At 44.0% G+C, this 288,358-nt stretch overlaps 2 protein-coding genes across 2 annotated transcripts; one reads left to right on the top strand and one right to left on the bottom strand.

Moving 5' to 3' along the window:
* The first annotated feature begins 51,490 nt into the window (after window positions 1-51,490).
* SLC7A1 (solute carrier family 7 member 1) lies at window positions 51,491-71,837 on the top strand. The gene is made up of 11 exons (XM_009809519.2): window positions 51,491-51,860; window positions 56,014-56,172; window positions 58,422-58,596; window positions 60,492-60,616; window positions 62,214-62,436; window positions 63,291-63,430; window positions 65,716-65,818; window positions 67,614-67,825; window positions 68,339-68,487; window positions 70,868-70,976; window positions 71,728-71,837. The coding sequence occupies exons 1-11, from the start codon at window positions 51,491-51,493 to the stop codon at window positions 71,835-71,837; spliced, it is 1,875 nt and encodes a 624-aa protein (XP_009807821.1).
* A 10,072-nt stretch (window positions 71,838-81,909) lies between these two features.
* MTUS2 (microtubule associated scaffold protein 2) lies at window positions 81,910-282,834 on the bottom strand. The gene is made up of 14 exons (XM_059835946.1): window positions 280,540-282,834; window positions 275,140-275,380; window positions 262,975-263,181; window positions 163,384-163,545; window positions 147,024-147,122; window positions 141,651-141,859; window positions 110,104-110,170; window positions 103,214-103,428; window positions 97,356-97,461; window positions 95,436-95,509; window positions 93,718-93,816; window positions 92,186-92,305; window positions 89,442-89,539; window positions 81,910-83,678 (listed from the first exon to the last, which is right to left on the bottom strand). The coding sequence occupies exons 1-14, from the start codon at window positions 282,832-282,834 to the stop codon at window positions 83,462-83,464; spliced, it is 4,209 nt and encodes a 1,402-aa protein (XP_059691929.1). The 3' UTR covers window positions 81,910-83,461.
* Between the last annotated feature and the right edge of the window lie 5,524 nt (window positions 282,835-288,358).

The following is a 288,358-nucleotide window of genomic DNA, read 5'->3' as shown; positions in this document are numbered from 1 at the left end:
CAGCTCTTCTCCAGGTTTAAAAAGTTAAACAGAGGCTAGATGATCAGTTCTGAGCTCTGAAAAACCTGCTTACATGAATCATTGATGAAGAGAAGATGTGAACCTTGCTTAATGTATCCGTTCTTGGAATGGGACTTCAGGCTTTTCACTATGGAAAAACTTTCCTTGAAAGTAACTGCTTTATCGGTGGGATTAGCACCATCCAGACTTCACTCCCTACTGAAATCAATATTCCCTCGTGAGATGTCCAGGACAGTACTTGGCTCTTGTGAGCGGTTGTCCTTCCTCGTGCAGAGGTGCTTAAAACAGGGAGAACGTAGCTGGATCACATGGCTATAGTTCATGGGACTGGATTTATCTGTATGCTGGCGAATGAGCTGATTGCTCTACTTTTGCATGAGCTGATTTATTTTGTGTTCCTATTATGAATGTTATTCCTTAAGCAGAAAGACTTCCTGACTGCAGTTATATTTTTTCTTATTACAGAGCCATTGCCCAACTCTTTGTCCTTAATTTATTTTCCTAATGTTGTCAAGTTGCTCTCGAAATTAGAATCCAAGTTTTGATATACCAAAAATACCAAGCAGGACTAAGTACAAGTAGTCTGAAGCCTGTGCAGAATCACCACCCTGGAGACGGGTGAATTACTGGAGAGAATTTTTTAGAAAAAGATAACAAATAGAGCTATTTTTGGATGTTCTTTTAAAATCAGTGGCTGTATAAGAAGGGTGACTTCTAGCACAGGCTTCATTGTAACTCGAAAATGGATCCAGCCACGGAGCTCAATCACACATATATCACACAGGTTGATAGCTCACATTCTATTGCTTTCTTTAATCCTGCATTTCTAAGTGGTAATTATTTTAATGGGTGATTATTCTAGTTTTGAGCAGTTCAAGGAATTTCTGATATGGGTAAGTAGGTGTAACTTTTAAAAACCTTTGCTTCATATAAATTTTCCCTATAATTGATCATATCAGTCTCTGTGATACAATCCCTAGAAAATTATCTGAGTAAGACTTATCATTTTATCTCCTTTGAGATACTTAGATCCATTAGACAAGGTTCTCCATTCTCTCTTTAATTATTTGTTCTGGCAATAAAACCTTTGGTGTCTGTTTAACAAATAAACCTGGAGTTCAAAAACTCCCAGTAGGAACTGTGGTGAATATAATTTCATTATACATAGCACAGAAAACATATTATTCTATTTGCTGAACCCTTTGTTGTCTATTGGGAGAGTCCTGAAACAGAGAGATGAAAATACCTCCTTCTATGGGTTGCAAATTGGATCATATCTAAGTTTTAATTTTGAGCTCTGAAATGCCAGTGCCCAAGGAGTCACTGGCCAGATGAAGAAGAAATACAATAGACTCCAATTTTCCTCTCTGTTTGTCAGTCTTGCCCTGGCCCTGTTTTGGATACGGGACAGACAGATGCTTGTATAAACCTCCTCCATTCTGCAGGGAACCACGGAAAACAACTGCCTGGACGCAGGAGCTGCTATGTTGGTGGTCATTAGCTGAGAAAGAAAGGCATAACCAGGAAAGCTGTTCACACCATGTCTGTCAGCAGACAGATTCCCCGAAGGGGAAACATCACTGCCAAGCAAACTGCAGCAAGGAAAGAGAACATCTGCTTTTCAAGAACCACTATCGCATGGGAAGGCTCTGGGGCTACTGGTGCCTCTGCTTCTCATGGTGAAGACTTGCGGGGGGTGGATATATGTGTGTTGGATGTTTTCTCACTTACTGCCATTACAAGGTAGGGGATAACCCAAGGAATTTCCCTATTCTGAATGGTCAGAAAGGCAGGTGTGCGAGTCTATGATGAACACGTTGGGGAAGGGGAGCTTCTGCAAACCACTGTGTTCCCTCCTTATGGTCATGGGGGAGGAGGGAAGATGGGTCAGGATCTGGTCTTGTCCTGTTTCTTGCGACCCAGAGAGGGTGGCTGGGAGGAGGCAAGTCAAGGCAAGGCAAGGTGTGGCAAGGCGAGGAGAGGAGTATATGGTTTCCAGGTAGAAAATAAGACACATGGGATCTTGACATTTTCTTTGAATTGTCCCTGAATGTGCATATTGGCACCAAAGTCTGAATTGGCCCATTTGGTATTCAGGACACCTGCGGTGTCCAAAATATCCATCATATTTTTCCTATTCTGGTTACTTTCTTATTCATAATGAAAAAATATATATCACAAATTTGTGATAAACTGGAATAATTGTATTGGTAAGAAAGGACAGCCTTCCCTGTCACAGTAGGACATGATAAGTCAATAATATCTTGTATGTGTTATCAGGTCCTGCTAGACAGACTCTCATAGCCTTCATTACTGTCTCAATGTGCTCTGTGAACAGAGAGGTCTCCAAATGATGTGTCTAAAGCTGCAGCTTTTGTGAAAAGTCAGCTCTCTTCTGGCATGCTGTGTCTTGCAAAGGTGGACTTTATGTGATTAAAACCAGTATTAGGAAAAATCCCACCGAGTGTGACTGGCTCAGAACAGTGTGATATCAGTCAGACATGAAAAGACATCACTGACTGGTCAGATGAAACAGGTCAGCTCCTCTTCATTGACAAGGACGTTTGGAGGGGGCTGATTGCCTGAATGGTTTGGGCTCCTCTGTTGTTCCCAGACACCTGACACACAAATCTGGATAAAGCTCAGAGAAGAGGTCTGGCCCTAATGCAGTGCATGGTTACAGACCAAGTACTCTGCGGTGCATCGACATCCCACATGCAGCCCTGGGAATGTTTCAGCCTGCACGGTTCTTGGATGAGCAAAAAGTACGTCTTTGTCAGCTCTCCAGGAGAACAGGTGATCTCTTCTCTGCATTCCTAGCTGAGACTCATTCAGTGTCCTGAAGGGCAGAGCTCCTTTGATCATGTTTCATCAGCTTGCTTTGCCAAGCAGGTTTCAGTCAACTTTTGATCTGTGGCTGGTAATGCAGTCCTAATTAGCCAGTAGCCAATTCTGCAATCAGATGTCAGCCTCTGGCTTCAGGCATTGGGATTCTTGAGAGGGCACTTGGTGTGGCAAGAGTCTTACCCTGGGCTGCCAGGACCACAAGCTACTGCCTCGTCATACACATCTGTATTCACTGCACTCCCAGTGCGAGCAAGTTGGGACATCCTGACACGAAGAACTGCTTGTGGTCAGCTGTGAGAGCTACACAGAAGCCCGTGGTGAAATCTCAAAAGCAGTTAAAACACCCAGTCAAATGCCAGAATTGCTTTTTTTATTGGCAGATGTATTTTCTCTCTGTGGGATAGCATTCCTGAGTCATATGCTATCAGGCCAGTCTCACCATGTCTTTCTTTCACAGTAGAAGACCTCATCTTCCATGTCATGACAACGGCACATTTGCGCTGGCAGAAAAACAGGTGAGCTTTAAGTAGAGCTAATGATCTCCTTGTAACATAATTCCTCCTATGCCCAACCTCACTTCCATTTCTGCACTTCAGTCAAAGCACAGCAATTCAAAGATTGCAAGGTGCCAACCATTTTGGGATACCTTTTTTTTCCAATAAGTTGTTCACACCCAGATAAGAGTTCAGCTCCAAGGCGCTGACAGATCCACCTGCTCTGCAGATGGCCTCAGCTGGCTTTTGCCAGGGGACTACTAGACTTGGAAGTGAGTGCTTTCTCTTGTGAATCCACATCTGCACGTGTTCTGGTGAGTCCAGCTTCTTGAAACAATCATGGCATGACTATGAAGCATCTAGACAATAAAGCCATGGACTAGGATGCGGTGAAGGCCAGACTTGATGAAGATTACAGTGGGTGGCTAATTGTCTTTCCAAAGGTCTTGGATGAAAAAGAGATTTCAAAGAATAAATATCTGAGTCTGCACCTTTGAATGCAGCTAGTAAGTGTTTAGAGAACAGCTCAGACATGAGAGGGGAACACCCACAAAATGACATTGAGTTTGGTTGGCACCAAGTTTACTAGGCCAAGTGCATGTCCGGCTGCTAGCCTGGGCTAGAGGTTGTGTTCCAGCTTTTTGTGATCTCGAAGTTGTCAGACATACCCAGAGGGCTCTGCCACTGGGATGAGAGCACCCACCATCCAGGAGGCACATAATCAATCCACCAGCTGGGACCATGCCATGGACCACTCTCCTTTTCTGAGCTTTATTGTGCAGGGTTCATTTTGAGGAATATCAGACAGGCTTCAGCAGTAAATAGCCTGAAAAGAAAGAGGATAATTTTCCTAATTGTTGCCAAATCTCCTGGGTGGGGAGTCAGCGAAGGAGCAGAGAGGAGAATCTGGGTGTCACTGAGCCTTCCAGGCATGACTGTTTGCGTTGGTATCACTGTTTTAAGTCTTGTGACAACAAAACATCACATTACAGCTCTGAATAGGGCTGTGTGCTGTAAGGCAGCTCTTCTGCAGGAACTGAAGCTGTGCAGGGTCTGTTGGCCAACCATGGCTTGCCTTTAGCTTCTCAGCTTGAGGTGGGATTCTCATTAAGCCTCTGTCATGCCTAGTTCTTCACTTAAATTACAGCTCAGCAGCGGTATTTAAAAGGTTTTAACTTAACAGATGTCTTCCCGTGTGGACACCAGCTCAAACCATGCTGGTGCCCTGGATAGTGATCCTGGCTGCAAGGGCCTCTTTGGTAGATACCATTGCCTGCCAACAGGGCAGGGCTTGTACTGAGCCAGAAGAGATTTGTACATCTTCTCAGGAGTATCTGTCCCTATTGCAGTCTTGGAACAGACTGTCCTGTCTCAGTATGAAATCTCTCTTTTCCAGTGATTTATCCCCTCTCCTCCCAAGAGGCAGATGTGTGTCTAATGGCCCTTGTGCCCTTTATCACCTGAGCCGTTGGAATAAGGCAGCTACCGCTGCACCAGATGCATACAAAAGTTGTTTGGTTTTGCCTTACTGCCAGTGCAGACTGCTTTTAGCTTGTTTGGAAAAGGTGCTGCAGATGCAGGTCAATGCTGACATTTCTTTAACTGTTGGCATCAAGTAATAACATGGTTGATGTTGCCTGGGGGATTAACTGGACCCTGCAATGTCTCCTGCAGCTTCTTGGTGCTCTTGGCTTGTGTATCTGCTGTAATTGCTTTCCCTGGCATCAAATCAGTGTCAAGCTATGGCCTCTCTGACGCCCAGTGATCTCTCTCACAGCAAAAAATAAAAATAATTCCTGTAACATTTAATCATGAAACCTGCTGCTGAATTCTCCGCACTGTGCTGGGGTGTGCAGGGCTGCAAAAGCTTCTTGAACAGAATCGACCTTGCACTGAGAAAAAAAATAATCCTGTCTCTCATGAAATATTAATTCAAGTTGCCAGCATCAGCATTCTAGGATTTTGCTTTTTCAAAGTCGTCAGGTTGAAGGAAAACATATTTTCAGCCCTTGGCCCACCAAATACAGAACAGAGTTGTTCTGAGAGTTGTTTGTCAGCCTGATCCTTGCCTAAACTGCGTGAATCTTATTTTCCATTTGGTCTAATCATCCCCAGCCTTGAAATGAATTGTTCTGGAGCCAGTATCTGGCAACGGGAGCACCTGGACCTTGCAGGCATAGTTAGAGCTGGGTTCCTGCGGAGACCCTTCAGAGAACTCTCTCATTCTCTTCCCAAGTTTGTTTCCCCACTGTCACCATATAGCGTTTTCTCGTTTAAATAAAAGCTGCCCATCTGGTCTGGTCTCTGTAGTGTGCTTCTAGTCAGCTTTTAGCAAACCAGCCTGAGGAAGTGCAGCACTTTCTGGGAAAAATCCCAGCAAACCCCCCTCTCCACTAGCCAATAAAGCAAAGTTCGCACTCCAGCACCCTCTAGCAGGAGGGTACAAAAATGGTATTACTGCAAAGGGGGAAGGAATCCCAGGAACACACAGAGAATAGTAAGAGGAGACTTGTGATTAGGCATTCATCAGCAATAACAGTGCTCTTGCCAGAGCTACTTAGGGCATGCTGCAGTGCTGTGCAGAGGCTCCTGCTACGCAGTGCTAAAAAGCTAATCATCAGCTAACGCTGAAGGGAGCAGCCTCTGCCAGCTGTCTTAGCTCTGCATGGTTACTGAAAACCACGTGTTACCACATGTGAAATAAGATGGAAAATACCCCCAGTGAAAGAGGGAAGCCATTCAAGGAAAAGACACAGCACAAGGGGCTGCAGGCTCTGTGGCAAACACCACAAACAGAGACAACGCTTGTCATTTGGAAGGAGATGCAAAACCTGCAGCAGCTCCATCACTTTGCAGCATTGACGGAGGTTGCCAACAGGTCCAGAGGACACATGGGTGATCAGCTCCAATCCAGACTGGATATTTGTTTATTTTAAATTGGATACAGATGCTCAAATCAGCATGGTGGCAGAAACAGTTTTATTAACACTGGAAGAGACACCGTAGATAACACAAGACATGCAGTAAACCCTAGAGACGTCATGAACTAATCTTTACCAAGGAAGGGTGTGAAATGCAAGCTCAGATAAGTACCAAAGTTAATGTAAATTTGTTACACTCAGGAATGTGTATGTGCAGGAAACTGAATCTCTTTATTATTTGGGAAATCTTACGTGTTGGATTTCAACAGAAAGGATGGGCACCAAAGAGAGAGGAGACTGAAAGAAATGAGAGATCAGAACTGGGGAACAGAAAAACCTCTGCTGATGGAGAGATTTCAAAGGATTCCTGTAAACATGTTGGAAGGGAGGCCTTTCACTGCATGCAAAGGGAATGTTTTCTTAAGGGTATACTTGATGCCAGATATTTTTCTGAACTTGATGCTTGAGCATCAGCAGGTCTCTGGCAAGGCCATAAAAACCCAACACATGTTTGTTCACATTCAGCGCTCCGTTTGGAAGATATTATTTTCTCCAACTACCACTGAATTTGCATTCAGCAGCTTAGATGTTTCATCAGGCCAATCTCTTACTGCGGGGAGGGATGGGGACTGCCCTCATAGGTCTTTTAAAGGGCATATCAAGCAAACAGCTATCAGGTGTAACACTGGTAAAGCCGATGCTGCATTTGGGCTAAGAACTTGATGCAAAGCCCCTTCATTCTGCATTTTTTTCCTATACTAAGACCTGGGAAAACATAGTAGCAGAGGTCGTGCCAACACACCATGTGGCTCTGACACCAGCTGGAGCACTTAGGCTAAAGCAAAGTGATGGCAATGGAAGGCAGCTGCAATATGCTTGTCCTACCGGATTTACAGAAATCCATGTGCCGCATCTCCCTCAAGCAACACCTGGAAGCTGCACAGTGCAGAGACTGAAAAAATGGGATGCAAATCTTATTCAGGTGGAGGAACTGAAGGAATCACTTGAAGTCCTGCTGTAAGGGCAACAGCAGGTTGGCTGAGGTAGCTGTGGGCAGAGCCAGAGGATAGGTTTGTCCAGGGTGCAGATATTTCAGCACAAGCGCCAACACACACACCTCAGAAATGAATAGGACATTTTAAATCAGTAAGATTGTTTATTTATGCTGGAAGCTATGCATTATGATCATCTCGATTTTTACTTGCTATTACATTTGGCTTGGAGATAAAAAAGGTGTGGGGAGCTGCCTTTTTAAGGGAGCCTGGCAAGAGCCTGGCAGAAAGAGCTGTGCTTGCAGAGATGTGTCACGCAGCTTGGAGTGGCTGGACATCAAGCTTTGAAAGGAGCGTGTCCCTGTCAGTGTCCTTTGCTAGGACTGATTGCAGAACATATTTAGCTTTCTACCATTTAAATGTACAGATGACTGCTCTGTGACTCAATTAATAGCTCCAGTGCTCCTGGCCAGGCTCTCTCCCTTGAAGGGCAAAAGGCATCTCTCTGTGACTATTAATGCTCCTATAATACTGCAGACTTGTTCTGATTTTTGTGATGTGGCACTCCAGACCCAGAGCTGATGCTGGCCTCCCAGCTGGCCCTCCTGGACCTGCCTACCCACCATGATCCCTCTGCCAGGGCAGCACGTCATACATCCCCTTCCTCATGGACAGACAAAGGGCCAAACTCTTCTCTTTGTTTTGGAGGAAAATTGCTACCATTTCTGATAAAACTGAAGTTACTAAGAATTAATTAATTACCTCTGAGAAAAGGGTGTCCAAGTGGGCACCCATCTCTTCTCCAGGCAGTGGGACCCACTCTTGACTTCTACGAGCAATTCTCTTGCCACCCCACCAAGTGACTGCAGGGAAGGGTCAGAGCCTGTGTTCCTCCTGTCCCTGCAGTCCATGGTCACCAACGTGCACTCTTCTGAACTGTGTCACAAGCCCTTACAGTCCCAGCACATCCACAGTCATTGTGCCATTGGGTGGGAATGCAGTGGCTCCATGGTGTCACAGGACCAGCACTGGCTGAGGGACAGTGATGGTCTTGTCAGGCTCAGTGAACCCTGCTCAAGGTCAAGGCCATGGGCCAGGTGGTGGGTCCTGACAGGCATGGGCTTTCCCAGTGACAGAGACATGTTTTCATATAACATTTCTTTGGCTTCTAAAGACTGGGAGAACCAGACTTGTTTGGGGTGAAAACATTGCATATGGTGATTAGGCATTTTCTGTCTGAATTTCACTTTGCCAGAACCCAAGAAAGGAAATGTAATGGGGGAAGTTAGAGACCGTGAACACCAAGCTGCTACATTTCAGAGATACTGAGGGTCCGAGAGGACAGGGCAAAGATCAGAGCAGCTTCTGCTGTCAGAAAGACAAATGTTTATTGAGAGACTGGCAGATGATATTGTGCTCTGGAGAAAAGTATTAAACACTATCAATGGGAGGGGAAGGCTGGGGGATTTCTAGATGGCACCATAACTGCGGTGGAACATAGTAACTTCTCTGGAAAAAATCAGAAACAACAGCCAATCACCATGACGTTTCAGGGGACTGCATCCAAGATCTGTGCATTAGAATAAAGCCATATTACAAACCTAGAAGTGGGACACAAATGACTAAGAATGCCCAAAGTCTCCTAACGCTGCAGAGGAAAGGTTAGATATGTAAAAATACTGGGTTACATTAGGAAAGCATAAAGAGAAATCACCACATGTACATAATTCCATGCTGCGTTTCCACTGTCAAACTCGAGTTTCCTGCAGGGGTAGGAGAGGGAGACAGAGGAGAGGGTTTGGGGAAAACCCATAAGCAAGTAGAAGGCACAAATTTCACAGGAAGGACGGTGAGCAGAGATACTGGAAACATAGAATCATAGAATCGTTTAGGTTGGAAAAGACCTTTAAGATCATCAAGTCCAACTGTTAACCTTACACTGCTAAGTCCACCACTAAACCATGTCCCTAAGTGCCTCATCCACACATCTTTTAAATACCTCCAGGAATGGTGATTCAACCACCTCCCGGGGCAGCCTGTTCCAGTGTCTGACAACCCTTTCAGTGAAGAAGTTTTTCCTAATATCCAATCTAAACCTCCCCTGGTGCAACTTGAGGCCATTTCCTCTTGTCCTATCACTTGTCACTTGGGAGAAGAGACCAACACCCACCTCTCTGCAACCCCCTTTCAGGTAATTGTAGAGAGTGATAAGGTCTCCCCTCAGCCTCCTCTTCTCCAGACTGAACAACCCTCAGCCGCTCCTCATAAGACTTGTGCTCCAGACCCCTCACCAGCTTCATTGCCCTTCTCCGGACACGTTCCAGCACCTCAGTGTCTTTCTTGTAGTGAGGGGCCCAAAACTGAACACAGGATTCGAGGTGCGGCCTCACCAGTGCCGAGTACGGGGCACGATCACTTCCCTACTCCTGCTGGCCACACTGTTTCTGATACAGGCCAGGATGCTGTTGGCCTTCTTGGCCACCTGGGCACACTGCTGGCTCATATTCAGCCAGCTGTCAATCAACACCCCCGGGTCCTTTTCCACCAGGCAGCTTTCCAGCCACTCCTCCCCAAGCCTGTAGCATTGCATGGGGTTGTTGAAACCAAAGTGTAGGACCCGGCACTTGGCCTTGTTGAACATCATACAATTGGCCTCAGCCCGTTGATCCAGCCTGCCCAGATCCCTCTGAAGAGCCCTTCTGTCTGGGAAAGATGTCCATATCTGCTTCTCACTGCTTTGGTATGGCGCAGCCTTGGCAATGGAGGGAACAGAAGGAAGCAATCTCAAAGATGCTAGCTTGGGAGAGACTGGTTTCAGGCCACAGCTGATCTAGGCCAGTTTACCCTGCACCAGAAGGGCTGTGAGACTCTAAACAGAGGAGAAGATACAGGCCTGAACTGTCTCATCGTGGCAGGGTTATTGAATACAGAAGAAGAACGATTAGGTCTGAAGGGCTGGAAAAGGCTAAACAAGCCACCTGAAGGAGAGGATCTGCTCTCAAGCTTTTGAGCTTATCTTTAAAGAATCAAGAAGGAACAGGACCAGGGTCCTTGCAGGGCCACCCCCAGCAATGCTGAAGGCACCCCTACTCACTGCTGGTGGCTGTACCTAGGAAAATGTAGGACCTTGTGCAGCAACAAGCAGCAAAGACAGACCCCTGCTTTTTGACCCCGGAAAGAGGTGTGGGCAGTCAACCAAAACTGAGGGACTCCCAGCATCCAGCCTATGGACTAGCTGCAGAAATAGAAAGCGATGTAGAGTGTCTGGAAGCTCGGACCACCACAGACACTGAACAGGAAGGAAGGGTGATGCTCCTTCAGTGATGGGGACTGCAATGGCATATACAAGGTGGCTTTGCCCAGGTACGGGCTAAGATGACAATGAGGACTGGGAAGGTCCAGGATGCTGAAGGTTGTGAGCTGGTAACACCAGCTGACATGTTTTTTGACCGAGAACAGAAGGTGCCTGGTTCAAGGCATGGCAGATCTGTAGACACAGGGAAAGGTACTGTCTGCGTAAGGCTATTTGAGAGAGGGATTTTAATCATGGAAATGCCTTAGTGTGCAAAAGGTGATGCTAGAAGGAAGGATGAAGCAAGGAAGAAAGCAATCAGATTTGAGATCCCAGGGAGAAGGTTTGCTGGAGGTGTTAGAGGAGATAATCTGACACCTCTTAGGGTAGGGGAGGTGGCATAGGTCTTCTGTGAGAGGTAGGCCAGACCACGGACCTGGAAGGGTCTACTTTTCCAGAAAATGGAAACAGTTTTCTGAAGACAGCAGGATCTAGGTAGGGGAATGCAGACAAAGAGCAGTTAGCTCAGAGGAACAAAGATCTGAGAATGAAGAGTAGACTGCAAATTTGTAAGCCCTATTAATACATGGCTTACGTGTGTGAGGTCCAGCTGCAACGGGCAAGAATCTGGGCTGTGGAGGGCACTGACCCCACTCCTCATGGACCACTGGGAAGAGCAAAAGAATATTTCTGGTGGTGTGTAATTTTTGTGGGGGAGAGGACTGATACATGTCAAATTTCGAAGTCCATGTGTCCTCTGGTATAATCAAGAATGTTCAAGTAAATGCTGCAGTAATGGCTTCTTTTGCAGGCAATATGTCGTATTTAGGAATCTTTGAATATGGAGGAGGATGCTCTTCACTCAGGAGCATTCTTCAAGGCCACGTCCAGAGAGACTGCTCTCATGACACCAAAAGACAACCTTGGGACAGTTTGATTTCAGCAGGTGCCCCGCTGTGTTGTCCAGGCTGGAGGTGTTAGGAGGGCTTGGCAGTCTCCCTGCTCAGCATCTGACCTGGACAAGACTTGAGAGACTGCATTAGAGCCACCCGCACCTTTCAAACTGTTTGCATCTTGTTTAAGCCAACCAAAACACCCAGTCTCACCAGAGTACAGGCTTTGGGTGGGAATGGTTTTCCCCTTACATGTTTACTGCATTGCGTCATGGGTGTGACGTAATTGCTGGTTGAGAAATACAACCACCACCTCTAAAGAATGCAAGTGCGCAACAGTTACAGGGGTTGGGGTTTTCTCTTTGCTTTATTTTCATGTCAATAAGGGGGAGTTTCTCCGGGTTTTGTCGGGGAGTTTCTCCATCAGCCCAGTGGGAAATTCCACCTTGGCTTGAGAATGTGGAAAGACATTAAGCTCTACAGAGATATTTAGGCACCAACATCCCACTGAAATCATGGGATTTAGGTCCTCAAATGTCCTTGTGGGTTGGTTCTTCCTTGCGGAAGTGGAAGATTTTGGCAGCAGTGACTCCTGTTACAGGAGCCCCCATAACCCCTGGGGATGTCAGGAGAGGGGAGACATGGGGTCTGGCTCATGGGGTTGTCTGAGGAGAAGGTGAAGTCCCCGCAACACCCACCGCTAGCCAAAGCCTGAGCCCCGCGGAGCAGCCGCACTTCCCGGGGTCAGGGTGGGGGCTGGAGGCGTCTCCCCCCCGTTCCTGGCCGGCACAGCTGCCCGGCCCTCCCCGCCGCGGGGAAGGAGGGAGGCCGCGGAGCCAAGGCCGCGCCGCGGGCCCGTCCCGCCCCGCGCAGGCGGCAAGGCCCCGGCCGGCCGCACGGGGGCGCCGCAGGACGGCGCCTGTGCCCGGGAACTGCTGCCGCGGTCTCTGCCGGCGGGAGGCAGCGCGGTGCGCCGCGCTGCGGGCGGGAGGGCCGCGGCCAGGCGGGGCCTGCGGGGGGCTGCTGCCGCTCCCTGCCTCACGGGTGCCTGGGGGTGCGGGCTGGAAGGAAGCACGTCCTTGGTCGCGACGTGGTCCAGTCGGGACCCAATTCATGGCTTTCTAGTAATTTGCAATGTACTCAGCACAGCAACGGTGGTCACAGTCACAGTCTCCTTGCTTGCACGGGGGCTTTCACAGAATCACAGAATCACAGGATCACTACGGTTGGAAAAGACCTGTAAGATCATCAAGTCCAACCTGAAAAGAAAAAAAAAACAAAAACCAACCACTACACAACAACAACAAGCCACAACACACCAAAAACCAACCCACCCAACACCACACAGCACCATGTCCATCAAGCTACATCCCACAATGCCACATCCACACGCTCCTTGAATACCTCCAGGGAGGGTGACTCTACCACCTCCCTGGGCAGTCTATTCCAATGTTTCACTACTCTCTCAGTAAAGAACTTTTTCCTAATATCCAGCCTGAACCTCCCCTGGCGCAACTTGAGGCCATTTCCTCTAGTCCTGTCACTCGTCACTTGGGAGAAGAGACCAACACCCACCTCTCTGCAACCCCCTTTCAGGTAGTTGTAGAGAGGCTTTTTCCTGGCTTTTTTCCGGCTTTTTTTCACAGACCTCAGTCACGTACCCAGAAACCATCATATAGACCTGGTCGCAGCGGGGCAGTAAGAATTTGGCTTATCATGGGTCGCCTGGGTTATCAGGAGACATGTGGAAATTAAGCAAGGCCACTAGTTCCTCCCATACAGAGGATGCACGTGGAGCCCCACCATCAAAGTGCGGTCCTGTTCAAGAAGGGACTGTATCTAATTGAGGTGGGAAGACAGAAATAACGAACTCCATGTATTACTGCAAGGATAGAGCTGGGAAAAAAGAGACACAGCAGACCAGGATGCAGGGCAAGAGCAAGATGACGGGACCATAGGTACTAGATTTGAGTATGGAAGAATACGCCACGTAAAAACATCTGTGGTGGCTCAGACTGAGGATTTGTCTTCTGAAGTACCCTGCTTCCAGCAGCGGCTATGAGGAGGTGCAGAGTGAAAAGTAAGAGCAGTGCAAGTATATATATATAAACATTTGCTGTACTCCCCTGGGAGTACTCTCCCAATTCCCATGTCTTTTCAGTTCAGGAGATTTCCCAAGCCCAACATAGTTTATCTGTAGTTCTGACAGATCCCTCTGCCAAGCACTTGTCCTGTGCCCCTGCACATGTTTTGCATCTTGAGCACCGTTTGCTGAAGGGCTCCACAGACCCACCAGGCACCATGAGAAGGGCCGCTCCTTCTTCTTAATTTTGAAACTGTCTTGGTGTCATTCGACAGCTCCTGGTTCTTCTTCTGGAAGAGAAGCGAACACCTTCTCTATTGACTCTCAGGATCCACCTTTCCCACTCATAATTTTGCAGCTCTGTTAGCATATCTTCTGAAGTCAGTCATCTCTTTCTGAAGCTGAACAATTCAAGCCTACTCAGCCACTCTTTACATGTAAATTATTCCGTATCTTTAATGTTCATCCTGCTTTTCTCTGAACCTTTCAGGTTCTGGTATCTGCTTTTGGAAATGTAAGCACAGTTCTCAAGATGTGAGCAAACAGAGCTGTAGCAATGCTTTCTGTACTGTTCTCTCTTCCTTTCCTAATGATCCCCTACATTGGATTTGTCTTCTTGATCATTACTGAATGATGGTACCAGACAATAAAGAAAACTTAGACAAAGCAGGAAGAAAACAGAATGAGTTGAGTCAAAATCCTCTGTGAAAGGATGGTAAAGGGGAAAAACAAGATGGTGTTAGAGGCCTGTTTTATAAAACCATAGATCTTTAATGACTCTTTAATATCGAGAATAAATATTACTGTGAATTGTCAATATGCAAAAATTTAATGTTCCAGCTGCAAACTCAAGAATAAAGGGATGTGATATTACAGTTGCTTATCCCCACAAGCAAAAGGGGATGTATTTTGGATGTAGTTTTAGTAGTGAACATATTATTAAGAACTAGTTGCAGTAAATAATTTTCTATCAGTGTTGATAGCATTAAAATGGAATGGGAAAAAGGATATAAAATATCTTTCTGCTTTGTTTTGTTTTTCACAGGGAAAATTCGAAGAAATTTAAGAAAAACTGTGAGTGGAATTAACTGGTTTGACAAGCTCAGGGGTTGCATATGAAGGAGTATAAGAGTTTACATTGGAGGTAGAAAATCTTTCTGGAATTTGCATGCTAAACAAGGGAAAAACTAATGAGGAAGTTCTCCAGAGTTACCTGGATGAATGACTGCCCAAGGAAGGATGCTAGGTGTAAACAGTCTATGGGAATGGATAAAGAGGTCAGCCGGTCTAGGCAGCTATGTTTTGAAGGTCAGAAAATGTAGGAATTCAGTAACAAGTGCCAAAAGTCAAGCTGAGTTAGACCTTGCAAAGATCTGTGAAGATAAATGCTGAAAGGTTTGGTAACTGTATAAATAGAAACAAAATTTAAAAAGGAGGAAGTAGGGCTGCTGTGTACAGAGTAGAAGGCTGAGATCAAACACAGTATTTGGATCACACTTAGATCAAGGGACAGACCCAAGAGGGTACGCAGGGCTGTAATGCCAGGAAGTTATTTGGCTCTGGGAACAAAATTCACAATGCTGAGGAAGATGTCTTAAGTCCTTTGTATAGTAAATGAGAGAAATTTACATTCCCAGGACTTGAATCTACCACAACCAGTGTGGTGCCTGAGCCGCTCATGAGGAAATGCCAAAGACACCTGTCTGAAACTCTGTCTCGTCTGGTTTTAGGTGTGTAACAAAGCTTCGGCCTCTCTGGCTACACCTAAGTTAGTAAATAAAACGTGGTGAGAGTCCAGGATGGCGTGCCAGTCCGTGATCTCCCATTCTGTTTAATAATTCCTGCTACAGGTACAGTCTGTGCAAGACAGCCCTCTCCCAGACAATGCCTGGGCACAGTTCATGGGACAGCATGGGATTGCTCTTCCCAGTGAGGAGTTTGGAGGCGGCCACCTTGCTTTGGACTTGTTTTGGAGAAGAAGAGGGTTTTGCTGTGTGGATGCAAGCTGTGCTGTGTAGCTTGCCCTCAAGGACAGAGAACAGACACAGCCCATTTCATTTAGTAACATAAGTCTAGCCTCTGAGATGGGGATGATCTCAATGACTGAGATGTTACCGAGATACTTTGGGTGACGTCAGTCATGTACTGTCAGGGGCCATTAACAACTGGGTAACTTTTCTTTTCTTAAATTGGTAGGGAACTCCTGCATAGTATATTTGAGGTTTCCTAATCCTAATCTTAAACCCTTCTTAACTTAATGTGCTCTTGTTTGACTTGCTGGGAGAGTTCTCTAGATGGCAGGATGCATGGCACTTTATATCCACTCATTTAAGCAGAGCCCCTAGGTTCAGAGGAGTGCAAGATTCTTGTGCAAAAAAGGAGAGCAATAAAGAGGCAATATGGCACTTGCTCTGTGATAAGGGCATTCAGATTGACAGAGGGATTCGTGGGGTTCAGCTGCTGCTTTAAAAAGCCTTGCCAGCACTACCTGAACTCAGTGGTCACACTTTGTGTTAGTTCTCCAAGTGCTCCTGGTGTAACTAGGTCCTTGGTACTAACAGGAAGGTGAGGGTCATTTGATCAAATAGCATCTAAGCTAATAAACCTCCCTAAGTCTGGAAGAGGATTAGGACCACTGCTCTGAATGCAGAGGCCTTTACTTAACTGAAGTTGTATGTTAGGCTGCCAAGTCCTTCTTTAGATTTTATTGTAATTGGCCAAAGTTTCCGGCAAGGATATTGAGAAGGGCAAATCAGCATTGCTGTTGGGAGCAGAGATGTGCACAACTGATGATGAAACTGTTAGAAAAGAAACCACAGATTTTAATGTACACTAGCTGAAAAGCAGATCATCTCCATCCCAGAACTGCGAAAAGATGTGAGCATGTAATTGAAAATCTGATAGTAAAGATTTTTGTTACCTTTTTTTTTAAATTAGATGTGGTCCCACATGACTGGATGAGTAGCAGCCATGGAAATCTGATTTTAGTAGTACAGAAGATATTAAGACACACTTTGAAGTAAAGCTATACAAAGGTATGGATTTAAATGAAAAATGGAACACAAAGGCAAGCGAGTTCTCAAAAGGAGATAATTTGGTCTATTTGATCAAAGCAAATAACATTCTAGAAAAGAGAAATGCAGTGTATCTAATCTAGCTGGACTGCAGTAAAGTAAATGATACAGTGCTATCTTGGAAACTGGCTGAACTGAAGAAAGGGTTAGCACATGAACTAGGTGGTAAGGAAGGTGAGAGGTGGTAAGGAACTAATGAGAAGGGAGATGATGTTGACTGTGTTGAAAGAAGACTACCAACCTGGAGGAAAGTTACTAATGGATTTCCTTCAGGATCCATCTTGGGATCAGTTTTACTTTGGTATTTGTTTTAATGGATTTAGCACCAAAAAGATATTTTGGGTTGATAAAATTTGCTTAGATCAAAGTTGGGACATATTAGAAAGTGAACAGCTTGGAGTTTCTGATGACAGTTCTATTGATTTGACTGGCATCCCTCAGTTCTATTGATTTGACTTCATCCTATGAAGAAAGGGACTTACTAGCTGGAACAGTGCTTGTTATTTTTATTGCTATAGCACCAAGAGACTTACCCACAGTTGTGTGACATTGTGGTGGATTGGAGGTGGAAATCAATCTGTAAATACTAAAGGGGATATGAGGATCTGCAAAGCCTTGTGCAGTACAGACCAGCAGATGCTGTTTGGAACAAGTTACAAAGAGAGATAGTGAAGGGCTGCAAGGAGAGAATCATGAGGTGAATACACCAGACTAGGAAGGGGGATATTTTTGCAGCATTTTGGTTGGGTATGAGCAGGGCATGCCAGAGTTTGTCAAGGTACAAGAAAAAGGTGTTACAACTATCAAGGAACAAGACAGGAAACTAAAGTGTGAGAAATCACGTGTTACCTGCTTCAGTCCCTCCCAGTCATAAGAAAAAAATTCCTCAATCAGCATTTGGTCCAGGAATGCAAAGAACACCCAGTCAACACCTTCCACCTTCACACACACGCACACACACACGGTAAACACTGGTGCATACTGTAAACCACAAAGGACCCTTTCTGCCTGCTTCTAGTTTCCCAGCTGAGAGTTTCACCTGTGGAGAGCAAGTGGGAAAACCAGCGGACTTGGATGTAGCCTGTGAGCTGAGAGCAAGGGAATTAAACTGTTTCTTCTCCAAATTCAGTTGAAATTTGTCAGGATATGACTATAGATGAGGAGGCAAACAGGAACTGGAAGGACTTTCAGTGGTTTAAATAATTTAGTTCATCCTAAACCACAGTTTTGGCTAACTTAAAATTCTTCCTATACATAATTCTGGGCTGAAATTGATTCGGGTCTTGAGATGTACAGAAACAAAAAAATATTTAGAGACTCCCTTTCACGTGTAATTCACCCATTAACACATTTTTTTGATATACTGAAGACCCATAGATATACCTGAGGAGTGACTTGAACCAATATTTTCAATCTTAGGGCTGACCCTCACTGGAGGAATGCTTTATCTCTGAGGCTGAACTTTGGGATGCTTCTTGCCTGGCCCAACTATTCTTGCCTGGCCCTACTATGCTTTACAAGGAGAAAAAAAAAAAAAAAAAAAAAAAACCAAAAAACAAACAGACAGCTTTTGGCTCCCCTTGAATCCTAACTTTAAATAAATCATAGGAATTATATCTGCTCTTGTTTGCTTAGGAAAAGATATTATAGGATTTAATTCTTCCCCAACCCTGGGGAAGAGGTTTTCTACTAACTAGGAGGAGGACAAAGGCCTGGCCAAGTAGAATGGACAAATCTCAGCATATAGTTTGTGGTGGAAATTGAGATTGAAAACCACTCAAAGGCTACTTTACATTGAGTTCAGCAGAGTCAGAGGGTGTCTCTTCAGATGGTAAAATGAATGTTTTATCCACTTACCCATAAATCAAGACTCTGACATGTTCCCGGGAAAGGTTACATGGCCCTTCTCAGGTGTCTTTGTCTTCACACACGGAAGAGTGTGACAAGGCGAGTCCTACAACAGACTGTGATGAGGGTCCTTCTGGGGTGAGGCTTCTTCTCCCATGGGGCATGGCTTGTCAGGAACCATCTGTACTTGGTGCAGGGGGAAAAAATGTCTAGTCCTGTCCTGCCAATGAGTGAGCTATGTACAGTCTCAGCTACAGAAGTATGGGGTCAGCTGGAGTTTCTTGCTGTGCATATGAGATGTGATGAATCTGCTAAGCGTAACACGATTTATAGGATGTCAACAGTAAGACTGTGGTCAACTATGGTAAGACTATATAGCTGTATGGTTTGTAGGTCTTGAATACTTTATTTCCGAGGATTTATTTTTCACTGGTTTTAAATATGCAATTCAAGTTTCACTAAAAAAACCACCAAAATTCCCTGAAAATGAAAATTAAACCACCTGTTCCGCAACACATGGCAAGTCCATTTGAATCCAGCTTATTCCTCAACTTTTTAATAAATGTGTAAAGCCAAAAGGACAACATATGTCACAGACACTGTGGTTTTCCCTAGAAAATTGTCTTAGCATTTCTCAGTATCCTCTGGCATGCCTAGATATAGGCTTTTCTGTGCTTCGCCTGTGAGTGATATCATTTCACAGCTTGCAAAATGCTAAACGACTTTGCCAGAAACAATGATCTTTCAAAAGCAGAAAGTACAAAAGTCTTTTTCATCTTTGGTGCTTTCAGAGAACACAAACCACATGAATTATACTATTAATTTCCAATAAAATCATGGCCTGCTTCCCCCCAAATAAACACAAGATTCTGAAGGAAGTCCGCTACACCCATTAAATCCTAATGGGAAAAATAAAAAAAAAAGAGGGAGAAGATGAATGAGAAAACTAGCCCAAGCCTGTTAGCAGGTGAAGGAACAACTTTATTAAGAATGGGACTAACCCAAAGCGGTAACAGGATGTTAGCTCCAGTTATTTTAAGAAAAGATTACAGAGAAAAGGGTGGGATTGAGGGTGGTGACGTCAGATAAAAATCATCTGTAAATGAGTACAAAAAGCATTACGTTACACCACCACCTCCCACAGTTTTGGCCGAGCGCATTCCAGGGTATCTCTTTAGATTTATAATAAAATTATGAAAATGCATAGAGCACACTTCTCCTTGCCATTTCACTGTTGTAAGTCTGGAGAGACTCCATTCTTGTTAGTGACATCTCTCCTTGTTTTCAGCATTGCAGGAATAAAATTTGGTCAAGAGGACTTTAAAATCCAGTGTCTGATTCAAAGGTGACCTCCTGGCCCAGCTGTTATTGCATCAGTTTTGTTTGATGCATCTCCTTTGATTCCTGGATCTCCGAACTAGTACCGATTTCATCAATGCACAAGCAGAGAAAAAAAGAAATGGAATAAACCAGAAAGGATGAAACGTGAGAGCATCACTCTGGCCAAAGCAGGAAAGAAGATCCTCCCACTGAAATGGAAATACCTGTTCGTAATTATCCTTCAATAGTTTTATTTGCCAGCAGTTATTATTGCAAGGCTGAACAACTTGGAAAGAAGCAAGTCACTTCCACAATCAAGCAAGAGAAGGAAAAGAGATAGATAAACAGATCATCAAGGGCAACAAAGCTGGTGAGGGGTCTGGAGCACAAGTCTGATGAGGAGCGGCTGAGGGAACTGGGGTTGTTCAGTCTGCAGAAGAGGAGGCTGAGAGGAGACTTTATCGCTCTCTGCAGCTACCTGAAAGGGGGTTGCAGGGAGGTGGGTGTTGGTCTCTTCTCCCAAGTGACTAGCAACAGGACAAAAGGAAATGGCCTCAAGTTGCGCCAGGGGAGGTTTAGGCTGGATATTAGGAAAAATTTCTTTACTGAGAGAGAGGTGAAGCATTGGAACAGGCTGCCCAGGGAGGTGGTGGAGTCACCATCACTGGAAGTGTTCAAAAAACATGTAGATGTGGCATTGTGGGTCATGGTTTAGCGGGCATGGTGGTGTTGGGTTGATGGTTGGACTTGATCTTACAGATCTTTTCCAGCCTTAATGATTCTGTGATTCTGTGTTGTTTGATTTATTCTGTATATTGCAGTAAGGTGCATTTTAAAACTGCTTTAGAGTCTTGCCTTGTCACTAGGATACACCAGTGAACATGCTGTTGATTACAAATGTAAGGGTGACTAAAATATCTAGGTTGAGTATCACTTTTCCCAAATACAACATACGTCCCCAGATGGGACTGGGAGGTCCAAGGGTGGAATTCCACCCTCCAGGCCATGGACTCTCGTGATGGGCTGCAGCATAGCATCTCTGCAGCCAACATTGTGGAGCCTTCAGGACAGAGGCTTCTGCTATAGGTGGCAAATACTCACCTTATGCCGACTGAGGGGCACCTCGCAGGACTGCTGCCAGACTGTATCAAGAAAGGTGTTTATGAGAGAGCATCTGCCAGCTCCCAGTAAGAATGAAATGCTGTAGGAATTGGGAGGAACCACCTCACCCAGAGTAAAGATACCACCAGCATTTTGGCTCTTTGAAATGCAGTGTCTCTTTGTTCCAACACTTTCTTCTGACACACTTAGCTCTAATTTGGAATAAGGAAAATCCAACCTAGCACACTGTTCTTGAAGAGTGGGAGAGCTCTGTTTCAGGCCCTGAGCATGGCAAATGGGTGCAACTTCCAGACCCTCCCCTCTTGCGCTGATGTTTTACCTCTGGGGCACACACTGTACGCAACTTTGGAGGTTGTGGTGCCTTCTGCTGGAGAGCAGGACCTAGCTCCTTGCTCTGGCGCCATGCAGTTGGCTCGTTTTGTGTGCTCATGGAAGGGAAGGTATTCAGTTGTTGCTGTAGCCATGGGGGTTTCCCACCCACATGATGCTGAGAGAGCCCAGACTGAGGTGGTGCCTGGCCTTTGCGAAACCAAAGCTTTGAAAAGCCTATTCACCTCTGAGTTCTTCCCATTTTCCCTGGTACACATTCTCTTACACCTTCACATTTGGCTAGATAAATTCTCCAGGGAATGTCCAACTGCGTAGTCACAGTAGGTCTGCTGACCCCATTGCCTTTTCTATCATGCTTTTGTGGTAGACAAAGTGCAAGTATTCATCTTGCACTTAATTTCACACTTCTAGGCCACTTCTGTGCTCCTTAGTTAAACAGGACTAGGGCACATCCCTAAGCACTATTCCACGAGCAGCCGTATTGACTGCTTTTATATTAGACTACTAAGCTTGCCCAAGACAGAAAATCCTTATGGAACAGAATGGTTAATGTCCACACTCTTAAATCCTCTTTCCCTCCAAAACAGGGTGGTTGTATGTAAACAGGGAATGGCCATAGGTTTGTGCTAACAGCTCTTCTGTCTAAGGATTATCTGGGACACTGTTAGTTGGCATGGATGAAAACTGTGCCGTGGGACTTTTGAAATATTTAGCAAAAGGGGAATTAAGTTCCATGAATATTCCTTAGCTTTGTTTAACTTACAAATATAGATGGTGTCCATGTCACGCTGTTTGTGTGGTCCCTGGCACAGTTTTGGCCTGGGGCAACTAGCCCTGTCTTGAAAAATACATAGGCATGGTTTGGAGGATGGTATGGGCCAGGGACTGTTCCCAGTAGGTGGCTGGGATGCAGCCAGGTATTTCTAGATTACCATCTGGTGTACTTTAGGCATCTTCCTCAGAATGAGATGAGAAAAGGTTCAGAGAGGGCGCTGAGGATGACCAAAAGTATAAAATGGCTTCCATGGAAAGGATGACTAAATTGGCTGGGACTTCCCAGACTAGAAAGGAAGATCTTGTTAAATATGTATTTGATAAAGACATATATAAGCCTGCAAAACACAGAGGTAGAAATAGGAATCAATTGTTCACCGTCTTTTCCAGTGCTAGAAAAAGAAAGCTAGCAAGTAGCAGGTTCAGAAGAAACAAAATGGTGTAGTATTTGAAGCTACCTGTAGTAAAGCAGTCGAATTTTGTGTCACAGGATGTTGTAAATGCTGACATTTTATATGGGATCAGGGGAATCTGGAGAATTTAATGGAAAATGAAGGACATCAAGGGGTACTACATACAAAGATACCATTTCTGTCCTGGTTGCAAATTGCTGGAGATGAAGACAGTGTTCTAAGGAAGCATCTTTATGTGTTTGCTTTATCATAGTTTCCCAACAGATCTGCTTGGACTGTTCTCAGGAACAGCACATTGGTCTAGATGGACTATTGGTCTGGTCCAGTCAGCCGTTCTTAAGATTTATGAGTTGTGCTCCACAAATGCCTGCTTTTGTTCACTGATTTTAAGAGAAGCTATTATGATGTGCTTATGTGGAGATAACTGCACTGTAGATGCCTAAGGTTAGAGGAGATGGATCTCTTATATCTATGACTGCCATTGTGTCCGAATGTCCCTCAGGGTCTTTCATCTCCCCTGCAGCATAGCCTGGATGAACCTAAATTGTACACAATCGAAATACTGGAGGCGATGTTAATATCACCTCTCAATTAAACAATAGCAGGTGGTACTGGAGCAATCAGCAGTGGTATTTCATTCATATAGCTTGTTTTATTTCATGGTGGCCTTCTGTCAGAAATCTCAGCCTTAGAGCTAATGCCAGAAAAAGGCTGAGCTCCAGGAGTGAACTCTAGAAAGTAGTTCTGGAATGGGACTCATTTTAATTAATTGTGGATGTCTATAATACACATATTTCCATCTAAGTTCACTGGTGCAGGCATACTCTAGTGTTGGGAAGTTAACTAGAGACTCCTAGGGTGATACTCAGCTGACCTGTTCTAGGCTTTTCCTTGTCTGATATCTATGAAGTCTGCTTGGGGGAACTAGCTTGGATGTGGACAACTCCACTTGCTCAGTTCTTGATGTTGCCACATCTTCTCCCAGGAACCTGAAATGCAGAATGAACAAACTTTCCCTTCCTCCCTTCCTTCCTTCCAGTCCATTCCTTTTGTACTGTACCAAGTTCATGTAACCAGAAAGAGAGTACCATGAAAACTGCCACCCGTCACCTCCCACCACCAAGCTCTGAGCACACAGTTTTGTTCGGGTTTGTTCGGTTTTGTTCAGGTGCTACCTTTGCAGCCCCATTGGCAGACAGAACTTCCTCTATAAGGAGGCCAGGATGCCTACATACAGCCTGACTGTGAGACATGACCAGTCCGTGCCAGGTCTGCAGCCTGTCCTTTGGCTGGATGTTTGCATCCATGAGGTTCAGGATAGCAGAGAAGACAGTGAATAATGCAATTCCTGGGTTCCCCAAATTAAAACGAACTAGGACAGGCTGACCAGCTGCTTAATAAAAAAGCAATGAATGATTAAGGTGCAACAAATGGTTTTTAAATACAGAATTTCTTAATTCTAGTGAAAAGAAGAGAAAACCCAGAATAATTGTTTGGTTGGTTTTGGGCCTGTTATTTGTATCTGGTGTTCTTGGGTACCTCAGCTTGGCATAAAAGAGGTTTTCTTTCTTCTGAACAATTTTAGGAGCCATAATCTCAGACCACCATTCCCCTTATTTATGCAACCACACCTATTAATATGGAGATGAACCAGAACTCTATGGCAGTGGCAGGCAGAAGTGGACTGCAACATGACAGGTATAGCTGCTTCTCTCATGTGGAGCAGCTGTTGAAGAAACACTGCAGCGAAACATCATTCAAAAGCTTTCCATGAATACTTATCCTAAGATGTGCTCCAGCCTTCCCCAGCATTTCCAGTGGGTAATCGTTACAGAGCATGGTGCGGTTGTAACTGGTATTAGGCAATTTCTTTATTGTTTACACCTTTGCCTGCTTATTCACTGAAGGACTTTTCTACTCTTCTGCCTTTGTTCTGGAAAAGAAAAACAGTTCCTTCAGCTTTTCATTAATGATAGTGTTTCTTATCAGCCTTTTTTCAGGATTCCCCCAAGTAGGTGTATTTCTTTACTGTTAAATGTCAAAGTAAGTGCAGTACTCCAGCTGAGGTTTCAGCACTATTGATTACAGCTTCATAATTACTTGCTACATCCTACATACATTTCCATTAAGATGCTCTAGAAGAAAGATACAGTTGTTTTTGTTTTTGTTTGCATTAATACCACGCAGTAGTCTCACACCACCTTTGGGGACTCACTGTAATCTCCAGATCTTTTTCTAAGCTGCTGCTCAGCTAGCTGTTCCCCACTGATTATTTGTTTTTCTTTCCTAAACTTACCACTCTACTCAGTTCCAGAATTCCACCTTAGTTTGGACACTTTCTTCAAGATGCTGGCTTCTTCACTGCCGGTTGTATATGAGCCAGCAGTGTGCCCAGGTGGCCAAGAAGGCCAACAGCATCCTGGCCTGTATCAGAAATATTGTGGCCAGCAGGAGTAGGGAGGTGATCATGCCTCTGTACTCGGCACTGGTGAGGCCGCACCTTGAATCCTGTGTTCAGTTTTGGGCCCCTCACTACCAGAAGGACATTGAGGTGCTGGAGCGTGTCCAGAGAAGGGCGACGGAGGTGGTGAGGGGTCTGGAGCACAAGTCTGATGAGGAGCGGCTGAGGGAACTGGGGTTGTTCAGTCTGCAGAAGAGGAGGCTGAGGGGAGACCTCATCGCTCTCTACAACTACCTGAAAAGGGGTTGCAGAGAGGTGGGTGTTGGTCTCTTCTCCCAAGTGACTAGCGACAGGACAAAAGGAAATGGCCTCAAGTTGCGCCAGGGGAGGTTCAGGCTGGATATTAGGAAACATTTCTTTAGTGAGAGAGTGGTGAAGCATTGGGACAGGCTGCCCAGGGAGGTGGTGGAGCCACCATTGCTGGAGGTGTTCAAGGAATGTGTGGACATGGCATTGTGGGACATGGTTTAGCGGGCATGGTGGTGTTGGGTTGATGGTTGGACTTGATGATCTTAAAGGTCTTTTCCAACCTTAATGATTCTGTGATTCTGTGGAGATCCATGTCCATAGGCTGTCCTGTCCCTCAGCACACTTGAAACTTTTCTCATAGTGGTCTCACCATGGGTCTTATGGATGGTAACAGCAGTGGGATTTAACCAAGCCCAGGAGAGACCTCCTGCTGTTCCCCTTCCAACATCTACAGCTTTTTTTGGCTGTTTGGCCTAGTTTTGGGGGCAGCCATGGCAATTTCATCAAATGTGTACTTCCTTGGTCAGGGGCATGGTGCTTCATGGGAGGCAATGTCAAAAGCCTAATCCGAGTCCACCGGTGTCCACCTTTATCTACTGCATCCGTTTCATCCTGGCATCACTTGGTCAGCCTTGTTCTGCAGGGGTTCATCAGCTGCCAGAGCACGGCGAGCAGTACAACTGAATGGACGGTTCAGTCCAACCCAGCCCCTCAGTTCTCATTCCCATATAGTCTGAGGAGAAAAAAATGTCTAGGTTTTCAGTCCAAGCTGAACTAATGGGATGAACTGTTTGCCTGTAACCTGCCTTTGAGGAACAAGCCCCTTCTTGCTCTGCGGAGGTGACCTCCTCCCTGTCCCTTGGCCACGCGTGGCCATGCCCAGCCACGCGGTTCTCTCCAGTTACGTGCTTAAACCTGGATGTTCCGGAGCTCTCCTCCCATGCTCCATGTGGTGATGCGCTCCTTCCCAGCCCAGCCCAGCCCAGCCCAGCCCAGCCCGCGAAGCCGCGCCCGGCCGCCGGAAGGGCCTCGCCGCGGCCGCCTCGCTCGCCGCCCGCCTCCCCATTCATTGGGGTGGCGGAGGCGGGGCCGGGCGGCCCGCGCCGGAGGTGTAGGGCGGCGGCGGGGAGCGCGGGACTGCTGTGGCCCGTGGTGCCGCCTCGCCTGCCGCCTGAGCCTGCCGGCGCCGGGCTGCCCCTCGGCGGGGCGCGGGTGAGTGCGGGGCCGGGGCCGCCACCCCGACCGCGGCGGGCAGAGCGGGCCGGGCCGGGCCGGGCTGGGCGGGTGGCGGCGGCGGCGGCGGCCCCGGCCCCGCGCGGGGCGTCCATTTTGCATGATGCAACCGGGGCGGCGCGGAGGGCTCCCGGGGCCGGACCGTCTCCCCTCCCGTCAAAACAGGCACCCCTCCATTTTCTCTCCGTGGCTTCCCTGCGCCCGCGGTCCCTGGCAGGTCCCTCCCGGAGCGCTGCCGGCAGCCATCCCTCGCCTCCCCCCAGCCCCCCCGCGCTGGCGGCGCCGTGTCCCAGCCTCTCTGCTGAGGGGGAGAACCCCCAAAATGCCGGGGCCGCCCGCCCGGCGTGAGGGGCTTTTGCTTGGTGCGGGGATGGGACCTGCCATCCTCGGCTCCCGGAGCGTGTGCCCCAGCGCCAGCGGAGGTGGGCATTGCCGCCTCCAGCCACGCTGTCCCTCTTCGAGAGCAAGCAGCAAGCCAGGGCAGGGTTGGGAAGCTCGTATATAAGTGCATGCGTGTTTCCCAGCTAACCCTTTTTCTTGCTTATCTTTGCTTTGCAAAACGAGCAGTGCCATAGAGAGCGTGCTTTGCTGGGAGGTGAAGGCCCAGGTGTCAAGGAGAAACCCTGGGCCGTTTCCCTGACCGTCTTTCCGTGTCCAAGATAGCTGCTGAGCGACAGCCGTGCTGTGCTTCGCTTTCTCTTTCAAACTGCAAAAGAGGCTGAGAATTTAGTGAAAATGCAGGTATCATTCGCAGCGCTCGAGTCAGCCCCGTACCCTGTCAGTTGCTGCTGTCTGCTGTTCCTGAACCTGTTCCTGTGTGAGGACAGGGACTTGTTTCCATTTTGTTTGTTGTCAGCATTTTACAGGCAGCGGCCTGACTAACAGATGGATTTCTTCTTTTTTGCTTATGTATGTGTGAATGTTTGTGGCAGACAGGGCAGAGCGGGGGGAAAACACTAAAAAACCTCAAGAGGGATTTTATATATAGCTAAGGCTGGACAGAAAGGTTGGGACTACGTACAGAAATGTTAGTTAGTTGTGGTTTTGGCTGCTAGAAGCCTTAGTTTTGGAGCAGGGTGTTGTTGTAGGTGCTGTACAGACTCAGGACAAAAAGGCAGTTGCAGCTCTGAAGAGTTCACGGGCTGCAGATCCGGGCAGAAGAGCTGAGGTGATCACAGTGCTGCAGCTTTATGAGTTAACTGTCTCTTAAATGAGTGGTTTTGCCACCTGCGTGTGGCACGGGTGGTCATTTACAACCGCTAACTTTGCACTTGAGCAGCAACCTCGTGGTGATGTTCAACACCGGGCGAACCAGTGGACACCCTACCTCCCTCTGCCCACCTCTGTGGGGTCCGCTAAGCTGTGGGGGCAAGTGGGAAAGATGTGGTCACGCGTGTAGGTGTTCCACAGGACCCTCTGCAGAGGGACAGCTCTGCCTCTTGAAGCTATTCACTCAGTGATGCTTGGCTGTCTCTGTCGTCTCCAAGTCAGATGCAAATACAATGAACACTTGGAGAGAACAGGCAGAAATTTACCGTTCTGGTCAGGTACTCTGTGAACTTCTGTTGCCTTCAGCAGTCAACTGAAATGTCTTTTAGACAGGATTTCCATATAATGCAAAAGAGGAGGGACTATGTAATTGCACAGCTGCAAGTGCCTGGCACAAAGAAGGAGCAAGCTTGTTAAGTGCCACAGCTCTCGAAAGTTATTTTGCTTTCAAGTATTTTGCATTTTGAGCAATCTGAAGAGGACAGACCTTGACTGTGCTCCACTGCAGTGCATGCTTTAGGTAGTCAAATTGGCTTTGAAATAAACCCATTTCCTGAGCAGGAGGACTGCTGGGTGTTTAGTCCCCAATTTGTGCTGTTTTCCTGGGTTGTGTAAAGTTTTGAGCCTCGCTGCTCGTAGGCTTGAGCTTATCAGTGAGGAGAGGTGTTCAGAAGGCACTCCTTGTTTTGGGTGGGCTATAACGGAAACCTGAGGCCAGCTAGGCTTCTAATTCAAGCAATTCAGTTGTGAGACGTGTGAGTGCGCATATGCAATATGGTCTTGATGCCACGTGGAGAGAGAAGGATTTGCTATACAGAAGGAATTAGCTTAGACAAAAGAGGGAACCCGTAACCCTTTCTCTAATCTAACGAGTTACCGGCATAACTAGCTCCAGGTTGTATTTTTGTTGAAACCTTTGTCACTCCCTTTTTTTTTTTTCGTTTCTCCTTTTTCCTGTGTAGGTTACTGCCAGATTTCAGGTAGGGTTCATCCCTCTATGGTGTTGTGCCAGAGCTCAGTGTCTCTGCTTTCGGTTGTGGGACAACATGAATGAGGGTTGATGTGTGCCAGTCTAGCTGGCATTGAGCACAGTTGATGGTCCAATCTGTGCAAGACGGAGGGCAAAAAGGTGTGGTGGTCATTCTTTAGTCTCAGATGGGAAAGAAGACAGGGAGAAATATGGTTTGAGTGAAGGAGAGCAGGGATCTTGTTGCAATTACTGCCTCTACTACCTTTTGTTCACCCTTGATCTATCAAGTTCCTTGACCTTGATCCACCACGACAGGTTAATGAGACTTCAGTGGCCTTGCAGAAATGTCACTTCCAGTTGTATCCCAGCTTTCAGAGAGTAGAAAACAAAGTGGTGACTTTAATTCTCTTCTCTTAGCCTGTATCTGTGATGCCAAAAGCTCAACTGCATGCTGTAGGGGAGCAGGAGGAAGAGAGGGTGATGTACTTTGGCTGCAGATGTGCCCGGTGCCTGCTGGCTTGATCCTGGTGAGGTTTATTGGCTGAGCCACCGTGGTGCCAAAGGGTGGATGGGGATGTGGCAGAGCCCCTCTGCCTCTCCTGAAGGATGAGCTAAGAAGTCCTACTGACTTAACCAAGTATGTGTAAAAACTAGTGGCATTGACCAGCAGAACTGGGAGGCTGGGTGGCGTGGAGAACTAGTTCAGCAGTTCTGGGCAGAGTTGTTTGGGGTCAACTCCAGTCAATACTGACCCAGAGTTAGTAACCCAGGGTGGATCTTCTCTGCTTTCTACATTAGTGTGTTTGGCAGCATCCTAGGTTTTTTTCCATTATCTGCTATATCCTCATCCTTCGTTATCCTAGGGCCGAAATCCTTGCAGATGTGTCATGTGCTGAATGGTGTTGAAGGTGGCATTAATCTGGCCAAATGTAGTCATCTATGCCCAAGGTAGTCAGCCCCGGCTCCTGTTACGGTCATCCCGGGGAGGGGGGAACGTTCCTGGGGTGTGATTCATCTCAGCGCAAGTACGCCAAAGCGGATGAGTTGTAACCTGAAAGCTGCTTTGCACTGACTATAAAAGGAGGCATTGGGGGATTACCTCGGATGTAAAAGTCTGCACTATAAATGTCTAAATGTTTATCTCAATGAGCTTGTGAGGTTCTCAGATTCCTCAGTGACTTTGGGAAGAGTCGTGGCAGTTTGCACTATGCGTGGGTTTGTTCTGGTATTTGAGCACTCCCTCTTTAGTGCTGTTGTTGCAATGTCACTGGCTACTTAAACCTACAAAAAAAAAAAAAAGGAGAGAAAAAGGCATGGCTGAAGCTCGTGGTCAAACAAAACGTGGGGGCTATCACTTGCCCTGTGACAGGCCCACCAGTTGCAGCATTCCTGAGAACTGCCTGTAGTTCGTGGGCAGTGTGGGGGTGTCAGGGATCAGGAGTTGGGGCTTCCACCTTCCTGCTGTGGTTTGTAGAAACCTCGGGACCCCGCTCGCCCTGGCAGCGCTGGCTGGAGCCGCCTTCCCTCGATGGTGGGTCAGCAGCTGCTGCCCTTGCCAGGGTCCCTGACTCCGCTGGAGACTACCAAGGTGGCAGGTTATAAATCCCGTGAATGGTATCTGGTACAGAATAGAGTTTCCAAAATAAAATACTCTGAGATTTTTGGTTCCAGGTACATTTTTGAGTTTCTGGGGTTTTTTTAACTCAAGTGAAAAACAGTTCAGAAAACTTTATTTCACAGAGGTACAGTTCTTGTGTGTTCAGCAGTTGCAGTAACTGCTATAGGAAAAAATGTGCTACTAGCTTCTTTGCTGAGCAGGATGCCTCATTAAATTTTACTGTTAATCTAACCTGTTCCTCAGTGCCTACCATGCCATGTTTTGACCCCTTTTCTGAGAAATCCACGTGATTGCTGTTTTTACTAAAATACTAAATTTATTACTGTCTACTTAATGGTAGTATTTAGCTTCATATTTTCTTACACCTCTTTCTCCTGCCTTTTTCTGAGATGAGGAATAACTCTTGGGTTCCCTTTTACCAGACTTCCAGACAAATATCCCAGCTGCCTTTTCTGAGCTGTACAGATTTCGCAATTCACTTTTGCCTCATTATTTTCCGCATCCTTGTAATTTGTTTGCATGTTTCCTTGTAGATCGTATTTGCCCATTTAATTTTTAAATTACAAGGATGAGCATTTTACTTAGTATCCTGGTTTTGAGGACTTGCGATTAATTACTGTCCTTATTTACTGAGCGAGCTATGCTTTTCTTGAAATTTAATGGCTATTTGACAGTCATCCACTTCTGAAAGTTATTAGGAGCCACCCTGGAGTTACAAAAAAACCTGAACAATGAGCTTTTTATTTAACTGGGGTTTGTCCCTGGTACTGATTCAGGCAGACAGTTAAAATCTCCCGTACCAGATCATTTATTTATTCCTGGAACCTGTTCTGTCAAATGAGAAGGTGTTCTGAAAATAAATAGCTATGTGTGCTGTGACCCATATTATTCCTGGCTGTGTGTAAGCCTGACTGTCTTACATTGCCAGGTATATTAACATAGGTGAGAAGAACCGAGTTGTAGGGTAGATGCACATCATCTCTGGCTGCAGTTGTGCCTACTGAGAAGTTTGCTGCTGGCAGCTGCTCACTGGCATCCCAGCGGCAGAGGCAATTGCTGCTCCAGTTTTCTTGCTCATAGGCTTGACAGAGCTCTCCTCTGACAGCTCAGATGAGGCTGGGTAGTAGCACAGGCTGCTTCAGTGGCAGGTCTTTGCGAACTTGAGTTAGCAGCTAGGTTACATCCTTTCAGCTAGCAAAGTAAATAGTATGGTGTGTCTCTAGAAAATATTTGCTAACTTGAGTTAGGAGTGTTTGAGTGAAGCGATCTGGGATGCCACACAGATAGCTCAGTGCACAGAGCAGAGAGGATGGTGACGTCTGGGAGGTAGAAGGCAGTGGTGGTGCCAAGCATTTGGGGACATTTACCTCTGCAGCTGGTGCACTTGGAGCCGTAAGAAAACCTGTGTCTACATTGATACGGTGGTGCTCTGCGCGTCTGCAGTGGACCACGTCACTTCAGTGTTTTGAGTAAAGCAAAGGTGAGTTTGCTTTGACTATGGGGTATTTGTGGGGTGTGGTTTAGTGCCACTTCCTATTGCTATAAAAGAAATACCATGCAAAATCATCTTTTAATTTTATGAGTAAAGCATGCTGACATCAGGGCTTCGGACAACTTGCTTCCAAAGGATCTGCTTCCCCATACTGCCTCTGCAGTGGGGTTGGGAGGTGGTGTAGCTCTGTGGATAGCAGGGGAACAGAAGGCCCTGCTGTGAAATCTGGAGTCAGTAAGCAAAACCATTTCTGCAAAATAAGAAAGGAAGGGGAAAAAAAAGTACAAGCTACAAAGCATAACAAAATCAGACCACTGGTAATGCTAGTAGTAGTTTCATTTGGGAATGCTGATGTGGGAGGTTTATTTGGATGTGTAAATGGCAGGAGCAAACTGACTGTGCAAGAAATTACTGTGATTTGATAAATGAACTGTTTCCTTAAGCTGAAGAAGAGCTTGCCTTCCTCAGGTGAAAGGTTCTTAAATAAACTAGTCGGAAAAACTGCGTTGTTGAATTTGTAGAACTGGGTTATTTTGTTGAAGTGACTCTTATAAAGCAGTTTCAGCTAGCAAGGTAAATAATGAGGTGTATCTTTAGAAAATACTCCAGAGAGGATTAGTTGGCTCAGGTAGCCAGAATATAGTCTTTCATCCCTAGGTTGCTGATTAAACTCCACTTGGGTTTACATACTGCCTGACAGCTCTTTGATTCATGTGAGATAACTCCCAAGCAAAGGATGCTGCTGCATGCTGTGCTATTGGGTTTTTTTCCTTCCAAAAAGTTCACAAAACAGGGTGACCTGTAACATATGTAACATGTTCTTTGTTTCACTTTGCAGTGACAGTCTATGCATCAGGCTGGTTTGTGTGCTTACAGCTTCTGAAAGCTGAGAGCAGGCCATTGAGAAAAATACAGCAAAATCAACCCCTCCTCTTTTTTGCTTTACCTAGAGCAGCAACAGAAGTTTTCTTGCAAGTTATTTGCCGTAGGAATCATGTAGCTATTAAGAGATATTGACACAGAATGTATAATCTAATTGTCACTGTAGAAAAAAAATGTCAGGTAATTGGGGACCTGACTAACTTGTCTACCGCTGCTTTAGCAACCCGCTGAATAATGGCATGTGGATGCTGTATAGAAAGGAAGTGATCAAAACAGGTATTTGAAAGTCTCTTCCAATCCCTACTTGAACTTGGCTGATACAATTTTGAAGTGCAAAGGTGCCGTACCATTGTATATCTGCCCATGCTGACTACAGGTACATTAGGCAGGACCTTTCTGGCTGTGCAATCTGCTAGAAGAATGAAGCAAAATGTTCTGGCCCCATGAGTGAGAAGAAAGGGCAACACCCAGAATTCAGCAGCTGAATGATGGATTAGGGTGGAGGTGCCGCATCTTGGAGGAAAAAAAAAAATAGGTGTTTGTTGGGATTTTGGAAATGAGAACTTTTGTGAGCTTAGAGAATTTGGGAATTTGGCCTCTAGCATCTTTTCAGTTCCAGAAAGGTACCAACACCAGCAATAGAGTGAAAAGCATAACAGTTAAGCAACTGGAGAAGAGCAGAAGCAAAATATTTCTGCTTTGCTCTGGAGGCGCTAAGATCAGTGCTTGGACAGTCCTGAAATTCAAAGCTTTGTCCAGAAAACACTCTTATTTTTGAGGAACGCAAGTGTAAGGAGGAGTCATTGTTCTTGTGAGGGAAGTGGACTTCTGAGTTGCTAAAGTCCCGAAGACCATTCAGAGACTTCCACATCTTTCTATTAGCTGTCCACAGCAAGACAGGTCAAAATTCATCGAGGTGTTTTTGCTGCTGTTGGCTCTAGGTTCAGTCCGTTTTCTGTCTTGAGGAGCAGTCTGGTGGAATTTTCATAGATGTCTGTTAGAGCCCTGTAGTATGTCTGCTAGAGCCCTGGGGCATCTCTGGAGGGTTGTTCCTCCCACCTCTTCTCCGAAGGGATAAATTTATACCTGGAGGTGCCTGTCTTTGCCTGTTGGTTACAGAGGGGGGTGAGATGATACTCTAAGCCCATATGTCTGCGTTGGAGTTGCCTAAAGCTAGTCAAGAGGAATCCTACCCCTCATAACCTGGTTGGCATGTGAAGAAAGACAAGGATGTCCCCCAAGGAAACTTGTGTTTGAGTGATGAAGCCACACTGTTGCGCTTTGGTTGTTCCAGATAAACCATCACAGATGTTAGAGTACTTTTGAACCTGCTTTTTCCTTCGAAGGAAATACCTGGAGAGCAGAACAGCATGGTGCAGAGCACCATCAAAAGCAGAACAGCAGCCCTTTGCTTTTCATGCTGCTGTTCAGATCCTTGGGGGAAGATGCTAATCATAATTTGTTGCAGCTATTTTGCTTTAAAACCACCAATATTTTTTTTTCCAAGTCCCAGTACAGTGGAGCTAAGCAGAATATTTACAGCCAGTAGTTTGTTTCCTTCCTGCTGTCACTTAAAGAGCCTAGCAGCAGCAGAGCTTATTATACTTCAAAGTTTCTTGTTCTAGATAAGTGACATAGGGAGAGATGGCACTGTACGTGCTCAGAGAAGTATGTTGAAATGTATAATGCAACACCTCTCAGACACTGTCGTATTTAGGCCTCTCTGCGTATCCCCCAGCCCTGTAAATATAATTAAGAGTGATTTCCTTTGATGCCAGAATGATGATGCGGAAAAATATAATAAGGTTTTTAAAAGGTATTAGCAGGCTGGATGATATTAGCCATTTTTCTACCAATAAAAAGCACATACTTACTTACTCCAAACACTATGCTTTTGCTGATAGGGACACGGTTATTTTTAAGGATAGCCATGTAACTTCCCTTGACAGGACTGTGTGCTGGGTGGCTTCACTTATCTCACTAGGTTCCAGGTGCAGGTTTTGGGGCAGACTAGGCTTCTGCCTGAGGGGCAGGGAGGTGCAGGTGGCAATTCCAATAAAACCAGAAATCCAAGTAAGATTTTAGCCTACAAATTGGACAACTACTAGGCTGATGGGATTGAGTAACAAGTATATGGCAAATCTTTTTATTGCTCGTGGGAGTTAATATCTTCTGTAAGTTGACTTGTGCTTCCGAGGGAGCCAGAACAAGCTCCCTCCGTGGAGACATGCGGGTTGCGAGAGCTGGCTTTCTGCTGCACGGATGGTAAAATAAACTGTAAGGCCGGCTACAAGGTAATGCCTCTCCTTTTGCAATATAGGGGGCTGAGGCTGCACTTTATTTTGCAGTGGCCTTGTGGCTGGGCTCCGGCCAAATCTACCAACCTTTTGCATTTCTTACGTGCTGGTACCTCTGCGTCATCCCTGCTCTCGCCTCTCCCCCAGCTTCATGTGAGAGCTGTGCCTTTCTCTGCGTCCCTTAGTGATGGTTATGAGCTTTCTGCCCAAATCCCTCTTTGAGCTGGCCAGTGTGGAGCCCCCACCTTGAGGGGGTGCAGGGTCCCTCTGTGTGGCATCGTCAGCAGTCAGACCTGAAATGCATGGCTTGCGGTCTGGCTCTCGGTTCGTCTGGTGGGTGTCATCTTTGCTTTTTGGAAAAAAACCCACCAAGTCTTGATTCAGTCCCAGACAGGAGTGTGAAGCCTTTTGTTGTACCTTGAGAAAGGGTCTGAGATAAATATGAAATGGGCTGTGTCTGGATGTATCTTTTTTGCAGCCCTTCGCCACCAGCAGCCATGCAGCCTTGAATGTTTGGGTTAGATGGAGGCAAAACTCCCCTTAGACAACAGCTGTCCTGTCAGGGAGCAGGGGAGAGCTGAATGGTGAGCCTGTGGCTAAAAAAAGAGCGTTTACGCAAAGCAAACAAACTCCACACCTTCCTTGCTATGAAATGTATTTCTGCTTCAGTGTTGTAACTCCTTTCTGTTAAGATTTATTTAGGTAGAATATACCAAAACTGGGCACTGATATCTCTGTGTGAAAACAGGAGCAGTTGGTTACCCTGTAGTCAGACCGGTCAAACATCACGCTTGTATCATTTACCATGCTCTTATGTACTTATTTTAGGCTTAAATGCCTAAAATGGATGCAGTTTTCGGAGGCATTTTGTTGTAAATCCATCAGTGTTACGAGCGGCAAAGTCTGTACACTGACAGCTTGTGGGATTATTTGCAAAACACTTCTGAGACTGAATTTTTTTTCCCCACAGTCAGACCCATAATCCCATTTCGTATGCCTTTTTTGTTATTATTAATTGGGTGCTCCTGTTCTGTTGAATAGGGTATTTTACTGACTCAGGCAGTGTATGGGACTGAAGGGCTGCAGAGCCGGGCAGGATTGGGTCAAACACGGAAATGAAAGCGGGTGACTTGCGCAGTGTGAAGTTTTAACAGCAAGCGGGCAAGTGCGGGGGTGAAGCTGCCATGGAAACTGCTTGTAGTGTTTGCAAAAAAAGACCAAACTTTGCATTGCTGCTATTCCTAAATATTAGTCTGTTTTTAGCTGCCCTCTCTGCTTGTGGTGGCCGGGAATATTGCGGAGGGGAGCTGCCTGGGAAGGGGAGTAAGGTGGGAAGATGATGCAATGTGAGCAGCTTGTTGCAAGCCTGAAGGCAGCACAGGTAGTGGTGCTGGCTGGGCTGGGAGAGCCAGGGTGGGCAGTCGTGGCTGGGATGGTTTGATCTCAGGCGAGAAGTGTGTGCCCACCGCCCTGCCACGGTGAGGGACACCCGAAAAAGCGGTGCTTTCTCAGTGGCCGGGAGGTGAGTCTGGTGTCCATCATGTCTGGGTGTGCTGGCTGCACTCCTGGAGGTGGGTTACCCCGCCTCAAATGTGGGGTGGCAGGTGGCTTTTATCACCTCCCCTCTCTTTCTCCTTCACATAGCCCCATGCTTTACCTCCTCTGCTCCACCTCTTTGCACCATCCTTGGCTCCCGTTTTGCTGTGGGTGTCTGTCTAGACTACACTGATGTGGTCACATCCTGTGGTCCTGGCAGCCGGGCTCCGCGGCTGCCCTGCCCAGCCCTATTCCCATCCCAAAACAACGGGCCCTGGTGAGGCATGTGTCATGGACTGGTGGGTGGTGGGTCATTAACCATCAGGCAGTTGGGACATCGCCATATCCCAGTTACGCTGGAAGTGCAGCCACACCATTGGCACTCGGCGTCCCCCTCTGCCTTGGTTTGGGCTGCCTGGGCTGCCTCAGTTAGGGCTTCCTCCTGCGAGATGCTCCACTCCTCATGCTGTTCCCAGGCAGCTGGGGCATCGGCAGCCCCTCCCGAGTCGTGCGCTGTTGGCTCCTTTGGCACTGAGTGACCCTGATCAGTGGGGCATGTCTGGTGAAAGGGCAATACTGGTTTGATCGAACAGTAGCATTCAGTCATTGCTTTTAATCCAGTGTGCATCAGGGCACCGTCTCTCAGGGGAGGGTCTTTCTGAAGAGCTCTGCGGTAGGAATTACTTGTCTGCTGGGCAGATGTCAAGAGCCACCCCTGAAACTGCAGACACGCGGCATCCTCTCGGCTGCAGGAGAGTATGTGGCTGCATACACCATCTGAGGGGGGTGTGAAGTGCTTGTTTGTGCCTGCAAAGACGAACATGTGGGGCTTGGAAGGAGCTGATCCCTCCCCAGCCCTTGAATTATGGCTGGAATGCGGGAATACTGGGTCTAAAAGCAAACATTATAGCTCCTTTCACACTGGGCTTCTCTTTGGTATGGCATAAATCATATTTGCAGAAAGCTTTAGCATTAGGTCCTTAGTCATGCATATGCCCTCAGAAGGTTGTAATATATTTTTGAATGCAGCTGGCTTGCTTAATGAAAAATGAACTTCGGTTTCTTCAGAAAAGGGAAGTTTTTCTTAATTCTTCCGCTATGTCAAGTCACTGTCCAACAGTCGCATACTGGTGTAGGACTTGGCAGATCTGACTCAGAGGTCTGTGTGGGGCAAGCCCTTGAGAATGGCCTCCAAATCAACAGAAAAACTCCTGGGTGAATGAAAGCATATTCTTATTACTTTCTTCAGGTTGTGTAAGACTTAAGGAGTGATGTAGCATAACTTGAAATTTCGTAAACTTGTGGAATAGGATGGTTTGGGTTGGAAGGGATCTTTAAATATCATAGTCCAGCCCCCTTGCCACGGGCAGGGACATCTTTCACTAGGTCAGGTTGCTCAAAGCTCCATCCAACCTGAGTTTGAACACTTAATTTGCAGACGCAGTTACCCAAGGATAGCAAATCCTTTCTCAGAAGCCTGGAATCATCTTGGTGTGAGGCAGAGGGGCCCCCTTGACTCTGCCATGTACGATTTCTGCTCCCCTTCCTCCCTGAATGAGTGTGTGTCTAGCGCAGGCTGAGCTCTCCCTTGTGCGAGCAATTACTCCAAAATTTGTTACAGAACATTCCCTCTAAAATAGCTCTTCAAACACCTTCACTTCTCAGACAGAAGCACTGCCCCTGCTCTCCAGTAAAGGAAAGGGTTCTTTTGCTTTGAGTCAGTACTCGTTATGGTATCAGAGGAAGTTTTTAATTGGGACAGCAGCGTGGTGATAAGCCACACACTGGTGCTGGGAATGTGCCTGTTTGAGAAACGTCTGACCTGTAGACATGCTGGTCCACAGGGGTGGCCAAATCCTGGTCCATGGTCCCGGTCCAGGATGCCCACAGGCCACTGGGCAGGGCTGACCAGGGTCTGCTTCCACAGCGTGGTACTGCCTCCAGCTGGAGCTGCCACCGCTCACCACGAGATACCTGCTGACCTCCACCTGCTCCCCGCCATTCAGGAACGTAGCAAAATCCACTGATTTATACCCACTTTGACGTGGCCCTTGTCCATACCTGAAAATCCCCATTTGGTTGTGCCCTTTCTCCTGGTGAAATGATGGTGTTTGGGGAAGTCTTCTCTTTCCTTCTGTCTGTCTGTCTCATCAGATGTGTCCCACATCTGTGCAGGATGGTGTTTGTTGTTCTGCATGAAGGTTGGGGCTCATAATTTTTTATTGGTTTGTTTCCTCCCTGCTGTTTTAATAACAAACCAACTTCTTTCTCAGTCTAACTTGCTTCCTTATCTGCTAAGGGACATTTCCTACCTTCTTCCAAGGACTGTTGTCCAAGGGCCATGACTGGAGCATGCTGAATGGCACAGCCAGGCGTTTTGGCTAAGCAAAGCTTTGTCTTCATTTTATCTGGGTTTAAGAAGACAGAAGCTTACTTATTTAATATTGTTTCCCAAAGCATAAATTTTTTTTCTGCTCAATACCAAGGCTGAATCCCTGGCAGATTATGGGTGATGGGTCACTTCAAGCAGATCCCTGGCCATCTGTTTCAGGCTTTCATTTGGCAAGTCTAATTATCAGTGGAGATCCCCTTGGGTTTTATGACAAATTGAGGAAGTTAAATCAAGCAATTTTCTTGTGAAGTGTAATTAGAAGCCATGCTGAGGAACTATTTGAGGAGATATGCTAGAGCTGGTGGGAGACTTTTCAATTAGATATTTTTTTCATCAGAAAATAGTGCTTCATGTAATGAGAGCTGTGACACCCTTTATCGGCTGGGCAGGAAGACACCTCCTTAACTTTTTGATCCCTGTGGAGCTGTGGATGGCAAATGCAGCACTGCCCTCCTCCTCCTAACAAACATGTTGGCTGCCTGCACCCGAGTCTGCTCTGAGGCAGGATGCGCTAAGAGGTGTTTTCTCTAACCTGTTCTTGCAATGCTTGGGTAGTGGAGACTTTCATCTTGTATCCTATCCCAGCCTTTCATTGTGTCTGCAGCTGGAAAACAATCATAACATCAAATTGTGTGTTTCTGCAGTAGCCAAGGAGGGGAATTAATGTCTATCCAACCTTTTACCTGTTGAATGGCTTACCTTGTGCCATCTTTGCTCTTAATCACGGCTGAAGCTTTGTGGAGAAGAATGGGTGTCACTGAACTTCCATTTTGGAGAATTTGAAGCTTAAATTCTGGGGGATTGAAGCATTCCCCTCAGGACTTTCAGAGCAGGAACCTCCCTCCTTTAATTTGTCCAAAATCACTGCTCGTTTCAAAATGGATTTCATGTATCATCACAGATAACAATCAAGTTTTCTGCAGGTATTGAGACAAAACATTGAAGTTTGCCGGCTTTGAAATTTTGGGGAAGTTGAGACTTTTTGTCTGGACTTGGGGAAAAGGACAGTCTTTGCCATCTCAGAAGTTGTCCTGGGATGGGAGAGGGATTCCTGATCTTGGTACAGCCAGTAGCTATGACAGTTTTGAAAGCAGGCGGGTGAGCTGCAGCATCCTGCCATTCTCCTGAGGCAATACTGAGGCACCAGCACCTTCTTCATGTCCAGCGGGACTTGGTGTTCCCCTTGCAGTAACTGATTGCATAGGGATTAGAGAGAGCACCTCACCGCTCCTTTTCTGATGGAAGAAATTCTCCAGGGCTATGAGACATCTGGAGAAGAGTGGAAGATGCTGCCTTGGAAATGTCCTTAACACTTGGGAGCTTGAGGAACAGAAACCTGCACCATCCCCAGCCATCCATGGCAGTGGGCTGGTCCCCCAGCAACACCTCCCTCGTGCCCTTATAGCAGCTGCCTTCAACAGAGGAAAGTGATATGGTCTCCTTCTTACAGGCAGTATGTCATTAAGCAGGTGATTAAGGTTGTGTTTTGTATACACTACACACCCAGGTGTGTGTTGTGTTTGTGTACTGTTACCTCTGTTTAGTGCATAGTTTATATTTAACTAGTTGGCTTCCTTATTTTGAGTTGCAAATGCCATGCTAGTGTCTGATCCTGGTTTTAATGACAGAATTGGCAAAGAATATAACATTTAGTATCCATATATAGATACGTACTGATATAATCTACATTTCTGTAATGTATATTGAGATATATGCATACATATGCACACACATGAAGAATAAAAAATAAAATAATGACAATCAAGAAGGGAACAATTTAACAGCATACAGGCAAGGCACTCCTTGCCTGGTTAAAATACTTCGTTAGGACAGCATCCCTTTACACACAGTGAAAACAATGCAAAGAATTGCAGTTACTTTGTTGGCTTTTGGCTTGGACTCCTTGCCGTTACTGCTGCTGTGGTGGGATATCTTCCAGCTTCACGTAATGCTAACGCTTGGTCATGCCTTTATTTTCATCAGCTTTTCCCTGGCAGCAGGCATCTGCCAATGGCTATGACCACAGCCTCTGAGTCGGTTCTCAGCACTTCGGGGGCACAGTGAGATGCACCTTAGGGTCTGATGCCATGTCATTTAATTCTGTTTCTAAAAGTCTTGAGATGGGTGTTCAAATGTTTGTGGGGAAAGCTCAGCATCTGCTGTAGCTGTCTTGTCTCTGCTCCATCACTTGTGGCAGAGTAATGTAACAAAACACTGGAGATTTTCCAAAGCAAGACAGTTTGGAAGGACATATCTGACACAATTCCTGCTTTATACTGTAATGGATTGCACCCAGGGCTGACATGCCTCGGTGAGTGTTGACTTCCCTCATTGTATTTCTGAATGATGCTTCAAAAAGCATTCAGTGGTTCAGGTTTGGTCCCTTGCAACATAACCTCTTTGCATCTGGGAGTCTACAGTCAAATCTGACACCCCCAAAATATCTGTAATGCTAATGGCAGTAGTAGGAATTGAGGTTTTCCACCTCTTCTTTTTCTGTGTAGGACTTATCTTGTGAACGATACTGCCTTGGGCATGGTAGTAGCAAAATCAGCCTTTTGAAAAGGGGTCCCAAATGAGTTTGTTACCTGTATATTCATCAAAAAGTTGGCATCATCACTACATGCTTTTGTTCAGGGAGCTGACCTGCGTTTAAACTAAAAATAGAGGGCCAAACCCATTCCACATTGTTTGGCAAACATACCAACATGGCATAAGCACAAGCTTTTTGCTCTGCAGAGTAGTAGCAGTGGTGGTACAGCTGTACGGTGGATACATTTGTTGAGGACCAAAAGGATGCTGAGGAAAAATAAGACTGTCGACAGGACATCACTTTGCTGTGAGAGAAGGGTACTGATGGCAGTAGAAGTTTCCACTTGTTTCAAAATGGGTATAAGCGTATGTGGGACATTGTTGAGTGGGGATTTCTGCTTGCGCTTCTTCCGAGGAGGTGCCTGGGGAGTTCACTGGATGTACAGCAGGGTCAGGCTTGGGTTTCATCTTTCCTTAGTAGAAAACTCCTTGTTCTGCATAATTGGCTTTAATTTTATGCTCTTCGGCGAATTGGAGAAGAAAATTCTCAGGAGCAGCAAGGCCTTGAAATAGATAAGGAGTAGTTTTTCAGAAGCTGAAACAAATTGTAATTGTTTAGGAAGTGATAGTGCTGCTTATGTAAAATGGTGCCCTGTCAGCTTATTTTTACACAAGATGTTTTATGTTTAGCTGGACAGATGTTTGTTATGGTTTACTTTTTGCTGTTAACCAGATGCAAGATTGCTTATTTTCTTACGGGATTGTTTTGAAGAATGTCCCTTTTTAAAATGTTGTTAATGGGGAAGGAAATCTATCAACCTGATATAATAGGTATGTTAACCATTAGATAAGAAGAGGAAGAATATCTTATTTTATTTGAAAATACAATACAGTCAAGGCACAAGAATTTGGACAGGGAACAAAAGTAACGAACATAAAATGCACTGTAAATAAAAGGCAAGGACCAGTAGCAGTGGGTGGAATTTGGCCCCTATTGAAGTCGGTGGGAGCTTTGCCATCGACTTCAGTGGGACAGGATTTCACCGGAGGATGTGGCCCCTGCCCCAGGGACCGCCCTGCTAGGTTATCGAGGTGTGTCATAGCTTCCCGCCGCTCTGAAAGCCCTCTGCTCCTGCTGAAACATGAAGGTGCCCAGAGCCTTGGGGTGAAGCCATTTCCTACCCAGGGTCTGAGCGGCTGGGGCTTGCAGCTCGGTGTTTCTCATCGGAGAAAATGGAGCTAAAGCAGGGGTGAGCTAGGTGTGTGCAGAACAAAGCTAATCTACGTTCATTCAGATCAAGTTTCCTCAACTTGAAGGTGGTTATGTACCATCTGGTAACATTTCTGGAATAATTTATATTGTTTTATGTGATTAGGACTGAGTTATGCCACAGGAGTGCTGACGGTACATTCAAAAAAAGGCTCATCGTTTCAAGTATGGTTGGGAATGGGAGTGAGAGGAACCAGCCCAGAACACATTTCCTCACTTCAAAGGCAAGAGTGGCTGTTTCAGAAAGCAAGATCACAGCCAGATCCAACTTCTAAGAAGGGAAAAATCATAATCTCCGCCAAAATCACCCTTTGATACAATTGCGAAGATAACAAATGATATCAGAGGAAAGGTTTTGGGCAGAGGTGTAATGGCCCCTGTACTGCATCCTGCTAAACCAGAAGATTTTTCTCCTGAAAAAATATCCCACTTGTCTTTATTGATGGTCTCTTTGCCAAGCTACAGTGGATGTAATTGAAAGTGCAAGGTTGATTTGGTACCTGCTGTTTCAAAAGCAACAAAAACGTGTAGGAGATGCTTAGGATGGTGATCAGTTATCTGTGAGATGAAGGAGAGCGCTGTGTGCAAGGGATGCAGGACACGGCTGCAGCATGGGTACTGTGCCCTGCACCCAGCTCCCTCTCTGTTATCTGCAGGCCATAGGAGGTATTTTAGTCACAAGAGAGACACTCAGACATTCTGATGCTTTTGGGGCAGGACCAAGTTGATACCTTGATCTTGAGATCAGCCAGAAGAGGACTGTCTGCTGGCATTAAGCCAATTGCAGGATGTTGGCCTTAATTTCTAGGTCTGTCATAATTAAATTGCCCTTCTTCTAAACAAATTATTCACAAAAAGCAGTTCTGCTTTATTCTTGATAGCTGTAGTATGGCTGTGAACACCTGTAGGTATGTCTAAGGGAGCTTCAACCTGAAATCGTTTTGAAATAGGTTTATTGTGGGATACTCTTGAGTTACATATAAGCTTGAAATAATTAATGAGATTTATTGGGTTTTGATGAATAAATCCTATGTTCCCCTGCTGCCAAAAACCTTGCCAAGCTGGTGCCCTGATCCTCCATCCCTGCAGCTAGGGGCTGTTTCTTTTCTTGGGATGTTGCCCCTTCCCAGCCCCATTCTTGCCCAAGAACTGATTTGTTGTGACGTGTGTGGCAAGGGAGGGCATCCGGTACCAGATCTGCCTTCATTTTCAATGCAGAGATAAAACTCCTGTTGGTTTGGGAACACCAAGTCATGTTCATTTTGCAAGACACCAGGTTTAGTTAAATTTAAGTTAAATGGCTAGGTAGGAAGTAAAAGGTCTACCGTTATAATTAGGCAGTATGTTTTTGAAGCAGAGGCCTTGAGCCAAATCCTGGAAGAGGCTTAGCATCTGCAGCTCCTTGGGTGTCAGTGGTGGTCAGAGGAAGAAGGAGAGCAGCTCTCACCTGTGGGCAACCTTGGTCCACCTGCACCTGGAGGCACTTCTTAGGCAAAGGTAATATCAGGCTGCCCAGCCTGACCTCTGCCTTTTGCTTTTGTTCACCACGGAGCACGTCCTCCTTGCAGCTTTGTGCAGTGTGTGGGGACAGTATGTTACTTACACACTGCAAGGAAGTGTATCGCTAGTGCCTCCTAGCTCTTAGAGTTAGCTCCATTCCCATTGTGTGGGCATTGTAGAAACCCACGTGTTGATGAGTGAGTGCACATCACAAACCTTTTCCTTCTGCACATTAGGCGGTCCAAATCTGCAAGATAGCCTCCTCCCTCACCATGATTTTCCATGTAAGAAATGTTCAGCACCTTGTAGGATGAAACTCAGTATGCTCAGCAAGGTTGATGTCAACTCAGAGGTGCAAACCCTGAGGAACACAAAACAATGCTTAAGTCAATTGGGGTTTGGGGACGCCTGGACCTGTAGCCTCACACAGGGTGAAATGTCTCAGGAAGAACTCCTCCAAGCTTCTCCAGTATTCCGCTGTGGTTGGTCAAGCTCAATCTCAGGAGTCCATCCGGGCCTGCCCAGGGGCTCTGTGCAAAGGGCAGGTGAGCCCTGCCCAGCTGCACTGCATCTCTGCAGACCTCCCTGGCTCATTGCTCAGCTTCTCCCTGAGCTGGGCCATCTTTCCACCTCCTTTCCATTTTCTGTCTTTATTAATAGCCTCAGCTGGGACTCTCCCATATTCTTCTGTGTTGTGTCTAACTCCTCTGTTCAGGCCATTGAATGTCTAAACCTTGCCATAAATATTGACTTAACAAGAAGTAAACTGTTTTTTACCAGTACTTTGACATTTCTTGATGTTTCTGTGCCACAGAATAAACCTGTGTTTGTCCTGAAATCCAGAGTTTGGTTTTGAGTCAAAACTAGTTTTCACACTAGCTTTGGAAAATAAATCGATTAACACATCTCCTGTGGGTATCTTGCTCATAGTAGGCTGCAGTTTATGGCAGGGATTTCTTTGGGGTTTTTTTGAGGGCTTTTTTTGTATCTTCTGTAGTGCTTTTTTTCTTGGTGCACAGCACTGGGATCCTCCCCATTTCCTGGAACTCTAGACAGAGTGTCAGCCAGCATCGTCACCACCGCTGGGCAGGGTGGATGAGTTAGCCTCATTGCTGTGGTCTTCATAGGATGTAGACATCAATAGGATCTCTGCATCACTCTGATGGGAGTTAAGCAAAGCCTAGGACTTGTGTTGTCCTAGAAAGCAACGAAATTCATAGGGGATGCTCCAGTGCAGTGCTCCTGTTGTCATCTTACCCCAGTTCAAAGTTCAGGACTGCCCTGTCCCTGCTTTTGGGGAGGTGGGTAAGTGTCCAGCTGAAAGCAATCCTGGCTGACATGGATTTGGGTAAGGTTCAAGTGGGAAGGAGACTGTATGAGTGAATTGACATAAGAATACACTTGGGTAAACAGGTCTGTCTTCCTTCTGAAGGGAGAAAATAGTTTTCCCTCTGTGTGTTTTGGGAATTCCCACAGTTCACCAAATGAGATTTTTGTAAGATTGGCCTGAAACCTGCCTTTCTTCATTAGCCTGAATCAGTGTCTCTCGGGAGTGTGTTTGAGAGCTGTTCGTGGAGGAGACGATTCCTGGCACGGTGGGACTTGTAAATCCTCAGCCTTGTTCCTGCAGTTATAATTACTTTCTCATAGTAGGGGAGTTAGTGTAAGGCCAAGAGAAAGGGGTTTAAGCCAGAGTTTATGACTGGTGTCTTGGGAAAATGAAGAGGATTTTTGATTTTAGATGATGCTGTGGCAACAAAATTGAAACATTGGATTTAATAGCTGACTCAATTAAGTTTCTTAGCATGTATCTTCCCACCTTTTACACTAGGTTTTAGCTGGAGCTGATGAAGTACCAATCTCACTTGACCATACTGTAAATTGCATTTAGCAATATTTTTGCCTCCACATTATTCTCAGCATCCTATTGATGTTAGTGTGCAATGTATACTGCTGTTCCATTATTTGTATACAAGGTACTGTTCATTGGAAAGTTAATGCCTCAGTCCAGCATTGTATCTAAATAAAAGAACCTTTCTCCTTTTCCATAATTAATGAAGCAGCATTTGAAAGCCCTGCTGCTGACGTTGGGCTTAATGGTGCAATGTGAATATCAGGCTGGGTTCTCTTGAAGCTACAGGATGCAGTCTGAGATGGAAGATGCCCTTCGTCCTCCTAGGCTGTGTCCAGGCAGCCTGTAGATTTGCAGAGCAAAACAGTTGCTGCTGAGAATCTGATGTCTGCATGACACATCTTACAGGGGAGGTTATCCTGGAGTAGCTGTTCCTGCGGGCTGAGCACCCATCAGGTGTTGCGGTGCATTACGTATGCCCCTGCAGCGTCCTCAGGCTTAGGTTCATCCCGGTAGCATCAGGTTTGTGCACTCCACGAGCTCTCTGCAGTGTGAACCAAAGCATGGTAAATGGGGACAACTGGGACATTCACTTTTAAAGTACTCATGCTTAGAACAGAAACGCTAATGGGCATTAAATAGTTGAATGCAGGTCTTATAGTAGTGGTTTTGGTGCCTGGAGCCATCTGTTTGTAAAAGCATGGTAGGTTGTTGTCAGTGCCAGCTCTGTTACTCTAGCTTAGGTTGCCTGTAGTCTTTGGTGTGGCTCTGTGAGGACGTTCAAAGCTTGTTGGTGCTTGCCACAAGTGTTGGACTTCCTCCACTGGAGGCCCATTCAAGGTGAAGAACATGCCTTGTTACAGCTCCCCCAACACTGCTTTATTTTAGTATGTGTTTTTCTGTGTATATGAATTAGGAGTAATCCAGCAGGTCCTACGGAAACATCCTAGCTGTGGAGAGCATCATATTATCCAACTGCCAAATTCTGAATGAGGACGATGATGCTGGAATGAAGGCAGGATCACAGAGTGTGGGCTGAGGAAAATGGGTACAGCCAGTGGGAGCAACACTCAGAAGAGGAGGGTCAGGATGGGTAATGCAGAAAGAACCAGGTCATGAAAACAGCAGTGAACCAGCAAAGTGAAACCTCTGTCAAAGTAGGGGTTGGTGCCCATTGACTGCAGAAAGGTGAAAAGATCAGTTTACCTATGAGAGACTGGCAGATTCATCTGGCAGTTTTACTTGATAAGAGGCACAGGGAAGGTGGGGGACTGTTGGTTTTTTTACTTTTAAGGTTTGGGGTGGGTTGACCCTGGCTGGACGCCAGGTCCCCACCAAAGCCACTCTATCACTCCCCTTCCTCAGCTGGACAGGGGAGAGAAAATGTAACGAAAGGCTTACGGGTCGAGATAAGGACAGGGAGATCCATCACCACTACCGCCATGGGCAAAACAGACTCGATTTGGGGAAATTAGTTTAATTTATTACCAATCAAAATCAGAGTAGGATAATGAGAAATAAAACCAAATCTTGAAAACACCTTCCCCCCACCCCTCCCTTCTTCCCAGACTCAACTTCACTCCTAATTTTCCTCTACTTCCTCCCCCTGAGCAGCACAGGGGGACGGGGAATGGGGGTTGCGGTCAGTTCATCACACGTTGTTTCTGCCGCTCCTTCCTCCTCACACTCTTCCCCTGCTCCAGCGTGGGGTCCCTCCCACGGGAGACAGTTCTCCATGAACTTCTCCAATGTAAGTCCTTCCCATAGGCTACAGTTCTTCATGAACTGCTCCAGCATGGGTCCTTTCCACGGGGTGCAGTCCTTCAGGAACAGATTACTTCAGCGTGGGTCCCCCGCGGAGTCACAAGCCCTGCCAGCAAACCTGCTCCAGCGTGGGCTCCTCTCTCCACAGATCCACAGGTCCTGCCAGGAGCCTGCTCCAGCGTGGGCTTCCCATGGGGTCACAGCCTCCTTCGGGCATCCACCTGCTCTGGCGTGGCGTCCTCCATGGGCTGCAGGTGGATATCTGCTCCACCGTGGACCTCCATGGGCTGCAAGGGCACAACCTGCCTCACCATGGTCTTCACCAGGGGCTGCCGGGGAATCTCTGCTCCGGCACCTGGAGCATCTCCTCCCCCTCCTTCTTCACTGACCTTGGTGTCTGCAGAGTTGTTTCTCTCCCATATTCTCACTTCTCTCTTCTCCATCTGCTGTTGCGCAGTTGTTTTTCTCCCCCTTCTTAAATATGTTATCCCAGAGGCGCTACCACCATCGCTGATGGGCTCAGCCTTGGTCATCTTGGAGCCGGCTGGCATTGGCTCTGTTGAACATAGGGGAAGCTTCTGGCAGCTTCTCACAGAAGCCACCTCTGTATCCCCCCCTGCTACCAAAACCTTGCCGTGCAAACCCAATACAAGGTCAAAGAGAAGAATGATAACTCTCCTTTATCTTGACTTGAGTAAAGCTTTTGATGGGGTGCCACACAGGAAGCCATTTAAGAAGATGAGGACTAGTAGGAAACTGGCATGGTGCAAAAGGGACTTTTTAGTGACAAGTCGGGGACTGGGAGAGGAAAATAGACGCTGGTAGAGGAGATACCCACTGGAGTTCTTAGTGGTTGCTCTTGGGATGCTTTTGTTGCTTCTTCTGATGGTTCCTCTTGAAACAACATGTAGAAGAGTGCTAATGGGATATACTGCTGCTCAGAGGGTGATTCAGAGGTGAACAGTTGCAGACAGGGCAAGGGACTGTCCATGTCTTTGTGGCTTGGATTGCTTACATTTGCAAAATGAAGGCTGATAGGTTATGACTGATCTCTAAAGGTACACTGGGGTAACCACCCGAGCAGGGAAAGGCCATTCGTGGCGCAAGAGCATGTGAGTAAACGCTGCCTACTAAAGCATTCTGGCTGGAAAGTAGAGGTGTGTTGGTGGAGTTTTCCAACAGTGGAGATAAGGCACCTCACCGTGGTTGCCTGTGACAACTGGGGCTAGACTTGGCAGTGTAAAAAGCAAGAAATCCTTTCCAATGCTGTGCTTGTGCATTCAGGTAGTGCTGTGAGGAGGAGCTCTCTAGCTGCTCTCTAAAGGCAAGAACAATTTTGAAGCAACACTTAATTTTTTTCAGAAAGAGTAAGACAAAACTTCCATACCTGGGCTGTGTCCAAGGACATAAATCTTGAAGGGACAGACTCCCTAATGGCACTGGTTCCACAGATGTCTTCAAGGAGCTGACCCCACTGTTGGCCATGCTGGTTTGACCGATGGTAGCTTTTAATGAGTGCTGTTACTGTCTGTTAGGTGGACGCCTACACAGATGGTCGAATTTGTAGGCTTGATGAGTTGCATAGCAAAACTTCCCATGGTGTAGCACTGCACCATACATGTCTCTCATGGGAAGAGAAACTCCACAAGGATTATCCTAAGGGATCCCTCCACAGTGAGGGGTTTGCTCTACCCTGCTGCTAATCCCATCATGAAGTCCCAAGCGGGGGAGCTGCACCTGAGCTGCTCGCACGCTGAAGCTGCTGCACGCTGCTGTTTAGCTGTGCCAGCAGGTCCATACACAAGAGTAGTGCAGTTCCTGAAGTGGGACCATGGCTGGAAACCCTGCCCCACGGTTTCACTAAACACTCCTGTCCTGCAGTGCTTCTGTCCTGGGTAGGACAGGGAAGTTCAGGGAGCCCCACTGTGCTCTAACTTCTGTCATTGGAAATGCAAAGTAGCTTAAGCCTTAGTCTCAGTGTAACAAAGTTAAATAAAACTTGATTCTGCATGTACTTTTTCCTAAATTGTATCTGTTTCAGCCTGCACAGTTGTAGGTAACAGCAGCCTGTGCTGCTGTGTGTGGCTGGAGCTGGAGGGCAAATGTCCCAGCGGGTCTGTTTGACTGCAAATGGTGTCACTGACTGCGGCACATGGTTGTGTTGTGTTCTAGGGAGAGTAGCACGTGTGGTGCCTTATTCTGGGATGTAATGCTCACTTCTTACTTCACCCCGAGACTTAAAAAATATATGTAAGTACATATATTTCAGAGCAGTTTTCCCAGCCCAGGAAAACTGCTCTAAAATCTGAAAGACAGGCTTTGTGTTTTTGGCTTGACCACTTGTCTGTGGACTGGGTGGCTGTGGAGTGGGGTGGGAGCTGGGGTTGAGTGCCGCATCTCTCCCGGGATCACGACAGCTTAGCAGCGTGAGTGGGAAGCAGACAATGCTTTAGTTTTGTTGGTTTTAATTGCCTGTGCTAAGCTTAGGTAAAATGCCGAAGGAGACATTTTGCTGTGTAAAAAGGTGGAAAGTGGGAAGATTTGTTTGTTACAGAATCACAGAATCACTAAGGTTGGAAAAGACCTTTAAGATCACCAAGTCCAACCATCAACCCAACACCACCATGCCCACTAAACCATGACCCAAAATGCCACGTCCACACATTCCTTGAACACCTCCAGTGATGGTGAATCCACCACCTCCCTGGGCAGCTTATTCCAGTGTCTCACCACTCCCTCAGTAAAGAAATGTTTCCTAATATCCAGTCTAAACCTCCCCTGGTGCAACTTGAGGCCATTTCCTCTTGTCCTGTCGCTAGTCACTTGGGAGAAGAGACCAACACCCACCTCTCTGCAACCCCCTTTCAGGTAGTTGTAGAGAGCGATAAGGTCTCCCCTCAGCCTCCTCTTCTCCAGACTGAACAACCCCAGTTCCCTCAGCCGCTCCTCATAAGACTTGTGCTCCAGACCCCTCACCAGCTTCGTCGCCCTTCTCTGGACACGCTCCAGCACCTCAATGTCCTTCTTGTAGTGAGGGGCCCAAAACGGAACACAGGATTTGAGGTGCAGCCTCACCAGAGCTGAGTACAGAGGCATGATCACTTCCCTGCTCCTGCTGGCCACACCATTTCTGATACAGGCCAGGATGCCATTGGCCTTTTTGGCCACCTGGGCACACTGCTGGCTCATCTTCAGCCGGCTGTCAATCAACACCCCCAGGTCCTTTTCTGCGGGGGAGCTTTCCAGCCACTCGTCCCCAAGCCTGTAGCGTTGCATGGGGTTGTTGTGGCCAAAGTGTAGGACTTGGCACTTGGCCTTGTTGAACCTCATATAATTGGCCTCAGCCCAATGATCCAGCCTGTCCAGATTCCTCTCTAGAGCCTTCCTACCCTCGAGCAGATCAACACTCCCGCCCAACTTGGTGTCTGCAAACTCGCTGAGGGACCACTCAATCCCTTGATCCAGATCATCGATAAATATATTAAGCAAGACCGGCCCCAAAACTGAGCCCTGGGGGACTCCGCTTGTGACCGGCCGCTAGCTGGATTTCACTCCATTCACCGTGACTCCCTGGGCTCAGTCATCCAGCCAGTTTTTTACCCAGCGAAGAGTGCACCTGTCTAAGCCACGAAATATATGTTGAAATATAACAGGGCTGTAGCAGTGTATCTGTGCAGTGATGCTGTTTCGGGGGGTATCCTAGTCCACTTAATGATGGCAGCATCTTTCTTGCAGGCCCAAACACAAGGATGGAGTGTCAGAAAATTATCAATTTTGGAAACCAACTTCTTCGTCGGAAAAATGTGGACTGCAGTCGAGAAGACAGTCGGCTCTCGCGATGCCTCAACACGTTTGACTTAGTGGCTCTGGGTGTAGGCAGCACTTTGGGTGCAGGTGTCTATGTACTGGCTGGAGCTGTGGCACGGGAAAACGCAGGACCTGCCATCGTTATCTCCTTCTTGATTGCTGCCTTGGCTTCAGTGCTGGCTGGACTCTGCTACGGAGAATTTGGAGCTCGAGTTCCTAAGACGGGATCAGCTTATCTCTACAGCTACGTGACCGTGGGCGAGTTGTGGGCCTTCATCACAGGGTGGAATTTAATCCTCTCCTATGTTATCGGTAAGTATGGTGGGTGTGCTGCGAGACCCTAGCTTTAGTCCAGGATGGCAGCCTAGTTTCTAAGATCAGCCTTGTTTGGTGCCTGCATTACTGTTACACTGCACTCTTGCACTCACCGAGGAGTTCAGGACTTGTCTGTGGGTATGTTGTTGGTGGCTTCTGTCAGTCAGCAAGGTGAGTGGCGTGCTGTGGGCTGAGGGTTTGTCCTGAAGCCATACTATTGCTGCTGCAACTTCCTCTTAATCTCCACGTCATCCCTTTGGCATCCCCTGGCTGCTGCACGCTTGCCAGGGAGCAAAAGTGTGTCCCCTCTGCCGAGAAAGAAGCCGCTCATGGAAGGATGCTTTTACACAGCAGCATCTCTACTCCCAGCTGATCAAGGATTAATTCCTGGTCCCTTTGAGACTTGTTTGAAGTATCTGGAGATCAGAGTTTTGTCTCGTGAATGGCTGCAAGATTAAGCTTAGGGTGATCTGCAGGATCACCATCTCTGAAACGTCCAAACCAAATCCCTTCTAAGCCCTTGACTCGCACTAGGAGAGGCCTTGGATCAAGCTCCGAGCATGCAGTGTACAACTCAGCTGATACATTAAAGCAAAGCCACACTTTGCTAATTAAGGATTTGTGTCTTTTCAAGCACATTCTGGGCACGCTGCTTGTCATCATGCCTGTAATTAAGGCTGCAACCAACTTGCCGGTTGAGAGTGAAGACTTTACTAGTTAAAATGAAAACTGATGTTATGCTAAATTATTAAAGGGAAGGGTTTTTTTAAAATGCGTTTTATGGGATGTGTAAGTGTTACCTTGGAGATTAGTTCCCATGGTGCTGGGGAGGGTAAGATCATATCAAGAATGACATAGTGACGTACCAGCTGCTTGTCTGAGATTGTGCTGGCTCTGCTGTGTGCTACCTGAAGCCTTTTCCTTCTCTCTCTCTCTCTTTTTTTTTTTTTAATAAGAAATGAGAGGATGAAAAGCCAGAGTCAATTAAACTCATCTCCTTAGGAAATCTGAGTCCTGCTGTCCTTTTATGAATCAGGTTCACTGCAAGGAGGGGAGAAAAATAATTTTTAAAAGAAGTAAGCATATAATTTCCTCCAGACTTCTAAAATGGGCTCTGCTTAGGTTACACATAATAAAATTGAACAGACTTCTTGGTGATTTATCTTCTGTTCCAGAAAAGTATTGATAAATCGTCTCCTCCATGCTCCTCTTCTAGTTAGTTATGTGGCCCTTCCCACCATGATACTGGACCAGCAAAATGACTGACATAGCCGTGGGTGCTGTCCCAAAACTTGATTCTGCAAATGCACGATGAAAAGATTTACATACTGAACGTTACACTCCCAGGATCTGGGCTGAGGCTGGTATTTCTGAGATTAATATTTTTTTTTGTCCTCTCATAATGGCTTTTGAACCACTGCCTCAGTTTTTATTTCAGAGCTGGCTGCTTAGTGTATTATCACATGGCAGAAAATTCAGTGAAAAGTAAGTAGATATTATCCATGAATGTGTTCAAACACAACTGTTACTTTTAATTCAGTCCTGTAACAAAAATGCATGTTTGCAACTGGCTTCCTCATAATTTGTGAGGAAGGGTGGCTAAGCAGGAAAAACAACCGGGGGAGGATGTGAGCTATAGCAGGTCTCTTTTCTTTATCTTACCCAGCCTTTCTCCTCATGCTAATTGCCCCTCTTGTGAGCAACGACAACTCCCAGCAGCTTTGGGGGTGTGGAGGAGAAAGATATGTTGGCAGGCACATGCTGCAGTTCAGAGCCGGGGGTTGAGAGGGGCAGTAAGCCAATTTTTTTTCTCAGTTGTGCTGCAGAAAATGCCAAGCAGTGCCACCAAAACCAGGCAGGGTGGTGGGAGCTTGCATCTGTAAGGGGCTCGGCCAACTTGGTGTTTTCACGCTGAGGTTCTCAGACATCTGTTCAGAAAGTGTTGTGGGGGTGGAAAAAGAAATCCTGGGGTCCCAGGGTGGGTGGCCAATAGCTTGTAATTAATTGAAGTGACTTGGCTTGGGGGAAGACTGGTGTGGGTCCTTGGAGGTGGGCGACGAGCAAAAATGGGTGTGCAACTGATTGGTCGTGGTCTAGACAGAAGAAAGAAGGTATCCAGGACCAGGATCTGGTGTGAACTTTCTTCTGGGATCATGTGGGATTGGGAAGCGGTGCCAGACTGTGGGAAGCATTTCAGCAACTGGTGGGAGCTGGTAGTACAATGAGTAACAGCATCCCTGGTGAGTAGCTGCTGCTGGGGTTTCCTGGGGCAGGTGGTGATGTCCTAGCTTGTGCCTGTTCCTGCAGTGAGCCCTGCACTTGAGCTTAGCAGCTTTCCTGGGAGCCGTGTGCTGCGGGGAGGAGCCAGCTCGATCTGGCGAGGTTATGCTGACCCAGAACTAGTAAATCCTCCTGGATACAAGCCAAATGTCTTTGCACTGTGCTCTCTAGAAACAGTAAGATATTATCCACGTGTCTGTGATGTTGGAAGAATGTCAGATTCCCCCTGCTCCCTTAAGGCTGTTGGTTACAGAGAGTTCGGGATAAACGGCTGATAGTTACATGGAACTGGCATCCAAGCAACTGGCATCTAATGTAACGCATGCAGGAGCTGGTTGTTCCTGTCCCAGAACATGAAATACTAGAGCCAGGACAAAAAAATAGCACTAAAGAAATAGCGTCTTCCCTCAAATTGTGCCAAAGTTAAGCTGAAAAATTGTAATGTGGTATACAATAACTTTGGGAGTTTTTCAAGATTAAATTGATGGCACTGATGTCCCACCTCTTCAAAAGCATTCGCACTGTGCACTTTGCTGTCTCAGTGAACAGAATAGTCTCCAAACAGGTCTGTTCTGCAGCTTATTTTTATACTGGTGGAAAGCTGGATTGGGGTGGTGAGTGTTCCCTGCTTTGCCGCAGGTGCTGCCCACCACTGCTGCAGAGGGTTTAGCTGCAGGTGAGTATGGACATTGTTCGACATGATTGCAGGTGCCAGAGTTGGGACCTGGACACCCGCCCGCAGGTGAGTGTCAGGACAAAATGTTCCTGATAGAAGGGGGCCCCTGATGGCGTCCTCTGAGGAACCGCTCTGCAAACCGAAACCAGACCAACCTCTTTTTTTAACTAGGTAATTATGTACAGCAGTAATTATTTCATGCCATTAGATGCTGTTATATATAGTGTACTGTATAAGATAGCCACTTCAACGCAGGAGAGTGATAAGTTGGCTATTACCCAAACCTACTTATTTTACGCAATGCTGTCACTGTCTGGTGGTAGCTCTTCATTGTTACTATTTCAGTTCTCTGAAATTACTTTTCTGGCCCAGAGAGTGTCCCAGACTTGGTCATCCTGAGACCCCAGGTTCAGTCCTCACCCCAGCAAGCTGTGTGTGGTTTGGTGCCCTCAGGAACCGCAGCAAACAGCGGCCCCGAAGGGGGATGTCTAAGCACTTGCGGCAGGCAGGAGTCGTGCTGCTTGCTGGGATCATCACCAGTGTCCTGCAATAGGCTGACTTACACTCAGATAACCTGTAAATTATATCTGAGTCTTTATCCCAGTCGGATGCTCTAACACCGGAGGTCAGAGCAGACCTGCATGTTGCTGGAGTGCAGAGCTTACAGAGCAGGGCGAGTGTTGCGGTCCAGGCTCTGGTGCTCCAGCACCGTGCTGCCAGAGGCCAGCTGGGACTTCTGTAAGGTCCCTCTGCCTGGGCTGCAGTCATTTGGCCAGGGCTGCCAGGGATTTCTGCTGGTATAGGAAGAGACTCAGACCCCTCTGGTAGCAGAAATTACCAGGTTTGGGGGAAGCTCAGGCTGGTAGGGGCATAAGGAGAAAGTCAGTCTAGGCTTTATCTTAAGGCAAAGTCGAGATTTACTAAGAAGCCAAACCACTATAAGGATTTTTTTATCTTGTCGGCTGAGTAGGAGTCTGAGATCCACCACCTCTGTGTGTTACCATCAAAGCAGATGCCAGGCATGAATACAGGCTGCGGGCTAGATCTGCAGAGGAAAGGCTGCTCCCAGCACCTGGGAAGCGCATGTAAAGTTGCTTTGAGGCCCTCCATGGCGAAAAGCTGTGCAAGGTGCCCCGTGTTTGGAATGTGTGCCAGCCACGAAAGGTGATCTGCATCCTTTCTGTCCTCTGGCAGGAACCTCGAGTGTGGCCAGAGCCTGGAGCGCAACGTTTGATGAAATCATAGGCCAGCACATTGAAGAATTTTGTAAAAAATACATGACAATGGATGCTCCTGGAGTGCTAGCAAAATACCCGGACATCTTCGCCGTGGTGATAATCATCATCCTAACAGGTAAAACCTTGGAGGGGTTTGTGAGTCTTGAACCTCCTTCTTCTGTAGTTTCATTGTTTGCTTTTGGAATAGGCACGAAGTCGTGATTTATTTTGGACAACGTATTAAGGACTCTTTCTTTGCTACAAGTGTTGGATTGACCTATATAGCTGCTGTGGAGTTAGCACAGGGCATAGCCTGTTTACAAGGCTTTTAATTAGAGGGGAGCACTCTCGATACTTTTTGAGCCACTTAATCAAATTTTACGTAAAGAAGAAAAGGTGACTTGTTATCCTCAATCAGGTAGGGAAGTTTAATCCTTCCCTCCACAAATCCTATTACACAAGAATTTCATTCTGTTGCTCTATCAACCATATTCCCCCTTTGATAATCTGCCAATTTTCAGTGCCTTGAGCCAGGAAAGTGAGAAGAAAAATATGGGACTCGGTAACAACCTTGTGTCCTACAGTTTTGGGGTTTTTTTTAAATATATAGGCTTCAGTTTGCAGCAGTGAATGCAAGACTCCAGAGAAATAAATGTGTGATAAACAGTCAGGTCCTCTTTTTTCCTAGAAATGTGCCAAGGCTTTGATCAGAATTTGCAAAAGTTTTGAAAATTTGTAAAATTAAAATCCTGAACTTTTACCTCTGCTCCAAGTGGATCTTGCAAAGCATTGCCAAATTTAGGCAAATTTTAAAAATGACACTTCTCATGTACCCCTCTGTGTTTTCCAGAACGCAGAAGCTGCAGTATCACCTCAACAAGGTTATCCCAATATTTCCCGCTCTGATCAGGATGGCGGTCTCACAGCGTGAGCTGTGCTCACGGGGACAGGCTTCATAAGCAAGGGATGCTTTGGCATCTGGGTTTGCATTTGGATCTAGAACTATATCGAGGACTGCTGAAGTCAATAGCAGCCCTCTGTTTTCAGGACTATATTTGAGTGGAAGAGAAGATTTTCCTCTTTGTTCATTTGTATATAATAGGAGTTGCTCTAGTTTCAAATTAGAATCTGGTCTTTCACCTCAGATACAATTTAAAAAAATTTAGGACTCCTCACTTCAGCACTACTGAGGCATAAAATCATACAGATTGCCGATGGCTTTATGCCCCTGAATGGGGCAAATTCCCTGGATTTTAATAAAAAATGCAAACCATTCTTTTCTACAAAAAGCTGCTGAATGAGCAGCTTTAGTCCCAAATATAAGCACAACAAGTTTATTTCTGCTTGCGCCCTCTTGAGCTTCAGATTTCTACAAGGTACCTTGCAAGTTTTCCTGGGCAGGTATGCAGTTTTATCAAACACTTACCTGATGTGGCTGTCTCAGCTTATTTCTTATTTTAAAAGAAGGAAAGGTGAGTGTACAGGGTGCTCCCCTCTCCTTGAAGTGCCTTGGAGTAGCAGTAAGGACACACTGTCCTGCTTCTCTTCTCCCTCAGGCCCATGTGAAGTTTTCTACCTTTTCCCTCAGCTGCTGCCTTAGATTTGGGTTAAAGGTTTGGGTTCTGGAAAATCAGGCACCTGAAGAGCAAATGCAAGTTACCAGAGCTTGTCATTCTGAGAAGCCAAGCTATGCCTCAGTGAGATGCTGGTTGCCAAAGCCTGTAAATGTGCTCTTCCTCAGATGGATGCTCTTAAGACCACAGGCTGAAATCCTCCTCTTGCTGAACTCACTGGCAAAGCTCCCACTGATTTAAATGGGAGCAGGATTCCCAAGATGCCACCTTCTTCTGTGTCTTCAGCACTAAAAGTAGCTGTCCTCCTGGATTCGGTCCCTGCTTATATTTTCCCCTGCTTCTAAGAAAAGTTGCATGTTGTTCATAACTTCTGCATGTGGCCAAGGCCTCTAAGACAACGTTCCTTCATGAAAAAACACCTGGGGTGCTTTCTCCATGTCTCTGGGTGGAGTTTGAGGCTGTGTCTGTGTGGCACAGGGTAGCACCATGAGGTGACCAGAGCTGGCATTGAAAGCACTGGAAGCAGCTTAGCTGTGTTAGCAAAGCACTTTACCAGGGGCACGTGCCAAATGGGCATGCTGGGTGGGAAGGTGTGTCACGTGCCGCAATAGTAATGTCTGGGCTGGAGTCCCTGTCCTCCTTCTGGGTGAGTTAATCCGGACCTACCTGAGCTACTTGGCTTTGTGGAGAAATGAGGTGTGATAAGTTGGGCAGAGCACAGCATGAACACAGCTGAGCTACCTATGCAAGTCCCCAGCGCCTGCTGATGGTGGCAAAATACCTGACTGCCTATCTGCCATTTTTTCCCCAGGGCTGTTAATTTTTGGCGTGAAGGAATCTGCCCTGGTGAATAAAGTGTTCACCTGCATCAACATCCTTGTCCTCGGCTTCGTCATGGTCTCTGGCTTCGTGAAAGGGTCTGTTAAAAACTGGCAGCTGACTGAACAGGACATTTACAACACCAGCCACGGCATTTACGGAGACAAGTAGGTTGGATCTTTTATTTTCAGCTCTGAAATTGATGCATTTTCAATGACAAGTTTATAGGGGGTTGAAAACCAGTGAATAGGATGGCTCCCTCCTTTGCCAAACACCTTGGAGGCAAAGCTGGTTTCGGTGGGTGTTTGCTGAAAGCACGCTGGTCTGATGGGCTGAAATTGATAGGAGGTAGGCTGTGTCAACGTGGGCCCTGCTGCAGAACTGACCTTTCCAGCCTCATGACCAATACGACATCCAAATTGGAGAAAAAAGAGCTTTTTAGACAACCTCATACTCAAGGCTGCACTAGGCTGGCTCTGGTGCCTGTATGAAGCCATGACCAAGTGTAGCTCTGGAGTTTCTTGGGACATTTGGGCAATATCCTTGAGGCCCCATCCCAAATGCCTCAGTAAAGTGAGGGCAAGTTGTAGATTATTTTAATGCATTGCAGCAAGCATATCACAAATCCATTTAAAATGACATTTTGCTACTTGGCCAAAATCCTCTCTTCCTATACAAGATCAAAATTAAGGAGCTTACAAGTGTTGCCAGTGATACAAGGCTGTTCGTTTTCGCTTGAGACTGTGCAACACAGAATGAGGGCCTTTAAATATCTCCACATACATCAACTCAGTCCTGGCTTGCTATCTAAAGCGTTTATGCTCGTCTGCAAGGAAGCACAGTTTGGCAAAAACTAGGGAGATTCATAAATGTTTCAGGGGTCGAGTTTGGCTTGTGTACAAGCCGCTTATTGAGCTGCTCTGCAAAATTCAGCCTGCTGCGAACAAATTGCTTCCATAGGAAAGGTCCCCCCTCCTTTCCTACTTCTATTCCTATGCAAGGAGCAATTAGTGCAATAGCTTCAAAGTGTAACTGTAGCTCTTTGTCCCGTAGCACTTACTATTTTTGTAAAAAAACAGATTTTATAAAAGCTGGGGTTTACTTTACTTCATCATTATTTCCAGAATAATCCACATTTGGGTTGTGCTATTTCTGCAAATAACAGACCAGTTTTTATCTAAGTCTCAACAGAGCTTCTACGGGAGCGTTCAGATGCTTGCACCTGATAAGACTTACAGATTTGGGATTTACTTTAATTTAATTGCCTTAATTCATCTTTACAAAGGCTTTTCCCTGAAAAAGTGACCTAAGTCACTTGAACTGAGGGGTATGTTATACATGACTCGACAGAGGCACATGGATCTGGGGTCCTGATCCAGAGTGCACTGGGATCAGCAGGTGTCTGTCTGTTGACTTCAATGATCTTTGGACAAGGCTCAGCAAAGCATTTGGTGTGTCAGGAATGCAGGCTGCTCTCCTCCTTCAGGGTCGCAAGCACGGTTTAGGTATGAACTTGTCACAGGGAATTTTGAAGTTGAGAATGGAGGATTGGGTGGATTTTAGACACTCATGGCACCCTGCATTGCTGTCTGATGTCTGCTCACCTATGCTTTACCTGAGCCCATCTTAGGTGAAAAGTGGATGGTTTACATTTTTCTCAGTCTTCAGTTTTCAGAATTACATGTTGTGCTTTTTCAAAAGCTTATGTTTAAATTAATACGTGTATCTGCACACATGCACTAATACTAGGAGAGGAATTTTAATATTCATGCTATTTTCTCCCTGTCTTAGCCAAGACATTTTTATCCACCCCAAAAAACAGTTGGTGGGAACAAGCCATGAACCATTTTTATTCCATGCATTCCCCAGGCTGTTGCAGGCCAGTCCAAAGCTCAGCAGTGGGTAGGGCTTAGCATTTTTGCCTGGCATTTGTATGCTAGCATGTGAAAGGGAGAGTGTGTTCCTTTGAACTCCAGCTTTGGATTTTGTTATGAGCTGTATGAGTAGTTTTCTTACTCCCACCGAGGCAGGATGACTTCTAACACAGTGCCATGCCTTTTAGTCAAACACAGGAAGAAAAGCTCTATGGTGTTGGAGGGTTTATGCCCTATGGATGGAAAGGAGTCCTCTCAGGGGCAGCCACGTGTTTTTATGCTTTCGTGGGATTTGACTGTATTGCCACTACAGGTAAGCATGAAGTTATGAACCTGGTTGCTGGTAGATTGGCTTTCAGTAACGTTGCACAGCACAGGTAATGAATAATTCATGGCACTGCATTCATCATCCCTCTGAACCTCAGCCCAAAATATACTTTTGGCTCAGCTGCTCCTCATACTGAAAGTGCTGAGTATGTTCAAGTCTCTGGGTGCTTGAGTGTTGAATTCTAGCTGCTGTGGCAGGCAGCTAGACCATATAACCCACAAAAAGAGCTTTCTCCCTTCGTTGCCTGCAGGGCCCAGTCCCATGGTTGGTCACTGATGACACTAACCAGGTCAGACTCCACAGAAAACACTCCAGCTTTACCAATTAGGCAAACAGGGAAGGCCCAGGTTCAGATGCTTTGTATGACTGGTGAAGTTTGAACCTCTAACACCAGATGATGCTTTAATCAACAGATCATTCTGGAGTAGGGTTCTTCAGTGCCTTCAGCTGAAGATGCTCCACTGGCTTGGAGTATTTAAAGAGCCAGAGAAAGAGGGAGCCTCTGGGGAGTGATCTGCAGCCTAAAACTGTGCCTCAAAATAAGTGGGAGTTTTTATCTCCAAAGGTTCAGACATCTTCTTCTGAGAGAGAAACCATCAGCATTGTCATATTTCTCCTGGCTAAGAAGAATCTCAGTTCCCTGGAGAAAGGAAGGATTATCCTTAATTTCACATTTGGCAAGAACTGAGTTGCTTCAAAGCTGGAGCAGAGGGAGGAGAAGCTCATCACAAAGACAGATAAAGCAGTACTGTTCCTGTTCCATGGAGTTTGAGAAGTGCTGGCTCCATTAGTCCAGCCAGCCCTAGGGTCTCTCCTTGGAGGAGGAACACATTCCTCTGCCTTTCACTTAAAGGTGTATTGGTCTCTGCTTATCAGTTCATCATCCTGAAATGCCAAACCTCAGGAGCTCTTTCTGTCAGAGAAGAGCAGCTCTGGAGGACAGGGAAGGCTTAAAGCTGTTTCTTAATTAATCAGTGCCTGAATTTTGAGGATATTTTTGTCTTACACATTTGTCCCAACTTGGTTGTCAAAAATTTTCCATAAAAACTAGACAGAGTCCTTTTTTTAAGAAGTATTTTCAAAGATCTGTATGATTTCCAGGTGCTGTGCAAAGCTGCCTTTCCCTGGAACTGGGCACTTTTGGTGCTGTGTTCACTGTGTAGTAGTTCTAGTGGAGATGCTAACTGGTCACCCAAGGATTTGCCCTACAACAGCACAATAATTTCTTGTCCCATCATTTGTGATCATTGAACTTTTCTTGGGGCTGCACCATCAGTGGGATAGCAGGAGTAATTGAAGGTAAAAATAATCCTTTTTGGGGAAAGGATTATTTTTAATCCAGATTGTTTCTGTGCCTGAGTATACAAGGCCTCCACAAACGTTTGTCAGAAGGAGTGACAGGAGCAGCAGAAGTGGGAGCAAACTGTGGTCTGCCAAGTGGATGGGGCAGGCCACTGGCAGCATCATGGCCAAACAGCGCCTCACTGCCCACGAAGCCTTTGAAAGCCCCAGCCAGCATGCCCTAGGTTGGGATAAAGTTCTTGCTTGTCATTTAGCTGATATTTCAATTTATTTCTTCTAGGTGAGGAGGTAAAAAACCCTCAGAAGGCCATTCCTATTGGCATCGTGGCATCTCTGCTCATCTGCTTCGTGGCTTATTTTGGTGTGTCAGCTGCCCTGACGCTCATGATGCCTTACTACCAGCTGGATACCAATAGCCCTTTACCCAATGCCTTTAAATATGTGGGTTGGGATGGAGCCAATTACGCCGTGGCTGTTGGTTCCTTGTGTGCACTTTCTACAAGGTGAGACACTGCTCTTCCTTTGTGTATCTCTCAAGGCAAACATGTATCTCCGGCTCCTTTAAAAACAGGTGCATGTCAGGGCTTTACCTTCACTGTGTTCCCCTCGGTCAAAGGAACAGAGACCAGCGATGAAGTTCAGAGCTATTGACCTCTAAAGGACCAGGATTTCACCCTGTGATAGGTTTCAGAGATGCACATGACCAGTATCACTTCAGAAACTCCCATCTTAGCAGCAGACCCAGCAGGTGCATCTCCAGAATATAAATGGATTCAGTGACTAAGTCATGGAGGCAACTCTGCAGTGCAAGCATGGTTTGCCCACAAGACATCCTGGCCTGCTGGGTGGAGAGCAGACTTGTGTTAGGTAGTGCAGGATGCATCTTCTGGAGCATATGGGGCTTACCCTATCCAGGGCTGTCTGTCTGCAGGTTGCCTGCAGGACAGCCATCTGGATGGGAGGCAGGGCAGGTTGGAAGAAAACTACGTCATGTTCTTCTGTACTCTAGAGACCTATTGTTTCAGATCAACTTAGACATATTCAGTTAGGTGAGCAACTCATAGAGGCTCATAGAAGTTACGGCTGTTTTGCTACCTGGAAGTCAGGCTGTTTTCATGCCCCATGGCTAAGTTTAGGGACCCAAAATCTCAGAGCTGCATCTCAATTGCCAGCTATCAGCAACATAAGTGTGTGGAGGGAGCCTTTGAAGGAGAAGCTGAAGTGAATGAAAGCCACCTTTTCTGTGTTTGTACTGCCATAAACTTGCTTTCGTTTGTGTGCCGGTGCTCAGCAGGAGGGGATATAGATTATAGATTATTTAGATTATTTAGATTATTTCCCCTTTCTGTGTCTTTAGTCTCCTTGGCTCCATGTTTCCAATGCCTCGAATAATTTATGCTATGGCAGAAGATGGACTTCTCTTTAAATTTTTGGCTAAAGTCAATGAGAAGAGAAAAACTCCAATAATTGCAACAGTGACATCAGGGGCCGTTGCAGGTAAGATCCAAAGACTTACATGAATGAGTGGATGTCATGGTTTAACCCCAGCTGGCAACTAGGCACCACACAGCTGCTCGCTCACTCCCCTCACAGCAGGATGGGGGGGAGAATCAGAAGAGTAAAAGTGAGAAAACTTGTGGGCTGAGATAAAGACAGTTTAACAAGTAAAGCAAAAGCCGCGCATGCAAGCAAAGCAAAATAAGGAATTCATTCAGCACTTCCCATCAGCAGGCAGGTGTTCAGCCATCTCCAGGAAGGTAGGGCTCCATCACACGTAACGGTTACTTCGGAAGATAAACGCCGTAACTCTGAATGTCCTCCCCCTTCCTCCTTCTTTCCCCAGCTTTATATTGCTGAGCATGACGTCATATGGTATGGGATATCCCTTTGGTCTGTCGGGGTCAGCTGTCCCGGCTGTGTCCCCTCCCAACTTCTTGTGCGCCCCCAGCCTACTCACTGGTGGGGTGGTGTGAGGAGCAGAAAAGGCCTTGACTCTGTGTAAGCACTGCTCAGCAACAACTAAAACAGCCCTGTATTATCAACACTTTCTTCATCACAAATCCAAAACATAGCCCTACTATGAAAAAACCTAACTCTATCCCAGCCAAAACCAGCACAGTGGAAAGGAGACATAAGCTCATCCTAGGGGCAGATAAGTCCATCTGACTCTAGCCCACTTATTAATCGGATGTATTGCACAGCACGACTTCCCAGAGCATGTCCTGGTTTTCTGGGGCATGCCCTGGAGGGGCTGGGTGAGTGCGAATAGCTCGCTGTGTGCCTGTCCCTCTTTCTCAGAGCTCATTGCTGACATCCTCTCTCATGCCAAGACTTGCCTTCATCTGCTCCCTGGGTGCTCTGCCGGCCCTAGAAATAATTAACCCCCTGCAAGGTGGCAGCCAGCGGTTCCCCAGCATCCTTGTGGCTGTTGGCCTGGCTTAGCTGAAGACACTGCACCGCCTGCTGATAGCAGCTTGGCAGAAGATGCCAGAGCAGCTGGAGACAGGCAGATGGCCCCTGTGGCACAGGTGTTTGTTAATCAGTTAGCCACAGCTGGCAGCCGTCCCATCCTCCCCTTCCTTCTCCCAGCCCCCAGGAACGTGGGAATTAAAACTCCCAGACGGCAAGGGCGAGTGGCTTACCCTCTTCTCACAGCCTCCCCCTTCCTCGTGACGTGTAGCAAAGAGGAGAGCCTTGCTGCTTCCTCTGTACCTTCTGCTGCAAATGTGGGATGAGCCATTGGTACAAGAACTTGTCATGTTTGGTGGGGAGCTGCTGCCAGACTGCTGCCGTGGGCTCTGAGCTCCTGTGAAAGGGCTCAGCTACTGCTGCTGGGACCTGCGGAGCATCCTTGCAGCTGCTTCTCTTGCACCTTCCTCTTCAGGTGGCCTCAGGTCCAGACTGGGGAAAAAAGAGTGAGATAAAGTAAAAAAGTATGCTTTGTGGTCCCTTCAGGTCTCCTCAGAGTGGTCTGTAGCACCGGTCCCAAAGCACACATGAAGCTGCAGGGGCAGCACTTGCCGGTTGAGTTTGAATGTTGGGTTGGTTGTTGGGCTCCAGGTGGTATGTTGAGGACAGACTGGGCCAGGCTCAGCTGTGAGGTCCCTGTGCTCTCATACGACCAGTGGCGTCACCTGAGTGTCTGACTATGGCATCTGTCCTCTGCTTACTTGCTTCTCCTTCTGAAGGCCTTTATACAAAGGTCTGTGCAACCAGGGGTTGCCTTGTGAGGGTGTGTAAGCAGGGTAATCCCTAAGGGATAGCAGTCTATACCTTTTTCTGGAAACCCCCATGATGAGGCATGCTAACTCAAGACGCTGTCCTTGATGCTTGGTCCCATTGAATGCCCCAGCTGAGCTGAGACACCAGAGTGAGGTGCTGCCCATCCTCCATGCCCTCTAGCTACTTCCAGGAGATAATTGTGACCTTAGGGGTGCTGCAGCTGCACTGGGGGACTCTGGCAACGAGGCTATGGCTTAAATGCCTGCTCATTGCTGCTAGTTCGGTGAACATACCCATATGAGACAAACAAGCTGGTGTTTACTGTATTAAATGTTTCCTCTGGTTCCAGCTAGTGAGGCTGTGCTGGGACAGCCTGCAAGGCTCGGTGTTGTCATGCACCAAGTCCTCCCTATCCCCATCTCAGGACAGCTCGAGCTCCCCTGCCAAGTCCTGAGCAACAGTCACACGTGTGTTGCATCGTTGTTAACGCTCCTGAGGTATGCATGTTCTGCCATGTTACTGATTTTTCTTCCCTCTCTCACCTTCCTCTCCTCCTACAGCTGTTATGGCCTTTCTCTTCGATTTGAAAGATCTTGTGGATCTCATGTCCATTGGAACCCTCCTGGCTTACTCCTTGGTGGCAGCCTGCGTGTTGGTACTGAGGTATGGATGTAGAAACAGCCTCTGTTGTACCACACAGACAGAAGTCCACACAATGCCCTCATAGTTTCCATGGACCCAGATGCCCTCATAGTTTTCCATGGACCCAGTAAAACTGTGAACAACTCCAGCTATAAGCATGTGAAGAACCTGTTTATTTAAGCTCATGGGGGATTGTGCTAGTTGGGTCTGCAAGAGGGTCCTCTGAACTTGGTTAACCCTTCGTTCATGCCACTCCTGCTGTGGTCAACCCTGAATGCCCTGGGAGATATGCCAACGAGTAGGGATGAGAGATGGATGGTTCTGGATGCCTGCATCATCATCACTCTTGTTCCCACTCTGGATACAGTTTCAGGTCATCTTAATTTTGAAAGGGGATTCAAGATAAAGTCTAGCAGCAGCAAAAAAGCTGAGCATGTGTTTGCAGGATCAGTGCCTTATAGCATGTCTTTTAGAAGTGCTGAGGTCCCATAGCTTCCCTAACCTAAGCTGAAAATTGAGTATCTTCATTGCCTGGCACCTCACGGACAACAGTATGAGGACTGTATTTTGAAGATCGTGTTACTGAAAAATACCTTTGTGTTCAATGACTTATTCAAAGTCTGGTGGAGGCTTTTTACCTGCTCACAGCAAATACATTGAAGTAAGAACTGTCTTGCAGCAGGTGAAGGGCCAACGCTGTACTATAATACCATTGCTCTGTGCCTGTCCCGTCCACCCTGCCCCTTGAAAATCCTTGATGATTTTCCTTGCCCTTCTTACTTTCCCTCTGATTTCCCAGTCCCCTCTTCTCCATACACCTCTAAATGTCTTCTTAATTTATTTTTGTAAGCTGCTGTACACATCATATGGCATTTTCCCCATGGTAGATTTGCAGAGCTGACAGCCTGTCTTGTAGCAGCCTGGGCAGTGATTTGGCTGCCCCTTTGGCTGCCTAACGAAGTAGCAGCTGAATTGTTTCCAAAGCTGTAAGGTCCAGCCACTAATATCCTGCTGTGGCTGGAGCCAAGGATTTCACCACATCTCTCAATTTGCAGTGTTTCACAAATGCCCTCGTTGCAATCACATCTCCACAGGAGCGATTTTAAGGTGTCTTTCAAAATGGCCCTTTCATTTGGTCAGGCTTGCGGCTGAGAGTCAAGGGCAAAACTTCCTGTAAAAGAGAGCTGAGGCTGGAAGAGTGTTTTTTCTTTATAGATCCACATGGTTGTGCATCAGGGCCCTGTTGAATGAAGTGCTGTCCACACATGCAACAAAAAAAATTACCGTTCTTTGTTCACCTCTTCCTTCCCTGTATGGCAGCAGACAAACTAGCAGAAGAGACGGGGATGGAGGAGGATGGGGCCCCAGGAATGTTGCCGTGGGGCGCGATGTCTGCTGAGCTGTTAGCTCAGCCACCTTCATGCCAAAATGCAAGAGCTGAACTGCCACAGATAACCTGATGGCCCAGTTATGACCGTCTGTCTGTCCCCCTGCTGCTTCCTTCTCTGGTCCTCACTACTGTCACTCGATCATGTTTTGGTGACACAGGTGACAGGGTTTATGAAAGAGCACTGTTCAGTTTAAAACACTGACGTTACAACCAAGCTCTAGGTGATAATAGCTGACCGCATTTGCTCATGTTATGACAACATTATTCCTTGGATTTGCCCCTGAAACAGAAGGTTGTAGATGTTGTGTGTGCCTGTTCTGGTGCTATAGTGATCTGGGGTGCAGCCATGGCTATCTATGCGGTTTTTAAATGAACAGTACCCTGCACCAACCCAATATGCTCTTTGTTTCACTTCCCTTTTCCTAGGTATCAGCCAGAGCAGCCTAATTTGGCATACCAGATGGCGAGGACAACAGAGGAGACAGATAACAATGAGTCTGTAAGCACCAGTGAGTCGCAGGCTGGATTTCTGCCAGAGGAAGAGGAGAAGTGTTCCCTCAAAGCCATACTGTGTCCCCCAAATTCAGACCCTTCCAAATTCTCTGGCTCAGTGGTGAACATTTCAACCTTCATCATTGGTAAGCACTGGGCAGTGAGCCAGCTGGTAGGTCCTTATACTCACCATGGTGGGAAAGCTCATCTCCTGGCTGTAATTTTGATGAGCTGTTGTAATGGCCAAAATAACTGAAGATCTACAGATTAATTTTATGACTTGAAAAGAAATCCACAGATGGGGGCTCATGTGTTTAGGAGGAAGGGCGTATCTCTGTCGTGAAACACTGGAATAAGCTGCCCAGGGAAGTGGTGGAGTCACCGTTACTGGAGGTGTTCAAGGAACGTGTGGATGAGGCACTGTGGGACATGGTTTAATGGGCATGGTGGTATTAGTTGGTGGTTGGACTTGATGATCTTACAGGTCTTTTCCAACCTTAGTGATTCGGTGATTCTGTGATTCTTACAGTTAGCTTTTTCATGTGTTGCTGGTTTTTTTTCTGAGCTTTCAGATTCTGCTTTGCCTGCTTGTGGTTTTGGGGTTTTTTTTTTCCTGTTGCTAAAAAAAGAATCAGTAAGCTTTTGGTGTCTCTTCACAGGTTTTCTTATCGTGGGTAGCTGTATCCTCACTGCCCTTGAGCCAAGCATTGTGATAAAGGCTGTATGGATTATTGCTGCCATCCTTGTTCTTGTTGTCAGCTTCATTATATGGAAACAGCCTGAAAGCAAAACCAAGCTCTCCTTTAAGGTGAGTGTCCTGCGAGGTGTAGCTAGAAAAGAGCTGTTTGGGAGCTGGGTGGAGGAGGAAGTGCATGTTAGCCTGTATCAGAAGGGGGAACTTGGCCAAATAGACATGCAGAGAATATAGGCATGATGTGAACTTTTCCATGCAGGGCTGCCAATAGAGCTGATGATTTGAGCTCTTTAGCTAGCATGGCTGTAGCCTCTTGTAGTCTGCGCTTATTGCATGAAGGGATGTCTTAGCAGAGCCGAGCTCAGCCTCCGAGTGTGGTTTCCTCTTGGGGTCTAACCTCAAATGTCAGTATAGGTGCTTTGCTGCAGAATGCAGCATGGCTGAAGAAGCATTGTGGCAAGCCAGCTGCCCTGCAGTGCCCCATGGACAGAAGCAGATTCGGCATAGAAAGAAGAACTGAAGGGGTTAGCTGAGAGGTGGGAGGAGGGAATCACGAGGGGAAGCCATGCATGGTCAGGTCAGAGGCAACAACAGAGGACCTGGAAGGAAATGTAAATGGTGCTGGAGTCCAGGAGAAGCTGGAAGGGCAGAACCTGGTGCAGAAATGTGGCCAGAAGGGAAGGGCAAGACAGTGCTTTTGAAAGAAGGTGGTTACAGGATATGGAAGAGACAGAGACCAGAGGAAAAGGGGATGGTTTTGAAGGGCCACGTCATATTGTGGATACAGGAGGAGAGAAAACCCAAGAAGTAAGGTTGTATGTGAGGATCAAAGGGGTACTTGCTAAAAGGCAAAGAAAATGTACTTTCGTGTCCTACTTAGTCTCCATGGAGACTAAGGGATGACCATTCTCTCTTTAACAGCCTTAAGTATGAGGAACTCTGTCATTTTCCTGCCCTGTCCAAGCACACCATCCTTTCTATCTTAAAGAAACTCTGGGATTTTTTTTTTCCCCAGTATAATCTTGCAAGTCATGTTTCATCACATTGATTTCAGGCTATTTCCCCAATTTATATAATTAGTTTTGGATTCTAATCCCATCTTCCAGACTGCTCTCGTTTTGACTGCTCTTCAATTACAGTTTTTCAGTAAATTCTCTGGTTTTAATAATTTAATCCAACCAGAGTTGCCCAAGTTAGTGTTTGCAGCTCATCTTGGGGATATGGTCCCAAAAGTGGAAACAGAAATGGGCAGGAGCAGAAAACTTAGGAACTGTCATCTAGATTGTATTTTCTGAACTTGCTTCTGAGGAAATCTCTTTGCCTTACACTCAGGGTGTCTTACTTCCTTTTTTTTCCCTCAGCCACTACCCTGTCCGAGAGAAAAAAATGGACCTGTCACTGCTAAATCTGTAATGGCTGTTTCTTATCTCCTTGTCGTCCTTTAGACATTTGCAACCTGACTGTCTAGTGATTTTTCTCCAAAGCCTCTCTGGGAATTCAAGGCTGACTGGTTTGTTCCCCAGTTGTTTTTCTGTATTTCTTTTTAATAGGTAATTTGTCTCCCTTCTCCAGTCTTTAGAGACCTTACCGGTCTACCAAAGAGCTCTCAGAGATGCCTATTAATAGTTCAGAAATCACTTCTGCAATCTCTGGGTACATAACTCGCTCCCCTAGGGAAATCTCATTTGTCCCCACTGACGTGACAAAGCCTAATCTAGAAAAATACTTTTCTTCCGTTTTCTGATTTGTGTGCCCATCCCCTTTCTCTAATGATGTGAACAGCTGCTCACTGTAATTATTTTTTTTGTGAAGCTTAAATCAAGAAAAGCCTACAACATTTCAGCCTGTTTCTTTTTGTCAATCTCCTTTTTCCCTAGGAGTGAAGTTCACTTTCCTTTTAGTTTCACCATATTTGCAAACCTTTCTATTGTTATAATTTGTCCTTTCTGATTTTGTCTTTACATGCCTGTACTATTTTTTTATATTGTGATTTTTGCATTTTGGCTTTACTGTCTCATTCTTCTTTGATTCTCAGATCACTAAGGCATTCTTGGTACAGCTGCACTCGCCTCTTATAATATTTGCTGTTTTTCTTCTACTCTGGGATAATTTGCTCTGTATTGCTTAATTACCTTGGTACCTGCTGGATGAAGTTGCTCAGGTCCCTCCTCTGACATTCCCCTTACCTTCTTCTTTTGGTCTTCAGTAGGTGCCTGTCATGATGCAGTCCTTGGTATGCCTCTTCTCTCCTTCCCCCGACAAGTATTCAGTATTCCTGCCAAAATTTGCCTCTTGCCTCCTTCCAGACCACAAAACAAGGACAACAGCATTGTTCACATCCCTCTCTCGTGGTTCATTGATGTCCTCCATTTTGCCAGATCTGGCAGTTGAAGAGTTGGTAACAGACATCACTTCCCATTTACAAGGGATGCAATGTTCCTGACTGCCCATTGGTCTGGCCTGGGGATGTAATATATCCCTCTTTCTTTTTCAGGTACCTCTTTTGCCTCTTCTTCCTGTTGTGAGCATTTTTGTGAATGTTTACCTCATGATGCAGCTAGACCTAGGCACATGGATCCGGTTTGCAGTCTGGATGCTCATAGGTGAGTTTGAGGGAGTAAAAAATTGTATATCTTCAAAGTAACTAGATTTTGTTAACCATAAATTTATTGTAGCATTCCAGGGAGGGATTCTGCACTCTTATTGTCCTTGGGCAAGCTCGGTGACTTAACTGAAGCCATTTAGGCAGTGTGTCTCAAGCCTTGTTTTAAATTCAAGGGTCATGAAGCCTTTGTGAGGACAAAACAACAAACCATGAACCATCTTGTGTGTCTTGTTGCCAACAAGAAACCATGCAACGTTTCTTGTTGGCTGGCCTTGAACTGCAGTCCAGGTGGTGGGGCTTGTGCTTCTGGAGCTGAAGGAGCTGAGCTGCATCCCACGGTGCTCCCGATAGCCATGTGGAGAAGGCTGAATTGCCTGAAAGGCCCAAGGAATTTGTTATGATGAAAACAAGTAAGGTTAGCATCAGTTGCAGATGTACTTTACTGAGATGGAGGATGTAGGCACACAAATGGAGAGAGAAAGCTCTCTGCAGAATGAACTGCAATGAACTCACTGAAAAGCATGAGAAGTTTATTGTATAATCAGCCCCCCGTTTGGGGCCTGGATTGTCTTTTAAGGACTGGTGCCTGTGTTAATGGTTTTTTTCTGAGGAAGGTAGTGGCTGTCCGCTAGAAGCTAGCTATCAGGATGGCTGGACTTAACCCTGGTGTAACCTGTGTCGGTCAGCGTTCGTAGTGGTTTCTGTTTCCTTACAGAGCTAATGGTGCCCTCTCCCCTTGGCTTCTGCAGGCTTTATCATCTACTTTACCTACGGAATATGGCACAGCGTGGAAGCCACCTACGCGGCCTCAGCAGACGCAGAGAGAAACACGGACGCTGGTTCAGACAGCTGTAAATGACTGCATGTTTGGCTTACGGGCAGCTGGGGAATGGCTGCAGTGAAGGCAGCTTTGTGGTGGGGATCCTGAACCAGGCTACATCTGGTTAATCAGTAATGCAGGAATAAGGAAGAATGTGGGACTCCCCAGCCCTGTTGCTGCAGCTTGCAGTTTGCTTAGTAGCACAGTTAAAAGGGATCACAAGGAAAAAAGCCACACCTCTGGCATACTCCCGGCGACACTATCAGCTAATCTGGGGCTATGCGCTGCCCTTCCTCCCTCTCCTGTGTTTTTTTTTCCCAGTGTGTAGAAAGAAAACTGCTTCTGTGTGCCAGTTAACCTTAAATGCTGCTATGAAACCAGGCCTCACAAAGGTCTTTCTTTCAGTAGCCCCAGGAATTACCTCCCCACAGATACTCTACCTGATTATACATGGAGCAGATTTTGCAGTGCTACTGTCAGGCTTAGACCAGATCCGTCCTTCACCCAATGTCAGCTGTACCCCACGTGTGCGCACAAATGCGCACAAAAAAAGGCTCTCGCCAAACACCAGCTTTCACTTGGTTCAGAAAGCACCTGCAAGACTTGCATTCTTTAAAGTATCAGGTCTCATAGGTTTTCTTGTATTTAAATTTTTTTTGACTACGTACTCATATGCTTTAAAGCGCTGCTGTGAAATGTTGGGAGGGTTTGTGGTTGCTGCTTGTCGGGTGAATGGTCATTTGCCAGCGCGCAGGTAACACCAGCAGATGTTTCTGCTGACGGTATGCTCAGCGGAGGGATTGCCAGGTTTGGCCATAAAACTATTTTGTGCAAGTACTTGAATGGCTTGAAAAGAACGGGTGTCTCCAAAGAGCCGTCCTACCTCTTTGCCTCGGAAATCACCAGCGGTGTGGCTGCAGTGGTGGGGTGGCTAGCAGAAGTGAGCCCAGCTCTGACAACAAGCAGGGCCCTATTTTCCTCTCCCTGCATCAGTTTTGTGTGCCGGCCGCGTGGCGTTAGCAAAGGATTTGGCTGTCAGACTTTGGTTTGGCATCAGCGGTTGGAGCGCATTTCTGCCCCAGGAAGGGGAAGCACAGGAAGATCCTCGGGGATTTGAACTTCACCCGTGAGCAGTGCCTGGTGTCCGCCCCCCACCCAGGGGAGGGCCATGGGGGTGTGCAGGGACTCCTTGGTCCCAGTGGTCCCAGTAGAGTGTGCAGCCCGGAAAACACCTCTAAGCTTTAGGGTCCAGCTTGCTGAGAGGAGCTTTTCCTTTGGGGCTGGAGATCATCTCCAGAGCCTGGCCATCGTGAAAGGTGGGAAATTTGGAGTTGAGACCGGGTTCTGTGTTTGGTTGGCAATGCCTTGGTTTTGCTGAAAGATGAAAATCTTTTTTAGTTCTCTCTAATAGCTTTCCCCAGCCAAATTCACTGCCCTAAAAAAGGCTTGTTAAAGCATCAGGAAGGTTGGACCATGCCCACGTAATGCCACCGATGTAAATTTGTGCTTCAGCTTGTACTGAAAAACACATCATAGAATCAGAGTGGTTTGGGTTGGAAGGGGCCTTTGAAGATCATCTAGTCCAATCCCCTGCTGTGGGCAGGGACATCTTCCACTAGATCAGGTTGCTCAAAGCCCCGTCCAACCTGACCTCAAACACTTCCAGGCATGGGGCATCCCAAATAGATACTGCAGAAATCCCTTCTCCCAGCCTGAGTGGATGCCATCCTAGGTGTCCTCCACACTGCTGCCTCTGAACACTAGACGATCTTTAATCTGTTTGTCAGCATGACTCTCACTGACGAAGGGATGGGCTCTTGTCCCTGTCGTTCAGTTGACCAGAGTCGCAGCGGGCATCTGGTGCAGCAGAAAGGGGAACCAGACCATCTCCTGGATTACGCAGCCAAACCATGGACCATCTCTCACAGGTTTCCAAGAGAGACTTCATGGCCTTTCTGCCCACTGAGGAGTTTTAATCTTGGCCTCCTTCTAGTACACTGGGAAGCTTTTCTTGCCAGGGCTGGAATTGAAGGGAGTGAAGGCGAAGTGTGCATTGCCTCCTGGGTGCATTTCAGGGTGCGTTTTGAGTGCAGTTCCCCCCACTAGATTAAGTCAGAGCCTGCTCCAGTTGTTGGGTCTTGACCATCTGCCAAGCCTTTGCTCCTTGTGCACATACAAAGCCTTACTCAAGCAAGGAGAGAAGAATAAAGAAATTAAAAGCCAGCAGGTTGAGGTCTATTTTGTTTAAACACAGGCAAGGTCGACACACTCCACAGCCTCCCAAAAAGCACTTAAGATGTGGTGGGAGGGGAAGATGATGAAAACTCAGAGGGGAGCGAAGTTTCCCGTTGTACCAAAAATGTAAGGATGTTTTTCCCTACCTTGGGTGTACCAGCTTCTGAGCAATTAAGACATTCAGCAGTGACCATTTGGGGGTGAATTCTGACTGGAAGTATGTTTCCAAAGAAAATTATTTAAAAATATGCAGATTTCTTGCTGTACATAATTTTTTTTTATAAATGTTAACTTATTTTTCTTGTCTACTTAGGGATCTGTTCTGGTATTTATATTGCATAACCTCGTTTCAGCTTTTGTGGCATATAATAGCAGCATGCAGAAGAAAGAAATTCCTGATGGGGGAAATTTTTCTTCAGTTGCCTTTTCTCTGAGAAGGTTCATAGGAAAACCGTTCTGTTTCACCAGAATTGGTATTTAAATGTGCCATTACCTGTACTAGCCCCAGAGCCACCTGCTGCAAATTTGCTAGTGGAGGTGAGGATCCTTAGCCCCGTCTCCCACTCCTCCATCATGACTTCCTCAACCCATCAGTTCCCTGATGGCAGATGCTGCCATTTCTCTTGCTGTTCGTTGCTACTCACCAGATACAAGGCAGTGGAGGGAGCCTGCAGCCCTGCGCAGGGACAGGGAAGCGTAGGTGTCTCCCTGGCTCTCTGTCTACCTGCTTCCCCCATGTCTGGCTGGACCTGGGGACGTCCTGGCCTCCTCTTCGCCTGAGTTAACCCGGGGAGTGGACCGGTGAGGAGGTGATGAGTTTGACACAGCTGCGGACTCCTGCCCCATCCCCTCCTGTCTGCATCCACCCCTTGCTTGTATGTTTTGTAAGCTGAAAGGCAAATTTGACTGCTTCTTTCTAGGACAACGTCAAGGATTTTGCTGAATGGGTGGTTTTTTTATTATTTTATTTTTTTTACCATCTCCTCTGCTTCCCTGCTGATGTTTGCACGTAACGTGGATCAAGCCAGATATCTTTGAAGACATGCAACTGCTGCTGTAACCTGGCTGTTGTGGACAATGCGCTTTCATTCATTTGAGCTTTTCTTTGTAAATAGTTCAGTCATTATTTTATTATGACAATATTTTGTACAGATGCAGAGCATTTTGCTGTATGAAGCGGTGGGAACGGAGAAGCGATGCCTTTGCTCGGCACGAGAATAGATCCTTTTCTGCCAAAGCTGAGAGGCATAGTAAAAATGGCCTGCCTGATCTTTCAGGGCAGGCTCTGGCCCAAAGGACTGATCTTGTTTCAGCCTATTTGATTACTCCCAGTCTGCTCGCTTGAGAGGGGCCCTTCTGTTGGAAGGGTCCTACCAACTTCCAGTGCGTGGCAGGCGGAGGTGGGCAGCACCGAGGCTCCATCTTGTAGTTATATAGCAAACCCGGATACGCAGCCAGCCAGCCTTTCTCAATGGAAAATTGCTGTCAAAACAGCTTCCCCCCTAAAAAAAAATGAATTATTTTGTGCAAAAATGACTAGCTTTTGCTTATTTGCTTACAACTTTTCATTCTTTGGTCACTGAAAATCATTACCTTCTGGGTTTCAGCTTCGTTTTGCTCTTTTCTTGTCCCTCGGGGTGGAGTTTGCCAATGGTTCGGGCAGTGAGTGCCTGTGCTGGGTGTCGGGAAGCTCTGCAGTGTGAGGGGGTGCAGGGCTGCCCCTCTGCCCACCAGCCCCATCTGGGCACCGCGGGGGGCCAGGGTGTGCTGCAGGCAAAGTGCTGCTGGTTTTGAGCCGTTTGTAGCCGTTTGTGCTTCGTCGCAGCAGGGGAGAACGCGCTGCAGGGGAGCATGCTGGTGAAAACACTGCTGGTGAAAACAGCCACGCATTGCTGTTTATTGCCAGGGTTTTGGAAGGGTAAAGTTTCAGCTGGCAGTGCTTGCCGTGGGCACTCTCATCCTTTGTCCATCCCAGATGAAAACAAACGCCTGTTCCTAGCGTAAGAGGGTGCCCGTCACTGCCTGCTGCCTCCATGCCTACTCACTCAGACAAGAAAGCAATATGATAGGATACTATATTTATATTTTGTAAAATGGGCTTCTTTAGTGATTGCATTTTATGTACTAATGAATTCCAGTGGGATTTTGTAAATTCCCTCACAGAAAGCCACGTACAAGTGGGCATTGCTGTCATCTGTCCAAATGAATGAAGGGTGACACATGGGTCTGGCAGGCTGGAGGGGTTTGCTTTGAAGGGGAGGAGGAGTGGTGCTGGTTTGCATGCAGCAGGCTCCCCTGCAGTCCCTCCCCTGCATGTGTGCCTCTCAACACCCTCCCCTTTCGAAGGAAGCCTCTTCCCTCTGGCAGAAAAAGCATCTCTCTTTCTAAACCGTTGGATAACCTTGTGACATCCACTGGGTCCGACTTCATGGGGAGGTTCCGTTTCTTCCTTCCCCTTACCAAGAAATTGCACTTGTTCAAGGCTAAATCTATACGTACACAGTCAACTGACACTCGCTGCCCTCACAGCCACCTCCCACTTCCGCAGGGCTGTCATCCTGATTTGGGATGCTGGCGTGCCCGCATCCCAAAAGCGAGCTGAAGGCAAAGCTGCCTCTTCGGTGCTATGGGTTGCTCTGCCCGCTGCTGCTCGCCTCATGATTTATCATTCATTTCCCATTCCAGCAGCCATGCCTCCCTTCATAAACCCCTCCGGGCTGCCTTATGCTCTACGTTACGGTTGCAACTGGGGTCCCGTGGGGTGTCTGACACCTAGCTGGAAACCAGATGATCCAGGAACGTCTCTGCTAGCAAGAGCCAGACCTCGATTTTTCTCAGGGTATTTGCTCCTGGCTCATGCTCCGAGACGAGAGGTTCGTCTGAGACCTGGCCGGCTCCAGCCAGTGAGAGGCACCTCTCCCTCTCGACGCCACGCGGGGCGGTGGTTTTGGCAGAGTGACTCGTGTTTTTGGAAGAACAGTGGGAAGCAGAGGGTTCCCTTGCACACATGTGCCTTCCAGCTGCGCTGGGTGCAGGGAGCAGGAGGAGCTGCTGGCAGTCTGGAGGCGGTGTGCTAGCAAACCTAGTGTGAGTTTGGGTCACGTCAGTAAAGGGAATTTTACTGACTGAAGCCATGGAAAAGTCTGTATATTTTTATTTTTTAATTATTAAGCAAAATGTAAATACCTTTCTGTTGTCTGTTTGGTGGATTATTTTCCTAATGATTTCTCAGAATTTCTTACGGGCGTGATAAATAGTTTTAATGCTTGTTCTGCAAACAAATCTATTTTTTATCTTTTTTGTCTTTGTTTTGGTTTGATTTTTTGGGGTTTGGTTTTTTACTGTGTTCATGTAGCAATTAATTAAAGCCTTAAGTTTTAAAATGTGAACCTTGCCCCCAGAGCACAGTGTGGTTGTGCGGCTACTTTTTATCCTGGTGACACTGTAAATACTTCTCCCCTGAACGATGCTTTTGAAATTTGGAAATTCACTTGTAATTATGTGGTACAGCATTAAAACATTTTTCTCAATATCCAAATAAATGATGCCTATTGTTTACCCTCATTTGCAAGCCTCCCTCTGTTTTCCAGCTTGCTCCAATGTCTGCCGGCTGTCCCAGTCTCTGCAGGAGAGCACTTGCTCTGGGAGCTTCTCGTGTTAACTGCCCCCGTCTTTTGGTTTTGCTGAGTCTGGTGGGTCAGTACGTAATTTGGGGTATTTGCCACGGGACGGGGTCTGTGCTCAGCGCTGAGCAGCTTGTTGCTGCTGACATTGAGGTGAGTCTCTCCCTGTCTTGTAGTACCGGTTCAGGTAGTAGGTGGGACTTCATGAATCTGCAAAGTTAGCCTAAAATTTACCCAGGTGGTGTAAATTTTGCTGGCATTGCAAAATTTTATTGTCTTGGGAAATTAGGACTGTGTAATGAATGAGGAGTTCTGCTGGTGGGGTTTTCCGGCGTAGGGTCTGCAGAACGACGCTGAAACCACCAGACAGGAGGAGTCTCTCTGCCCCGTGCCACCACCTGCATCATTTGCAGCCTGCATGCGTGTCCTGCAATAAAGGAGGCAGTGGCCCCACGAACACTGCTTTCCTTCTCCTCTCAGTCCTGGTCCTTCCCACGGCTTCGTCAGTGCTAAGCAAGCAAGGGGCCTGGTGGGAAATCTTTCACAAGGACATTATTGGGCACATTCCTGAGGTGGGATGTGCCCAGGCCCCTTTTTAATCCTTGTGGCAAAGCCTGAGGAACTGGGTGCCCTCAGTGGGAGGGCTGGGCAAGGGGAGGGGGTGTTGAAATGCAGCTGACAGGCACCTTACAGAGCTTGCTTGTTTGCTTCCATGCCTGAACCACCGGCAGAAATGTTCCCCTTACCACATGCTGAAGCATGACACCTTAATAAAAACACTGCAGAACACAACCCCTGGTCTCCTGGGAGCCCCAGGCGTATGGGAAGCAGCCTTAGAAAATGAATTAATGTGATTTTTGATCTGATTTATAGCATGTGAACCATAGTCAGGTAACCCAACCGAGCAGCCCCGCTGACAGGAGGCTAAGTGGCTGTCTAGCTTCGGTCTTTACCATAATGGGATAGCCTTTTAATGGGGTTTTGCTTTGTTTTCAATTTATTCCAGTTTCTGTGTGCACAGACATACAGAAAACACTGCAGGACACGCTAGTTTGTATGCATCGGCCCATATGTGCGCTGGCACATGTATTTATTATCAGGAATATATTACACTTATCTGTACATCATTACTGAAATAATACAAACTCTTCCTGTAATCATGAGCCACATAGTAAACGGGACCACAGAATTCCTGCTGCGTGGGAAACTGTACAGAGGCTCCTCAGCGTGTCCATGGGACACAACCACCATCAGTGCAGAGACTTAAAATACCTGATTTTGCACTTGATGATAGTTTTTCCTTTCCTCCCCCCCGCCCGCCACCACTGCAAGTCTTTGCCACTGTGCATCCCTCTATGCTGGCAGCTGCGGGAGGTGCTGTCCCAACGGGGCCTAACGGTGCTTTGCTGCAGAAAACCAGCGCTTTCCTGCAGCTTTCCCAGCTCTCCATGCCCCCCGCTTGCTGCTGGCTCTCGAGCTATCCCACAGCTGTTACCCGGTGGCGGTCTCTGGAGCCCCTTCAGACACAACCGTAGGCTGGTTTTATTGCCACTGCAGCCTTATGCATTGAATAAAGATTGACCAAATCAAATGGCTCCTTTTTGAAGACACAAGGGCAATAAAACCCAGCTCAGTGCTGGCTGCGTTCCCTCTCCTGCCAAAGGCCACCCTACCCTGCAAAACAGGAAAGTCCCTGTGTCAGCCATGGCGTTCAAGAGGTCTCCAGCCCCCCAGAAGGAAAAGCTTCCCCTTGCTCATCTCCGAGCAGGGATGGCCAGGGAGCAAGGACTAGAGATGTGGCCCCCACACTGCTGGGAATGCCAAGCTCACCTTGCACAGTCGCAGCTCCCTGCTGAGAGCTGGGGTCACCGGCTTGGCCATGCACTTGGGGGGTCTCCACCCCCCTTCACCCCTGCTCTGGCATGCGGAGGCAAGGAGGGACAGGACAGAGGAAGAGCAGGAAAAAGGAATTACCTTTTTGGGGGGAAAAAGTCTGTGTTTCTGGGCTTGCACCAGAAGGAACCACCCTTCACATCCCCGCAGGCATGGGTTGCTGGGTTCCTTCTGGTCAGACAAAACTTCCTGCAGCTTTGCTAGTGATCAGGCAGGCCCCAGAGGCCGTGCCAAGGAAGAATCCAGTAAGAGGCAGGATTGGGAGGCAAAAATTAGATGGGAAAGGGATTGGCAATGACATCAAATGATGGTGGAGCTGGGATCGGTCCCAGTTTTCCCACCATAAAAGCCCCACTCCCAATTCACTGCTGGAAGCATCTTTTGCGTATGAATTTAAACCAACAAAGTGATAAGTAAAGCACCAGAAATAGAGGGAAAGAATGAATAAATTAAAAAAGGACAGGGTCAGACAGCCTGTCCTGGGCCAAAAATATGCTCTAGTGTGTTCAGCATGGAAAAGTTTAGATTAGCATCACGGTAACAACTCTGGTTGTATCATCTTACCCAATTTTAAAAAGGGTAAAAAGGAGGACCCTAGAAACTACCGACAAGTCAGCCTGACTAATCTGGTGGCCTTCTACGATGGATTGACTGTGTTGGTGGGTAAGGGATGAGCAGCTGATGTCATCTACCTGGACTTCTGTAAGGTCTTTGATACAGTCCCACTCAACATCCTTGTCGCTAAATTGGAGAGATATGGGTTTGATGGATGGACTATTCAATGAATAAGGAATTGGCTGGATGGCTGCATCCAAAGAGTTGCAGTCAAGGGCTCAATGTCTGAATGGAGATCAGTAACAAGTGGTGTCCCTCAGGGGTCTGTACTGGGACGAGTACTGTTTAATATCTTCATCAATGATATAGACAGTGGGATCGAGGACACCCTCAGCAAGTTTGCAGATGACACCAAGTTGAGTGGTGCGGTTGACATGCCTGAGGGAAGGGATGTCATCCAGAGGGACCTGGACAAGCTCGAGAAGCGGGCCGATGTGAACCTCATGAAGTTCAACAAGGCCAAGTGCAAGGTTCTGCACCTGGGTCGGGACAAACCCTGGTATCAATACAGGCTGGGGGATGAAGGGATTGAGAGCAGCCCTGTGGAGAAGGACTTGGGGGGTACTGGTGGATAAAAAATTGGTATGAGCTAGCAATGTGCACTCGCAGCCCAGAAAGCCAACCGTATCCTGGGCTGCATCAAAAGCAGTGTGGCCAGGAGGTTGAGGGAGGTGATTCTCCCCCTCTACCCTGCTCTGGTGAGATCCCACCTGGAGTACTGCGTCCAGCTCTAGAGTCCTCAGGACAAGGAAGACATGGATCTGTTAGGGCTGAAACACCTCTCCTACGGAGAGAGGCTGAGAGAACTGGGGTTGTTCAGCCTGGAGAAGAGAAGGCTGTGGGGACATCTTTATTGTGGCCTTTTGATATATGAAGGGGGCTTATAAGAAAGATGGAGAAAGACTTTTTACCAGAGCCTGTAGTGATGGGACAAGGGGTAATGGTTTTAAACTAAAAGAGGGTAGACTTAAAGTGGACATAAAGAAGGAATTTTTTGCGATGAGGGTGGTGAGGCACTGGAATAGGTTGCCCAAGGAAGCTGTGGATGCCCCAACCCTGGAAGTGTTCAAGGTCAGGTTGGACGGGGCTTTGAGCAATCTGATCTAGTGGAAGGTGTCCCTGCCCATGACAGGGGGGTTGAACTAGATGATCTTTGAAGGTCCCTTCCAACCCAAACCATTCTATGATTGTATGATCTCATTATATCAGAATTGTATGGGCAGACTGCAACATGACAATGCAGTAGGTATTGCAGATATCTGTGCATTTAGCAAGTATGAAAGTGGTTAAAATTGTACGTGGCAAGGAGGGGCTTTGTGTGCATGTATGTGTTAGGTATCTATCCTACTTTCAGGTTGTACTTGCTGGACACACTAAAATCTAGTAATGCATTTCAACAGTAGTAGTTGGTGTGGCATCATCTATTCTAACAAGATGCTCAATTTACTCAGTATCACAGTATCATGCAAAAGCTGCTACAAAAATAAATTTCTCTAAAAAGGAGAAAAAAAAAATCACCTTTTTTTTTAACGCTGCGGAACAGGCCACAGGCGCTTTGATGGTGATTGAAGCTGTATCTAAGCTGCGTCTGTGAGTCCTGAGTACTTCCCAGGAAAGCTGAAGCACAGCTCCCATCCAAGCAGTACGGCAGGGCTCTGCAATCCCATCTCTGCTCACACAGGGTGTGCTGGTGCCACCACACACCCCGGTGGGAGAGTTGCCCTCCCGGCAGCACTCCTGCACCCCACGGATTTGCTGCACGTACCGTTTCCCACTTACTATGACCTTGGTGCTCTGAGTAGGAATGCACACAGGCTCTTTGCCCTAAGCTGGATAGAAAAGCATCCCACAGATCTCTTTATTTTAAATTATGCTCAGGGATTTTTTTTTTCTTGCTAGCAGTGTCCACAAGGGCCCTGCAGCCCATCCCACCCCAGCTGCTCCTCAGCCTTGCTGCCCCCTTGGGTGGGGGTCACCCCAAGCCTGGGTGAATTTTTTTGCTTCTAGGCAGGCAGGGAAGTTAAAGGTAGTTTAGCCACTCTTTTCCATTAATCTTAAAAGTGCTCTGTAACTTTTGGTAAGCTTTAGCAATGTGAAATAATGTATATATGTGGAAGGAAAGAAATTCTGACCTCATTTGCGCCCATGTAGTCCTCTGTGCTCTATTTGGTGTTACAGACGAGATGAGGCTAAAGCCCTAGCAGGTGCCCCATATCTCACCCTAATACTAGAAACCTCTTGGCCAGCAAAGGTCAAGGAGGAAGAACTTATTTTCTCCTTCTTGCTTAGGGGACTTGAAATAAATCAAAATGGACAGGAACCTGCAACCAGAGGTTTTGATTGTATCCAAACCAGCACAAGGTCAAAAAAGATAATATCTAACTAGGATTTAAAGACACTACAATTGAAACACGTTAACCAGTAACCTCTATCAAATTTGCTAAAACCCTCAGGTTTCTCATTGCTAGCCTACCTCCACTTACAAAATCGATGACAAGAGTTAAAAAGCAGTGAGTGGTATGCGTATCTTATCTGGTGTTCATTGCAAAGGTGATGGTTTTGAAGGCAGTACTGTCTCAGAATTTCAAAGTCGCTGGTGTTCATGTTACATAGAGTACCACTTGGTGGTCATTTGGAAGGCGCTTCTACTTCTGTGTAACTTTCTTCTAGGTTGGGTATAAATATTCCTGGGAGGCTAAACAGAAATGCATTTTGTTTAGATACAAGTCTTAGGCACAAGTTAGAAAACTGCTGACTGTAATGAAAATATATCAGCACTCAGTAGTATCCAATAATATAAAAAATGCAATTCAGAACATCTTCAACTACATATATATGTGTGTGCGTCTATATATAGGTATAAAGGTACAATACATACATGTATATAAACACAGACACATATACAGAAATATTCACAAATTGAACTGTATTTGTAACTAACCTGAAATACTGCAGCAAAGTTCATTCTGACGAACCATTAATATAGCATTTTTCAACTTTTGGCTCTAACCATAGTTAAAAAGTTAACACACCAAACTAAACGTTTTGCTATCCTAACTTCCTGCTGTCCTAGCTTTTTGCTATCTTTTTTGCTACCCTAATCACCATGTCAGAACCAAGAGCTCCTATATGGGGACTATAAGAGTACCCTGCCTACTGTAAAACTATGCAGCTACCGAGCATGCTTGCAGCCACGAACCCTGTGCGCCTGTTGATGGTAATACTTCCTTGGATGGTAACATTTAGCAGATTGGAAATTAATAAGAGGCAGGGGACCTTCGGCGCGCAAGTGCCGAATCATCGCCGCAAGGTTCTGACTTTTGCTGGAGAGGAGTTCCCTGATGAGCAGCGATAAAAAGAAGTGGACGATGTGGGTGGGAGTTTCACGGGGCTCACGGCATCTCCCTCCTGCAGCTTCCAGAGGAGCTCTTCATTAGTCCTGCTCAGCTTCTTCTTCTCCTCCACTTCTTTCTCAACGTATTCTTGAAGATTAGCGTTCTCCTCTGACAATTGCCTGGAGCAGGAAGCAGGACAACATGTAAGGCACACCGGTGGGAAGACAGTGGCATTAACACAAGCCAGCGCTGGACAAGAGGCAGGACCAGGCAGGACCCCAAGCACCTCCCTCCATCCCACCCCATTCCAGCCCAGCCCAGCCCAGCCCAGCCCATCCACCTGTCCCTAGGGCTGCAACTGAGCTGCCCAAGCTGGGACACAGCTGCCCCTGGGTCTCTTCACTGCCGGGCGAGGAAGGCATCTCCACAAGTCACAGCTGCCCCCCCAGTGTCTGACCTGCCTCTGGATGCACCTGTGTCTTTGCTCTACTGCCAAAGCTTAGATGGGATGAGCTCCAGCCTTCCTCCATGGCCCCATGCAACTGTCAGCATCATGCACAGCATGCAAAGGTGCCAAGGGCTTTGTGCATTGACCATGTACTCCAGCCACTTTAGAAATGGCCATTTTCCCATACAGACAACAGAGTAAAAATTGGAAATTCCTAAAAGAAAAATCTAGCATATTTGTTTCTTTATTTGTATGTTTGAAAGTAGCAAAAATGCAAGGCTGCAGTGCACTGCAAGAACAGGATTCGCCACTCATGGACAGACGGGGTGGAGAGGGTAACTGGAAATTTAGGCTGAGATAAAGCACAGGTGCGTGCTCACCCTCCCCCAGCGCTGGCCTTCCCTGGGAGGGCATGAGTTTGTGAGCACAGTGGGAGCTGAAAAGAGTCCCATCGGTCCCCATGGTGGGCAACCAGGACTGCAGAGCACACCAGGTCTATGCCAATCCCATGCTCACACCCAGCCTTGGCCACTGGCATCTGGCACTGGCATCTGGCCACTGGCATCTGGAGAGGACTTCAGAGCTGGTCCCAGATACTTAGCTTGGGCATGTAGGTAGGCACAGTGGTTTCAGACATCCTTTTCTCACCAATATTTGCTTGTGGCTGAGTTGGTTTTGGCCCCCTGACAGCTACCATGCAATGAAGCTGATTGGGGCGTTATCTCCCTCCTGCTCAGGACACGGGGGAAGCAGGTGCCCAGCATGGGGTTGTGGCCTCTCTTTGCACAACCTGTTCACTGGCACAGCACTTTCTACCTGGGAATGTGCCCATAAGCCTCCGTGGAGCCAAACCCACCCGCAAATGGAGCCCAGAGCCCTGGGTCAGCGGGCACTTGTGCTTCCTGCACGTGTGACCCCTTGGCCAGAGCTTCTGTTCCTACACCAAGAAGACAAGGGGCTTCAGAGATCAACCCAATATGGCCTGACCCAGCAGTGGCACCCCTGCAGATAACCAATAAGCAGCACAAAGTGCAGGTGGGCTCCTTAAACCCTGCTTTCTCCCTGGCTTCAATGCCTGGCTCCAGCCACCTTTGCCCTGTGGCATTTCACAACCCAGAGGTGCTTGCAATGCTGTCCCATTCCAGAGCAGCACAGCAGCTAAAGCGTCCCCAGAGAGGGATAGTCCTGGGTTTTAGGCCTTCTTCTGTCTGATTGAGGACGAAAATCCAAAGTCCCAACTCCATGGACAGCTATAACTCTCACCCTTGTTTTTCAACCCTGCCACCAAAGCTGTGCCATGAATGAGAGAGCATTTGTGGAGTGGCAGAGCAAGAGCAAAGAGGTGAGGGAGAGCAATTGCATCCCTGACTCTTCCAACCAGCTGCTACTGCATGCAGAGGGAAAGGGGTCTGCGCTCTCCATGCTCCCTATTGTAGCTGATGTCCTAATGCAGGATGCAGCGCAGCTTCGAGGCCTTCTCTCTCCTCTGTAAATAGTCATGAGGCTATGGGTCCTTCTCCAGTTCCTTCCTCCTTGGTCCTAACAAACCCTCTATTCCTGACTGCAACATCAGGGAAATTTCACCAGCAAGGACGAGGGAGGTGTTTTCCCCAGAATGCACTATAACCTAATGGTTTTTTGGGAGGTGGGGCATGGCAATCTCCTGTGGGCACCACAAGGTTTCTCATCTAACTAGGTGACTGGTTTTAAAAGAAATGGGGCAGTGAAGGCAAACTGTGGGACCTGATCGAGATGTGTTTTGGGCATGTGCTGGCAAGACCACCATCCCGGAGGATGCATACAGGTACACCTGACTTTTGCAACCCCATTACACTTGGGCAGGAGCCAGGTCCTGATGTGATCAGGCTGGGGCAGCTCTGGGCATGTACCTAACCTGATTTACAGGCAACTTAGGATTTTAGAGAACAGGGAGGCACCTAGCCTCACCCCTAGGTATTTTCAGGGTTCAGCAGCAGCTGGGTGTGGATTTTGGATGCACACATGAAATTCTGCACAACTCCTTTTCTGCGTGTAGCCTGAAGCCCATAGCAGATGTCATGGACTGCTGGTCCACACTCTTTGTGTCATCGAAAGTCTCTGAGAGGGTAGGGTTGGCATTGCCGAATTTGTTTAAAAAACTTTTTTAAAGAATTTCTGCTTTTTTAGCCTTCGTTCCTACAGAAATGGAGCTCAAGTAATCAAGAATATGTCTGTTCTTCTCCCACTCCCTGAAAGTTTTGAACCATGAAGCAGTGGCTAGCAGAGTCGAAGGATTAAAAGACACAAGTTGGCAGAAGTTTTCAGAAAGCTGCTTGCCTGGTAGAGGAGGAAAATCCTATTCACGGTCCCATTGGGGAACCAGCTGTGGCATGAGCTCAGTCTAATAGGCACAAGAAAGTCCACATGGGAGCTTACTCTGAAGAAATAGCTCCATAGGAGACCTCTTGCTACACATGGAATTACTTTTTCTTTTGCAGTGTCTAACAAGACAGTCCATAAAAGTTACACACAAAGCCTCACTACATTCTTTTCCAGCCAGCATTTGCTGAGAAAAAAAAAAAGCACATGCCTTCCCTGCCTTTGTGCGGCTCTTAGTGCATGACTGGGTGGTAAAGCCCATCTGGGTATTGGGAACAGGCTAGTCACACCAGCACAGACCTCAGAGTACAGTGAAGGGCTCAGCTCCCTCCTCTGCTAAAGGCACTGCTTGGACAGGAGGCAAGCGCAGCCCACAGCCCATCAGCATGTATCAGCCTCCTTTATGTTGGAGGCTTAATGCTGCTTGCTAGAGGTATGGTAGGATGCATGGTATCAATGTCCTCTGGAGTGTCTCACACAATAGACTTTGCAGAACTAATACACGCTGCAATTTGCTGGCAGAGGCATGCTGCAAGTTATACACATGACCTGCAGGTAAGTAGGGAGACGTTTGAGCAGAAAAACGCCTCTGAACAAACCATGCAGCACGTGGACATATCTTCCAGAGAGACCTGCTTTGACACATGGATAGAGAAAGGAGCTGCTGCTTGTTGCACTGCTTATTTTAGCCTTGTGCACATTGCGCTGGGAATTTACACTGTGTCACCTGTCGTGACATGACTGGACGCAGGCAGGGCCAGCTTCACCCCACCCAGCGCCAGAGGCAGCTTGCACAGCCAGCCGGCATCCTTCAGCAAAGCCTCTGCCTTCAGCTCAGCCAACTGTATCTGCCTCTGCTGCACCACGAGGAAGGAGATGGACAGATGCAGCATCGCTGCTTATAAAAGATACAGATGCCCATTCAGTCCCTCTTCATCGTTCAGGCAGAAGAAGGAAGAGAGGCAATGCAAAAGCAAATGTGTTCTCACCATGTAAGTTTGTATCTTGAGATATATATTTCAATTTTAGACCTAACCCATCTAGAGAAACCTTTATCCCCAGCACTGCAGACTTATGATCAGATGTGTTCCTCTGCCAGCCTCCTGACAATTTAAGCAGCTGTAACAAATCACAGCCATAAAACCGCGGAGGTCTGCAGCAGCACGCCTACATGATAGGGATGCAGGGGAAGGTGCTTGAGTTGTTCCCTCGACTCATGTTAAAGCCTTTCCCAAAAGGCCCAGAGGTCAGCAGGTGCCTGGGCTATGCCAACAGAGACAGACACCCGTCTGGTCATCTTCATCTCTAGGCTGCTGGAAACTACCATTCCTCAAACATCCCCAGTTCAAAGGACCAAAAAAATGCTGGTTGATTTGGAGGGAGAATCCGAGGTGTTGGGAAATCAGATGATTTATTTAAGTGCTTGGGGAAGTCCCAGCAGAGGCTCTGTGGAGCTCCTGTGTCCAAAGCTGGTGCATGCTCTACCTGCAAGGCTCTTCTCTCTTCCTTTGTACCTGCCCTTGGCTATGACTGGAAATATCTCTGTGCACTCCTCAGCTCCCCAATGCCTCCAGAAACCCCTCCTGGCCATTCTGCAAAGGCTGGCTTTGCGCTGGCTCCCATCCCTCCTGCTTCCCTCCCTCCTCTCCCTGCTGCTGGGCTGCCACAGCCACGCAGGCACCCAAAGAGCAAACTGGCAGAAGTAGCTCTAATCTGCGCTGTTCCCCGGCAAGGGCAGCTCCCTGAGCTCATTCACGCTGCACTTCCCAGGCAGTACCAGTACAACAGAAACAAGCAATTTGGGTGGCCACTGCTGCCAGGAAAACCCATGTTTTAATAAATCCGGCTTTAAAGCCTTGCCTAACACTGTCCCTATAGCTATAGCTGTCCCCAGACTGTTACCGTTGAAAATGATTGTCCTCTAAGTTGACTTTCCAGGCCGACCTCAAATTCAGAATTTCTCCCAAAAGGTGTTCTTCGAAACCAGTGCCTACATAGCTACAGGCAAGAAGCAAAGCGCTGCAGCCAGATGCCAGCAGGGAGTGGAGGGTGCTGTTCGCCCAGCCAGAGGCAGGTAGCTGCAATGCAGAGGCCAAGCACCGAACCAGGCACCCTGGCTGCTGTCACAGCGTGGAGAGAGACTGCCTCTTCCAGACCACAATTCATCCAGCCCAAAAGCAGGTGTCTCAAACTGGTCTGGTGAACAGAGACCTTAAAAATTCCTGGTTTTCCTCCCCAAGCACAGAAAGGCTGTAGACACCCACCTCAGACAGCGACGTCTGTTACAGGTATTTACAATCAGGTGAGATGAAAGATAATCCTCATCCCAACCTGAATGTTAGTACAAGCAATGCTGCCTTTTAAAAATATCTACATGCACAAGACAATTTTTTTAAAGGCTGAATCATCAATAAAGGAGGCACTAGAAAGACAACAACTAAAATTATAACAGAGATGAGACGCTGAAGTTTTAAAAAGTCAGCTAAAAATTGAATGGTGTTTTAGACCAATGGCATAATTTCTGGCAACAATGACAGCTAGGCAGCTGGTGTGTTGGGACAAGTTCAGCTCTAGCATCTTCCCCTGGTATCCCTTCTGCCTGGCTCCAGCTGTGGTCTCTTGCCTTATAGCAGACTATAAACTCTCTGGGACAGGGACTGTCCTACCCTTCTCTATTTCTATACCACCATACATAAGGAGCCTTGTCACCCTTGTCAGGTTGTGGCAAGGGTGCAAACAGACAGCGCAGATGAAAAAACCCCACCAAAGGATAACCCTGCCTGGGTGACAGTGGCATTGTTAGGATGCCTCTCCTGAAATCGCCCCATTTCCCATCTTTGTTACCCACTAATGGTTCTCAGGGCACTGACACTGAGATCAGAAGCCACTGGCAAGTTTGCTCTCAGCAGCATGTTGAAATCATGGAAATACACAGACAGATATGTGGCCTTCCTTATGTTAAAGTAAGCAAACCCCAATATAAAAAGGATTTTTTAATAAAACAAACAGATCAGGACACCAATACACTTTCAGCAGAAAATAAGTTTTTTGCCTTCTGAAATAAGTGTCAGGCTTAGGCAGTTAAGATCTGCAGTCTTCTTTCGAGCTCAGACACATTGAAAAAATCAGCACAAACCTTGTTATGACAGTATTTTGCTCAATCCTGGCTCTGAGTTCTTCATTCTGCTGTTGCAGCACGGTGATTTTTTCTTCCAGTTTTAAATTTTTTTCAGCCTGCAATGGAAGAAGGTTTGTTAAGTCTGAGCTTAAGCCCAACAACTGATCCAAGCGGATTTGTTCTTTATCATTATTTGTCCCTAGAGCAACTTCTAAAATTTGAGGATAGGTCACCTTGACTGCAGTTGAGACTTAGATGTCTGACTCACACCGCATCGCACTGGTGAAGTAAGTGTGGCCATCAGCAGAGCACTGAGCGGAGGCAGAACTGAACTAGCCCTTACTTCTAACTGAGGAGGAGGAGGGTCTTAGTCTTGTCCAGTGCAAATAGAACATCTTCCTCAGTGGTGCCCCACACCTTTCATCCCTCGGGAGCCAGAGTTACCAGCTATTGCTGTGGACAGGGAGCTGGTGGCACTTGGGGAGCATGGGGATGCCCAGCATGGAACGGGCATTGTGGTGTAGTGGTCAGTCTAGTGATGAAGGAGGAGTGTGAGGTGATATGATGTGCATCATCCAGCTCAACTAACCTCATCGGACATAAATGTCTGGCGTCCAACCTCTAGGATTATGATTCCCCGGTTATGGGGACGGAAGAGTTACCCAGCAGGGCAGATTATGCTCAGCAGCAGCCTTAGACTGCTGCTGCTGCATTCACATGAGGTGGGCTGCCCTTTGGAGACACTGCTCTCCACTGCTGGCAGTGTCGGCTTAAATGACAGGCTCAAACTAGACATTTAACTTTAAGCTACAATTAAGTGAAACGAATCCTATCCCAAGCATAGGTAGCTTTTACTCAGGACAGTTCAAGGACAGAGTTTGAGGATGTCAATAGCAGTGTATTAAAACATCAGTAAGATGTATATAGGCATATACCACAGCCTCAGATGACCTACTTTTCCCAAGTTTTGAATTTGACATACTTTATCACCTTAGTTCTTGGTTTTCCAGCAGTTTGAATTTTGCTGAATTCAACTCTTTTGGAAGAAAACAAGACATCACAGGGTAACCTTATCTCTGTGTGAGCTTGGTTATTGAATTTCCCAACCTTTTATAAAGAACCAAAATATTGTGCACTCGAGTTAGCAATAACTCACACTTTATGGTGGAGGCATCAGTTTTTTTCCAGTGGTTTCCAGTCTATGCAGGTAACCATAAAGGATACTTCTGATTCTCAGATATTCTGGCCTATCCCAGTATATTTTGTTAGAACAGAACAAGGATTCTGGCTCCGTTTTGAAATGCTCTGAGAGAGGAATCACCATCACAGGCACCTTCCCTACTTCCTCAATAGTTTTAATAAGTAGTAGCTATGCCAACATGAAGCATGGGAGATGACCTGTGCATCTCCTTCCCTCTCCACTGCAACCCTCGCCCTATACCACTCCTCTCCCACCACCTTCATTTCCCACCTCCCTTTCAGCAGACAAGGAGCCAAGCCTGACCCTGTATTTGAAATGCCCTCCTGCTCCCTTATGAGGCACCCCATCTTTCAGAGCATTTGGAGATGCCATGTAGGTGTTCTGGCACTTGTTAAAGTACATCTTTAAACAGAAAGCAGTTATGCCTTTGGACCACAGCAGACCCAGTGTTTTACTGTGATCAAGGGCAGGAGCAGGACTATGTGCTTGTATGTGGTTAATTAGCAAAAGGAGCTAAATGACCAGGAACCATGTAGGCTGTTGTTTTTTTTTTTTTCAGTGTAACACCGCAGTGCATGTTTTCAGATGCTGGCTTAGCTCCAGGAGCAGTGTGTTGGAAGGAACACAGTTAACAAGCCTCAGTTGTAAAGAGGCACTTTTCTCTACATCCACTTACTCAAGCATCTGTTCAGCAAAATTATCATCTGAGTTCTCAAATTTCCCCGTAAATGGAAACAAATCTTGCTGAACGCTGTGCTGAACCAGCTGTCCCGGCTACCCAGATGAGGTTGTGCCTCATCCTGTCACCACACTATACGTTTACTGTCACTGTAGGTTATGCCTTACAAAATGAATCCCCTTTCCAATAAAAAATGTAATGGATGGTGAACTGGGGAGTTCTTCATTAGGGACCCCCACAAGCAAAGGATGAGAAAACAGCGTAGGCTGCAGAAAAGCATTACTTTAAGGTTGGAGAGAGCTTGCCTAGCATAAGCCTTGCTAGGGACTGCTTGCTGAATATTGCTAATTCATACTCGTGGCTGGGAGCTCCCTAAATGACCGTCCGAGCAACAGCAGGACACACATAGCTCGATCTTCCCTCACTTGCCCTCTTGAGCCCTAAATGGTTACCTGACTCCTGTAGGGGAGCATGGTGCAGGCTGATGTACAAAATGAAGCTCTGGAGTACCACAAAGTTCCCCTTCCTCCATTCTTCCTACACCACTCGCCTCGCTGTCTAACATAAAAGGCTGAGCAGGTATTACACGACAAAGCAATACAGATCAATGGATGTGTGGGAGAAATCAAGGATATCATGGGTGGGTGAAGGGATGGGAAAAGATCCCAATTTCTGAGTGAAAACCTGGGACGTAATATAGTGGAAGCAACTATGTAGGTCGACAGTGGAACAACACAATATATAGCCATTTATGAACCTCTTTGGCTATGTCTTGCCCCAACCTCATGTGTTCTCTCACCCCTTTTAAGTTCATCTGCTGGAGCCAAACTTCTACTTTTATACCTTTGTGATGTCTCCTCTGGAGGAAAAATGACAACTCACCTGTTTTTCTAGCTCCATAATCATCTTCTCCTGTTGGTGAATCTGATGGTTCTTCATTTCCAGAACATGTTTTAAGCTCTTCAGATCTTTTTCTAAGTGCAGATATGGAGCTCGTACAATCTGGGAAATATACCAGTGATTTAGATAACTGTCAGCCAGAAATGAATCTTCAGCCATAATATAAAGTTTCTTTAATGCACCCAGTGGTTTAGGAGTCTCAGTGATGTGAAAACCACCTGGACCTGGGCCTCCGCAGCCCATCTGAAGCCTGATATTCTCTCCTAGACCACTCCTTTCGCAAGGAGCCAACCGTACCTTTCTTTTGACCAGCCTCATGGCTAGAAGGATGGGATGCCAGGTTGTTCAGCAACCTCATTCCTACTCATAGCTTGCGAACTGCATGAGGTGTTTTACGATTGTGCAGGGATTTTGGCTTGGGAAAAGTACAAACATGAAACTGAGGAAACTGGACAAGGGGGCTGGAGGTGAAAACTACAGTGTTCTGCCTTGCCTGCACCACTGCATCACAGTGCCTGTTAACAAAAGATCAGATCTGGTGGGAGAAAGTTCCTCCTCTGCTCGAGAACTTCAGATGTAGGGGATACTAGGGTTCAACTCATGGGCAAAAGATGTTCTCTGAATTATACTGATGAAGTACTGTTGCTGACTTAAGCTGTTCTGGATTTTTCCCAGTGTAACTCACTCCAGTGAACTGCCTGGTAGTACTTGGCATTAACATCACTGTGACACAGCAGAATTTGTCCTTTCGTGTAAATTAAATACTGCAGCAGAGGTCGAAAGGGACTGACGCTGCCTGTTTCCCATGGCCGAGCCTGTTTCAGACGTTTGCGCTCCTTTCCTAAGGAGTTCTCTCACCTAATAACTCACTGAGCCCCTTGCTCACTCCACTGTTTTCATTGACTGTCCCCTCTGTCATGCAGATACAGCTGCCCATGGGGTTGTGCTGTGAACACACTGAAATGCCCCAAGTTAAAAGAAAACTCTTTTTGGAGGGTCATTTCAGGGTTATTTAATTTCAGATAAATAACTACAGTAAATAAACAGCATGGCCCCAATAGACAGCAGTTCAATAAATGTTTCATATGACAGGGCTGTCCCCTGCAAGTCCAGAAAAAAATGAGGGAATACATAGGATATCAAAGAAGTTGCTTCAGAAGGCACAAAAAAAGAAACGCAAATGTGAAAAGACAAAAAGTAAAGAGAAAGAGAGGAAGAAGGTGAGGAAGAATAGACAGCAGTAAGGACATACTAGATGGAGTTAATGAAATGTTTTGGAAACAGAGCTACAAATGCTGGGTGAAAGTATAAAGAAAAAGAAGTAAACTCAGAAAATGATGGACCTAGGCTAAGACTTCTGAATCCTCCTTAGAGCTCAAGATTTGGGGTCTCAGTTGGGACCTGCCCCCCAGTCCTTGGGGTAAAGATCCCATTGCTATCCACTGAATCACATGATGTGAGCCATACTTAGAAACATGTATCTTGATGACTATATAGTTATAGTTGCCATCTACCTTCAGTTGTTCCTCAGTGTTTTTCTTCAGAGCCTCTTCAAATCGGTCTGCTTTGGCCTTAAGAGATTGGTTCTGGAAGGTGAGGGTGTCTATCTGGTCCTGGAGGGGAGACACACCAATGAACACACCAACCGTGTTATCACCCCTCTTACATTCATACAAGTCCATCTGTGAAACCACCAGGGGAGCAGAAGAAGGCTTAGAAACCCCTGCAAGGTGGTATTTTTTACGTAAGGTCGCTTGGACATACAGTGGGGTTTTTGGTAACCCAGTGCCTCAGGGAATCCCAAAATCCCTGCAATGCCTGCGGCTGACTGATGCTGACTGGCACTAGTTCATGAAATGTCTTTGATGCTAAATCACCCCATGACCTTGGACTGGATGAGAACAAGCATGTCCATCCTTAAGAGAGCTGGCATTTATATCACAGGCATGAAAGAGATCATTTGTGCAGTCCCTAGAGCCTGAATGAGGCAAGCGGTAGGTACCCCATCCCTGCTTCCTTCACCTTTCTAGGCTTCTAACGTGGTAACAAATGACGATGAGTTAGTGGTGTGGACTTTAAATGATCATTGTTTCATCACAGCTATACACAGGAACAGAACGTTATTTTAAGCAATCATATTTCTGTTACCATCAAAGGCATTCCTGTTACCTCTATATATAGAACATCTGTAAAAGCCACAGTCGCTGTGAAACTGGTATTCCTGTCTTTTATATATGTAATTTCTTGGCTGTAACATTACATCAGTGCTTATTGCAAAACTGCTGACATGCCTCAAACCGTCACAGCTGCAGGAGGAAGGCAGTGACAGTTGCTACGTGCAATAGTATGTGCTAGTCCGGGGTTTTAAAAGTTGTGATTCATCTTTGCCTACGAAATCAAACAGAGCTTGCATTATTTGCTGTGACATCTTTACTTGTTCACGCAAGATTTCCAAACTTAGCATGAATCAAAGGGGCATGCTTCTGCCCTCCACTCCTTGGGATTTCTTCATCTAGAGGGTAAGAACAGCATGGAGTTATTAGAAGGATTGAAAAAGCCAATATGATCTTGAGCTTGGTGTTAAAAAGTGGGATGTGGGAGATGTGATGTGCAGGGCTGATCCTGGCCGACCACAGCCTTGCTGCACAGCAGGGCCAACACTGGGGCATCCCTCATCAGGGACTGCATTGCCCTTTGGTGGGAATGGAGAAGTCTCTACACCGCAGGACCGGCTCCCCCACATTCAGGCAGTGAGGAAGAGTTTAAAGCACAGGCACAGGACCAGGCAGGGAGAAGTCAGCGTTTTGGAGCCTCAGGGGTGCCTGCTGGAGGGTACCATGCGGACAAGGTGATGCTCACAGCCACCGCAGGTGCCGGAGTTCTCCCCACCATGCAGGGAAGTGCTCAACTTTGCTCCTTGTGCTGGGCCAGCAGTCAGCAGGGTCGAAAGGACATTTCTTTGCTTTATCCAGCTGCCTTTTCCTCCCTTTATGTTTGCCCTCTCTTCTTTTTCAGATAGTCAGTATTTTGCTGAACCAGCCAAGGGGAAGGAAAAAACCTGAGGGGGCACCTTTGCTGCTAGATCCCAGTTTGGACGAGCAGAGGACAAGAGGTACTATAGCTGGTAAGAAGCAATGGCCTGGTGTGCTGGCAGCTGGCAACGGGGCTGAGGCTGCCCTGTCCACTGCTCCGCAACATCGTTACAGGGGTGGGAAATAATGAAACTGCTAACCTGGAGTGACAGCCGCAGTTTTTCAAAATTCTCTTCTAATTGTGCCTTTTCCAGTTTGTGAGCAGTGTTCAGTTCTGGGGAAGATACACAGACATGACATGGCTAAGTGAAGTCCAGCAAACCAGGGTCCGAGAGCACAGTGAGCCAAGCGCAATTCGGGATGCAGTTTTAGGGCATGGAGGTTGAGTAGGAAATTGGTAGTAACATACTCTGTGACCTCAGGTGAATTGTTTTGAGGATCAGGATTTCCTGATCTTTCACTGGTTGCAGGTACCTCTATTTCTACGTGACCAGCTTCTGATTTTTCAGAACTGCTCAGAATTCCTGGCTCCCGAGAGCTCTGATCTGAAAAGGCTCAGTCTGACAATGGGTCATTTACCTGTTCAGAGTGAGTATCCCCAAATCAAAGATTTTTGAATTGGATATATTTAAAAGCTTAGGTGGAAATTTCTTTAGGGAGATAGAGAGAGGGGCCAGCAACTCAGATGCAAAAATGCAAATGACAGTGCTTCTCCAGGAGCTGTGGCAGATGACCTGTGAGGTTTATTTCATTAGTGAGACTGACAGATCCCGAAGGCAAGAAAGTCATCTATTTATATTACATGATTAAAGGTTTCACTACTAGAACAATCACCTTGTGATTATTAATATATTAAGACTTAATAATAACCAGAATTTTAATAAACAAAGTGGAATAAAGTTTAATCTCTAAACCAATGACATCAAACTGTCATTCAGTACAGTAGTAGCACCCACGTTTTTAGTATATGGACGTTCTATTTTTTGTGTCTTTACCCCCAACCCCATAGGGTTCTGCCCTCTAACCATTGCTCACTAGCCACAATAACACCAGTAATAATACTAATGCACTAGTGCCCTGTACAGCGCCCGAGACCGCAACTGCTGCAATGCCTTTTCCATGCACAGGAGGGCATTTCATACCCGCACCAGGAGCAGGGAGCACAAACTTTTGCCACCAGAGCCTAGATAAACCACAGCCGAGTTTTATCATCAGAAAATACTAACAAAAATGGACAGATAAGAATATCCTCAAGCAAGGAACAGCTTTTTTTTTATTATTATTATTTTCAAAATCGTATATGTTAATTTAAAAATGGTATGTTGGATACCATCTCTGCCTACAGGAGAGGGGAATAGACTGTTCTCAGCTCACATTATGCTCTCTAATTGACACAGTGCAGACCTAAGCAATATGGTTCAGTTTGGGGAAAGCTGGGGGAAAACTTACTAGAGCTATTTAAACATTAGACCCTCTTGGTTGTGTGTAAAAAAAGAGGGAGATTGTATAGATAAATGTCAGCAAAAGCATGTACAAAGACATGTGTTTCGATACTGAACTGGTAGGGAGGAAACAGCTCTGTCTGCAGCACCAAATCCTGTGGAAAAACCGTAACACAAAATAAAGATAACAGTGCTGAGGTGCAGATTTGCACCAGTGTGTGGCTCTGGTCTGCTCAACATGGCCAGACTTTTGCTACTGAAAATGATGAGTCCTTTTTTTAGAAGTAGTGTAGGCATTTAAGCAGGAAAATTCAGAGATGTTCAATGAGCTTTAGCCTCCCGAGCACCCACAGATTAGGCTCTTGAGAAAAGTCTGTGTCTGAAGTGAGGTGGAATTTGGTCTTTTATATTCAGTGACCCATGGAGAAAGCCTTGTCTTTAGCCCAAAGACCTCTCAGATAGTCTCAGGTCCAAGTTAGATGCTGTACACACTGCACACAGCTCTCCCTCACCCCTAGCATGAACCTGGTGGTCCACCCCACGTGAAAGCACTAGAGCAATACAAATTTTCTGTATCACCTGCTCTGGAGAAAGAAAATTCAGGCTTACACAATCTCACTACAGTGCTAATTCCTGCTCTGGAATAGCTCTGTAGCCATTGGATTGTCTTTGGCTTACCTCGAATCTTGCAGTCATTCTCATCCTGCAGTACTGTAATGGCAACTATGTGGTTATTTTCCAACTGTAACATTGCAGCTTCGTGTACAGCTGTGATATCTTCCACCTGTTCCAATGACAATGAGCGGAGACATGGACACACGATTAGACATGCTGTGGCACACTGACAAGCCACTGCTAGAGAGCTCCAGTGAGCTGGAAACGGTAAAGGGATCTACTGAGCGTGACACTTCCAGCACCTGAGCCAGTTTTACTCATTACGAAACAGTCATGTTGACGCCTTGAGTGGTAGTGTGTAGTCACTGCTGCTGGTATTTTGTTCATTTAACTTAATGGTGATAAAAGAGGCATAAGAAAGCAAAAGGCCAAAGAGCCCTTAAGCAAAGGAGCCATTTATGAAATGTTCAGAAATCTCAACATTCCATTAATCTAAATTATATTAATGATCTGACTCCCTCTGATGGTCAGATAAACATGCACTGTTCTGAGCCATACTGGTTTTTGTCTGCATGGCACTTTGCTGCAGTGATTTTTACTGTAAGGTCTTGAATTAACTTCCATGGAAAGCGCTTATGAATTATTCATAGTTATAAAATATTTATTTCTAGAGAGACATTGAAATTATTATCAGTGAGTACGTAAAATGAGTTGCAATGTATCACACTTTTACTTGAAAAAGAGTATGCTACAAAGTTATCGATACCCAAATTCCTATGTCCTCTTGAATCATGTATTTTGAGTCCATATCCAATAAACTGATGAAAGATATGACAGCACCTTTTTCAGTGCAGACACAAGAGTTTTCAGGCTGGTGTGGAAGTAACCAATATGACAGTGAAGCCACAAAACTTTTTCCTGCCCTCATAATGAGGCCAGAATGATGTCCTGCTGCTGCAGACTGCCCAAGAAACCGCACCGCACACCATGCTGCACACAGCCATCACAGGAGCAGGGGATGCAGTTGGAAGAGGGCTGTGGGCAGCCTGTGCTCCTGTGCACCTGATGGATTTGGGACTCCTTCAGTACATTGTTTGTTACTAGACTTGGCTAAAGACAAAGCAAGATCCCCAGTGACGGTGTTTTGATATGCATCATTAAAGAAAATACAGTGAGAAGTGGTGATCAAGGTTAACTCAGTGGTACAGAGCAGCTTCCGAATGCAGTGCATCCATTTGCTTTTCTGGGTTTTGTAATGACAGTTATCTTATTCCCTACATTTAACACATTATCTGTGATATCTGTCAATGCAGAAGATCAAACTATTTTATTTTTACAATGAAACAGCTGTTCATTGCAAAGTGACTTGACTTTAAACAGCTTTTTTGCTCACTGTTATGTTAAATAATGGTAGAAAGATACTGCAGCTGAGCACATCTGGACTGGAATAAATGTTATTTCACTGCATTTAACTGTCAAACATATGTGTTAGAGTACACAACAGAAGCAAAATTTCCAACCATATTGGAGAAGGCATGCTCTTAGGATGAAAGATGGGCATTTAACATGGAATTTAAAATTATCCAAACTCATTTTCATAATAATGTGGGAGACAACTCAGTGGTGAAGAACTGTTTGCAAAACAATGGGGACTCAGCTTGCTGATATATTGCATGAAAGAGCAGGGAAAGGGGGGCTAGATGACTCAATGGGCTACGAATGGGATAGGGTCTATCACTTGACTTTTCCCAGAGCACAATATCCTTGTATATGATGTCTGCACGCTGAAACCTCATGAGCATTGCCATGTTCTTTACCCTGCTCTTGCTTAAGACTTTATCCATACTCTAATTGCTTCTCAGCTGAGCAGCACCTCATAGGAATGATTATGCTCAACACCTTCAGAAGGTGAAGGGGTCTCCTTTCGCTGCCACCATCCTTGGCAGGTTATTTATCTGTAAATCCAATTAAATATGTTCCAAATGGTCTCCAGGGATTTTTCTGTCTTCTGTATGTTTCATATCCACATCCCAAATGACTCTCTTTAATCTTCCAGTGTGACCTCCTGTCTGCAATTTTTCATATCAGGTAGTCCACTTGGCACTGGGAAGCACAGCTCTTGGATGCTAATTCCAGCTTCACCACTAACTTACTCTATAGGCTTGATCAACTCACTTAACTCATGTCGCGCTTATTTCTGGCTATAAAGAGAAGCTCAGGTGGGATTTTTAAGGCTTAATAAAGTAAAATCAAGAGGAGGCTCTAGTGGGAGAAGTTCAGTAAGTTGGTGGACAAAACACTTGAGCTGAGCAGCTCAAGTGAGATACACTGGCAAGCCAGGATTGCAGCCTTTATTTTGCAATTTTGCCCTTAGCTGCAAGGAGATATGAGAAATATTGGGGTGCACTGGCACACATGACCGGTTTGTGAGGAGTTTGGCTCTCATGCTTTGCTATGCTGAAAGAGCTGCCTCATCTCCTCAGAGACAGCTGAGCCTCCAACACCTGAAAACTGTGTAGCCAAAGGAACAACAGCTATCTGATACGAAACTAAATGGTGACTACAGCAATGCAGTGTGGAAGACTAAGTTGTGACTGGAAACCATGAAAGTGGGATGACTAACTTCCAAATTACTTGTGTGGATACAGAAATACATGCAGAGCCACGGTTAAAAGGATTTTGCTATTGTTACTGCCTTCATGAATGCAGGCTCAAATTCCCCCACACAGATGGACGGCTCAAGGACAAGGCTTTTCTCATGTCCAGCGTAAGAGCTCTTTAGCTCATGGGTTAGGTGCTTCTGCTCTAATGCTGGCTGGGACCAGCGCCTGCTGACCAACGTCAGAGCTGAATGACCCTGGTCCCTCGAGCAGGCTTGCTCGTTTTGACATGCTCTGAGGTGGGCGCTTCTCTTCCTCCGAGCAGGGGAAGGAAGAAGCAGAGGATTACAAGCCCTTTGGGTCAGTAGCTGTTAGGGAGCCTTAATTCTCACGCACCTTGGTTCCTAGACTAAAAAAGTTCTCCTTTTTCTTGGCCAAGAAACATTGCTGGTGAGCAGGTTTGCAGCCTGACCTGTCAGCCTCCTCCAATCCAAGGGTGCTCAACACAGGATGGGTATAAGGCAGAGTAGGAATTGAAAGGGAAAACCTGCTAAAACTTATCATGAGATGCTAGCGAAACCACAGATTGAAAAGATGGGCTTAAACTCTGAGATACCAGGGTCACAGCAGCACTTTCAGAAAAGTGGAGAGAAATGTTTGTGTTATCTTCAGTAATTCAGCGAACAAAGAGCTCTGGAGCAAATCAAAGGGCTGGAGGAGAGAGAACTATTTGCCCCACAGAGGGAAAGATGTGTTTCCATTGCTTCTGTGTGGTGATTAATAGAACCACAATAGATGAGAACATGTGAAAAATAAGAATATTTCTAGTCAACTCCTATGGTGACCTATATGACCCTTTCTTGCACCGATCAACCTGAAGGGAAAAAACCCACCATCTGCTCTTGTGGTCCTGGGAGCTTGCAGAAACACTTCAAAGAGTACCAGAGATAAGCCATAAACTATCTCAGCAAAAAATTAACTCACAGAACAGATTCTTTCACAAATGCTAGTGCCTGGTGATCCAGGAGAGGCACGGCTTGCAGCTAGAGCTAATATCTTCTACTAGGCAAACTGACACACTGACACAGTGAAAGGGAAAAAAAACCAAGGCTTTTGGGAACACCACCCCTGCTTCACATCAGAAAGCAAAGCAGAAAATTTGAGGGGCATTGCAAGAAAACCATCTTGCATAAACTGAAATGCGATCCAAAGTACATGGCTCAGCACAGCTTTTAAGCATTTACAGAGAAAGATTTTGAAAAATTTGTTTTAGAACACAAAAACCTATTTGACAGCACCTTCTAATGTATCCTTGAAAATCAATGAATTAACAGAAAAAGGTAGTTTGTCCGGGACAAAACATTCCAGTTGCATAAAGCCTTTGTATTGCATGTTACAAGCCTGCAAATCAGCAACAACTATCAACTAGCAGGCACAGCAATTAAAATAGGTAAAATCCAGTGAGAGTTCTTCAATCCCCCCTCACTGAAGAATCAAACCAAATTGCACAGTGGTACCCAGGGCAGCAGGCGCTCTGGGGCACAGGCTGGGATGCTGTGTGTCTGTCCGACATGGCTGTCTGACCCATGTGCCAGGGAGGGCCATGCTGTGCCCAGCCCTGGTGTACCACTGGTGTTACACAATAAATCTAACACTGGGCAGCTGTGACATGAGTGACATAAAACTGTCACCATCTTGGTTTGTATTTGCCCTCGCATCCCAGGAGTGTTTTACAGTACATCAAGTACAGGCAGTAAATGGTGTCATTTCCCTTTTTACAAATGGTTGACCTTAAAGACAGTGGGCTGATGTCTCTGCTGTGCTGTGTTGGTCCTCTCCTCTCCCATGAGCTCAGTACAAGCTAGCCCCTTTCCCTGGATCCTGGAGGTGCTTCAGCTATGGCTGCACAGTGCTGCACCAGCCTTTACCTCTTAAATGGTGTAAATGAGCTCAGGCACAGGCTCTCCTGGTAGGGCTGGTTTGCTTCTGAGCCCACAGCTAGTGCTGTCATCGTCGGTGGGAACCACAATGGGGAGTGTCTGCGCTCTGCACCCCACCGCAGTGCCTGCTGTCAGCCTGCTCCCTGGGCACAGGCAGGGGGGAGCAGCAGCTCTGGAGCCTCGGCCACAGGCTCCTGCTTCAGGCAGCAGCCCCAAAATGCACACTGGAGATACCCTGAGATACAGAGCATGCAGACATAAAACCTTCTCCTTGACCTTTGGTCACATCCATCCATCTCACAGACCACATCTGCACTGCACTGTTGCTGCCAATTTACATTGCCTCAGAGAGTGAAAAATTTACCCTCCACCACCTCCAGCTGCCCTGGGCATTGGAAAAATTGCCAGGTTGGAGAGAACGGTGCTGGCAAACAGGGGGTCCGTTGGCTGGGCTCACATATCACAGACGACTGGCTGTTGTGCTGCATCAGATGTCTGGGTGGCATACCCACAGCAGCGGGGCTGTGGCATGTCAAAGCCTGACGGCAGAGGTTGCAGAGCGCACCTGAGTGCAGCAGATACTCGTGTGAGAAAAGCCGTCATGAACTGTGGTGCTGGGCAATGGGTAAGAGTTGCAGCTAGAAAAATCAGAACTGTATCCACTGATCACTGAATGCAAAATGAGAAAAGGTCAGGTAAAGGCATTATTGCCATAATCCAGGGCAGGACATTCTGCCACCATGTGAGAGGTGCCCATAGGTGAGTTACAGTGTTTGTTCACTCCAGCTGTTAAAAATAAGACTTAAGTAGCTGCATGTGAGAGTATTCCTACCTACATACAGAAAGCAGAGCAAGGAGAAACACTTGGCACGTACAATCTAAGAGATCAGACTGAACAGTGGAACAGAAATCAGGGAACACGGAATGTATCACCTGCTTGATGTTTAGGGTTCTTGTTGCATGCGCCCTATCTCTTCACTGTACCGCCCTTTAACTAGCATTGCAAATAATGAATAATAGGGCTCTTCTGGCCTTTCCTGTGTTGAGCAGATTCTTGTTCAACCCTTAGTTTCATATAAATTGACTACAAAAGGTGGGTTGGGGAGCAAGTATGTGTGGGAAGCACAGCTAGTCTTAATATTTTTGTTTTAAACATCTGGAAGCATGTGAAGACAAGACATGACAATGTAACGTACTACAATGTAGAAATACCAATAGGAACAATAGGGAGGAAAAGCAGTAAAGATAGTCAGGAATATATTTCTCCAGTCATCAGTTTGTTACCAGTGTCTTCATGTTGGAGTGTTCAACATATTTCATTACCTGAACCCACTCAGTACTGGCACGGTCTGCTCTTCAACGGGAACAGGCAGAGACTGACCTGATCCTGATGCTGCAATTTGACTTGCTCCAGCTGCAACCTGTGCTGCTCCTGCAGGCTCTCCTTCTTGCTGTTGTACTCCTCCTGTAGCCGCTGCTCCAGAGCCTGCAGCTCCTCCTGCTGCTGCCTGCGAAGCTGCTTCACCTCCTTCTCAAAGCGCCTCTCCAGCTCCTCCTTCTCACTCTGTAGTTTCTTCCATCTCGCTGTGTTGAGGGCTGTGGAGACAAGACGATATAGTGGCATCGGATCTGTTTGTACAGTACTGAGCACAGTGGCTCTTACCAAACTCTGGGGCTCCCATCAATCTCAGCCACCAACAAGCTCTTGCTGTTGCTTCTCTGTCTGTCCCACTCTCTCACGCACACATACACACATACATTTGTTTAAATAGAGGTATGGGCAGAGTATGCAAAAGCCCATGCAAAACTGGGATCTGATGAAGTATAATAATAATAATAATAATAATAATAATAATAATAATAATAATGGAACTCCGTGGACTTGCAGGGTGGCTGGATGTCCCTTCCTGGCCAGCACAGTCTTGGATCCACAAATTGAGGCCTTGGGGCTTTTACTTTGCCTTGGATATAAGAAACAGCATGTGAGACAATCACTTGACAGAAAGCCTTTCAACTAGGATACAAGATTTTCCTTATCTTCTCCTCTCAAGCCACAGTCCTGGCTAAGTGCCCACTTCCAGTGATGTCCCAGGAAGGCAGGAGATGCCCTGAGCTCTCAAGGCACATCCTGTGCACATGTTATGCAGGGGGTGTGATTGACCACCTGACGAGGAGAAGGAGATGTATCTCATACATCCCATTTTCCAGCTGTTAGAAGCTGCTCACCCCATAAACCTGTCTTTCACACCAGCTCCATCGAGGACCTCTTGAATCCATTAAAGCACACTTGCTTAAAATATTTTTATATTCAAACTGCTGTCTTGTGTGCTTCATGGAATCAAAGAGTGCAAATGAAAGGCTGATACTGAAGGCAATCAGAAAATGTGAAATTTTTACTCTTGTGAACTAACCCAGTGACCATGTCTCTGAATTCACAACCATGTCTACAACTAGTTTCAGGAGGTGCAACTCCAACAATTCCATCAAGTCAAGGATATTCAGTCTATTTCCCCATTTTGTTCCTCATCTGTATTGTTCCCCAGGTCCCAGGACAGCAGTGTCATGAACACTGTGTCCTCAGCCTTTTGCTTTGCTAAAGAATGGTTGCAATCAATCCAGATACTGAAGACCTGATGCAAGCTGGACAAGGTCCACCAGACTACATTTAAAGAACAAGTTTGCTCACTTGCAAAGATCTAACAGGTAAGAAGTGATTGAAATCATCAAGAGCATAACATTCAGAACAACACTAGAGAAGAAGAGATGTCATTAAAGAGTGTCTTTAATGACACTGCTAGACCTTCTTTCTGATTTAGACCCACAGCTGGTTTAGAAAAATGATCACCTTTGGAATATACCATCTGTATTAGCTACTCATCCTTCCTTTGTCTTTCAAAATGCATGTGCCATGCACAGAGCTGTATGGCATTGTAAATCAGTGAACTGGAAGCAGCTGTCTGCCTGGGTAGACAACTTCTGAATGTTTCAAAACCATATTTATCCTATGACTGCCATCTTATATTTGCTCAATGTCTGGTCTGTGGCAAAAACCCCTGTGTTTTCCTGTCCCTTTCTACTATGGTATCAGACTGTGCTCATTTTTTTTCAGGATAGCAACAATTTGTCAAAGTTACCTATGGCTGCGACCACAACTCATGTTAGGTGTGTCCATGTGAGGTAGCTTGTGCACCCAAGCTAGCCATCCCCTTCTCCACATAGCTATTTTTCACGCTGTTTAGAGCTCTGCTTCCACACTTAGGACACAATATCCAGACTTGCTCAGTATGTCCAGACAGACATTGCTACTGGGGTCTTGTTCTGATCCTGATGTTTTCTGGAGCACTAAGTGGGACTCTGTGTTTCTTTCAAGCTCTCTGCCTCTTACAGAAAGAGAGAAAGTGAGCCTGAACCAGTGAGCTTAGCACCGCAGCAGCACATAGAAAGCTTTCCCACCTGCCTCATACCCAAAATGGAACAGCACAATTTATATGGTCATTAGCTGAAATGTCTTATCTCCTGTCAGTTTGGATTATAGCTCTAAAACTTCTCTCTTGCTTTTTGCCTTTTTATTTTCTTCAGCATGCAAAGCAATCCCAGAGCTAGAGGACAAGCGATAATGCTTGCAGCTCTGTGTTCAGTAGAATTCAAACTTACTCAAGCTTTAAATTGGAGCTGTAATGAACCTCGTGTCTCTCCAGCCTCTCTAATGAGATTGCCCAGCACACAGGGAGGGCTGGGCAATGAAAGACATGCTCTAACCAAAAGTAAGTCCATCTGAAACACTTTCGGTAACGTGAAACACAAAACTATTCACATCTTGCAAATCAATCCCTGATGCAGGTGCAAAATGGAAGGAAGAGGGAAGCAGGGAAAGAGTGTCTGCATGGCACGTTCCCCACACACCCAAAAATGCTATTGGAGGCAGAAAATGAGGCCATTGCCCAGGAAATTTGCCCTGTACTGAATATCAAACACCTCTAAGGAGAAGGAGTGATCCCTACCACAGTCTCCCAGATCGAGACAAATGAGGCCAAGGACTGGTGAGGAAAGACTGAATCTCTTCTTAGACAGGAGATGGACCTTTGGGCCCGGCTCTACTGGGACAGGAGCAGCAGAAGGCGACACCCGTGCAGCCCAGTGGAAGGTCTGTGGCTCCCTTACCCCGCTGGGGAGCAGGAACCGGCGTGGGAGAGCCTGCCTTGCTGGAGCCAGCATTTAACCAGCTGTGGCTTCAGCAGGTGGTTCTGGAGAAGCAGGCTGAATCGCCTCCAGCAGGGCCTCGGCAACAGATGCCTGGACAGATGACCCTCTAATGTTGCTGGAAAACAGTTAATTTTGCTTTCAGACATGGGGATATGGATACTGTAAAAGCGAGCTTCTCTTGTAAAAGAAAAAAAATCGCTAAGAAAAGTTATATAAATGCAATACTGGCATGGAACAGATGGCACAAGACAAACAGAGCACAACTGCTATCAGCTGCTATTGAGGAGAGTTACACCCTGGTTTTCTTTTTCCTTCTCTGTAGGTATTTCAATTTCTGCTTACAGGCTGGAAATGACTCTGACATAGCATGGTGTTTCCCGAGATGACAGTGTGCTGGGTTAAATGACAGCAGCTGCTATTGCTTCCCTACTCCCCGAGCACTGAGTGGCTTTTACAGTGTGCAACAGATGAGCAAAACCCATTTCAGGCTGGGCTGGGAAGGTGAGGGAAAGGGAGATCTCACTAATAGACTGATCTTCCCACACAAACCCAGCCTGAGCTGCAGCCCAGCCTCCCCATCTCTGGCATTCAGGGGGTAACTCCCATGGGAACCAGGGGGCTGGTGTCATGCGGCCTCACATAGGGGTTGTCTGCTTCTGACATGAGAAATAGGCTCTTCACCCAAAAGTGATGGCAAACCATGCGGACTCTGCTCTTCCTCCTGACCCTTGGCCACAGATTCACAGACAAATCACAGCCACCTCACTCAGGTTAAGGGTCTTCTGACTGGGAGGCATATCCAGGAGGAGGTGGCACACATGCTTTGGTTCTCAAACTCTCGTGAACATCGATAATAAAAATTTTAAACTTGACATCTGATCATCTTCCATTCATCTGGGTATTTATGCATCTCTATACCTCCTCTCAACTCACTTCACATGTCATTTGTCTGACAGCAAATGAGCAGGTAATTCTGACATTTATTTTCCATTATTTTAAAGGGAAACAACCAGTGTTCAAAACCTCTTTAATCCAGAAGTCTCAGTGTTGCAGCCAAAAAGTGCTTATTTTATAATTTATAAAGATGGGTTTCTTGAGTGTAGGACGATTGATGTCATGTTTTTCTAGCCTTGGTATTTCTAGCAAAATACATAAGCAAACCTTATTGCGTAAAATAACAAGTCCTTCAGCATTTATAGAGGCCACATTCCTCCTCAGGGCTGGGAAGGGAGAAGCACTTTCCTATTTCACTGCATGCTGGTTTCAGACGCGGTGCGATACTTCACAGCAGTGCTGGGGGTAAAGGTGGACAGTGTTATCCGAACCTAGATATTTTGCCTGGCTCCAGAAGGGTGCAGGTCTCCCTAGGCTGTTTTACACATGCTCCATCACTGGTATTGCTTCAGCAGTGGTTTTATTTACCAAAAGAGATTTCCTTAAAGTACATTCTGACTTTTCTCAACAGTGGATTATATCTCGCAGTTTCATTGCTTTGTACAGCAGAATCCTGCAGTTTCTACTGAAGTTAACAACCTGCGTGCTTTCAAAACCAACCACGTTCAGCACCTAAATCATAATTCTGAATTAGAGCTATTGCTTAAACAACTAAATGTTGGACACACTGCCTGTATCAACCTTGGCTAGTCCAGCCTTGTTTTACTGATTCATCCAGGCATTTGCATCAGTGAGTCTGATGTGGTGAATTTACACATGAGCAATCAGAACTTTCTGACCAACACCCATGCTGTTTAACTTTAATGAGAGACTACTTATCAAAGTGACTGAGACAAGTCAGAACTACAACTTGGTTGTAGTCAAAATAACATGCTCTGTAGATTTTCCCTAAATTTCTTTATAGAATCACCTATGACTGCTGTTGTCAAATAAATGACTGTTTCATTCTTTGTTTGCATAAAGCTTGGCAGAATATGTACAATATTGTACAACATACAGATTCATCTGATAGTGAGACCAAAATAACCCTCCTATAGTGCAGGTGGGCTGCATGTCTCCAGTAGCACCCAGAGCTTTTTGACTTACACTAAAAAACATAAACATACACCTTATGTACAGATACATACCAGGATTTGTACTACTGATGAATTTTTTCATCACATCCTGCTGGAGTGCAATAGCTGCACATGTTCATCTTTCTGTCCGTCCTTAGTGGGAGTCTTTCTACCTGGGCATGTTGCGTCTCAGGCTTGTACGGAGAGGGTTACCTCCAACAAGCAGGATAGATCACCAGCCACCCCTGTCACTCCTAAACAGTCTCTGCTCAGCATCTGGGTGTCTCCCAGAGTGCTGGCTTGCTCAGGAAGAGGTGGCCTGTGATGGCTCCTCTCCAGTACACATGCCCACAGGACCAGTGAGGAAAGGACTATCTTGCACCATCTTTCCCCTCTCTAAGAAAGAAAACATATACAGGTCTATGGCTAATCTCCCTTCTGAAGCAGTACTGCTCAGCTAAGACCTCAGACTGCTTTTCTGGAGTATTTGGGGTTCTTACCAAAACTGTCTATTGCTGCATGCACAAGAGCAATGGCAAGGGCAGGCAGTGCAGTGATCTCCTGTCGCTGAACATGCTGCTCTGTGACCCCCAAACAGGCAGTCAGTTATATCTCTGGCAAAATTCTCCAGCAAAACAACCAGTAATTTATATTCACTTCAGCTGTACAAACATGGTGTAAATGGAAGCAGAGCTCTTTACCTCCAGCACTGTACCTCTCTTTCCTTCCCATGTCACCGTCACTTGCAAAAGCACTGATGAAAATGAGCAAACCCAACCCACTAGAAAGAGGTAGGGCTTTCAAATGAGAAGTTGGTATTCAATGGAGAGCTTCAGATGTGTCCTGCACTGGTGGCAACAACTCCTCTGTGAGAGCTGTGGAGATCCAGAGGGTGCATGAAGGCAGGCATCAGGGAATAACTGGAAATACTGTTTCGCTATTGCTGCAGTACCCTTTGGCCGTGGGGAGAATAAAGCTCTCTATGAAATGACAATCAGCCAAAAAATTTCAGAGGGGCACAGCAGGGAGCACAAGCTGTTGGGCATCAGAAAATGGCTGTGCTCAGCTTTTCTGCAGCGGATTGTCGTAGGCAAGGTGAAGACGAAGCACAGGGAGGATCTGCAGTTCTGCCCACCTCACAGGGGTTTGGCCTGAGCCCCCCTTTGTGAACCAAGTCACCCTCCCGCCACATGGCACAATCTCTGCTTAATGTGTGCCCAGGACCTGGGGTCCCACATGCAGGGAAAGCTGAGAAGTGCCCCCTGTTCACAGCTCCAGTCATCAGTGGTTGCATCACCTTTTGGTACTCAGGGTGTCCCCTGCCCCAGTGGTCCTCCCTCCAGGTGCCCTTCCACCTCTCCATTTGCCCTGGGGTAGATAAACTCAATGTCACACCTGTTCTGGGGAGATTTAAGCGCAAAAGAACTCAGCCTGTTGGCTGAAGACAGAGCAAAAGCCCATTTTCTCTCTCAACAGTTTCAATGTCTTTACACCCTCCCTGTCTCTTCTCCCTAGATCAGAAACCAAACAGGAAAAGTGGTGCATGCAGCTACACAGGAAATACACAGACCGAATGGGACATGTTGCTTTTGCCATCTTTCAACCAGGAAGAGACCTCAGAGATATTAATAAGCAAGTTCTGAGCTTGGTGCCCTTCAGTTTGTAGCTGAACTGCAAAACACGCAGACATACATAAGTGATGCATTCCCACTCACTATGCACCACAACAGTCCCAAGTTTCCACTTCTCATCGTGCTATGCTTTCTCCTTGGGAGTGGTGGTACATAGTTTGAGGACGGAATCTATGGATTTATGAAGAACCATTTGTCTAGTAAAGATGACGCACCACTAGCCCCAGTGTGTGTGGTGGTGGACCCATCCCCACAACAAAGAGGTAGAATCACAATTCCCCACAAAGCCACAAACCCCCTTGCCACTGGGCTTCAGAAGATACTTCATCACACGTACACCGGTTCCTCAGGATCAGATCACAGGGAATAACTGCTTTTGTGTAAAGTGAGAAAATCACTTTTGTTATCACTTTTCTTGTACTACTTACCAACTTCATCTCTGATCTTTGCAAGCTCGACTCCTAACTCCTTTATTTTCACAAGGGCATTTTCATTCTGTTTAAGGAAAAAGAGAGAGAAATATATATAGTCCCCAGGTTTATCCCAGATAAGCACTTTCACATCTTCATTTAGTAAAGCAGATTGATAGACTGATTCCTCAACTTTTTTTTGGGGGCGGGTGGCGGATTGTAATGAACTCATTCAATTTTTAAGTCAAGCTTAGGAGCCATTACTTACTGGCTACAAATACCTTGTATCTCTATGAATACATGTACACACACTCATGTGGACAGGACAGCACAGAATACTCTATTTACTCCTATGTGTCTAAAAAGACTTTTGTATTTTTCTATCATTTTGTGTTCAATCTGTGTACCATTTATGGCTGGACTGCATGCACAAGATGGTTTTATTAATTCTGTCAAAACACTTTCATCTATTTATGCCTGCATTTAACCACCTCTAAACATAGTAATATGCTCACACAGTCAAATTTGCAGAGCAGATTACTGTACTTACACCACTGTAGGCATGGTGAGCATACCCATACAGACACCACTAACGGCCTGATGTTCATGCCTATTTCCACATTTTTTCTGGTATTTTCTTGTTTGTAAAGGAAAAGACCTCCTTTGGTTGACCTTTCTCAAAAGAAATCTGAATATTTAAGGAATTAAAACAGATGAGCTGGCCAAAGGAAAATTAAAACATATTTATGTTAACAATACTAAGGTGTTATTACTAAAATACAAGGACTTTGGCAGCAGATATCTCATGAGTGCTGTGCAAACTGACAAAGAAAAGCCTTAGGAAGATCTATTGGATTTTGGTTTAGTACAATAAATCCCAGCACAATGGTTCAAGTATAAGGGCACTTTAAATTGGAATGTATCCTAAATCACATTAGGAAGAAGACAAAGGAATGTATCCTTCTGGGAAGATTACCAATAATTAGGAAAACTAGATCAGGCTATTATAAATATGTCCTAGGTTAGAAAAGGCCAAGAATCTTTAAAGGACACTACAGAAAAATCATATTCAAGAGATAAGGCAGTGTAGTAGCAAATGGAATTAAAAGGAATCCTTGAAAGTAAATCTTTCAGTAATAAGCAAGCAAGGCTAATAAAAATCCAGGGCACAGAAAGGATTAGTTCGGCAGCAGGATACATAGCAGATAGGATAGCAAATTAGTTCTGTCTTACCAAAATGAAAGTGGGGGGAAAAAAATTTCAGAGCTTAATGTTTCTGTTAATTCTCCCTGCACCTAATTTTTAGCTCTGTTAAGAGAAATAACACAACAGCTTTATTTTTGATAATACCAGGAAATTGGAATCTGGAATTTAAATTAATCCTTTACACACTGCCCTTTTGGGATGATTTCTACCAGTTCAAAGGGACAAACTTTCTGGAAAGCTTTGCTGTAAACTGAGAGATTAGCTGAGCTGATTCGAGAGCCTTGGGTGCCTGAGGAGGTCCAGGCAATGTGGGCATCTTTCTTACTCAGTTATGGGAAGAAGCCAGGCACGCAAGGCTGGGCTGCTTCCATCAGCCAGCTCCACACGCTGCTGAGTAATGCACAGGGGCTTGTGTGCCAGGACCGCAGAGTCTCCAGTTCTGACCAACTGCATGAGGCTCAGAATGGAAAGGAATGGGTTGTTTTGTTTTTACTTAGTAAAAAAGCTATGAAAAACTTAAAAATATAGCCTGGTATGTTAAAAAACCATAGCCCTTCACACAGATTCCCAAACCAGCAGTCTTACAGAGACAAGGTTTCCCCTTTTGGAGAACATCACTGCATCTGCCCATACCGTCTGTTTAACTCACTGATGTAATTTTAAGAAGTGTTCTTGACAGATTGCCAGGATGGGTGCCCTTGAAGGCGTGTGCACAGGGATATGCTGGATATGGGACTTGCAAATTGGAAGCACCCACTCAAATTACCAGCTCACACTATTTGAAACAAAAGCCATTTAAAGCAAGGGAGCGCTGTATAAATCATTGCCAGCTCCTACAGATAAGCAGAACTCACTGGGATTGTTTCTATTCTACTTGCATGAAGAAAATGAAAAGCAAGTAAAAAAATTACATCCTAGGGAAAAAAAATTCTTAAAATTTTCACATAAGAAATATTACGTACTCTTTTTTTTTACTTTATCTTAGATAAGGTTTGTCCTACCCTTGAGGGCACTTGGTGGTGAGACCCTCTCCAAAAGAATGGAGAATCACCATGGTGCCAGCTTAAAAATGCTATCCCTTAACTCAAGCTCCACCAAAGACACCACTCTACCAGGACAGTGGACCTCCTGGCTGCCTCCCACCATGCTGGGGCCACGGCAGGAGCAGCCTCTGGGGCTAACTCGAGCAGCTGGTGTTGGCACAGTTCAGTTCTTGCATTATATTTTATTTTGGTCAGAGCTTTCTGAATGCTCTTCGGGACCTCATATTCACGTTTTCTGGGAGGTCAGATGGGTTGCCCTCGGAGCCAAGTTCTGAAGTAGTCCCTCTTTCTCAGAGGGTTCTTTTAAAGAACAATAGCACATGAGTCCTTATCTTCTTCTGCAAGAGAGGCAAGGTGTAGTTTTGGCTAATCATCGTATCAGCCTTATGGTCTCCTGGATGCACAGTGAACTTACAAATCCCTGACATCTTCTGTTACCATAACCTGCTTTGTCAGTGTAACATGACAGGTTTGGACTGCATGTGTTCCTGTGACCAATGTAAACACGATGCTAATACAAAACGAAAAAGCCTCTCCTTGTTATCATCAATGTGGCTCTGCAGATAACCAGCACTTCAGTGTCAGTGCAGCCAGGGAACTGGGAATGCCAGTGCTTAGGAAACCAAACATAACAGTAAAGCAAAACTGTATCTGACGTGAGAATGTAAAGCTATCAGGTCCAATGCTGAGATTCATATAGGTCCAATGTCAAAACATCAAAGCGATTAGAAAATTCACAAGCATGCGAGGAAAAATCTGCCAGAACTAATGTGTAAGAAACAAAATTAACAGGCTATCCCACTGAATTAATCAATTTTCTTTAATATTTATTGGAAGAGAAGACAGAGTAAGCAGGAAACTTTGCTGCCCTCCCAAGAGTTTTGTGTCTAACAGGCTCAGCATATCAAAGGAGCTTTGCAGGCGCCCTTCACTAGGCTCTGGTCGGAGTCGAGCCATTGAGGATGAGTGACTAAGGGCCAAATCCAACTTAGCTTTAAAAAGCCTCAGTGATCATACTAGTGACACAGCCATTTCCAGTGGGTGAAAAGGTCATAGACACAGTAAGGAGATGATAGTGCAAATATCCAGCATTTCAGTGTGGCAGTTAAATGGCAAGTGAGAAAAAAATTGCTTCGATGTGATTTGGAATTAATTTTTTTTTTGGCCAAATTGTGAAACCAAACCAGTGGCTTTTGTACAAATGAAAATGTTGCATTTATTTTTCAGGTACTTTTAATGAATGATGGATTTAATTATTTCTTGGAAAACTGATGAGAAAGGTCTTCTATCGGCTGCATCCCAAGAAATGGGTCTGATACTGAAGTAATTTTCATAAAATAAAATTCCATTCATGAAGGACATGAAGGAAACCTTCTTCCTCATACCTGTACTCTACAAGACAATAGTTAAGTCTTGCGTCTGGAATACGTCCCATCTCCTCAGTCAGAAAGAAAAATAGAATAGAACAAGTAGAATGATATGTTTGCTCTGTGCTTAAACTACTGCTCTATTGAATAAAAGATGCAGTAGCAGCTCTTTTTCCTGTCATCAGCTTATAACATACAGACCTCCCAATATTTCTCCCATGAAAGGCTCAATGTCGGACTGCGTTTCAGCAAGTAAAAGAGACACTGAAAATGGCACTTCTGTATTTTCCATTCAACTCAAAAAGCCCCGAGGATAGACTGAGGTATGACTTTTATTGGTGCAACATCCAAGCAGGTAGGTAGGCAGAGAGGTAGGAAGGAAGGAGGAATTCATCCATTTAAATAACAGTTGCCAAAACTTAGCAGCATAGTTCATAAAAATTGTGCAGGATTTAGATATAACTGTGTGTGAGGACCTGGAAAAATAACTTGATAAAAGATGCCATGATACAGGCCTGAGGATGGGCAAGATGCTGGTGTTGTCCAAACAGATTAAGAAGGGAAGTAGTGACAAAGGCCTGGGGGGGAGGAAAGGCTCTGCTTTAGTTGCATGGAGCTTCAGCTGATAGCCAGACATCCTTGAGGAGACATGGTCAGGGAGACAGGTCAAGATTTTACTTTGGACCAGGAATGACTGTGGGATGGGGAGGCAGAGTTGAGGTTTGCCTTAGAGTATCTCTCCTCTGACAACTGCAAACTACTTGAGAGATACTAATTCATTAGAAATGTTAATTAATTAAACCTCCTCCAGGTACTTTTATAACAACAGGTAAAGAATAGTAGATCCACTGTACAAATGGGTCAGATCAGGCAAGGAACATCAGAAAATTGCCCGGACCCACATAGGAAGTCATCTGCAGCTAGGAAGTAAACATGGAAGCTTGGCGTTACATCTCCAAATTGATATGTCTCTCCTCCCTGCCAGCTTACATGCTTGCTTATATTTTGAGGTGCAAATATATGTACAGTATGTCCACAAACACTTCCCATTTCTCTACGATACCATGCTCTGTGGCACTTGTTATTAAAACTGCTCCTTCAGAATAGCTTTTCTGTATCCAATGGTTTCAAAATATTAAAAAAAAAAAAACCAAAAGACTAACCTGCAAATGGTGCTTAGTCACTGTTGTGCTTTATTCAGAGTTGGGCAAGGCCTTATATTATCATTGGAAGGAGAAGCACATACATTGGGAATTCTCTTGTACCAATAAATATTTCAGATGATACTTATAGAAGCAATAACTGAATCCCACTGCAGCTGATGTTCAAAATGATCTACAGTCTTCCTTCAAAAAAGAGGTGTTTTAACACTGCTGTTTCAATCATGCTGGTTATCAGGTAATCCTCCCTGCTAGGATTACCTGATAGGTAACCTTTAGGTTAAAGTTTACAAGCACATAGATATCCCCCCATGACTGTACTTCAACAAGTTTTATATTAAGCCATGCTTTTTTTCTTAACCTGGTTAACAGCATGTCTCAAGCTATATTTGAACATATTATTAGGTAAATGGGAGACACTATCAGCTTTTCATTAGACCAAGTAGATAAATATTTTAAAAAGCCAAACTCTAAAAAAATATACTGCACAAGCATGTGTTTCTGCCAAGATTTTTTCCATTGAGCAAATTAAATGCATATGTTCATTCTCTCCCTCTTCTATACATACTTAAAATCCAGGCGAATTTCCAGAAGAATAACGTGAAAAGCTATGTGTTAGAAATGTCCCACAACTTCTCTCGCACATGCTACTCTCCTGCTACCTGTAGCTACGCACTTACCTCTGCACTGACATTTGTTACACAACCCATTTTGGTGCTTGGGAATTTGCTCGGTTTAGATTCACCCTGACATAAGAAAACATGTAGTTTTGCCTTGTCCTGGATTGGAAGATTAATCTTCTGTCAGAAAGGAGGATCATCAGAGAGGTAAAACCTTAGAACAGCTAGAGGTTGAATAATCTGTCTTCAAACTTTAAAACTCTGTGCAAGTTCCCTTTACAACTCGTACTCCACAGGCTTATTAAAAATGTATGAAAAGCAAAGCAAGAAATCAAGCCGGGTGTTACTACAGAAGGTGCCAGTGGTCCCTCCTTGTTTCACGAAAATCCAACCCTTACATTTAGACTGCAGGATAAAATTATGTAAGGTACTGCAGTGCATGTCCCTGGTGAACGAGAGTTCAGCACACTGTAAATAAGAAAGACGAGCATCGCTCCCCTCTCCGCCACCCCGGGATGCGCGCACCACACCGACGCCAGCTAGAAGCAGCAGCACAGGCTCGACCACGGTAACGGCCACCTTCCTGCCCTTTCCCTAAAGGATAAAAAGAGGCAAAAGTACCGTCTCGTCCTCGCACCGAGCGCGGGAAAAACACTTGGAGCAGCATTTGCCCATCCTGGCAGCACCGCGACCCGCCGGACCGCCACCCGCCGGACTGCCACCAGCCTCGCCCGGAGCCAGAGGGTGAGCCCCGGGCGATGCCACTGTCCAAAAGGGATGTCGCAGCCCCGCACGCCGAGGCCGGCCAGGGCTGGGCGCGGTCCCCTCGGCTACCTGATGATGCCTCCCGGGGCGCCGGGGGCTGCCCGCGGCGCGGCGCGGTGCGGCGCCGGGGGGCGCGGAGCCGGGAGCGGGGAAGGGAGGGCGGCTCGGCGGCGGCTGCCTGCGGCTGAGGCAGATCAGCGGGTGCGGAGCAGCAGAGCAGTCACCGGGTTCGCCCCCCGCGGAGGGCGGCCCGCTCCACTCCCTGCCTGCGCACCGCTGCTCGCCGGCTTGCTCAGGCCTCTCCCGAAAAAGGGGGTCCGATCGCTCCGGCTGGCAAACGTTTGCCCTGAACAGGGCACGTCCAGCAGCGCCATCGCAGGGACGTGTCGGGGCGAGGGACGGCGGGGAAAGGTTCTGAAACTTCGCAGCGAAAGCCCCAAAGGCGCTGAAATCCGAGAGCGAGCCTGGGCTCTCCGCGGGAGGCGGCTCCGGCTGATGCTCATCTTCATGCCGCATTCACAGCCATTGATCACTGTAGTCCCCGTCCTCCGCAACCACTTGGATGGTGCCTTCAACCCGAAGGTCTCGCTGCCGGCGCGGCCGCTCGCCCGCACCGGTCCCAAATTCACCCCAGGGCGTGAGATGGGCAGTGCGGCTGCGATGCCTCTGGTCGGCGGCTCTGCCACGCCGGAGCCCTCCCCGGCTGCCATGCGGGGTCCTGCGGCTGGGCACAGCTGCTCCGCGCCTCTGCGCGGCTCTGCGCGGCGCACCCCGGGGGCAAGCGCACCGCTGCGCGGCCCGGCGCGGGGGACGGGGACCCGCTCCCAGCCGTCTGCTTTCCCCGAGTGATTTTCAGGTTGGGTCGCTCCAGCCTGCAACTCGTGCTGCCGGTTCGTCTGAGGGCCGTGAGGGGTGTCCCCCCGCTCCCGGGTGCCCCCCAGCCTCCCGAGTCGCTCTCATCTCTCAACAAGGGCTTTTCCTGAAGTCGTTTATTTAAATCCCGAGAAGATCACTACGCTCTGGATCTCGGTGACTGCTTGTGATTGCAAAAGCACGGACCTCTGCAATGCACCTGGAGACTTTAGTAATCCTCAAGGCTTGGGGTAATTTTTTGGCCATGTATATACATCACATCACCTAACTCTAACCCTAACCTGCACATATACATATATGTGGTGTACATGTCTGATCTGTATGCATGTGCCCACTGGGAATGCATTTTCTTGGTTGGACCCGGGGCACGGAGCTGCGGCCGCCTCACCTCTTCTGGGCTGTTGCCTCTGGCAGGGTATCTTTTCCTCTAACAACTTACATTAAAGATAATGCTCGAAAGAGGCAAAACAGTTCAATGACTTACACCCAACATGGTATTTGTGCTGCAATTGCCTACACTGTTTAAACCTGAAAAACATTATTTTCCTGAAAGCCAAACCACCACCAAACATATAAAAAAACTACCTTGCCCTTAATGCTGAACAGCTCTGCCTTCTGGTAGGAAAGATGTAATGCTCAGACCTGTGCCTCTCTGGATAGGCATTTTTGTTTAATTGTATTTTCTACTGTGACTGGTGATGCACGAAGTGATCTGGAAAATAGTAGGAACCAACAAGAATCTCTAACAAAACTTTGTGTTAAATGACACTTAAATGCTCGGGTAACTTCCTGGTTTGTGACAGCTTATTTGCTGCTCTTCCTCAGCCCTGTAAATAAAGTTTCAGAATACCATGGACAAGTAATTTAAAAAAAACCCAAAACCAAAACGAACACCAAAACCCAAACCAAACTAAAAATCTCACTTAACATACCCGTGTTTTAACATGTGTGGCCAAGAGCTATCTTTTCTTTACAGCATGTGAAAATTAATTTGGTTGGCTACTGAACAGCTACAGAGTGGAGGTAAAAAGAGACTGCCGTGGTACGGTGAAATCATTTAACCCTCACTGTAGGAACTTCTGCTTTGCCACACAACCTGAAATCCATGATTTGGATCTTTTACAGTCTAAATCCTGACTGGAAACATATTAACTGTCATATAAAAATATTAATAATAATATTCCCACTTGTAGACAAATTACTATAGCCATTTCTCTGAGCTGGCCCTTAGAACTACAGTATTTAGATCAACATGTCTGACTATCAGGCAAGGAAAATAAAAACCTATCATTACTCCTTTTGTTATGCTTTTAAAGTGAAGCACCCATCTTCTTCAGTCATTCCTCTAATAATGGTAGATTTGCTGTTTACGTGTGGTGATAAATCTAAGCTACAGATTAGCTAGCAAGGTCTATGCACCACTTTAGTACCACTTAAGCACTAAATTGGAAGATAAAATATTTAAGTGGAACTTAAATTAAGCAGAAGCCATGTGTTGTCCTTTTGGCAAGGGTGAATTGGGCCCCCACAAGCTGATTTTACTTGGGATGTAGCACTGATAAGGGATAAGGACATGACGGGGGAGCTGCTGGACTCTTCAGTCAGCTTAGGTCCTTCTGGAAAAAGTGAGCCCAAACTCATTCAGTTTAAATTAAACCTCATCTTGCAGGTCAAGGTGTGTAGCATTAAGGTGAGAAAAGACCCAAGCTGAGAAAGCAAAAGGAAAACAAACTATTTTAAAGAGCAGTTCCTCAGTCAAATGCACAAAAAACACAGGATGAAAAAAGGAGAACTCAGGAGGGGTCTCTGTGGTGGGAGCATGCTCCAGGTTGTAGGTAGGTTACTATGTGGAGGACTTCAAAAACACACCTTAAGGCATCAATGCCTATAGGATTAAGGATATAGAAATGGAAATGAGCATAACTGAGACAGAAGTAAAAAGCTTAGCAAAGCAGGCACATCATGGGAGTGGACAACCACTATACCCAAATTCTATGAGAACTGGCACTTTAAACAGCAGGTTCAGACCAAGGTTTTAAATTATCAACTCTTTTTTTTTTTATTTTAAAATGCTAGAGTCAACTGCCTGATTTCAGTGGCATGTGGCACTTGGATCAAATACTGAAAGGAATAATACATTGAAAAAAGAAAAGCATCAAGCCCAACAAAGCACCAAAGGCAGATAATCCATGCCAGTGCAGACTGCTGCCTTTGTACACCAAAAGAGTTGACATTTTTCGGTGAGGGTAATACGTAATTCCCATGTATTGGGGACCAAGTGACTTCAGATACGGTGCCAACCACAACATTGCTCATTAGGCTGGGAAAGATGGGGAGTTGCTGAAGAAGTGTTAAGCAGGGAGGAGTCGTTTAGAGGAAGATGGCAAGGAGTTGCAGTTAATGGAACTACTGGGCTGAGTGGAGATAATTATGGAGTTGTTCAAAGATCAGTCCTTGGGGAAAATTATGTTCACTTATGACCCTGGTCAAAAATTAGGGGAGTGCTAATGAAATGCTGGGATGCACTCTCCATCAAGGGGAGAGTCAAAACACCATGCTTGTCAAGCTGATGATATTTAGGGCTATAATAGTGGTCATGAGAACAAGCATAAAATACTGGCAAGTCCAAGGGCACAATCATAGGGACAAATAACAGGAATTTCAAGTAGAAGATGGAGACTCATCATCTAGAAATAACAGCAAAAAAATGAGTGTTGCTTATTCAATCATAGGATGACTAAGAACTATGTCTATGGTACAGCTCTGAATAAAGCAAATACAACCTTAGGCTGTAGGAAAGACTAAGAGGGAAGTTTAAATGCTTTATGGAAAGCCTCAGAGAGATCTCACCTGGAACCTCACACAATTCTGGTCACCAGTGTTTTGGGGATATCAGTTCTCACCCAGGGAATATATAGCCTATACTACTGGAGGGATGCTATGTAAGTACACATCTGCTTCTGCCTAAGAAAACAACAGTGAAGTTGAAAAATGATAGCTTTCTATAAATACATCAGGGAGGAGAACACTAGGAGAGAGAGTGGTACTTCAAGGTCAAAAAACATATTTACATAAGAATAAAAGGTTGTGAACTTGGACATACCTAAGTCTTTCAGTCACAAGACGTTCTGAAACAGTCCTCTGGTAGAAACAGAGAAAAAGACAATGTCTTTTAAGCTGCAATTTGATCATTTTAGGGAAGAGATTATAGGATTTGGTTGTTGCCAACAGGAAGGGACTGGATTTGATGACCCAGGCTGAACTTTGCTAGCCTTACGTTCTTATCCATGCAATACTGCTTGTCTGTGCACTGTCACCAATATTGCTACACACCTTGGTCCACGCCCAAAATGTGAGTGTGCCTCTGCCAAACTGCTTTGCATGGAGCTCCATCCCAGCAGATCTGACTCACATTGCCCTTCAGTGCAGAAAGGAGAGGTCTGTGGATAAGGCAGAGACCAACAGGGCCTGGGAAAACCTGTGCTGTTAGTTGAAAAACACCTTACATATAAGTTGTACCTTTGTTTCATTATTGGAAACAGAAGATACAGGTAAGTCCCACAAAGAGAAGTGTTCCTTGTTATGTCTAGGATTAGCAACAGGGATAAGAAGAACAAAGGCTGTTAAAATTAATTTTAATACATCAAACTAGCAGCACACAGCAAGCAACTTAACAGGGTATGTTTGACAAGGTACTGAGTCCTCCAACATCTACTGACTTCAGTGGAAACACAATGTAGGTACGACCTCACAGGGTAAAGCTCCTGGGTAATTAAAGCCCAAGGAGGACAGCTATATTTTCTTAAATGTCCCAGGGGAGTTGCTTAGTCTATAAACAACCTATTCTAATGGTAAAGAGGCACCATAGGCAGTATTTTTTTCCTACAGTGACAGAATCAATGCTTTCCTCCACGATGGGCATAATACAATACCTATTTACTGTCCAAGCAATTCCAATATTTTACATCTATCTGAACTAAATTGGGAGAGGTAGGGTTTAACTAGCCATTTTTTATAATTTACTAAGGTCCGCAAATGGAGCACATGATTCTCTTTAACTCCATAATGGTCTTTATGTATCAGTGTAGATAGAGACTGTTATATAGAGGATAAACAATAAATAATTTCATTGGGGTTCTAAACATATATTCTAACATACATAAGCATATATAAGATTCTTAACCATTAGTATCTGATGTTTCCCTATTTTATGGAGGCTGGCTACCCCTTCTAGGAGAGACATAGTGCTTTTCCCTGGATTTTCACAGTGCTTGTTTGCAAAGGCAAGTGTGAAGATGGAGATCCATGGAGGAAGATAGCAGGATGAAAAACAGAGCCAAAGTCTTGGGAAAGCTCTGGGAGATAAAGGTAGTAACATTGTACTATGTGTGTCACCAAGCAGGAGAATCCTTAAGTGAAATGCATATTATTCATCCTTTATGAAACACTGAAAATGCTTGCTGAGAGGCATAGCATGTGAAACATGTCAAACAAATATTTAACTTAAGCTGAATAGATAACTGTGTGAGAGCAAGAGCAGCAAAAGACAGTACAGGGAACCTCAAGGGACACAAATTTGCTTGCAAGAGGACTGCTAGCTCTGGGAATAAGTTTATAGGACAGTATCAGTGGTTATGGCAATAAACATAGGAAACTAGGAGAAAGCTGAAGGAGACAGTGGTTAGAAGTGAGGACCAAGAAGACTGAAGACAACACCATGGGGATATGGAGAGAGATAATGGGAGGGAAGGCTGAGGTGGAGCATACCACAAGTTGGAAAAACTGCTTCACCTGGTAAAGAAACCAAAGCATGGACTCAAAGAAGAAATGAAACAAAGGAGAAAGGAAAAATTGTTCTGAAAATGGTGTTTCCAAGGACAAAGGGCTATGCAGTGGAGAAGAGAGACAAGGAACAGGAGACTGCAGGAATGAGGAGATAAGGAGAGACGTGAAGGTCACATTCAGATGACCTGGTGCATAACTGAGACACCGCAACTTCTGTGATGTCTCAGCTCTAGAGGGTGACAGACAAGTCAGGCTATCGGCAACTGCTGCCTCCTGGCATTCTCTGCGGTCAACAGTGAGAGGCGATTGTGACACCAACATTACGCACCTCCAAAGGAGGATGTGAGGAGAAGCCTGGTTGGTGGCATCCAGTGAGGGCTAGGGTTTTGTCTAAGGCAGTGCCGAGGCAGGGTGGAACAAAGCTATTCCAGTAATGCATTTTGAACAGGAGGCTCAGAGATGATTGAGTGGCGTGCCATGAATTATCATTCATGACAAAGATGGGAGAGCAAGGCAGGGAGAAGGGGCACACAGCACTGCCTATGTGATTACCGCAACCTATTTCTCTGCATGTACTCTTTTCAAACACTGTTAGTTATATTTTGTGTGACAGAACATGCAGGTGGACTTCCTCAGAATTTTGATATCTACAAGAGACAAGTCGAGTATACTGTCAGAATTGCAGACAACTAGGGAGACTGAATTTATTTTTCAATAAGCCAAGCATAGGGCTCAAAGCCTGCAATCCATTGATAAAGGTATTATCGGTATTGTTAATTTTTCAATTCTGCAAGCAGCATAATTTGGAAACAGTCTCAACTAGTCCTAAATTCTCTTTCCAAGTTCTGCTTATTGAAAGTGCTAGTCACATTGTATTTCTGTGAGCGCTTGAAACCAATAAAGATGAGTGCTGCTGTCAAAGGAGGTGATATCATCCTCCCTTCTCCTGGTCACTTGTTTTGTCCCTGTTTCCTTCCTTATGGTCACACAAATGTTTGGGCAGTCAATCAGATTGGGATAAAACTAAACCAGGGAGAAAGTGGCAAATCTGAGGAGAGACAACCTCCCTAGCACCAGGCCAGCTTCCCTGGGCCAAATGCATTTCTGGAGTTCGCGTGGCAGCCTCCACACTCTGCTGCCAGCTGGGAGGAGAGTCCTGTCACGAGCCCCTCAACCCTTAATCTTGTCAGACTAAAAACCACAGTGGCCCAAGGAAATAAGAAAAGCAAATACATTCACTATTACATTTCTTCTTCCTTGCTGGAGGTGCATTACAAATTTTCTCTGATGCAGCTTTGCTGTTAGTAACACAGTTCTCTGTATCGGTCTTTGGACATACACATGTAATACATTATTTTCCAGGTTGGTTCTGTTATTTTTATTCTTGCCTAACTTAAAAAAAAAAATTCAGAAAATGTAATATTGTGATTTGGGGATTTCTGAAGATATGAGCAGTCAGTCGTGAGTTTCAGCTAGATGATTCAGCTAAAGCTGAAGGTCATGCCAGATGTCCCCGAAACAGCAATTTCCCTTGGATTTACAGTGAGGTTTCACATTTTGTGTATTACTCAGTACCATGAGGTTTTAATGATCCTCAGGCAACTTATATGGAAGCAAACATTTTTTAATATAGTTTTTCAATTATACAATCACACTATTGTATATGAATAGAACGTTTACTCTAGAATTTAAAAATTAACACAGACTACATGGTCTCTGTTTCTCAAGTGAGAGAGCCCAGCCAGCTGACTCCATTTTTAATTCAGTTTTCTTATGAAAAGAATGTGAGGATCTAAACAGAATTCCTTCAGACTTTAGTTATTTCTGCTAGTATAGTCTCACATTTATTTTTATGTCAGTAGCTTGTAAGGCCATGGATTAAAATGCACCAGAGAACAATACTTTATTACTACGTTTTCTAGTTCTTGATGTCTGGAACAGTACAAAGTAAGCATTTGCAGTGAATTCCAAATTAACTAGCTCTTGCTGACAAGGAATTCGTGTTTCCTCATATGAAACATCATTTATACACCGAGATCACAAGGAACTAAAACAAATGCATGTTTTCACTGAACTCCTCACCTGCCCTCTACCCAGGAATACATCCCCTGCAGGGCTCTTTCTAAATTCCAAACCTCTGAGTAGCTGGAAGCAGATGGCCATTTTCTTAAATCAACTTTGCAGAGAAATGTTCCCTTCTTCTCCCAACAAACAGGGAATCTCCTCTCTTCCACTTCTGAGTTATTCTGGCCCAAAGCCAATGACAACTTCAAGCTGTTGTATTTTGAGGCCAAGCAGAGCAAGGGACAAGTGTTGACATCCTGTGACAGCAATGTCAGTGGCAAAAAATTCCAGCGGTTTCACATGGACCAAGGTTTCTCCTGTTGGGAAGATTCCCAGTGCTCTGCTGAGAGGAATAGCACATACTCATATTAATGAGAATCCAATCTATCAGTTGTGGGCTTGGGACAAGAAAACCCAACTCAGATGATTTTTAGAACTCATTTTAAAAATGCAGCATTTATACTAATTTCTCTGTCTCCACCATCTGTGTAATTAGAGCTGGCTTTAAGAAGAAATCATAATAAATGGTTCTCAAATCATTCAATTAAAAATCCCACCACCTTCTGAAAGTATTTCTCTGATGTGTGAGAAGTGATTGTAGGAAGCAGCATTTGAATCAGATCTCAGGGGTGAGAGCAAGGCCAGGGTATTCCAGCAGATTGCAGCTGAAACCTTTTAGAGTTCATTTCTGGAACCAGAGAGCTCAGACCTGAAGGGGAGGTAAGCAAGACAGGCTGTGTTTTGGCTATCTGATACAAAAGCATAGCCACATGCTTCTGGATGGCTGTGAGGAAACAGAAAGAATATCAAGTGGATATACTTTCCACTTGAAAGGATGGCAAAAATAAATGTCAAAGTCATTAGAACACAATAATTACCATTTGGATAAGTCTTTGAGTCATGGTCCATCTAATCCAGATCCTGCATCTAGTAGTGATTAATGCCAGAAACTTCAGAAGAAGGTGCAAGAATCCCTGCATTAGACAGTGTGATGAAAAGCTGTTCTGCATGGAGATCTCATCTTAATATCTATCTGAAAAAGGCTTCTGACTTTAAAATAGGTGTCTCCGTGCTAACACCTATTGCATCACCAAATGTTATACATCCAGATATTCTTGTTGCAAACAGATCTTTGTAGAATTTAAGGACAAAGGGATGATTCAATCAAATAACATGATTTTTGTGTCACAGGACATTATATTTTATGCAGTTACTGTTCTTTAACTGTATTTGATGAAAGCATCCCCTCTACAAAGGCATCTGGCGGTGAACTGAAGACATGAAGATGTGGAGCTGCTTCCTCCTCTCACAGTGGTTTGTTCTAATAACTGATCATCTCTACCGCTAAAAGTCTGTGCTTCTTTCACATGTTGAAGGTGCAAAGGTTCTGCTTCCAGCCAGTGGTTTCTGCTAAGCCTTCCCCTGCTGGAGGAAAGAGCCTTCTAGTACACAGCAGTACCCTCTTATGGTGATTATTCTGCTCCGGACTCAGGCCACTTTGTCCTTTTTTACAAAGAAAATCAGTTGTTCTCTGCAGTCTCTCACAGCAAAGGATTTTTTCCAGCCCTCACAGTTGCCTATCACTCTTCTCTGTTTCCTCCCCAGTTTTTCATTGTTTCCTGAAGAAGTGTGGGCATCAATGCTAAATGTCATATTCTAGTACCAGTCTCCCCAGTGCTGAATGCACAGGTGTTATCACCTTACTTCTACTTGCTACGTCTCTGCTTATTCACCCAAAGATCTTGACAGTTTTTCATAACACATGTTCACAGTAGGAGCTCACACTGATCTGCTCTGACACCAGAAACTCTAATTACTCCTGGAGTTACTCCTTTCCAGCTGATGCCCAGACCACAGTTCTGTAGGCATGACCTGTATTCTGCATTTATGTTTATTCATTAACATCCAGTTGCATTACAACACATTTTGTTTGAATGGGCCCAGCTCACTTCATGGTCCAAATCACTCTGTACTATTGCCAGGTCCAAATACCCTCTCTGAGGCAGGCTCTCCATGTGGTTAGTATTAGCCAGTTATGGGATGGTGGGGGAGAAGGGATGAAATCTTGGCCTTTGCTTTGAACAGAGGCAAGTCAGGATCGTACTGAAAGACAGCTCCAGGCAGAGCTGGTTTCAGACTGGCTTTGCTGCATCCATCACTCATCAAAAACAAATCAGTGGGAATGTGAGCATGTTGGGTCTATATGCTCAAAAGTGTAGGCAGCTCGCAGTCCACAAATCAAATATATGGCTACCTAGCTACTAAAATTGGTAAACACAACCCACATGGAATACAATGGGGATATGAAATTGCACCTGCAAAATTGAAGAAAAATCAGAACTTCACTAATAAAGAAAGTGCTCCTTTTCTGTCAGCATGTCTATATGAGAGATTTTTGCAGATGTGGCACACAGCCTTGAAAAGTTTAAAGGTGGGACTTGTAGTCATAGTTTATCTGTATTTTCAAGCCTTGTTTTGCACTGGAGCAACCTCACATCTGCCAGGAATTTTCATCAACAGGGAAAGTTCCACTATATTGCTGCAAAATCCCTCTTGTGCATCAGCTCAAAATGCATCTGCTGATGGATCTACACAAGAAGACTTATGGTATTTACACTTTCAGCCCCTGGGACTGCAGCAGTAATTTTGGAGAGACAGAAAGTTATATCAACAGAACTTTCTAGCTCAGGAATATGCAGTGGTGAGGGAACACAGTAAATAATCTTCTGAAGTCTTTCTGCCAATGACATTTAAAAATGCCTTTGGGGCAGGGGAGAGAAGACAGAACATTTTTTTTAATGCTCCTAAAACTCAGTTAACTTCCAGTATTTAATTTTAACTAAAGATAGGTTTAATGCTCTTTTACATGCAACAGGAGATATTTCAAGACTATGGGAAAGAAGTTCAAACACTATAATAATTTTCATGGCACCTACCAAATATATGGTGTATATTCAACTGTTCCATGCACAATGAATCCATGCAATGTATTTAGCCATTGCTTTGAGTATATTATGCTCCTTTGCAACATGTTTATTTTTAAAAATGCCAGCTGGGAAAAGGTGAAAGCAAAAAAGTCAGGCCAAATATCTGGAAGCTTGTGCCAAATCTAGAGGTGGTTCTTTACAGTCAGAGCAGAAAGAAACCCTAAAACCTTTTTCTTTTTGCAACACGGATCCCACCAGAAATGCAGAGAGCTATGGACAACATCCAGTCCCTCCTGAACATTTTCCTCCTATTTTCCAGGCCAGAATAACACTGCAGGCACTTACACCTATCAAGCATCTCTTTCCCTAGCCTGCAAGTTATCTGTGGGTTGTCATTGCCGCAGCACGCTCAGAGTGTCTCTCCAGGGGGCTGGAGGGCTGCCTGAAGTTCTGCCTTGGTGCCTGTCTCCTGCCTGGAATTAAATGTGGGGCAGCTTAAAGCAGGCAGCTCAATATTACACAAGCATTTTCAAGAAGCTCCAAAAGCCATGTCCAGAAATATAGCCAACTACAGCTCCTGCAGGGTTCACTATTTACTTAACAGTCTTGTATTTGAGAATGTCCCATGTGCTAGGTGATGCAGTACTCCAGATGAAGGGAAAAACTACTTTGCTCTGCTCTTGGGGAACCTGAGTTCCTGCATAGAACAGAAAAGTCATGGGACCAAGAGGGGCTTCCTGCAGCATGCAGGCAAGTGCCTGGGGCACCAAACCTCAGATGTATAAAGGCAACTCAAGTGCAGCCCCAGAAAAAGGTCAAGTTCAGGCACCTCTCTGGTAAATGGTGCTGAACCCCAGAACTCCCCAGCCAGCAAACCTGAGGTCCCAGGGCTCCTTATACGATCTATGGGCAGACCCCCCCATATGGTCCCCCAAGGGGAAGCATCCCTCTGGGTCTGTCCATTGACTGTAGACCAAATGTGGGTACTCTGCAAGAGGCCAGACCCCCTTCATCTGCCTGACACCTACATTGTGCCCATGGCTGCTGGACTGAGCCCCGCACTGAGCCCCTTGCTCCGACTGGCACAGGAGGCCTATCGCAGAGCAGAGGAGAGCCCTCCAGTTTGCTTTCTAACATCTATTCATCTCTAGCTCAAAGGTAAGAAACACTTCATTAAGGACTAAGTTTTGGTCACATCACATTAAAGATTTCTGGGACTATTCAGTCTACTACTATCTATATATTTGTTTATAAAGATATCTTAGCTTTCCTTTACAACACTCAGTGATTGTCTCCTGTTAGCTTAATGGACAAGGTGTTGATGTTCACATTTATGATAAATGTATATGATTTCAGTTTTACCCCAGCCTGCCTTCTTATTTTAGCAGTAGCATTCAATATATACAATTGCACAACATGCTCCTTTTTATGTCTCTCCAAACAGAATTCTCAGAATCACAGAATCATAGAATCACAGAATCACTAAGGTTGGAAAAGACCTGTAAGATCATCAAGTCCAACCTTAAAAAAAAAAAAACAAAACAAAAAAAACCCAAACAACACACCACCCACAAAAAAACCAAACCACAACACACCAAAAACCAACCCACCCAACACCACACAGCACCATGCCCATCAAGCTACATCCCACAATGCCACATCCACACGCTCCTTGAATACCTCCAGGGAGGGTGACTCTACCACCTCCCTGGGCAGCCTATTCCAATGTTTCACTACTCTCTCAGTAGAGAACTTTTTCCTAATATCCAGCCTGAACCTCCCCTGGCGCAACTTGAGGCCATTTCCTCTAGTCCTGTCACTCGTCACTTGGGAGAAGAGACCAACACCCACCTCTCTGCAACCTCCTTTCAGGTAGTTGTAGAGAGCGATAAGGTCTCCCCTGAGCCTCCTCTTCTGCAGGCTGAAGAACCCCAGCTCCCTCAGCCGCTCCTCATCAGACTTGTGCTCCAGACCCCTCACCAGCTTCGTTGCCCTTCTCTGGACACGCTCCAGCACCTCAATGTCTTTCTTGTAGTGAGGGGCCCAAAACTGAACACAGGATTCGAGGTGCAGTCTCACCAGCGCCGAGTACAGGGGCACGATCACTTCCCTGCTCCTGCTGGCCACACTATTTCTGATACAGGCCAGGATGCCGTTGGCCTTCTTGGCCACCTGGGCACACTGCTGGCTCATCTTCAGCCGGCTGTCAGTCAACACCCCCAGGTCCTTTTCTGTGGGGGAGCTTTCCAGCCACTCCTCCCCAAGCCTGTAGCGTTGTCTGGGGTTGTTGTGGCCAAAGTGTAGAACCCGGCACTTGGCCTTATTGAACTTCATCCGGTTGGCCTCAGCCCATCGATCCAGCCTGTCCAGATCCCTCTGCAGAGCCTTCCTACCCTCAAGCAGATCAACACTCCCTCCCAACTTGGTGTCGTCTGCAAACTTGCTGAGGGTGCACTATATACACCAAGGTTCCTTTTCTCAGTGTACTAAGCAATCAAAAAAGGGAAGAAATGCAGCTTATTTCTCCCCCCAGATGAAATCAGAGTGAGATAATAAGACTAGCTGTGCAGCCTGCTTGCCTCGGAGGCAGCCATCAGCCCAGCGGTGCTGCCCAGGCCACGTACTGCTGCTGCTCATTTCTGCAGCAGCCCAGAGACACGTGCTGCACCGCAGGAAACACCACCAAGGGCAGGTGGGACGAACTTGTGGGGGATGTAAAATATTCATCATACCCATTTGGTGTAAATGAACGTGAACAGTGGGGATATCTCTGTCTGCAGAAGAGGAACTGTACTCACTATGCTCTCTTCTACAGCTCATACAGAGCTGCATACACACAATCATTGCTGCCTCCACACCTCCCGATGTATGTGGTTTTGCTTGGACTTCTCGCCTGCCCTCACTGTTGCACTTAGGTGACGCACTGGCAGGACACTGCACTGTCCGGTCCTTCTCCACTGGTGCCTGTCACTGCAAACCTGTCGGTGATCCCAGGACCTGCGATGCTCCAGCCCTATCCCCCATAAGTTCACTGAAAACACATGTCTTCCCAGAGGATATCTGAGACAGCAGAACAGATTGTAGATGTGTGCTTGCATGCAGGTGTGGGTATCCATGTGCAGGTACACAAACACATGACTATCTTTCCATATAAATCCCAGAATAAACTAGACATACAGTAATCTCCGGGACTCAGTCATTTTGACTCCCCAGTTTTAATTGGGCTATTGCCTATTTAGATGCTAAGCACTCCAGGACTGGAACACCATCTTTATACCATCTGCAAAATGTCTAGCACTCTGTAGGGATAACTGTGGAATAATAAAGATGTTAATGTCCTAAATTCTAATGAGATTGTTATATAGAGGTCAAATATTAACTAAAAGGAATACATTAAGTCAGCCAAGTGCTTTCTGCTTTAACACACATGATTCAATCCAGACATTTTTTTGTTCTTTGTTCTGTGTAATTCAATTAAACACAACAAGCTAATGTTACTTAAACAGATTTTATTGCACTAGCAAATAAGAAGATAAAAATTGATTTTTTCAAGTAAGGCTAGCCTTTATGATTTGTGATGGCTAAAACCAAATCAAGGCAATTATACATTGAGCCTGCTATTTCTGCAATTAAAAAGCTGGCACGTAGCTGGTTTGATGGACATTTAGCATTGCCAGACCTTTGTTAAGGATAATAAATCATTCCTCTTACTAGGCTGCAGAAGCAGTTAGATCCCTTAAACAGACTTAATTTCTATTGCACTGATCATTATTGCCGTTATTATTATGATGCCTATATACGTCATTATTGGACAAGTCTATATTAATGGAACCATGCCACTTTGCCCTGGGGGTAATGTAAAACCACCAAACAAAAGTGTTACTGCCAGAGGTCTAAAAATACAAGCATGGAGAAGGTAGGAGAGGCCATGAGTGTGTATCTGAGGTCAGGAAAGCCGCTGGGATGCTATGACAGGCATCTCCAGGTGAGGCTGCAGCAAGAGACTGAGCTACCAGCTGATGCCTGAGGTTGGCCACACGGACGAGAGGGACATGGATCTGCCAGAGGGACAGGTTACTGGAAAGTACCCACCAGCATTTAAGTATGTGTCAAGTAACTCAGTGGTCATTGCTTCTTCTGGGTGGGTAACTTGGCATTTGCTCTCTCTGTAGGTTGATTGTGACCTCCCTTAGACTTTTGTTCAAAAATTTGGTCTTGAAATTACTTCTGAAGATGACCTGTGAATCGGGGCATGGCCTCCCACTTTACAGCAACTTTATAGACTGGCATTTGGTCTCATTGTACACAGAAATGAAAGTGAAATCTTCTGAATATGTGTATAAAACAAGAGCTGTGCTGAAAGGTTTGTCTCTGAAGGGAGGCTCAGCTTTTTGACTCCCAAAGAGAGGAGAGAATCCCTCCTACCGGGACAGGCCAGGGCTCAGCCACGCTACTGCTAATGAGAGTTATGGATTCTTTATTTGCTCACTTTTAGTGAAAACTTTGTCCAGCCTCGCAAAATTCCCTGAAAGATATCTATAAAATTTCATTTGTTAAATATTTCTGTTCTCTCATGGAAGCAGAAAAATTCTTCAATTTCTGGTGTGATTAACACTTTCATATATGAACCTTACACCTACTGATCTATAATGAACTGCAAAGCCTTTGTTCCGTTACATTCTTACTAGAAATCTTGGTAGAGTATCTGTGGAGAGCAACCAACGAATCAAGCAAAGAAAATAAAAAAAAAATAATGGTGATTGATCTGAGAAAATTACCGTTTCAGTATGTGTCCAGCAGTAGCTGCTGTACTGCACTACTTAACATGTCTGTGGGCCCTGTATGAATCCTGTAGCTACCTTGTTGGTGTTGGAGCTGCCTGGTATCAAGCACTTTGCAAGGAAGGTCCACGCTTCTCATCCCTTCAACTGTCCAGGAAAGGTAATTTAGAAACATCTAATGTTACAGCTCCTGTTCAGGCAAATTTGAAAATGAAAATTTTTAATTCTGTGACAAGAACATTATTAATTCAGAGAAAAGCACACCTACTTCCTAGTCAGTTCACAATCTTTTCCATTTATCTGGTGAATAGAGTCTGATGTTATAAATGGATTTACAGCACTTAATAGTTCCACAGTTACTCTGCCACAGGTCTAACCACTGCATATGCACAGCAGCCACACAGGGTCTATGAAAAGTACCATTCCAGACTGCCTGTACCAAGAACAGACATTCACGTGTTTAGAGCAAATGCTGCTAATGCATTTCTGGCACAAAGTACTGATCCAAGAGTGTCAAAGTGTCTAGATGCTAGAACAGTTATTCACTATTGGTTTTTTTTTCTGATGAAACAAAGTTTCATGGAAAAATACAGGCACCCTGAGTCTAAAATATATCCTTTGGAACATTTTGGTATTGACAGATATGTCACTAACGAACTCTGCCCAGATCCCTAGTGGATTTTCTTGAATGGACAATGTGATGCTTTCAGGGTTTTTCCCTGAAACATAACCCCAGTAAGCACAAGCACCCCTGGACAACTGACGGCCAGAACTGGGTGGCTGTGGTGCTAAGACCAAGCAGGACAGAGATCCTTACATTGTCCTCAGGCCTGGAGAAAACAGGTAATAGAGCTCCCAACTTCCCTGTTGTGGAAACGAAAGCCAAACCTAACAAGAGGTTGAAAAATGAACAGTTACTGTGACTCAGCAACTCACTTCAGAATGGCATGACCATTGTTTCTTGCAAAGAACAGGATCCTTAACTAAAAACAGATCCTCCAGTTTAAAGTGGAAAAGAAATTATGAATCTTAGAAAATGAAATTTTGGCTAACTGTGAAAGAGGAATTAAACATGCATGGGATTTAGAAAAGGGACGCATTTCTACTGACTCCTTTGCTGAACTTAAAGAATGCATGAAAACATTGTGATTCGGGTTTTGCTCTGTCCCCTGCATGAGCGAAGGCCGCAATACCACTGGAGCCTAGTACTCATCACCACTTTTCACACAGCTCCTAATGTGTTGCCAAAAAAGCCACCCACCCTGCTTGGAGGCTGCCATCATCACAAGAGCCACTCCTGACCCTTATTCTGCTTTTTTCCTCTGAATGCAGTATAAAATCTAAGGCTGTCAAAATCAGTTGCTTACACGGAGATCAATAATATAAAGAAAAGGAGAAAATAAATTCACCTTCATCTGATGCTTGGTACATAGCCTAAATATATTTCTCTTTGAGGACAACATGTAAATAAAGAGATATTTAATTTAATGGACATTTAAAACCTCTTCAAGAGGAGCATTAGAATGCCTGGGGCTATTTTTTTTTTTTTAATCTTGAAATTTGAAATATTTATGTGTAACTAACAAAATTCTTCTCCAACCAAGGTATACAAACATACTCTAATTGGGGGGTTGCTTCAAAACAAGGCCATGTAACTACCCCAGCGCTTCCCAGGGAAGCATGGTCTTCAACCCCCCAAAACCTAAATTGGCACTATTTGTCACAGCAGTGGCTGTGAGAAAGCCACTGACGACAGGGGGAGAAGCCAAGAGGTTCCCTGCACTTTCTTCCTTCTGTCTTGCAGGGACTGAAGCAGAGCAGGCTACGCTGTCTGGGAGTAGTGTAGGGTATCTGCAGAAGTCTAACATTTGCTGCCAGTTTGGCTGTAAAGCTGGTGAGAGACCCTTCTGGTTTGTCCCCAGCTGAGGCTGCCCCAGGACACCTGTATTCACTAGTGAAAAGCTCTACACAGTGATGGGATAACAGCATTTTATGTCTTACCTAAACAGACTCTTTGAGTACGAGGTGCCTGAGGACAGTGCTGTGCACTGGATGGTATCGTGACCTGTAGAGTAGAACATTGAAGGTGCAGCCAGGTGCAGAAATCAAAAGCAGTGACATGTCTTATGACAAGTCTTATGAGGAGCGGCTGAGGGAACTGGGGTTGTTCAGTCTGGAGAAGAGGAGGCTGAGGGGAGACCTCATCGCTCTCTACAACTACCTGAAAGGGGGTTGCAGAGAGGTGGGTGTTGGTCTCTTCTCCCAAGTGACGAGTGACAGGACAAGAGGAAATGGCCTCAAGTTGCGCCAGGGCAGATACAGACTGGATATTAGGAAAAAGTTCTTTACTGAGAGAGTGGTAACACAGTGGAATAGACTGCCCAGGGAGGTAGTGGAGTCACCCTCCCTGGAGGTATTCAAGGAGCGTGTGGATGTGGCATTGTGGGACATGGCTTGATGGGCATGGTGCTGTGTGGTGGGTGGTTTTTTGTGTGGTGGTTTTCGTGGGTGGGTGGGGTTTTTTTTTTGTGGGTTGTTTTTTTTGTTGTTTTTTTTTTTGTAATGGTTGGACTTGATGATCTTACAGGTCTTTTCCAACCTTAGTGATTCTGTGATTCTGTCTCTAGAGCTGCCTGGCATTAGTTACTGCTCCAAAAGGAGAGACAGAGAGGTCAGGCAGGACAAGTGGGCAGCTTCGCCAGTGGCTCTGTGAAACAGCCCCATTTCAGCTGCACCTTGGCGCATGCTGCCTGTACTGCCCACAGGTTCCCGCTCACTTGCCTCCCTGTCCCCCCTTGCCTCCAGAGTCAGTGGGTTATTTCCATCAGGATTAGTCCAGCATTACCATGAACCAATCTCCAAAGTGCTGGGAGGGGTGTGCCAAGGCCAGCCATGCCAGGCAAAGCCAGGCAGCGCCTGCTTCACTGGCACAAATGGTTCCAGACAGGGCTTGTCCTCTGACACTGCAAAGGAAACAGAAGCTATGGGGAGAGAATAAAAATCTCTACTGACATCTCACAAGTGAAGTCCCCCGAGCACTCCTTTTATTCCTTTTCCACTGTGCAGTCCCCAGTGGCCAATTGCTGGGTGAAGATAATTAGCCCTTGATTAACACCAGTTTTATATCTATATGTGTGTGTATATATATACACATATGTATTTTTTCACTTGTTCTACTTTTAACTCCTACTCAACTGAAAACATGCACAATTAGCATGTTTGAGGCATCTCCTCTTGACACAGAAGGAAGAAGCAGACTTTTTACTAAGCAATTAGTTCTTCACCTACCATTTCCCCAGCTGTGCTCCCACCTGAATTTGCTCAAACATCAGCCTTTAATGTTTCCCCTTAAAACTCTTCTGCAGACTCTTTGTGCCTCCTCTGCAGCCTCAGGATTTCAGGCAGGGAGAAGAGTTTGCTGCTGCTCCCTTCCTGCCCCTCCAAATGCCATTGCTCCTGCTGCTCACTACCTGCTTCCCCAGGGGTGAGTTACTCACTCCCACTCCTCGCACCGCAGGACAGGGTCTGAGAAAACCATCTCGTATTGGAGACAGGGTCAGCCCAGCAAGTTTCTGCCTCCTCTTTTTATCAGTTTCCTGGTTCTTCTCTCCTTCTCAGCCATATGGCCATAGGGCACAAGCCCGGAGGAGGGACACCCAGCCAGACCTGGGAGAAGGGGGTGCAGAGGTTATCTAATTGCCCCATTTGCAGTGAGGAAGGAGCTTGTGCAAGTGAGTGCACATCACAGAGGAAATCCCGCCATGGGACCTGCACTAGCCAGGAGCACACAGATAAAATGTATGGAGCGGGAGAATGCACCGCCCAGCCCCACTCCCACCTCACAGTGCCCACCCTGGAAACCCTCAGCACAGCATTTCTCTCTGTTTTCTCACAATACCCAATAACCGCCATCATCGTTTCCACTCCAACCAGCTCACACCCCCACGCCCCTTGGATGGGTGTGCAACTGGATCCAAAAACCAGCAGTAGCACAGTGAAGCAGTGCAGTACCCAGGTGGATGGAGGTCCACTCCGTGGGGTGGATCCATCGTACAGCCACAGCACGGGGTACAGCACAGCACTCCCACTTTGCCCAGTGAATAGGCATGTCAGGATTCATTTCTGAATTTGCTTATCTTCTTCATTTATTATGTAGCCCAAGGCCGTATTTATTACCCGTGCTACCCTCTGCACTGACAGCAGTGCTGATTTTCCTCACAGGCTGCTCTTTTGTTGTCTCACCCTGATATCAGAGTGCATCACAAATTCTAATTTTTTTCCTCCACGGCGCCCTCATGTGATGGCAGTTCCCTGGTGTCCCCATCTAACAGCTGGGCACTGAGGCACAGGGAGATTAAAAACATCTCTTAGATCCTGTGCTAGGTGAGAAGTGGGTTTTGCTGGCAGACCCGAAGGGCACAGTGCGGTGAGTGTCCGGCTCTGCAGCCACAGCAGCAGAGTACTGAGCACCGAGAGGTGCTGCACGAGCAGACACACTCTGGCACAGAGGTGGAGAGCTTGAATGAAACGATCTTCACACAGGCCTTGTGTACCACCCTCTGGTAACATCCAGTTACCCAGAGGATGAGGAGGGGAAAGATATTCAGCTGCTTTAAGGTTTCTACTCCTACATCACCTTACCTTTTCACTGCCTGTCTTTTAGCATCCACAGCAAATAAACAGGAGGCCTACAGAAGGCAACTTCCTTCAGTTCACAAACCCTGATCCAATTCTTGGGCAGACTGACCATGTGTGAGTGTCCTGTGGGTTCCGTAGCAGCCGCATTATAGAGCCTTCATCATAATGCTTGCAAGTAAAGGAGCACCTCTTGATTCTTACTGCTCTGTTTTACCATAATAGCGCCCAATACCAAATCTTGTGCATTTCTACTTTAAAAGCAGTTTAGAAAGCCCTAAATGATGATAAAGCATCTTTCTAATTTTTTCCTCCCAAGTAAACAAAGTATTTTGTTTGTCTTGCAATAGAATGTTTTTGATTCATATCCCTAAACTGTCAGGGTTTGATGAGTCCAAATTGGATTTTTTTCCCAGGATACAGAATGAAAAGATTGAGTTGTTCTGACTGCTCTGGTCTCCAGCAGCAGCAAAGAAAAGACTGAACTTGCTCAATACACAAAATCTAACCAAGCTGTAATAATGAGGAGGGAGGAGTGGCACTTTTCTAAAGGCTATTCTTGGGCCAAATTCTAACATATTCTGCAAATGTTGGGAAAGTAGTACCCCTGAAAGCCAGAAGGTCAGTCTTTCTGATGAGTGCTGGCTTCTGACCACTGTGCCACCACCAGGCGCAAACAATAGATATATTTCTCCTAAACTCATTCTCAGAGACAGTTGTGAAAATAAACCATCTTCAGCTCAGCCTGAGATAAGTACTTGAAATGTTAGTCCAGATTACTGTTTTGGAGGTAATGGTGGGAAGTGCCAAGAAACTTATAACTGACACAACCAATTTTGCCTCTAACACAAGAGGTCATTAGCATTTGGACAAGGTAGTTAGATGACAGTGGGTGGTGTATTGTCTATTCACAGGACAGAAACATTAGTCTGAAAACTACACACAAGCACACACATATCTCAGTTATTTGAACGCGGAAAAAGCTTTCCCTTGTCCATCCTAGATTTTGCAGGATGCTGCTACATACGTTTACTTGTCTGGAAGATGTGTATTGTATACTCACCCAAAAGCAACCCACACTCAGGTGTGGAGACAAACACACACACTGGCTACCGGTAACATCTTTCCCAATGTTGGTAGACACACAGTGCTGGGATGCCACCAAGTACTGCAGTGCCGTCGCAACCATTGTTTGGGGCATCTGTGTGGTTCCCCTATTCAATCTGATCCAATTGCACCCACGTACTGGGACCTGTCCTGAGCAGTTCCCCACCCCGCCCCGTGATGAAGACCACAGCACAAGGCTGTGCTGCAAGTCTGGAACCCCCTCCATGCCCATGCAGAGTATGGAACAGACTACCCCAGCATAATCCTTTCCCCTACCTGCTCACACCCTTGGGGTCTGCAGCCCAGAAAGTATCCCTTCCCCTCACATGCACTGCAGATCTGGAGTCCTAATTTGAAATATCACAAGCAGAACTTGCTAACCAGATTCCGCTTTTCAGCGGGCATGCTGTACTGGTAGAAAGGCATTAGCCCAGTTTCCAGGGACTCAGCACGGTTTGGCCACAACAGTCAGTCCTCAGCAAAAACACATCTGCTCTGACTGTACTAGAGATACAAAAGTGGATTTTTTTTCTCCCTGTTTATATCCAGAAGGATTTACCCTCCAGAATTGGTCACTTTGGGCTACTCTCCTTTAGATGGCACTGTTACCACTTCCAAGAGGGACTGCTCCTGGCCACTTTGCTGAACAGGGCTGAAACTAGGCCAGGACTGTCATTATTACTGGGCTAACAAGCCAGACCAGGTCAGGAGTGGCCCAAGTCAGGGGGAGCCATTTGTGATATTTGCTCTAAGAAGTCAGTTGTTCACTTTGGAGTATCCCTCACAGCATGAAGGTTGTATTGACATGATAAACATCCAACATTAAGGACAAACTCAATCTACTCCTCTTCAGAATAAGTCCGAAGCGGTCCCCAAAGTCAACAGGAGTCATGTGTGCATATCTGAGGGCCTTAACTAATTAATCTGCTAATTAAATAATAATTAGAAGCCATGCTGTCCACAGGCACTGCAATCATTACTTTTCATAACTAGCTAAATGCTTATGTCAGAACCACTGCTTTAATTTTTTTTGTCCAGTGCCTCAGTCACCACCTGCTTCTATTGCCTAGGCTTTTTCCCAAGATAGCAAACTGATTTAGCTGTCATTTAATGGGTCTGTATTAAGTACTGCTACATGTTGTGCACTCCTTGATGCCTATTAAATGAATCTTGCCTATTAAGAGCATTTTCAACTGAGAAAGAGAGATGATTCCAGGATATCATTCAGCAGTAGTCTGGAACAGCCAGAAAACAAATCCAACAAAACCCAAAGAAAATGGTCATGAAACCTTAAGGTTGCTACAGCAAGTGCTTAAAAGTGGAAAGCACTCAAAGAAACTGCTGGTGTGGGCCAACACTCTTTACTACATAATGACACTCTCTTTCTTCAGCTAAACGTGTCTGTTGGATCACTTTCATTGGTGCTTTCCCCAGCTTTGGAGAGAGAACAGAAACAGTGTGAGCAAGACAAGAGAGCCACAGGCATGGGGAGACTCCTACCTGTGTGCAAAACACTGGTCCTTGGGCTGCTTTTAAGACTCTGTCCAGTCCTTGCTGCCTGGGAGCACATTCTCCAACAGAATTCAGCTCCAATACAGAGAAAAATCTATGTTTTGGACATTATTTTGGTGTGGTGTAATGAGAGAGAGAGACATACTAAAATTAGCCTATGGGTGACTATCAGCCCAAAGAGGCTCCCTAGCACCAAAGTAGGATTGGGCCTTCTGCTAAGAAGAGTAGAACTGCCAGTTGGACAAATCAACCTCAAACTTCTCTGGAATAAGGCCCCACCTTGTTCCTGAATGAGTATTATTCCCTTGCCAAACTGCAGTTCTACTCAGACCTCAACCATTTTGCCTGCAGGCCTGTCAGAAACAAACATGCACAATTATTATTATTTTAATAATGGCAAAATTTTCTTTTTCCATGCTGCCTTAACTCAAAGCCAGCCAATGCAATTTTGCTCAAGCTTTCAAACAATAATGCCATCTCAGAAAATGTCTACAGATTGTATTTTCGAATGACACTCAAAAACTTGGAAGTCTTGTGTCTATGTTGCAAGACAACAGACTGCCCAATTACGCAATTGCTTGAGTAGTCCCAGATCATCCCACTACATGTAGGCTCTCAACTCAAGCATCGAATTTAAAAGTGCAGCAGCCTTAGGCCTCCCTGGAGGACTCAGTTGAGACAGGCAAGTACCTCAAGCAGAAGTTCATATCTTCGGTGCTGTAAATAGTCTTCTGGAAGTGCTCACCTGCCTCCATTCACTAAAAATAAAGCCTAAAGCAACCGTACTCCTAACGTAGGTACCACATCTGAGTGCCTAATGGATAACTGTTGGGCTCATGCTGACTGTGCAGCTCGTCACCCAGAGAAGCCAGGGGTGTCTTTGCATGGGAGGGGTCCATGTTACACGGCTCTCAGCACTGAGCAGCAAGACACAAGTGTCTTGCACTGCACTGAACAGTGATATGCAGACATATATACTTCAGGGTAACCAGGCAAGCCCAGAAGACACTCAGGCTGAACACAGGTAAGCAAGTCCAGCGGTGGATCCGAAAAAAATCTGCATCTAATCCTGACCTAGCCTGAAGGTGCTTCAAATCCATAGGTATATTATTTTTTAGCTCCAAGCCCTGCAGGCACTCAGAGGAGTATTACTGCAAACCACCAGCTGGCCTGGTAGTGCAGAGGAGCTGGGAACATGAGGCTCAGCTATGCCCCGCCAGGACTTGGAGAGGACTTTATTAAATAAAGTCCCCTGAGGTGTTCAATTTAGGAGGCATTTTCAGGTCAGATCTAACATGCACCAACAGGATGAGAGTATCTCAAAGCTCAGCTGCAGCAGCTGTTCTGATTTAAAACATATCCAGAGGAGACGAAGGAGATACGGCCAAGCTTCCAGAATTCCTTCAGCAAATTGTGAATGAGGCATGAGATGAAAAATTTCTCCCCAGTGGACAACGCATAGACAAAGCTGAGCAGACACTGCTCTGCCCTTCTTTGTTTCCCTCTGCTTTAATCAAGGACACTCCACAGTCAGCTCCAAAAAAAAAAGCAAAAAAAGCTTTACAAATGCCCATCAAGCCCAGAAATGTCAAGACTAAAGGAAAATAGAGTGGGAAAATCCCCTGGGAAGGTATTTAAAATATTTAGTACTTTTTAAAAATTCTGTAGTTTTTCAGTTCAGTGAAGCTCCCCCTGGCAAGATCAGCTCCTACTTAGGGAAAAGTGTATTTGTTCAAAGATAACTTTTCCCCCTAATATAAAAAAAAAAATGGATAAAGTATTTCAGAATTTGTAATGACTGTTTGAACCTGTGTTTTGTTTTTTGGTTTTCTTTCTCCCATTTAATCCTGGAAGTTTACTCTTGTCTTTTCCAAAAGTAGACAAACAGGCAATCAAGGATATTATCCAAACCTTGGGTCCTACTGCTGGTGATCGTTTGCCTGTTTTACAAAGTGGTTGGGACACCAGCTTAACCTGGGATGGTACAAAATACATGGGCATCAGGTGAACAAGGTCTGGACTTCAGAGTCCAGTTAGATAAACAGCTTTTGAAACAAGCAATACCTACAAGTTCTTCATGATTACTGTGGTTGTCTTTTAAACTTTACTCATTTTGTCTCGGGTTTAGTGAATAAATAAGCTTCTCAATTATTGACAACATTTTCTTTATGTTTGCTACACCTGCTGAATGTAATCTCCTAAATGCTGAGATAATGTTATTCTAACGTCTTCAGGAATTGGCACCTCTGTAACAGGGATCACTCTGCCTGATCTGTGGTAAACAGGAACAGTAGATAAGTACTGTGAGAAAGCAAATATTTTCCTCCATCCAACACCTTTGATTGACTAAATGCATGGATTGTTTTTGTATTTGTTTGCAAGTATCATTATCTCAGTTACACTTTCCATTCCAGCTGTAGCAGTCAGGGACTGGGACTTCCAAGTTTCTGCATCTGCTTCACTCCTAAAAACATTCTGAAACCCCTCCATGCTTGTGACAAATGCTTCAGTCACAATTCTTCCTCTTCCAAGCTCCTGAACTTTGATTTTCAAATACATGGCATCAAATAATAATTCCCTCCTCATAACAACTGTTGCAAAGAGATTACATGCTTTGCTCCCAAGACCAAAGTTTCAGTGACTGTGGAATAGATTTAGGCAAGTGACTGGTGTAAAAGCTAAGTATCTTTCCAATGGTAAAAAGTACCCATTGCACTTACCTGCCTGAAAAAGTGCTGTGTCGTTATAGCAAAGACATCAAAGCCATAGCTGGCCCTTTTAAGCTCATCTCGAATATTGCTTAATTGCTGGGACTGCTCATCACACTTTTCCTTCAATTTCTGAACGAACTGCTTTTCAGTGTCTCGACTGTCTCCTGGTTTGGGGGAGAATCCATTTTTTGGGGTGGTTGGCCTTTGCTTGGGATGTCCTACAGAGAAGAGAAAAAAAGACCATCAGGGTCACTTACTTTACATGTATGGACATGACCTTTATTGTTTCTAAGGCCTTTGGGACTCAGACATATAAAAGAAAAAAAGGTCTGTAGCATTCACACAGATCTGTAATGACTTTCAAAAAATGCAAGAGGACAGGGACATATGTTTCCCTAGGGGCCAAAGCTCAAAGCTTTGTAACAGTCACCTCACTTAAGGCTCTGAGCTTGAAGGTCTGCTACAAGTTGAGGAGAGCTCTCCTAAGAGTGTCTTACTGAGAACTGAGGTCGTTAGAGGAAGAATTCATCTCACCTATGTTAGACATCTACAAGAATAGAGGTCTGCATGTTGCCATGTGATGCTGAACTCTCCTGAATGGCAGTAAGAGAAATGGGCACTTATTGTGGATGTGGATGTAGAATACAGTTGGATGACATTTACACTCTACACATGATTTCTTCGGTCACCTGAACCCCAAGCTTGGTGACTTAACAAAGGTGCCAGATTTACTTTGCCTTTGCAGATTTTCTTTTGCCTCCAAATGCGACAATGTGGGGCTGGAGCTGTCCTTCCCTGAATGCAAACACAGCATGGGTTGTTTGCTATTGGGATATCACTATTTCTTTCTATCAACAATACTACAGTCTACCTTGCCAGTTCCCCTTGCTCTCCCCTTTATAACACTTCTAAAGTCGCAGCACAAAAGAGATATGTATACAAATGTCACCAGGTACGACGTAATGCTGACTGGTTACAGCACTGGCTCTGCATGGTTGCTCTCTCTGCACCATTGGTCACACCAGAATCACTATATGGTCTGCCTGCAGAAACAGGTCCAGAGAGACTCCGGCCCCTCTGATGTGCTCCAAGTTGTCTTGAACCAAGCCTGATCCTGTATAAAGATGTGAAACCACTACGTAGCTTGTCTTTAGGATATCAGCTCAAATACAGTGTCATATTCACATGAATGGCACAAGAACTAAAGCTTACTCATGGTAAGCCACTTCAGAGAAGTGAGGCTTTCATCCTAAATTAAGTTCACATCCTGCTTGAGTCAACTATCCACTTCTCTGGATATACTCTGTTATGAGGATGAAGCAAGAAGGGGTAGTGATCTGGTAGTGTCAGGTTGCTCAAGCCACTGCTTGGACAATCTGTTTTGTCTTTTTCTTAGCTTTCTGAGAACTCTCCTCTGCCAACATTTATGATCAGCTGGGAAACACCTTTGCACAGCTTACTGATTCTTTTTCCTGCCCTCAGACTCTTCTCAGCTGATGTTTTTTAGCTCATTCCTGAATACTGGCCAGGAATCTTTGGTTCTCTTGCTCAGCTCCTCCCACTAGTCTCAAGCTTTTAGCCTAGGAGCTAGAGTCAGTAAGAAAGAGGGAGAAAAAAGAGTCAGACACCTTGTTCCCATGTGTTACTAGAGATTGCAGACATTGGTCTGGATAACGATGAAAAATGAACATTTCTGTGTTAACAGAAAGGGTTATGTACGCAAGAATCTGAAAAAAGTATATCTTGTAGTTTTATAGTCTTGTAGTATGCAGTTCCTGAAAAATAATACAGAAACAATGTCTCCAACCAGTCCTCAACAAGGAATGTAACAGGGGACAGTATTCTGCCATGGATACTACCTACCCCTTTCCTAAAAACCAGAAGAATCCTTCCACAGAGACGCATCTGACGGTATGAGTGTGAGCCAATTTTCGAAGTAGATCGTTGTTCCAAAAGTAATTTTGGCAGATATGCTTTAGATGTTTTAGATCTTTCAGACTGTGGCCTGGGTATGCAAATGGATCCTTAGGGCAATTTTACTAGATCAGGCAGGGAAGCACTATGGCTTTGTCAGATCAATACCTGAGGAGCATATTCCTACTTTTTCAGATCCCCAGCTTGTGTGGAGCCACTGGGAGCGTATCTTCCAATTTGCTCCACTACGTTCTGGCTCCAGGCTAAGCTTCCAGGGAGCTAGCTCCAGCAGAGATGCTCCCTCATGTCTCCAAGTATCCTATGCTGCAACTGCAAAGAGCTACAAGTGCAAAACAGCCTTTGAAACTTTGTGCCCATGACTTGCATTTGCAAAGAGGAATACCAGGTTTCGCAACATGTCAAGATTAACTTCATGATGTTGCAAGACCTAAAGAATACAATACGGGATGTTAGAGAAGACTTACTGTCATTAAGAGAGTTCAACCAGCATAGCTATTGCCCTCTATCCATTTTCGTGTCAGTTAAAGCCTGTAAACCTTTCTGTGCCGGAATGGTATTTTCTTACAGATTCTTTTCATTCATTTAAAGGGGCTCTTAACTGGGCAGTAGGTATTGTCACAAAATAAGAAATTCATAAAAGTAACAGCCATAAATATCTGTCTTTTTAATACAAATATGTCGGGTTGTTTAGGCAGCATGGTGATACAACAGGAGGCATACGGATCAGGGTAGGGGGAAGCCCTTGAAATCAGTCCAGTTTTAATTAAAACAGAAACCCATCAGGTTGTTTTGTCTTATATCTTTCTAGCTTTCCTGTTCACCAGAACATTTGAAGTGCACATCTCTATGTTGTCCTTGTCAGTATTATAAACTGTCCTTGTAAATTAAGCTGTGCTATTCTCCTCAGGGATAAAACTGAATTTCTCGGTTCATTTGGGTCTGAAAAGCAGCTTACTAAGCCTATTCTGCCATTGATGTCTCTCTTCTGTTGCTCTGCACAAAACAAGGTATATATTAATGATGCTGGCCCTGATCCTGAATGTCCTTTTTGCTGATGGTGGGACCAGGGGGGCAGACCCACTGTATGCTGAAATCACTGAACCCCTTTGATCTGCTTCAAAACTCCCAGGTCTTTTTTATCTACCTGACTGTTTGAACTAAGGAGACATAACAAGTATATACTCATAATTAACAGAGCCCATGAGGATTTAGATGGGGTATGCAGTTTATTTGCCTTTTAACTGTCCAATTTCTGACATTTTGCTAAGGAAAGTGATGAAATAATTACTTTGAGAGGATTGATAACAAGCAACATGTAGAGTGACAGATGTCAGAAACAGATGGCACCGTCCGGCAATGGGGTGGAAAGAGAGCACCTGCATCTATGTACACCTGCTCCTACACACAGATTTCAGGAATGGTATTGCATCAATAGATAAAACTGAGATCCCTACAAGACTCTGCATCTCAAAACTCCCTTGCAAGTCTTCAGGGGAACTGATCCAAATTCTAAAGATCAGATTCAAGGCTAAAAAAGAATTTGCATGACAGTCAAAAAACAGTGCTGGTTAAAAGGAACTGCATGTGAGGAGGTCAGTAATGGAAGGAAAACAACCTAGAAACAGCACTCAGAAATCTTAGAGCCTGTTCCATGGCCACATCTAGCTGTGGTGGAGTTATCTGGGGGACACATGCTCTCCTATGACAAAGTGTAAATGCCACACGAGTTTGTGATCCTGATGCAGGAAAGGTTGTGCTACTGCCCCTTAGCCCCAGCTACACTCACTCCTTGTCTCATTAATGGCTGTTTTGATTATTTTGTGAAATTGTTAAATAGGTGAAAAGATTGTCTGTCTTTATTGCTTTGTTATTGCTGTTGTCATTTCAAAGAATGTTAAAAGCAACTTTAAAAAAATAAATGAAGATGAGGTTTGTTTTCCTATTTGATCCTTACAGTGATAAACAATTTTAGGTTGCCATAATTTCAGACAACCAAGCTTAAGAAATCCTACATCAATCTGATGGAGATAGGGCAGTTACTCAACCTCTCATGAGAATGAAGAAACCTTTGAGGCCTCATGAATTGGATATGCCAAAAATTTAAGCCTTGAAAATCATTAAGTCACCTGTGGAAATGCAGGCCTCCTTAAGACAATACAAATACACAGTACAAATATACCTATGATGTTTCATTTTGCTTTCTAATTCTAGTGGAAGCAAATCAGCTGTGCTGTAACATGCTGCTACATCCACAATCAGTGCTGGTGCTTAAACTGGACTCCCACTGTTACAAACGCTGGTGAGCTGCTGGTCTGGCACTCTCTGCAACAATTTTTTCTTTGGATCTCTCTTGGTGATCTCACCAGGTGCAAAATAGCCTGAAAATTATATGACTCAGAGGACAGTGTTAAGTTCATCTTTTTACCCTAGTATCTTAGTAAGGAGAAGAATTCTGAGTCCTGTTGGTGCCCGGAAAGATTAAACTTAACCTTCCATTTTCTTGATTTTGTTGGTTGGGAAGGAGAAGAATAGGGATTGAGTTTAGTAAACATGAAGAGACTCTTGATGCAAGTTATAGGAGCTGAAGATTTGTTCTACATGTTTTTTACTTTAACATCAAATGAAGAAACATGGGGTTCTACCCCCCATAATTATAACTCAAGTATCATATAGCTGTAGAGATGACATTTAAATTATTTAGGTAGACTCTGAAAAATGAGGTAACAGAACAGAAGATAAACTGCAAGCACAATGAAATCACTGGGACTGTGCCCACTCATTTCAAAAGTATTTAAATTAGCCAAAGGCCAGCCTTACAAAAGCCTTTAGGTACCTTATACATTTGTTAATGTGCACTTAGTATACATAAATAGAAACAAGTTCTATTCATTTTAGTAAATAAACAAAGGTATTCTTTAGAAATGCTAAAACCCTGTGTTTGTGCCCAATATCGAGGGGTAAGCTGACAATGCCCCAACAGCACTCTGAAGGTTATTTCTGTAGATAATCCCTTTTCCAATTATGCATAGAAATAGCCCAGGAAATTTAGTGCCTCTGCACAACAGTAAGAGTAGATTCCGAGTAATATACTGTCACTCCAGGTAATTGGCTGAAGTGTCTTTTATTTCACTATATCTATCTATTCTCTTTTTATATAAGAAATCAAAACGATAAAGAAAATGTTCCTGTGCCCTTAAACATGTAATAGCAACAACTCTTTGTTTTGAAGGAGACATGATTGCACAGTTGTAACAAAGAAAACATAAGTCTATTCAGCTCATGCATTGGTATGATAGTCTGCTGTACTCAGAGCCAGCTTAATGAACCTTGGGCACAATCAATCTTCACTTAACAATAGTAGGTCTCAGATTTTAGTGTGTTAACAAGAGATGCAAAGTCGACAAGTTTAAATCTTCCCTGAAACAGTGCTTTTGAGTTCATAAATACCTGGTGAATGGAGCTTGGTGGCTGTTACCACTGATCTCTTAGGGGATGAGACAGCTGGTTTATTAGCATCCTGATCTTTCTGTACTTCTTTCTTCAGACCTGTTTCAGAAAAAAAATAAAGGTAGAAAGAAATCCATTTTATAATTCTGTTTGCAGTTGTGGAGAACTATGTCACTAAGATACCAGAATGGCAAAATAAGAGTATTTCACCAACACACATCCTGGGCTTCGCAAAGAATGATGCTACACAGTACTTCTCTGTTGGATGCCAACGTGCCACTTCTGCAAGTGTGACTGTGTGCATGTGGCTGAGCTGACAGGCACAGCACTAAAGAAGGTCAGAAGAAGGCCTTACACACTATCTTGGTTCTCCAGCCACCTGCAGAGTGACAAACGCCATTAAGGCACAAACAGCTATACAGGTAGCCCATCCTATCTTTTTGAGCACTGTGTTCTGCCTCTTTACCTTGCTGTGTATCCTCAGCCAAGGATCTTCTGGGTTGGAGGAGAAGCTAAGTAGGACTGCTCAAAGCTGACTTACGGTACCTGCAGGGCCCTGCTCTATCAACTTTTCCCCCAGGTTAGGAAACTGCCTTTTCTGGTAACCAGCTTTCCCAAAAGGGTCTCATACAGGCAACAGACAGGCTTCTGCAGAACCAGAAGCAGGCAGGATGCGTCAGGGCTGTGCTGGATGTGGTGCCGTAGACAGGAGAGTACGTCTTTGCCTGTGCAGTAAGTCAGGCTGGTCCAGAGAGGTGCAGCACATTCAGTGCACAAACCTACAACACACTGTGCCAATGCAGGACACAACAGGGACATACCATTGCCTTGCTGACCACAAGGCTGAACCAACACCTGGTTCGTGCTCATCTGTGACCCAGGCATGTGCCAGGCTGTCTGCTCTCCCTCCTCTCCTCTCCTCTCTGTGTTTGCAGCTCTCCAGATTAATCCTGACCTCTGCATTTATCCTTTTTTCTCCAGCCACTAATTCTTCTCACTGACAGCATGATGTCCCAGAGCTCTTGGGTTATGATCTCCAGAAACTTTGTGCTAGCCTTTCCTCTTCCTTTAATTTTTCAGTGGAAGGCAACTCAGTGTCTCTTATTATTCCTCCTGCCACTGGAGCTCTTTGGTTACAGGCTCAGGATGATCTGTCAGTTGTCCAAGCTCTGGAGTCACGGACTGCCTCTTGTATGAGGGGGATACCACTTCATCTGAAAGCCAAAGCGGCCACCCAAGCTCAGCTCACCCCTCCTGCCCACCCACAACTCCCGTCAAAATAGCTGTGGGGACCATGCTGAATGCAGTAACATGAAAGCCCTGCCCTGCTGGTTTGTCCATGGTGTGACAGTCACAGCCACAGGATTTCATGCAGAAAACACTCACCAAGGAAGTAAGAAGGAAGAGTAAGAAAAAGCAAATCCCTAAGACATTCATGTATTTTCCTGTTTGCTTTCTTTTTTTACCGTTAGTGTTTGTTGGGTGTTGTATTTTAGCCTGCAGGACTGTGTCACAGCCCCTGGCTACAGAGCAAAAAGAGAGATTTAAGGCAAACCTCTTGTCATAAAGGAAAAAATGTTTGCCTTATTAACTTTCACGTCTCTCATGAGTATGTTTACAGATGTCTTGTAGGAAAATGCCCCACAGAATCTGAAGTATCTGAAGCAGGAAAACAAAATCATATTTTCTTGGTGGTGCTTAAAGACAGTGGCAGTCCAAAAGGTAGCTCTATCTTCCATTTTGCTTAATGCAAATGTGATCTGGCTATTTCAACAGTGTAGAAAAGTGATAATTTTTTATGGGGATCATAATCTTCAGGGACATTTACTGGATGACTAGTTTTCCACCCTCTCCAAAGCCACAGCTAGTCACAGTTGCAGCATCAGGCTTATTTTTGATGCATCATTCACCCTTCCACTTCTGTCTGCATCATGACTTGTAAGCAGTGAGCTGCGGATGCAGCATTTGCCACGCACCAGAAGCTGAGCTTCATATTTTCTAGCACCGTCTCTCAGCATTCGCTTGCAGAGTGCTTCTGCAAAGAGCACATGCATAAGCCCTGTGTCCAACTATTTGCTGGAGGATGGCAAAGGAGAAAGTCTAAGACCCTCTTTGACACCCTCCCTTTGTTCATAGGCAAATCACACCATCAGTCATCAGGGGCTGGTAAAGACTGAGCTCTTCTTCATACCTTTACTTTGGTCCATCACCATTTTCTCTGTTGTTTGTAAATTAGACATGTTGAGGCTACGATTTTCATTTGTGATCAATACTTTTCACAGTGAAGTGACTGAGGATATAAATTTCCGGTGTCTGCCGCCTACTACACCGTAATTACTACAGAGCAGGACATAAAGGAAGTTTATGGTGCCATTTCATTGCTAAGGACCAAGTGAAAGCAATCTGAGATGGGAGCTGTGAGACAAAACCAGAACTTGATTTATAAGGTATAGTTTATATGGTCAGAGACTTGAGCATTACTTTTTCATGGCAATGAGGCCTTGGTTCTTCTGTTGTTTTCAAAATAAAAATACAATGCATAAATGGGCCATATACCAAGCTCCTCTGTAAATTTTGCTATGGCAAATGTCAAGCTCAGACCATGATAGGGAAAGTGTGTTTTCCTTATGCTTTCAGCTGTAACAAGGGGCATATAAATACTTAACTACTTTTGTTTTTGAGACATTTTCAATGAGGAACACCTGGGAAATTAGTTCAGCCTCTTAACCTTAAGCACAAAGCAAGGAACAATTCCCCAGTTAGAGATCAGTTGAAAGAATATGAGAGCAAAGAAGCAAAGAAGCCCAGTGAGCATCACCGTTCCACACAGGGCAAGGCAAGGTCTGTGGAGAGCAGTGAGAGTTGCACGTGGGTGCAGACGGCAGTGCCCATCAGGGACGGCTGCATGGGAGATGTTGGCCCTGGAAGGTGAGAGATCAGGAGAGCCTGAAGCAGGTTGCGAGCAAAGGTACAAATAGATATCTTGGCAAGAACAGAAGAGTAAGATTAATAACAAGGGGGGGAAAGGAGGATCACACAATCACAGAATCACTAAGGTTGGAAAAGACCTGTAAGATCATCAAGTCCAACCATCAATCCAACACCACCATGCCCATTAAACCATATCCCACAATGCCACGTCCACGCGTTCCTTGAACGCCTCCAGTGAGGGTGACTCCACCACTTCCCTGGGCAGCCTGTTCCAGCATTTCACCACTCTCTCAGTAAAGAAATTTTTCCTAATATCCAGTCTGAACCTCTCCTGGCGCAAATTGAGGCCATTTCCTCTTGTCCTGTCACTCGTCACTTGGGAGAAGAGACCAACACCCACCTCTGTGCCACCCCCTTTCAGGTAGTTGCAGAGACCGATGAGGTCTCCCCTCAGCCTCCTCTTCTCCAGGCTGAACAACCCCAGTTCCCTCAGCCGCTCTTCATCAGACTTGTGCTCCAGACCCCTCACCAGCTTCGTCGCCCTTCTCTGGACACGCTCCAGCACCTCAATGTCCTTCTGGTAGTGAGGGGCCCAAAACTGAACACAGGATTTGAGGTGTGGCCTCACCAGCGCCGAGTACAGGGGCACGATCACCTCCCTACTCCTGCTGGCCACACTATTTCTGATACAGGCCAGGATGCCGTTGGCCTTCTTGGCCACCTGGGCACACTGCTGGCTCATATTCAGCCGTCTGTCAATCAACACCCCCAGGTCCTTTTCTGCCGGGCAGCTTTCCAGCCACTTGTCCCCAAGCCTGTAGCGTTGCCTGAGGTTGTTGTGACCCAAGTGCAGGACCCGGCACTTGGCCTTGTTGAACCTCATACAATTGGCCTCGGCCCTCGGGATAACCACCCTCCTTCAGTTTAGAAGACTAGGAAAGCCCCTAAGGTCTGGTAGGGGTGGCAATGCAACAGCCAGGTAAGCAAGGAGTGGTTGTGTAGCAAGGGAAGAGCCAGCACACAACACAGCCCTGCTGGGAAGGGGCCAGGGAGAGGGGCACGTGTAGCGAGCGAATATTCAACTTCTCCTTCATAAGGAGAAGGGTCCTGCTGGCCTCTCTGTTGCCCTCCTTAGCAGAGAGGAATTTAGGAAGCACGCAGCAGGCCAAAGAAAGGATAGTCTACAGAAGTAAACCATTATCGTTCTGCTAAGCTGGTCATCCACAGGGAAATCTTAGGGGAAGATCTGTCCCTGGCATCAGACCTCAGATAAGAGCTTGTGCTGAATGTTTTTCTAAAAATGGGGTTTGTTCTTTCTCTTCTCTTTTGAAACAACAGCTGTTAGTTAGTTAAAAGAGAAACATTCAGAAAACATGTTGATTTCAAGAGAAGTTCCTGCAGGGAAAATTCTTTTTTAAATGACAAGAGTTTGGACTCCGAATTTGTGATTTCACAGAAATTTAGAATTTCAGGTTTAAAAAAATCTGTAGGAGAGCATTGGCATGATGAGCAGCGTATTGCTGTACTGCAGGGTATGGCACAGCAGGAGGTTATACAGTTTGATCTTTTCTACCTCAGAGTGTAGTAGAAGTAACTCAAAGGTTATAATGTACATACAAAGTTTGATGCTCCAGGGTAACTCAGGAAACAAGACAAACATTTCAGTCATTATTATGGTCCTGAATACATGTAAAACCTCTAATAATACTTTGACTGTCATATGTATTTTGAAATGTCAAAAGGTGTTGTGAGTACAATCATAAAATAATAAAAAATATGTAAAATACAATTATAAAAGGAAATTAAGAACCACAGGTGTATATTTCTTGAACCTGCACACTGTTTTAGTTTTGTTCTAAATTTGTCTTTTAAAACATATATTAACTCTGACCTGGAATGAAATTTACTTCAAACTCTTAGTGTTATTGCCCACAGGCTGGAAATACGGAACTCCAATTACCTCTGTGCTAAATGCCCGTACATTAGCTTTACTCCTGCTGGCTGCATAATCAAGGCTCTTAGCTCTGAGCCTCCCAGCAAAAGGCTCCTGGAAGAGCAGGAACCACCACTAACTTCCAGACTTCCAGGAACAGCTTCCAAGGCTCTGCCAACCCCCTCTACTACCGAAGCTCATGAAGGGAGAAGTTGTGTTTCCGGTAGCCAGGAATCAAAGCCACAGACTACTAATTTTTATATGAATTTACATTCCATTTAAGTTTACAAATCTCCCAACATTTCCTCTCTTTTAGAAGCTATACTTATACAGAAACGGATATTTAAGGCTACAACTGTGAGAATAAATACTTGCTCATGTTTTCTACGGGTGTGGTTATAGCATTGGCTTTTGAAAAATGCATCCAAATGCACAGTTCTGTAAAGGTATTTACATTTCCTAATTAACATACACAGCCTGCTTCAAACTGAACAGAAGGAGCAAAGGCAAAATCATTAGAAATACAAGGCAAAACACTCCAGACATGTTAAATCATTCAGCAATCACTTGGAAAAATGGCAGGCGATCAAAGCCACTTCTCCATTCCCCCATCATTGCTGAATGCTAGCCTAGGAACCAGAGCTAAATACACCTTATCTGAGACGTCTTCTCAAGAGCTGCTGCAGAATCAGCACTTGCATTGCCTGTACCTTTCTGAGTCTTTAATAGCCAGTACAGTGGGATAGGCTTCAATTTGCTTTCACACTTCAGACTGAAGACATGCTAACAAATTACGCACTGGGTACTTATTCCAAAACAAATCCTAACATGCTGCAGACAACATTAACAATTCAATGGGACTGGCTGCATTCAGTTCGATTCCAGCTGTTCTCAGGCATATTTTATAAGTTAACTAAAGCAGTCTGCAAGTTTAAAAAAAACCCCAAGGAAGTGTTCCCAGTCGCTCACAGACACAGAGAGCCACTTCAAGCTTTCTTCTGCCTTTCCCCCTGATACCCACGACAAGTCATGTCCTTGGTGAGTAATGACACATCCATGCACGCATTGTTTGAGACAAAATGAGCAAAGCTGGAAACATGATGGATTCTGTAGAATAAGAGCAATCTAATTCTCTCTAGGGACTCTCTACTTCCTCTGATCTATGAGACACTGAAAGACTGAATAAATAAGTAGATGCAGAAGAAAGACTACGTATTTGTTGAAGTAGAAACTGCTAACGTTAGTGCTTTTCCCTTTGTGTTTGTTTCAAATTTAAAGTCAATCTGATAAGAAAAAAAGAAGGAGAAGGATTATTTCATTGACTCATCTGAAAGTGATTGTTTTCTTTTTATATGAAAAAGAAAAGTGTCTTTATCTGGTTTTAAAAAATCTAAAGGAAAAAATAAACCTGACAAAATGAACCATTCTTTGGAATGAATGAAAATCTCAGGGTAACTCAGAACATCCAATGTTAGTTGCAGAATTAAAACAACTACTCCTTCTCTTCCTGTCATTTGACATGGTTCCCATGGCACTTTATTATTGCTTCCTCACAAAGTTGTGCTACCGCATGTTTCAGAGTGGTTCCCAGGAAAGAGGTTGGAAGACTTGCAGTTGGACATCTCACTTTCACCTGCAGCATAGTGCTGCATATCCCTATGTTCAGTACAGGAACAACGTGAATGTGACTCACCACGTATTCACTATTCAGCTTTTAATAGAAAGTGTTTGCAAAGGGGAATACAGCGGCAGCAGACTCTGCTCTCTCCATCCCTGCAAATGCACTGGTGCTCACTTTCCCCCCCTCAGCTGACCTTAGCTCATCCCTTTCCCTCTTGCTGAGGTGGTGGTGTTTGGATTTTGCAGAAGCTGATTAAAAGCAGCACATGTTACACTGCAAGCTTGCTGGTGAGAGCTGTGATAACACCAGCCTCCTATTTTTCATCTTGACTGATTGTATTTAACAGCCTACCCTGTTACATATGATTTACTGGTACTTGTAGAAGCACAGGAATTGACTGGGTTAGTTTTTGAACAATGCTTTTGATTGTCTTTAATTTAATGGGCCAAGTAGAAACAAGCTGCTCAAATGAATTCTTTATTGCTACTGTCATTGCACACAAATTACGAGATTTCTTATGGGGAATAACAGTCACTTGTCTGTGAGATAACCATTAAATAAGAATAATAACCAAGCTGAAATAGGTATGCTGTAACACCCACCCCCCCACCTCCCCCAAATCCCACAACAAGGAATAGAAAATATAAAATCCTTCAGTTCTCTAATTTCATAGACCATTGGGTGGCAAGTCCAGCCTGGTGGAGAGAGCCGAGGTCTGCAACAAGCAGCAACCTGATGCTCAGGAGTTTGGGTCAGGACTGCAGACACAAACAAGGGAGCCCAGAGCTGCATCAGTATCCTGAAGGTGAACCAAAGTTTCAAAACACACCAGCGTTTAGAGGACAGGGATGAGACCATAGAAGAAGCTGTATTACATGAAGAGAATAAAAACTATGCAGAGCTGGTCAGATGTAAACCACTTCCGAAATCCTTACACACAATGATTGAGCGATACTTTCATTTTTTCCTGAATTGCATGCAAGTCCGGTAGCTTTTGTGGTAGCCATGCATTCAGCTCCCTAGCGCAGACCTACCTTTTAGACAGACGTTTCTGCTCATGAGTTACTCCTCCTGACTGTGCAAAAGAGACCACAGCACTACAAACCAACACACTGGTTGCTGTGCCTGTGGTTGCACATTTATTCACCTGTGGGCCTAAGATGTTCCTAGCACACCAAATTGCATAATCAGCTTTGACAGAAGGACCTCTGAAGTCCTCTGGTCCAGCCTCTTGCTCAGAGTGGGTCAAACTAGAAAACCACCTTCATAGGTGGTCAAACAATGAGACTTTTCTGTGTTCCAGCTTGTGTTTGGTGTCTCTTGCCCTGTCACTGGGCACCTCTGAGAAGTGCCTGGCTTTGTTCTCTCTATATCTTCCAGTTAGATAACTGAAGACTGCGATAAGATATCCCTTTGCCTTCTCTGAACAATCCCAGCTCTCCCAGCCTCTCCTCCTGACCTTTCCTGTCGTGTGCCCCAGTCCCTTGACCATCTTGGTGGCCCTCTGCTGCTCTCACTCCAGTGTGTCACATTGTTCTTGTCCTAGGATTCCCAAAACTGGGCACAGTTGTGAGTTGTGAGCTGCACATCACCTCATATTCCACTCTTTCAGGAATAGTCTTTATATTTAAATGACTGCCATCTTCTTTGCGAAATACTTTCTCCCTGTTTTACTTTCGTAGAAGATGCTGTATACAATACATGTAGCGTCTGTGCATGTTAGCTGTAACTGTGGAGTTCTCTAAGCACTTTAGTAACTGTGATGTCTTGCCCAGGAGGTTGGACAGATGTAGTATGTGTTTATAAACATATATGCAACATCAAACCCTATAGCAATTACTACTAGGTGATTGCTAGGAGTATTATACATAGAATATCTGTCATATCATTCTCCAAATACACAGAACATATAGAAGGCATCATTGTGGTTTCCCTACTTTTCAGAAGTTTTACTATATGGCTGATTTCAGTAGCACTGCTCATGGGACAGCCTGGCCTTCTGACTTTGATGGAACGAGGCTGGTGACTGCTTCCTCAAATGCAAAATTCACCCCTAATGTCATGTTATTGATCCACTTTTTCTTATGGAAAAATATGCCTCACTTGCAAGATGGTCTTGGTTTGTGTTGTAAGGCCCTCCTGCTGGAGGTAGGCATTTCCCCCCGCCCACAAGGAGGGGTACATGGTATGAAGATGCACATCTCTCACCCCCAGCTGATAGCTTCCACCCATGGCGGAGATCATCCCTCTCTCCTTGGTCACAGCCTCTGTGCAGTGTCTTGTCTTCTGCCATGGGGTGAAAAAGGAAGAGGAAATTGTGGTGTTTTCATTCCTTCCAACCGTGACTTCACGGTGGGGCTGGGCTGCTGCCAGCTTAGCTATGGAGAAACTGGGCTGAGATGAAGGATAAATGTGTGCCCCACCATGCTCTTCTGTCCTTTGGTATGTCTGTGCACGCAATTGCCATTATGTGATAGTTTGGAAGAATAATAGAAATGCACGCATTCCACTGTTTTCAAAACTTTGCATCCCTTCAGTTTGGAGTACTAGCGAAGGTTTCGTTGGTGTTGCTGTTGCAGTGATGAGTCTAGCTGCCTCCCCAAGCATGACATTCATCATCTTTATGACATGCCAGTGTCAGGGACCCAAGGTGGGTGGGGGGGTGGATTAATTTTTAGTATACCTCCAATCATTTTTGAAACACTAATTTTACTTCTCTGCTCCCTTATTGTTATCCACCTCCTGCCCTGTGACGTCCAGCAATAATGCCAGACTTGCCCAGCATAGACTGGTAGCCTGTGCCAATGATGGTTCTTTCCACTTTGCAACAGTACTACAAGCAGACCTTTTACAGTGTCTGTACGTGCAGACTTTCAACTTTTACATCCTCTATCTGCTGCAGGACATCCTTTTGGAGACTGGCCTTTTCAGCACACCCATGTACTTTCTCTGCCATGTTTAAAATATGGTATCTGACACAATTTTAAAGGGCTTTTATTAGATGTCTTTGTTTACCTGGAATCAGAAAGCCCAAAGCAACACGAACACTTCACTGCCTTTTCTCCACTTGCTTCACTGGATCTTCCTTCTGATTTAATAAAGAGTTCAATTTTAAAAAGATGGCTTTTTGCTTCATCATTTAAAAGATGTGCAAAACTGTCCAAAAGATACTTAGAAGATTTTACATTCTATAGGGCTCCCTATCACGTTGGGATCTACAGACAGCATTCATATATTATAGCAAGACAGGCAGGATTAGACTTGCTAAAAACCCTTATCCTTATCTTTGCTTTGATTTATTTCAGCCTTCGCTTCCATCAGATATTTAGCATTGTGAGGAACCATAACACCATTCTAATAAAAAAAAATCATGACTTGACCACAGATACATCTGCTGCTACCTTGGCTCGTATAAAAAGTAAACCAGACCATTGGACTAACATAGGGTTTTTTGCTTCTGTCAGTCATGTAGAATAACAGCAACTTCCCAAACTTGCCAGCTGTCCTTGTTCAGGATCTGTGTCTGACTGTTTGTATAACACAGCCAGGTACCCCTACTTTACATGTTCAGTTTCCTTCCAGAACAAAACAGGCAAGTTTTACCTCCCCTGACTGAGTCTCCCTATCAAGACTATAAATTCAGTGAGGTGGTGGCAATGAGCTCCATACACTGCTGCATCCAGTCTTTGCTGGTACAAACAGTACCTTGCTGGGAGGAGGCTGGGCAGGTGACTGGAGCCCCTGACCTCCAGAGTGGGGGAGAGTCATTTCAACTCTTTTCCAGTTGTGATGGATCTAACACGTTCCGGCAGCATCCCTCCTGGCTCTCTGCTACTGCGACTTGCATAAGCAAGCATATGGGCAATCCCCATCACACCCCTGGCATGCAAAGGCCATGGTGGGCTGCTGGCTTGAAACCTGCCTCCTGTTCTGCACACTGACAGCTTCCTGGCTGCGACAAAGCTTAGGAAACAACAGCAAAGTCAGAGTAATGGCCTTGCAATGGGAAGAACAAAACTGCTCTCCGGTGTGAGCCTGAACACTGCACTTCCTGCATAGGGCACATCTGTATTCACCCATGCACCCACAGACACAAGGACTGAACACCACACTCTACACAGCCTGGAGGGAAGTAAATCCAATTCAGAAGCTATGCTGCTCTGTCTCCACTGGGCCTGTTAACTCAGACACAGCGTGACATCAACAGCTCTTTATGGCTCTCAACCCACAAGTTCACTTATGGCCAGCTTGAAGCACAGGCAAGGAGTTTCCATTTGTGTGCCCCCATGGAAGCAGACATGCCCAAGGTTACTGGAGGGTCATGCAAAGACCCTCTGAAGGAAACTATGCCAAGACTGACTAATGACATAGAAAACATCTACTGACAACCTCAGGACAATGAGCAAATGAAGGTTGTTTGGAAGGAAAAAAAAAGGCAGAATTTCTCATAACGATCCAAATTCTGTATGCACTTTTATTTTTCAGCTTTGTCTCCAGAGGTAGTAAAATTCAACAAAAAAAAAAGTCTTTCGTTTCATAGATTAAATAATTTCATAGACTAAAAACCTAAATTAAAAGTCAACTTTAGCTTTCCACCAGCCTCAATAATTCTTCCTCCCTTCAGTGTTTATGCCCTGATGTGATCACAAACATTATCCTCTGTCTGGAAACCTATTGCTTGATCAATATTTTTTTGCATTAAGTTGTAATTTCTTCTCTCCTGTGTGGGTCTGGGATTTGGAACCTGGGCAAACTCAGAGGTGACAGCCTGAACCATTCAATTAATCCTGCCTACGGTAGATTTTTCATGTCTACATTTATCAAACACCATGGTTCCAGCTCATTGCAATGCTCCAATACCAAAATCTCCCTGGCAAGGACTCAGTTGTGTGAGGCTGCACAAGCAGTAAAAGACCCAGGATTTCTAACAGTTTTCTTGCCTGTGACAAAAGAACCCCAGAGGCCAGAAAAGCTCCTCTACAGAAACTTGAAATAGCCCTTTAAAGCTTATCATGCCAATGCCACTAACTGGAATAGAAAGGCTTTTGCTGAAAATATCTAGGGGCCAATCTGATACTAATCAAATACTGCTGTAGCCTGAAATGATATAATCTAGTTAGGGAGCGGAAGAGAGGAAAGAAAGCTCAAAAGAAAAGAAAGAAAAAAAAAGGAAGAAAACTTGAAAACAAAACAAAAAAATGGTACCACTTTTTATCCATATATTCTGTTGACAGATTGGTCCGTTCCCCAGTTAGTGAATGCAGATGATGGAAGTAAACAGTTTTTTGACAGTAAGAGACAGTCACTCCTGACAGTGTGGGAGAAAAGACCACATCCTCCTCCCTTGACTTTCACATAGCTGGACTACATAAGGCGAATGGTTTCATCTTCATCTTCCCTGCCCGATTCTCCAAGCCACTGATTATAGCAGTAAGTCCTTTTTCACAAGTGTTAAGTTAACCAGGTATGTTGGGTTTGCGTGGCAAGGTTTGGGCAGTGGTGGGGCTACAGGGGTGGCTTCTGTGAGAAGATGCCAGAAGCTTCCCCCCACGTCCAGTAGAGCCAAAGCCAGCCGGCTCCAAGACGGACCCTTCGCTGGCCAAGGCCAAGACCATCAGAGACAGCGGTAGCACCTCTCTATTAACATATTTAAGAAGGGGAAAAAACTGTTGTGCAACAGCAGCCAGAGAAGAGAGAAATGAGAATATGTGAGAGAAACAACTCTGCAGACACCAAGGTCAGTGAAGAAGGAGGGGGAGGAGGTGATCCAGGCACTGGAGCAGATATTCCCCGGCAGCCCCTGGTGAAGACCATGGTGAGGCAGGCTGTGCCCCTGCAGCCCATGGAGGTCCACGGTGGAGCAGATATCCACTGCAGCCCATGGAGGGCCCCACACTGGAGCAGGCGGATGCACCCAAAGGAGGCTGTGACCCAGTGGGAAGCCCGCGCTGGAGCAGACTCCTGGCAGGACCTGTGACTCTGTGGAGAGAGGAGCCCACACTGGAGCAGGTTTTCTGGCAGGGCTTGTGACTCCATGGGAAGGACTCATGTTGGAGAAGTTTGTGGAGGACTGTGGTGGGAGCCCACGCTGGAGTAGGGGAAGAGAGTGAGGAGGAAGAAGCAGCAAAGACAACATGTGAGGAACTGACTACAACCGCCATTCCCCGTCTCCCCTGCACCGCCCGGGGCGAGGATGTAGAGAAATCAGGAGTGAAGTTGAGCCTGGGAAGAAGGGAGGGGTGGGGGGAAGGTGTTTTAAGATTTGATTTTATTTCTCAATACCTCACTCTGATTTGTTTGGCAATAAATTAAATTAATTTCCCCAAGTCAAGTCTGTTTTGCCCATGATGGTAATTGGTGAGTGATCTCTCCCTGTCATTATCTCGACCCACGAGCCTTTCGTCATATTCTTCTCCCCCTGTTCAGTTGAGGAGGGGGCATGATAGAGAGGCTTAGTGGGCACCTGGCGTCCAGCCGAGGTCAACCCACCACACCAGGTTTATCTATCTTGAAATTGGGTGACCAGAACTAGTAATGCATAAAGTCTTTGTCTCATATCTTGTACTTATTTTTCCTTCCCAGCTTCATTTGCAGTGTGTGTTATCAAACCCAGTGGGACTTACATAGACATGTAACACTCTGTTGAATAACAGCCAGACTGGATAAGGCTGGTGACTTATGCAAAATTCTTTATTTTGGAATCTAAACTGTTAGATCTAATCTGAACTTGATGGAATTTCTATACTCTTATTAAAGCTCTCTCTTTTTTTAGTCCTTACTATTCTGTAGAGACATACACAACCCTTTACTCAAGACCATGAAGTGGCCTATTCAAAACTGAGTGGAAAAAGTCTGATCTGCCTTTCTGCATAATGTTCTCTCTAAACAGGCAGATATGAAGCTACAATATTTTAGGGACAGAAGTAGAAAAGCATTTAAAAGTTAAAAATCAAACCTAAGGAGACTCTTAGGACAGAGGCAACAATAGAAATGGGAGAACAACAAGGCAGTGGAAAAGCACAGAAAGATTCATGAAGAAAATGCATAGAGCCATGAAAACTGTGGGAGTAAAGAAAGATTCAGGCACGTCTAGGTTCTCGAAGCTCCAAGGTTCCAGCTTACTAGTAGCAATAGAAAAGCTCTCTGAAAAACATGCTGTAGTAGAGAGTAGCTTTGTGTCAGATCATTTGTGGAACAAATCCAGGTACTGTTTAAGTCAAATAAATTCATATTTCACTACTGTCATACAAACACAGTGGAGTATGTTTCAGTCACTAAAATACTATGTTACACCTTGTGCACCCCATTGTGTTAGTGATCTATGAAGTGCTTTCCAGGAACATAAATCTCAAAACCATATTCTTCCTTCCCCTCCACATTACAAGATGCAATTTTGACCTCAGTAGCCGCATGCAAGAGTTCAATGACCAGTTCAGGCACAGGCTTCTCACCAGTAAGTTCCTCCAATTACAGCTTTAAAAATGTCTGTTGTTTTTAAATGATCACTAATGTTCCTTTCCCTTGAAGGGCTTGGAGGATCTCCTGTGGCATAAGGAAGCAGGAATGAACATGGAGACACATATAGACTGTGGTGTGCAAGAGCTTGCTGTGATTACAGGAGCGTCTCTTGGGCCCTGACGAACTTCCATGCCTTTGATGGGGCTCCTCAGGGGACTCTGAGATCCTGGCCAATGGACGTCCAGGGGCCACGACAGTGCAGAAAGGTAAGTGCTGGGGCCAAGTTAGACAGAAAGGCAATGGGACAAAGAGGAGCTGGAACAGGGTAGGGGAACATTGTCCACTAAGTGGGTAGGAAAGTGCTTGAAGCCACCTGGGGTGAGGAGATGTCATCTGTAACCAGGGGAGAAGGTGTCTACAGCCATGCTTTTAAACTTACCCAGTTGTCAGCCAGTCACAAGTGGAGTCCCCCAGGGCTCAGTTTTGGGACCGGTCTTGTTTAATGTCTTTATTGATGATCTGGATGAGGGGACTGAGTACTCCCTCAGCAAGTTTGCAGACGACACCAAGTTGGGCGGGAGTGTTGATCTGCTCGAGGGTAGGAAGGCTTTGCAGAGGGATCTGGACACGCTGGATCGATGGGCTGAGGTCAATTGTATGAGGTTTAACAAGACCAAGTGCCGGGTCCTGCACTTTGGCCACAACAACCCCATGCAATGCTACAGGCTTGGGGACGAGTGGCTGGAAAGCTCCCCCGCAGAAAAGGACCCTGGGGTGTTGATTGACAGCCGGCTGAATATGAGCCAGCAGTGTGCCCAGGTGGCCAAGAAGGCCAACGGCATCCTGGCTTGTATCAGAAACAGTGTGGCCAGCAGGAGCAGGGCGGTGATCGTGCCTCTGTACTCGGCGCTGGCGAGGCCGCACCTCGAATCCTGTGTTCAGTTTTGGGCCCCTCACTACAAGAAGGACATTGAGGTGCTGGAGCGTGTCCAGAGAAGGGCGACGAAGCTGGTGAGGGGTCTGGAGCACAAGTCTGATGAGGAGCGGCTGAGGGAACTGGGGTTGTTCAGTCTGCAGAAGAGGAGGCTGAGGGGAGACCTCATCGGTCTCTGCAACTACCTGAAAGGGGGTGGCACAGAGGTGGGTGTTGGTCTCTTCTCCCAAGTGACGAGTGACAGGACAAGAGGAAATGGCCTCAATTTGTGCCAGGAGAGGTTCAGGCTGGGTATTAGGAAAAATTTCTTTACTGAGAGAGTGGTGAAACACTGGAACAAGCTGTCCAGGGAGGTGGTGGAGTCACCCTCACTGGAGGTGTTCAAGGAATGTGTGGACGTGGCATTGTGGGATATGGTTTAATGGGCATGGTGGTGTTGGATTGATAGTTGGACTTGATGATCTTACAGGTCTTTTCCAACCATAGTGATTCTGTGATGCTGTGATTATTTTATAATTATGACCCATAATCATATTGACCCTGCTTGCAAGTCACAATGAACAGCTCTAACTCATCCATTACACCCAAACTCAAGTCTCTACATTGCCAGCGCTGAGTTTGTAATATATGTTCACTGTCATGGGTACCCCTCATCTCTCCCCACTGAGCAGGCAGGCAGATGGGCCAGTGTTAGCAACCCTCAAGGGCAGGCAGCATGAATCGCTCCTTATTCTCTTAAAAGCAGTGAGTCCTACCCAAGAAAATACACACCTACACCCTTGCCAAGGCAAACCTGGAGTTCATACACCATGTCCAAGTGCCAGGCTAGGGAAGGGGCAGCATGAAACAAGCGTGAGCAGGGGATGGTGGAGAGATGCACATGTTTTTCAACAAAAAAACCATTTGGCAGAAAACTGTAAACTTTTCTGTGTGAGATGCTACGAATTATTCCTGGCTGATTTGAGACAGAGCTGGATCGAGCTGAAGGAGGGCTTAGGTAAGGAAACAATTTGGAAACAAGACTAGTTTTTATTGCTTTATTTACTTGTTTCCTTCTCCCTCTCTGAGTGAAAGCACCACAAATTGCTTAAACTTAGAGGGCAGTATTCTCATCCTTGCAAGCATAACTAAGAATGAATTATCTGCTCAAAGGAATGTTTTGGTCTCTAAAGCAATGCAATGTTTTCAAAAAGCTGTTTGGTGAGAACTAATAATATATACATTCAATCTCTGGCATGTGTAGTTAGGGACACTAAATGCGTTCAACTCCAGACACACTTCAGAAAATGAGATTATAGTTGTGTTGTTGCCTGTGTTTCAAAGAGACTACAGAAAATAGAGTCCAAATCAGCACGTTGGCAATGTGCCCAAGAATGGCATGAAAATTAAATGAGTAAGCAGTAAAATATCATGATAATAAGGTTTCTGCATTTCTTGGCCTAATGCAGATGATGTTTCAAGTACACAAGTTTGGAGCTCTTACCAGCAGGTCCTGTGGCAGTTTTCGGCGCTGGAAGTAAGCTCCTGCGTGGAGTCGCTGTGCTGCTCGATACCTGAGTCGTGCTCTTGCCCCCTCCCTTGGGGACGTCTTTAGAAGGTGCAGATGCCTTAGGAGTGGTTTGCTCTTCATTTCCAAAGCTGGAACCTGCAGGAGACCAGAATTGCTCTAATTATAAGTTTATAAAAAATGTATGTGAACTGTGGCATACGGAGTGAGCTTGTATCAGCAATTATGATCTACAAAGACATATTCTGATTGCAGCTTGGGCTAAGTTATGTGGACTTTCTCCAGTACAAATGGTTATGTAGAAATAAAGAGTTCCCAGCAACTTAAGTGCTGAGTCTTGGCAGCTGCTGGAGTCTGATTCCAACAGGAACTTAACACCTGCTTTTGGGCTAGGTTCATAAAGGTATCTGGCTGCAAGGCTCATAAAGAAACTAAGGAATTTCTAAATATCCAGGTGGATGAGTTATTTTTGGCTATTTTTGTAGCTGCTACAGGAGCCACCCTACACACTCACCCTAACACTTGGGAGTTGCTGGTTGTCAGAGTAAGGGGGAATAGCAGGGCTCAGTGGTGCAAGGCACCAGATTCTCCTACCCAGGAGGTATTTCCTACAAACAGTCCTTCAGACCACACTCAGACATTTGAATAAGACATAAAAAAGAAAAAAAAGTCTGCCTTAACTCTTACATCCACTTCAATCATATTCTCACAATGAATCTTAGGTTGCCAAGGTTTCCAGTTTATATTGACCTCTTTCAAAATCTCTGATGGGTTTTGTTTCCTCCTGCATTTGCCATCTAGGGAATAATGACATCCTAGTCTCCTTGAAGATATAAGGAAATCAATTTTTTCTTAAGATTTAAAAAAGCAAAGTTGGAGTGTCTTCTTTATCTATTGAGTAGAAAGCCTAAGAGGAGCAAAAGATTACAACACGTGTGGACTTGAACATTTGCACAAGGACGAACATTTTGTTTGAAAAAATGAGTGGAGATAGTGGCAAGAAATATGTAGGATTTCAGAAAAGAGCTATAGTTAGATACAGTACAATACTGTTTAGGTACGGCCTGCAGGAAAATGATAACATTATCTTAATAATTGGCATGTCCAACTCTCCAGGATTTTTAAGATGTAGGCTTTTTAAATGTGTGCAAGTAAAGGAGAGATTTTTTTTTTGCCTTTCTTACTAAAAATCCACTAGAAAAAAAGTGCAGGTTGGAAAAGAAAATCCTCTTTTCTGATAAAGGAGGAATATACCTTTTGGCTCTGACAAAAGAGCGTTAAGTTTTGCTATGTCTTTAAGGCTGCTTGCATATAGGTCTTAATTTCAAGTACATATCTGCACTATACATGAACTTCTACAAACACATTTGACCTTTGTTCAAATAATAAGCCACATTAAAAATTCAAACAAAACAGTCTACTGTACATTATGCAGGAACAGGAAAACCTGAAGCATGTGTTGTCTTTACACTGCTGTGCACGTAACAACTCCTCAGCACATCAGGTCATTGTCTTGTATCCAAACAACATGGATTTTTCACCTGTGTAACAATCATTTAAGATTATGTGCTGAATTATCTGCTGACAAAACACTGCTGACTTCAGTAAAGTCAGGTCAGCAGAATGTCTAGCCCAGCCTGGTCTGGTCTCCTCTGCAGCTGGTGTCAGGGGGATGTTACAGCATGTGTGTCCACCTTTGTCCATCTGCATCATGCTCCTGAAGTTACTGCTGAAGTGGTCTCAGATATGTGCTCAGCCAGTCAGTTTGGGTAGCACCACATGTAGAAAATGTTTTCTTTCCTCGGCTATTTGTTTAAAAGTTTCAATTGTAGAAACACTAACCTTGAAGAGGAAATTATTCCTATTATTTGCAGAGAAATGCCGTTCAAGTGCATTTTAATTGAAACCCTTTACTCTCGGTTGTGAAATCTATTATATGGAGAATGTTTCAACTCACGAATCTGGCCGAACAGAAGCAATTCCCACCTTGAAGAATGAGGTGTCCAGCAGGGTTACATAACCTCTTAGAATCATAGAATCGTTTAGGTTGGAAAAGACCTTTAAGATCATCAAGTCCAACTGTAAACCTAACACTGCCAAGTCCACCACTAAACCATGTCCCTAAACACCTCATCCATATGTCTTTTAAATACCTCCAGGGATGGTGACCCTACCACCTCCCTGGGCAGCCTGTTCCAGTGTCTGACAACCCTTTCAGTGAAGAAGTTTTTCCTAATATCCAAGCTTTTCTAGGTATTGAAGATGAAGTGCTTCCAGCTACAAACACTTCTACAAGAGGTCTGCTAGTTACAGAAATGAGCAGGTGGGAAAGCTGACAAACACAGCCTCATCAGGTCCCCTGAACCAGAAATGGCCGGTGCCTGGAGAGAGCCGGCCGTGCACCTCGTGTTGTGGCTGGACAAACCCCTTCAGGAGAAAAAAAGCAAAGGAAAATAGCAGTTCAGCTTTTGATCTTTTAATAAGAAATGGACTCAGGGAGACAAGCTGCATTGCTGTACTGGGTGTCTGTTGCAAGATGTTGGGGGGCTGCAGGGGCAGCCTGCATCAGGAGAGGCCGGGGATGCCCCATGCCAGACATAGCCAGTTCCAGACGGTTCCAGCCAGCTCCAACAGGCTCACTGCAGGACACAGCTGGGACCATCAGCCAAGCTGGAGGCACCTCTGGGAAAATGTATTTAAGAAAGGGCAAAACACTACCCTGCAATAAGGAGTGAGGAAAGAAGTGTGAGAAACATCCCAGCAAGCACCAGGGTCAGAGAAGAAGGAGGGGGAGGAGGTGTTCTGTGCAACCACTGGAGAAGACCATGGTGAAGCAGGTATTTCCCTGCATCGTGTGGAGAGGACCATGATGGAGCAGATATCCACACTGCAGCCCGTGGAGGACCCCACACCAGAGCAGGTGGACATGCCCTGGAGGAAGCTGCAGCCCGGGGAGAGTCCTTGCAGGAGCAGGCTCCTGGCAGGAGCTATGGCCCCAGGAGAGGAGCCCACGCAGGAGCAGGTTTATCCTGAGGGACTGCAGCCTGTGGGAATGACCCATGCTAGAGCAGGGAAAAGTGTGAAGAGGAAGAAGCGGTAGAGAGGAACTGTTACGGACTGACGGCAGCCCCCATTCGCCATCCCCCCTGTGCTGCTCGGTGGGGAGGTGGGGTGGAGGAGGTAGAGGAGTTGGGAAGGAAGAAGTGAAGTTGAGCCTGGGAAAAAGGCGTGGGGGGAAAGCTGTTTTAGTTCTTTTGGTTTTGTTTCTCACCGTTCAACTCTATTTTAGTTGGAAATACATTAAATAAATTTTCCCAAGTTGAGTCTGTTTATCATGTGACAGTAATTGGTAAGTGATCTCCCTGTCTCTATCCATGAGGTTTTTAATCTTATTTTCTTCCCCATCCTGTTCAGGAGGGGCAGTGAGAGAGCGGCTGGGTGAGTGTCTGGCAGCCAGCCAAGGTCAACTGACCACAATAATAATATCAATATATCCAGGATTTGCTGCGATAAGGTCAATGTTTAACAGAAGAGACAATATCTCCCACTTTGCTGTTCACTCGGAGATGGAGTTCAGAAAGAGACAGTGGGGTACAACAATACGTGCATGTATAATACGACCCAAAAAGCAAATGTTTGGTGCTTCCATGGATATCACTAGGGCAGCGTCTAGTTCCCCAGAAGCAGGGCAAGGTGAACTCCACCTTGCTACACATGGTGCTGGATTCCACTTTTCTTTTCAAATAGCATTCAAAGAAATGAAATTAAAGATCCAGGAAAATGCATATTCCTCATGATCTAAAAGGAAAATTTTCATTTACTCGGAGGAATTCACTTCTTGAAGGAAAATCAGAAAGATTATTCATCAGATGGTACTTGTCAGTCCATCATGAGATAATGCCTTCCACTATTATCTGCAGCGGGTGAGTCAGTAGCACCTGCCCTCCTAGAATACCAGTTCTTATTTTTCAGTAAAAGCCTGCACAGAAACACCAGATGTGCAGTGTGTGAACAGTTTCCAGGTGATCACATCCTCTGTTGTATTGCACCTCCTCCCTCCTACTCCTCTACTTTTGCATTTTATCTAAACCAGGGGAGACTCCTTGCCTGCCTTTGAAGCACCTGACAAGTCATTTGGGTGCTCCTACGTAAAACAACCTGTATTTTTGCAGACTCTGTGCTCTATGAAGAGCAACACTGCTGACTTTGCAGTAGAGTATTTAACAGACTATTAACAATCTGCTGAAGCTAAAGGCCTTCAGCCTCACTTTTATCATCTCCTTACTATGAGCGCCAGGGAATCCTACTCTTCTGCTTGCGAAAAAATACAGGGAAGAAGAAAAGGTGTTTGAAGACTTGCAAGTACTTTGGAGAGTCTCAGCTGCACCCACTCATGCCCTACACTGTTATGCCAGCAAAGACATGCAGAAGTCAGGGCTGGTAACATATTGTAGGCTGCGTGTTCAAAGAAAACCATGACCAAAATCCCACTGGCTCCTAGACGGCTTGAGCCACTCTCTCTCTATATCTGCGACCGTCCTTTTCACCATCTGGCCCTGCCCTGCAACAGCTCATTTTGGGGGCTCCTCACCCTCAGAAGAGGAAGGCTGTCTTCTATGTGTCACTAGGAGTTTGTGTCTCTTGTACGTGTTCCTTTTCTGGAATTATTTACAAAATTTACAAAAGGTCATGTAAATATGGTATAATATTACATACAACTGCAAAACCAGCAGGAGCATGTGTGGGGGGGGAATTCTGCATTTGACGAGAAATTAATTAAGCCATGTTGTATGGGCAGGTCTTCCTCTGAGATGAGATAGCGGTAGGAAGGGCTGCGTTCTGGAGCCCCACAGCCACAGATTTCCCTGCCTACACTCCAGGGCAATAAAGTCGTCTTCTGTTGGAGAACTTGGGTGCTTTCTAGAAAAATAGCTTGTCTGACTATGCCTATGGGTCTCTGTTTTGCTAAGAAACAGACCCCAAAAGGGTATTAAAGCATGAGTGCAGCTGTCTCGTGGGCTGCTATGTGAAGCCTGTCAATATGGAGTGAGTTTCCAGCTCTTCATAGCAGGTCAAGTGTTTGCCGCGCTGGCAGCAGGCTTGGACCTGTTAGCTCCCCACCGCAGCTGTAACCCCACGGAGACACTGGGAATGTGCTGGCATCGTGACTATTCACTGAAGCACAAACCTTTACCCAGCGTAATAGCAAGCCCTGTCCATCTTAAAGATCCTTAGACACTACTTGACGCCATGTTTAATGACAACAAAGGTATGTCTAGTTGTTGCAGCAGCGAGCCCACTTAGCATTTCTAAAGCACCTTCCAGTCACAGAACTCAATGAGCTTTACAGATAATGAAGGAGTTGAGCTGCTCTCCAAACTCACACAGCAAAGGAATAGCAGAGACAGACCGAGAAAATGAGCAGGAAAACCTGATGATGAATGGGGCTAGAATGACTTTTTTCACCTGCAAAACATTGGGCTGTATTATTCCTCTGGGTTTTACTAGGCTGCACTTCTGTGCCCCAGTTTTCAAGCACGAATACAAGCAAAAAATGAAACTTAAGATCACTGCCATGGGTAATGATCTGATAAGGAAAATACCTAAACTACTGTGAATAATCAGGTGATGATTAAAACAAAAACCAGCAAGTCACACTTTTCACTAAATTGGAACGTTTGCCCATCCTTCAATTAATGTCCACTCTCTATTTCCAATTTTTACCTGCAAAGTGGTAAGTAATTTTTACAGAGTGATTACAAGATACACAGCCTGTCAGCTGAGCTTTTTATTTCACTATTTTAAGGGTTAAGGTTTGAAAGTCCAACACTGTACATTTCAATATAATGTTTCACAGTGTAATTATCAAGAGACACCATTGGATGTACAGCTCTGCAGCTCAAGCTGAAATTATGCTATTGACCAAGATGCTATTGACCAAGCGGTACAGTGTGATCATTAGTCCTGAGGGGTTACCATGCTATTATGATGTTATGATAGTAGACGACATTACTAGCTGGCTAATTTGTTTTTTTGTCTTTGCTGAGAGTCAGTGCCTGGTATTTCCTGATACACAAGGCCAAATGTGCAATAGGTCAGGGACAAGCTGATGACAGGTTTCTTTTTCATCCAGAAGAAGAAGAGGCTTAAGGATTGATGTTCACACAATGCTTAAACGTAGCTTACTTATCTCGAAGAATGTTTCCCATTGCATTTTTTTGGCTCAGACAAAGGTGTTTGAGCAATAATCCCCCGAGACACACTTGTTTTAGAGGAGGTTTGTGCATGCACACATGCCTTAATAAAAGCTGATTTTTCAGAAGTCTGAGCATTCAAAACTGAAACCTGAATTTTGAATTTTGAGCTTAATAACTTCCACCAAAGTAAGGAGCCAAATCTGCAGTACCTGTCAGCACAGGAGCCAGCTCTCCGAGCTTTAGATGGCTTCGGGTCTCTGCACTGCAGATGACTACCTCTGAGACAGCCCCTTCATTGCCCTGGAGGGAGTTTGCTGCCATCATTGATGATTCATGACAGCTATGTGATCAGTCATGGCTTTTGTAAGAGTTTGCTGCATGTCCATCCTTCTCCGCATGCCCTCCAGTCCTAAAGCCAAGCACCTTTCTCGTACAACACCTGCTGTAGGATGGTTTTGGCCCCTCGGATCTGGCCATGCAGATAGCTGTTGGGGCAGCTGAAGCACTGGAACCCTGCAAAGCCGACCATTGCCGGAAGAGCTGCAAAAGCACCTCTGTGCAGATGCACTGGCAGGCTCCTTCTTCACCTCCAGCTGCCCGTCATGGTTCCTGCAGCCAGAGGCTGGATCCTGCACTTCCAGCTGATCCAGGCATGCAAAACACAGAGGTGTTGTTTCTGGCAGGGCGGAGGGAAGCATCACCTCTTCAGGCTATGCTTTCCTAACTCAACTGGCAGTTGCACTGCTAGGGCAGCACTGGGGACCCTACTGATGGCAGGACGCCCTTGCAGACATGGCCTTTAGTTGAGGCTTGGTCTATCAGGCTGTTATCTATGCTGCTAAATAAAAGCTGGCCAAGAGGTGTAGGCTGGGTCATCCTGACACCACTCAGGTTTACTGTAGCAGCTTCTCTTGAGAGAGTTAGAGAGGACCAAACCACAGCCACAGTGTGAAGAACAGGGCAAGGGATCAGGAGACCAGGCCTGGCCTGGCCTCCAGGCCCTCCCCTGCTCCCCCGCGCAGCTGGACCCGCAGCCAAGCAGCATCCGCCGAGCCGGGCTATGTGTGCTCCCAGCTCTCAGCAAAGGAGGTCATTCAGCTTAGCCTCACCTGCAACAAAGTAGATTTAAGAGAAGTGGAGATGTTTTGCCTCTGGCAAGTGTTAGAGCATGACCGCGGACAATACGTAGGGCTCTGCTGACATGTAATACCTTGTTATATCTTGGCAACTTGCGTGTTCTTCATTTGGATCTGACAATTTGGCTCTAGTTTTTATTTTTAGACAGGTTGCAATTTTTTCCTAAGAACTTCCCAAAATTTAGTCCCACATCCATTAATCAAAAAGTATTTGAAGAGTAAAGCTGATGAAAGTCAAATTGGAAAGAGAAAGAGAAGAGAAGTATTTTACTTAAGTTAGTCAGATAAAAGTTATGTTTACATGAATAAATATTTATCCTTCATTTTGTTCTTCCACTGTAAATATCTACAATTCTTCATTTGACAGAAGGCAAAAGAACAATATTTCATAGTATTTCTGCACTGGTTTGTGTGGATCAGACCCTGTATCTGCCAGTGTGCAACAATGTGGTAGAAGCAATCAAGCTTTGTGGCACTTCTGTAATTAACTCAGTATAAACAAACAAAACTGATAATCTAATTTGTATATTCACATGGAATTGAAGCTCCTTCCTTTGGCATGTTTTACTCTTTTTGATGACTCAGTTTTTGAAATCTAGATTAATTTTTGTGGCACGGATTCATCTTCAGTGTCCTTCATACATAATAGATAGTAGAAATACAGCCTTCTGCTGATGCACCTCCTTGTATCAATACTAACTTATTCATCTCACCTCACCAATTAAAATACACATTTTAGGATCCAGTTAAATGGATTTCTTGCTTGAGTGGAGTTACACGCTGCTCCCTACTGAAGTGTTACAAGCCTCATTGGGCAAGGTGAAAATTTCACCACAACGTAAAATTGCTGTATGTGTTAGTGGAAGTTGCAAACAATTTGCTGACTGCGCCACACTTTGGATCACATAACACATTTTATTTGGGCTCTTGTGAAATGTTACACCTCTACCAGGCAAGATGAGCATTTAATTATGCAATAAAATTTCACTGTATGTTGGTGGTAGCTTTGCCTACCACCGGTGTATTGTACAGCTGCTTGGCTAGCTGATCATTTGTATAGCTGGCTAATTAAATCCTGACAGAGTATAGAGTGAAGACAGCATAGTATTTTGCTGATCAACCATAATTTTGTCAGAAAGTGTAACGTAACGTTATCTTGCCAAGATAATTTTAAAATGGGCCTGAGAGACCACTGTGTATCCACCTTCTGAAAGGGCCATCTCTTGGCACACCTTGGAGCTGAATTGTCCAAGGTCATTCATGATCAAATCTTCCCTGCAAACTTTCCTCATTCGGTGTATGGCTCTGATTACAGTGACAAGAAACATCCCACGTCACAAGTACCCTGCTGAAGTGTCTCCTAAGTACCCTGAGGATCAGAGGCAGTAGGACTACGTACTGGGGAAATGTTTGCTTCTCTAACTGAGAAGAGAGAAACATATCTGCTATATGCTTCTCCTAGACATCCAAATGAAGATTTCTAACAGATCAGATCAGAGTAACCTGATCTTACTGTATAATTACTGAAGCCTATCAATTAGTTGTAGGAAGGGCTGCTTCTTAACACCTGAGGTATGCTTGAAGGCAAGCAAGTACACATAGCACTTTTGGAAGATCTACTTGCTCACACAAGTTAAGAAGGACATACTACATATCAATTAAGCACTTAAATTCATCTCAGCAGGTTCATTTTGTGAGAGAAAATAAGTAGCTGTATCCAAGCAACAGATTATTTAAAATCCTGTGTTCAGTAAATTTACTGAAATGAACTGTTACTGAAGGCTGAATTTGTAAGAAACGCTGTATTTGATCCCAGTGAAGGCAACTGAAGTGTTGTCTTCAATGCAAGCCAAGTTAGACATAGGATGAGTGCTTTAGGAAAAACGCTACTTACTATACTAAGCAAAAAGCACATGAAGTAAAACAGGAGCACGGTTTTACTTCAGTTATTTGTGTGGCAGAGAATCATACACTCTTAGAGAGCAGATGGACGAATACAGGTCCAAGGGCCACTTCTGCCCCTCATTGCCCAGCAGAATATTCCTCCACACCGCAACAATGCCCAGGCACTGTAGAGCTGTCAAAGTAATACCAAGAATTGATGGCACTTTTGCCAAGGATACATCTACATTCCAATGTCTTCCAATGCCCCTGGGATCACCAGTGGTTGGCCAAAAGTTAGAACAAGCAGAAAAAAGATACAGATAACATGCATTTTCTACTAGCACCAAAGCATTAATGGCATGTATCAACCTACTTAGGGGGGAATTTTCCTGGGTAGGAAGACTTCGATGTTCCTGGGTAGTACTTCAGTCCCAGCATTCACATTTCTAGAAACACCAGTTTTGTAACACGACTTGTGCTCATGACCATCTGCTCTAATGGCACCATGCCTACTTTTAAACTGGCATGCCAGTTTTAAGAGGGCACAGGCACCCATGAAAGATAGGATTAAAATTGACATCTGCTCTGCAAGAAGTTCCTCCTGATGGCAAGAAGTGCCAACTAGAGCCACATGCCTTATTATAAGGAATGACATCTGTTGACACTTGTGGGCATTATATAATCAACAAATGCCTCTTTCCTGGAATTGCTGCTTCTAATTTGCTTGAACAGTGGCTTGGAGTGCCATATTGGGACACTTAAAGGGATATAATCCTTGGTAAAAGTGTTAATGACATTCCAATGGTGTTAATGAATTTCCATCAGCTTTAGCAATCCATACTGGATGCCACAGCTCACCAGACTAGGAGAGGTTAAGCAATGCCCTAACAATTGTTAGTGCTTAAGGTCTGGTGCCATTCAGTCCTGCTCCTCCCTGCCAAGCCACAAGAATGTATGTGCTACAGTTTATGTAGAATTATGCTAGTAAAGAGCTAGCAAATGTGTCTGCCTCCTTCCTTGGCATAATGATGACTTCAGAGGATGCAATATGGGCTAAGGAGAGGAGATGTCATACTGAAACCTCAAGGATGGAAGAGCCCTAGAGAGTCTCCAGTTAGTCACTAATTAATTGCATTTTATGAGCTCAGGCACAGATCCTCCAAGCTGCTTAGGAACTTAACTCCTATTTCATTTCAGATTCAAATTCAACTCACACCATTTAGTCTTAATCACCATCTCGGCCCTGAAGGAGTTTCGAACCAACAGATGTCTCCATTTCAGAGTATGAAGGATGCAAGCAGCTGAGCAGAACCTCCCATGAATGCTGAGCAGTGCTTTGGTTGGAGGAGAAAGGTGGTGACAGGCACCAAAGCTGCACTGTGTTTTGGAGACAGGCAGGGAGGCATCTAAGCTGTTCAGAGCAGCCATTCACTATGCTCAGATCATGTTCATCCTCTTGGACAACAAGCTGTTCAAGAAAAAATTTTGCCCATCTTTTATAGAATAGCTTGGGTTAGCCTGCCTGACTGGGGCATCGTCTGAGCCTCCTTCTCCCACACCACCGGAGGACATCAGACCCAACGCGTACAACTGTCTGTCCTGCTGCAGTTGAGCCACTGTGCGCCAGCGGACAAGGAAAGAGGCAGGGGTGCTCTCGTCACTCATGTCCAAGAAATTGCCTAATTCTCACAAAGTCATTCCTGCATCTTTTAGAAAATGATGGGTAAAACACAATGTTTACCACTCCCCACGCCTAGAACAGCAAGAGTTTCCACAGTGGGCACATATTCCTGCCCCTGCCCCCCCAGCATATCTCCTACGGTGAGGGTAAGTGCAAATGAGAGTTGTAGGACCATTAGAGGTTTCCAGCTTTTTTGATCTGTTTGAATTTTCTTACTGGAAATTTTCCTACTTGTGGTATGGACCTTTCGAGAAATGTCATGTATTTATTTCTGAATAGCATATGAAAACCTGCTTTTCACAGTTAACTTTGTAAGTAATGCACAATGTGCACTGTGCTGCTCTGTGCTGGCTCCTGTCTAGATTTGTGTGCTGTGACTATTTTAGATGTCATACAGAAAAAAAATCTAGAGCAAAATAAAAATCTGATAAAAATTGTTGTGTAGTCTAGAATTTCAACAGTCAGGAAACATGTTTCAGTGGAAAGCTTTATTTTTCCACATGCACTGGGCATACTGTCTTTTAAGGCTCCAAAAATAAGCTTGACTTGTAGAACTCTGCTGATTAAATGATGTTTTCCTCACAAAACATCTTAACCAGTTTGATCAAACTAAGTTTTGTTTTAATAAATATTGCCAGTTGTGAGGAGCCTGGAAGCAAAACTGCGATTCAAATACACCTGGAGAGAGAAACCCACAAGCAAAAAAAAGAGGTCTATTATAAATGGCTTTATCCATGGAGAGTAAGCACAAATTTTCAATGATGTGACCTGTTAAAATTTTTCCTAATCTCAGGTTTATTAAAAACAGTGCCTTTAGTTGATGATTTTGAGCAAAATGTGGTTATTTTACAGTAACCTAATTTTACAATTAGCAATACTAAATGCTGTGACCCAGGGACCCAGTTAAATAACTTTTACAAGTATTTTAGCTATGATTATATTTCTATGAACTGAAATAATCTAAACCAGTTGGCCCATAATATTTTGCAGGGGACAGATGTTTAATCGCATTTATTTCACAAAATGAAATCTTTTAAAAGTATATAAAATCAAAATTCTGTTGAAACCCACAGAGGTTAAATAGAGGAGGTAGGTTCTTAAAAACTGACAGTGCTTTTATAGAACAAATTATTTAGCTTTTCTACTTGATAAAGGATCAAACATTTTGTTCATTTGATCCTTTTACAGTTTTTTTCCCCCCTTCCTATTTGAATTTAACTGACTGGTAGTAGCAGTATTCAAGTGAGTAGCTTCTCTTCATTATAATAAATGCTACTGAGAAGCAATAAAATGTAAGGCCATTTAACTGGAGCATGCAGAAGTGATTTCCACAGGGTTATAATGGCAGAGCCCAGAGTGGAACCGTGAAGCCGCATATAACTGTCCCCTAGGGAGTGCCAGGCACCAGGAGCACCACGAGCAGGGCGTGCAAACACCTCTCAGGCATCTGGCAGCAGACAAAACAAATGAGCAAGATTCACAGGGAGAAACTGCACCAGTACCACATAGTAAAAGCTGCAAAAGGAAGCGGTGAGTGCTAGTAGTGAGTGACTCTACTGAGAGGCACTGAGGCACCCATCTACTGGCCTGATATATAGTCAAAGGAAGTTTGCTGCTTGCCAGGAGCCAAGATCTAGGATGTCACAGGGACACTGCCACAGCTGGTTAAAAGCAGACTACTATTCCCTACTTCTTTTCCATGTGGGCACCAATGACACAGTTAAACAAAACCTGGGCAAGATCAAGCAGGACTTTAGAGCCCTGGGGGCCCAAGTGGAAGGGACAGGTGCCCAAGTGATCTCCTCCTCTGTGTTGCCAGTGAGGGATAGGGGTGTAGGCAGAAGCTGATGAATCATACAGAACAATACCTGGCTTTGTGGCTGGTATCGTCGCCAGGGATTTGGTTTCGATGATCAAAGGACGTTCTTTGATGAATACAGCCTATTGGGGAGAAATGGGACTCACCTACCTAGAAGAGGCAGAAGAATCTTCAGTAGTAGATTGGCCAACTTAGTGAATTGTGCTTTAAACTAGTGAACTTGGGAGGTAGGATCCACAGCTGCAACACCTGTATATCCATAAGCAACAGGGTGGATGAGCATATCTACCGGAGTAGTGAGAATCATAGAATCATAGAATCATTTAGGTTGGAAAAGACCTTTAAGATCATCAAATACAACTGTTAACCTAGTCCCTAAGCACCACATCTATACGTCTTTTAAATACTTCCAGGGATGGTGACTCAACCACTTCCCTGGGCAGCCTGTTCCAATGCTTGACAACCCTTTCAGTGAAGAAATTTTTCCTAATATCCAGTCTAAACCACCCTGGCACAACTGGAGGCCATTTCCTCTTGTCCTATCACTTGTTAACTTGGGAGAAGAGACCAACACCCACCTCAATACAATCTCCTTTCAGGTAGTTGTAGAGAGAGATAAGGTCTCCCCTGAGCCTCCTCTTCTCCAGGCTAAGCAACACCAGTTCCCTCAGCTGCTCCTCATAAGACTTGTGCTCTAGATCCTTCACTAGCTTCATTGCCCTTCTTTGGAATGCTCCCCAACCCTTTCCAAAGGCTAGTGCACATGTAGTCTGGGGAACAAACAGGAGGAACTGGAACTCTGTGCCCAGTCTGAGAGTTATGATGTCATGGGAATCACAGAAACTTGGTGAGAAAATTCACATGACTAGAAGACCACAATGGATGGCTACAAACTGTTTCGGAAAGATAGGAAGGGAAGAAGTGGAATTGCACCTTATATAAAAGAGAAATTTGAGTGTATAGAGCTGAGCTATGCAGTACTGTCTCCAGTTCTAGTCCCTACAATTGAAAAAAGACTTGGAGAGATAAGATGGTCCACAGGAGGGCCATGAAGATGATCAAAGGGCTGGAGAACCCACCCTATGAGGGAAGGCTGAAGGAGTTAGGTCTTTTCTCCCTGGAGAAGAGAAGGCTCAGGGGGACCCCATCACAGTATTCCAGTACTTAAAGGGCTCCTACAAAGAGGACAGAGGCTCTCTCTTCACAAGGAGCCACATGGAGAAGACAAGGGGCAACGGGTACAAGCTGTACCAGGAGAGGTTTCATCTTGACAGAACAAAGAAATTTTTTACAGTGAGAACAATCAATCACTGGAACAACCTCTCCAGGGATGTGGTAGAGTCCCCATTTCTGGACGTTTTCAAGATGTGATTGGACAGGGTGCTAGATAATCTCATCTAGGCTCTCTTTCGCACAAAAGTTTGGACCAAATGATCTTTCAAGTTTCCTTCCAACCTGGGCTATTCTATGATTCTATGAAAGGGGAATAATAAAAAAAGAACCGAAATTTCCAATGCCAGGCTTAAAATAAGGACTATACATCAGTACTTGCTCAGACAGTTGTAATATAAGTGATGGTATTATAATGCCATTTATGCTTTAGTCATATATTTCTTGCTGGGTTTGTAAATGTGAAAGATACCAGTCTGATTACTCAGAAGATGGAAATCTACACTTCAGAGAGCAAACAGCCTGGGCAGCCAGGTGTGAAATTCCTCCACTGACCGCAGCGCCCCAGCGCTCTTGTCACATGCCCTGGCTCTTCTCCAAGCAAGTGGCTTTTGTGGGCAGGAGCCGTGTTATGCCATGTGAGCACATTACATCATGGTATCTGCTACTTTTATACAGATGTTATAGTTACTCTTAGTTCAAAGGCTGCTGAATTGAAAATACTTTAAGGTGCCAAAGGCAATTTGTGGGTAGAATTCTTACTTCAAGAGGCTAATGAATACATCCAGGAGCAATATAATATCACATTTTCCTGGACTAGCACTGGTTGCTTGGATTGAAATTACACAAGTTATAAAAAGGTCATTAATCCATTCCTGGACTTCTGCGTCAGTGGGCAAGTTGCTGCCAGGCTGGACCCACAACTGCAACATCCATTTTGACATGACATTGTACTGTGACATGCAGGTAAAAACTTTTTTAGGATTGGACACTCACACTGTTACTAAAATGGCAGGTAAACTTGATAAAGGAAATGATATTCTAAAAAAACATGTTCGTACATAAAAGACCCTTCTGGACTATTCCAACAAGCATTGGGTCCCAGCAATTTTATGATTTATGTGTATTGGAGTACCTGGAAATGAGCGCACAGTCTGTCACCTTTTGACAAAATACTCATTATAATCTCATTATAATACTAAAAAACACACCTCCATCCCAAAGTTACCCACCTCCAAGGTGCGACCACCCCTCACTGAGCCTGCGCTCTGAATTTTTCTTGGTCTATACCTTTAAAAGCAAAGCGAGAAACTTTTACACCAATTACAACAAAGAAATATATGACTAGAGTCACTCAAGCTCCACCTGTAAAGTAAAAACAGTATAAAAAGGCTTAAGAGAGGAGGGGTGTTAGGGAAGATACCATCGCAGACCTGCTCTGACATCCGGGATCAGTAGACAGGCTGAACCTCTCTTCCCCACCAATAGGGATGCCTTTGGGTAAGATTCGGACATGTAAGATCATCAAGTCCAACCATCAACCAAAAAAACACCACCATGCCCATTAAACCGTGTCCCACAATGCCGCGTCCTCACGTTCCTTGAACACCTCCAGTGAGGGTGACTCCACCACTACCCTGGGCAGTTTATTCCAGTGTGTTACCGCTCTCTCAGTAAAGAAATTTTTCCTAATATCCAGCCTAAACCTCCCCTGGTGCAACTTGAGGCCATTTCTTCTTGTCCTGTCACTAGTCACTTGGGAGAAGAGGCCAACACCCACCTCTCTGCAACCCCCTTTCAGGTAGTTGTAGAGAGCGATGAGGTCTCCCCTCAGCCTCCTCTTCTCCAGACTGAACAACCCCAGCTCCCTCAGCCGCTCCGCATCAGACTTGTGCTCCAGACCCCTCACCACCTCCGTCGCCCTTCTCTGGACACGCTCCAGCACCTCAGTGTCCTTCTTGTAGTGAGGGGCCCAAAACTGAACACAGGATTCGAGGTGCGGCCTCACCAGCGCCGAGTACAGGGGCACGATCACTTCCCTGGTCCTGATAATAGTAGTAATAAACTACACTAGTAATAGTAGTAATAAACTACACTATTCATTAATCTAGCCGTAGGAGTTCTCATTGAACACGACCAAATTCCTTAAGGGTGGCCGTGATGGTTCATGCAATGTGGCTGGACTGAAGGTGTATGGAGTTACAAGTGCATCCATAATCGTTAGGATTATATATATATACATATTTATACACATATATGTGTGTGTGTATATATATATTGAACACGATTGGACTTGCAATACAGCAAATTGGGCATCACTCAGAACCTAAGCCCAGCCGCTCCCAGGCCCTCTGATATCTGAGGACAAGCTGGAACGCAAGGGGGTTATTTTCTGCCAAATTGCTCAGTCCTTTAACGCTACATGTTGCTTTAGTCACGACAGTGAGTTAGCTTATTAGGACATTGTCAGGCACAGACAATCAAACACTCTTCACACAAATGAAAAGATCTCTTATTTTGGAAAAAACATTTTGTTTTTCAAAAATTCAGATTCAGTAGGAGAGCAGGCTCATGGTTTGTAATGAAGGATGCATATCATCATCCTTTTCCAACAGCATTCAGGAAACCACCATAAAGAAGCACAATGAAAAGTATTTCATTGGATACACCAAACTGCCCTCAAGTAAGGCCTTCCAATGATGCCAATGGAAGATGCATGTCCCACCCAGTATTTATGTGGCAAACAAAACTATATGAGCTCTGTATGGCTTGAAGGCTGCACATGACCTACAGATAATATGAAGTTTGATTCATTGTAGGTGCCCAGGAAGAATATTCAGTAGTTCAAAAGACACATTCTGCTGCTATGTGTTTGCCCTTGCCACACCACAGCTGTGTGTCCAGTCAGGAGGAGAGGGGAAGGGTGAGCACATACCACTCAGACACCCCTGAGGGCCCATAACTGAGCCGAGGTCAGATCTCCCTTCCACATCCTTTCCAAGAGCCTCTACTTACAATATCTGCTGACAGCCCCATGAGCAGGAGATAACACAGCATCCTCTCTGAAGGGACACGCTTCACAAGAGGAGAACATGGCTGTGTACATTGGGCTGTCTTGCACCTGGCCTGGCTGGGACATCTGACACTGTTTGGTTGGACTGACCCCATGTTCCTGCTCCATCAAGAGGACATGCAATGCTCCTCGGAGCTGGCTTTTTAAAAGTAACTACCTGAATACCAAAAGTGTTGGAGCTTTGCCATGAATAATACTTAGTTAGCCATAAAGCACCCAACCAAAGCTATTTAAAAACAAGTGGGACATACCCTTTTGGTTTTGCTTGGTTTCAGCAACCCACAGCGGAGCTGGAAACCCTGAGGGTCCCTGTCTGTAGAGCCCATGGCCAGGATGTGAAGGATTCAGGTAATTTCAAATTAGGCAATGAAATAGAAAGTAGAACTTAAATCATGGTTGTGAATTGTGACTCTTCACATGTTCCGTCACAGCCAAATCCATGAGGACCCACTGGGACCATTCAGTGCTTCCAGGCCATGGTCTTTTAAGGTTTTGGGTAGTTGGTTGGATTTTGGGCTTAGACTGGGGAGGGAAAAGGTTACTTTGTTTTGCAAAAAGTCTCTATTTATAAGATCATGATTTTAAATCCATCACTTTTAAAAAGCAAGGTTCTGATGTTACAAAGAGGTGTAATTACCTGTACCCTTGCCATTGCTCTTTTTCTTAATTAGGATCTTTGAAGATAAATTCACTTCCCCATCTCTGGCATGTGAAAACTGAACTGTAGGATTAACCAGAAATATTCTATTAATTTCACCTCTGTATGAATTGTACTGTAGTTAAGACCTGTAAGGGACTACTTAAATGAAAGCTTTTTAATCATACATTTAGTACATGGGTTATTCAAGTAGGAGAGCTTCTCATTTTGTACAATTTTAAATCCCAGTAAATTTTTTTAAGACACCTGAAATTATTAACAGGATCAAGAAAGGGCATGTGTATGTGGGGAGTGGGGTGGGGGGTGACTAAGTGTGAGGGGGCCAATTTATTTTAAGGAGGCATAAAGTACAGCCAGAAGTATGATCTGTAGTGTTTTATATCAACACAAATAATGTCCTTTTGTATTGCAGGCACATTTAATTAACTGTGCGTGTATTGTACAAGTGCAAAACTATTAAATCAGAGCATTGCCTACTGGAAAATTGTAATTCAGGTGATTTCCATAGTACTTCAGTTGCAAGAAAAGGTCTCCAAAGCCCCTGTGCTCTTGACGAAGAGTTGGATAGCTCTTAGCACTGCTAACGAATGGCAGATGCCTCAGGAGGGTGTAAGTGGCAGATCTGCCTTGGAGACTCTCCTGTGTTGCTTTGCTGGCTCTGCAGAGTTTCTTTCTCCTCCACAGTGGCAAAATCTGACAGGCCCACTGCATGCCCTTGGTGTTTCTCTTACATTCCTGGGCCCTGAAGGCAGGTGGTTATGTGAAAATCTCAGCTGCTATTACTATAAAAGAAACTTCTACTCCTTTTTTTTTTTTTCTCCTTCTTCAGCACAGAAATGTAGCCTGAGAGCATCTCCAAGATCTTTCTTCTAAAGAAATAGCCTGGGCTTTTTTGAAAGTGAATGAACACTGATATCACATTACACTACTGTGATAACATTCAGGTTAAAGGTGGATTTGCTCTTAGGAGTGCTTAAAAAGCTCCTTCTCTAAACATAAACAAAGATCTCCGGTCATCTGAGTCCTAGTCCCTGACATTTAAACATGTGGGTAGTAGCACAGCTTTGGAGCAATGACACTGAAGACAAAGAAGGAGGCTCTTAAAGGAGACAGAGCAGGTTTCCTACTGCAGAAAGGCCAATATTGGTTAAAACTCCATGTATTTTCTTTGTAAACTCCTTAGAATCAGGGAGACAAGAATATGCACCAAGCCTGTCTGTGTGTCCCTCCAAAATTCCTAAGTCCAATGGATGCAGGAGGGAGTGGAAAGCTCTTTGCAGAAAGGCTATGAGTCCTTTCCGCATTAAAATTAGAAAATGTATGTATGAGACCTGATTTCACCAAGACCTAGACATAATACAGGCCCTTTTTATTTTACCTGTTGTAATTTTGGTAGTCCATAGAGAGTCACACAAATGAACACTAGCATTTTACGTGCTGGTAGAGAAAAGAGGGAGAGAAAGAGTTGCTGTTCACTACCTGAATTCTCCAAACAGCCTTCAAGGAAGAATGGTCCAGCCTGTCCCAGCCCTACACCCCATATCCCCAACTCTGCCTGGAAGCAAGGGAAGGATGCAGGCTCTCAACAAGGGCTCACTGGAAGAGCGAACTGCAACTATTGGGCAAAAATAAGGTGAACCCACAGCTCCTCTCCTCAACTTTTGTCACCTTGGTCATCTTTTCTTTGTGACCTAAGTGACAGCAGATCACGAATTTGACATAACTGAAGATGCTGCAAGTTTCAGCTGGTGCCCTCTATTCAGTTTCTTTCCCTACAACGGGAGCAGAGAGCCTGCAGTACGATCCCGCAGTCAGTGTCCTGCAGTCACTGTTACAAGGTATATGCGGCAGAGATTCAGACTACAGGTTATTTGCCATCAAGATTTTTCTTCAGACCGAAAAATGGAATTAAGTATATGATGATTAATAAGACAGCACTTTGTCTGTGTTAGAGGCAAATCCTGGGCAATCAGCCTAGCTTCTCCAGCATCATTTTGTCAATGCTCTTATTTTAGCAAAAGAGCTATGAAGATTAATTAATTGTAAATTGCTTGGGATGAAAGGTATTAGGTAAATATTAGATACTGTTATGAAGAGCATTTGAGGAAAAAAAAAGTTTATCTGCGGATGAGGTGAGGTTTATCTGCTTGCATTTGCGCCCATGCAATTCTGGTAAATGTGAGAAATCTTTGTTAAAAGCCACCTCCAACCAAGCTGCTAGTGCCTGCAGTGCAATATCACAGTAGTCATTCATTAATGAAACCCACCTTTATCTCAACAGCTTTCATTATAAAACAGTGTGGCAACCACTGCTGTTTGCCTACAGGAGGAAAGATGTGCTAAGTAATGAGTAATTCATGTCTGTAAATATGAAGGGAATAAATTGCGCTTTAAAATATTTATAAAATGCTACTGGGGGTCTATTATGAATTTTCAGAGCAAAACATCTAGCATACTCACACTAAAAGTGGTGCAAGAATAAATTCTATTACATATATACACACATATATATAAAAATCATACACACACTACTTTTTTTTAAAACAATGGGAAATTTTGAAAATTAAAATTATTTGCATAAGGGATTTAAGAAGAAATATATGACACACAACAGGAGTACTGGGTCTGGTAGCAGTACTGCTCCGCATACTAACTCCTCTAATAACAATCCCGAGCTTATTCCAGTATTACTGTAGCAGAAAGATATTGAGAGATAACGTGGGAGCTGCCATAGTAGGTTTTCAGGTGGAATTTGAGACCTGAGACACCTGGCAGAGCAAGAGTGAAAGCTGCATTTCTTTTGAGTAATCCACCTAGAACCCAAGCTATGAAATCCCTGTTTCCTGACCTGTATTTCCCAAACTACATGCTGTTTCCCTAAAAGTGAAGCTGCTGATGGGCTGCCAGTGGTTGGGGGGCATTTACACTACACATTTGATATTTTTCACATTACAAAAAGCAGATGCTTGACGTACAAATTACCTCCGACATGGTAAGCATGAACATGCACATGTTACTGCAGCAGAGCAGTTCCTTGCAAAAGGTTGGGTGTGAAAGTAACCAAGAACCATCCGCTACTGCCAGGGCTGAGCTGAATTTGGGCTAACAGGACTGCTAGTACTGCGAATTGGAAAGTTCAGTCTCTTCTCTCTTTAAAAGCAAAAGGCCATTTGGGGTTATAGCCTCTTGGAAATGTTGCAGGCTAAAAGGATCGTGATTACAGTCCTGTAGCATGAGACACTACTCTTGTCCAAATATGAGGTGGGGTAACTGTTACTCACTATCAGCTGTCCAGGCTGATGCCACAGGACAGATTTTGTTGGTGGTGCTGGTTTCAGACCGGACTGTGTCTGAACACTCGTGTCTCACAGCACGCAGCAAGAAGCCGCTCTCCCCAGCATCCTTCCCTACACACAGCCTTACAGTCTTCTGGAGTTAATGAACAATGAAATAATAGCAGAATAGGGAGGAAAAGAAGGCCCACCCTTTGGGAATACTTCCGATACTCCCTGTGATGGACAGCATCTGCTTTATCTGCTGACCGTTTATTGTGCGCTTTATGCATGATAATTAGGTGTGGTTGGGTAGTAAAGAAGGTGGCTGCTGTTGACCTGAGAGAGGGAGAAGCAATCCTCCTGTGAAAGAAGGGTCATGTCTATGGAGAGGCAGGAAAAGAAGAGCGACAACCTGTCCTTGGAGACACCGGGAGACTCCCAGGGAAACCAGAGGGGAGCAACACCGCCAGGCCTTGGAGATAACAATGTCCCCAGGTTATTGGGGGCTGGCAGAGCTCAGAAAGTCACCAAAAACAGCCGGACCAAGCAAGACTGGAGACAAGGACCCATCTGCAAGAAGCAGTGAACAAGGTGATTATCTATTCATGCCCTGTTGTTTAAACCTCTCTCAAATGACGTTGTTCAAAACTCTCTCAAATGGCGTTGTTCCTAGTTTGTGTTCTAACAAACCTAATTTAATGATCCAACACCCTTCAAAGAGCTCATTCTAACAAAAGTTGTGGGCAGCACACTGCCAAAAAAATGGCCTCGTTGGGCACTGCCAGCTCATTCAGCATGACCTGAATTCATCAAGCACCTGCTAAACCCAAGATGAAGAATGAGCTGGTAGAATACAATGCATGTATCACCATACCAACCTGAGATTCTGTGTTTAATCTAATGCTGTGAACAAGCATTTAAAGAGATTCAATACTTGGTGGTCAGCAACACAACTTCAGATTTTTTTTTTTTCATGACTGGGAATTACAAAGAATTTTGTCTGAGAGCAAGAAACAGTACTATCCCTGGAGGACACGCATGGAGATAATATTTTGTATTTTAGACCATATGTCTCCTAAGCAAAGTACAGCCATGATTAGAAATTAAGATCCACTCCGCCAGAATCCCAAGCTCAAAAATAGCCAGTGGCTTGTCAGTAGCTGGGAAAAAAACACCACCTTCAACTTCTGTAAGTGGTAACAAATTTTTCTTCTGGATTTACATGACAGTTTCATGAACTTTCTTTGGAGTTTGTTTTGGGTCTTGTTTTCTTGTTTATACAATGAAAAGACAATGCAAAGCTTGAAAAACATACTGACTCTTTCAGATTAGTCAACACACCAGAGATTGCTGGTTTCTCTGGAAGGTTTGTGATTTTGTTCAAATTCATAATTAAATTGTAACTGTTACACCCCAGACAGGGTTTTTGTCCTCTTTGTTTTCTCTGGAATTGAGAAAAAAAGAAAAGTTTTAACAAAGGGTTCCTGTGAGTCTGGAAACATAAGAGATTCTGCTGAAAAACCTCTGAATTAGATTTATTGGTTGTTCATGAGTATTTCACCTGGTTCTTGTTAGCAGAACGCAGGGTATTGCAACAAATCAAAGAAGTTTTTGCTCTTTGGGTGATCTGGAAGATCATTTCCATTTAACAATGTCAGTATCGTTGCCAACTTCTGCCCACCTATTTATTTTTTCAGCAAGCTGTTTCATGAATAGAAGGACTAATAAAACCTGGTCTCCTTTAAATGTGTGTGCTGTGTGCTTTTTTACATCTCCACTGCAGTGATGATGACGGCACACCCAAGTACCAGTTATTCCAGCTACCCATGAGATACAGCATGAGCCCCTACCACAGTACCCTTAGATCCTCCTTGTGTTCGCAGCCTCAGTGTTCCCCTCCTGGAAGGGCTTTATAAATAATACAGAGGACCTTCATTGCTCTTCTGCAGCCTCTAACTACTACACAGGCTTTGGTGTTGTGACAGGTTTTGTGCCAGCAGACCAAACAGGTCTTGCACTACTGAGCTCACACGATAGGATTTTTCTTAGTGGAAAGCACTAATTTGGATCTTTGTCCTTTAGCAAGCTGCTAATTCTTATGAAACCTGGAGGATCTGGAGTGGCTCCTGCCCTCAGAGCAGTTCAAAATGCAGGAGAGATGGAGAAACTGCCTTTTATTAATATAGGACTAATCCCACTGGATTACATAAATTTTGTTTCCTTGGGAAATCATGAAAAAAAAAAAAAATTGAGAGAGAGAGAAAACCCAAACACTTAATGCATTATGATAACATTTCAAAACAGAACATGTCCTGGAGCAACAGGGATGGCTTTTGGGACCCAAGGGAAGGAGGTAAAGCACATTGCTGTCTCTAAATGACTGCAGGGATACTGGAAAGGAAGCCTGGGTCTGGGCTTTCCAACTGGTGAGCTGTGGGAAGCCTCTCTAATGCAATACAGACACTCCAGTTTAAGCAGGAGTACAGTCCTAAATTAGGAGGTTGGACAATAAATTTGGCTGTCATACATTTGCAACTAAAAGAAGAACTATTCTTAAGAAATATGTTATTAACTTATACGCTACATGAGTCCTTCGAAAGCTAAGATTCTGGGTGGATTACTGAAGTGGGAGTGCTGTCAGGCTATGCTTAATAGAAGTCTTATTAATTTAAAGCCTCATGATTGCCTTCAATGTGATTATGACCCGAAATCAACCTCCATTGTATTTGTCAAAGTTGTTGTTAGACTCCTTATGTGGTGGAACAATTACTTCTGAAAGCTTGACTGTTTTTCAGAAAGTAAACACACGAGTCTCATGCTCAGATTACTTGAGCCTCGAGGCCTGGGCTACCCAGGGACTCACTCCACAAAACCAGGACCACCCAGCATCCCACATTACACATAAACAAACACACACAAACAAACAAACAAACAAAGAACTTGTACAAAGTCATGTTTTCCATTTGCTACCCAGAAGCACAAAACTGTTCATTAAGAGATGGGGAAGATCTGTTGACAGATTCTCCTTTCTGGGCCCTTCCAAAGTGCAAAGGGGTGACCATTTGGATCCTCTGCTATTGGGGAAATCACCACTGGGTTTAGAGCATAGCAAGCTAATATCCCAAGCCTGAATGGGAGCAGATAGGCATGTACAGCACAAAGTGTTACTGGGCTGCCCCAGGAGGTAGATAACCCCATGAGGTTATCTACCCTCAACCGGCAAGCCACAAGCCAGTTGTTGTGGAGTGAACCATGGCTTAGCCAAGCAGTCAAATCAGCAGAGACTTGCTGGTTCAAGAACGCTATCCTTCCCACAGTCCAGATCAGATAAGACAGTATGTCACCTATTAATTATATGAACAATTACTATCGGACTATATTGAACACAAACACAGCATCTGACAACTGCTACTAGCCTTCAAGATAAAAGTCCTTTTTATTTATGAGTTCCCTTTCTGTAAACATTTAATTGCTTGCACATCAAGCAATTTTGAAAACACAAGTCTATATAAGGTCTTTTAAGTATTTATATAAGGTCTCCTCCAGCAGGGCTTACAGGATGCCTTGAAACAATTCAGAGTCACAATATGAAACAGAGGTAAAAAATAGACACAATTACAAAGATATCTGATATCTAGCAACAACTATGACAACGGCAATTCTTTGCAAACAGTATGTGTAGGTGTATCTATGTCATAGTTTTAAATGGGAGTGCTTAAAGGTAGCAAACATCTCAGTAAGAAACAAAGCTGAACTGTGAGAGCTCTTGAGTTTGTACAGCCCTTAGCACAATGAGGCTGAATGTGGTTGTGCTCCTTTTTCACTACTGCAATATGGGTGCAGGGTAATAATAGATAATCAAATCTTTTCAGAACCTCAAGCCCCGGCTTTGGGGAGGTCACTTAAGAACAAAGCGTCAGACCGATTGTCAGACAACACATCTACCTAACCCAGTTTTCTGTTTTCACCGGTGATCAGCAGCAGAGGATGAGGAAAAAGCACAGAAATAGAGCAAAATAGAGTGAAACCTTGCCTCCTCCCAAGGCTCTTTGAGCCTCAAAAGCATGGCAGTTTGGGGGCTTCTGAGCTCAAGGTGCTTTCGGCGTGCAAAGTAGTGCTCGGTGGCTTTCTCCTCTGTGGACTTCTCCAGTCTTTGCTTATGCCCACATAACCTTTTAGCAGCCATCACAGCAGTGCCACACTTTAGCCCCTCCTTTTTTTCTTAGTACCCACATTTTTGCATTTATTAAGATCTTGCCCTTTCAGTGTACAATCAGCATGTCTACAATGAGGCAAACACACACGATCGGGTTCAATAGAAGATTGCTGAAAGCGGAGGCAGGCTGGCAGCCACTGCGCAAGCCCACCCTGGCAGCTTTCCCACCGGTGTCACCATGCTCTGCCCTGGCTGTCAGCTGCACGAGCACTGTGCTGTTTCATCAGTCATCCTGCCCGCTGCTGCCCAGCCCCAGAGCTTGCCCTTCCCCAGCCCTGCTGCCTCCTCATGTCTCTGCTTCCCCCGTTTCAGCAGTGGATGTGTTTTTCTGGCATTCAAGTTAGCCCAAATGCCTCAATCTGGAGCATGTTATGAGGCTGATTCCTCAGAAAGTAATAAGCCACCTTTGGAAAACAAATCCTTGAGCAGTATCCCAAGTGAGTAGCTAAACTGCACCTAGGCATTTCCAAAGATCTCCACCAAAGTGTACAGTCACTACACACACGATGCAGAAGTATTTATTTGATCTACGCAGTCAGCTCCTACTTACTTTTTGATCCCCATGCACTGTTTCTTCTCTTCTCCCAGACAAGATGCTTGGCTCCCAGTCAGTTGGAGTGAGTCCCATATAAAGACCAAGCCTTAATGACCAGGAAAGCCTTCTAATAGAGAGAAGGTGGGTGGTCTCCCCTGACTTTCTTTTCTCCTTTCTTTTCTTCAGCTGTCTTGATGAGAAGGCATATGTGTGTCATGGAGGAGTGCTGAGTGTAATGGATGAGTCATTGGCTTTCCTCGCTGAGCCCTGTTCCGTGCAGATTTCACTCACAGAGAAGAAAAACAGACCTTTGCATTGGAAATGGCTTGGGAACCAACCAGCCTGAGCAGAACAACACAAATCATCTCAATACACAGAGCCTGTTGTAGAGAAATGTATTTCTTGCAGGTCCTGAGTTCCTTATGGACATCGATGTTCATCAGCAATTGACTCAAAACCCGAAAGTTTTATTGTAAGCCTCTGCCTCCAAGAAAAAATATTTGTAAAGGCAATTGTATTCAGTCTCGGCCTTATATTCCTTTTTAACACGTTTTCCATTATATTGATCGATTTTCATTTTTCAACAATAATGCACACTATACAATCACCTAAACGTTTGCAAATCACTTGGTTCCCAGCGGAACCCGAGGGGATCCATCAGCAATATACTTCTATTGCCACTAGAGGTCAGCCACTACCCTGACAACATATCGTAAAGGCAGAGTAAAATCCATGGTTACATCCTCTGAGATCACATCTTCCGATAAACCAAATCAAGCCTAAGAGAAGACTTGAGATCTTAGGTTACGTGAGGTGGAGCTCGGTCTAGGAACAAACACAGGATTATTTGTTTTCCTGCTGGGTAGTCAATCCTGTTTTTACTACTTTCTTCTGTCTGTATCTGTAATTCTGTTAAATTAATTATTGATAAAATTGGGAAAATATTTAGATGCAAATTCAGACCAGCTAGTCTGCTTGCCTAGATAATGGGATATGAAAAAAACAAACATGGAAAAAAATGCTAGAGGGTAAACTGTTTTCAGTGAAGTTGAATTAATTCAGCATTTGATGAAGCAGGAGAGTCCTGCAAGTATGCTGAAAACGGTTCCTTAGTTACAAGTTACACTGTAAATTCATAATTTTGTGAAGAAAACAGGAGTCATTTAATGAACGGATATCAGTTGCTTTATATGAACAACAGGGTTAAAAGAAAATCCTTTCTGTGGAAAAAAACCCAGAACACATTCATCTGTTCAATCTCTCTGATGCACCGATCCAGGAAATTATCAGCCTGACCCAGCTTTGCTGATTTGTTCAGGGCTCCTTCTCTGTGCTCCAGCATGAAATGCTCCTGTGAGAACTGAGACCACAGCCCAGCGCAGCACATTACAGTGAAGGAAAAAGTATGTCGCCATGGGTCAGTGATTGTCTTTTACTTTTGGAAATCAATACAGTCAAGAAGCTGCATGTTCTATTTTGCTGCTGCACAATCATCAAAGCCTTAGACTAGAACAACAACATGCGTAGTGACACCATACAATACAAATGTGACCTATAATGTAGTTGGTGGGAAGTGCAGCAATGCCTGGAATGAGGCTGTGATGAGGACGCTGGACCTTTTCTTACCCCATGCATCTGTAACTGCTTCATTGCTGCCCTTGCCCCTGCGTGGTCAGTGGCCAGTCAACATTCCCCTCCACTTGTCCTGCATCTCAAGAGGATCTGAGCAAAATGCTCAGAGACCTCTTCACTCTTAGCATCATATCTAAAGGGAGCACTCCCTATGATCCTGGAAGCAGAAGAAAGAAGAAAAGGAGAGAAAAGAGGTGAGATCCACCAATTTCCCTCTCTTCAGCCCCTACTGGAATAAGGAAAAAGTGATGATATAAAAAATCTGCCCTGACAGGAGCCAGGAGTCAGGAGATGCAGAGTCATGATGTTGCCTATAGGTAACAACATGATGGGACTCCATACTAAGGCATAAGTGACCCGCCCTAAATACGATGCCAACTATTAGGATCAACTATTTGAAACAGTGCAAGTCTATGGCTTTTGGGGACAATGGTTGTCTCACAGTCCAGTAGGAGAAAACCATACCCCCGAACTCAGCTTCATCACTATGCCATGTGGGAAAACCCATTTTGGCCACTCCACTGGACACATCAATGTCTCCTTCACTGGGGATGATGGAGGCACTGAAGGTTGCTTTCTGGTTCTACGCATCAGAAAAATGAAGTTTAACAAAGATGAAACACACCAACAAGGGCAAAACAAAGCACCAGAGCAGCAAACCTCTTCTCATAATAACAGTTTGCACAATTAAGTTTTTAGCAGGGATTACAAGTTCATAGACATTTGATATCAATATACCCAATTGTAGTCATCCAGAGTGGATGTGCACCAAACAGCATAAGATTCTCCAATGGCTTACAAATATCTCTAAACTTGGTTACAGTTAAAGTACTGGTCTCTGAAACCTTGTAACATTTTGTGGTCTTTTGTGGTATTCATGTCCAATCTGAATTAGCAAAACATGACCAAATCAGAGTCCTGAAATGAAACACCCTGAAACCCTGTGACCAGTGGGGGGACCAAAGCATAGATCTAAAAGATGGAAAAAAAGCCAAACTTGTATTCAGTTTTCACATTGCCACTGACACTTTTGTGACCACAATTAACTCAGCAAATACGGCTATCTGAGTTTGAACTAGTGACTCCACAATTTCTTTATAATCAGCAGAGAAGAAGAGACAACTGGAGAGCCTCTCTTCCAGGAAGACCTGAACCACTTTCAAGAGGTGCCTCTTCCTCTTTGCTGATTAGAAAAGAAGCCTATGGTGAGTACTGAAGACTGAGGAAGTCTAACTTTGAGATACCTAATTAGAGCAGATGAATCCCAAACGTAATCTGCTTGGGCCTTTAATTTCTCATTTGCAAAATAATACAATGGGCCATAATAATAAAAACAATTATAATGATGCTATTAATGCAGAGATGGCAAAACTTAGCTCTCTATTCAACTGTAAAATACTGTATGATCCAGCAATGCATGAAGTATTATAATATTTGATTTCGTTATTTTGCTAAGCAACAGAGAAACTAAAAGGCAGTCAAGTGCCAGTAAAAGAGAACAAATACGTGCTGCTGATATGGCTATTTGAAGCTGAGTTGACTAACACCAAGTACCATTTACCATCAGAAGGCCCTCCTCCAACAGAGGACATGCTTAGCTCTTTAGCACATGCTTAGATACAAATGCCCAAATAAGTTATTGATTTAAATGGGACTTCTTGGGTACCAGTGCTTATAATTGTTGCCTTAAGTGCTCTACTGGATTGTAACCTGAGAATGGGCATTCAAATTACTACACTTCCATGAGAATACAGGATCTGTCGCAGTGGGTCAGATCGATGCTCCAGGTGGGTTTGTGTGCAACTATAATAATGGACAATTTCAGGGTAAGAAGAATTAGAAGAATTGTACTGCAACAGTACATGAAAAGTCCATTTATTCTGGGGGATTTTTGACAATTTTAGCATTGTAGATTTATTAATTTTTATTCATGCATGTGTACTGTAGATTCAGAGAAAATGTCACGTTTTCAAAGAATGTTGGCATGACATAACTCGATGTAAGAATTTTACAGGAACTTATTATCTGTAAAAATAAAAGTCTTTCATCAGTTATTCTGTCTGACCCAACAAAGTCTGCTTGTTCCATGTAAGAAAGCTTCTGAAGCAGAAGATTTAGCAAGCCTTCTAAGTCCCTTACATTATCTAATGCAATTCGCAAGAGTTGAGCTTTACCCTAAAGGGACAATCTTCCCTAAAATCTAAGATATTTCATGGATTAATTCTTTTAAACCATGAAGCCCTTAGGTGAAATCACAGGATACAGTTTCATTTAATAAGTCTGGCTTTTTATCTATAAAATATTAAATAACCAAACTGAAGCTATGAAAGTCTCATAATTGAAGACTATGAAAGTAGGCGCAATGTAAGGAACAGGCTACTTGTGACTGACCAGTTTGATTGGTATCTTAACTCAGAGATACATAGTTGTTGATCAACAGCATCAAAATTTTTAGGAAAAAATGGGTAGAATTAAATGACCAGCAACTTATTTCCATATTTTGGTAAAGCACAATTTACTTTCCACCTATGAGGAAGATACATTGCATGATTAGATGTAAGAAATTAGACTAAATTAATTGTATGTTATGGGATTAAAAAATAACCAAAACCCATGCGTTTGCAATAATCTGATTGATCTGGGGGGTCTAATTTTTGAAAAAGGAAATAAACAATTTCTCTTCTTATAGTAGTTTCACTGAAATAAGTAGGTATTTTCCGCTCCCAAACTGAGAAATATATAAATAAGAAGTAACAAAAAGCAAAGCTTCTAGCTTATCAGAAGAAAGATTCCACATGTAAAATTAAACTATAGCTATCACAACTGGAAAAATTGTCACCGTGACAACACATGCTATTTCATGAGCAAAAGAGGGGATAACTGGGTTTTTTTTTCTGGATGTCTATTTCTATTAAAAGATAGACTAAAGCTGAAAGTTTTCTCATAGATGGGATATTTGTTAGAAGTCCTATCCCATGCAGATACTCTGGTGCCTAACAGTGTGTAAGCTCATACTTTTTCTTTTCTCTCTGTCCAAACACTTACAGGGTAACTCTCCCTCTCCACAGATGTTTACTTTCCATAAACTTTCAGGGATTTAGTAGTTCTTAACCCCCTGTCAAATTCAGAGTTCAAAGAAACTAGAAGAACTGCAGATACACCTGACTACCTGAGATACATTTCCATAGGAAGCCAGGCCAAGGGAATGTATGTGGCCTCAGGTATTCCTTCTGTCCTCAGCATCTCTACCCTCTCAGATGGATGTCCTCTTTCCATCTGCAGAAACCGTAACTGTCTCTCCCCTCTAGCTGCATGGAGAACTCATACAAATGAGAAAAAAAATCATTAAATACACAAAATGAACTAGGAACAAGATACTGTTAGCCACACACAAAAAATCTGAGCCAATAATTAAGTATTTTGCTTTATATTTCATTGAGATTGATGTACTCTAATAAACTATGGATTTTTTTTTAAATAGAAGTAATTCAAGGTCATAATTTCTAAGTTATATGTTTTCATGATTAAGCACTGATTAAGAATATGATATTAAAAATATAACTTGCTGGAAGGTCCAGGACATGTGGTATGACCTTTTGGGTTTGTATGAGCGCATAGGCTTACGCTTACCTTGTACCAAATTGCATGTAAGTAGCTAATGTTGCGGTATGGATGCGACACAGGAAAGAAAATTTCAGGTCACTGTATGCTGAATTAATGAATTATATAACATCTTCTGAAGCACAGGAACCTAAACAAATCTGAAAAAACTTATAGTGAAAGGCACTCATTTTGTGAAAAGAAAAACAAAGTTTAATTTAATGAATTGGGTCATATAATAAACAAATTAATGCTTCCAAAAAGAGAGCATTCTTTGCAAAGTGATAATATTAATCACGGTATTCTCACTAGCATGAATATCAGGCAGTATGTATTCAATTTAACAAAAAAACATAGCAACCTTCCTATTTTCAGGAAAAAAGGGCTTCACCTTTAGAAAACTGCAACTGAAGTGAGTGAGGATTATTTTAAAATAAGGACCATTCAAGAAGCGCTGTTTAAGGTCGACAACATGTAAACCATAATCAGTGAAAAACCACTATATTAGGGAACCCAAGATGATTTAAAAGGTTAGTTGAGGCAAATGATTGACTTTCATTTTTCATGCAATCAGAAATACATTGTTCTGAAAAAATTGTCATCAAATGCATTTGTTGTGAACTAGAATTGAAGAAAGCAGAGACTGTTCCAAACTTGCAATTTAATATTAGGCCTAAAAATGTCTCTGATGAAGCCTGAGACAGATATCTTGACTCAAAAGTCAGAAAGTCCAGCAAGCCAAACAATGAAAGTCCACATCACATCCAGTTTTAAAACCAAAAGAAGATGACAGAATGACAAACAGAAGAAAAATGAACAGGAGATGCTGCTTTGCAGTTCAGTTCTTACTACACGGCCTTTAACATACCATTTTACTTGAATCCAGTTTGCTGAGCAAACGTTTAAGGTCAGAAGGGACCTCTGGCCCACCTAAATTGACCCCAGGCAGGTTGCAGATCCTATATATGCCCTCCAGAGACCTCAACATTGAGCCCCAGGACTTGAGGCAGGCATACACACTTCTTCATTCAGCCGAATGACTGCTTGCTGTAACAGGAGAGCAGGGAACACCATGGTGCCATCAAACGTCTGCAGCCATGGCAAGGAGCTGCAATATGCCTGTAGTTCCCAGAGTCTTTGCCAATTGGATCTGGGGCAAAATCCTCACGTCTAATGACCACTTGCGCCCTGGGGACTGATCATACACCTAAGGCAAGACGGTTGTGCCACTTCAGGTCACCGTCCACGGTGAATTCAGCTGTACTAACACCTTTAACACTTCAGAGGAAGCAGGTTGAGCTACATGCCCAGAAAGCACATAACCAGCTGTGCATTGAAGGCAGTGATGGCTGGTGGGGTGCATGGGGAATACTTGCTAACTGCTTGACTGCTGCAAGCAATGAGTTAAACCCTTGTGTGTCACGGGGCTAATGCAGAGTGTGGTTAATTGGGGATTACAGCTCGCAATGTAGAAACACCGTGCTTTTGTGGTCCATGAAGGGAGAGGACTTTACCAGGACAGAAAGTATGCCTATAGGCCTGCAGTCTAAGCCATTCCCTCCTGCTCCGTCTCTCCTCTACACATTCCCACTTGTTAACAGGATCTAGAATTTCTCACAGAAGATGGGTTAAAATACTTCACTTAAAGATGCATATATTAAAAAGATACCTTATCTCATGCTAAATTATTCAGGTGTTGGTGAGTTGGCCCCTTCCCCAATCTAGCTATTCTGACATTTTATTTTACCTCTACTAAGTTGTTACATTGCTTTACTACACCAAAGCATTGAAAATCATACCTCATGTCCAAGGTGAAGATGGCCAGATCCAACAACTATGTCACTTTGCTATCCTTTAGTCTGTAAGATTGATTGTAACACCCCTACTCCACGTGTAAGTACATATACACAATACGGAGTAGTCAGCCTTCTATTGTGTAAATTATTCTCTTTAAGCTTTGCAAGGTAAGGCTTGATTCACAGCTTCTGCGTCACTGAGAAACACCTCACCTGAAGTCTCCCTAGCATGTCCATGCTGTTCCTGAAGCAAAGTCATCTAAACTAATTCCATGCAAGGTAACTCTGGGAGATTATCCGTCTTGGTCAGCAGCCTCAGAAAAGCTACTAGAGCAAGTAGAGAATGGGAACTGGTTGCAGTTTCTGTGCACTCTCACAAATTTTTATGGAAAAAGATGCATGCAGTTTTCTCTTCTGAGCATTGTGGTGTGTCTGAACACACACCTCTGAAAAAATTTAGTCAAAGAACACTTTTTTAATGATAAAATACCAGTAATTAAATATCAGGACAGATCCAGACTCACTTTTGCATAAATACAAACTGATCAAGAATGCAGTTCAGCAAAATCAAAGAATGGCTGATGCTTTCCCAGCTCTCCCAGAGTTTTTCCTTAAGTTTGTTTTTACAAAGGTAGATCACCAACATAAATGTGATTGAGCCCAGCTTCTTCTGCCTAAGCTGTGCTCACACATTTGAATTTATTTCTACAACTACTGCTACTTCACAGTTTTTAGCTGCCCTCTCTTGTCTCTCCTTCCTTCCAGCTGAGTCCTGCCACACAGTACTCTCTGTCCTCTTTCCCAAGGTTTTTTAAAGAATCACTCGCTGATACTTAATTTTGTAAATGATCATGCCTTGACAGGTAGGTCCTTCATGTGAAAATTCTTGGACTGAAACATAATATTTTTTATCTTCTTAAACCCTTAAATTTCATTTTCCTCTTTTATCTGGTGAAATCAACTCTTAGAACTCCCTTTAATCCTACAAATGCCTGTCTATACCTATAGTGCCATCTCCTGCTACATGTCCTCATGCTCCCCTTGGCCTAGCAGGTACCACTTTGTTTCTTCTTCACGCTCAGGTGGATATACCACTTGCTGGCCTCTGGTCCTGCAACAATTCCCTGAGTCATAAGCATTAAAACTCCCTCATCCTCCTTTCCAAAAGCAGCAGAGACTACAGCTGTGAAAAGCTGCAACCCAGCCACAGAGACAACATCTCTAGAAGCTATTTGGTGGGCCTGCAGCTCTGCAATATGAGATCTTCTCACCATAAAGTGCCATTGTCTTGACACATCTTTCCTTTGCTTTTCCTTCTTTCCTCCTCCTCTGCCCCGTCACTTGCTAGCTCTTGTGCATGCAGGGACTGCAGGGCACCATGTGGAGGCATCAGCTATGGGCACCATACACAACCTCTTTTGAGACTCCCAAGCAGCACGCTTTCCTCTCCTTGAGGCCAGTGTCCCTCGTGTCTTCCGTAGCTATGCCATTGGCCCTGCTGTTCTGGATCAACACATGATGCTCAAGTCAGCACATCCAAAATACCTGGGATTAAATCCTATGCTGGAAAATTGAACATCAACTTCTGTAGGAACAGGGATTCACTCTGTCAGAGCGTTTGGGTCCTTACGGACTTCATTATGCATGTTTTTTACTTGTATATAGTAGCTTAGCTTGGTATCTCTGAAGTCAGTACAATTTTCTGCCTATCATACCTTAGCAAAAATAACTGTCCATTCAAAAGAACTATATTTTCAAAGGATTTTGCAGGATACGTTTGAGAGTCCTCTTTGGCATTGAAAGATGGCCTCCCAAAATCCAAGAACAATGCAAATGATACATTGCACTATTTTATCTTTACTATATATTTTACTCCCTTTGTTTTCCTCCATCGCCCAAAACAAATCTCACAGCTAAGACTGTTCATTACCTATTTCCCACTTCTGGCATGTACAGTATCTAATTTGTTTGTTGGTTTGAATAATTTACACATCTGCACAGCCAGGATCTAAGAGTGAGGTGTTTATGCAAGGTTGCAGGCAGGAAAGAAGATGAGACGTCCTCTTTGATCCCACTACCTTTGTGTCTAGTGACTCATTGCCACAACTCTTTCGCTCTTGTTTGCTTTCTTAAATTGTGTGCAAGGTTCAAAGCAGTGACAATCTTTCAGGAGTCAGGAGCTCAGAGGCTTTGAAACTTTGTAAATACCTATGTAGACATCATCAATATTTAGCAACCTAAAACCTCAGAACAAGCAGGTTTCAGACAAAAGCTAATGTTGTGACAACGGAGAAACAAAGGAAGCAAATCTTCTCTGGAGTTACTACCAGCACTCCTGAACCCAGCACCTGTTCCCTGCCACAGCACCGCAGCGTCACTCAAATAGCAGAAGGGGAACATAAAACTATCATCCATTTTTGTTTCAAGGAGGCTGGAAAGCTGAGAGCAAAGGCAAGGCAAGAGCAAGACTCCCAAAAGGGTCTTGGGATATAACCTCATCTAAGTCACCATCTGACAGTGTGCCCTTGTGCTAACTCTGTCCTGCTCTCCCCCCGACTGTAGGCTGGGGCCCCATGGTCCCCCCGACTGTAGGCTGTGGGGCTGTATGTGCGCATGAACAGTCAAATACAACGCATTTCTCCAAAAAAGGTGCAACAGCCGCTTAGACAGCCCAAGACATAAAAACTCCCATACCGTCTCCTGACCCCTGGGGTTGAAGTGCAGGGTTGCAGGCTTAAATGCACCCACCTTTTCCCATCCTCTGGTATGTCTTGCTGGAGCGGTGGATGCCGGGCAGCGAGGAGGGCGGCCAAGGGCCCTGCTGCGATGCCCAGTAGTTTGGTGCCTGGAGAACACCGGCACTGCCACAGTACCACCACCGGCTGCCCTGTAGCTGCAAGCCCGTGAAATCATCTGCTCCTTGCAGGGTTGTTTGTGCTCGCCAGCTACTTGCAGGGAATGGGGAGGGTGGCTACGGCAGGATCCACATCTCCTCTGCAGGGTAGTGTGCTGCCAGCTGCTCGAGCTGGACTTTCAGCGTCTCCCTGCCTGTGTTTCCCTGTTACCCTGGGTACACCCCAGGCAGCCACCTCTCTGACAGCACTGACAGTGCCAATGCTGCTGCCCATGATACTAGTGGTGCACGTCCCTTGGCCCTGGTAAGTACTCCTGCATTTTTCCCTTGGCCCAACTGAAGTACTCAGCTGTGACACCTTTGCTTACAGTGAGCAGTGCCACTGAACTCAATGAGTGGAGAAGTGTGGGAAGCAGCTCACAGAGGGCACCATGAACAAATTCATAACTCGCCGCGGGCTCTGTCAAAGTAAGATTGCTGCCTTGCACTTATCAATACGGTAATAGGTTGGATTGACCTTCAGAGCACAATACTACTTCTCCAGAAAGCGATAAAACCTTCAGATATGGCATTTGATTCATACCAGCACTGTACTCCTCAGTGTGCCTGCTATACATGTATGTAATTAAACCATGGGGGTTATTAGAAAAGTGATCTATGAAAAAGCATTTAAAAAAAAGACAATAAAGAATACGCAGCTAAATAAGTATATTTATCTATGAGCAAAGACCTTGGAATTAAAATGAGGCTCAAGTCATAATCCTTCAAGCCAGGCACCCGTCCAATGTGCACAGGGAAGGCGTGTGATCCCAAAGTGAGATGTATTCCTCTGAGGATACAATATCAAAAATTCGACTGCACTCTGCTCCTAAGTAGAAGACAATGATTCATCTTTGAGTCCAGAGGGGGGCCACGAAGATGATCAGAGGGCTGGAGCACCTCTCCTGTGAGGACAGGCTGAGTGAGGTGGGGTTGTTCAGCCTGGAGAAGAGAAGGCTCTGGGGACACCTTCTAGCAGCCTTCCAGTACCTGAAGGGGGCCTATGAGAAACCTGGAGAGGGACTTTTTACAAGGGCATGTAGGGATAGGACAAGGGGTGATGGCTTTAAGCCGAAAGAGGGTAGATTTAGATTCGGTATTAGGAAGAAATTCTTCACCATGTGGGTGGTGAGGCACTGGAACAGGTAGCCCAGAGAAGTTGTGGATGCCCCAAGCCTGGAAGTGTTCAAGGCCAGGTTGGACGGGGCTTTGAGCAACCTGGTCTAGTGGAAGGTGTCCCTGCCCATGGCAGGGGTGTTGGAACTAGATGATCTTTAAGGACCCTTCCAACCCAAACCATTCTATGATTCTATGATCTTCTACTGGGGAAAGTAGCCTAAGGCTTAGAAAGGGTGTTTTTTGTTTGATTAATCTAGAACAGGCTAAAAAGTCATTGCTCTAATGAGGGAGTGAACCAGAGCTGACTCTGGGCTGGCAGATACCCAAACCTCAAACGTAAAACTCTACCTTTCAGCAGGCTCGTTTCAAACAGCATTTAGGATCAAGGCACATGCAATGCAAAACTTGTCTGTGGAAGCAGAGTGCTGGGGACAATTAATAGCTGCCAGGCCTGCACCATGGCTAGGGAGAGGACCTGAGCTGGCCAGGGTGATGCTGAGCAGGGAGGAAAGGGCTCCTTGTCCCTCCTGCTCTGCCCAGCCAGGTTCAACAAGGCTCCTCCCTGGCTCTCTGCCTACCCTGGCCCACGTTCAGGGGAGTGCTGTCTCTCCCCTGCCGCTAGCTGGTCCTGGCCCTTGGGGCAGCAAAACTCTTGCTGATGCTGCTGCAATACCTCGAGGTGGCTCTTTCCCTGAAGCTTTCCTGTCTTTGGACAAACTGAACCCTGCACAAATTGCACAACCGGATGGTATTACACGATGCAAATAAAACCTCCTGTCTGGGATGTTAAACGTTCAACCCTCACGTCCTCCTAGGGCTTTCCTGCAAAGGCAGCACCAGCCAGCACTGCTCTGAGGCTGACCAGTGCTGCTGGCTCCCTGGGACCAGGTCATTCCTGTTCGCAGCTTGCAAGGAAATCTGAAAGCAGCCTCCCTTCACTGGGGCTCAGTCTTTGTCTTCTTCAGGAAACTTTTCCAACCAGACAACCTACGATTGCATTAAAATAAAAAATAATCTAAATGTTTCAAAATTACACAGGGCGTTATTTTTCCTTACAGCACAGCTGTTACCTGAAGTTCCTCCTCCTCCTGGGCTACCAAGAACAATTATTAACATGACAAACCCTGAGGACTCTCACATCCCATGCTACAGCACTTCTTCAGCCTCTGTATGACCAGTCAAGTACTCAAGCATGACGGAAACCTGTACTAGAACATGGCCTCATCTTTTTCTGGCTTATGCTATACAGAGAATAAGCAACTCTTTCACTGACCATGACACACCATTTGTTTTGCCAACCCATTCCTTCCTCCCTGCATTATTACCAAAAATATGTAAGCACAATTTACAGTCTTCGAAAACATCAACATATAACCACACCATGACCTCCTCCTCAGTCACCCTCCTAGAAGAACTACATTTAAACGAGTTGATTTTAACTCCTTTGGTAAACTGTGAAAGACCCCAGAAATTTTATTTATATTCACACACATAAGGAAAAAAAATCACAACCCTTGCAGAGGTGGAAAGCAAAATTAAACAGAAGTTCATAACATATTCACTGGACCCATATGAACCACATGGGTCTGGTATGTTTTTAAATGTATTTGTTAAAATAATAGATAAATTGTGAACACTGCATCTACACAAAAATATGGACTCGATGAAACAGAATGATCTGGGTATAAGGCAGAAGGGAGCATTTTACAGAGTACAATAAATTATTTGGAAAATAAATTTTTTTGGAAATAGAGAATTTTTTGGCAATACCACTGCTGTTGGATGCTCCCATATACACCATGCAGTCTGTGACCAGTAACACAGCTTTAGCCATCACCACTAGCCAAGGGTGTGAGTGGCTTCTGGACTTTTATAGGTCTTGTCATAATTTAAAGTAAATTTGTAGGACTGAGTAAGGTAAATTAAAAAATGGTGAAAATACGGCATATTACTGAAGTGAAACACTAACACTGAATTTAAATTGCGTCCAAAATGCCTCATCAAGTAATAGGCAATTCATCATATCAAAATTCCCTCAACTGAAAATATTAGTAATGAGGCAAAGGCTGTTAGCACACCATAGCAGAAAGGATATTGGTTTTATAAATACCAGCTCCACTTATGCTAACAATAATGCCAGTAGCTATATTTAGTACTGCTTCTGACATGTATTTAAAATTCAGGGCATGCTATACAGGGAGAATTTGGCTCATTTCAGTCAGAGGTTATGCTCAATAATAAATCTTTCCCAATTATGGTGCGTTTAAGTAGTCACACAGTGTACCTCAGGCCTACTGAGATCCATCAGTTGATACCTAAGGTAGTATCATGTCTTATTTTTCAGTTATTATGTCTTCAAGCTTAAATGAATCATAGTTAGAAGAAATTCTGGTTAGGACACCACTGGCTTTGGGTAATCTCCACCCAGAAGCAGGACCTGCAGTGACTGTCCTGAGTTGCACAGGCTCATGCAGCAGACAGTGAATGGCTGGAGAAAGTAAGAAGTAAGTGTATTCCAGAAAAAATACAATGGAAATGCTTCTTTCTGAGACAGCAGAGGCTGTGCTGCAAGTAAGAGGGTAGGCAGACCCCCATGGGGTAAATCACTGCAGCTCCACTGCAGTCTTTGATGGGATGGCACCAGTGGAAGGTCTGGCCCCATATCACTGCAGATGAGAAATTGCCAAAATCCAGGACGTGCTCTTTCTGCAGCATTTATCCTCAAATGTGACCCTGCCAAAATAGGTCCCTCAATTCCATCTTCAAACATTTTTATCTTCCATTTTGTACTTCTTTGTGCAACCTTACAGGTGGAGCTGAAAGCCGTAATCTGAAGTGACACCTACGCTGATCATAATTTTATCCACTTCACTTCTGGTTTTCACTTCATGAAGAAAACCCCATATAAAACAGCTCAAATGGAGAATAAAGCTGTCCCCAAGACAAAAAAAAAAAAAAGAGTGATTGAACTGTAAGGATGAGTTAAAAAACAAACATAGCTTTTTATAAAGTAGGCAAAGAGGTGTAGAACTTAAGAAAAATATTCAGGTGTGATTTGACCAATATTGCACTCCCAAATCTCAAGAGAAATTTATTTGCTTTTTTGTCTCCACTAATACACGGTAGAACAAGGCTCTTTCCTTTTCTAGCTGTTTCTTAGGCTTTCTTAAGTTGTCATTTGCAAGTACTGTAGGTGAGGCAGCTGTTCCAAATTCACTTTCTGCTCCTTTCTAATCCAACTATGGATATGGTTTTGCATCTGTGTCAGTTTTGCCACAGTGTCAAATGTTTAAACATTTTCAACCCCCACAGAGCAGCAATCCAACCTCCACAAATCCAACAAGCATTGAAAATATACAAAAAAGGTTATGGTTATATCACCCTTGATGGGCCCTGAGGACACTGGCAACATCCACCTCATCAATCTAAATTTTCTAAAGAGAGTTGCCTCTACCCCCAACAAGGACTTTTGTTTAGGAGCATGCACAGTGTATACACTTAACAGAATACAGCAAGAAAACCCCAGTGGTCATGCACTTCCACTCATCAAAAAGCACCCTATATGGAAATGGGTGAAAAAATCAACAAACAATTTGCATGATCATAATTTAAAGTAACTTTTCCTACTAGTGCCTTTCTTGGCAATCAGCCAACCCCCTCAACTTGTCAATCTTAACATCCGAAGCAAAATTCTTGCCGACCAAAATCCAGCATCATATCACAGATCCTTAAAACCCAAATCTGTCAACATTTCATCAGCATGATGCAGCCCCATTCAGTAACTGCTTCCCACACCAGAAACATCACACTCTGGACATCCAACAGCCCCAGATTTGCTACCCTCTACCCAATACCCTGGATACCCTCCCAAAAATGAGCCGCTCTACACTGAAGCAAGGACGCTTCAGATAATCAACCCAGTTTTCAGTGGGAAATCTGTTTTCACAGAATAGCCACTCCACCTCTGCCTTCTCAGCTCTTGTCCCCATGTAAGTTTTAAAAATACCTTCAGAAGTCTGGGAACTGAAATTCATAACTCAAATGGACACTTAAAATTATGGACTCAGTGGGGAAGGTGGCTTTATGGCACATGACAATTTTCCTCGCTCCCAGCTAGACCCTTGCTATTTCACAGCTGGTTATTACTTTTCTTTCTATGTCCTAGAAGAACTAATGCCTTTTTCACCTCTCCCTTTTCTTATATCCACCTCTAGTCCTCAAGTACCAAGGACTTTTTTTCTTTTAAATCACCTAACTATTAACATAATCAACTTAAGCTCAAAGTTGTTTAAATATAGTTTAAAGTTTATGACATCTATATCAGACCTGAGGAAGACCTTGTATGTCTGAAATCTTGCTTATTTTTTTCCAATTCTGTCAGATAGTCTAATAAATAATACTACCTTTCCCTTTAAATATTTTGCCTTTTTATATCCTCATGCCATCCTGGCTATAAGAACACAGCTACACAAATATTTCAGCTTACAAAAACACTAAATCACGTGTTTCCAAAACAATATTCACCTGGATTTTAAGAAACATGAATGCTTTTTAGCATCTGCATTTACAAAACATAGAATCATGGAAATGAGAACGATTTTAGATGTGCTGACAACTGGCAAAGCCTGGGGAATACATGCTATGACTGTTTAAATTTGAGAACCTATAAAACAGGCAGCGCTAACTCTTCAAAGTTGGATTTATTTTACCGTAGTCTATTTATATGAAGCAAAACATGCAATTCCTGGGTGAAGTTAAAGATAAGAGCACTTTGTTTCCATGCAAACACTAGGAAAGTCCTACAGGTGACAGGACTACCAGTTCCGAGACTATCCAACCCTGTCCTTGTCTCCCCAGTCTGAGCTGTGACCTGCCACGTGTTGCTCCCCTTTCAGTTTCTTCTTGGAGGCGTCTCACACTCCTAATGTGGGACATGCGTTTGGAGGTGCTGCATATAAGCATTTCAGCACAACTCAGACCCTGGGCACACTTTATATATTTCAGAAAATAATGTGGCTGGTGGCTTCTCAACCCCCAACAGTTTACCCTGCTCCGTGCAGGGCTACCAGAACCTATCAGTGCCCTCCCAGTGCATCGCTGCAAAACACCCATAAGCCAGTTGAGAAGCAGTGGCTATGGGAAAATACCCGCGGAGAAGTCCAACGTGCCCTCCCGGCTTGCTGGGACAGGTCCTCGAGACCATCAGCTTGGTGACCTGCATCCTTTCATGGGCCCTGGTGCTTGCACAGTTGTTCATCCTCCCTCACCTGAAATCTCCAGGGGTTATTTTTGCTTTTATACTGTTCTTATCACTGCCAGGGGCTCAGCGCGTCCTGCACAAGTGCAGCTGGATGGAGCAGGTACCACCCAAGCGTCTCCCGAAGAACTTGTGCTGTTTCATGATATAACTGGGATGACGTAGCCAAAGGATATTTCCAGGATTTTCCTTTTTGCCTTTACATTGCATTTCTTGCCTCAGCCTGCCAGACCTCTGACTGAATAACATTTGATAGCTTTCAGGACACAGTGTGAGAACTTGTCATTTCCCAAGTTCCGAGAGCGAGCTGCCTGTGGAGCCCTGAGGAGCGCCAAGGACACAGGGAAGCTCTGGCAATTACTGACACCAGGTAGTAACATTGGTATAAAACTGAGCAATGTAGCTAGGGCAGTAAATAAATAAATAAATACCATAATTTTTCTTTCTGGGTTGAATCAGATAGATGTTCTAGATCAGAAGGTAGATTCCTACTCTATCATTTTCATACTGCATCTGTATCCTCTTTCACACCAAGTGAAAACAGATAATGGAGAATGAAAATGGTTTTACAAAATTATGTTGGCAGAGGCATTGCAGCCTATGAGCCCGATAATTAACTATTGCTCATTTTGTTGAAGATAATGTTATTTTCTGTCTTAGCTTTGACAATTATCTTTCCTCACTGTAACACAAGTCTATTTACTGTCTTTGCAACCTTGTGTAAGAATACTCCATTTACATTGGTTTTCCTGTACATCTAAGTACGCTAGTCATTTTGTGAAAAATTATTAAATCTTCCTTAACAAACCACAGTGATTGAACAGATTTGTGTACTTTTCTGTGGCACTGTGCACACTGGGTGTGTTCAGGGGAGGTCCCTGCTAGCGGCTGCCTCAGGGCATTCTCTCAAGAATATATAATTTTAATTAAACATTCTTGTCATATAAGCAATGCAATTAGAAAAAAATGCACAATTAATTCTGATATTGGTACATTGCTGAGAAAGCTTAATTTAGTTTCCTGAATTTAATATAATTCAAGAAAATACCACAATTTAACTGCAGCAAATCCCTAGCTCTGACCCTTCAATATTTAAAGAGCAAATTCAGTCTTCTCAGTCTCTGCCAGGCTCTGAAAAGCTCTTGAAAGATCTCTATCCAGGACTAGCTGTGTTACATGGGCATAGGTCTGGCATGCCACAATATTATTCAGAAAACTTCCCATCTCGTATAGCCACTCTTGTACGTTTTATATGTAGGACTTAAAAGGACTCTTTGTTATATTACCATTATTCTTCCAGTTATCCTTTCAATTTTTTGCACTTTTGCTTATAAAAAATCCCCTGTAGTAACGTGTAGACTTTTGCAGTGAGGTCACTTACACTCACCTGCAGCAGCCATGAGCATCAAATTAATCTCGTGGACATTTTGAAACCTAGGAAGCACAAGACGTATTCAAGCTGCATATATTGGCAATGCTTACCGATGTACGTACCCATTGTTGGAGCAGTGCAGAGTCTGTCCCACCGGACACATCTGCTCTAAGATTTTAAAGCATTTACTTATCAATTCAAAATGAATTGCTTCTTGCAACTAAGCATACATGGACTAGTGAATCCAAAGTCATGAACAAGAGAGGGAGTAATTGCCTAGCTCCGCAGATTGATTCACTTATTTGATTGATTCAACAATTCACTTATTTTTCAGCCAAATGCAATGCTTACAAAGTGGAGGAAGAAGAATGTACACTAGGTTGAATAAAATTCTCTGAAATTGAAATATCCTTCAGTCCACAAGAGAAATGTGTTTCATTTTTTTAGACTTTTGAACACTTACAGTGAAATGCAATGTAGGACCCATTATACCATTATGCTTCTAAAAAGTACTACCTGCTTAACTAAACCAAAACAGCACAATCATTTTGAGTCTATTTTACTACGGCTTCCAGAAAATAAAGACAATTTATTTTTGATATAAATAAATCCTATCAGCGATGTCCATGGCTCGGATAAACTATTCAAGATCCTTCTTTCCTAATCATCTTTCCTGAAATAATCTTTCAGCTGGTGGCTTGTGATATGATTCAGGGGAAGAATATCAGTGTCAATTTCGTAAACATGTGATGACAGAGCAGAAGGTAAGACTGAAAGATTACACTGTCACAGAGCACTATTGTTATGCAGAAGTTAATAAAGCACGTCTGCCACTTCACTTAGTATCAATAACAGTCTGTGGATATTACTAGACATTTTGAGCCACTTACTGTTCAATAAACTTCATATAACCACTCTGATTTTCACAGCATGATCTATAGTCCAGAACAGAATTTGGAGATTATATGTTGTCCTTATAGATTTTTGAAATAGAAGTCACTGGTCTTGTATTGACACACGGTATTTGCTTTAAATTAGGTAAATGTGAGAAGCAGTCAGGGAGCATTAGAAATACAGGAAACACAGCTCGTGAGGGCACACAAGCAAGACACGATGCCAACTATACAGATGGACGGATCACAGAAATATCCCACGCTGCAGGATATGCCCAACCAGAAAAAAAGTGGCAAGTTGTACCAATGAGCTCTGAAGGAAATAAATCGTGACCACTGGGATGAAAGGGAGATGTCAGGAGTCATCACGAAACTTAAGAAAAATTTGGAGTTCTGTCAACCTCTGTCAAACCAGACTGACAGAGACTGTTCCTTTGGATGCTGATGTCCCAGGCCACTCATAGCAGCTCTTTCTAAACAGGGAGAGGGGAAGGATGATAACACCGGCGTACACTAACCCATTATACATGCGTATAGGCGTCATTAGTCTCACAGTACTAGAGAATAGTGGTTATTATGGGCTGAAATCTCTCATTCTCAACTTGGTGTATTGCAGGAGTTCATTTTTTGCATACCTTCAGTGATTATATTTCTGATGGTGACATGGCCTTCCGGACCAGTGTTCAACCAAACCCACAGCAGAGGCTTGCAAAGCCACTGTACTGATGTGGCTCACGCCCTTTAATCGTGTGTTGAACAGGATTTGAGTGCCCACAAAGAATTAACCTTACAGATGCTTTCACGACTCTGGTTTCCATCTCTCACACCTCTTAGCTGTGTTCCCCTTTTCCCTGCAACCGTGACTTTTTCCCCCATGACTTTTTCTGATTCCTATTTTTTCTGTTTGTAGGGAAGGTGGGCATTGCTAAATGGGTATCACCTAGATGAGTGATATGGGAGGTGTGCATGAAACCTCTTATAAATTACAAACTGTTGATATTTAAGAAGCCAGTCTTATTTTTGATGGATGTTGAATTTTTATTCCTTTTCTCTCTCAAGCTGAAGAGATGAAACTCAGTTTTCATAAAAAGCCATGGAATCTAAAATAATTACAATTTTTACTAGTTCTCCTTTGAATTTAAACCAGAACTTTGTGTCTCTTCAGGTCTGATCCTTGCATTTCCAAAATGCTACAGTCATTTTGTTACTGTGACTCCCAGTGACTTGTAGATGGGTCATGCTGCTAACATGCCAAGTATTACATTGAGAAATTACCACAAGTCACATTTCTGCATCTTTTTAGACTGAGAAAAATATTCCGTTTGGGGCTTGTGGTTGAGAAACTATAAACCTGCTTGATTTTCAAAACAGTTGCTGAAAACTGTAACAAATATAAAATAGATCACAGGCTAAATTCTCTAGATTTTTATTGTTCACTCCCCAACAGGCTACAAGTCATAATTTCCAAAGACAATATGCACATCCCTAAAGGATGACATCAATTCCTCTGAAGGAAAATCCATGAGTGTCCACTGAGTTATGAAAATATATTGAGCAACCAAGATGCAGCCCTGCAAATTATCAAGGATAGATAGGTATAGAGGTCACTTCTGTAGTTTCTCTTTAATTGTTACTCCCAAATGCATGAAACCCTTACTCTAAATGAGATTCCCACAATGTCCGCTGTGAACCATTCAAACACTGCAAAATAAATGTGTTTATATAAATAATTACACTTTGAAAAATTAATGCAATTTTAAAGATGGAAATCTTAATCAGCAAACAAGCCGAGGAAGTAAAAATCAAGGTTTCCACAGCAACCTGAGCTACCTTTTTATTCCATACCACTGAGGGAGGGGAGTCCTGGAAGAAGGATGCAGCAAAGCAGAGACTGAAAGCCAAGACAGCAGGGAGATGAGAGGGGTGCCCTGCCCTTAAGCCCCCAACACACTGGCATAGATTACAAGCTCTGTGACATATAGATATGTAAAAATCAGAAGCTTCACATAAATGTTATGGCATACTAAATAATTAAAGGTGAGCGATTTAATTTATCATGGTATTTCGCCTGTTCCCTTCCATTCTTTCACTTCAGAGCAATAATTCTTCTGGTTAAAAGATTAACTGCTTTAGTAGTTTAATTAAAGCAAAGACAGGTTTATAGTTTTAATATTGCGTGAAGTCTGCTAGTGAGTATCTCCATGTATTATACCACTGGGTCCACTTTCCTTTCACTGTTTAAACCAGACAAATATTTTTATTTTTTTAAAAAAGGCAAATGTTAAATTTTTCAAAAAATAACAGACTTTTGCTTCTTTCTCCTTGCAGTTTCTTTAAAAGAGTGTCATCAATAAACTCTCATTCCCTCTGTTGTTACCAGTAAAGGGTCTGTGGAATGTTCCCTGCAAAACACCAGCAAGCAGGAACCTTGTAGGCAGCAATAACAAAACCCAACCCAGACCTCCAGGATAAAACAAGCCCTAAAGAGCGGAAGAGTAACATAAGAGACCTGTGGGCAGTGAGAATGGCTGGATGTATCATCCCTAGTCTTTGGAAATAAATACTGGTTTCTGTTGCATTTTTCTTCTGAAGTGCCTTTGTACAGGAGACTGGTCATTATGGGAATGTAACACTATGTTGCTTTGAAAATAGTGAAAATAAAGTTAACAAAAAATGTCAGATTCATTCTAGCTTTCAGCAGTAGGTTAAAAGGATTGCTGCTTTTTCAAAGTGTTTACCCTGTGTGCTCCAAAACACAGCTAGATGAAAAATACAGTATCAGGGACAAATCGATTATTTACTACATAATCTTGAACAAATCTATTAAAAAATGTTTGAGCATGGAAATAACTCTCATGTGTGACAAAATCAAACCAGGGTCTCTAAGATGTACAGGTACTGAATGTATGACAAGAGAAATGACATTTCCCAAGTAGGGATTTCAAACCCATCAGGTTTTACAGTACTCACTACTAGGAAAAGGTGTTCTTATAACAGCTGTGTTTTTCCAGCTGTCAAATGTTTCATTATACTCTGAAATCCCTTTTCTATCTTCCATGGGAAGAAAAATATCCCAGTTTAACACTCGGGACCCTTGGTAGGGTACTCCCTACGCTGCGCTCACACTGCAACAGCTAGGCTTTGAAAACCTACTTGTCCCAGATGCCGCATCTAAACTATACCCAGAAATCAAACCGGCTCCCCTGCAGGCTGTTCTTCTGCGCTGAGAAACAGGGAGAGAAACAGAGAAAAGCAATCTGCGTTGAACCACAGAGGAAGGCTACTGCAATGTGTGTTATAGGCAGTCTGCATTTCAAGGCAGCAGATACAGCGGGTTACAAAGCAGGCAGGCCCCCTTCCATCCCCAAAAAGAGACAGAGAGAGGCTGTCGTGCAATCTGGGGAGGAAAACACATTTTCACGATGGTCATTTTCTTTTTATCACTGTAGTCATTTGACGCTCTCCAGAGGATGGGATGCTAGTATAACTCCTACATATCTTGGATTGATGGGCAAGAGATTATGAGACACTGCCATAGCCTAATTGTGTGTGCCTAGGCATGGCTATATCCATACCAGGGGCAGTTTGTCAGAGGGACAAGTGTCTCTCCCCTCAACTGCCCCTCAACTAGAAAACTGTATGTATAGCCAAGATGGCAGTGCTGCTGAGGATAAGCAGACACCTTCTATCGAAAATCCCCGTTTTCAAAAATCTATCACTTAAATAAGCTTTAATAACTTGGAATATTTTTTCCCACCACTTTATTAGATTTCTTTGTCTATTTTAAACTAAAAGTGTTCAGTGTTTTTCTTTATCTCAGCAGTGCTGCCTCCCCCAGCCCACAGGCTGGATTATGCTCCGGGAATAAATCCATGCTGGGCAGCAAGAAACAGCTCTGTGCAGCATATTGTTCTGTGCAGACCTCCGAGGTTTTCCTGCAGATGCCAGAAAACACGTTTCTACTGGTAGTCAGCAGGATGAGAGAGGGTTGACCAACGCTACTGGGAGGCTGGCAGTCAACGCAGCAGGGGATTAAAGGATGAGAAAGGACGACAGGTTTACGGTCAAGGAAACTCAGTGCCACTCTGGAGAGTGATCTGGCATCCAAGAGCGAATCACTATGGGAGGGTGGTACGTCACCCAAACCAAATGTTTTAAAGGTGGTTGCTATTTGTACGTTCCTCTTCCTCTGAGAATTCAACCGGAGACTTTCACATGTGATTTCTGGAGGGGTTGCTCAGTCTCTGTGAAGGGGTCAGTGAGAAATGTCCTTCCAGCAAATAATGAGAAGATCGGTCATAAAAAGAAGTTCTCCTGCATTTCTGTTTGGAGCCGACTACAGCTAATCATTATGTATCCATAACAAGGCTGGAGAGCAGACAGAGAATAAGGACCGAGGCCACACTTCACATAAGGAAACTGCCATTAAGTGGTGAAGAATTCTTTTGTCTTTGAAGATTTAAGTTGCTTTTACTGAAGTGCTGGAGTTTTTTGTGCACAGCTATAAGTATTCTTACATCTATAATTTGTATGCCGATGTCACACATCTGAACAAGCAGGCATGTAGTCTGCATAAAAACTGAAGAAAGAGATGCATCTTTTAAAAATTGCCTCTACTCCAAAATGTTTTCATCTCTTGAAATGAGATTCTTATTAGTAGATGGTGGCTGGATTAAATGCTGCACTCTCAGTTTTTCTTCTAGAATACCAAATATGAAGCATATTTAATGTGACAAAAATTTTGCATCTTTATCAATATTTTATTAGTAGTGGAATGTGTCTTCCTCAATGCCTTTTGGCAATATTAATTTACTGTACCCTTCATAGTTAAAGGAAATCACCTGCTGTTTCATATCAATGCGAAGAGGAAAACAGAAGTCTTCAAATACTCATTATCAACTCCAGTTCATAAAGGACATCTTGTTTGTTTGATTCCCTTATTAGATTGCTCTTTTCTTTGTTATACTGAAAAAAGCACTGAACAACAACAATAAATTTAGCTAATTGTGTGAAAGGCTTTCATGTACTTTTTATGTGTACAGGAACAGACAGATCTTGTACCTCCCTGTTTTTCTCATTTAAGTACATTAATATTTTCAAAGGCGATAAATAAAATCTTGATTTCAAAGCCTTATAGCTAAAATACTAGTCTAATTTGGAAAATTAAAAAAAAAAAGATTGAGAGGGAGCTGCGAGCTAAAGAAGCAAGTTACAAAATGTGTCTGATGTTGGAGCTTCTTTTAGTGTGGCAGCAGGAACAACACATATTTTGTGACCTTGCTTTGCGACCAGTTCATGCAATTTGGTAGAGGATATCATTGCAGTAATTACATATGGGTTCCCCGCTGCCATAGTTATCCGTGGTCTTGTGGGGCTCAGAGAAGCAGTGTTTCAGTGTGATGGATTGCTATGAAAAATTGCCCACGCTAGAAAGCAAGCTGTCTGATAAAAAGAGGCAATCATACAATTGCTTCCTTGGCCACAACTTCAGGGACGGGGTTCACAAATACAAAACGCGATTTAGTGACTGGAAAACGATGTTTTACACAATATTGTTTCACTCTGATTCTCATCAGCCACTTTGTTTTAGTTAAATGCCAAGTTCCCCAAAACTGATGGATTAAGATATAAACAAATAATACTATTTTACACAGCCAGTGCATCTTTCTCCAGTCTTTTGAGAATATCAGACATGACCCTGGAGGTCAGCTAATCTTTGGTGCCTGCAGCAGAATGGGGTGCTTATCATGACCTGCCCTCTACAGTCACCCCAGAACTGATTGCTTCCCATGTATGGAAAGAAAGGCTTCCTAACAATGAGGAGACAGATAATTCCCTCCTATTTCAGCTTATTACAGGTTGACGTGCAGCTAAACAACTATATTAAGTATATTTTAATTTTCCAACGCCACTTCCCTTGGAAAGACCATGATTATTCTTTCACAACAATGGACTGCATTCAGTGAGCAATATTTTTTTCTCATTGCTTAGTTTCCACCTGTGAGCTCAGCCTCTTTCTACCTTACAAAGGCACAGCCCATTTACAGCCAGGTTTCTGAAGTCTCAACATGAATCTCCACTGAATTCTTTCGGAAAAAAGAAGTATTTTTTCTGGTTTTTGACAGAAAAATTTTGTTGAAGACAAACATTTATTTGCTTTCCTATTCCAATAGCTTGCAAATACCATGTTGTTGTTCAGTTCAAAACCCCATTTTTGACCAAGTTATATTAAAGAAATGTTCATTCTAAATTAAAAAGTTTATACATTTTTTAACTACAAAAATAAGACTTTATAAAAAGAAATGTATTTGCAGAAAGTAACTGCAACATCAGAGTCAACAAACTGTTTAGGTTTGCAAAATGGAGAACATTGCAGAAAAGGTTGCCAAGGAAATATTAACTCTATCCTCCTGTGCAAAGAGATTATGGCACAGTCTTTAATTGTACAGCCACATCCTGGTTTTCCACTGCGCTTTCAGATCCCAGTTTCAATCGTGTGCCAGAAATGATCCTGGAGGGCTGCTCACTGAGCAGTGAGGGCTCAGTACAAATTAATCCCCTGCCTCACGTGGCAGTCATAATGCCGGCTGCCCACCAAATGATAGCAAGCATAAAGCATTACAGATATATCCTTTTATATGCTGCCTATCTAAAAATACTGTGCCTTCTTATACCTGGGTTCTTTCAGTCCATAGGACCACCTGTAAGCCATCAACCAAATGACCAGGAGTACCTGTAAAGGTTTCTGAAACAGCCACCTATTAGCTCATACTGATGCTGGGGAGTTCACGGTTTAATGCTTCAGACCTTAAAGCTGAGCCTGAAGGACATACCCAAAGCTGGTGGAGAAAGAAAACTGGAGTGTCCAAAGCTTATGAAGAAATCTCAGAAATTTGCCTTTTGCTTTTTCTCAGTTGAATTAATTAGAAATGGGTTATACAGAGTACTATGCAGAAAGACTGCTGCACAAGTGTCTGGAGTTGGAAACCCTTAATCCAGCAATTCACAGAGAATTAAGAAAATACACATATGGATAATGCAGATTGCCAATTTATAGGAGTGTTTGCACAAGAAGAAGGCAATATCTCATTAGGGACTGGGAATCTGCAAAGGAAAGATGAGGAATAGCTAGAAGGGACAAGTTTAACATATAAGTAATTTTCTGGGGAAGTAACTAGAGTCAGTTCAACAGAAATAATTAAATTGAAGCTCAATGGCAAGAATAAACAAGGGAATACCCTGAGTATATGTCAGGTAATTTATTTGTGATATGAATGAAGCCAGTCAGTACTTTCTCTAAGAGGTCTACAAGCACAGCCAATGCTTGTCCAACACGTAAGTACAGATGTAGGAAAGTCATTAGCAGGAAGGTAACAGAAAGATTTGCTAAGATTCTCAGCCAAACAGGTAATGAATAATTGAGGGGCAGTTGGGTATATGTATCTGAGGCAGATCTATTGAATTTTAAACAATTACTAATATAGAAGAGCTTTGCAGACAACTAGCACATTTTGACAATCTCTCTTAAATTCTCTCTTCAGGATGTAACTTTCTGCAGAATAATTTCTGCATTTCTGTGTGTGCATGCATGTGAGTTGCATGTGTATGTGTGTACCCAATATTTAGCAGATTAGAGGTGTGTGCACATATATAAGCACTACAATTTGAATGTTACTAGAAGATAAATTATAACTACGAGCCACTAGGGGAAAACTACTTTGAAAAGGAGTAGTAGAGAAAAAAGAGAAAAAACTTCAAGCAAATGGAGATTCACAGAACTATGAAAACTGCTGAAATCAAGGAAATTTGTAAAACAATATATCACGGCCAATTAGACATAGCATGAAAATCTTCAGCCAGTATAAGTATTCATGTGCAATACATTTTTGTTGAATGGATTCATTCATTTCTTTGTGCATTTACTTCTCTCCTATAGGCAATGGAAATTATACCCAGGCAAAATTAGATGCTAGTATTGCTACATTATGATGGTGCAGACCGAAACATGTTCTCTGTAAATCAGGCTTATGCCTACTTAAAAGATGTACATCAAGAATTTCCTAACCATTCTACAGAATTGTTTATCATATAAACCTATCTGCTTTAATAAGCTAGGTCACTAAAAAGTCATTTATGCACTTGAATCTTAGTGTTATGACTCCCCTTCTCCGGAGCCTGACACAGGCGTGGGGAAAACTTTTCCCTGCTTTGAGACAGCTACAGGAGAGAAAGGGGATGGGCACACTCTGTCTCTATTAGAACACAATTTTCTGTACCCAAACTTTGCAAAGATCTCCACTTCTAATCTCCCAGTGAGGAGGAAGGTGTTGGTCTTTGGGGCTGGACTGCAAACACCACTTTCCACACTGCCACCTATCAGACCAGATTCAAGCTGTTCTTCTGCTGGAGAGCTGAAGGGCCACGCTGCTTCCTTATGGATGCATGTGTTAATTTAATGAAAAAGGGTTGAGCCTCTGTCCTGTGCAGCTGCGACTGAGCGCAGCAGTCTGCACAGAGCTGCCTCATGACTGAAAACCCAAAGCCTGGCAAAAGTCTCAGGACAACAAAACAAAGAACTATTTACGAAAGCTGTTATCTAGGACTGGAACGAGGGGAAAGCTCTCAGTTTGGGGCAGCTCAAAGTGCTGCCATATGGATGTGATTTTTTTTCCTTTAGGCCACTTAACATACCCTGGGATATCATTTAATGTGTCCATGACTCCACACAGACACATACGTGCCTTAGCTGGCAGGTCTGTACAGAAAATTGACGTGCACAAGACAACATACAATTTAGGTTCTTTGTATCTCTTCATCAGATTTCATATTTATGATCCAAATGATGTGCCGCAATATTTTCAGTAGTTCTTGTTGCAGGTACTAAAAGATATTTGCTGATAATGATCACAAATACTCTGTGATTCTGTGAAGTGAAAGAACTATTTCTGTTCTCCTTGCTATCACAATGGTTGAGAACAGCTGAAAAAGCTTTCTGATAAGACTGTCCAGAAAAAAGATGCCTTCACACTGAACCAACAAAACGAAACATTAAGATGTCTAAAAGAAATTATTAATTATGCTTTGGAGTAAAACCACTTGGGAAGCATTATGAAGTGCAGCCCTGCTTTCTGCCTGTTTTATACAGTGACTCCTAATCAAACAGTGGTCAAAATGACTGCTGGGACCAGTTACGGTATTTATGAAGGAGAAAGAAAGAGGAGAGTGAGGAAACGTGTGCTGAGGTTGTGGGAAAGACCTCCATCTCTGTTGTTTTAAAAAGTACCAGAGCTAAATGAGATTGCTGGTTGCGTGCTTTATGAAGGCTTTTCAGCATGTGCAGAGAGACCTGTTCAAGCATGAAAAAGCAGCCAGGAAATGCTGGCCTTTAAGGAATAACTCACCACTCCAATATTAAACATGTGTAAATTATTTAGCCTGCCCTTTACACAGATTTTCAGTTGAGGAGAAAGCAATGAAAAACCATCAGCAACTGGTTAGTCACCGTTAAAAATATTTATACGTACTCCTAAAACCTGAATGTAATTAAAGAAAAAGTAAAGAGTATTCTTTGCTTTGTCTAACACTTTCTTCCATGTGTGTTGGTGCAGCTAGCACTAGTACCATTATACCTCTAAATATTTCCATAATAAAGGAAATTTGAGAAATACAGGTACAACTCAGGCCTAAAATAATCTCCTTAGGCCTAGTCTATATACATAATCTTATTCTAGGAAGGAATACCTATCTTTTGATCCACATAAGCATTGGAGAAAAGTAAATACAAAACAGAGTTTCCAGACACTGCCTGATGATCCTTTACCTTGAAAGCCGCCATGTTATGAACATGATTTTTCTTTAGCCCAACAGATTCATGGTGTGGGCTGAGGTGGGTGGAGGGAGAGCCCAGAGGCCCACTGCTGTCCTGTCCTGTCCTGTCCTGTCCTGTCCCCCTGCCCAGGGAGAAGACGGCAAGAAGAGGGCACAGCTGGCATCAGTGCAAAGGTACGTTAAGGCGAACGCACGAAGAGGAGGTCACCAAATGCCCTGGCACAAAAAGAGCACAAGCTGCATGGAGAAAAATGTGCAGAAGATGTGTGGTGTCATTTTTACCCTAATTAACAGTTGTTTTTTTGCTGGCCCTGTCTATGCTAGACCCTGTAGAGAGTTAACAAATGTCTATCAGAGGAATTGTAACTATTTAGCATGATAAATTCTGTAAGTCTTTGTATATACCAAATATATACATATTTACATCAAAAATTCCAGGGCTAGAAAGCAACTCCCCCCATAAGCAGTCTGGCTATCTGTATAAAATGTTGGCTCACATCCCACCCCACCCTCCCCTTTTTTTTTTCTTCTTTTTTCTGGGAAACTTTAACACATCATAACAATCTCTTTTGCCTAATAATTTAATTGCCTATACAAAGTCACTGCTAATAAAGTTTCCTAATACCTAATTCCTTTTCAGTTCAGCCCACTAGTCCCTGTGTGACCATTTTCATCATCGATCTTAACTATTACTGCTGAAGCAGCTTCAGGCTGCAATTGCATTGCCTTGAATCTTCGCCTCAGAAGACGTGGATGTGTTAAACTCCGTCAATCTCCCTCCTTAAATCATTCCCTGTCAACCCTTTTATGTTTGTGTTAGCACTGCTTTGAATTCTACCACACTTATCTTTTAAAGAGCGAGAGACAAGAACAACTACCACCAACGAGGAGCTCAGAATTGCATGATCTCTTTTGCACGTCGCTTCAAAGAGGCTGTTTTAAAAAGGGATGGTTGTTTCCCTCTCTGTACTCTGTAGTGATAACTTGCTCTTCAATTGTAGAGAAGAGCATTCCTTTCTTTTTCAAAGACCCTAACACCATCAGTTTATAACTAATGTGCTGCTGCTAATATTATTTACAACAAAATCATAACATCCACCAGGTGTTTTACAGGCCAATATGACCAGAAGCCAATGTTTATTATAAATTACTCCTAAAAGATCTCTACTGAAACATTAACTTTAGGGGAAATTAATGTATTTATCTGTATTAAAGAAAAAAGAAAATTATCTTGTCTGTCATTTCTTTGTGTTGCTTTCAGCCAGAAGTCCTGTGAAGAGTTTGGTTGCCCAAGTCTGCAAGGCACTGTTAAATACATTTGCCCATAAAATAGTACAAGTTCATAACTTCAGACCTCCCTTTAGGCTTCTGAGACACACAGCTGGAGAACTTGGCAAAGAGATGTTTCTGGGGTGATCAAACCAAATTGCATACCAACTTGTGGACATCATAACATAAAGCAATGATAAATAAAAAAATCTTGCCATTAAAAATAAGTGACCAAAGCATATATAGGAGATTAAATCAGAAAAAGAAAGGATGTGGAAGGATGTATTTTTTTTTGGTTCATACTGCTCCCATTTCATAGTATTTATTGAAATGGAGGTGGAGGAAAATATCTATATATGCATATGTGTGTATACATACATGCAAAGTGACTTCTTAGTCATTCCTAGCAGCAGGACTATACATGCAGAGTGACCTCTTCCTCCTTCCTAGCAGCAGAACTAGGGCACAGCAGTGACCACAGGCCTTCAGTGGGGAACTGAGGAGAGATGTTTCTACAGTGGACAGTGCTGATCCCTTCCTCCAGCTGCCCTGGGAGTCCCCAGGACCCCCCAGGAAATGCTCAGTGCCCTGTGCAGCCTGCTGGTGCAGGTGGTTTACGTACCATGGGATGAACCTGGGTTGCAAGATGAGAAGACTGAAAAACTGCAATGCCCATAGGAAAATGTTTCCCCCTCTGCCAGGAGAACTATCCAAACAGAGTTTCTACATTCTTACTTCACCTTCTTTGTTCTATCCCTTGAGAAATCTCAGTGTTATGTTATTTCAGCCTCCTTATTTTCCTAACCTTCCACTTTTTATTTTCAAATCAACCCCTTGGCTTTCAGTCACATGGAGTTACTTTATTTTGTCAGTGCCATCCAGCATAGATATGTATTTCTCCAGCCTGGTAGCTAAGCCTCTCAGCCCACTCTCTTCTTGCTGCTGTGATCCGCACTTCACAGAATCACAGAATCACAGAATCACAGAATCACTACGGTTGGAAAAGACCTGTAAGGTCATCAAGTCCAACCATCAACCCAACACCACCATGCCCACTAAACCACATCCCACAGTGCCACATCCACACATTCCTTGAACACCTCTAGTGATGGTGACCCCACCACCTCCCTGGGCAGTCTGTTCCAATGTTTGACCACTCACTCAGTAAAGAAATGTTTCCTAATATCCAGTCTAAACCTCCCCTGGTGCAACTTGAGGCCATTTCCTCTTGTCCTGTCACTCGTCACTTGGGAGAAGAGACCAACACCCACCTCCCGTGAATGTGCCTTGGGTTGAGATCCTGCCAAGGCATGCCCAGGTAGCTGGTATTTAGGTCTTTGATTAACGTATACGTAGACTATCAGGAGCATGAAGCTGAGTTTCAATGAATGTCTGTGGTCTGTACCCAGTGTGACTATCCTAGGTCCCTGTCTCAGGCAGGGCTGCTCTTCTGTTTTAGGTGCTTACCACGAAAGCACACAGCAGTTGTCTTCAGAGTCAACAGGGACAGTCAGGTAACTCTGATGCCCTCCCAAGGGTGGTCCCTTCCGCGGGGGGCAAGCCATAACACTAAACATGGGCCCAGGCTGCCTCTGCTCTTCCCTATATCCACTCGAATCTACACAAAGGGGGTGACTCCCAGAAAGAGTTGGGTGATGGGAAACCATACACCTTTGCTACCTCAACTTCTCAGATTTTTTTTTTTTTAGATTTTGCATTCTCTCTTACCAGTCCCATTATACTTGAAACAGATTTGCTGATCTCTTTGTTGGAGAATAAACAAGTACAATACATCCACACTATTAACTTAAATTAGGGTTTAACAGCAGGAAGCTGAAAAAGGAGGCAGAAAGCAGTGCCAGGCAGGCTTCTTAACCAGCAGCTCCATTTCCCAAAAGTGGATTAACAAGAACTAAAGTGATCACTGCTTTTTTCTTAAAGCAAGTAGATGGCATGCTCTGCGGTCAGGGCTGTTCAAGGTGACAGTGAAGCTAGGGCTGGAGACCAGAGCATGTCCCTGCACGTGCATGAGAGCAGGAAGGTGCAGGGAAATCCTGTTGGGGCCATGGAAAGGCATGGGACATGGCAACTGCGAGTGCGCTGAAGGCTAGGATAGGGGTTAGGGCTCAGTGTTGTTACGTGGATGAAGAGGTTTAAATCTATGAAGAGGTGTAAAACTCTGAAGCAATATTCCCTTTCTCTGCATTTGATGATCGGTTGTGATTGCAAGCCCAAACCGTCTGGACTGTAACAAAAGGTAGATGCATTTGTCCAAGCATGAGTCTCAGCCTTTGTCAGGCACCTCTACAGCTGTATCTAATGTAGCAACTATTAAAAGTGGTCTGCAAACTGTTGATGCTGCAGATGATAATACCAAACACAGAAGAAGTGGAAAACACCAACTAATTTCAAAGACGCATTCAGTTTCTATTTGCCTGGTACCAAAAATAATCACAGTGTAATTCTAAACTAGTATCTCCTGTTGACAGCATTACAACCATCAGCAATTGTTGAAGAGCTCTTGGTATGACTTTAAATGTTCGGCCAGGGCAAAGTTTTACTTGAGAATAAGGTAGTAATTCAAAATATGACATACTAAATTCATAGCAGCCACCAGTATTCCAGCTTAATTTCTAATTGTTCTATTCTTTCAGCACTGAAAAGATTATATGCTGTAACTATCCATGAAATTTAATCTTCCCACAAAATGCAGTGTTATTAGAAAAATGAGCCTGAGGTATTCCAATGCAATTACACGAGGAATAGCTCACTGCTGAAAAATCGTAATATATTAGAAAACGAGCAAGGAAAGAAAAATACTGGATTGTCAACTGCAGCAGACTGAAATCTCTTTTCCTTACGGACCAGATCCTTTTATCTTTGCTCAGATGATGAAGTACTTTACCCATTGACTTTACTGGAATGATTAAAGGACTAAGGTACTGTTTGACTGGAGCAAAGGTGTCAGAATTGAATGCTCTGGGAAACAAAAACACTTCAAATAACATGAAATTCACCCGTGGCATAGGACCAACCATGCCACAGGATGAATGAAAGCATTATGTAATGGCTACATGTTATTATTTCCAAGTTCTTAATTAAATGTCTCAGAAGCAATGTATTAACACTCCCCAAACTTCTACACTCCACAAAGACTTCAGAGGCTCAGATCTTTCGCTTGTCTTTAAAGGATCTACGTGACTGGGTGGTGTTAACCACTGTCACACAGTGGTATTATGCATAAACACTTAAGAGTAAAGTAGAAATATACCCTTCTGGCTTCAATATGCCTAAATCTAAATACATCATTATAAGCAAATGAAATGTTTTGATAGATCTTGCATCTTTTCCCTCCACAATGTCTCTAGGAACCATTTAATAACAGGGATCTGAAACTCAGTGCTTGTGTTAAGCACTCAGTGGCTCTAGTGGCAAGGTCAGTGTTTACACAGAAGAATCCCCAAGCCTTTCTGTGCCATATGAGATGTCTTTGCAAGTCTGGGAAAACCAAGGTATGTGCTTAATTTTGCTATTAGGAGTATCCCTGCTGGTAGCAAAGTTAAACACGTAGACTAATGTCTGAAGGGTCAACGCTGATCTTCCTTAAATGTCTTGATTCCTTGTGGTTAGGTACAGAACATTAATAAATTCAAAAACAAGTTAAAATCCTTTTTTTAAAATACCTTTATATTTGCAAATAGAATAATAAAAAAATGGAAACAGGAAGGACCTGGTGAGGTTACCTGGTCTATCTCCCTGTGGAAAGACAGAATCAGCTGCAGCCACGTCACTCCTCAGGACCTCCCTTGGACCACAACGCTTCCACAACCTCCCACACGACCCCCCCTGCTTACAACATCCATTATTTAAAAAGAGGTTTTCTAATGTCTCACTTGAGCGATTCTGCAATTTTCACCCATTCCTCTTTGTTTTATCCATTCTGGGCATTGAGAGCAGACTATTACTTTTTGCAACAGCTTTTTATTATTTGAAGATTTACTGTATCTGGCCAGACTTTTCCTCCTTAGGCTGAAGAACCCCATTCATGTCAAACTGACAGCAATATTTCATTATAAGGAATGGCTTTTTTCTGCCTTTCTCCTCCCCATTTTTCTTTTGTTATTCCAACTATTGCATCAACCTTTTTGGTTTTTTTCCTCCCTCTGCCTATCTCCTTTTTTCCTTTTACCTTCTCTTTCAGTGAAAATAATAGTGACGAAGAAAAAACACACGGAATCCAAAAGTCAAAAGCCTAAAAAGAAAAGGCTAAAAACTTCCGCCAAAAATAATTCCATTTTTTCCTTTGAAAATGTGAAACTACAATTATTTTCAGATTTTATGGAAAAAAACAGCGGTAGTTTTCTGCCGTCTTAACACACAAGCTGGACGTATGCAGCAGCATCTTAAAAAATCATTATGAATGTGCTACTATTTCTATTCAGTGCAAAAATAAGAGAGGGGATACAGCTACAATTATGATGACACATTTATAATTCTGAAAAGAAAATTGTGTAAGTGTAGGCAGCTTCCATTATACTCAAGCAAGTTGAGATGAATGAAAGCACTGATGAAATAATCTTGGCTATTATATATGTGTAAAAATCAAAGCAGGAGAATCTCTGTTCACTCACTGCTGCTGAGATGTTCCTATGATGCTTAAAAATATTCTGGCTTGACTATGTGTCTCATACCTTAGTAGGAACATACAGCAGAATACAGGAACTGACTGGAGAATCTGTGTATTGAAATTCACTGTTCTGATATGGTGAGCAAGTATATCACATAAAAGTATATCATATAATCCCATTCAGAGGCTGAACAACCCCCATCTTAAAAGTTGTGGGGCTTTTTTAGCTACTTCTACATAGAAGCTCTTCCTGAATGTCTTCATAGGCATATGTACCAGATGTTTTCACGCCAACACTGTCCTTTCATTTAAATTTTTCTGTTTCCACACTTGTATCCCCCCAACCCAATATTTGCATGCAGCACTTCGCAATGCTCAACAAGGCAAATCTTTACGTCCCATCTTATGTATCAGGCTTTTCATTCCCCTGATCACTTTAGTAGCTCTTTTTCTGCATCTCTGGGGTGAAGCACACATTCATGCTGGGAGCCAGGGGAAAGAAAAGCAAGCCCAGAGAGGACTGGCTGTCACTCCTCTCCAGCCACCAGCTCATATGCTCAGCTGTAACTGCAATGTTCCCTTGCAGTATTTGCTAACAGTCCTCACACAAATGATGGTGAAATGCATTATAATTAATAAACCATCACTGATCACTAAATGGCCACCTGTGTGTATTTATAAGCTACATCTCCTCTGGGCTTTCACTTTGTCAAACTAGATGAGACAAGGGAATTTCACTTTGCTTGGTGTAAGGCTGTTTCCTCCCATAACCACACTGGCAGCACTTTCTGCCTGTGTCCCGGCTGGAGTTAATCTCTTTTGATTAAGGTACGATTCTAGAAGAGGTATCACCAAAGTCTTACAAGATGGAGTTCATATCCCTCTACTGAAACAGTCTCTTCAAGTACTTTCTGGGATTGTTTCTGATACTTTCAGGGCCGCATGCCTTTGATTATATCAATGGTCACAGGGTAGCCAATACAACCAGATCTTCCCGTTGCGTTTTTTTCAGCTGATGAAAAAGCTCTTAGTTTGTAGTAAAAATTCCTTTTATTAGTTTCTGAGTGCTGGAACTAGTATTTTTGTACAATTGAATTTCATCCCACTTCTATTACTAGAGTCTTCAAGGTCATCTGACTCTCTTTGTATGATAACCAAATCTCTTCTTTACTGATGCAGCTTTCACACTTGAGATTGTCAGCAAATTTCATTAGCACAGTCCTACCAAGGTCAGAAATTAAAATACTAAATAAGATTAGCCCCCAAATCAGTTTTGGAGGGACTCTATTAATACCTTCACCTTAGCCTAATACTTGCCTTTACAGTAGCACCTGGTCTTGTCTTTCCTCTGGTCAGTTCCTCACTCATAATGCAATTCCTGCAGTAATCCCCCTTTCTCCAGGTAAAGCAGCACTTTCCTCAGTGATACTGTATCAGCAATTTACTGTAGTTCAGGGAGCTGACATCTCCTTTGCCCATAGACCCTGCTGTCTTACCAAAAAGCCAAGTGACCGCTTTGAAAGGAAGCACCAGGAACCAGAACTTGACTCTCCTGGACATCCAACTGTGCTCCTGTCCTGTGAAACACATGGCAAAATATCACACCATCTTAAGTCAGTGTGGAAGCAAGAGAAGTAACTTTTCCCAGACGTCAAACAAAGCAATCAGCACAGTGTCCCTAGCAGATGTCTACACCTCATCCTGCTCCTATCACAAAGACATGCGCAGGAAGGGAGGTCAGAGATGCTGTTTGCTTGGGAGACAGGGCCTTGAACAGGAGATGGGAATATAACTCCTACCCTTCGCTGGCTGTGCCTAAATGACTCCCTCAGGGATGTTTCTCTGCCCACCCTTGTAAAAGAGCCTGATCCCTCCATTCCTCTCTTTTTCTTCTTGCCAGTAAGACAGAGCACTCTGCCACCACACGCACGCTCACTCATCCTGGCTCTTTCATCTTTAATTCATGATTATTTTTTTTCTGACAGAAGATTTATTCAAACAAGAATCATTTGAGTACCGGCTGATAGCCTTCCTCATACAAGGAGCCAGACTAGAGGATCGCAACAGTCCCTACATACTAGCATTAACTTAACCTAAGTGACGCTTCAGGAGAAAGCCTGGAGTGCCTTCACCTCTTATATTACACACTAAAGACCATATGGAAACTCATTTAAAAGGAATGAAGTGCACTGACCTTCTGTCTTATTGCAATGCTTCTGAAGATCATCAAAAGCCAGTACAAAGCCGTCATGACAGATATATGGAGCATGGTGTATTCTTTTATTGTTACCAACTGAAAGCAATTTTTATCAATTACACACACATCAAGCACAGATTACACATTGGCTACAAGTTATTGCTGTGCTTATTGTTATTGTCAGTATTTTGCTGCGTTGGAGCTGACAATATTTTTGAGCAGAAATAAATGTTTTCATTTAAGCAGTGAGGGATAACAACCACAGTTAGTCCATACAAGCAATTAAATGAATTAAGCCTGCATTCTGTAAAGCTGCTCATTAATACCATTTATTTAAATTTTACTTCTTTCCATGTGAAAGATGTAGGCAGACTCCAACCCTGATGACACTGTAAAGCAACTGCAATGTGTGCCAGAAAAACAGCACAAAGACATGAACAGTTTGCACTATGATAGCTAATAACCAGAGTATGGGCTGAGAAAAACACACACAATGATAAACATCAACAAGAATCAACTCTAATGGACATTTCTGAGGGCCACAAAGATATCCTGTAGTGCCCAAGACATTTTATTTTTTCAATAATAGCTTTTAAGATGTAAACTTAGCTTCACAAAACATTCAATAGTTCATTTACTTGAAAAGAAAATAGAAAACACCCTCAAATACATGTAACATTTTACTGATGTAAGAGAGGGGGGAAGAGAGAACAGGAACAGATTTGTGAGTGACTTGGATCATGCACTGGAAATTTTAGAGTATTTTGGATTCTCTGCTCGAAGCAGCTATTAAATTATTTCCTCAAGGCTGAGCTAATTTAATGGCAAGAGAGTCCAAAACAATGTCAAATTATGCATTTTTAAACAACTCTGAGTATTTATGCATCACCAAGTAGTATACAAGTTTGATTTATCTTTTGCTGGTAGAGTCAGGATTTAGCATCAAGCCCAGAATTCATCCTTTGCCTCCTCAGTTTAAAATATTTAATGTTTCCTAATCCAACATGGAGAGTTGGGAGACAAAAATAAATGGAGCACACTACTTGCTGCTCTATTTTTGATAGCTCACTGATTTTTTTGAACACTACTGCTTAAAGCGTGTGAAGGATTTCTTAAGGATAGAAATATGCAAACTACAATGAGGCCCTTCTCCTTTTGTTGTCAGCAAACTGGTTTCCAATAATCTCAGAGGTAAAGAAAATGCAAGAGAAGCATGCAACCCAACATGCTGTATGGGAAAACCCAAACGTGTTATGCAAAGTAAATGGTGCATGCCTCTCGTGATTAAAAGGATGCAGCAAAACATCTGGACTCAGTGAAGCTCATCTTCCAAAAACGGAGACAATGAAGTGACTACTGGTGAACAAAACAAAGAAAAGAGAGATGTATGTGCCTGGATTTCCCTCAAAATTAACAAACGCTACAATGACAGCAAGCGCAGTGATAGCAGCAGTGCCTGCCAGCTCCCCAGCGCAGACCTGTGCCAGCAGACCAGCGCCTGCAAACAAAAGCCGTAACACTAAGCATGAAAGTGGCTTGACAGAGGAAAGCTCATTTCAATAATACTCCAGTTAAGCCCCCACGTTCTACCTCCAAGGTCTTGTGGATGGATATATGTCTGTGCTGCAGCTGGGAGATGCGGATGATCTGCATGTCCAAGAGAGATTTAATATAATAGCATTGCTGATGTGATGATTATCTAGCTAGCTTGAGCATATCAATCTGTGTGACAACGATGTGTCTGATGGTAGTATTACTGGAATCACAAGCAAGTAATATGACCTTCTTGTAAGAAAATCCCAGTGTCCTTGACCAGCAATTGGAAGTGAATGCAAAAATAGGCTTGACCTGATGTCGAAGATTTACTCTGCAAGAGAGAGAAGGGTGGGATTCAGCTCCAGATGAGACACTTACACATAAGTATGGCAATGCAGGTGTCTCTGTGTGAGCTAGGTATGCTCCCAGTATATCACTGACAACCTAGACACACAGGTGGAGGTGTTTAGTGGGCTATCCATCTCAGTCTCAAAGAGACATATGATCAGATGAACAGCTTTCTGGAGTGTCCCCAGCTTGTGGTCTGTATCATCTATTTTAACTGGTTAGAGGAGACATTCTCTGATGACAGTGCATCCTGATACAGAAAGGATTTACTTTTGTTCTGATGCTCTGAATGTTGTTGTCTTGCACCAGGATTTGGGAGAGCAATATCTGGAGATGGAGCTCCCCCAAGGATGGGGGGATTCTGCCCTGAGCTGTTATGTAGAGAAGCCTTCTGTATAAATCTGAACTCAATCACCCTCCAGACTGTGTGAGGGGCATCCCAAAATCTCTGGGTGGATGAGATCTCATACTTCAAAGAGGCAAGAAGAGGGAGAGCTCCAGGCGTAGTCCAGGTACAGGAGGCAGAGGTGTTTTCCTAAAGGTCCTTTCACTTCACCATGGGATAGATCTGGCCTAGGGGCTACACCTGGGCTCTGGGCAGTGTCTTTATGCAGTAAAATAAAGGAGTACCAAGGACCAAACTCAAGCACTGGTCCCTGATTGTCCTTAATTATTAGCTCAATCTACTAACTCTATTTTTGGCTATCCCAATGAGTTGTCTCTAACACAGACCTACTGCGGAGGGAGCTAGTCTCCAGTAGTACATTGCCAGTTCACTTTACTTCACTTCTGAGACAGGAATCAATGCGTCCATTTTACTTACAATTGTGTCAAACTCCCAGACCCCTGCAGCTCACTAAACCTGTAGCCAGAGATGCTGATTGGCCAGTGGCCACACATCAGGGTCTTGGACGCAAGAATTGCATCTGAACAGCTCATGAGCCATGTGCATTTAAGAGCTAATTGTAAGCCATGGTTTACGTGGTGTTGTTGAGTCTATGAAAGGGTTTGCTTTTAAGATGAAGTAATCATTGCTTAAGCATGTTCAAATGCTGCATCATCCCTTCATTCACTGTAGTACATTATCAGCATTTTCTTTCTCCACTGAAAAAACACGGAGTGTTACTCTGAATTGTAAATTCTCCCATGAAAAGGGAAAGAAACGCATTATATATATTGTGTTATATCACCCAGCCTGCTTATCTTTCTCACTTACAGAGAAGTTTTAAAGAATTGCTAAGACAAAGTAAGAATAATGAATCTGTCAATGACATTCTGAGTTAAATCATCAAGGACACGGAGAATGATTAAGGCTGAATAAACATTTAAAGCTTCCAGGGTTAAATTTTTTCTAGCTCACTATACCTTACAAGCACACAACCATAAAGTCTCAGCTAGGAAGGAGATGAAAATTTTCCTAATTCTGGTTTTATTAGGAATACCTACTACTTAGCTTATTCATTTGCACAGAAAATAACAGGTGCAGAGGCAAAATACACAGTAGGAGCAAAGTGACAAGACAGATGCCTAAAGTATAGAAAGTACACTCTAAAGCATAGAAAAGCTCTGCAAGTATGAGTGCATAGTTGCCTAACATCACCTCTGGTAGCGTCTCTGAAAGGGAAAAGAAGAATCTCTCAAAACAATCTCTGCAGATTTCCACTGGTGTTTACAGTTGTGTCAATAAAAAAATCCCGGATGAACAGCATCAGCTGTGTCAGGGAGATGTAAAATGCTCCTCACAGACACTTGGCAGATGTAAAATGGTCATCACAGACACTTGAACTTCATTTTTCACTAGCAAGATATCATCAGCCAATGCAATCAGTGCAGTTATATTTCTTTGATCTAACTGTGAACTACGTAGCTCCAACACTTGGTTTTTTGCTTTACATGGAAGCTGGAGCTCAAGAAACTCAGTATTTAGGATAGCGTTTGTCTCCACCACAGCAGAAAGATCAGTCAGATGTGAGAGATTTTCATCCCAAAGGAGCACAGCAATTACTCACAGTCAGAAGCTAGTGTCAGCAGTGAGAACAGCCTCCCTGGACAATACTGTGAGAATAAGTGAAGAATCCTTCCTCTTCTTTCTGTGCAGTCACAGTTCAAGACCTTCTCGTCAAAACACTCATGTTTTCTCATTGAAAGCATTCTCAATAAAGCAAAGATACACCACTTTACAGATGAGAATGGAGCACAGAAAGTTTATTTTTACCTCCTTACAAAATGAGCCACCAGGTGCCTTGATTCCCAACGTATTTGCTACCCAGTGCACCTCAGTGTTCCTACCTTATCACAAGAAGTGTCATCAGGCAATAAAAAGTCCTTCTGCACCAGCAGGAGGAAGGTCGCAATATCTATTTGATTGCTGGTGAGATGCAAAGGGCAAGTTTAAAATTAGCTAATACTGATGTTGACAATGAATAAGGGAAAAAAAGGAAGGGTTGAACTGAAAACATAGTATTTGTCCTACCAGCACACTGCCACCAGACTACATCTTCTATTAAGACAAGAGTTATACAGGACTATGGTACTGCTTAATCATACACCAATACTTGCCTTTGAGACTTGAGAGTAAAAACAATAATAATAATTGGTGTTAATTAGCTTCACTCAAGGACTCTTCTACACAAGTTTCAAGTTGGACTCACTTGCAGGATCTCTTTATGCCAATCTGAAACTATGAAGAGCACTCATCCATATGCCTGTAGGCTCATTTAACTAAATAAGACTTCCTATTGTCACTGTCTTATCTTTGGAATTCATAGCTGTACATAAAACAAAATACAAGAAATTATGTTACTAAATTTAATGTAACTGGGAGAAGAAGAGATAAAAATATCTATTCGCAGATGTTCTCAAATAGCAGACATAAGAATGATTCCTGCTTTCAGTTAGCTTACATTAGCTACTGACTCTGGAAACTAATAGGAGGCTGTACACAGCGGAAACATTTTTCAAGCCCCAGCAATATTTCATAAGGATCCTTCTCACAGTGTTTCAATGCTAAAAAAAAGTTTTGAATTGTCTGACAGGAAATCAGGAATCATTGTCCAGAGCTCTAACAAAGGAGCAAACGGTGATAGGCTACAGTCAGTCATGGACTTCTCCTTGGAAGAGGAGGTAGAAAGCTTCAGTGTGGCCATTTTAAAAATGTTCTGAGCCACAGATTTTCACCACCCCCATCAAAGACAGCCACAAGGCCATACATATGTCACTCTTGGATATTTTATCTCCTCTGACTGCCATCTTTATTTTTCTTTCTATAATGTTGTTTACATCCCTTAGTGAAGTTACATAGGTCTTTGTGCTGTCCTGACACAATACTTCATTCTTTTTTCTTATACTTGTGGACGATGATTACTGTCCTCACGTCCTTTGATTTTGTTTTCACATCATCCAACTACAAACGTTTAGTTTAATCCTCTGATATACTGCAAATTCACCTTCCCAGTCCTAATTTTTTTTCTGTCTGTTCCTCTGGATTTACAGCCGGTGAGGGCTGCTGTGAAGAAAGGGCTGGAGGAAATCTGCACAAGGGCTGCCCTCCTCCTCTTGGGAGCTGTCTTCAGGCTGAGGCTCTCATCCTTGGTCCCCACCTGAGCTATATCACAGTGGCATCACAGCTATATCCATCTCTGGTCATGGACCCGGCTAGTTCAGACCAGGACCCTGGCCAACAGGCTAACTTAGGGCTTGTCCCAGACCTGCCTCATTGCTAAGGGCTTGCCTGGTGATCACTGAGCTGGGTCTGGCCCTGGTTATGGTTTCCAAACCTGACCCTGACTCACTGATGTGCGTTCCTGCCTTGAGCTCAGACCTGCCTCATCACCACGGACTTGTCTTTGTACTTTCGTAATTACATACACTGCACAGTAATGAGGGATGGTTGGAAAGATGGAAAAGCATTATATGTCAACTTTTTATGAAGTTCTACTTAATATTTTGACCTATATGTTGACTGAGTACACTTCAAAAGCAAACTGTCAACATAGTTTCTGCATAACTATGAGCTCCTCAACTTTTTCAGCTCTGAAATCAAGCTAATGGTTATAGCACTCCTGTGGTTTCTTACAATAGCTACAGGAAGCCCAAAAGAACTGTAACATTTTTGGGGAAATTAATCCCTTCAGAAAGAGAATATAAATGAAAATAATTGCAGTGGACATGGCAGCCTTTCAAAAACAATGCATTAGTTATTAATCAACTGAAATACAACATGCAGAGTTCTTTAATGGGTGCAAACTATATCTAGGAGGAGGTGGGAGAAAAGGGTCCAGCTTGGTCTTCATTTTGTTTCTCTGTATCTTTTTTACCCATCTTGAGCTATTGAACATCTTGCAAAGAACAACCTTTGATTGCTTGACAGATTTAAGAATATTTCAGCTTCTGGTCTTTAAAAATAATGGTCCAGGCATTAGAGCTTCTGGACCTTGAGCTGCTCCGTCTTTATGAAGACAGATGTATCCAGGTCTAAATACTCTAGCTAGACCACTACATGTACAACCTACAGCATCTTTTTCCTCCTTCTCTTAATATAAAAGTTACTTCATACAGTTCCAATAGGGGGTGTAATACAGCCTACCTAAATAAACCAGGACATACAAATTGTTCAAGTTGTTAACATCACAAAGTTTCCGATGGTTTCCCACTATGACAACTACAAGGAAATTAAACCTCTTCTAGTTTTCTTCCAACAGCTAATGGCAAGAAGGAAAGAGTTCTTTTTGCTATACCTTGCTTTATGGAGAATTTATCTACGACCACTTTTGAAGACAGTCTGATTATACTTTCATATTAATGTTTGCAGGTGAACGTACAGAGTACCAGGTGATTCTCAAACAATAACGTTGATTTATAACTGAGAGCATGCAAGATACAGAATAATCAGATAGAGTTCTACAATACCAAGAATAATTAAGAGTATTATCGTAGAACAGCTCCTGCAAGTGAATGCACAAAGGTGGCATGGATGGGCGAAGGGGATGTTCAGATAAGGAGAGAAAAATCAGTGGAAAATACCTTGCAGAATTTCCTTACTTCTATTCATCAATCGATTAAAAAAAATTAACAACAGGATGGTAATTAGTTGCTTGTCTCACAAGATCCTAAGGAAATTGAAGTAATTCTTACCTTCAGATCATTAAAGCTAGAACATGAGCCTGCTGACATTTAAAATAAGATTTCTGAGATTTACAGCTGCCAAGCATGGAGACCTCAGCGATATCTGTTTGTTTCTTTCTTTTGTACATATATATATGTAACACAGTTGCCTGGTTAACGTGATGTGCCGAGTGCAGAAAGAGCTCTGTGCCTGGAGGACGGGAGATGCATTGCTCCATCTCCACCTTCCACAGAGCTTATCAAATGTGCTTGGTCCCATTCTCTGGCTGCAGAAGGCACTCACATCTGCCCCACTTCCGAAAGACAGATTCCTCTTTTGGGGGATGCAACAGGTAGAGAGTCTGTGGTGGGTCAGCTGGTGGGAAAACTTGTGTTAAGCTGGATTTGTCTGGCAAGGGCGACAGACCTTTTGTTATTTTAACTCTTTTCTCTGCAATTTCTCTACTGCTAATGAATAAATGAGTACCACTCGGCTATAAAAAAGCTGTTCTGAGTGTAGCTCCCAAGTGAAAGTCTACAGGTCACAGAATCACAATGACTAAAAAATCAATAAAATAGAGTAAGGTGGAGGACTGACAGGAAGAAGGACCATTCAAGAATAAAACCAAATAAATCACCAGACACCCCAGAAGGGCCAAGGCTTAGGTACTAATGGGACATATGCCAAAGACAACAATGAAGGATCAGGAGTGCAGAAGCCAAAAAAAATCTGAAGAATACGTCAGCTTTCAGACCCTAATATACAAGCAGACCCAGACACTGTTGTCCCCTAGCATACATTGTAGAACAAACTCATGGGACAACATTATGTTTCTATCGTTTCTATTTGCCAGTAAACTGGAGGAGTTTTTGGAAAGCTTTTTTATCATAATAGTTGCTTGGGAGCTGAGAGATGCTTTAATGAGAGCTGCTGAGTGGAAAGCAACACTAGGATTCCTCTTAGATTAACAGCTGAGCAATTAAAAAACAAAGTATGGCTCAGTCTTAGGATCAGAAATCCTAACATAAAGCAGTACTTTCAAAGCCCAACTTTCTCAGGTACTGTGAAATTCTAGCATGAAAGTCCATACATGTCTCCCATTCATTTTTCAACAGCTTGATCTTATTGGCATTACAGGCATGGCTTGGTAAGTGTTTAAATTTGTTTGTTTAGTTATTGTGATTTCTAGGACGCATTCAGTTCCTAGAATGGGAACAGGTAGAAATGTTGCAGATTTAATTTTAAAAAATCCTGACAGCACTAATAAACAATTCCAAAGGATGCCATAAATTATCATAATCAGTTAATCAATTAGAACTTGCTTCAGTCAGAAATGAAAAATTAGTTTTAATCTATTAAGACATCAGTGCAATGTTAAAACCCCATTGCAATGTACCCCACAAAACACTGCACAGAGAAGGCTGGAACAGCAGTACCAACCCAAACCAATTTTATAGCTTTTTTTTTAAAAAAAAGTGTGAGACCATCAGTTTTCAAACTGACAAACTGACTGTCAGTTTTCAAGCTGACAAACAAGCATTGATCAATAAACACAAACTCTCCCTTTATTTGCTATTACAGACATATTTGCTGGATACTCTTGCAGGTGCAAAATGCTTAGTCTACAAGCAAAGCAGGTAGCAATATTTCAGATTGTGATTCTTTTTTCATGACTCTTAAGACATTATTTGCCATTACATTTAAATGGTAGCTGTTTGAGCCACTGTGAGTATGAACTACGCTGAAGTGGCATATTCCCAAGCCAACATAGAACTATTTGTGGCTAAATCTCAAAAATAATCCAGTAAACAAATTTCAAGAGGTAATTTCCTCAGAGATGAACATACAGATGAAAACTTTGTATTTACAGTGCTCACTTGCACATGTAACAGCAAAAAACCCTACTAAAGAAATAGTTGGAACCATCTTAAGTATTGGTACTCTTATGGCTTTTGAGGAAGACCAAGCAGGGGTTGGAAGGCTGTGCTTTCTCCAAATTAATCTTTCTGAGTTGTGATGTTTTAAAAGATTGCCAGGGGACACGATGCTTTCTTCTGGTTGAACACTTACAAACACCCTACACCCTAGGTAGCAGGGCGACTCAGTTCACTAGCCATTTATTTCCAGCAGCTGAGATGCACAGAACTAAGAAAATACAGAAACTTATCCTAAAGCAGCTTTTTGAATTGTCTCAAATTTGCATTTGAAGTTTTCTTTCTGCTGTGGAACAACTGGTGAACCGCTGCTCTGACAGCTCATCTTTAGGATGCCAAGATTATCTTCTTTTTCATTTTGGAGACCCAAAATGCGCCTTTGATGCCCTTCATGAGACAATGCAAATGCACCCACAGCAGAACAGGTCACACCAACAGCTTTGAAAGCCAGCACAGGACAAAACACCTGTATTAATCTGCCTTTCATGCAACTGGCAATTAGCCCATCCATGCTTCTACAGCTCTTCCACCTAAAGTGAATATAATCACTATAGAAGAAGGAAAATAATTCGACTTTCAAATTCTAAAGTACTTGTACAGCTTCTGAAGTAACCACATATGCAGAGAGAAAATCATATCTAGCCATTATTGGGTATCCTCAGACAGCTTTGGCCCAGTTTCCTTTAATAGCACTTAAGCTAAATATGCACTCTCCTAATACCCATTAATCATGACACAAAGGAAACAACTAAATAAATGCTAGGTGACAAACTGCAAATACTCTTTGAAAAGAGCAAAGATGCAAGACAGTATTGTAAGTGAGAGCATCTGGGACTTCTAATAAATGGATTTTCAGCAATGCATGGGTATGCCCCATTCATTTACAGAAATAATGTTGAGGACCACCAACACTGTGGTTTTGTCTTTTTAATATTTCTATTGCAAGGTACATATAGGAATCTGTTCTCTGTTATGCAATACACTTTTTCTCGCTCTGTACTGTAAAATACAAACACTCACCTAAACATAAAAAAGATCATTGAAGACATAAATAACTCAGATGGTTAAACATAAACAGAGAAATAGCAGCAAAATTTCTGTCAAATAAACCTGGCAGAGCTCTCTGAAAGCACAAAGTTACTGAGCCACACATTTACTTAGTTTTACCCAAGTCTATTGGGAAAGTCACCCATGGGAGAATATTAATGGAAGTTTGTAATCGTATGGGGAAATGCAAGAGGTTTTGAAAAGAGAAAAGAAATTATAAGGAAGAGTAAATAGTTTTATTGCCAAGCTGAACATGCAGGTGTTAGTTACAATCTTGAAAGGAAGCAGTAGGCAAGGTGGTGAATTTGCTGAGGACACAGAATTATTTGAGTTACACAAAATGTCTGAGAATGGAGACGAATTCCAGAAGGATCTAATCAAAGTGGGCAACATGATGGCAGAAGAATTTTAATGAAGGCAGGCACGAGGCAATGCTTAGTAGGTAAAACTGTTCACTTCAACTTTATACTTACTCATTAGCCAGCACATCTGGGGGAAATACACTAGCAATGATGATAATATTGTCTACCTTCTTCTCAGTGTGATAAGAAAAGGTCATTGAAGAAACAGTTTTTCTCTGTGAGTATTGTTTATTTTTCTTTCCTCTCAGTGTCTGCTGTCAATTTGTTCAGTGTCTGTGATTCATGTGAAACAGTAGTTCAGCTTTTCAGGAGGGTGGGGAAGAATAAAACTCCTGAGAATGTAAAAAGTTTAAGAGACATTCCTTTTTTTCCAGCTTTCTAAAATGTGTGGAAGGAACAAGATTGTAGAGAATAAAGCCTTAGCTGGTGGCAATTAGGTGATTCCAAACTCACGTGAAAGAAAAGAAGTCTTATCAGCAATGGAGCTAATGCAGCCTAGTGCCTTGTGTCTTCTGGCTGGACACTGATGTCTAAGAGGGCTAGTGTTTTTAATGAAGGTTTCCGTTGATAGGGACACTTCCATTGCTGTTCTCCCATGAGGTTTTCCTGCTGTTAAAGATGATGAGCTCATTTTGCAGGCTTTCCCTCAGTAAGAGCATCAGTAAGATCTTGCCTCCCAGATGAGGTAAATTCCTCAAAACTTGTAGCAGTTTATGTTTGACATTTCTGTGGCTCTGATAAATTTGGTTGGATCTGGCCAACAGCAGTGCCACTGGTTTTGGCAACAGGACACGCAGGGGCAAGATGAGACAGACTGCATGGCCAGTGCAGACCCTTCCCAGACCCGAGCAATGCTAGTTCCTCAAGACTGATCCAAAATATGTTACCCACCAAAATGCTGGTCAGACATGTCAGCAAGCTACAGCCCCTTTCTGTGGGAAAATTGGCCAAAAGTGTCTCCCCAGGGCTGCTTGTAGTGCCAAGATTGACTGATTTACCTGAACAACAGTAAGCAACAACGCCACCCTTGCTGGGGCCAGGCATGGGCTGCTGTATATCAGGGCATGCACGACTGCCATGGAGTAGCTAGTCCTATAGACAGTCCTGCTGGTAGAGGTAATAGATACCAGAAAACCTAAAGGCTCATCCTGCTTTCACTCTCCAAACCCACCAATTTAGTCACTGATACATTGATTTCAGCTGTACAAAGCACATGCTCCTCGTTCAGCTGGATACACTGCACTTCAGGTATGAATGAGAAATCCCCCCTTCAGGAAACTGGAAGTGGCCTTTGGATGTGCATCATTAACCATACCACAGGTAAAGCAGCAGAAGCCGTGCTCTGCTGCTCCCACACTGCAGAGAACAGCAGCTACAGCAAGCAACAACGCCTGAGAGTGTCTGCATTCCGTGTAGAGGAAAGAGCAGGGTATATGATAAGGCCATCAGTTACTCTATGGAGAAGTGGAAGAAAGCTGCCCACTGAGAACATCCCAAGAAGTATCATCATCCTAAAGGGAGTAAGGAGGAAACTGTGCTGTGGCTCTGCCTGCTCCACAAGTGCCCTTTTGCTGGGATGAGATTCACGGAGTGGGACAAGAGGTGTGGATCTGAATTCAACATCTCTGGTATCCTTCCCTGCAGATTCCCTGCCAAGGACAATCAAGCTATTATGAGCCCTTATCAACAAGGGGCCTTGCTGGGGTCCATTGTGTTCAGTGAGAAGCTCCTCATTTTTAGAAGTACAACTTTAAAATGTGTGTTTACTCCAAACTTCTCTGTGATTTACATGGCTCTGAGGGTATTACTTAGGCTGGAGCTCCCAGTGTGCTGAAGAAAGTTCCTGTTCCTGCCCTGGATGTCTTGTAGCACAAAGAAAAGATCCAGGAACAAATAAAATAAGAAAGGGAGTACAAGAAAATATGTATTATCAATTATTAACTATTTGCATCAACCTGAGCTTGGGCACAGTAAAAAGAAAAAAAAAAAAAAGAAAAAAGAAAACCCCAACAAAATACTCAATACTCAAACCATGGGGTCTTAATGTAAAGTCCTGCAGTTCTTTCTCAGGTAGAGCCTCAAACCAACTTCAACAGTGAGATTAACTGAAGAATACTGTTTGCCTGATTTCCTCTTGCCCCAGGATATACATCTTATAGAAGCTCTGTGGACTAGGAAGCTATAATCAGTATAATCACGGTTTTACACTGAAATGGTATGAATGGGAAATGACATGATCAGGATTCACTTTGCTTAGAGAACATGATAACTCCTCAGTAGAGCAACCTATACCTGAAGGCATTCATACCAAAAGGGTTACACAAAGAGGGTAAATACAACTGCACTAGAGCCAATAGGATTTTGTCGAAAAGATATTGGGGGGAAATAGTAAAGCTTTCAAAAATAAATATTACATTAGTTACATCTCCTCAGCTGAAGTTCCTTGCTGCCTGTCCAAACATTTTCAGCCATTAATGGAAGTAAAGATACCACATGAAATACGGCAAATACCAGAATCTCAAGGATTTCATGCATAAAAAATCCATCCTGGGAAGCAGCAGCTGTCATTATTTTAGTCCCTTATTTACTGTTTCCTAACTCAAAAATACCATGCAGCTATCCGGCATCTCTGAACTCTGTGTTACCATTTTCATTCTTGTTAAACATGCAGCTAGGAAGTAATCTGCTTAGCAACCAGCACAAACATATTGCACCAGAAGAAAAGAAAGGTTACTTGACAAGCAAACTTGGCTAGAAGCCAGTTAAAAGACCCAAAGGCACCTCAGTCAAACGTCTGTTTTTGCTGAATAAACTATAAATTAATAAGATGAACAGCAGGGACAGACTAAGTCAACTGTGATTTCGGGACATACCCATACAGATGAACCATTGTCCGTGCATGCTGTTATTATGGCATATAGATAGAATAAATGAGAAATATCTGGTTCCTTGTGCAAATTTTCCACTGTGTAATCTATGTAGCCGAAGCAAATAGTTTGGCCTCCTGGCCCCCCCAGGCCACCACAGCACTGCCCCTGCAGCAGTAAGGGTGTGTGCCGAGTGCCCTCACCAAAAAGGTACCACGTTGCCCTGGCATGGCCAGATGTACATAGCACGTGCTAAATGACATGAATCATTTTTGGCTTTAAAAAAGACTCCCGTGGCTGTGTGAGCAATCAAATGCCATTGCACTTGGGGCATTCTGAAAAAAAGCAATGCAACAGAAGTGAAGGGCCAGATTTAGGCATCTTTTACAGAGCCAGACAGAGGAAAAGGAGGAGAAGGGACTGATGGCAGTGATGGAGCTTCTTGCTTCCTTTGAACCCACAAAGACACTCAGTCTTTGAGGATGTGGCCTCAAATCCTTCCAAAGCCATGGAAGGATGTGCTACCTCAGCATAGCTCTCACACTGTGCTTGCAGCCTGTGCACAGGGGGAATCTCCTCAGCAAGCAGCTGCTCCAGCCAAGAATGTCCCTCCAGCCCATCAGAGCATGTTGTTGAGCTCAGCGAGAAATCATGGCCCTGTGCATGTGAGGACTTGGCCATTTTCTGCTGCCTGTCTTCTAGGGGAGGAGGCAGTAGAAGGAAACACATAGAACCCTTTCACTGCAGCAGGGAGGGCTGTGAGGACATCCTTCAACTACTCTTCAGGCCATTCACCAACAACATACTCTCAGGATTTTATTCACACAATGTTGGAAGACCTAAGAGCTTGCGTGGCACCACTTTGGGACATAAATGCCTGAAAACTCTCCTGAGAATTGACAAGATTCGCACTCACTCTGCAAAATATGGCTGAAAACTTAAAAGAGGCTGGGATACCTCTGATTCAAAAATAATTGGCAATGATGCAGCATGCTCAGAATGAAAAAAAAATCTTTTGGATTCCATTCTGACAAAAGATGGAGACAATAATGACTCTAATGAGGTAGAAACATCTAGGAAGTCACTGAGATAGGCTCCAAATGGATCAACAGCATGTAAGGCAGACCAAATGCCCTGCTAGAATAAAAACATATGCTTTAAAGGACAAATGACTCATGAAGAATTGGTTAAGCGGGATACATCGCATGCAGGTACAGAAGTGCAGGATGCTGCTACTACAAGCAACTGTCTAGGGAGAGATCACAGCCCAGTATCATCATCTGTACACGGGGAAAAAAAAGAGGACAAAAAATAGCAGAGTTGGGGGTGGCAGAATTGTGATCCATTTTCTGGAGAGATTAAAATAGAAAATGCTGTATTCCAGGAACTCTTCATATTCACAGAAATAATCTTTCCATTAATCTGCACTTGATTACAGTGAGAAATAAAAGAAAAAAGGAATCAAACCCCTCGAATTATAGAGACAACTTACTGGGTAAAAATGAGGTTTTTCTGTTTCAAGCCAGCCAGAGATCACCACCAGGAAATCAAGCCTTTCACACCCTCCCACTAGGAAGCAGACACACAAGTTATTTTGGATGCACGTAATTTTTTAAATGATCCTCGCAAAGATTTCACCATCATCGCTTAAAACAGACATGAAACCCTGGGCATGAGGTAACGCTAAATCCTACCTGTTGTATCATAGAGCTGGAAGACAGAAATGGGGCAGATAGACTGACATGACTCTCCTGGGTTTGGTGTGCGTGGACCCATGGCAGATGTAACATGTTTACTGAGAGAGTGGTGAAACACTGGAACAGGCTGCCCAGGGAGGTGGTGGAGTCACCATCACTGGAGGTGTTCAAGGAACGTGTGAACGTGGCATTGTGGGACATGGTTTAATGGGCATGGTGGTGTTGCGTTGATGGTTGGACTTGATGATCTAACAGGTCTTTTCCAACCTTAGTGATTCTGTGATTCTGTGGGCCTGTAGGCTGCCACACTGCCAGCGCTCTGGGAGGCGAGGGAGGCTGGGAGGCCCAAAATCACAGCTACTTTGGGATGAGGCATGTAGCTCTGCAGGCTTCTCTGACCATACTAAACCAGTTCTTGTGTAGCTAGTGCCACGGGTAGCTCACACGTAGGGAGCATTGCAAGTACCAGAGTCTGCATATCTGAATTCCTGAATCCTTGAGATGAGATTCATCAGTGCAATCATAGGTGTCCAAATGCCATTTTTAGACATCTTAATGCACCTGAGACATCCGCATGGCATTGCAGACATTGTATGGGCAAACAAGGCTGAGGGGATCCCCTGGGCTCTCAAAGGCAGCACCAGAAACCTACAGTCACACAACTGAATCCCCCCTCCCAGCATCTTCCTTGTGCATTCACCCAGGGACTATCTTTCATTATGCATTCAATACAACTCATCTATCTCTCATCTATCAACTAATCTATTTGTGATAGGAATCTTTCTTTTGACCAAAAAAACACTGCAAAATCTGCCACAGTGAAAAGGTATGTTTATTCCCAGATGAGAATAAACTGTCCCGGAGCCAAGGCCACCCTATCCAAACAAGTCCTTTCCCAACTAGTCCTTCTCAGACAATCCTTAGACAAACTTGGGCAGGTGGTTGCAAGAGCTGAACCTTCCAACTTATTTTATAGGATAAACATGTCATTTTAATGCCTCTGACAAGGCCGTGCTTCATCGAGTGCATGAGCGGCATCCTGTCCCTGGCACTTACAGGCACAGCTCCAAGGCACTGTAGGTTCATGGCCCTGATTTTTGTTTATAGTATTTTTAAGGACAGAGCTTGATGCTATGGAGGTCCTGTTTACATTTCAGCTAGTTTGGAGGCCAAGATGTAACACAGAGGTTTTTAATGCCCCTTGCACTGAAGCAAGCTGCCCAGGACTCTTGCAAGGGGAGGGCCTCCACTTGCATTTATTCTGACCACACTATGACTAACTTCAGAGCATGTATGGAGGAGATGACTGTCTCTGAGTGAAGAAAAACCCTTCAGCAAACTGAGCTGGTCCAATTAATCAAGAATACCCTGCTATACCTGTGGTTTCTGAGTTAGACCCTAGGAAAAAATCATCGTTTATATATATGCAAATATGCTCACAGTTTCACTTCACTATTTTCTCCGTAAGAATTCTCCAGCCTACAGTGCCATTATTTGCAAACTAGCTTAAACGGCTCATTCACTGCCAAAGCCTACTTATATGAGAACAAAAAAGGTTTCTTTGCTCTTGATAAAACAAATACATTTAAAACTAGATGACAATGCATGATTTTTGTGCTATGCAAGGTGACCCAGTGCCCTCTGAGAAGGCTTTCAGCTCCAGAGGGTGCGAGCGTTACATGACAGCGAGGGATGCTGGACTAGCCTGTAGCCAAAGGAGAACCTCAAGTGACATACCTGTGGTGGGATAGGAGGAGGATGATGGGATGTGTCTTCAGAGGAGGAAGTACCTGGGGGCAATATTCAGGGCAGGTGTACCCTTATTACAGCAGCTCACAATAGGCAAGCACAGATCATGCTGGGCTTTCCGAGGTCTACCTGTGGTGCCATGACCCAGTCCAGCATGGTCAGCTGCAGTGAAGACCTGGAAAAGAGCATTTTGCTTCTCTAGAAATCATTCTTGTTCACCCTGCCACGTCTTCAGTATATGATAATTAGCAGCCGTCACTGCTTATGCTGCTTCTGGAAAGGATCATCTTCCATCTGCTGATGAGGTGAGCCCAAAATGCCTATCATCTCATAAAGCCAGCGCTCCTTCAGCTGTTTAGGCAACCAGTATCACACTACTGCCAAGGTTGCTCCTGGGGTGACGTTCCCTCTTTCATCTCCCCAAGCAGCAGCTTGGGATGCTTGCTTGTCATGAAAGCTTCAGTGCTAAGAGGACCCAGGGACAGAGGTGAGTGATGTGTTGGGTCCCAAAGTGTGCACGAAGAAGGTAAATGGGGTAGTGGTGTAAAGAATGGAACAGCTTTTTAAGGAAACAGCAATGAGTTTGAGGACGGACAGAAACTCTTGCAGTGCTTCTGTGCAGTGCACCTCTCAGAAATGCTCTGATAGGATGCTTGAAATTAAATTGCTTAGATGACGACTAATCAATGCAAGTGGCTGGACTATCGTAGGTAAAACCAAATGTAAGTGAGAGTTTTTTATTGCATTCTTTCATTTTAACTACCAAAGGTACCATTTGAAACATAGGGAATGAACATTTAACTTGACAGTCTCTCTCTAAAGACAACTAGTTTAGAGGCAAGACATTAAAATATTGACAGCTGCTGATAAATATATATATATTTTTGCCAGTAACAGATAATTTTTAACAGCTTAATACAATGATTTTTATGATGACTAAGATTGGTGCGTTCATACCAGTAAATACACCTCTACTGCTTCAAGAGAGATAATTGCTAGACATTACATCATTTCATATATAATAATTTCTTCCTCCCTTCCTGGAACAGAAATAATTCATAGGTAAAAGTATTAGTGAGTCATAACAGGGGGTCTTAGCTAGTGTTACATAACAAAGCATTCAGAGACTGCAACTACCCTGAAATGCAGTTTAAATCATGTTAAGACCACCATTGTACCTTAAAGGAAGGAAAAGCATTTACTTTCTTGTGTACTATAGAGAAGATTTACATTTAAAGAAACTATTGTTTGAGTTCCAAACTTCCAGGCAATCTCCAGTCTGTTTCTTTGTCACAGTATCTGATATCACTGAAAGTTTCAGTACATACATTTCCCAGTAGCTACGATACAATTAAAAGATCTTTTAAGGGCAGAGCTCACTGCCATAGTGTGCAACGCAGGGCCGTGCACCTGCCGCAGAGCTTCTGGATGGAGAACACCATTTGCTTGGGTTGCAAGCAATGCTCATTAGCACTTGCAAAGTCCTGAGTATGTTTACAGGGTTCAAAAATTCTTTGTATTAATAAAATACAAATCAACTCTCGCACATGGCAGTGCAGAACACAACTGGGTCACTAGATCTCCAGTGTGTGGATTCTGAAGTCATTATAAGTCCATGTTTAAGAGATTAAGTAGCACTATCTAAGGATTCAGAAGGATTTTAAATGCTGAGATATTTATCAGGTCAAATATATATCTCTCTCTCTCAATTGTTTTCAGTGAGGGATTAAACACATGCAACATCTTTCCCTAACGTAGCTTCAGCTACTGTTCAAAATTAGGTAGTCTAACAAATGTATTTAGGACAATGAAAAAAAATCCGTGTGTGGAAATGGGACCAAAGGCTTTATTCAGAATCCTTTGAAGAAATGCCTCCTGTGTTTTTTAATCAGCAGTGTGCTGGTGCGAGTGCTGCATGTTCATAAGGCTATATTAGTACGCCCTTTCTTGCACTGGAGTCCCTCTGGCATTGGATAGGTTAAGCAATTGCTGGTATTAAATTAGCACACTGATTTCCACTGGTAAGAAAGTTCCTGCATCTTAAATTACAGATAAGCTATTCCAATAGAGCCAAGGAGAAAATGAATAAATGTACTCTTACAAAAAACAACAAAAAAGTAAACACGTCTGAGCAATTGCAAAGATATGATGTATAGATCAGCTGAATGATGATTAGAATATTTTTAAACCAGATAGATAAGTATGTGTTTATTCAGTGTAGCTGAGCTGAGCTGACTGTCTTTCAGCAAACAGCATATAGCTAAGGAGAAGGCTGAACATTTTAATGCACTCACTACTGCACAATAATTAAGGAGAAATATATTTGGTGCAATTGCAGCTCATGCTGGGCAACTTTTCCTACAACCTCATTTTAGAGCTACTTGTATTTTTACTTTATGGGATTGGTAAAGAGAACTTGGTTGGAGCAAGCAGAATATGCTAGCTCCTCTTTTTTAAAATGCTCTGTTTTCTTCACTAATCCATCACTAAAAGGCACAAACAAATTTACTCTGAATACAGCTTAAAGAGAACTTGGATGCTCACCTCCATTTATGGGAAGTTTTGAAGGTAACAGGGAAGAGGATAAAACACTTTTAAAAGTGTCATGCCCTCAACCTGCAAGAGACCGGAGCCTGTAGGAGTTCAGATGGGTTAAAGCCATACCAAGAGCAGCCAGCACATAAATACAAGGGGCATTACTACATCTCACCCTTTTCAAGAAAAAGGATCACTCCCTGGGAGCAGTCCAGATTTTTTGGTGATGCTATGTGGCCCATTTCATTAATGAAAGGCTTGCGTGTAAGACTATTCTTCACAGAACACAGGGACTGGCCAGGGAATTGTGGTCTTGGGTCCTCTTCCTGGCTCTGCTGTTTCCCTGATGGGTAGCCTTGGGCAAGTCATGTCAACTCTGAAAGGTTTAATTTCCATGTCCTTGTAGGGGATTGGTGATTGACTTCCATCATGAAAAGTTCTACAGAGTGGGGTTTATATTAGCTCTCTATAACTAGTCCAGGTCTGGGAACCACACTCAGACAAAGTAGAAGAAGTCTGAAGATGAGGAACAGAAAATTATCAGAGGTCTTTAAAAGTATGGCCTGCGAAAAAGCTGAAGCACTTGGACTGATTCATTTCTACAGAAGGGAAATGAGATGAGACATGACAACAGTCTTCAAATATGTATTAGGCAGAAACAATTCTCTGCATGAGTATTGGGCAGAAACAATTCTTTGCACCCTTTGCAGATAGAACAAGAGAAACAGGTATAAACTCCTGCAAGAGAAACATTGGTGAGACATCATGAATTATTTTCAAAACGTAAAAAAGGAATAAGCTTTCTAAGCAAGCTCCATCTTTTAAACATTTTATAAACAACAGTAGAGAAAAATCTGCCCCAAATCCCAGAATCACAGAATGATAGGGGTTGGAAGGGACCTCTGGAGATCATCTAGTCCAACCCCCACACACACCAGAGCAGGTTCACCCAGAGCAGATTGCACAGGAATGCGTCCAGGCGAGTTTTGAGCATCTCCAGAGAAGGAGACTCCACAACCTCTCTGGGCAGCTTGTTCCAGTGCTCTGCCACCCTCAAAGTCAAGAAGTTCCTCCTCATGTTTAGATGGAACTTCCTATGACCACATTTGTGCCCACTACCTCTTGTCCTGTCACTGGGCACCACTGAAAAAAGACTGGCCCCATCCTCCTGGTACCCACCCCTTAAGTACTTATAAGCATTAATAAGATCCCCCCTCAGTCTTCTCCAGACTAAAAAGACCCAAGTCCCTCAGCCTTTCCTCATAAGAAAGACGTTCCAGACCCCTAATCATCTTTGTAGCCATTTGCTGTATTCACTCCTGCAGTTCCCTGTCCTTCTTGAACCGGGGACCCCAGACCTGGACACAGTACATGCAAGTATCATGGACACAATCATGCAAGTATAGCTGATCATGCTTCAGGACAAGGACATCTCGCCGTGCTGCCCTGTTTTCAATGATCCTATGTCTCAGATCTCCCTGAGAAAGCTTTGTGAAATGTCTTACATATAATCATTATAACTTCTTAATTGAAAAAGTATCTGTTATCAAATGCATTCCATTCTGGCTGCATTCTGGCTATATAGACTTTTACTTGTGTACCAGAATCTAATACACATTAGGACCACGTTTCTAGTGCCATGTTTTGTGTTCCATATGAAAGTGCCTTTAATGTCTAACTTCCCTCTTTATTATTCTTTGATTAGCTTGTTCTAATTTCCCTGCAGTTCACATGACACAGTTCTCTCTTTTCCCTTCCCAGTGTTAACAGGGAGGCAGCTTGGCTGCTGCTTTTGTGAAAAAGTCAGCCATGGGATTAACTGAGCTCCAAGAAACTGCTTTATAAATTTGAATACTTTGATATGATAAATGTCAAAGCCAAATTTACAGAGATGAAGGACTATATGTACTTCACTGCTGAGGCACTTCCATGCAAGTGCTCCCTCAGCTCAGGAAGCCTGGAGGGAACATGGTTGCGTCACATAAAGGCACAAATATTCCTAAAACTCTCCCCAAGGAAGCAGAGCTTTGTTCCACTGGAGATGAGCACAAGTGGCTAAATATGACATTTGTGTCAAAACACTTCAAACACAGTCCTGAAGCATTATCATGCTTCCCCCAACACGGTTTAGGGAAACCACCTCTTCCAGCGCATCGTTCCTACAGCTGGTGGTCATTTTTCCTGTTGTGCTTCCAGGAAGCTCATCTCTGGGTCTCTCAGACTGACCATCCTGGAACAGAGCAGGTCCAGAGGGCTGGAGCCATGTGGTCTCCAAATATCCCACATAAACCTTCTTCTAATATGCTCCGAGATGGCTCATGTGAGAAATGTGGCATATTCACACATTACTCACTTCTGCTTTCCACAAGTCAGTGATACCAACACTTCCCTGCCACCCAACAGTTTCTGAAAGAAAACCAATTGATGTACACAATATTCACCAAAACCTTTCAACAGAAATTTCTTTAGAGGTATCAATATATTGACCTGCACTTAGAGCCAATAAATTGACTGAACAGATTTGTCCACTGAAAATAAAGGTTTCTGTGTCTAGCCATATCATGCGACACAGCAAGGACGAAATCTGTCACCGCACTCCATCACTTCAGCCAGCAATAAAGTGCAGGGCAATTTCTACAGAATCAGTGGAGCTGGCACTAATAACGCGGTGCACAGAAGCTCTCCATATTTCAGATAACCGGAGTTCTTTATGCAGCTGTAAAAAAAGTTACCTTCAAGTGGCTACTAATCTATTGTGGGTTTTTTTTTTTAACGAAAGTGAGATATTTGCAAACGTAGGTTGTTTATTATCTGCTATTGCTGGAGCTCCCACTTGCAATCACAGTGGAAACACCTTGTTCCCTAGTTCCCTGAATGATATGGATTCCCAGCTGGTGCTGCAGCACAGTCTGCTGGAGACCTCTCCTTCTAAGCTATATGGCACTGAGTAGTCCCCATGAAGTCAATTAAAGAAATTATTCATGTTAATAGGAGTGCAAGCAATCCTTAAGCCCTTAATTACTCCCTGTACTTCTACTGTTTAATTCCTATGCACTGCTCTGAGATCTTGGAGAGTTTGCCTTGAAACTCCGTGCTGCAAACCACCATGGCTCATGAACAGCTTAGGACTCCTGATGCAGGGTGGGTGCCAGGGCCACCCCCAGCCAAGCCACCCCTTCCCATCTCTCAGTGCCTGTGGATTGCTCTGAAATTTTTTATACCCTTTTATCCATTTCCTTTGAATCACTACCAGAAAAATTGCTTAATCTCCAGCACAATACTGCAAAGATAGAAGGAAGGTGTAAAACCTAAAGCCCCTCAGCATTTACCAGATGGACAGTAATTTATATAAGGTGATTTTTTACCATATCTCTGCTAAAATATTGTCAGACTTGAATAATTTGAAATCTGCTAAGCAGAATTTAGATTGCTGAGCAACAAAAGTCCAATGTCAAATGTGGCTTATTTATCTCCAGGTCTGAAAGCTAATGCTAAAGAGAAGTTGAATTTAAATAAATTTATTCTAAGCGTAACCAAAATGCTGTAAGTAACATATCACTTGATATGCAGGAATATACACTACATACCACGGTACATAAAACACACCAAGTGCTGCACCAGCCTAGCTTTCAGGGGTTTATTTTACCGCACTATGCTTCTACATCTCAGCTCTCACTCTCGAGGCACATTTGTATTAATGTTATCAGGTCCAATACCAAGCCAAGGGCAGGGATTGAGAAAGTTGAGAGCGGTGGGTTCACAGCTGCGCTCCTGCTTGCAGCGGGACCCCCAACTTCAGAGCGCCGTGGGTGCACAAGACGAAACATCAGAAGATACCAGCAGCCAGCGAGCATGGCTCCTCGCCCCCCACGGTCACAGGCAGAGGAAGCACATCGGTGGCATCAGCAGCTTGGTAGCCACAGGCTAATTTATGCACGTCAGAGACCGCGGAGCTAATCTGATTGAGCAAGTTATTCACTGCCATCGGTTCATTCAGCTCTAGCTGCCAATGTGAGATGCCAGCACACCTAGCGTACCTCCAAGGTGAACCAGGCCATTATTTCAAGCAGTGGGAGGACCTTGAGATGGAGACAGAAGCTGCAAAAAGCTCAGAGGGCTGAATATGGAGAAAGCCCTGACATCCTTGCATTTAAAAACTCCAGTGGAGCTTACTTCCCCCCAAAACTTCCCTCTAAAATACCTTTACAATGAGGTAAAGTTTCAAGCAAGCATGCAGTACTTTCCCAGAAGCATTATCAAAGCTAATTACATATACATTTCATTAGTTAATGACAAACTGCAAATGAGCAGGGTGAAGCTTTGTGCCTGCTGTAGTCGAGGCAAATGTTACCACAATTCTCATTTAGTGCCAGTCTTCCAAATCACGTGCATCACCAGGAGCGTGCATGGTGCCATGAAAGTGATGGACAGCACCAATAAGACAGGGAGTCCCTTGTCTAAAGGCATGAGATAAACCCTCAAAACAAAGATAGCGCACAGGCATTTTGGAATGAAACACTAATTGAATGACCACATTTTTAGAACTGTTAAAATAAGGAACAGCATATTTTAGCAGGATGTTTACTACTCATATATGGCCATATGGGAATGGGAGAAGTCATAAATGGATGACTGCAGAGATCAGAGGATCACTGTTGATGATCACAGAGAAAAAATGGATGAAGCAGAGGATCTGTGCAGATAGGTATCAGGACATGAGAAGCATTAAGAAGTGAAGCTAGTGCCTAATCATTCTTCTGATATAGTAATATTTCTCACATGGAAACAGAGTAGTTAGGAAACCAGCGCTTCCATCAATAGTGATCAAATCTCTATTGCCCAAATCAGAAGTGTGTAAATACAAATGAGAGACGTTTACCCTCTATTACCACATGGCTTTTGTCACATCAAGCTGCTAGAGAAAAATTGTCCTCCCATGGGCCAAGGACCTGCGATGTTTTGTCCTCACCCTCACCAGGGCTGGGTATGACCTTGCTGCTTTGCTTCACCTCTGCCCAGACAGGGGTGGAGGAGCACTTCCCACAGCCCCCAGCTAGGGGCACAAATCAGCTTACGACAGCCGGTGAGACACCAGTTAGGGAAAGGTTTGCCATCTATCCAAGCCAATTAAAAAAAACAAACAAAATTTACATGGTTACAAAACTGTGGGCTCCATGAAAAAGCCAGTCTGTTTTAAAATGTACCAATCTTTGATGATTTAGACTAGTTTTACTAGTTTTTTTAACATGGTAGCTGGCATGCCCTGAAGTGGGGAATACCAAATTAATCCTAGCTGCAAATTGTTCAGCCTGACAGTCCATAGTTTAATCTTCTGACTGAGACTGATAGCAAGCTTGTATCACTTAGCAAGCTGCTTGGGGGCTTTGTTCAATTAATCTGAATTTTTTATCTGCAGATACTTTTGATTCGCACAACAGGTAGATGACAGTTCAGGAGTGCACGCATTCCCCAAAGCTTCCCACCATCACAACTGAGCTCCAGTGCAGGATTGTGATAAGCCATGCATAATTCAGTACATTTCTTAGAGCAACTATCACTTTGCCAAAGGAGTGGGACTGACTTGTGCGCATAAGAGAGTTTCTTAGCATCAGCTTTTTTCTTTTACATTTTCATGCATCTTACTTCCAGGTTTAAGCTTTTTTAAACTACATCTTAGGCATTTTTAGAACATACTAACTATTAATGTGTTTGGAAGGCATACAGAGACCATGACGCTACCTCTTATTCTTCTTACTTTCCCACACAGCTTGACAGTGTACAGGCCTGTTCTGTATCTAAATTTACAAGCTGTGACAAGTGATAAATATCCTAATTCTAAAAAGCTATTGTGTACCTCTGAGACAATTAAAATTCCTTAGATACCTAGATGCAGTACATAATACATTTAGTCAACATTAGAACATGTTAGAGAAGGAACGTTTTATCCCAGGACACATCCAAGCATCTAAAAATAGGCTGTCAGATTAAATAAAAGTATTGTAATAATGTTCATTGGGAAATCCCCTTTGCTCAAATTACAAAAGTAATATTAATTCCTAGATCATCTCATGCTGTGCGGTAAGAACTGAGCAGAAGAGTTTATAAAAAGTGCCACAGAAATTATATATATATATATTTTTAGGAGAAAAATACTGGTTAAAAGTGATGCATTTTTAATTCCTTCATCTAACCCAAGAAAGTTATACCACACACTTCAGGGCATAGACTGAGCTCTGGCCCGCCCTAATCCATACAGTTTAGCAGCAGGAGAAGAGAATACAAGGGTTTCCCGGGTTTGGATATAAGATGCTTTGATCAAGACATGCCATTTTATTCAAAACTTATAACACCTCACTCAGTTTTGCTTAGTTTTCTCTGGAGGTTGTACATACCTTTCTAGGAATGGCTGGCAGGAAGACAGTGTAACTGTAATGTGTGATAGAAAGGAAGTTAACCACTGACTGAATATAAATATTAAGCTATCACGGCACCTGAAATGTACACTATTTTTGAGATGCAAAGCAGTGGTAGGAAACAACTCATTACTTCATTTACTGTATTCCTTCTCTACTTTTAGTGGTGAGGTAGAAGAGTGTCTCCTAATTCTTCTTTGCCAATTAGAAGCTATTTTCTCTCTTTGTGGCACTTTAATTAAGGAATATAATGGAATTCATCTTCTTTGAGAAGGTTGCTTTAAAAAAGAAAACACGAAGAGAAGCCGATGTCATGTTCCGCTGGAAAAAGGTTCACGACATGCAAGAACTAACTGATCTGGGCTCATTTTGTGTCACCAAGGTCCACTGTGCAGAGTTACTGCTGTTAGTGGTTGCTGCTGGCATCAGTCCACCAGCTAGTCAGGGTACGCATCATCTCCATCGCCTTCTGGAGAGCAACGTCTACCTTTTTACATAGAAACACACACCATGGAGCACCTAATAGCCCAATTCAAACAGCGTGTGCTAAAATAACACAGTAGTCTTATGACCGCTTGGTGAATCCACATGCAGCAAGAGATGTGCCCCATTCTGAGACGGACCTCACCAACGCACAATCAGATGTCACAGTTTGAATGGGAACACTGCTGGCTACCCTGGCAAGGTCCAGTTCTCATCTGTGAATCAGAGCACTTTATTCTCTCATCCTAAATGCTCGTATTTCTGCATAAGGATTTCTGACTGTGTAGCCTTCTATGGGCATAGCAATGGTAAGTTAAAGTGCATGAAACCATATCAGCAGTCCATGAAGTTGGGAACAGCATACATTGAAGACTTACACTGTGCGGCCCAGTTTAATTGACTCCTTGCCACAAGGAACAGAGAGTCAGTGTTTGCTTGCAAATCACAGTTCAACCTGAACAGCAGCAGCTTTCTCCTCCAACCACACCAACACCACAGGTGTACCCTTAAAGCTGCCACATGGAAGGCATGCTACCATTTCTTAGGCTCATTTCCAAGGGATTGAATGTTTGATAGCTGCTGGTGGTAGTATTGCTGATGTCTAGTGTGCTAATAGCCCACAGTTTGTGATAACTCCCACCCAGGAGGAAAATACTGTGCAATTGTTTCCATTTTATTCAGCTTAGTGTTCTCGGTTGGAGTATCTCGGTTTGTCTTTTTTCTGCCACTGCTGGTTTTACTTATTGCAGAGCTCAGACAGCTTTCTTCAAGCATTTAAATTAACTTTGGAAATCCCATATTGAAAGTCTATGGTCTCATACCTGTCACAAGACAAAGAACCACAACATTTTGAGCTGTTTGCAGCCTCATGTAATCTTGCCCAGGCCTCTAGAGACTGTCGAGCAGCAAGTTGGAAGGAAAGGCTGTTTAAGCTGCAATTTTTAAGTTCTAGGATGCCGACTCACAGACTGAAAGCTGCAAAAGATGCTGTTTCTTCCTTTTATTGTGGATATTCTCAAGAGCACCTGGAAGACTTATATAAATGACCTCAATTTTAACCTGTTTGGACTAGAATAGTGTGATGGAAAAAATGTCACGGGTGAGATTCCAGCCCAACCTCTAGATGGGAAAAGTTTTTCCTCTATAAATAGCGCCCCGCTCTTTTGGCTGTAACACTTCTCTCGCTACTAAATTAGAATTCACAAGTCTTCTGATGGATTCATAATGGGATCAAAGATTACAAACTTCTTTGAAGTTTGTCTTCCTTTGCTCCACTGTTAATATATACCTGCACTAATCCACCACGGTTCTCCTAAACTAATCAGTCACCCTCCCTCCCCAAAAGGGACAAGTACACAGGCTTTTTGCAAATCTCCATTTATTTGTGTTCATTACCGCACTTCATTTTGCAAGGGCATAACATTTTGTTAATTGATTTTTCAGGTACTGTAAAGAGGCCAGCTCTGTCTTCTGAAACCTTTTGGTCTAAATGCGATTTGCTGGTAATATTTACAGTACTTATAACTTTGGTCCTGTTTATTGCTAGTAAGGCACACAGTGGATTGAACTGTGTGCGTAACAAATTCATAATATTTCACCTTTGACAACAGCTATTAATAATACAATTGCAATGAGATCATCTCATACTCACTTTTTTAATTTTGTCCTTCTTGAAAGAGATCAAAGAAACACTGAACCTCAAGGTTATTTGCCTCTTGTTTAGAAAAACAAGCTAACAGCCTCATTGACCCTAAGCAAAAATTACACAAAGGAAAATATAATTTCAAAAATCCTTTCAAAATTTCCATAATTCAAAACCATGACATAGGTATTTCTTTGTCTCACTGTGACTCAAAATTGGCTCATAACTACCATATCAAACTTCTTGTAGCTTTAAATTAATGTTTATTTTTTGAAAAAAGCTATGTAATGATTTTTGTCATTGACAGTAATTAGTTCAATTTGGCACCCATTTGACTCCTGGATTTTAAAGCCCTCACTGTGCTCACTGGCTCCGAGCTCACAGACAATACAAAATGCAGAACTGAACCACATGCAGTATGCAGTGCTTTTTGGAGATGGATCTTTACGGATCTGAATGCATCTAGCTTTCCACAAGCTTGAATTTCAGAGAGCACAAAAACTGTGGATGAAGTCAATGAAATACCCAGGTGAGAGCTGTCTCCAGTGACGAGCCCCATAGTTAGACATCTAGAATTAACCCTTTCTAAATATTGATTTATATACTGTAATGATAATGCATGAGAGGGACAGACTGAAGAGGAAAGGTTCTCAGAAGTCCTGCGAAGCCCTACCTCGTTACTGGGAGACTGTGAAGATTTTAACTATGACTCCATTAGAAGGGAGATTAGTCCAGAATGGAGAGAAAAAAAAAAAAGGAGGAAAAAAAAAGAAGAAAAAAAAAGAAAAAGAGAATTGGAAGAGCTCTCATTTCTTCAAAGCTTTATTTCTTCAGGCTAAATTAAGAGATTAATCCATTCTGATGAATGCCCGCAGCGTTCACTTCTAAACGAGTATTTCCCCCCTCATCTGATAGAATAGGAAGATTAGAGTATGAAAAGGAGACAATTTATAGTGAGTCTTCTGGTCTTCAGAGGGGTTTTAATTTGGATGTGACAGATATGTTCCAGCTGCTGCTTGCCTTCATATTTTCAAAAGAACATTTTAAGTGCTACTGTTCCAAGTGCTGTGCGTCCCCAGAAATACGTGTGCTGTGCTTGTCCCCATTTCAGGCTCCGGACTGACCACGGCTTTTCCCCAGACTTTGAAAGTGGCACTGCACCAGCAGCTCTCTTCTAACCCAGGCTGGAGAGGGGACCAGACTCCTGTTCCCCTCACATCCCTATCGGACGGGATTCCCTTCAGGCTCTGGGAAGACTAGATGCTTTAGAAAATGTGATTTAAAGACTGAAAAAATAGTTATTTTAGACATGGCTTTGCTGATTTCTTTGTGTCCCTCTATGAAATGAATGAAGTCCATTATACTGCAATAAAAAAGTAGTCATGATCTCCTATTGACCAGGGCAGAAAAAAACCAGCCACAGGACATCTTTAAAATAAAGAAGGGGCTGATGAAACAGCCAGTATAGGGATACCTAAGTAGGCTGCCACAGTAGCTACATTCACAAGACTGATCACTGAAGCAACATCTCCCCACAGAGTCAAAGGAGTGAGATAGTTTGTGTGCCTGTGATGGGAATAACCTACTCGTGGGGCGATGCACTACCTTCTCCAGTGAAACTGGTGTCTGGCAGCCTGGTGTGCGAGTGGTTTGAACTGCTTTTTACCCTCTGAGATTAAACACTAAGAGTCACAGTGACTAAATTAGGTGCTCATAATCAGTCAAATAATCCTGTGTGGAAATGGGCCAGGAAAGAGGATTTGTCACTATCCATTTCTTCCTTGTCGCCCCACTGCCCAATACCTGTGCAAACATTTGTATTCTCCCACCCCATTTTACAGACGGGAAAAGTGAAGTCGATAATTTAAGTCACTTTTAAAAAGCCAGACAGAAATAAGTGCCAAAAACTGGAAGTGGAGCTGCCAGGTCTGAGCCAGGACAATTTTAGCACACAGACACAGAATCTCCCAGACCAGCCTTCTTACACCTAAAAATGCAGATTTTATATGGCATTTTACAACAATAACAAACATGATGATAAAGCACTCTGTTGAAGTTGAGCTGGCACAAGAGCTTAGCAAAATTCTTTCAACTGTTCTTTGCTCATAAAAAGTGGACTTTGCAGAATTGAGTTTCATGGATTTTTTTCAGTTTTGACAAACTTCAGCTCAGTAAATTTGCAACACCCCCAAATATTTCAGGTTGGCATCTTCATATAAAAGTAGTTATGCATTTCCAAACCAGCTTGATCTTCCTGCCTCTACTTACTCATTACAGGGAGTGGTACAGACCCTCCCAGGGTGGTATTGCTTCCCTCTTCTAAATGCTCTGACGGACAGGGAAAGAGGTAACAGTGTAGACAGTAAAAACATTATCTAAGCTATTAAAATATTATCACATTTAAAATACTATCACAAGCCCCGTATCTAAAACCCACTGAAATTAATGGACAACTTATACTTCATTGTTGCTGTTTCAATCTCTGCAAACAAAGAGAAACTGCTGTGCCTACACCTCCAAGTCATTCTTTGAAAGGGTTTTTTTTTCCCAGCTGTAACAACTAGAATATGAAAAGTAAATGCTGAGAGTCTGGAAGGCAGCTAAAATGTTTTTTCAGCCCTTGCTCTTCCGGCTGACGTACTGCACTTTTCTAGATATTTTGCCCCACAAAGCTGAAAATCCTAATTTGATACTGTTCTATTTTAGTCCTATTCAGAGTGAAGTGATGGCATGACGTGATTCTTCCATCAAAATACTAATATCAGAACAAGATCAGAAGGAAAAAAAATAATTTGTCATGTAAAAAAATGAACAGAAAATCTGTCATAGAAATATGATTAGAATGTATTTTCATATAGGAAAATCTTTGTATTTTCATATGTATGTATTTAAGAACAATTGGTATATCTGTCTACCACGTCACAGTTTTGAATGTTCTACCTTTTTTGAAGGCAATTAGCCATCTATTCAAGGCTTCTGTGCTCACTTTAATTTCCCCATTTCTCTACCCACCTGAATCTGACACTTTGACATCTTTGCTTATTAGAATGAAAATTCACCATTTAGAAAGGCCAAGCAAAAACCAGGTCAAAAACCAGCATGAAATCTATACGTTGAAGAAGGGATCGTGGATGTTTACACACAACATTCCATTTCATATATCTATAATTTTAAACAAAACAATAGCTGTCATGAGATACTAACTCAAGTTTTGAAATATTCATCACCATTTTCTTGCTCGGTCTGAAAAGAAATTGTTTCAGCACTCAGAGCTGTGGGTTGATACTGAATAGCATTATTCACCTTGCCGGAGAAGAATTGCCTCTAACACCATGCTATTATTCTATTTTCAGAGTCTTAAGCAACAGGGATTTCATCACCTGAGTTGGGAGATTATTTAACAGACTAGTAGACCTTATGACTATGAAGTATTTCCTAATATTATACCTACATTCTTCCATTTCCTAAACTCATAGCAGTTATTATATCTCAACTCATTCTAAACAATCCATCTTTCTTCCAATGCTCCACACATCAAACTGTTTCACAGTGCTTCATGAAGTGTTTCCCATGTGGTGCTTACAGCATGTTAGAGTCTATTCCAATGAAGTACAGAAAACTAATTTTGTGAGCAGGATATTCAGCCGATCACTAGAAATACAGATACAAGCAATGAGAGAACCTACGCCCCTTAAACTAGTAAAACAGAAACTACAGCCTGGGCATCATGTTACTGCATTGCAGAATCACAAGATAATATTGGGAACCACATCCCACAGCTGTGGGCCTTTGGTGTATGATGTGAACCTCTTAGGCAAATTTTATTGGGGCAGACACAGGAGAAGCTTCAATATAGTCTATTTAAAATTCCAAGGGAAAATACGCAAAGTTAGGTATTTTGTTATAAGTTAGCTATTTAGGAGTTTTTTCTTTATGTTTACACAATTGTTTCACTCCACTCCAAATCATACTGGTTTCAACTTTAACATGACTTTGCTAGTAATTCACTTCTTTTTCTCATATCTAGCAGAGAACACTCACATTCCTCTTAGATTAAAGTATCTGTATTTTTCAATTCTAGCCAATTTAGAATGTAAACAAACTCAACAAGTTTTTGATATACAACAAACCCTCTGCCTAAATAAAGAATACTTTTAGAATATATTTATATATTTATATATTTAGACTATATTTAGAATATTATGCATTTTTAAACCTCAAAAGTAGTAGGTCAGAGCTGAGGGTAAACTTGAACTCTTCAGGTAATCTTGAAGAAAAATATTATGGGAAAAACCTATCGGTGGCATGGAACAAATCTGGGGAGGGCTGATAGCAGGACCTACAGCTGAGCCTCAGCCTGGGGTTTCCCAGATGTCCCACAGGTATCAGACCATGTGGCTTTGCCCCAGCAGAAGAGCTCACGTGGGCCTTGCTGCACTGTGGTATAAAGCTGCTCTGATGTGGGAAGCCATGGGATGGGAGGTGTGAAAGTGGCAGGGAGAGCTGCATGCTCCACACCGAGCAGAGAGGAACATTAGTAGCAGCAAAGGATGGACCCCCTCCATTGGTACAGCGAGCTCTCGCTGCCTCCGCTTCTCTGAGTTGTTTCATTCAAACACAACTGCCTTTGTTTGTCGTATCAAACACAGAGCTCACCCTGAACCATTTTAACCGTTTCATTTTGAACATGGCAGGACAGCCAGTGGTAAGCCATAGTGAGCTCTCCTGATCCATCCTAGGATCCAGCTTTGAAATGATGCAGTCTTTGGCTTCTGTCATTGCATCCCACCTCCTTCAGCAAGGTCAAAAGCTGCCTCATGTGCCACTGTCATCATGAATGAGTGTCATGGACCCTGGCTCCCCTGTGTGCAAACTGCAAGTTACACGTAAGAACCAAAAAGTGGATTTTAAAAGGCCAAAACAGACTAGTGACCCTGGCTTGCAGGTCAGTTCCCTGCCCCAGAAGCTGGTGAGATGCTGTGCGGTTTGGATGCCAGAGCTGTCCCTCCAGCCTCAGCACACAATTGGGCAGGACCCCATAGTAGCAGAGCCCTGTTACAACTGATCCTGATTAGCAGCTGACGGCACAGCTCAGAATCACAGAATCACTAAGGTTGGAAAAGACAGGTAAGATCATCAAGTCCAACCATCAAGCCAACACCACCATGTCCATTAAACCATGTCCCACAGTGCCACATCCACACGCTCCTTGAATACCTCCAGTGATGGTGACTCCACCACCTCCCTGGGAAGCCTGTTCCAGTGTTTCACCACTCTCTCAGTAAAGAAATGTTTCCTAATATCCAGCCTAAACCTCCCCTGGCGCAACTTGAGGCCATTTCCTCTTGTCCTGTCACTCGTCACTTGGGAGAAGAGACCAACACCCACCTCTCTGCAACCTCCTTTCAGGTAGTTGTAGAGAGGGATAAGGTCTCCCCTCAGCCTCCTCTTCTCCAGGCTAAACAACCCCAGTTCCCTCAGCCGCTCCTCATAAGACTTGTGCTCCAGACCCCTCACCAGCACCATCGCCCTTCTCTGGACACGCTCCAGCACCTCAATGTCCTTCTTGTAGTGAGGGGCCCAAAACTGAACACAGGATTCGAGGTGCGGCCTCACCAGAGCTGAGTACAGAGGCACAATCACCTCCCTGCTCCTGCTGGCCACACTATTTCTGATACAGGCCAGGATGCCATTGGCCTTCTTGGCCACCTGGGCACACTGCTGGCTCATATTCAGCCGGCTGTCAATCAACACCCCCAGGTCCTTTTCTGCTGGGCAGCTTTCCAGCCACTCGTCCCCAAGCCTGTAGCGTTGCATAGGGTTGTTGTGACCAAAGTGCAGGACCTGGCACCTGGCCTTGTTGAACCGCATACAATTGGCCTCAGCCCATCGATCCAGCCTGTCCAGATCCCTCTGCAGAGCCTTCCTACCCTCAAGCAGATCAACACTCCCGCCCAACTCAGTGTCATCTGCAAACTTACTGAGGGAGCACGCAATCCCCTCATCCAGGTCATCGATAAATACATTAAACAAGACCGGCCCCAAAACTGAGCCCTGGGGGACTTTGCTTGTGACCGGCCGCCAAATGGATTTAACTCCATTCACCACAACCCTTTGGGCTCAGCCATCCAGCCAGTTTTTTACCCAGTGAAGAATGCACCCATCCAAGCCATGAGCAGCCAGTTTCTCCAGGAGAATGCTGTGGGAAACAGTGTCAAAGGCTTTACTAAAGTCCAGGTAGACAACAGCCACAATCTTTCCCTCATCCACTGAGCAGGTCGCCTGGTCATAGAAGGAGAATGTCCTGTTGTCGCGGTTGGCATGTTATCAGCAAACAGCAGCCTGGCTTATACCCACACTCCAGGGATGGGACTCCAGGAAAGACCAGAGGGCAAGCAGGCAAGTGCTGCACAGCCTACTTTGTCCCTACCACAGGAAAAGAACACAGTCCCACTGCTGCAAATCCATTTAATTGAGTCAATCAGAATAGACGAGCTATTGCCAGAAAGTCAGCCAAGGAGCATAGCACAGGCTCTGGGCACATCCAGGCTTACTGCTTTCAGAAAGGTCATGGGAAGGGGAGAAATCTGGTGAAGAACAAAGCTGCCGCATCACAGTTCCATTAACACACTTCCCCGCAACACAAACATGACGTCTCCTTACTCTAAACAAGTGGGGTTTTACTCTCTAGACAGTATTTAATCAGTATTAGTATGCCAAAATGAGACACTAGTTGGGATTTCTGAAAAGTAATGTAACCATCAGGGGACATCTGGCAGCTGAGAGAAAAGTAAGAACGGGATCTCACTACGACCCGTTCAAGAATTACTGCTTCCCCTAAAACACTTTACCCCTAAAACAAAGCTGTGTCTTCCTCTCACCCAGCCATAGTCATCTGCCTTTTAGCAACTTACAATACATCATGATTTTTTTTACAGCAGATGCAAGATCTTGAGGTGAGCCTCTCCATTTATAACAGTAGCAGCCCCTCTATTTATAACATATGCACACTTGTAAGATGTTTTCAATTACTTCTGTCTCCCTGACACGCAGAGGTGCTGCTTAAATAGGAAACTGTGTTATCATATATGTTTGAAGATTTCTAAAGCTAGATCATTTTGCATTTTCTACCCTACTGAGCTAGGAAATTAACAGTAAAACTTCATCCTGCCCTCCAGGAAGCCTGATTTAGTCAAAGACATGACCTCAGGTAGTAACTACAGATTCAGCTATTTATTTAATTTAAATAATACCATTCTTCGAGCAGACAGTGAAGGGAAGAAATAATATGTCATGCTAAGATTCCTGAGCCAATATTTCTCCCCTACATCCACTCTTGGGGTTACTTTCTGTGCATGCTGAAGTGCGCTGCTGATCTGTGTTAAATAAGCTGCGGTAGAATGGAAAGCAACTAATTTGTGCTCCCTGGGTGTTGGGCAACTAATTTAACTCTTGTTGGCACATAGACTATAAATAGAAAAAGATGACACAGTTTCATACTGATAACATTTCTATGAAAGTTAGTAATTCAACAGTAAGGAAACAATTTTTTCTTCCTACCTATTTGCCCTATCAGGAGTGATGAATGGGAGTTGTGTTGCCTTTAATCCAAAGAAAGCAGGTGATGTTAGGTGTCTTCTTGCATGATGACTTACCCAAGGGCTGACACCCTAAACACAGGGTGTGCCCTCACCCCCTTGGCAATGCACCTTCTCCTTTTCTCACCCCAGTCCAGGAGGAAGCATTATCTATTTGGAATTAAAGACAAATAAAAGACTTCTGGGCTGGACAGCTGCGCATGTCACAGGAACCATGTCACAGAGACGACCCTCGGGAAGTGCTCATTCTCTTGCTCTCCCATGGAAGTGGAGGTAAATTAAACAACTGCTTAGATGGGCTATCTAACTTGTCAGCAAGAGCAGAAGTGACAGGTCCTATTTTTCATCAGATGACAGGCTGAGCTTGTCTCTACTTGAATTTCTACAAGTAGAACACCTTCCCTGGGTCATTTTCATATCCGTCAGAAACATTCTGGCAATGTGCACAAGTTTTTCACAACATTCTAATCCCAACATTAAAGACGGTTACCATCTTCAACTAAGTGAGCTGGAACAAAATGCATGTGCCAAATATTTCCACATCCTTCCAGTGACTGGAATATGGTTTCAGTTTTTATGGGCTTAATGTACAAATATAATATAAAAATACACCAGAATAAATAAATGAAATGAACTTCTTTTAAGATGAATGAAGACTCAGATGTAACTTTCTGGGCCTGAGATTACTAATGCTTCTTCCACAGTTTTTTGAATGGAAATCAATTGACTCAAATTCCACAGTTTGGAGTATTTTCCTTTTAGAGAATTCTCAACTGTATGAACCTGTATGCACATACTGTGTTCAAGGATAGTCCTGTACCTACAGATGTTATTTTTTTCAGATTCACACCTGAAATTGCTAGACAACAACATTTCTTGCAGAGATGTAGCTTAGATCTGATCAGTAATCAGGTAATTCTGTCCCTAACAAAGGCTTTATGTAACCAAAGACAAAAAGATTACAACACCAGATAAAAGGTAAAGCTTTCCAAAGGCATAAATGTAGGGCAAAAGCACAAAGCAAAAGAGGTTGACTACGCTCAAAGTGAAGTTTATTAGGAAATAAATAGAAATGGGCGATCGGTCCAACAGTAAAACAAGATACGAGCGTATGCTTTGGGGCATTGGAAAAGTTAGAAGTCCCTGGACACGTTAGTCTTTGGCATTTCAGTTATCCCACATAAAAGGGGAAAGAGAAAATCCTTAGGGTTTTTAACTATTTTCATTTTATTTATTTTGATTAATTTCAAATTAATACAAAGACCAAAAAATTTAGGAGCTGGCAGCATCTTGTCTGCTCTGGTGCTTCACATCACCTGGTCCCCCTTGTCTGCACCCTCCCGGGCTGATACCACTTGCTTTGATATTGACACAGTTCAGGCTCAATCCAGTCATCAAATAAAAATGGGCATGAAAATCCCTCAATCCCTCTTTCCGCTCTGAGCCCAGGGCATGCATATACTTCCCAAGGACTGCACAATCCAGTGGGTATTATTTTGTACTTAATAAAATTAACAGTTTTTACAGAAAATAGGATTTGAAATGACATTTCAGCCACAGGATCCTTCCAAGTCTGGTAGATGAGACAACAGATACGATATCAGTTCTGATCCCTGTCATATCACTGGCATTATTTGATTAATTTTCTAAACTAAGTTTATTACACTGCATATTAAGAGGCAGAAGAAAAGCGATGAGAAAGACTATGATGTTGCTCATTTTAACCTTTGTCCTAAACTGTTCTGCATGGCTGCAGTGTACTTACCAAACACAGTTTACTGTGATTATTTACTTACTTCAGCTTGTAAGAAGGGATATTCTAAGTAAAAACAAAGTACAAAAATGCCTCAGGTTCACTCTTAATGTGATTTTCTCTGCAGCAGGGAAAACAGCCCCTTCTATATGGAATGTACATTCACCACCTATTCATCTATTATTAATAATGTTTTTAAAAATTACACTGGGAAATCAAGATACCAAACCTACAACTCAGTGGCACAGAAGAGATTAGTGACTGTTGCATGGATTACATTAGTCCTGAATTAGACACAAACTCCAGTCTGGACAACCCTGGAACACATGTATTTAATATCCCCCCAGAAAGAAGGCCACATTTGGGACTTACGGTTGGTTGTCCTGCTTTGATCACTCTGAGCACTGTCATTTGACTGGTTGCTGGAGACAGAGGATACGCTTGAACTCCTGACAAAACCAAAAGCGGCCAGCTTAGCTGCTGGCAACCGTGAATAACCTGGAGGACGAAGTCCAGACTGGCACGGCTTAGGGAGATTTGACTTTGCAGCACTTGGACATGAGCCTTTCTTAAGATCAACTGAAAGAAGGAAAAAGAAAGACATTTTTATTAAACAAGCTAAATTGGGACATTCTGAACATTACCTGTACCACCCAGCTACACAAAGTCAGTATAAAGACTGAATACAGGTTTTAATGGCTGCTCAAACTGCAGAGATGTTTTATTCTTTGCTGCACTAAAAAGAAGTTCTGTGCCACAATTACAAGTCACAGTAATTTTTAAAATGTGAAATGCCATGAGGACCCATGAGGCATAACTCAAACTTCCAGCAAAGTAATGTAGTTGAAGTCTGCTAAGATTTTCTTTAATGCTATCTTCTTTTATGCTGTATCACTTTCTAATTTTACATTTGTTATGTGCCAATTAAGAGAAACTCAGAGACAAACACACTACGCATAGTCTCCAATTTTGGAAGCTATTGTAGAACTCCAACAGTCCTCCTCAAGGACACATGACTTCTTTGTATTCCATCAAAGAAAACACTTCTTTGAAGTATTTCTTTCAAATTTTGCTAAAAGAAAATGCCCTTTTCTTGCACCAAGCCTGGGAACAAGGACGTGCCTGTAAACTTGTACTTTTTTAACATCCTACTAGCCATTTCCATTGATGGACTTCACCTCACTAAAAACCATCAGCCTTTGTGCATGACATCAAACAAGTCTCAGACAACTACCAATAGTGGGCTTATAATGGATGAAGTTAGGCAACAACAGTAGTTCAGCTACCGTGTCCATCTGTGCTAACTACTAACTTGGTCATCTATCTTCAGCTTGTGTCCTAACCCATATCCTGCTGCTCTTGCTTAGGCGAACTTTTCTAGGCAAATCCAGAACATAGGTCCATGAATACCCCAAGCTGTCTTCATGGAAGGCCCAAAGCTTAGACTTTGCTTTTGCTTGGAAGGTCTGGATACTAAGTGGATCTGAACCTGAACTGTACATAAAATTTGTGCAATTTTTCTTTGTATTTTTGACAATATCATATTCCTGTTCCTTGTGACATCCCAAGCAGAAAAAAAAAAAAAAACTAACCAAACAAAGAAACCCAAAAGTTCTCCACAAGCTGATGCTAGAGTGTTCAATCAGTCATCAGGACCAGTGGGTTAGGAGACATGGCAACATTAAAACTATCAACATATTCTGCCAGAAAAGGCCACAAAGACACCCTTTTTCCATTCTCATTCAGTGATCACTATTAGTGGATTAGCCTGACACATACTTCAAAGGAAGAAGTGAACATTCATAATATAAAGGAAGAATAGAAATTAACTGCACAATAAGAATACGGTCTTCATATTATTACAACATTTAATTCTTCTGTAAACTATGTAGGTCACAGCCTTATTAATTTTAATGAAGCATTACACTTTGAGGAGACTTTACAGAAAACAAGACTAACTCCTTTGAGCAGAAAAATTTTATGGGGATTTTGAAAGATAGATGTGTACCTCATCACAATAATGATATTAAGCTTCCTTTAACAAAACCAAGCCTTTTCTTTTGAAATAGAAATATGTGTAACACCAAGCTAAAAAAAGTTTTGTTATCCTATAAAACACATTCCTATACAAGACATTAAAAAATGCTCCTTGCTCAATGAACAAAATAATTTATATACTATAGACTCTTAAAAATGCATTTTTGTACCCACTTTCCACAAGTTGAGGCCTTTATTAAGACACAAGGGGATGGATGTCTGACTGTAGCACCTTTACCAGCCCAGAGGAGGACATGCTGTGAAGAGCAACACAAATGAAAATCACAAATATCTACAGTGTGTAATAAAAGACTGTTAAAATCCCTGTTCAATTCAGGACCCTGATCCTGAATCTGGTTTCTTTTGAAATATGTGAAGATGGGCTCAGAGGTAGCTGTGGGCTCCAGGTGCAGGTGAAGAGCTGTGCAGGCACATTAGCATGGGGAACAGATAAGCAGTGTTGTTTACCACCATTGTTTACTGCTAGGCTTCTGCAGCATTGCTTTGATAGTGGTCTATTACAGCTGGTTTATGGTTAGCTGCAAAGCACCATCAAGCCAGACTTCTTCCCTCGCCACTGCTGGGGACGTTCACATCACATCTAAATGACTCCACAGCAAAGTAGTACAGAACCTGAGCTCAATGTTTCCCTCAATGCTATCGACACAGTTTACAATTAGTGTGAATCAATCATGTTAATTGATTTTCATGTAGAAACAAGAAAAAGTGTCTAGTGAAAGGCTTTAAGAGTCCCAAATGCTAGAAATGACATGCTAATCATCTTTCAGACAGAATCTCTCTATTTGAGAAGACTAATATCTTCCTGAATTAACAACTGCTGCAAGGCGGGACTCAGATTGGCTTATGCCAGTGTGAGACTGCACTTTTGCTATGGAAGGATGATCCTGTGCTCTCTCCCTTCCACAATCAGACCTGTCATGCCCCCACCAATGCTGATACAAACACTTCAGCAGTTTTTTGGATGGGCCAGTCCATCTTGCCTACCCAGCTGGCTGCACAGGCACACGTTTGCTAGAGCCTGGGCAGGACCAAACATTAGCTTCGCCAGCTATCTAAAGGACTAATTACACAGGGGCGGCTGAGTTGTGTGTTTATCACACACAGTTGCAACATTAGTCCCTGTGTTGCACTGGTGGCAGAGCCAAGCCCAGGTAGCCTCCAGATTTGAAGCAGAGGCAAGTACCTGTGGCAAGTGGCTGCAAGAGCAAGGAACCTGCCCAGTTCAGTGGCAGGAAGGAGAAGGTATGGGACTATCTCTTGTGGGTTTTGCAAGTTTCTGAAAAACGCACCAACAGGCTTCCACTACGTAAGCTGAGAGTCGAGATTCCTTTTTCCCAAGAACCTCTGAAAATTGAGGCGGAGGGAGAAATCTTTCCATTTTACAGGAAAAAAGCTATAAATAGCATAGACTTCTTGCAGCAGAATAGGGGAAATTCGACTGGGGCAGCAGGGAGAAGTGGTTAGAAATGGTTTTATTTAAAAAGCATTTGAAATGCGCTTGCCCTAAGACAGTGAGGTTCACTGGGACTCCCATGTCCCCAGCTCAACGGCAGGGATGCCCACACCAAGTCCCCAGGCTGTCCATTCTCTGTACAGCCGTGCGACCAAGCACCTGCAGTCCATGGCACACTGAGCACCACGGAAGGCACTGAAGAAGGATTTCCTTAAACCCAGGAGGTTTTTGGTAACAGATTGCCCAGCCATCTCTACCTTTTCTTCAAAATCATTCTCCCAGAGCCAGGCAGAGGATTCAGAGTTTTTTCTCACACTTCCATGTCTGTTTCAGTTTATGATTTTGATTCAAATTCCCCCTGAACTAACAACATTTTATATCTTGAACCCATCATCATCCTTAAATTATTTTTCACTTCTTTTCTTTGTAATCCAGTTCTTCTGTACCATGAGGACCTGAGGGCAGGACATTATCCTCATTAGGGATGCATTCAAATCCTTAAAGCTAAGTAATTTTGTGTCTTCTTTCTCATTAAAATACATGAGACATCAGTCTATTGTACGTATTTTCTGTTCTAAATATCACCAAGTTTCACGATAGATGTTCTTTCTTTAGTTCTGGTTCTTAGAAGTATAGAAGTACTCCTGCAAACAAGGTCTGGGAGTTCAAAACAGAAGTTATTTTAATGAGCAGCTTTCATTTTAATAAAAATCTGCCAAAATAAGCTTAAAAAATTGGCAAAAAATCTTTCCAGCTGTCTCACTGCCTGAAGCTAATTATAGAATTAAGTATTGTTGTCTGTATGGCACACAAGTGATTTTCTATGACACTTCAAGACATTCCCATCTAGAAACATGAAAACATTTTGAGGTAGCAACTGATTGACACAAACCAGATGTGCCTGGGGACCCTTAAGAAAAGTCTGAGCTAGACTTCTTATGCATCTCCACTGCACATGAATCGCATCTCCATGAACATGTATAAGCAACTTTCATGTGACTTCTCAGTGAAATTTGAAATAGGTTTTAGCCGAAATGAATTAAAAATTACAGAAAGGAGTTACACAGATATGTTCTTATGAAAAAGAGTAGCAGTTCAAGACTTCAACTCTGCTTGTGATTCAGGGATCCTTGGCAAGCCTTTGTTTTCTTGTGGTGGGGTTTTTGGTTGTTTGGGTTTTTTTAACAAGCATTTCTGTTAAAATTTTAATCATTAGGTGTCGTTTTGTCTTAGAAAGCTCACTTTCTTTTATAGGATGCTCTGAACATCACTATTCGCATTTCATATTGGGGAAACTGGGGCAAAGAAGTTACCTGCAAGGTCACTGGATTAGTTAGAGATAATACAAGCACAGTTAACCCCCCCTCAGAGTTAACACCATCACTGATATCTTTGCAGATTAAAAACAAATTGCACAAGTAAGAAACCTATTCTGTTGCCACTACCTTTGTGGTTTCCCTGTGAGAGACATAATGACTTCTCTTTGAACAAGAACTGAAGAAAGGGGATTTAAAACAGAGGCTTTAATGATCTACACCTAAACAGCACTAAGCAGCTTGTGCCCAGCTCCCCTGATGGTCTTTCATCCAAATACTGTCAAGCCGGGGACAGTTCAACTCCAAAGTCAAAACAGCTGTCACTGCTGAACATCAATTCATTTCTGATTGGTCAGTCCACCATCATACAGCAAGAAATGCTCATCTCCTCCTGTTTCAGATTCAAATGCCCCAAAAAGCTGTTCTGTGCCTTCCCAGCTCCCAGGCAACCCAAGGCTGGTTGTTCTCACCACCCCAAGAATTTGTCAGCTCGCGCTTCATTCAAACTGCAAATGTCCTTGTCCGTGCAAAGCAGCGGCATCCCACAGAAACATCCAGCACAGCAATTGTCAGTGCCTGAGCCATACTCACTGCATTTTCCACTGAAAGCCCAGAGCAGCAAGACCACTCCTCTGTGCACCAAGCGATGTCTCATCTGCCCAGCTGCTGCTCATCAGCTGCTCAGAAGGGCTGCGGATGCCCAGCCAGCGACGATGCTTGGCTCTCCCCAAGGAGGAGGTAGGGTATGAAGCACTCTGCTGCTGCTGCAGTCAGACTGTTAGTCATACCATTCTTACAACCGACAATTGAGCCCGGTTGACAGAGTCCCTTGGGAGGCAGTCCTGAAGGGCAAAGGAGTCCAAGAATGCTGGACAGTCTTCAAGAAAGAAATCTTAAAGGAGCAGGAGCAGGCCATCCCCATCTGCCAAAAGATGAGCTGGCAGGGAAGAAGACTGGCCTGGCTGAACAGAGAGCTTTGGATGGAACTCAGGAAAAAAAAAGAGAGTTTATGACCTTTGGAAGAAGGGGAGGCAACTCAGGAGGACTACAAAGATGTCGTGAGTTTTTGCAGGGAGAAAACTAGAAGGGCCAAAGCCCAACTAGAACTTAACTTTGGCCTCTGCCATAAAAGACAACAAAAAATGTTTCTATAAATACATTAACAACAAAAGGAGGGCTAAGGAGAATCTCCATCCTTTACTGGATGCGGGGGGAAACATAGTGACAAATGATGAGGAAAAGGCTGAGGTACTTAATGCCACCTTTGCCTCAGTCTTTAATAGTAAGACCAGTTGTTCTCTGCATACCCAGCCCCCTGAGCTGGAAGACAGGGACAGGGAGCAGAATGAAGCCCCCACAATCCAAGGCGAAATGGTTTGCGACCTGCTACACCACTCAGACACACACAAGTCTATGGGACCGGATGGGATACACCCAAGGGTGCTGAGGGAGCTGGTGGAAGTGCTCACCAAGCCACTTCCCACCACTTCCATCTCCCAACAGTCCTGGCTGACCGGGGAGGTCCCAGGTGACTCAAGGTTAGCAAATGTGACGCCCATCTACAAGAAGGGCCAGAAAGATGATCCAGGGAACTACAGGCCTGCCAGCCTGTATGACATGGGTGCTGGGGAAAATTATGGAAGAGATCATCTCGAATGCCATCACGCGGCATGTACAGGACAACCAGGTGGTCAGGCCCAGCCAGCATGCATTTATGAAAGGCAGGTCCTGCTCAATTAACCTGATCGTCTTCTATGACCAGGTGACCTGCTCAGTGGATGAGGGAAAGGTTGCGGCTGTTGTCTACCTGGACTTTAGTAAAGCCTTTGACACCGTTTCCCACAGCATTCTCCTGGAGAAACAGGCTGCTCATGGCTTGGACGGGTGCACTCTTCACTGGATAAAAAACTGGCTGGATGGCTGAGCCCAAAGGATTGTGGTGAATGGAGTTAAATCCAGTTGGCGGCCGGTCACAAGCAGTGTTCTCCAGGGCTCAGTATTGGGGCCAGTCATGTTAATATCTTTATCAATGATCTGGATGAGGGGATTGAGTGCACCCTCAGCAAGTTTGCAGACAACACCAAGTTGGGCGGGAGTGTTGATCTGCTCGAGGGTAGGAAGGGTCTACAGAGGGATCTGGACAGGCTGGATCGATGGGCTGAGGCCAGTTGGATGAAGTTCAACAAGGCCAAGTGCCGGGTCCTGCACTTGGGTCACAACAACCCCATGCAACACCACAGGCTTGGGGACGAGTGGCTGGAAAGCTGCCCAGCAGAAAAGGACCTGGGGGTGTTGATTGACAGCTGGCTGAATATGAGCCAGCAGTGTGCCCAGGTGGCCAAGAAGGCCAATGGCATCCTGGCCTGTATCAGAAATGGTGTGGGCAGCAGGAGTAGGGAGGTGATCATGCCTCTGTACTCGGCACTGGTGAGGCCGCACCTCGAATCCTGTGTTCAGTTTTGGGCCCCTCACTACAAGAAGGACATTGAGGTGCTGGAGCGTGTCCAGAGAAGGGCGACGAAGCTGGTGAGGGGTCTGGAGCACAAGTCTTATGAGGAGCGGCTGAGGGAACTGGGGTTGTTTAGCCTGGAGAAAAGGAGGCTGAGGGGAGACCTTATCGCTCTCTACAACTACCTGAAAGGGGGTTGCAGAGAGGTGGGTGTTGGTCTCTTCTCCCAACTGACAAGTGACAGGACGATAGGAAATGGCCTCAAGTTGCGCGAGGGGAGGTTTAGATTGGATATTAGGAAAAAGTTCTTCACTGAAAAGGTTGTCAGACATTGGAACAGGCTTCCCAGGGAGGTGGTTGAGTCACCATCCTTGGACGTTTTTAAAAGACATGTGGATGAGGCGCTTAGGGACATGGTTTAGTCGTGGACTTGGCAGTGCTAGGTTTACGGTTGGACTTGATTATCTTAAAGGTCATTTCCAACCTAAACGATTCTATGATTCTATGTGGCTAATTCTCAAGTATGGTGACAATGTCCTTAGCAAAACTCTGAAGAAGTGTGTGTCTCCCTTTGAAGCACTTGAATTTTCTTTATGAAATACAGTCAGATGCTCTCCCAAAGAAAGCAGAGCGTGCCAACTGAAAACTCTGCAGATTAGTGGGGGATAGAGAATATTTCCCTCTCTGAATTCTCCCTTTGTCACTCCTTTCCTTAAACCATTAAGAAGTTGGCCAGCTCAAATCCAAGCACCTCAGATTGTAAACCTATACAATAAGCTTACAACTGGAGTAGCAGTAATGCAACATTTCAGGAAGTAACCTCAAAACCTCTTTTCTATCATCAAATCTCATTTACTTGTTCAAGTATTACATTATTACTGAGAATAAACATAAAAGCAAAGCTATCCTACCAGGAGAAAGGTGTAAACATATTGCAGCATTCATGATGAAATACATGATACATATGCAAATACACAAATAAATGCATATATTTGTGTGTGTCTGAGTAATCAGAAACATTGCTGTCCTGATTTATATATGAATTGCATCTTTAATAAGAGTTGACTTGCTTAGAAATGAGAGGAAGTGCTAGACCCTCAGGACTGGCAAATTTAATACACAGAGAGGTGATAAGGAAACAACATTTCATTTACTCACTCTTTGAGAAAAAAATACTATAAATACTCCTGAAAAATGTAGAATTAAGTGAAGTTAATGAGTAGAATTAAGTGAAGTTTTAATGATGAAATCTGTTATACTTTTCAAAATCAGACATTATTCCCATCAAAATAATCAGATAATTAATAGAAATCCTAACACGCTTGCTCCAAAGAAGTCTTCATAACCAAGGAAAACATGATCATAATTTATTTTATAGACACAGTATCCTTCAATGCTTGTTTTGAATTACAAGATTCCCATAGAAAGAGCAGAGTCAATTTACATAAAATAAACAAACGTTAAGCTTTCAGAGACACTATTGCACCTTTAAATCCATCATGATTCAATGACTTCCTATCTTACTTATGATGCAGAAGCTTTTCCTTACAGTCAGACTGCTTGCATGACCCATCTGAGGCAAACCATCACCTAAGGAGCAGCACCGCTCAATAAGGAACTTGCAGCTGATGCCAACACATGCGCCATGTCCTGCAGATGAAGAAGGATCACGGCTCCAGTCACATTTTAGGCATCACACTTGGAGATCCCACTTGTGGGATCATTCACTATTATGTTACTTTCTATTTGGTATGTCTTAAAACTAACGAAACCCTTAATGTACTTGTAGTACTTCTAGACCATCACAGCAGTTCAGGGATGTAATTACCAATTACTTTAGAGTCAGTTTTATGACTGTTAGTATTATACACAGGCCAAACCGCTCAGCTTATCAGTGCTGCTTAAGCAGACTGCTACATTATGAATGGCATGGCAAAGGGGAATAAAATCCTCATTATGAGGCACTGCTTCTGTCCTCAATGCCATGCCATTGTGATTTTAGTTTAAAAGCCTCCGTGGTACCTCACACTTTGTCACGGGATGGCAACTGGCTAGATCCTTCTGCTTCCATTACCCCAGGGCAGGACTGAAATCACTAGGATTAGAAACTGGATTAAAAGCTCAGGACTGAGCTGCAAGAGATGCTGATTAGCAGTCTTGAAGGCAGGACTGGTATCCTTGAGAGAAAAACACCTCCTAGTCCTCAGCTGCTTTTGCTGCAGTCAGCCAAGCCCTCACACCCCACAACACCCATGAGCAAGGGTCTTACCAGCTCTGCTTCCTGTATGCTGACCATATGTTCATGCATTTCGTTTGCTTATATTTGTAAATATGACTGTATCAAAGCTGCACTTAATCCTGTTTCTCAAATATTGCATGAAAACCAATAATGCAGATTAAAGTTTAATACCACAACTAACTGCCAAATTAAGTGAAAGTGGTTGAAAATGGTGTTGGGTACCTTAAAACAATTGGCTGGAGAGTGCCTGTCCCTACTCTGAGCCCCTCCAGTCAGCCCCACACCAACTCTGCCATGCCAGGGGTTGCTGCCCCATCGAGCCCCTCCGTGGCAACCAGGGACCCATCTCTGGTCTGTGTTTGTGAACTGTCAGGGACACAGTCACAGGAACCAGTTCTCTGCTGCCCTTCCACGACTATGCCAGTCTTGTCCTGTCTGCTGACACTTTAGCTTCTTTCATAAGCATTTCATTCTTCTTAAAAGGAATTACTAAAGACTAAAAGACCGGTTTGCTCACCTGCGAAGTTATACGTTGCTGAGAGAAAGATTAAGTCATTTCTGGTATACAAGGAAAAAGGCTTTGGACAAAGAAAAGGTGATTATAAGCCAATCTTGAATAGATAACCAGGAAATAAAATGCCAAAAATAAAAGAAAATAAAGTAATTAATACATCAGAAATAGGTGAAAGATCAATAAGGGGAGGCATTGAATCAACAGAGAGCAATGAGAAGTACTTTGCAACAAAATAAGATGTTGCAGAAAAATTGAACACGTTCTTCACCTCACAAGGAAAATGGAAGGTGAGACGCCAGAAGTGAAAACAGTGTGTCCTGTGAAAAACTAGAGACATTAGCAACCTCTCCAGAAGAAGTCTTGGGTGATTTAAAATCAATAAAAGCAGTCAGAGCGCAAAGATCAGATGAGACACACTTTGGGATCCTGAAAGATATGGCAGACAAATTATCAGACTACCATGAATTATCTTTAATAGCATCTTTGAAACAGAAAGTTATCAATAGACTAGAGAGAAACAAACAAAATAACAGTCATAGGAAGGAAATTATGGATAGCTATGAATTAAATTTGACCTCCACAGCAGAGAAGGTCCAAGAAATAATCAGTGCTAAGATCAAAAAAACCCAACTTCTGAGAAATAGGAAAACTTCAGGAAATAGGAACTTCAGTGCCATAGGAATTGCACTAACAGCTAGTGCAATTTCCTCATGTCTATTTTTTTTTCACTGGCATTTTAAAAGTCAGGATTACAGACAATAAATAGGACTGATAGGCTGATACTGTTTAGATTTAGAATTTCACATAATATAGGAACACAGTAAATTAATACATACAAGACAAATTCCTATATGGATAAAAAACGGCTAAGGAAAAGTCATGCCTGCAATTATCAATGATGCAGGATAATTAAGCTGGATGAATAAAAATCAAGGCAATGTTAATTTCTGAGGATCAGAAAAGACAGTGGATTTGATATCTATCTCCCAGACTGGCTCATGTTATGCAACAGCTTACCCTACTCATATCCTGAATTTGCATCCTCTTGCAGTTTCATTTAAATGAAAAATATGATCCAATTGATCTCTGCACCTGTATTACCATGTTCAGTGCTGACTGAACTCAACTTACATGGTTGAACGGGTATTTACTGCCCGGTGTGCGATCTTGGAGTGTCTCAGAAGTCACACACAGCTGAGCTTGGTCAGCTTCTGCTAATGCCATCAACGTAGATAAACTCTAGATGCAGGGTCAAATAGTAAAAGATAGTGGCAAGAGGCACTGTGCTACAGAGATCCTTGATTTTCTGATTAACCCGAAATCCTGGCAACCTGTATTACTAACTGATACCATCCTCTCAGGGTAAGTCAAGACACTCTGGCCCATTTCCATTTTCATTTTTTCTAAATTTCTTCTGCAGCTTACTATGGAGAAATGGACACTGAGGAGAGAGAGTAATAGTTTTCAAATACCTGCAAAGAGGAGAAGACCCCACGCCCACTCCAGACAGAAGAGGGAGTAAATTGCAACAAAGGGGATTAGGCAAAACACTAGGGAAAACTTTTTAACTTGAAAGCAGATAATGCTTCAGAGCAGCCTGCTTTCAGAGGCTGCAGGATCTCATATTGAAGGTTTTTATAAATAGTTTTTCATGAACAGGTTAAATAAACATCTATCAGAAGGAATCCCATCCTGGGGCAAGAGGAGGGACCACATGACCCCAAGGCATTACTTAACTTTATCCCTTATGACTATTTTTAAAAATCTCTGCAGACTTGTAGGCTGTTAAACAGCTGCTGTGTTTCATTCTGGCAATGACTGATTTTCAGTTGTCTTTGAACTTGCTGCTGTTAAAGTGTACGTTGTTAAAACCTCCAAGCTTTTCCAGGACACCAAGGAGTGCCTGTAGAAGTAATTATTATCTCTGTCTTGTGGCATCATACACCTCTCCTTCGAACTCTTCTCTTGCTTTTCCCTCCCCTGTAATTCCGCCCAGGGTCATGCTGAGCTGGGCAGTAGCTGGGGAGAAAAAGGCATTAGAAATGTTGTCTCCAAAGAGGTGTATACCAGGGCTTCAGAGTATCAAGATCTCTGCTGGCACATCTGAACACTGCCCAGGCTTTCAGAGCACAACATGGTGGGGAACGTCATACTCAGATTGAACAACGGGATCTTCAAGATGGAAGAAAATGTCCCATTACCTTCCGCAGGACAAAAGCAAGGATTTTTCAGGCATTTACAAGGAGGGGGAAGATAAAAAAAAGAGCACAACGAGAATTATTACTGAAATCAATTCTCTTTCTTTGGCAATGACCTGTTAAACAACCTTTGTGCGAGTCCCAGACTCCCTAGTCAGCCTTGCCTCAGAATAAAAAGACACGCCTCAAAGAGTGCTGCTGGAGCTTTGTATCAGGTCAAGATGTTGCTCGTTTTGAGGTATTTCTTTCTGAAATAAAAATCTTAGCGGTGACTACACCTAAAGGAAAGGAAAGAAAGTTCATACTTTACCTGAAGCGTCAGGATGATAGAGGCTGGGAGCACTCGTTATTTCTCCTTGCTGATGGAGACAGCTACCTGAGGATCTTTGACTTGCAATGAGAATCCTGCTTTTTGCAGATGGTAACCTGGACACTGCACCCAGTCCTAACTGTGGTTTGAGGATCATGGCAGATCGATAAAAACTTGGTGGGACCTCGTAGTGAGTATACGGTGGAGGGCAAAACTCATCTTTTGGAGGCCTTTCCCCAACCTACAGAAAAATCATTAACACAGATATTATGCAATAAATCAATAAATCCAGAAAATATGGAGCTCTAAATTGCTTATAAAGGCTAATCTTCCCTCCTTGTGAATCTGGGCTTCAGAGCACTGCAGACTGATCATCACTTTCAAAAAAGTGATGGTCTTTCTTACCATATGAATCGCTTTCCACAAATACACACATTACAGTCTCAAAACCCACCCAAACCCAAATAAAGAATTGATCTCTTCCCAAAATGAAAACAGACAAATGGAAGATCTTAAATTAGTGAAAATGAAGTTACTTTTAAGTCCTGAAAGGTGATATTTTTTACAGAGGCGGATACATCAAGAGAGTGTAAGTGGAATTTTTGTTAGAAGTTATTTAAAATATTCTTAGTGAGGTACAATTTTGGGGGAAGTTGGTTTTAACTTAGTTAAAAATAAAGCTGAAGGTATTTTAAATTCATTTCATCAGAGAAATGGTATTGTCAAATCGTTTATGCGAGAAAAAAAACCTCTACATGTTCTTACTGCAAAATGTTCATTGTAATCTGTGCCCCTGAAGTTCCTGAAAAGAGACCTGACTGTGGAGGTGGGCACATTTCTGTACATTGCATATTCAGGGGGCTGTTGAATATTCCAAATCAGAGCTATAAAATCCAGATGCCCATCTGAACTAGAGAAAAGAAGCAAATTTTTATATGTGACACATTTATTGTTTAGCTTAAAATAGATGATGCTTTGCTAAAATCAGTGGCAAATCTCTCAGTATTTTAATGGGTGTATACTGTGAGGACAGCACAGTAAGTCCCAGGCTGGAAGTATTTCCAGCAGCCTGGCTGTTACTGGGGAACCTGCAGTCAGGAAATGACCCGGTTCCCCGATTCAGCCCTTGCATTTTTCTACACTCAAGCTGGGCTCTGACTCCCACCTCACCATGCTGCTTCGTGACTCAGGACGAGGGCACAGAGCAATGTCAGTAGCTTTCATCTCTCTCATTTGCAAAGAACCATTTGCTCTTCGAGGCAGAGTCCAACTTCTTTACCATTTTCTTACAAAATGTAAAATCATCATAATCTAGAAAGGACCCATGAATATTTTTTCAGTGCATCCCATTTAGGCCAGAGGAAAAAAACAGCTTAGGAAAGAGGAAATCTGAACTAAATTTGTTTAAAAATTAATCAAAGAAGTGCCATAGGCTACCTAGGAAGAAACATAACTGTCAATTAATTAACTCTGCTGTAAGTTATGATGCATATAATATGCCAAATCAATTTCTATTTAGCAATTATAAGCATTTAGAATATGCACTTCAACATTGGCTATAAAAGCTTTGATCCTAGCTGCTTCAGGAGCTTTAACCCTAATTTAGTAAATCTTCAATATGCTACATGAGACAAGCTTGGCCTTAAACTATTAAATGTAGTATCTTTGAGGTCTTTGCACAGGAACTAGGAGGGCAGATGTAACAAACACTGAGCATTATATTTTTGCTTTATATTTTTTCCTTTGCAGACCTATTTCCTGCCATTAGATCTCCCCATTTCCTTTTTTATTATACTCCTGTGACCTGTTTCTACAAGTTAGGATGCAGTTTTTACTGTATAGATGATTCTCTAGGCTTGGACTGCAGGAGATGTTTAGCTTCTTATTTTCAACTTCTGGGTATGAGATTGTTTTCCTGGATAAGATTCAGGTACCTTTTCTCTCCCTGATGAAGTTATTTGAATCAGATTTCACTATACACTTCCTATCATTTCATATTTAACTGGCAGTGAAGATACCAATGCCAAGTACTTTAGTATAAGGAATAGAAAAAAATCTTTAAATATAGAAACCATGCATTTTTGTTAAAGTGGGTCAGTTTAGCCAAACCTTCAGTCACCTCATTTTTTTCTTTATTGACAGTATGCTACGAATAACACAGAAAAGCAACAAATATGCACACAAAAACAATCAATCACAAGTATAAAACATCTTCTCAAGCTGAGAAAAGTGAGAAGGATTTACCCAACTATCTCTTGAAGAGCCCAATTTTGGGGGACATAACCTTGCTATGAAGGTACACTCCTTTTTCTTCTCTATTTAATGGGGAATTTATGAATTGCATAATTCAACTCATCTCAATAGAATCATGTGCAATTTTTCATTATAAGGCCATTCTAAATATCTTCGGAAAGATTTGGATTAATATGAGACCTGTTAGCATCCTGTACTAGATTTTTGTACAAGGGACTTTTAATGAAAAGATCCCTTGCAGTCTGTCAACTAAAAAGAACCTCAGCTCAGAGTTCTATTGTGTGTGGCTGTCTGCTCATTCCCCATACCCCATTTAACGAACTTGTTAGAAAGAGATGGAAAGTCTGCAGCAAATACTCGGAGCATACAGGAATTTCCACAGGCTGCGTAATCCTGAGCAGAGCTGGCAGCATGGCCAGCAGGTAAGGATGCCCAACACTTTCCTTTCTGTTACTCTGTTTACAACATCATCAAACATTAATGCCTCAAGCCAGAATTTTCTTAACAAGTGCATGCTTCAGGCAACTATTTGGGAAAAGAGTTGGTGACACCAGTTCAGGCAGTTCAGATAACGAGACTAGGGACGAGGGAAAGAATTGCTGGTTTGACTATGTATAAAACAACTCGCCCTGTGCCTTTTCCCCCTACAGGCCTTTCATTTCAACAGGCTTAGTCCATGCTCTCTGGAGCAGAAAGATGTCTGTGCTGGGGAATAGACCCAAGGAGGTGGTTGAACGGGGCAGGCGCAGCCTTGAGGAGGCAGGCAGGAGAGCTGGTGATCAGCAGACCTCCTTATAGACTCCCACCAGAACCAGGACTCTCGGCAGCAGCCATAAAGTAGTGAATAAAGTGAGCCAAGGACCACTCCCTGGCAAGGCGCAGACCATACCCATACAGGTAAACTCTCACCCTGCAGACCAGGCTGGTCTCATCCATGCTGGTGCTTGGAAACAGCCTCTGGGTGAGCACACACCGGCAGAGGTGGACACTGAGCTGGGGAGCGTGCTCCCAGTCCAGCAGTATGGACAACCCCTTGCGTCAGCCTTGGAGGCTGTGCCCTCCCACTGTTCAGTTCATTAGCACAGCAACAGCCTTTGGGTTCCATGGTTTGCTCTGTTACTTCCCACGGACGTAACTGGGAACACAAAGTGGCCACAAATTCCCACTGGTGCTGACTAGAAGAGGCTGAGGTCCACGCTGAGATGGGGAGCCTACGCTGTGATGAAGCATGTGGACAGCAGCGATCTGCCCTGGGCAATGACTGTTTTTTTTCAGCATTTCACTGTTGAGGGGTTTTCTAACTATTTTTTTTGGACGGAGACAGGCATGAAAAATCTACCTCCACACCATGCCGAGGTTCCAAAGAAAAGCACTCAAGGAGCTGCCAATGCCACAGGTAAGGCTGCCCATTTAACCTTAACTCAATTCCTTTATGGACACAGACTCTAAGCACAGCTGGACTGCCTTCACGCCTGAGCTGGGATTTTTGTGCGAGCTGTCCTGTGTGGACCTTAGCACGGGCAGTTCAAGCAGCCCAGGAGGCTCCCCGCTGCACAGAGGTAGCACTCGAGCCTTCCTAGACAGTTCTCCAGGCCTTGCCTTGGAGTCTCCTGTCTGAGACAGCACCTTCCAATTTTTTCCAGCTCATGGCACCCAGAGGGGTATTTAATTGTTCCTACCATTTAACTAGCTGAAGGGTCTTAGAGATTACAGGTATGATTGATAGCAGCTATTAACAGTCCCTATCACAGCTATGTAAAGAGCTATAAAACGCTAATCAAAGCCCTCCAAAGCCCAAACTACATGTGTGAAATACGGCAGACTGGGATTTTTTTCCCTCACAAAGGTAATGCAGAGCACGCAACCTGCGCCAGCATCTCCTTCTCTCCAAAATCTCTGAGACTTCAACACTCCCTTCACCAGGGTGATTTTGATCTATCTCAACCCACCCTAATTGCTTTATTTCATATTACACATCAGTCATCTGCTATGAACCCGTACTGTGCACAGCTGCTCTTCTAAGCGTCTGTCCACCTCCATGGATCAATCATTTTCCTTTCTCTTGATCAATACTGGAGCTAAATCAGTCCCCTTTGCATTCCCCCAACTAGCAGGGGACTATGGTACTTAGCACAAATACTAAGGTATTTGTTATTTCAATGCTGTTCCTTGAATACTGTATGTAGAATGAGGCAGGCATTAAAACAGCCTGAATAACACCACGAGACACACAGAAAAAAAATTATTTTTTTTTAAAAAGACTGCTTCTAGTGAAATACACTTGTGTGGTCTTCAATATTTATATGAAAAGTTTGGTTGTTGAGCTACCACAGGTCCCAAGCAGCGGATGCAAGGGCACATCACAGACCTGAACGTAGCTCCCTCTTCCCTGTCCTTTCTCCACCTTCCAAGCAAGGTCAACCTTCCTCCGCTGTGTTCACCTTCCACCAAGGATTTCAGGGAACCAAGACTCCTGCCCAACTTATCAAGACGGAAACACAATGAGATATCAGGAGCCAGAATTGGCCAGAGGGACTTCCATCACCTTCTGGCTGCTCGGGAAGGCTTTCCAGGGAAAGGAGATTTCTTACTTAAGATGTAGGTCAATATAACACATGGCTTTAAAATGAGTCAAAAGTAAATCTTTTCCTGCATGATACGTATCTAAAAAGAGCTCTGATAGTCCCTGGGTTTCAGTAAGCTAAACAGAAGGGAATTAGTTTAGACCTCTAGTTGTCTGTCTGCAAAAACCTGCCAACTTTCCCATTAAGGAGGAAAAGTCTCTGTGGACAAATTACACTCATTTCCCAAAGCCACTCTTTGGCGAAAAAAAAGAAATTCTATTTATGGATAAATTCAAACAGCGTATCTTTTCCTTTCTAAACATCCCTATTTATACTACTAGCAGGTGACTGGTTTGCTGGGAAAAACTGGGGAACACAGTGACAACTTCCAGTCACAGAATCAGACACCGCAACAGGGTCAGTGCCAGAAAGAGTTAAGTAAGTTTATTTCTAATGATCACACATTGCCTTGATTTAGGATTTATTTCTTATTTGAGGTTTGAGAACTAACTTCTGGCAGCAACAAGAAAGCAAATGATCACCACCTGGCATACAAAAGAGGCTGTCAAAGCTGCCTCCTTACCTCCTGCAGAAACTTCTCGCTCATTGGACCAAAGTGATGTCCCGGGGGCCGAATTCCTGACACCACCACACCAGAACTGAAGAGTCTTGGCTTCTGGAGGTCAGGTTTAAATTTGTCATACAGGATGCTGGGGGGCTTCGCCTCCCCTCCGTTAGACACCTTCTGCTCTGTAGAGATGGGCAAGCCACACGCAGGGCTACCGAAGGGCAGCCCCGACGGCGCAAACGAAGGGTCGAGCTGCTCTATCGAACGAGGGTTTCTCCTAATGTATGTGATGATTTTAGGTCTCACAGGTTTGGGCCTGGGTATGGCAGGTTTCATCTCGATGCTTTCTTCCAGCTTTTCACTGCAGTCACTGTCCACATCCACCTTATCTGCAAGGGAGCCCTTGGAGTGGACCAGGATAGGTTTTGGGATGGCGCTGCTGCAAGCAGTCTTGATAGGCACTTTAGGGGATACATTTAACAACTGCGTACTGTCAATGGGAGGTAGGACTGAGGAGGGTGACAGTTTGTCAACATTAAGTGTATAAAGGTCCTTCAAATTATTATTTGATAGCATGGGCTGACTATTAACATCCAGCGTTGCCACCGGGTGCACAAGAGTTGGGACACATAAAAGGGCGGCATCAGCCTTTGCTGAAATGTTACAGCTCTCTGCTGCTTCCTCTGGAGGATGTTTCTGTGCATTAGCTGTCTTTTTACTTGGAACTGAAAAGCTCGAGGTTTCCGAATCACTGTCGTGGTTGTCAGGTTGTTGGTTTGACACTGTCTCTGCACTGCACGCTCTGCGCTGATCTGAGAGATCAGAAGCAGCCACGGCAGCATCCTCGGTGTTTCCTTTGACTAGCGTCAGTTTACTCTCATTAACTTTCAAAGGTTTGCTGTCAGGTAGATTAATGTTTTGTATAAGAGATATCTCTTCACTAACTGTTTCAGCACAACCTGTGTCAACTTCATGTAAATTCTCTTTTTTTCTAGGTGTCACTTTGCCACTGGATTTACTGTTGCAGGTGAGAGGGAATATTGTTTCCACTTCTTTGTCAGTAAAATATTCCTCACCAACCTGGCTAGTTGTCCCATTGTCACTGTCATTGCTTCCTCTCCCTTCCCCACCGATGGTGACGTTATCACTTAGTAATGTGTCATCAGGATAGGTTACCACCTGGCTTGACAATGGATCCTCTACTTTATTACAGGTGTCTGGAAAATGGGATGCTTGAAATTTTGATGCATCAGACCCAGAGCCTTTCTGTTCCTGCGTTGCTGTATTTTCATCTTCTTGACATCCCAGGAACTCTACCAGCATAATTCTCTCAATCTTTTGTTGACACGCATTTTTAGACTGTAGAGATGGTGCAGTCTTAAGCTCCAGTTTTTTACTTTTATCACCCTGGCCTAATTGTGCTTCTGATTTACTAGCAATCTCATTGGGCTTAACAGCTGAATGTTGAGAATGAGAAGTATGCAGTGTGCTTTCAACATTAACATTTGGTACATTTTCTGGTTTACTTATTTTCTTGTTCCCTGAGGTAGATGGTTTGGAATAAAACACAATATTTTCCTCTGAGGTATTGTCAAGTGGATGAAACACCATCCCAAGAAAGTGATCTGTCGATGTTTTTTGTGATTTCTCTGTACTTCCTATCAAATGGTGTGACCTGTCGATGGAGTCCAATGATGCAGAAAGCAGACGTTTACATGACACAGGGCCAACACAGTCTTTTGCAAATGTTTCAGGCTGAGGAGAAAATTTACTTGGTCTTCCCAAAGAAAGCCTTTTTATTCTCTCCATCTCCACCGTTCTGGGCATTTTACCCTTAGAAAAGTTCTGGGTGAAGTCAACATCACCTTTGGAAATAACCTCCAGGTTGGCATCATTTGTGCTGCTTTTTAAATTGGACAGACTTTGTCCTCGGCTAATCCTGATATGCCTTGATATATTCTTAGCTTCACTGGTCCTACAATCTTTCCCCATTTCCCTGCTTGTGGTGGAGGGCAGCTTACTTTCCTGTACACTGGTGTGACAGGTGCGAGAGTCTTTGAAGGTCAGAAGTTTATTCTGCTCTGTATTCAGATGAGCAACTTTCTCTGATCCTCCAGAGTGTATATTCCCACTCTCATCTGTCAAAGCACGTTTCTTAACATCCCCTTCAGAGGTTCTAACTTTTGTTACAATTTGGTTGGCATTGGTATCCCCCATACATACTATGCTTTCATTATTATTTTTTATTTCGCTGCGGTTGTCCTGAAGCTGGGCATAACATGACTTGTTTGGGATTAACGGAGCACTCATTTTGAAACTTCAGGTGACTGCTTTTTCGGCAGTCCTAATTAATGAGAAAGGGGGTTTTTTCCCCTATCGGATTAACTGTTATGCATACTTCGGTTATATATTTAAATTATAAACGGATCAGTAGGAAACTCATCAGAAAGCTTGGAGTCTCTTTTCACAGTCACATTTTTGTGCTGCTCAGTTGTCTTTCGTGCAGCTTCTGGACCTAAGAAATCTTTATGACGTGCAGTAGAGAAAGCAAAATAGATCTGTCAAGTTCCCTCTGAATGAGAGCCAGTTAATCCAGCCAACCTATGAGAAAAAAAACAAACAGACAATGTTACACTGATGTCAGGAATCATGCTAACTAAACCAAAGTCAAAAACAACAGCACTCCCCGGTACATCCCCAGGATAGAGCACTTTCAAACACTTCAGATGCTGTGTCAATCACAGCTTTGCTCCCAGCAAAGATTCTTAGTGTAGCACAGAACTCTGACTTGGGAAGTTGCATGGTTAAAACTGTCCTGGTTAGAAGAGTGGTTGCTACTGTTTTTAAGCCACATATATTTACAACTGGAAATAGGCATAAATAGCTAGGTGAGTACGGGACTCCACATCCAGGGTCTAAGCACTTTCATATTGCTATAACAATGTCTTTATTACACCAAGGGTGCCTACTGATGCATTTAAAGCACCATTGTAGGGACAAGCCATAAGTAATAAAATTCCAGTTCCATTAGGGGACGTTTATAGGTTTCTCTCCTTGCCTTGTACAAATCACTGCCGTACTGTTGCTGACACCCCATCCCCTTTGACATTTCTTAGCCAGATCTATAGACGCCAAGAAAGCAAAACCTATGGCTGGAGGCCTGCAAAGAAAAACTGTGTTTTTCTGAGACAGCTGTATACATGTATGTTCAAATATAGAGGATTATATACCATTCCCAATACGGTGCAGCTCCTTTTGTCTCCCTTCCACCTGTGGCTTTGGGAACCCAGATTTTATTCTCTATCACCTCCAACAAGATGAAAGGGAAATTTCTGTCTATGCCATGCCTAAATTCACTCTCTGAGATATTTCTTGTACCCTGTTATGTTCACACCCTTCATCATAAAGAAATACAGATACTGGAAATTGGAACATGCTCCACAGTTCCCATAAGATAGAATTCAAAGCACCTGCAATGCTCCCAGCTATGCTGGGTTTCTAATCAGGGCCTCACAGGGGCACTAATTAGAAGTGCTGATTAAGTCCACTGCTCTGTCTACAGCATCTGGGTGTAAGTCTGGGCTCATGTTTCTAACACCCGCTATAAGCAGGTCCTCCCAGCCTTCGCATTCAGTACAGCTCTGCTCGTAACATCTGGCTCTGAGCTCAATCCAGTTTCTTTACACAGCACACACACATGTTGGTTGAGTCTGGATTCAAGCTCCTGGCATAGTTCCAGCTCTTCAGCAAACAATAACTAATTAATTCATGAAACAGAACACAGTATTATGAATTTCACTTCAACACCACGGAATTGTGTTAATCATAGATCTCATTCGCAAAGCATTGTAAAGCAAGACTTTTAAACTACTTCTGTGTTCTGTCCTTATTCCCAGAGAAAAAAGAATTGATTACTTATTAAATTAAATATATGCATTATGGAGTTTTTTGGTTCATTTCTCTTTGTTCCTTTTTTCCCCCAAAAAATGACAATACCAGAATTTACATATTCAACGTGAAAGCTGAACTCTAAATGCTTTTCACTGGGCAAAACACGTCTGCTGTTAATCTGTTTGGTTAGGTAGGAAGGGGCATTGATGGGCACCAGAGGGAGCTGAGTTCAGTCAGCTCATGTTTCTCCCTCAGCTGGCAAACAGCAACACTCTGGGGTACCAAAAGTGAGGGCCATGAAAATTATGAACATGTTGCTAAGAGGTCGTTGGTTCCTCTTGTTTACACTGCCCCCAATATGATTAGTGGCAATGCTAATGAAGATAGTTTTGAAAAAAACATCGTAGAAGTACCTGTATTCATTCAAAGCATCTTCACACGCAATGTGTGAGACAGGCCATGTTGGTATGCTTCAGGAACCAGACCAAATAATTCGGTTTAATGCTGCTGGCACAAATTGATCAACATGTGGGTCAGGAAAGATCCATTCCCTCTCAAATACAGGGCACAGCACAACCTCAGTACGCTGCCAGTTGAGAAAGGGACAACAAAATACTGTCCAGGCAGAGATTAATCTCAAGCAGTGTTGCAATTGCTCCTCTGCTTCTGACAGAGTCAGTGAGAAGGGACGGGCACCTCAGAAAGGTGGATGCCTCATCTCATGCTAACACCTTTCAGGATCGACCCTATGCACCCAACCTTCCAAGTTCGTCTCTTTTGGTGACATCCAGTCTCAGATTAAGGATGTCACAGACTTGAAGAACCATTACATCCTTACAATTAGCATCCATTATCCCAAAATATTTTCTTCTGCAGAACATTGCCTGTTTAGCTTCGTCATCTGTTTTACAGTTGCCATTACAATGAATACACAGAATAATGATTCTATGTTTGAAAATAATAGAAGGCTCCATTCTGCTATAGAACATACTGACAGCACAGAACTCCTGCTAAATTAATATAAAAATATAATCAAGCATCTATGTCAATTAATACCTTATGAATCCACTTTTCCCTGGTAAGGAATACAAGCTTTTGGTTTTGGTTCAATCAATGTGATAAAGACTTACATACTGTGACAGGCACATTTGGGAGTAAGATGTGTGGTTTTGTGTTACATTTGGGACCTTAGAAGATATGATCATTCTCTGTAAATAGCTTCTATTTAACAAGCTTTGGCTTAGATTTTCTGCAGGATAGTTTATTTTATGTGGCACTGTCCAGGCTCAACTTCACTATGCTCTTTGGAGTCAGTGAGATGAAAAGACTCAGCTGTGCCTGGATTCTGCTGGGTCTTCCTCTATTTTTTATTAGTCACCTCTCTTGACTGATGTTGGCTGACATACACACATCTAAAGTCACTCCCTGATGTGCAGGAACGCTCTGAGATGACAGAGATGTGAACCTCCTAACTCTTCAGATGCCCTCTTTAGCACAGGAGCAGGGTGTAAGAGGAGACTTGATCCCAGCAATGACAATACCTCATCACTTAGCAGCATCTCACTGGGGACCCTGGACAAGAAAGTCTGCAAGTCTTACAGACTGGACTTGGTATATGTAAACCTTGATATGGGTAAACACTTCTTGATACTGTATAGTGAAAAAATGTCCCCTCTGAATTGCTGAGTGGAAAATGAAGTCATAACTCTCTATGTCAAAACATCTTGGCAGGACGTAATAACTGTATTTCTGAAAAAACCTTTACAAAGTGATGTGAACATGCTAGACATTAGAATAAAATGGTATCCACCAGACTATGGTGAGCTATGAATCCCACAGGGAGGAGAAAAGTTCAAGGAGCCAGAAACATAATTAAATACTTTTGTTTAACATCAGCAGTATCAGTTTCCTTCTGAGATGTCCATCTCTTAAGAGCCTCTATTCTGAGCCTGAGCCCATCTAATGATGATCTCGGAAAGAAGCCTACAAGGGTTTCTTCCCATCTGCTATTTCAGTTCCTCCCCTATGCTCTGCTCCATCCTAAGCTGCATTTAGCGAGCAGGTCCCACCCCGCCCTCTGGAGAGAACAGGGAGAAGGTGAAGCTGAGCTGGATGATTTCTGCCCCACAACACACAGCATGGGGAGTACCAGCAGAGCTCAAGTTTGTAAAACATAGCTGACTGGAAAGGGAAAGCAGCAGCCTGCTTCTAAATAGTAACAGCAGTTTTTTTGGTTAAACGAGCAGCATAGGAATATTTTTATCCCCAGTAGGTACCAAATAAAAGAAAAATGGCAAAGCATTACCATTTTATTGGCTGTCTGTTTTGTTTTCAATTTGCTACAAAAATAGAGCAATAACAATTATGAGATATGCAAAGGAATTATTAAAACACATGGAAAAATAAAAGTGAAGATAAAGAAATAAAACCTGAACTCTGTTGAGAAGATTGGCTCCTGTATAAACATTTCCTAATGCAGGCTGTCACAGTTGCTTACCCATTCCGGTACTGAAAGTCTAAAACCAGAATATTTACAGCAAGATACACTAAAAACATCTGATTGTACTGCTAACACTGTGTGTGGCTTCGGCTGATTGCTCTTTCAGTAAGAATTGTATGAGAAGCACCTAAATACCTTATTAACCACCTGCCACTGAACCGATGCCTCTTGCTACTACCACAAAAAAAGCAATGGGTTTGTAAACGGCTGGGGCAGAGCCAGTAGCCTGGAAATGGTCAGCCATGGGCCAGCATCCTCCCATCGGCCTCATGTACCTGCAAGGTAAATGCTCTCGACCTGGTGCGGTAGTGGGTTATGCTGCCCAGGGATGAGGATCACACAGGCTTCCAGCTGTGTGTCAGGACCTCCACACCAGCCCACTTTGTCATGACTCAGAAAGAAGTCATGAGGTGTCATGGAGTGTTTATCATCCTAGAAGGCAGCCATGACCACCTGATCACAACTCGGTTAGGATAGAGTAAGAATAAGAATAAGAATAAGAATGAGAATAAGAATAAGAATAAGAATAAGAATAAGAGTAGAGTAGAATAGAATAGAATAGAATAGAATTGAATTGAATTGAATTGAATTGAATTGAATTGAATTGAATTGAATTGAATTGAATTTCAGTTGGAAGGGACCTACAATCACCATCTAGTCCAACTGCCTAATCACTTCAGGGCTGACCAAAAGTTAAAGCAAATTATTAAGGGCATTGTTCAAATGCCTTTTAAACACTGACAGGCTTGGGGCATTGATCACCTCTCTAGGAAGCCTGTTCCAGTGTTTGACCACCCTCTCAGCAAAGAAATGCTTCCTAATGTCAGGTCTGAACCTCCCCATTGAAAGCATGAAGTGAGAAGCCTCCAGTCATTATCCTCAAAGGCTATCCTGGTCATGAGCTCCAAGTTCACAAACCCCTGCAGCATCCAGGACAAGAGCTGAGCAAAAACTCCAGCTCTGCTGCCCTCCACCCAAGCAGCACAGATCAGAACAGGACGAGCATCTTTGACTGCGTTACAGCACCCATAGATAAACTCCTGTGGAAACGGACCCCAGGAAAGAGATCTCGGCCCACAGGAAAGATGCTCCTATTGTCTGACCAATGCAGCAATGAAGGAAGATGGATGAAATTACATGAGGAATATATTTGTATGAGGCGGGAAACAGATGCGGTTTTTACAGTTACTACAGGAAACTGGCATGAACAGCAGCCTCCTGATATGCACAGCTGTGATAACAAATGCCACTGGGAAGAACTGGCAAACCAGCCACAGCCTAGCTGAGGACTTCTCTGGGACAAGAGCTACCACCTCATCTAATGCCAGGGATGCACACCGCCAAGAAGTGAGCCCCACAGATGGAAAAAAATACAGTGCTGGAAGGGAAGGAGGCAGGAATATCTTCTTGAGAAGCCCAAATCATTATGAAGAACTTCTTCCA

The sequence above is a fragment of the Gavia stellata genome, chromosome 1, assembly GCF_030936135.1.
Source record: "Gavia stellata isolate bGavSte3 chromosome 1, bGavSte3.hap2, whole genome shotgun sequence".
Taxonomy (NCBI): Eukaryota; Metazoa; Chordata; class Aves; order Gaviiformes; family Gaviidae; genus Gavia; species Gavia stellata.
This window is presented reverse-complemented; position numbering and strand designations above follow the sequence as displayed.

Bases quoted from the DNA above. Each gene is read 5' to 3' on its own strand.
- SLC7A1 (XM_009809519.2), top strand. From the start codon at position 51,491: ATGGAGTGTCAGAAAATTATCAATTTTGGAAACCAACTTCTTCGTCGG. The intron at 65,819-67,613 runs GTATGGATGTAG...CCCTTTTCCTAG, and splicing joins GCCTGCGTGTTGGTACTGAG to GTATCAGCCAGAGCAGCCTA. The intron at 68,488-70,867 runs GTGAGTGTCCTG...TTTCTTTTTCAG, and splicing joins AAACCAAGCTCTCCTTTAAG to GTACCTCTTTTGCCTCTTCT.
- MTUS2 (XM_059835946.1), bottom strand. From the start codon at position 282,834: ATGAGTGCTCCGTTAATCCCAAACAAGTCATGTTATGCCCAGCTTCAG. The intron at 110,171-141,650 runs GTAAGTGCAATG...TTCCTTAAACAG, and splicing joins CACAGCACTTTTTCAGGCAG to AATGAAAATGCCCTTGTGAA. The intron at 89,540-92,185 runs GTGAGTTGTCAT...CTTCCATTGCAG, and splicing joins TTATGGAGCTAGAAAAACAG to GCTGAAAAAAATTTAAAACT.